This window comes from Apiospora phragmitis (genome assembly GCF_038363925.1).
Source record: "Apiospora phragmitis strain CBS 135458 chromosome Unknown utg000006l:1.0-5683423.0:1.0-5690449.0, whole genome shotgun sequence".
Classification (NCBI taxonomy): Eukaryota; Fungi; Ascomycota; class Sordariomycetes; order Amphisphaeriales; family Apiosporaceae; genus Apiospora; species Apiospora phragmitis.
The window spans coordinates 4,544,170-4,796,277 of NW_027117404.1; the positions used below are offsets into that span (position 1 = coordinate 4,544,170).

General features: G+C 49.6%; 80 protein-coding genes across 80 annotated transcripts; 40 read left to right on the plus strand and 40 right to left on the minus strand.

The window, feature by feature from the left end:
* Positions 1–5,296: 5,296 nt before the first annotated feature.
* PG994_006615 (uncharacterized protein) lies at positions 5,297–8,504 on the minus strand (the record flags this gene model as incomplete). Its single annotated transcript, XM_066858024.1, has 7 exons — positions 5,297–5,729; positions 5,758–6,147; positions 6,554–6,841; positions 6,914–8,016; positions 8,040–8,170; positions 8,272–8,301; positions 8,354–8,504. 7 exons carry the CDS (start codon positions 8,502–8,504, stop codon positions 5,297–5,299), a joined length of 2,526 nt encoding a protein of 841 aa, XP_066717293.1.
* Positions 8,505–9,516: 1,012 nt separating this feature from the next.
* Positions 9,517–12,249, minus strand: PG994_006616 (uncharacterized protein; the record flags this gene model as incomplete). Its single annotated transcript, XM_066858025.1, has 4 exons — positions 9,517–10,647; positions 10,706–11,054; positions 11,105–11,856; positions 11,911–12,249. The coding sequence occupies 4 exons, from the start codon at positions 12,247–12,249 to the stop codon at positions 9,517–9,519; spliced, it is 2,571 nt and encodes an 856-aa protein (XP_066717294.1).
* Positions 12,250–15,651: 3,402 nt separating this feature from the next.
* PG994_006617 (uncharacterized protein) lies at positions 15,652–17,446 on the plus strand (the record flags this gene model as incomplete). The annotated part of the gene is made up of 2 exons (XM_066858026.1): positions 15,652–16,444; positions 16,500–17,446. The coding sequence occupies 2 exons, from the start codon at positions 15,652–15,654 to the stop codon at positions 17,444–17,446; spliced, it is 1,740 nt and encodes a 579-aa protein (XP_066717295.1).
* A 1,423-nt stretch (positions 17,447–18,869) lies between these two features.
* Positions 18,870–20,409, minus strand: PG994_006618 (uncharacterized protein; the record flags this gene model as incomplete). Its single annotated transcript, XM_066858027.1, has 2 exons — positions 18,870–19,691; positions 20,329–20,409. 2 exons carry the CDS (start codon positions 20,407–20,409, stop codon positions 18,870–18,872), a joined length of 903 nt encoding a protein of 300 aa, XP_066717296.1.
* Positions 20,410–20,440: 31 nt separating this feature from the next.
* On the minus strand, positions 20,441–21,011 carry PG994_006619 (uncharacterized protein; the record flags this gene model as incomplete). Its single annotated transcript, XM_066858028.1, has 3 exons — positions 20,441–20,467; positions 20,504–20,884; positions 20,958–21,011. The coding sequence occupies 3 exons, from the start codon at positions 21,009–21,011 to the stop codon at positions 20,441–20,443; spliced, it is 462 nt and encodes a 153-aa protein (XP_066717297.1).
* Positions 21,012–23,397: 2,386 nt separating this feature from the next.
* PG994_006620 (uncharacterized protein) lies at positions 23,398–25,156 on the plus strand (the record flags this gene model as incomplete). Its single annotated transcript, XM_066858029.1, has 5 exons — positions 23,398–23,449; positions 23,520–23,794; positions 23,875–23,946; positions 24,022–25,035; positions 25,079–25,156. 5 exons carry the CDS (start codon positions 23,398–23,400, stop codon positions 25,154–25,156), a joined length of 1,491 nt encoding a protein of 496 aa, XP_066717298.1.
* A 321-nt stretch (positions 25,157–25,477) lies between these two features.
* PG994_006621 (monooxygenase) lies at positions 25,478–27,174 on the minus strand (the record flags this gene model as incomplete). The annotated part of the gene is made up of 3 exons (XM_066858030.1): positions 25,478–25,996; positions 26,088–26,748; positions 26,873–27,174. 3 exons carry the CDS (start codon positions 27,172–27,174, stop codon positions 25,478–25,480), a joined length of 1,482 nt encoding a protein of 493 aa, XP_066717299.1.
* A 3,617-nt stretch (positions 27,175–30,791) lies between these two features.
* Positions 30,792–33,029, plus strand: PG994_006622 (uncharacterized protein; the record flags this gene model as incomplete). The annotated part of the gene is made up of 3 exons (XM_066858031.1): positions 30,792–31,752; positions 31,813–31,866; positions 31,993–33,029. The coding sequence occupies 3 exons, from the start codon at positions 30,792–30,794 to the stop codon at positions 33,027–33,029; spliced, it is 2,052 nt and encodes a 683-aa protein (XP_066717300.1).
* A 1,172-nt stretch (positions 33,030–34,201) lies between these two features.
* Positions 34,202–35,191, plus strand: PG994_006623 (alpha/beta-hydrolase; the record flags this gene model as incomplete). Its single annotated transcript, XM_066858032.1, has 1 exon — positions 34,202–35,191. One exon carries the CDS (start codon positions 34,202–34,204, stop codon positions 35,189–35,191), a length of 990 nt encoding a protein of 329 aa, XP_066717301.1.
* A 633-nt stretch (positions 35,192–35,824) lies between these two features.
* On the plus strand, positions 35,825–36,934 carry PG994_006624 (pectate lyase C; the record flags this gene model as incomplete). The annotated part of the gene is made up of 1 exon (XM_066858033.1): positions 35,825–36,934. One exon carries the CDS (start codon positions 35,825–35,827, stop codon positions 36,932–36,934), a length of 1,110 nt encoding a protein of 369 aa, XP_066717302.1.
* Positions 36,935–37,521: 587 nt separating this feature from the next.
* On the plus strand, positions 37,522–38,285 carry PG994_006625 (uncharacterized protein; the record flags this gene model as incomplete). The annotated part of the gene is made up of 2 exons (XM_066858034.1): positions 37,522–37,794; positions 37,959–38,285. 2 exons carry the CDS (start codon positions 37,522–37,524, stop codon positions 38,283–38,285), a joined length of 600 nt encoding a protein of 199 aa, XP_066717303.1.
* A 595-nt stretch (positions 38,286–38,880) lies between these two features.
* PG994_006626 (uncharacterized protein) lies at positions 38,881–39,951 on the plus strand (the record flags this gene model as incomplete). Its single annotated transcript, XM_066858035.1, has 2 exons — positions 38,881–39,596; positions 39,786–39,951. 2 exons carry the CDS (start codon positions 38,881–38,883, stop codon positions 39,949–39,951), a joined length of 882 nt encoding a protein of 293 aa, XP_066717304.1.
* Positions 39,952–40,438: 487 nt separating this feature from the next.
* PG994_006627 (uncharacterized protein) lies at positions 40,439–41,019 on the minus strand (the record flags this gene model as incomplete). The annotated part of the gene is made up of 3 exons (XM_066858036.1): positions 40,439–40,509; positions 40,600–40,712; positions 40,793–41,019. 3 exons carry the CDS (start codon positions 41,017–41,019, stop codon positions 40,439–40,441), a joined length of 411 nt encoding a protein of 136 aa, XP_066717305.1.
* Positions 41,020–42,363: 1,344 nt separating this feature from the next.
* On the minus strand, positions 42,364–42,691 carry PG994_006628 (uncharacterized protein; the record flags this gene model as incomplete). The annotated part of the gene is made up of 2 exons (XM_066858037.1): positions 42,364–42,530; positions 42,661–42,691. 2 exons carry the CDS (start codon positions 42,689–42,691, stop codon positions 42,364–42,366), a joined length of 198 nt encoding a protein of 65 aa, XP_066717306.1.
* A 504-nt stretch (positions 42,692–43,195) lies between these two features.
* PG994_006629 (uncharacterized protein) lies at positions 43,196–43,558 on the plus strand (the record flags this gene model as incomplete). The annotated part of the gene is made up of 1 exon (XM_066858038.1): positions 43,196–43,558. One exon carries the CDS (start codon positions 43,196–43,198, stop codon positions 43,556–43,558), a length of 363 nt encoding a protein of 120 aa, XP_066717307.1.
* A 30-nt stretch (positions 43,559–43,588) lies between these two features.
* On the plus strand, positions 43,589–44,392 carry PG994_006630 (uncharacterized protein; the record flags this gene model as incomplete). The annotated part of the gene is made up of 1 exon (XM_066858039.1): positions 43,589–44,392. One exon carries the CDS (start codon positions 43,589–43,591, stop codon positions 44,390–44,392), a length of 804 nt encoding a protein of 267 aa, XP_066717308.1.
* Positions 44,393–45,106: 714 nt separating this feature from the next.
* On the plus strand, positions 45,107–45,442 carry PG994_006631 (uncharacterized protein; the record flags this gene model as incomplete). Its single annotated transcript, XM_066858040.1, has 1 exon — positions 45,107–45,442. The coding sequence occupies one exon, from the start codon at positions 45,107–45,109 to the stop codon at positions 45,440–45,442; it is 336 nt and encodes a 111-aa protein (XP_066717309.1).
* A 982-nt stretch (positions 45,443–46,424) lies between these two features.
* PG994_006632 (uncharacterized protein) lies at positions 46,425–47,472 on the plus strand (the record flags this gene model as incomplete). Its single annotated transcript, XM_066858041.1, has 3 exons — positions 46,425–46,668; positions 46,751–47,219; positions 47,310–47,472. 3 exons carry the CDS (start codon positions 46,425–46,427, stop codon positions 47,470–47,472), a joined length of 876 nt encoding a protein of 291 aa, XP_066717310.1.
* Positions 47,473–48,458: 986 nt separating this feature from the next.
* On the minus strand, positions 48,459–49,940 carry PG994_006633 (serine carboxypeptidase; the record flags this gene model as incomplete). Its single annotated transcript, XM_066858042.1, has 1 exon — positions 48,459–49,940. One exon carries the CDS (start codon positions 49,938–49,940, stop codon positions 48,459–48,461), a length of 1,482 nt encoding a protein of 493 aa, XP_066717311.1.
* A 1,016-nt stretch (positions 49,941–50,956) lies between these two features.
* On the minus strand, positions 50,957–52,420 carry PG994_006634 (uncharacterized protein; the record flags this gene model as incomplete). Its single annotated transcript, XM_066858043.1, has 3 exons — positions 50,957–51,099; positions 51,171–51,408; positions 51,473–52,420. The coding sequence occupies 3 exons, from the start codon at positions 52,418–52,420 to the stop codon at positions 50,957–50,959; spliced, it is 1,329 nt and encodes a 442-aa protein (XP_066717312.1).
* Positions 52,421–52,968: 548 nt separating this feature from the next.
* PG994_006635 (protease inhibitor) lies at positions 52,969–53,572 on the minus strand (the record flags this gene model as incomplete). Its single annotated transcript, XM_066858044.1, has 2 exons — positions 52,969–53,387; positions 53,449–53,572. 2 exons carry the CDS (start codon positions 53,570–53,572, stop codon positions 52,969–52,971), a joined length of 543 nt encoding a protein of 180 aa, XP_066717313.1.
* Positions 53,573–55,468: 1,896 nt separating this feature from the next.
* PG994_006636 (uncharacterized protein) lies at positions 55,469–55,743 on the plus strand (the record flags this gene model as incomplete). Its single annotated transcript, XM_066858045.1, has 2 exons — positions 55,469–55,521; positions 55,557–55,743. 2 exons carry the CDS (start codon positions 55,469–55,471, stop codon positions 55,741–55,743), a joined length of 240 nt encoding a protein of 79 aa, XP_066717314.1.
* A 734-nt stretch (positions 55,744–56,477) lies between these two features.
* Positions 56,478–57,238, minus strand: PG994_006637 (GPI-anchored cupredoxin; the record flags this gene model as incomplete). The annotated part of the gene is made up of 2 exons (XM_066858046.1): positions 56,478–56,807; positions 56,984–57,238. 2 exons carry the CDS (start codon positions 57,236–57,238, stop codon positions 56,478–56,480), a joined length of 585 nt encoding a protein of 194 aa, XP_066717315.1.
* A 1,214-nt stretch (positions 57,239–58,452) lies between these two features.
* On the plus strand, positions 58,453–59,874 carry PG994_006638 (uncharacterized protein; the record flags this gene model as incomplete). Its single annotated transcript, XM_066858047.1, has 1 exon — positions 58,453–59,874. One exon carries the CDS (start codon positions 58,453–58,455, stop codon positions 59,872–59,874), a length of 1,422 nt encoding a protein of 473 aa, XP_066717316.1.
* A 797-nt stretch (positions 59,875–60,671) lies between these two features.
* Positions 60,672–61,571, minus strand: PG994_006639 (N-terminal domain of NEFA-interacting nuclear protein NIP30-domain-containing protein; the record flags this gene model as incomplete). Its single annotated transcript, XM_066858048.1, has 1 exon — positions 60,672–61,571. The coding sequence occupies one exon, from the start codon at positions 61,569–61,571 to the stop codon at positions 60,672–60,674; it is 900 nt and encodes a 299-aa protein (XP_066717317.1).
* Positions 61,572–62,286: 715 nt separating this feature from the next.
* Positions 62,287–62,505, minus strand: PG994_006640 (uncharacterized protein; the record flags this gene model as incomplete). The annotated part of the gene is made up of 1 exon (XM_066858049.1): positions 62,287–62,505. The coding sequence occupies one exon, from the start codon at positions 62,503–62,505 to the stop codon at positions 62,287–62,289; it is 219 nt and encodes a 72-aa protein (XP_066717318.1).
* Positions 62,506–64,873: 2,368 nt separating this feature from the next.
* On the plus strand, positions 64,874–65,330 carry PG994_006641 (uncharacterized protein; the record flags this gene model as incomplete). The annotated part of the gene is made up of 2 exons (XM_066858050.1): positions 64,874–65,032; positions 65,061–65,330. The coding sequence occupies 2 exons, from the start codon at positions 64,874–64,876 to the stop codon at positions 65,328–65,330; spliced, it is 429 nt and encodes a 142-aa protein (XP_066717319.1).
* Positions 65,331–66,433: 1,103 nt separating this feature from the next.
* PG994_006642 (CAIB/BAIF family enzyme) lies at positions 66,434–68,041 on the plus strand (the record flags this gene model as incomplete). Its single annotated transcript, XM_066858051.1, is given in 5 exon segments — positions 66,434–66,604; positions 66,691–66,722; positions 66,806–67,336; positions 67,348–67,436; positions 67,536–68,041. The coding sequence occupies 5 exon segments, from the start codon at positions 66,434–66,436 to the stop codon at positions 68,039–68,041; spliced, it is 1,329 nt and encodes a 442-aa protein (XP_066717320.1).
* Positions 68,042–69,813: 1,772 nt separating this feature from the next.
* PG994_006643 (uncharacterized protein) lies at positions 69,814–70,716 on the plus strand (the record flags this gene model as incomplete). Its single annotated transcript, XM_066858052.1, has 1 exon — positions 69,814–70,716. The coding sequence occupies one exon, from the start codon at positions 69,814–69,816 to the stop codon at positions 70,714–70,716; it is 903 nt and encodes a 300-aa protein (XP_066717321.1).
* Positions 70,717–71,953: 1,237 nt separating this feature from the next.
* PG994_006644 (Transcription initiation factor IIB) lies at positions 71,954–73,083 on the plus strand (the record flags this gene model as incomplete). Its single annotated transcript, XM_066858053.1, has 3 exons — positions 71,954–72,394; positions 72,444–72,903; positions 72,947–73,083. 3 exons carry the CDS (start codon positions 71,954–71,956, stop codon positions 73,081–73,083), a joined length of 1,038 nt encoding a protein of 345 aa, XP_066717322.1.
* Positions 73,084–75,108: 2,025 nt separating this feature from the next.
* PG994_006645 (quinone oxidoreductase 2) lies at positions 75,109–76,107 on the minus strand (the record flags this gene model as incomplete). Its single annotated transcript, XM_066858054.1, has 1 exon — positions 75,109–76,107. The coding sequence occupies one exon, from the start codon at positions 76,105–76,107 to the stop codon at positions 75,109–75,111; it is 999 nt and encodes a 332-aa protein (XP_066717323.1).
* Positions 76,108–78,595: 2,488 nt separating this feature from the next.
* On the plus strand, positions 78,596–80,069 carry PG994_006646 (glycoside hydrolase family 93; the record flags this gene model as incomplete). Its single annotated transcript, XM_066858055.1, has 2 exons — positions 78,596–79,185; positions 79,298–80,069. The coding sequence occupies 2 exons, from the start codon at positions 78,596–78,598 to the stop codon at positions 80,067–80,069; spliced, it is 1,362 nt and encodes a 453-aa protein (XP_066717324.1).
* A 2,306-nt stretch (positions 80,070–82,375) lies between these two features.
* PG994_006647 (uncharacterized protein) lies at positions 82,376–83,419 on the minus strand (the record flags this gene model as incomplete). Its single annotated transcript, XM_066858056.1, has 3 exons — positions 82,376–82,451; positions 82,552–82,790; positions 82,853–83,419. The coding sequence occupies 3 exons, from the start codon at positions 83,417–83,419 to the stop codon at positions 82,376–82,378; spliced, it is 882 nt and encodes a 293-aa protein (XP_066717325.1).
* An 11,927-nt stretch (positions 83,420–95,346) lies between these two features.
* Positions 95,347–97,002, minus strand: PG994_006648 (uncharacterized protein; the record flags this gene model as incomplete). The annotated part of the gene is made up of 5 exons (XM_066858057.1): positions 95,347–95,735; positions 95,768–95,814; positions 95,869–96,130; positions 96,169–96,885; positions 96,948–97,002. The coding sequence occupies 5 exons, from the start codon at positions 97,000–97,002 to the stop codon at positions 95,347–95,349; spliced, it is 1,470 nt and encodes a 489-aa protein (XP_066717326.1).
* A 1,133-nt stretch (positions 97,003–98,135) lies between these two features.
* PG994_006649 (uncharacterized protein) lies at positions 98,136–98,464 on the minus strand (the record flags this gene model as incomplete). Its single annotated transcript, XM_066858058.1, has 2 exons — positions 98,136–98,320; positions 98,440–98,464. The coding sequence occupies 2 exons, from the start codon at positions 98,462–98,464 to the stop codon at positions 98,136–98,138; spliced, it is 210 nt and encodes a 69-aa protein (XP_066717327.1).
* Positions 98,465–101,426: 2,962 nt separating this feature from the next.
* On the plus strand, positions 101,427–102,155 carry PG994_006650 (uncharacterized protein; the record flags this gene model as incomplete). Its single annotated transcript, XM_066858059.1, has 1 exon — positions 101,427–102,155. One exon carries the CDS (start codon positions 101,427–101,429, stop codon positions 102,153–102,155), a length of 729 nt encoding a protein of 242 aa, XP_066717328.1.
* A 64-nt stretch (positions 102,156–102,219) lies between these two features.
* On the plus strand, positions 102,220–102,633 carry PG994_006651 (uncharacterized protein; the record flags this gene model as incomplete). The annotated part of the gene is made up of 1 exon (XM_066858060.1): positions 102,220–102,633. One exon carries the CDS (start codon positions 102,220–102,222, stop codon positions 102,631–102,633), a length of 414 nt encoding a protein of 137 aa, XP_066717329.1.
* A 1,550-nt stretch (positions 102,634–104,183) lies between these two features.
* On the minus strand, positions 104,184–105,774 carry PG994_006652 (26S protease regulatory subunit 6A; the record flags this gene model as incomplete). The annotated part of the gene is made up of 4 exons (XM_066858061.1): positions 104,184–104,204; positions 104,267–104,901; positions 104,975–105,390; positions 105,455–105,774. The coding sequence occupies 4 exons, from the start codon at positions 105,772–105,774 to the stop codon at positions 104,184–104,186; spliced, it is 1,392 nt and encodes a 463-aa protein (XP_066717330.1).
* A 414-nt stretch (positions 105,775–106,188) lies between these two features.
* PG994_006653 (caffeine-induced death protein 2) lies at positions 106,189–107,195 on the plus strand (the record flags this gene model as incomplete). The annotated part of the gene is made up of 3 exons (XM_066858062.1): positions 106,189–106,287; positions 106,359–106,611; positions 106,672–107,195. 3 exons carry the CDS (start codon positions 106,189–106,191, stop codon positions 107,193–107,195), a joined length of 876 nt encoding a protein of 291 aa, XP_066717331.1.
* Positions 107,196–107,918: 723 nt separating this feature from the next.
* Positions 107,919–110,511, plus strand: PG994_006654 (acetyltransferase; the record flags this gene model as incomplete). The annotated part of the gene is made up of 3 exons (XM_066858063.1): positions 107,919–108,822; positions 108,881–109,993; positions 110,060–110,511. 3 exons carry the CDS (start codon positions 107,919–107,921, stop codon positions 110,509–110,511), a joined length of 2,469 nt encoding a protein of 822 aa, XP_066717332.1.
* A 5,484-nt stretch (positions 110,512–115,995) lies between these two features.
* On the plus strand, positions 115,996–116,298 carry PG994_006655 (uncharacterized protein; the record flags this gene model as incomplete). The annotated part of the gene is made up of 1 exon (XM_066858064.1): positions 115,996–116,298. One exon carries the CDS (start codon positions 115,996–115,998, stop codon positions 116,296–116,298), a length of 303 nt encoding a protein of 100 aa, XP_066717333.1.
* A 715-nt stretch (positions 116,299–117,013) lies between these two features.
* On the plus strand, positions 117,014–119,904 carry PG994_006656 (uncharacterized protein; the record flags this gene model as incomplete). The annotated part of the gene is made up of 5 exons (XM_066858065.1): positions 117,014–117,081; positions 117,188–117,670; positions 117,733–118,830; positions 119,140–119,527; positions 119,623–119,904. 5 exons carry the CDS (start codon positions 117,014–117,016, stop codon positions 119,902–119,904), a joined length of 2,319 nt encoding a protein of 772 aa, XP_066717334.1.
* Positions 119,905–120,356: 452 nt separating this feature from the next.
* Positions 120,357–120,683, plus strand: PG994_006657 (uncharacterized protein; the record flags this gene model as incomplete). Its single annotated transcript, XM_066858066.1, has 1 exon — positions 120,357–120,683. The coding sequence occupies one exon, from the start codon at positions 120,357–120,359 to the stop codon at positions 120,681–120,683; it is 327 nt and encodes a 108-aa protein (XP_066717335.1).
* Positions 120,684–121,009: 326 nt separating this feature from the next.
* On the minus strand, positions 121,010–121,646 carry PG994_006658 (uncharacterized protein; the record flags this gene model as incomplete). Its single annotated transcript, XM_066858067.1, has 2 exons — positions 121,010–121,221; positions 121,289–121,646. The coding sequence occupies 2 exons, from the start codon at positions 121,644–121,646 to the stop codon at positions 121,010–121,012; spliced, it is 570 nt and encodes a 189-aa protein (XP_066717336.1).
* Positions 121,647–121,671: 25 nt separating this feature from the next.
* Positions 121,672–122,746, minus strand: PG994_006659 (uncharacterized protein; the record flags this gene model as incomplete). Its single annotated transcript, XM_066858068.1, has 2 exons — positions 121,672–122,159; positions 122,209–122,746. 2 exons carry the CDS (start codon positions 122,744–122,746, stop codon positions 121,672–121,674), a joined length of 1,026 nt encoding a protein of 341 aa, XP_066717337.1.
* Positions 122,747–123,827: 1,081 nt separating this feature from the next.
* PG994_006660 (uncharacterized protein) lies at positions 123,828–124,619 on the plus strand (the record flags this gene model as incomplete). The annotated part of the gene is made up of 2 exons (XM_066858069.1): positions 123,828–124,054; positions 124,529–124,619. 2 exons carry the CDS (start codon positions 123,828–123,830, stop codon positions 124,617–124,619), a joined length of 318 nt encoding a protein of 105 aa, XP_066717338.1.
* An 8,666-nt stretch (positions 124,620–133,285) lies between these two features.
* Positions 133,286–135,160, minus strand: PG994_006661 (Mannan endo-1-6-alpha-mannosidase; the record flags this gene model as incomplete). Its single annotated transcript, XM_066858070.1, has 5 exons — positions 133,286–133,834; positions 133,987–134,255; positions 134,387–134,751; positions 134,834–134,966; positions 135,073–135,160. 5 exons carry the CDS (start codon positions 135,158–135,160, stop codon positions 133,286–133,288), a joined length of 1,404 nt encoding a protein of 467 aa, XP_066717339.1.
* Positions 135,161–137,862: 2,702 nt separating this feature from the next.
* Positions 137,863–139,848, plus strand: PG994_006662 (uncharacterized protein; the record flags this gene model as incomplete). Its single annotated transcript, XM_066858071.1, has 6 exons — positions 137,863–137,998; positions 138,063–138,114; positions 138,189–138,499; positions 138,561–138,742; positions 138,802–139,224; positions 139,276–139,848. The coding sequence occupies 6 exons, from the start codon at positions 137,863–137,865 to the stop codon at positions 139,846–139,848; spliced, it is 1,677 nt and encodes a 558-aa protein (XP_066717340.1).
* Positions 139,849–140,267: 419 nt separating this feature from the next.
* PG994_006663 (uncharacterized protein) lies at positions 140,268–140,855 on the minus strand (the record flags this gene model as incomplete). The annotated part of the gene is made up of 2 exons (XM_066858072.1): positions 140,268–140,336; positions 140,430–140,855. 2 exons carry the CDS (start codon positions 140,853–140,855, stop codon positions 140,268–140,270), a joined length of 495 nt encoding a protein of 164 aa, XP_066717341.1.
* A 650-nt stretch (positions 140,856–141,505) lies between these two features.
* On the minus strand, positions 141,506–143,577 carry PG994_006664 (Peptide-n4-(N-acetyl-beta-glucosaminyl)asparagine amidase a; the record flags this gene model as incomplete). Its single annotated transcript, XM_066858073.1, has 2 exons — positions 141,506–143,115; positions 143,208–143,577. The coding sequence occupies 2 exons, from the start codon at positions 143,575–143,577 to the stop codon at positions 141,506–141,508; spliced, it is 1,980 nt and encodes a 659-aa protein (XP_066717342.1).
* A 1,657-nt stretch (positions 143,578–145,234) lies between these two features.
* On the minus strand, positions 145,235–145,546 carry PG994_006665 (uncharacterized protein; the record flags this gene model as incomplete). Its single annotated transcript, XM_066858074.1, has 1 exon — positions 145,235–145,546. The coding sequence occupies one exon, from the start codon at positions 145,544–145,546 to the stop codon at positions 145,235–145,237; it is 312 nt and encodes a 103-aa protein (XP_066717343.1).
* A 637-nt stretch (positions 145,547–146,183) lies between these two features.
* Positions 146,184–147,542, minus strand: PG994_006666 (uncharacterized protein; the record flags this gene model as incomplete). Its single annotated transcript, XM_066858075.1, has 4 exons — positions 146,184–146,676; positions 146,830–146,916; positions 147,201–147,403; positions 147,492–147,542. 4 exons carry the CDS (start codon positions 147,540–147,542, stop codon positions 146,184–146,186), a joined length of 834 nt encoding a protein of 277 aa, XP_066717344.1.
* Positions 147,543–149,063: 1,521 nt separating this feature from the next.
* Positions 149,064–149,443, plus strand: PG994_006667 (uncharacterized protein; the record flags this gene model as incomplete). Its single annotated transcript, XM_066858076.1, has 2 exons — positions 149,064–149,078; positions 149,207–149,443. 2 exons carry the CDS (start codon positions 149,064–149,066, stop codon positions 149,441–149,443), a joined length of 252 nt encoding a protein of 83 aa, XP_066717345.1.
* Positions 149,444–150,629: 1,186 nt separating this feature from the next.
* On the minus strand, positions 150,630–152,078 carry PG994_006668 (kynureninase; the record flags this gene model as incomplete). The annotated part of the gene is made up of 2 exons (XM_066858077.1): positions 150,630–151,810; positions 151,892–152,078. 2 exons carry the CDS (start codon positions 152,076–152,078, stop codon positions 150,630–150,632), a joined length of 1,368 nt encoding a protein of 455 aa, XP_066717346.1.
* A 681-nt stretch (positions 152,079–152,759) lies between these two features.
* Positions 152,760–154,222, plus strand: PG994_006669 (Indoleamine 2-3-dioxygenase; the record flags this gene model as incomplete). Its single annotated transcript, XM_066858078.1, has 2 exons — positions 152,760–153,086; positions 153,152–154,222. 2 exons carry the CDS (start codon positions 152,760–152,762, stop codon positions 154,220–154,222), a joined length of 1,398 nt encoding a protein of 465 aa, XP_066717347.1.
* Positions 154,223–154,686: 464 nt separating this feature from the next.
* On the plus strand, positions 154,687–155,670 carry PG994_006670 (uncharacterized protein; the record flags this gene model as incomplete). Its single annotated transcript, XM_066858079.1, has 3 exons — positions 154,687–155,119; positions 155,157–155,400; positions 155,547–155,670. 3 exons carry the CDS (start codon positions 154,687–154,689, stop codon positions 155,668–155,670), a joined length of 801 nt encoding a protein of 266 aa, XP_066717348.1.
* Positions 155,671–177,160: 21,490 nt separating this feature from the next.
* PG994_006671 (amino-acid permease inda1) lies at positions 177,161–178,988 on the minus strand (the record flags this gene model as incomplete). The annotated part of the gene is made up of 3 exons (XM_066858080.1): positions 177,161–177,740; positions 177,791–178,449; positions 178,515–178,988. The coding sequence occupies 3 exons, from the start codon at positions 178,986–178,988 to the stop codon at positions 177,161–177,163; spliced, it is 1,713 nt and encodes a 570-aa protein (XP_066717349.1).
* A 3,211-nt stretch (positions 178,989–182,199) lies between these two features.
* PG994_006672 (S-adenosyl-L-methionine-dependent methyltransferase) lies at positions 182,200–183,198 on the plus strand (the record flags this gene model as incomplete). Its single annotated transcript, XM_066858081.1, has 3 exons — positions 182,200–182,272; positions 182,497–182,642; positions 182,824–183,198. 3 exons carry the CDS (start codon positions 182,200–182,202, stop codon positions 183,196–183,198), a joined length of 594 nt encoding a protein of 197 aa, XP_066717350.1.
* Positions 183,199–184,323: 1,125 nt separating this feature from the next.
* On the minus strand, positions 184,324–186,112 carry PG994_006673 (uncharacterized protein; the record flags this gene model as incomplete). Its single annotated transcript, XM_066858082.1, has 3 exons — positions 184,324–184,359; positions 184,869–185,291; positions 185,327–186,112. The coding sequence occupies 3 exons, from the start codon at positions 186,110–186,112 to the stop codon at positions 184,324–184,326; spliced, it is 1,245 nt and encodes a 414-aa protein (XP_066717351.1).
* A 2,391-nt stretch (positions 186,113–188,503) lies between these two features.
* On the plus strand, positions 188,504–189,581 carry PG994_006674 (uncharacterized protein; the record flags this gene model as incomplete). Its single annotated transcript, XM_066858083.1, has 2 exons — positions 188,504–188,893; positions 189,069–189,581. The coding sequence occupies 2 exons, from the start codon at positions 188,504–188,506 to the stop codon at positions 189,579–189,581; spliced, it is 903 nt and encodes a 300-aa protein (XP_066717352.1).
* Positions 189,582–190,606: 1,025 nt separating this feature from the next.
* On the minus strand, positions 190,607–190,792 carry PG994_006675 (uncharacterized protein; the record flags this gene model as incomplete). Its single annotated transcript, XM_066858084.1, has 1 exon — positions 190,607–190,792. One exon carries the CDS (start codon positions 190,790–190,792, stop codon positions 190,607–190,609), a length of 186 nt encoding a protein of 61 aa, XP_066717353.1.
* A 1,294-nt stretch (positions 190,793–192,086) lies between these two features.
* PG994_006676 (uncharacterized protein) lies at positions 192,087–193,478 on the minus strand (the record flags this gene model as incomplete). The annotated part of the gene is made up of 4 exons (XM_066858085.1): positions 192,087–192,266; positions 192,337–192,619; positions 192,649–193,051; positions 193,424–193,478. 4 exons carry the CDS (start codon positions 193,476–193,478, stop codon positions 192,087–192,089), a joined length of 921 nt encoding a protein of 306 aa, XP_066717354.1.
* A 1,291-nt stretch (positions 193,479–194,769) lies between these two features.
* On the minus strand, positions 194,770–195,386 carry PG994_006677 (Enoyl-CoA hydratase/isomerase; the record flags this gene model as incomplete). Its single annotated transcript, XM_066858086.1, has 2 exons — positions 194,770–195,153; positions 195,177–195,386. 2 exons carry the CDS (start codon positions 195,384–195,386, stop codon positions 194,770–194,772), a joined length of 594 nt encoding a protein of 197 aa, XP_066717355.1.
* A 457-nt stretch (positions 195,387–195,843) lies between these two features.
* On the minus strand, positions 195,844–197,859 carry PG994_006678 (Phosphoglucomutase; the record flags this gene model as incomplete). The annotated part of the gene is made up of 5 exons (XM_066858087.1): positions 195,844–196,136; positions 196,197–197,210; positions 197,281–197,484; positions 197,565–197,662; positions 197,807–197,859. 5 exons carry the CDS (start codon positions 197,857–197,859, stop codon positions 195,844–195,846), a joined length of 1,662 nt encoding a protein of 553 aa, XP_066717356.1.
* A 689-nt stretch (positions 197,860–198,548) lies between these two features.
* PG994_006679 (exonuclease) lies at positions 198,549–199,082 on the minus strand (the record flags this gene model as incomplete). The annotated part of the gene is made up of 1 exon (XM_066858088.1): positions 198,549–199,082. One exon carries the CDS (start codon positions 199,080–199,082, stop codon positions 198,549–198,551), a length of 534 nt encoding a protein of 177 aa, XP_066717357.1.
* A 605-nt stretch (positions 199,083–199,687) lies between these two features.
* Positions 199,688–200,596, minus strand: PG994_006680 (uncharacterized protein; the record flags this gene model as incomplete). The annotated part of the gene is made up of 2 exons (XM_066858089.1): positions 199,688–200,485; positions 200,555–200,596. 2 exons carry the CDS (start codon positions 200,594–200,596, stop codon positions 199,688–199,690), a joined length of 840 nt encoding a protein of 279 aa, XP_066717358.1.
* A 6,886-nt stretch (positions 200,597–207,482) lies between these two features.
* Positions 207,483–208,579, plus strand: PG994_006681 (uncharacterized protein; the record flags this gene model as incomplete). Its single annotated transcript, XM_066858090.1, has 2 exons — positions 207,483–208,219; positions 208,270–208,579. 2 exons carry the CDS (start codon positions 207,483–207,485, stop codon positions 208,577–208,579), a joined length of 1,047 nt encoding a protein of 348 aa, XP_066717359.1.
* A 666-nt stretch (positions 208,580–209,245) lies between these two features.
* PG994_006682 (uncharacterized protein) lies at positions 209,246–209,683 on the plus strand (the record flags this gene model as incomplete). Its single annotated transcript, XM_066858091.1, has 1 exon — positions 209,246–209,683. One exon carries the CDS (start codon positions 209,246–209,248, stop codon positions 209,681–209,683), a length of 438 nt encoding a protein of 145 aa, XP_066717360.1.
* Positions 209,684–209,731: 48 nt separating this feature from the next.
* On the plus strand, positions 209,732–210,646 carry PG994_006683 (uncharacterized protein; the record flags this gene model as incomplete). The annotated part of the gene is made up of 1 exon (XM_066858092.1): positions 209,732–210,646. One exon carries the CDS (start codon positions 209,732–209,734, stop codon positions 210,644–210,646), a length of 915 nt encoding a protein of 304 aa, XP_066717361.1.
* Positions 210,647–211,328: 682 nt separating this feature from the next.
* On the minus strand, positions 211,329–212,484 carry PG994_006684 (pyrroline-5-carboxylate reductase; the record flags this gene model as incomplete). The annotated part of the gene is made up of 2 exons (XM_066858093.1): positions 211,329–212,356; positions 212,442–212,484. The coding sequence occupies 2 exons, from the start codon at positions 212,482–212,484 to the stop codon at positions 211,329–211,331; spliced, it is 1,071 nt and encodes a 356-aa protein (XP_066717362.1).
* Positions 212,485–213,241: 757 nt separating this feature from the next.
* PG994_006685 (MFS general substrate transporter) lies at positions 213,242–214,991 on the minus strand (the record flags this gene model as incomplete). The annotated part of the gene is made up of 2 exons (XM_066858094.1): positions 213,242–214,343; positions 214,369–214,991. 2 exons carry the CDS (start codon positions 214,989–214,991, stop codon positions 213,242–213,244), a joined length of 1,725 nt encoding a protein of 574 aa, XP_066717363.1.
* Positions 214,992–215,978: 987 nt separating this feature from the next.
* On the plus strand, positions 215,979–221,637 carry PG994_006686 (uncharacterized protein; the record flags this gene model as incomplete). Its single annotated transcript, XM_066858095.1, has 3 exons — positions 215,979–216,401; positions 216,452–216,850; positions 216,928–221,637. The coding sequence occupies 3 exons, from the start codon at positions 215,979–215,981 to the stop codon at positions 221,635–221,637; spliced, it is 5,532 nt and encodes a 1,843-aa protein (XP_066717364.1).
* A 937-nt stretch (positions 221,638–222,574) lies between these two features.
* PG994_006687 (uncharacterized protein) lies at positions 222,575–224,771 on the plus strand (the record flags this gene model as incomplete). The annotated part of the gene is made up of 6 exons (XM_066858096.1): positions 222,575–222,622; positions 222,715–222,891; positions 222,947–223,594; positions 223,652–223,749; positions 223,797–223,972; positions 224,026–224,771. The coding sequence occupies 6 exons, from the start codon at positions 222,575–222,577 to the stop codon at positions 224,769–224,771; spliced, it is 1,893 nt and encodes a 630-aa protein (XP_066717365.1).
* Positions 224,772–225,532: 761 nt separating this feature from the next.
* PG994_006688 (uncharacterized protein) lies at positions 225,533–227,588 on the plus strand (the record flags this gene model as incomplete). The annotated part of the gene is made up of 3 exons (XM_066858097.1): positions 225,533–225,618; positions 225,726–226,339; positions 226,462–227,588. 3 exons carry the CDS (start codon positions 225,533–225,535, stop codon positions 227,586–227,588), a joined length of 1,827 nt encoding a protein of 608 aa, XP_066717366.1.
* Positions 227,589–227,914: 326 nt separating this feature from the next.
* PG994_006689 (uncharacterized protein) lies at positions 227,915–228,352 on the minus strand (the record flags this gene model as incomplete). Its single annotated transcript, XM_066858098.1, has 1 exon — positions 227,915–228,352. The coding sequence occupies one exon, from the start codon at positions 228,350–228,352 to the stop codon at positions 227,915–227,917; it is 438 nt and encodes a 145-aa protein (XP_066717367.1).
* Positions 228,353–234,853: 6,501 nt separating this feature from the next.
* Positions 234,854–235,894, plus strand: PG994_006690 (uncharacterized protein; the record flags this gene model as incomplete). The annotated part of the gene is made up of 1 exon (XM_066858099.1): positions 234,854–235,894. The coding sequence occupies one exon, from the start codon at positions 234,854–234,856 to the stop codon at positions 235,892–235,894; it is 1,041 nt and encodes a 346-aa protein (XP_066717368.1).
* Positions 235,895–236,564: 670 nt separating this feature from the next.
* Positions 236,565–239,346, minus strand: PG994_006691 (transferrin receptor-like domain-containing protein; the record flags this gene model as incomplete). The annotated part of the gene is made up of 2 exons (XM_066858100.1): positions 236,565–236,765; positions 236,830–239,346. The coding sequence occupies 2 exons, from the start codon at positions 239,344–239,346 to the stop codon at positions 236,565–236,567; spliced, it is 2,718 nt and encodes a 905-aa protein (XP_066717369.1).
* Positions 239,347–240,264: 918 nt separating this feature from the next.
* On the minus strand, positions 240,265–243,416 carry PG994_006692 (uncharacterized protein; the record flags this gene model as incomplete). The annotated part of the gene is made up of 2 exons (XM_066858101.1): positions 240,265–241,156; positions 241,231–243,416. The coding sequence occupies 2 exons, from the start codon at positions 243,414–243,416 to the stop codon at positions 240,265–240,267; spliced, it is 3,078 nt and encodes a 1,025-aa protein (XP_066717370.1).
* A 2,014-nt stretch (positions 243,417–245,430) lies between these two features.
* On the minus strand, positions 245,431–247,364 carry PG994_006693 (uncharacterized protein; the record flags this gene model as incomplete). Its single annotated transcript, XM_066858102.1, has 6 exons — positions 245,431–245,535; positions 245,625–245,971; positions 246,055–246,486; positions 246,604–246,742; positions 246,870–247,053; positions 247,318–247,364. The coding sequence occupies 6 exons, from the start codon at positions 247,362–247,364 to the stop codon at positions 245,431–245,433; spliced, it is 1,254 nt and encodes a 417-aa protein (XP_066717371.1).
* Positions 247,365–249,532: 2,168 nt separating this feature from the next.
* PG994_006694 (uncharacterized protein) lies at positions 249,533–250,824 on the plus strand (the record flags this gene model as incomplete). Its single annotated transcript, XM_066858103.1, has 2 exons — positions 249,533–249,703; positions 249,790–250,824. The coding sequence occupies 2 exons, from the start codon at positions 249,533–249,535 to the stop codon at positions 250,822–250,824; spliced, it is 1,206 nt and encodes a 401-aa protein (XP_066717372.1).
* Between the last annotated feature and the right edge of the window lie 1,284 nt (positions 250,825–252,108).

Here is a 252,108-nt window from a genome sequence, read left to right on the forward strand (position 1 = left end):
AATTAAGCTAAGGTAATAAAGTAAGTTTATCATACGAACAATAATATTTCGCTTTAAAGCCGAGATATATAACGTAAGCTTCTATATATATAACCACGTCTTTTATAAATCGGGCTAATAAAACTTTCTTTCGAAAAGTTTTATTATACGATCGCGCCCGAAATAACTACTAAAAAGGTTATTATAATATACCTATAATAACTATACTTAAAATAACGTTTATTTAAAGATATATACTTTTTTATTAAAATATAATAATCTATTTATTATTATCGCTTATTAATATCTCAAGTCCGCCTCGGCCTCTAAACCTCTCCGCCACCGTTAATAAGCCTCGTCCTTTCTTTAAGCTTAATTAATAAAGGTTTCCAAATTAGGACTAACTTCTAATAATAACGGGTCTTCTCGCTATACCGAATTTCTCGCTTTTTAACAAGTTATCGCTTAGGCTAGAATAACGCGTTTAAGCGTTAATCTTACCCTATATACTACCTAGGCTAGTACGCGAAGCCTACCTTTTAAAAAGCTAGTATCTATTACTAACTTTCTTTTTAAAGTAAGTAATAATATTAAATTATTACCCGTATCGGTAATATAATCTAGCCGTCTTAACGGGCTATTAATAAAGTTATTTTTACCCGGCTAATAAATAATTATAAAATTAAAAAGGGCCAAATATATATATTAATATACATAGTAATTATTTAACCTATTAATCTTTATAAAGCCTTATAAGTTTCGATAATTCGAAAATACCTCGATAATATATTTTACCTTTTTTAAATAATACCTCTAATATTTAAAGTACGATATTATTATAAGCATTTTTTGGTTTAATATATTATAATTAAGCTCCGCCTTAGAAAACTTTTTAAAATAAAAAAAAAACCGGGTGCCAATAACCTCTAACACCCTTTTAAAACAGGGTTCCAGCTATTACGAACTTAGAAACGTTTATTTCTAACCGTACCAACTTCTTAGGATCGAAATAGGTCAAAAGCGGCGCCGTTTAAAAAGCTTATTTTAAGAGTATAAAAACTGTTTTAATAAGGCTATCTAAATAGAATGCTCTTACCTTCTATCTAGTTTCGCTACTTTTAAATAACCTTATTAATGGGGTAATAATTTCAAAATACCCTTTTATAAAACGTCGGTAAAAGTTATAAAACTTTAAAAAGATTTAAAAGTTATAAACAGATATCGGCGCTAATTAATCCTTAATTATATCGATTTTTAAAAGATTTATAAATACCCCTTTTATAAAGATATAATACTTTAAGAATTTTAAAGACTTTTAAAAGAATTAATATTTAAATAGTTTTACGTATAAGTCGGCTTTTAAAAGCTTTTCGACCATTTATTATAAATATTTCGTATAGGTTTTTTTATTTAAAAAGTAAATTAAAATATTATCGATATATATTATATAATAAATATCTATTAAGTTTCTTAAATATTATAAAATATAATATTAAAAAATAGCCAGGGTATTAATAAAGTTTATCGTTATTATTAAAAACTCGAAATAGCCGTATTAAGTTCGAAACGCCGTTTTCTACTCGTCCCTACGCTTAATACGGATACGGTAATACGTATTCTTAAAGTCGATTTTAAAAAAAATTATAAATTAAAAGATTTTATTTAATAACTCCGAAATAAGGGGTAAAATATACCGGTTTTTAATAATAACGCTATTTAATCCTTTATAATTAATATAAAAACGCAAGGTTCTATCTTTTTTTAAAACGAAAAAGATAAAGGCCCCCGTTAGACTTTATAATTTTTAAATCTTCCCCCCTTTTTTTATTTTATCTAACCATTCTCGTAATATTTAAAATTCGGAATATAATAAAGGGTAAATAAGTCAGTAAAAAGGCTTTATCCCGGGTTCGAGATTAATAATATAACTAGCTACTCGGTCCGACGGGAAGATATCACATTTTTCGGTTTTAAAAAAAGTAGTTAGGTATTAGATATAGCTAGGAATACAAAGTAAAGCCCCTTCCCGAGCGTTTTTCCCTCCTTTTATACCTCTTCTCGCGAAGATATAATAGTATAATAAAAGGTATTACTTTTATAGGCGTAATAGAAAAGGCGAGGGTTTATAAGCTAGACTTTAATTACGTTAATAAAGAATTATTAACGGTTTTTTCTTACGTTAATAACCAGTTTTAACTCTTATATAACTTTATAAAATAATAAGACCGGGGTATTTTTATAGCGAAAGTCCCGGTCGATAATAACGTAAAAACGTCGGATCCGTTTCGTGGCCCCTTAGAAATCAATAAAATCAAACTTTATTTAATAAACACCGTAAGTAAAAATATATAAATTATTAATAAAACTAATAGATATTATTTATAAAAAGGTTTAAAATAATTTAACCTGTAGAACGAAAATATGACTAATTATATCTACCTTAAAGTACATATCTAAATTAAGATAAATAGAAATTAGCGTTATACGTAATAAAAGAGTAACGATTATAATAAGGGCTTATAAAGTTTTAAATACCCTTATAAAGAGATCCTTACTCGAAAAGGGTATACCTTTATTTAAAATTTTTTCCCGTTTCCCGAAATTCGTTATATTAATATTTAATTTTTAATAAAATATTTATTAATATAATATTTTTTTTTATTATATTAATAATAAATAATATAGTTTAGATTTAAGTAACTCGCGGTACCGTTCCGTGTTAGTCCGGCTTATATATTTTTAAGGTAAAACGGTAAAATAGATACGTTCTATTTCTTTTTATAATTCGGCGGGCCTTACCTTTTACGCTTAGAATCCCTAGGTTCCGGATTATCCGAACTAGCGTAACTTCGCGGGCCTTTAACGGGCGTTATTATTATTCGGTTTTTTATATTCCTTTTTTTATTAATTTTAGTAAAATTTTTTACTTTCTTTTTATTAAATCGATTATATTATTTCGTTATTCCGGAATATTATTATAATAATTTATAATATTATAACGTAAAAATTAAAAGAGCTTATTAAAAAAATAATATATACGTTTTCGATTAGAGCGCGGGCGGACCTAGCTTTTTAAAGAGGTTAGGTATTTATAAAACTACTGCGGATCCTGGTTTAGGAGTTAGTACGCCTTTTTTAATTAAGAATTAATTATAGCGGCTTTATTAATAAAGCTCCGAATAACCGCCCGCGTTTATTTTAAAAAGGTTATTTAATAATATTTTAATTATTTCGATTTATATTCGAAGGCGTATTATTTTTTTAAGCGAAATTATTATTTTATTTTTTAAATTATTTAATTACGTACGTATAAAATCCTAGCGTAAACGTTACGGTAATGTTTTAAAATAGTTTTATAAATTATTTATAACTTTTTAACTTAACTTTTCTACCATACTTTAATAAAAATTAAATTAAATTAATTATATTAGAACTTAATTAATTTATTAAAGTTTAAATCGAGATCGCTAACTAATAAGGTTCCGTTAATATCGCTATTTAAAAATAAATTATTAATAGGGTTTAAGTTATACCCTTTTAATTTTAAAAAGGTATTAGTTTCGCCGCCCGATAAGTTTAAAAAAGATAAAAAGTTTTTTACGTTTCTATCCTTTTATTAAGAGGCTTATTTCTTAACTTTTTTAAAGCGTTTTTTAAATAACGACCGTTTAAGCTTTAATTAATCGAGCTCTTTTTAAAGGCATACTTTTAAAGGTACGTCGGGGGGAACGTCGGGCCCGATAATAAATAAGGGATTATTAGTAATATCTGTAGCTGCTCTTGCCTCTTTTTCTTTTTCTTTTTTTAAGAGGGGGATTTGTCGGTCCTTCGTTTTCGCCATCCTTAACGGTCGTGTTTAAAGGATTGGGGGCTATAAAAATTCTCCCTTTTTTCCTCGAAATCGATATTACTAATAAGTAGGTTATATTATAAAAGCGTTAGAATTATAAAAATATATCGATCCCTAGGTATTAATAATATATAAATATAATAGAATAAAGTTAACGCTTATCCCGTATATATTCTTTACGGGAATATGGGATATTATAAAAAAACTAGAAAGAGAGGGGCCCGGGAGCTATAGGACGTACGGATGCTTCCTCCGTCCTGTTACATATTACGAGCTAGTTAAAAGGTTTATTTTTTAGCCGTATATAATAACTAGCGGCTAAGCCGTAATTAATATATTCTTTCGCGATATTAATAAGCCTTTTAATAGCCGGAACCGGAGGATAAAAAACCAAGTAGAGGCAGAACTATTTAAACCTCCCCCCGACGTTTTCGATAAATAATTCTCTTTTATAACGTTATTAATACCTACGATTAGCCGCTAAATTAAAGAGTTAACAGATACGCTTAGTAGTAATAATATTATTTTCGATAGCGCGACGCGCCGGGTTTTATTCCGGCAGCTCTAAAAGAGTCTAAATACTTTAAACGGCTAGATCGGCTAACTAGAACACGAGAAGTTAGTTTTAAAAGGTAATTTAGAGAAAAAAAGAAGTAAAAAGAAGAAAAGAGTAATGCCTAACCTTAATTAAAAGTTTACGCGTATACGAGATACTATAATAATTAAAAGGGAAATAAATAGCGTTATACCGGAACCCTAGGCTATTACTCCTTTATTATCGGCGTCGAAAGCCGTTATAATTAAATCTAACTTTAAATTTGAAATTAAAAGTATTATAGAAGCGTTTCGAGACTAAAACGGTGTTTTTAAGATTTTATATTAATTTTTAATTAAATTATTCGTATTATTATTATATAGTATTGTTATTAGTTTTTAAGGTCGCTATTATATAAGGTGACCGTAGTACCGTTAGCTAGCTTAATACTTATTTTATTTTAAGTTAATATATAATATTAATAAATTTTAAAAATTAAAAAACTTTAATAAAATAAAAATTATAACTTAAATTAATATACTTATTATAATAATTGTTATAAAATAAATATTAATTTAATATATATTATATATTTAAAGTATTAAATTAACGCTTTAATATAGAATTTATTATAATAAATCTTTAATATATATATAAAATAAATTAATTAAATAAAAAATTAATAAAGCGTTATTTTAAGAAAAAATAAAACCCTTATAAAGAAATCTTTATTACGATGCTATATATAAATAAAATAAACTATTCTTAAGTAGCGCACCCCTGCTAGGGTGTTTTAACCGCTGACTTCTATTGCGTTGCTCCTAAGCTCAACCCTGCTCCGGTGACTTCCAGGCAAGCCATACTTGCAAAGCCCCTTCCAGGCTTTATATAATACCGAAGAAGATAGTCACAATGAAAACCAGTATAGCAACCTAGAACGTATACCACTGGACCCCGTTCCGCCGGTCGTGCCACCACTGCATCATAGTCTGCGGCCGGGCGTCATCCAGCGCCTGCTTCAGGATGACGAGGCGATTGTTCCAGTACCGGAAGCTCTCGTATCGCCGCTCGTGGGTCCAGAGGCTCCCGCAGTGCAGCATAGCCGGGTCGAGCACGAGGTCGCGGCCCTGGCCCTTGCTGATTTGGGCGCCGAGCCACTTCTGCGTCGCGGCGTCGTTCTGCGGGAACAGGAGCGAGAAGATGCGGAGCGTCTCGTCCAAGAATCCCGCGGGGAAGAGGGGTTGAGATGGCTTGCTCGTTACCGCGTGCCTGTTCTGGAACTGGAGGAAGGATAGGCAGCTGAAGACCAAGATTTTGCGGTCGTCGTCGACGAGACGAAGGTGGTCCGCCAGGTTCGGCGTCCACCTCGACCTCCATCCCGCCAATCTTCTACAGGTTCAACGCCGTCAACATCTTGCTGATCTGGGCATTCTCGGGGTTCAGCTGTTGCTCCTGCTGCGCGCCGAAACAGCGCTCCGTGAAGTCCACTATGGTGCCGCTGTCCCAGTGTAGCGTCCTGGGGCCCGGCAGACCGTTCGGCGGGTCGCCAACGGCGACCATCAGGAGCAGCCTTGCGCAGAGATTGATCGCGCAGTTGGCGGCATCCGTGTCGCCGAATGAGGAGGCTGCGTGGGACTGCAGGATGTCGCCTCGCGCCCGGGTCTGGAGGACCATGTTGGCCAGGCGGACAATGTCGTTGTGCGTGGACACGGAAACGTGCAGACCGCCGTCCAGGAGGAACTGTAGGCACTGCGTAGAGTAATACTGGAAGTATGGCAGCATGCTGCGCACGTCGTCTTCAGTCGGCGCTAATTGCCCCCATAGCTGGCACATCAAACCGTGTCTGATCTCTTCTCCTATGATACCAACCAGCCTGGTTTCTAACCTAGGCAACACGACTATGGATTGGAATTCCTTGGCTAACTATATGGGATGTTAACATAACTTGGTATCAGGCTTAAAGGCAATCGGGGATATAATAAAGGAGAAAAACATAAGACAAACCCCCAACGCCATTGCCCAAGTCTAAAACATTCTTCCAGTGCATGAAAAGCAGTTCTTAACACAATCATTCAACTTAATTTCATCATACCCCAGAACTCCCATACCCCTCAAGATTGCCCGAAGCAGTCGAAGAACCCGTCCCTCCTCTGTCCCTTCGCTGCCGCTGCCGATGCCCCATCAAAGACGCCCTCTCTCCATCTTCGTCTTCCTCGCCTTCTCCGACTTGTTGGTTTGGGTGTTGCTTTTGCTGGAACGCCCGGCTCTGGAAGTAGACGTACAGCGTCAGGGATACACTGACGACGGTCCCCGAAGCCGCGAAGAACACGTTGATGGGGACGGGGTTGCCATCCAGCGGCCCATGCGTAAGGGCGTCCAGGGCCGGCTGGATGATGTTCGACAGGCCCGAGGCGCAGGTGATAGTGCCGTAGATACGACCAAACGTGGCGAAGCCGAAGACTTTGGTGACGTAGTCACTAGATGAAGGGAATTAGCACTGATGCATATTCGATTTACTAGGGAAAGGGGTGAAGGGGGAAAGTACTTACGACATGGTAGAGTAATACAGCGGCCGAAACAAGACAAACGCCACCACCGTCAGGTATCCCGCCCAGACGTACGGCAAGCAGTTCAGCACGCCCAGCCCCACGATGAGCGCGCTCAGCACGGCCAGGATGACGGTGACGCTGAACTCGTTAAGAATCAGGCCGATCAGTGGCGTCGACGCGACACCCGCGACGGGCAGCGCGACGTCGAAGAACTCGTTGATACGGCGGGCCGCTACCAGGTCCTCGCCGAGCATGTACTGGTACTGCGCCCGCAGCGTGGCAATAAAATAGTTCATCCGCAGCATCTGCAGCATTGTGAGTATCAGTATCAGCCCGAACCACGGCGTCGCCATCTGCCGCCCCACCGGCAGTCCGTGCAGCACGCCCCAGACCCCGCTGGCCTCTTGCCGCCGCTCGAGCCTATCTTCTCGCTTGCGGCGCTCGCGCGAGCCCCCCGCCACGGTCTCGATGCGCTTGACTTTCGCGTGGCGGGCCTGCGCCCTTCCGGCTCGGGCCGCGCGGCGTTGTGCGTCGGTATCCAGCTCGTCGTCGGAGCTGTGGGCGTCGTAGCGCGCCGTCTTGGCGCGGTCGAGGCGGTCCTGGATCTGGGGCATGGCATGGTACGCGTGGGCGGGCATGAAGCTCAGCTCGGCCAGGACAATGAGGACGGGCACAATCAAATAAGCGAGGAAGAAGTGCTGCGGCTTCAGGCGGCCGCCGGAGGCCTCGTAGGCCATACGGTAGAAGAGGAACACGGCCGCGGACGCGTCGAAGGCGCCCGTCACGAGCGCCATGACGACGCCGGTGTAGCGCGGAAATGCGTTAGCGAGCTGGAAGCTCGGCACGAAAATGTAGGTGCCGCCGAGCCCTAACAAAAGATTGCCGACGAGGTAGCCGTCCAGCCAGGACGGGATCACCCTGCTTTTGGTGAACGCGGCCGCCATGAGCAGGCTGCCGACGGCTAACACGGCGGCCGCGATCAGGTAGCAGGTGCGCCGGCCCCGCTTGTCGAGGGTGAAGCCGGCGAAGATGGTGGAGACGTTGAGGGTGACGGAGGCCAGAATGAAGAACAGGTTGAGCCGCATGTCCTGCGCGGCGCACGGCTTGTTGTTGTTTTCGCTGCTACCATGCTGGCCCAGTCCGGTGGGCACAGGTCCGAGTAGACACCCTCGGCGATAAGGACGGGCTTAAGGGCAGCAAAACCGCATACGATGCCCGAAGCTACCGCGCACACGAAGATGGCGAATCCCACCTGAGCTATATGTAATAATACCGAATCAGCAAGCCCTCCGAGAATGAGCGATAGCAATTACTCAATGAATGCGAATGGATGACAGAGCAACGCGAAATAGTCTTACCTGCTCGCAAGAATGTGGAGGCATTGTACGCTGCTATGGAAGTCAGGATCGGGAAAGTGAGTATACTCGGCCTTCTTGTCACCAAAGGCATCGTAGCTTATCGTGCTCCATTTCGCGCTCTTGCGCGGCGGCGGCGAGGAGCTCTGGGTCGTCGTCCGGGGCGGTGCGGCTGGACTGTCTCGCAGCCCGAGGTCGACTGATTCAGGGGCAGCCCGGCGTTGTGCTACGGACATGGTACCAAATTATTGGAGAAAGGACCCAGTTCAATTACTGCCAATTCGTATGACTCTCCCCGAATATTTCCAAAGAAAAAAAAGCAAAGCCTCCTTGCGCCGCACGCTCATCAATACGACACAAAGTCAAGTTCTGTAAGTAAGATTATATAAATAGTATCCGAGGGTATCGACAGCCATGGTCGTCTGATTCTCGGGGGTTCCATGATGCAATGTTGATGAGGGTCGAAGAATCTAGATCCATGCAGCAGGTGGGGCTGGCTTGTTGCAGAAGAAGTTCTTGGAAGCTCTTCCACAGCGGAACATAACTACCGACAGCTTTCAACATAGTCGTGTGACTATTTAGATCTGATGCGGCTGCATTTCGAAATCGATCTTCTCTTTTGCCAGAGCATCGAAAAGATACCACTGTAATTGGTCGGAGCTGAGAAGGACTTTGGACCAGAAGAGACCATCACAAGCGGTTTGCGGGAGCGCTAGGGAAATACAGCCAGTGGGTAAGCAGATAACGCTTACAGCTCAGTAGCCTGATTCAGTCTCCATCTTGTTCATTAGTCGCATGGTCGAGAGATGGAAGATAAATGAAACATAAAGTTGTACAGCAATCGGGTTTAAGGTGTTGATCATGCCGGACAAAATGTTCCGTAGCGTGGGGGGACGGCCAGTCCCGTGTCGTGCCAGAAACCACCAACTCAATCGGAACAAATTCCTAGCAGAAAGGGGTAACAGCGCGCAAAAGGTGCTGCAATCCACCACATCTCCCGTCAAGCATCAAGCAATAGCTCATCATTGATCATTACAAAATCTATCAACAAAACAGAAATGAGAAAACGTATACGTATAGGGGTATCCTCGAATCCAACCACAGCAATCAAGTGCCTGCGCGTTGTTTAATACTCCAACCACACGTCTCTCCATCCCAACGTAGTACAGTACACATTACATAGTAGTCCCATCCATTCCATTCCAGTGTCATTCTCATCGCGCGGTCGTTAGTTCCTCACTCATCAAATCAGATATCATCATCGGCGATCGGTTCCCACTTCTTCGCCTGCAGCTTCCGCACCTTCTTGGTAGGGCTGCCGTTGTTCGCCACCCGCGACTTCTTGCTCCGGATGCTGCTGGCATCCGACGAGTTCGCGATCGAGTTCAAGCTCATGTTGTCGTCGCTGAGCATGCTCCGGCCCGAGCCCGAGCTGGTGACGCGCAACGCCTCCATCCGGCTGCCGACGCCGGCCATCTCCGACTTCACCGTCACCATCGCGTCGCCTCGCTCCTGCAGCGGAGCTCGCCTGCTGGGCGTCCGCGACCCCAGCTCCCTCTTCAGGACCGCGAGCTCTCTCCGCAGCCGCTCGTTCTCCTGCTCGAGATTCTCCACAAGAACATTTTCCTTGTCCTCCGCGCCTTGGTTCTCATCATCGTCGCTAACATTCATGAAACCCACGCCACGCGCGAGCACTTCGACCTTGCGGTCCCAATGCTCCTCGCCCCGCTCTAGCTCATGGCTGAGAGATGCCTTCCACCGGTTCATTTCCAGAGCCAGTCTTCTCTCAAAGTCGGTATAGCATTCCTCGCGGATCTCCTGCTCCAGATCTTGCATCCGATCTTCCATGGATAACAAATGCGCCTCGGCAGCAATGCGGGCATCCGTCTCATGACTAAGCTCCGCATTCAGCTGGTCAATCATCTCGGCCATGCGGGCAATTTCCAGCGCCGCATTCTCCATAGTACCGCGTTGTTCGTTGTCTGACTGCGGACTGAACATTCTTGTCGGTGAGGAGGGCTGGTGAAAGAATGGCCTGTGGTGCTGCATTGAAGGTGACGTGAGAGGGCTGCTGCCGGTGGGGCTGGGTTCCGGATATGGTAGCGTGGGATAGGAAAGAGTGCTCGAGGTGCTCGGGTGCAGGATGGTTTGAGTGATGGATGGTACCCGTGGGACGGTTACCGTTCGAGCTAGAGCACTGTAGCGTAAGATCTGCGAAGTAGCATTGAAATCCGCGACAGGGTCAGCTGTCACGACCATGACCGCCTTCTGAGGGTTACGTCGGTGTATCGACGCTGATTGTGTGAATGAAGGGGAGGGGAATGAGTTGGAGAACAAGAGCTCGGTCAATTTGCATTGGCGGAAAGGCACCAAGTTTGGCTGTGATTGACGTGTTAGTAATCATGTTTAGGTACCACCCAGCCGGGAAAGAACGCACCTTGCTTGTATTGCCCATATCACTCTGCATCTGGAGGCATTGGCCAAGATACATCAGACTTTCGTTAATCTTGCCTGCTTCGGCAAGTGTGGCACCCTGAGTCTTGGCATCCCTCGCCCGTTCACTACCCGCCAGGTCAACAATGCTAAGCGTACTGCCACCCCAGGCTTTGTCACTCCGACCACTACGACGCTTCTTCACCTCGACACAGAAGAAGCCATGGCTACGCGAAGAGACACTGTTGCTCCCGGTGCCCGCTACTCTTCTCTCGTGTAGGCCGGCCTCGAGCACCATCAATGCCTCTGTGAGACTTCCACAGATGACCTTGCGTAGCCCAGCCACCACCTTTCTGTCCGGGACTGTTCTGTTGACTTGAAAAGAAGAGGGCGGCGGCGGTACTCCTTTGTGGCATTGGACTTGATAGGCGGGGTTAGAAGATCAAATATGCGATCATTGTACACCTCATACATAGATATGAGGATGGTGTATTCGGCCGAAGGATCGCATGAGGCCCGAATCGAGTCAATGTTGGGTATTTGAGGAAATGTGGTGGGTCGTTGCAGTTTTGGTCTCGGCGTGGATGGCGGTGGGAAATCGGCCTTTACTGGGGAGTTAGTAAGATTCTTCTTTGACTCGGATGCTGAAGTGAGCGACATGTAGTGCTTCTTGGGAGAAGCAAAGGCCAACTTTGGCTTGCCTGACTTGGCATTGTGTGTGGAATCAAGGCCCTTGGCCGATCCTCCAGGCAGCATTCTAGGAGGCGTGTCGAGAGTAGTGATGCGCGACAGGTCATCTTCATGACGAACGAGTCGCATGCTGTTGGGGCTATCGGGAAACATGCCCGGCAATTGGGGGCACATGTGTTGAAGAGACGCGCGAATAAAATCTTTGGTGGGGGACTCTCGTACAGTTATTGGTGTTCCGGCTCTTGATCCCCCCATGCGCGAGCTTGCGAAGTCGCTGTAGACCGTCTCGAGAAAGGCCGGGGCGGAAAAGAAGGTGGCTTCGGACGGGTCGGACGCCTGGATGCTGGCCTCGAGGTTCGTGTTCTTCGAGCAGTCGAGAATGTTGGATTCGACGGATCGGAAAATGACATCGAGTGCCAGTTGGGTCAGACCACGCTGGGAGCGCGATCCAAGCATGGTGTGCGTCTACTATGGCATCAGCTGCGAGTCCAACGACTTGGACGACCGGGGCAAGCAAACCTTTCCTGAGCCTGTCGTACCCAAGGTAGCCAACAAACCATCTGTGCCTTCACTGCCATGAGGTGCGAGAACTCCCTCGAGCAAGGGCAGTACTCGGGTGCCTTGGAACAGGTCCAGCTGGGTGGCATCTTCCTCAAAGACTCTTGTGAAGGCGAACTTTTCGACGGCGCGCCTTCGGTCATTGGGCGGGTTCAGTGTAATTTGCGAGGGAGCTTCATCCTCCTCGGGCTCCTCTACCATCAGAAACCTTTCGGAGTTGGCTGAACTTGCTGGCGTAGGCCGTAAACGTAGGTAGACCTGGAATAGGTTCGCACCGGGCTTCTGCGGCGGATCCATCATGATGAATGGATTGCAAGGTGATGGATGTTAAGGACTGTTACATGTAAAGCCTCGAGTGGTGAGGGAGAGTAAGAGAATCGGTCTCAAGATAAATGCAGACTCGAAGCCACAGCAGAGGAATGAATGGACATGCTGTGAGTGCGGGAACTTATGCAAGCCAACTGATCAAGACGCGTCTTTGGTAATAATAAATTAATAATTGATGCATTTACTCTTATTCGCTTAGCGTTATTGACTTGGCTGCCGGTCGGGACGGCAACCGCGATAAGATAAGCGCTGGAAGCAAGGAAAAGTGCACCTGCACAGACGCTGCCGTCGTACTTTCACTGTACTTCATGTGACATTCAGCAGTAACATGGATGCGAAAACCTGGATGGATGAAAATGTATATAGATAGAATCTGCTCAAATATCTTCTCTTGACTGATGACATGTCAATTCTCACATGGAAAAACGAGACTACTTTATTAACGTTTCTCTCCTCAAGGTATCAACGTTTTCCAGCTCGTTTGCCCGTCGTTCGTGAACTGCTACTGCTAGCTCCATGTCTCTCAAGAAGAATGAGAAAGTTAATTGGGTTTCCGAGTGGAGCTCGGTGGGAAGCCGACCAGGCCTGGCCCCGTTGATTGAACCGAAATGATGTTAAAAGTGAGTCAAAGAAATCATTGAACCTTCGAGCTGCGCCGGTTTCAAATTGTGCTGTCTCGTTGGACTTGGTTGGCTCTAGCGCTTCAGAAAGCAGGGCGAGGGCAACACGAGAGTCTGCCTGTCTGAGCAATATTTGTTAATCTCTCGCTATCTACCAGGTCGCCATCTGTTGCACATACTAACACCTTTACAGGCCTTGGGTAGGTAGGTAGCTCCTGTGTTAGAGACCGTTGGTACAATGGAATTATGTATGAGTCTGCGAGCTATTTGCTGACTGCGTACGTTGCAATGCATGTACTGTAGGAGTATGACTGCAGCACACGTCAAGTGGTATGTATGACTGGCTGCTCTCGGTACAGATAACACCAAGAGAGGTTAGAGAAGCTTGTTATTTATGGGGAAGGGACTTGGAGACCGCCACGCGCCAAAAGACGAGGCATTCGACATCGCGCCCTGGCACCAAGGGTATGCCTGGAAATATCTCGATTGAATTGTGGAATCGCGTCTGGCTGTCCCGACAATTTTTTATTTTTGTACCGTCAACCGTATGGCGTAAGTCGAGGCTAACTGCCAGAGCGGGTATGAGGGGTCGGAGGGGCTCAGGATCCCCTGTCGTTCAGGCGGATCACTTATGACGAGAGCCCCTTTTTCTTCATCAGTGTTTCTTGCGCTCGGCCGTGAACCAAACAGGAAGCCGGAGCAACACGACACGGGCCAGAAGGAGGAACCGACCACGAGATTATGGAGATCATGGACGGGTCTATCAAGTTTATTTTATGTTGTGTGTAGTGGTGCTACATGGAAGCAGAAATCCTACCTCGTAACGGAATTAAAGACGGAAATAGTTCATACTATTTGCCAGAAGCTTGCTGGATACCAAGAGAGGAGCTCTCAGGCTCAGCTGCTCAGAGCGAATTTACTTTTTTTCAGGATAAGAAAAAAAAGGATGTGTGGGGATATGAGAGGATTCGGCTCTGGGCTACATATGCACTCTTTTGCGTGAACAAGATTGGCTTGAATTCTATAAGGCGGGCATGGGCATTGGAGGTTGGGAATAGGTACATGCAGGTCATATCATGTCGAAGTCCAGGAGATACTGCAGCTGGAGCTGAGGTCAGCCTCCTATCATTCCGTCAGTGGTGAGACTCACCCTCCACGTATTTCATTCGACCCGTAATCCGAGCTGGTGAAGCGGAAATTGGTGTCACTCGTCCGAAGTGCACGATACTACAGATACAGTCATGTATGACTCTTCATTAAAGGTGGCACGATGGCAGGTGGACGTTGAGGAATCCCGGGTGGGGGCAGCATCGTCGCCTGCGGACTGGAGAGGAGGAAAACGTCTCAATGCTGGATTAGGTACCACCGCATGGCACATGGTTCGTTTTCTTTCTTTCTTCTTTTCCTTTTTCACAGGTAGGTTACTATCGGATAGAATCTTGTACTTACAGCAAACACACGCACTTCAAACACCAGTGCGTCTAAATAAATATTCAAGCAAGCTAGACACCAGATGAACAAGACTGCTGCATTTAGCTGCATTAGCAGCCAGACCAGGCCAAACAGTAGACTGGAGGCGTTGTGGGCAATCTTAACAGGATTTGTGTACGGAGTAGCAGTTGTGAAAATAACGGCATCCTCGAAACGGCTCGGCGTCAGAGTCGGTTTGCTCCAATGTGTAGATGAGACCAAGCTGGAGTTGGGGCCTGTGACAGAAAAGGTGCATTTTAGGTGCAAATGGCGGTGACGCACACCTCCAATTTTGGCACAAGTTCGAAGTCTCAGGAGACAGATGAAATGCGGTAGAAGTGGGAGAAAAGGAAGCAGCGAATAGGCGTTGCGTCGTCCACTGACAAAGACGTACGTCGAATTCAATGCCGTTAGTGGAGGGGGGTCCTGGAAGTACCGTGTAAAGGTGGTCTTGTAAAAAAGTACTTCTCCAAAGTCGAGGTCCCATGTGGGCCAATCAGACGACTTGACCCCACCATGGAAAGAAAAAAAAAAGTTTGGGCTTGACGGGCTCTCGTCCTCGGTGGCCTATGTTTTATCCCTGGGGCAGCCTTAAGTGATTGTATTCTATTCTCTCTTCTCTTCTTCCCTTCCACCAAGGAAACCAACCAAACCACAGACAACGAAGTCGCCCTACCAATCCATAGGATCCATTTACTACCAGAACAACTACGTCGAGAAACCATGCCTTCGGCCGTCGCTGAGCTGTAAACGCCCACTGCGGGACGTCCCACCCCCTCTTGGGTGCGTCCCGTAGTCCAGCAGTTCACCGAGATATTTCAACTCCAGATCCGACCTCGACGATAGTCCCCCTACAGATTTCCCACTGTACTGGCCCATTTTGTCACCAGACGGGCCATTGAGGAAGTCTGACCCAACCAGAACAAACTTCACTCCAGGCCCTTTTCAAGGCTTGCACTTGAAACCTTAGATTGACGATACCTGATATTCCGCTTGGTCCCGACACAACCTGAAGAATATCGTTCTACCCGCTTTCCACTGATTGATCCCGATACCATAAACCACTTATCACCCTGCAAACGCAAAGGGTAGCTATAGACATATTTGCCAATCTTCGGAACCACTACATCTCAATTCGGTTCCATTGCATCAGATCGAGGAACTTTTTGGCTTCACCGCCGTTTGTCCCCATCTGGAGATCGTCGAGTCCCAAGATCCTTGTCGACCCCTGCATAACCCACAATCCATATCGCGGCACATACACGGATCCGCCACACACAGCCCGATGTCGAGAAACGTCCGGCCGAAGGCCCCTACCACACCCGTCAAGGCGTCCAAGAAGCGTCGGGGCTCCGACTCTTCCTCTTCGCTCGACCTCTCCGACGAAGAGGGCGGCTATTCGGGTGTGGACGCCATTACAGACTCCGAAGATGAGGACGAGGACGATGTTGTGGCGGCTGAGGAGGAGCAGATTCTAGTCAATGAGTGGCGAAATACCACCCACAGCTCCCCTCGGCCGATTGAGTCCGAAGACGAAGGCGATGATGAAGATGAAGACGAGGAAGAAGAAGACGACGACGACGACAATGACGACAACACAGACACGAGCGCCAGCTGGGAAGGCTTCATGTCCGACGGAAATCAAGACGCCGTTGCTGAAGCGCCAGCTGCCAAGAACACTGGCAGTGTATCTGATGCTGCTGTAGAAAGAAGGGTTCGCTTTGACGTACCCGATTCCGACGGTGACACAACCGACACTGATGATGGGGTTGGTTTCTTCCCCGACATCTTTGTGGACCAAAATTCGTTGGACCCGTCCTTCCGCCGAGAAATCGAGCAGGACGACCCGGACGACTCATCCAATTCAGGCGGTTTCTGGGATATCCATGGACCACATGACGGTGGTGTAGATGTCATGAGCACCTTTGCTGATGGTGACCTTGACTTCTTTTTTGAGGACGACAGCACCCCGGTCGCAACTCCCGGCACAGCCCATGAGCCTTCCACCGGGGTTTCTACCCCTATGGCATCGCCTGAAAAGTTCTTCGAGGATGATAACTCCCTCGATGGCTATCAGAGTGAGTGGCAGAACCAAACTGCCGTGCTAGTCTTCAAGCTAATGATCCCTACTAGGTGACGGTGACACTACCGAAGATGAAGCCCCTCCTGAGCGTCCCCCTCGTCGTAAGATTCATCACAAGGATCCACCCGAGGAGGTCTCGGACTCGGATGCTATCACCCTAATCAAACCGCGTCGTGGCCAACCCCGTGTTGGCCGGTTCAACCTGGAGAGTTCCGGGAAGAAGCCAGTGGCCGTTGTCAACCCCAGGACTGGCAAGTTGATGATTTTTACCCCCCAGAGACTGCGGCGCCTCGACTTATCTCCGGAACAATTCAACTTTCCTTTCTATGAGCCCATCTCTCAGTCCTCTCCCCTGCTCAGCAACTCGGGCAATCTGATGATGGGTGCCATGTTCTCGTCGAACACGTTTGGCGATTTCATGAACACTCAGCCTGTCGGTCCCATGGAGGCTTTCTTTCCACATACCGCTGACAACACTGCTGTCGAGGAGGAGGAGAGCTCTGATGACGATCTGGATGAGGATGAGGAGGAGCAAAGGCTGAACGTCGATGACTTTGTGGACTTGGGAGATGGCTCATCGGACGACGAAGATGTCAACGCGGTCGACGAGACTGAGGATCTTTTCTCGACTACACCCGGACGACCAACAACTGCCAACAGTGACGTCACCTCCCTTCTGAGTCACTTTGAGAACAACTCGAATATTGTCGGCGCCTTCCGTCGAGACCAGGCCAACTCGCAACTTATCCGCAATGGCAAAGCCACCCGCGAGTCCTTGGCCTTTTCGAGCCCTTACTTCGAAGGCACCCTCCGCGGCATCAAAGACGGCCGGCTTACCGACACCAACATCCCGATTTCACCGCTCCGCAAACACAAGAAGAAGTCCAGTGTTTCCGAAAGCCCTTTATCTTCTAATAAACGGAAGGCTTCTGCGGAGCAACACCTTGGCCACAAGCGGCAACGCAGCATTCCCGATGTCGAGCTGCTGCACATCTAAAGGAGATATATCAACTAACAACAACTCCATGCGTCGAGTTGGATGGAAACCGTTCGACTTCCATCATGAATCAAAATACGAAGAATGGACGGCATGGCTGAATGAAGCCATCCCTGGCCACCCAAACCAGTTCGCTTACTACTACAGCATTTCTTTTATTGTTTTGTTACATGTTGTTCCATGTTATTGTTTTTATTTTTTAGTACAGAAAAGCGTGGTTTAGAAGCCGAGTGATTGCTCTCGAGCGGTTTAGTCACAAAGGGTGACGGGTGGTAGACAAAAGTGATGCATGGTGGAATTGGTTCCATCTTCTGTGTGAGTATGATTTCATGAGCACGCGAGCCTCAACTCCACTAGCCCTCGGGTGATGCTGTTGGCTGTTGGCACTTGCCGTTCAACTCGAAAGAGGGATGAGTTGTGCTCAACGCCCGCGCGTCCTGGGGGCTCAACATTTGGTCGATGCGGAGTTGGCACGCCTAGCTAGAGACGTGAAAGCGAAAATATATAGTTATTTCTCTATCCGGATGCCAGATGAATGCAAGTGACTGAAGATGTGTTGGTCTCATCTCGTGATGGCTGGTGGATGATGCATCATTCCTGCTTGTGAAGTGCTGTTGTCTTTGTCCATTCCCTCATCTTTGCATCCGACCCCCCTATCCTACCTTCATAGCATGCGTTCCCACGGCTTATGGTAGACCCAGGCGATCTGCGTCTTCTATGTGTACAGCAGTAGGTCTGCGGAGCTTCCCTTCGTCATATAGCATTACGTGTATGCAGATCTGCGTGGTATAATGGTAAAGAACGATCAATCGCCGAGAGTCTTTCGCACAGTCTATATCTGACCAAAAGGGGATTGGCAAGCTGGCTACCCACCACCGTACCGTGGTGCAAGGTGGTGTCATCATCTCCATATGTACACATGCAACATCAAGAAGGTGACAAATCTATCTTTGCCACTCATAGCCCGCCAAAATCTAAAACGGGTTGGTTGGATTATGGTCGCATTTCGTGGTTTGCATGCATCCTTGGGCTGTCGGCTATTGCCGAGTCCACGGAGGTGGCCGGCCGAAAAAAAAAGGCCAAAAAAGCAAAACATACAACACCGAGGATTCCCAGGTCGTCACCGACCCTTAGTACTAATTCGGCTCTCTGCTGCTTATATATGGGAGAGCGGACGGGATCCCTAGTATTCAGCAGGCTATGGTCGTATGTGAAAGAGAAGTCCCTTTTGACTAATTATATAATGCCACGCATGGCAGGCAGAGGCGGGCCAGGGGAAGCCCCAGTAAGGGGCATTATCAAGGGAGGGAACGGAGGGACGCATTGCGAAACCAAGTCCTTGTACTCTTCGCACATGTGACCGAAGTCTGTCTCTGCCAGGCTATATTCTTCCCTTACAGCGTGTCGTGTAAAGTAGCGATCTTCAATACGCAAATGGCATCGCCAGCCAACCAGTCCGCATATTACCCGCACCGAGCTGCCCCATGCCCTGCAACGCTTTGGCGCGCTCCACGTCCCAGAACACGACGCCGGCCCATTTCCACCAGTCCAGGGTCACCGTGAAGTGATTGCGAACCGAAGCAGGGATGTTTGCGGGCGGGATCCGGTACAGCTCGTGACCCCATAGATCTTCTGCCCCTCCCATGTGATGATGTAGTTCGCTGCCGACCATGGCGTCCGTCCATCCCCAGGGGGCTTCCAGTGGCGCGTCCGAAGTCAGGTTGCACGGGACCAAGGCCGAAGGCACCGGGGGCCGGGCGGTCCGGTACGTAGACCGTGGCCGGCGGCAGCTCCAGTGCAGGAAGTGGTACGCCCAATCGGATTGGACGGGGCCTTCGTAGTCGTCCCATCGCAGCAGCCGGCCGGCGAGGCCCGGGACCGCCGCCATCGCCGCCGCCAGCTCGCGCCGCAGCGTCGAGAGCTGCGGGTAGTACTTATAGTACCCCGTCCGCAAAAACGACGGGACCGGCGGGAAGTTGCTGTCGGTAAGGATGCGCCTGTCTCCACGCAGGGACTGCGCGCAGACGGGTTTCCGGGCGTCCCACCACGCCTGGGTCGGCGGCACACCCTCCTCGGTGTTTTCGCACATCCGCAGGACGGAGCAGAGCCAGTGGGCGAAGCCATCGGCCTGGGCAACCTGCTCGAGCTTCCAGGTCTCGAAGAGACCCACGGCGCGGCTGGGGAAGTAGCCCCGGTCGTACGGCCGCGTCTCTTCCCGCCACAGGTCGTGGAGGTCCACGATGGCCTGACGGCGGATTTTTACCCCTTTATTTATTACACGTTCTTTAACCCCTCGATATTAGGGTCTTTGCCCTTATAAAGGCTTATTACCGAAAGGAGATTAGTTTCTTGACCTTATTAACGGATTTATCCCTTATCGGTAAACGGAACTTCTTTATATGCTATGCTAAAGCTTATAAAAAGGCTTTATTAGTTTAAAATATTAAGGGTGGTTAGTACAATAATAGTCTTTAGCTCGTATATGTTACTAAGTTACTCACTAGCCCTCTTTTATTCGAAAATAATAATCGAAAGCGACCGGAAGAAATAACACAGGTTTTAGCTAGTTAAGATAAGGCCTTCACACTTATTTAAACTCTTTTAACTAATAATCTATTATAGTTAATATTAAAAAAGTGTATTAATTTAAAACGTTAAATTCGATACTTTTATTAATTAAATTTAAATAACCCTATTATATAACGCTAGCTATTTAATAAGATTTAAAAAAGATACTATAAAAAGGATTATCTATTAATTAATACGGAATTATAAATATAGTCTTTAAAAGAGAAGTTGGAGCTCGTAAGGCCTCGAAAGAAGCAAAGGGTACAGATTAGCCCGAATTCGAAATTCGTATTAATTAAAAGCATACAACGTACGAGGGAGGGGCCAGACCAGGTTGAAATTGAGAACTCGGATTCTGAGATATCTACTGTATCAACAATCGAAAGCGATTGCATTATAGTCCAAAATTGAAGGAATGGTGGCTATTTAGAGCTGGTGGTCGATTTCCGCGTTCTATTTTGATGGGGTGTCGGTTATGGGGTGACATACGTTAGGATGGGGAAGTCCAAGAGAGGTTGTGCCGAAGCAGAACGGGAAGATGGAAAGGTGGCGGATGATGGGCGGTATCTCCGGGGGAGGGTCTTTGCACGACTGCAGTAATTGGACCGCATGGCGGCAATGACTGATAGCCACGACATTGTTATCCCGCAAGCACTCGATGCAGGCGAAGAGGACGGACAGGAACAGCGCGAGGCCAACGTCGAGGTCATGGGTCGTTGCGGTCTGTCTCAGCGCCCTGTTATAGTGGTTTATGGCTATGCACTCCTGTTTCACGGGATCACAGCTGGGATTGTTTGCTTGGTCCAGCTTCTCGTAGAATAGGCTGATGGCCAGGACGGCTTGGCTTCGTCGCACTTGACTCTCCGGGTCCTACATCGAACGAACGAAACTCGATTGGTTAACTCGACCAAAGCCAGGACAGCAGACGTTTGGCGGGATCCACTGACTTGCACGTGATGCAGCCCGTCCGGGCTTTCTCGAACCCTTTGCGCGGCATGGAGTGCAATGATTAGGCTGATTGGTACCTCTAAGCGAAAGCTCGTGGCAGGCGGCCGTATGCGTCGGCTTTCTCGGTGGCAAGTTGGCACACGCGGCTCGGTCATGAGGGTGGTGCACTGACTTGCGCATCTGGGAGGGAACTTTTCGTCGTGAGGGTGTTCACCTATCGAGATTGGGCTTATTGGCTGTGGAGAAGAGACCCCCCCTTTCGTGGGGCAAATGCGAGGGGGGGGGGCTTGGCAGTTGCAGCCAATGACGGATTTTTCTATCAAACGTTTGCCCACAGGGTCTTTAACAGTCCAATATGGACATTGCTTCCATCCATTCCAAGTGTCAGCATATAATAAGGTGATCAGCAACCACCGCGTTATGCAAAGCAGTTTGATCAAGTAGACTAGCCTCGTGATGGCCGGCAGTCATGAAGTGCTGATCTAGCAGTCTCATTCATATGCAATAGTGCAGTACTGGTTGCCGAGAAGTCCATCACTAACTTTACATCATATTATGGTGCAACTTTCGATCTGTTCATGGAGCTGGGCAGCTTATGCCCACTCTATTGTGAGTGCCAAGTTCTGTTCTACGATTCAGAAGCGCTGCGTAGCTCGCTATACAACCTCAGCGTCCATAGTCTGCTCTTGCAGGCATGTGGACGGACAATTCATCGTTCCTGTATCATGTACTATTCTGCTCTCAGAACATGGCTAACCCGAACAAGGGACTAATCAGGCCGTCCACACTTCCTTCAGCCTTGATTTCAAGTCAGACTTGGCCATCATCCAGACGCTTACTAAGATAGGCAAGAGGTATATACTCCTGGCTAGAATACAGGTTGATCGACAGGAAAATCTTCAAGCAAGAGAGCGATATGAAGCATCAGAGAATAGGGGCGGTGTGGATCGCTTCTTGACCCGCAAAGATCGCATTTTGGATAAATTGCAGAACATGCAAATACAGAGTGACCTGCAAATAGCACGTAAGTACTCCTTGCCTATTGGTTAGATTTCTGCTAATTTTCAGGTAAGGACACGGACAAGAGCACTATAGGACTCTTTTTCCACGTTCGACCACCTCAGGCTGTTTAAACAAAGTCCTCGAAAGCGTATAGCAAGATCGAGCTAGATCTTCGAAACTCCTCAATTTATTCATGGTTTGATGGACGGAGTTCGGAGGCCTGGTATTCAGGTAATAGTAAGTCTTCAGCTCAGGTACCTTGGATTCTGCATAACTTCTGACTTTCGATAGTTGGGTCTGGTAAACTGTTGCGAAGTAAGCACACGAAAGATTCTACACAAGAGGATCGATATTGAGATTTATAGAGCTAGCACGATCCAGCAGATGGTACAGTCAAACACAGCTTGCGTGGTCGCCTTCATGTTCATACGAGGAGGTGATAGCGACCCCCTTAATGCAGGCCTGTTTCTTCGGTCTCTTCTGCGTCAAGCCAGCATGAAGAGTTGGTCTCCCAAAGGTTTTTATGGTCGGTCTTAAAGAATATGGCAAGAAGCAAAGCTGATATTTGTTGAAAGCACTCTTGGCTCTGTTCGCCGCTGGCGACGAAATAAAGTTATATCTTACTGGTGGCACAGGTCTTCGATACGACATTGATTTTACGATTTTGAACATATCTCTCTGGGCTGCCAAGCAAACAGCAACGATATTGCAACATATTACATCGAAGGAGTGTTGGACGAGAAGCTGGATGATGGAGATCTCAAGGCAGGAGACGAGATCTGCTCTCAGCATTGTGACGATGGTCTTCGTCGAGCCTTGGAAGATCTTCCACGTGGTGTGAGAATCTGGTTCAACTCGATGAAGATGGCGAACTTGTTTCACTTGGCCCACTCGACTCTGAGGGATTTCCTGGCCGCGGCATCCACCGACTCCAGAATGCTAGGTGTCAATCTGGATGTGGAAGCACACAACCACACATGTGTGATTGGTTGACTCATGTCCATGGTCAGTGCCCCCTGCTGCAACTCCTGACGATCAATGCCAAGCTGTGACCAACTATTTCCCGCCGTCAAGGGTAGATGGGGTGTGGCTCTGTGGCTAGTGAGCGCTGCGCCACTAGTGACCCATTGACCATAGATGATGCAGGTACGGAATACTCCGTGGGGGGAATCAGTACACAGACACTATTGGCTCTAATAATAGCCTACCCCGTTGGGCACCATCCGCCGATATGTGACGCCATGTGTGACAGCATCACACCGCCATCGAAACATCCACCTTTACGGCTCTTTATTTAAGCAGTATATCGATTTGTATACTGGCTTCACTTCACTTACTTCCCAAAATATTTTACGAGATTAACCACTACTCAACCGCTAGTCTTCAAGTACTACCCCGCATAGCTCAAACGACTGAACCACCAGTATCGCATCATGGCTGGTCTCATGGAGAAGTTGGACGAGTCCGGTAGCCCAGAGTCGACTGGTGAGTACTGATTTAGGGATCACGTCCTCGTTTCCATGGCCCATCCACTAACAACCAACCAACCCTGCAGGCTTTCTCAACAAGTTGATAGAAAATCTATGGCCCAACATCAACGTCGCCGGCAGCAGGATGGTCAAGGACATAGTGGAGCCCATGTTTGCCACTATGCTTCCCGGCCCTCTTGCTGGGCTGAAGTTTGTCAAGGTTGATCTTGGCAACGTGCCGCTCACCATCTCCGCGGTAGAGGTGCACAAGACAGAGCAGGGCGGCATCAAGCTTGACATGAACGTCGTGTGGGACGGCAAGAGCGACGTTGAGCTGGATGGACATATGATTCCAAAGCTGGTCAGCCCACGATTCATTGGCCCCTCTTCCCTTTTTCTTCGTGCGCAGGACGGTATGCTGACCAGATCTCGGCCTTATAGGGAATAGAACGTGTGCAGCTCAAGGGGCGGCTGTCAGTTCTACTCGCCCCTCTGACGAATATCATTCCGCTGGTACGTCTTGATAACATACCATAAGTCGGTCCTCACTAGGGCCAACCTACTGACAAGTCGCGCAACAATCCATAGGTCGGGGCTGCCCAAGTCGCCTTCATCAACCCGCCATCGCTGAAGCTCGACTTCACCGACGCAGCCGAAGTCGCCGACTGGGTCCTGATCGACAAGTGCATCCGCAAATGCATCATGAACATCATCGCCTCCATGGCGGTGCTGCCGAACCGCTACCTCGTCAAGCTTGACGCCACGAGCGACTACTTCCAGACCTACCTGCCCCACGTCGGCGCCCTCCGCCTGACCGTCAGCAAAGCCGTCGGGCTGCAGCAGGTCGACCCCGAGAAGAAGAAGGAGGGTATCGGTGCGCGGCTGCTGGAGAAGCTGTCGCTCAAGGACACGCCCGACTACTACTGCCGCGCCAGCCTCGGCGCCGAGGAGGAGTGGCGCAGCACGACCAAGAAGGACGAGAAGGCCGACCCGGAGTGGGACGAGACCCATGATTTCCTGGTCGCCGACCTCGAGCAGGAGATTGCTCTGGACGTCAGGGACGAGGACCCGGTCGACGACGACGATGTGGGCGTCGCCCGCACGACCGTGAAGCAGCTGCTGCTCGCGGGCGGCGAGCAGGAGCTGCCCCTGATGCACAAGGGCGAGTACACTGGGGCCGCCGTCGTCGTGCGCGGCCGGTTCCTCGACTTCGTCGAGGATGCCGCGCTCTTGGAGTCCTCGGGTCAGCCGGAGGGCGGCCAAGAGGAGAAGGACCGCATCGCCGGCCTGGCGACGGTGCTCATCGGCAGCGTGCGGGGCCTGCAGCCGCCGCAGGGGTACCAGCGCGATGACGGTGACGCGAATGAAGACGACGACAAGAAGCTGCTGCACAGCGTGAAGGTCGAATGGAGCGGCCGGGAATTCGTCACGGCTGCCCAGTCATGCAGGAGCCCCGACGACGACGACAACAGCTTCAAGAACCCGAACTTCGACCAGGCCTTCCGCTTCCCCCTGAGTGCGGCCGCGCTCGCCGCCGAGGGCGGTCCCGGCGCCTTCAAGATGGTCCTGCTGAACGGGAAGAAGGAGGCCGGCAGCGTCGACGTCGCGTTTGGGGGACGTGCTGGGGGCGCCAGGGATGTGCAAGGAGGAGCGGTTCGACCTCGGGGCCGGGGTGACGGTGCGGGCGCGCATCTCGCTGCGGGCGTTGCGTCCCGCTCAGTAAGAGAAAGAAAACAACATGCCGCACGGAGAAGTGTAATTCTTCTAATGCGGAAAGCACTGTTTGCGGAATACAGTACGACAGCGGATATACATTTGTATGAACATAATTATCTTAACCCGGGACATTATTAGATGAATATCCTGTGCAAGTGACAAACCCGACGACGTGATGTAGAAGGCTTTGAAATCAAGTTGGAATTCAGACCATAAGAAGTAGATACTAAACCACTGTTTAAGCGGTTATAATACACCAGGTTTGGCCCTGAGCCAACTGAAGTCCCCGAAGTTGTCATCTTGACCCGAACTCGTCAAAGATTATTCATTAATTAGCAGTCAAGTGTGGCCTCCAAAGCTGATAAGTCTTAACAGCCAACACGATCCCAACGCCCAACGCGCCGACGGCACCGCCCCAGACCAACCCCTTCACTGCCGCACTATCCCTGTCGCCGCGCTCTGCCCGCTCGTCGTCAAAGAGCACCTCCTTAGGCCGGTACGGCAGCGGCACCGAGTCCAGCCTCGACGCGCCGAGGAACTTCTTGCCGAGGCGCCCCAGCAGCACCTTCTGCCCGAGGATGGGCGAGATGTAGTGCAGGACGAGCTTCGTCTTGAGGGGGCTCTCCGACGCCAGCAGCGACTGGAGCTCGTGCGACTCGCGCACGAGCTGCTGGGCCCGCGCCTCCCGCCGCGCCTGGGTCTCGGCGAAGGCGCGCGTGATCTCCGCCGTGCTGAGGCCTTCGAGCTTCCGCTCGCCGCGACTGGCGCCCAGCCGGACGAAGGCGTTGAGGAGCTCGGCGCAGGACTCGATGGCGCCATTGGCGCCTTGGCCGCCCATGGGGTTTGGCTTTGTTGCGTAGAATTCATGGTCAGCAAGGAGGACGATATCTCAGACACCAGTGTTTTTAAGACGGGGGCATATGCGTTTGCAGACGTACCTTATGAGCAGAGTCCCCGAGGGTAATAATTTCCCGGAAGAACCACTTCTTGTACACATACTCATGCAGCGGCGTCAAGGCCGACACCGTCCCGTGCTCGTAGATCTGGCCAAACGTAAACTCCTCCGTCACGGGCAGGTCGTAGTTCCGCTCGGCGAACCGGGCCTCGTCCTCGCGGGAGTAGGACGGGATGTCGGACCCGTACCGGGGCTCGGGCAGCCGGTCGCACAGGAACCAGTAGACCTTGTCCTGCGGGCCCGTGACGATGAGCTGCGACCGGCCGTGGCCCGTGACGGTGTGGTCCGCGCCCTTTTGCCAGCCGGGCACGTGCTTCGCGATGCCGAAGCTGCAGCGGTAGTGGCACACGACCTCGGTCTCGGCCTCGGCCGCGTCGAAGTAGCCCGGCTCCAGCGCGGCGGCCAGGCGCCGCATGGCCGCACGCACGATGCTGTGCACGCCGTCGGCGCCCACGGCGATGGTGCCCGCGAAGACGGTGCCGTCGGTGCAGTGGACCGTGACGCCGCCGCCGCCGCCGCCGCCGGGCGCTAGCTTGATGTCCGAGACCTTCTTCTTGAGGAGGACCCGGTCTTTGTGCTTCAGGTTGTCGTACAAGATCTGGAGAAGCTGCTGCCGGTCAAAGAAATACAACCCATAGCCATATCTACACGATTTACTTAGCCGACAGCCCTAACCAAACAGGTTTTTGAGGGCTAAATGAGAGACACGGAAAAGGGGGAAGTACGTGTTGGTGAGCGTGAGTGGCCGTTGGGCAGGACATAACTTACCGTTTTTCCAGTTGGGACGATCTCTCCGTCAGGGACGAGATGATGGTGCCATCGGGGCGGCGCATATGCATCGTATCAGAAGGCGGCGCGTCGGCGAAGATCGCCTGGATCGACTCGAACAGGCCCATCTGATCGAGGATGCGCAGGCCGTTGATGAACAGGCCGATGCTGGCGCCCACCTGGGGCGCGATGGCCGAGTGCGACTCCAGCACGACGTAGTCCATGCCGTGCATCTCGAGCATGTTGGCGAGGACCAGGGCGGTGACGCCACCGCCGGCGATGATGACTTTGAACTCGCTCATCTTGCAGGTAAAAACCGCGATAATGGTGACGATGGGATCGGAGACGGCATCTCTTTTGCGTGATGGGGACACCCCGTCCTCCTATATGCAGGGGGCTTCGTAGTTGGAAAGAAGACCCCCCCTTGTTGTTTTACACGTGGCAGCCACAAAAGTCGGTGTCAAAGGCAACTTCCGTGTACACCCCTGTGAATCGGGGCCGATGGTGTTATGGGTGTTGGTAGGTATGGAAAGTTGCTTGTCTGTATCGGGCCCCATCGCCCCTCCGGGCTCCCGAGCCCTTCCGCATGCAACCTTAGAAAGACGCTTGAAGATCCAGAAACGTCGGCCACCGCCGCAATTACTAGAATGAACTGTTCTTGAAATTCAAGAGCATTATTGCATTTGAATAACCAACGATTTCTCAGTAGCCTGTGCTCATTTGGGTCTTTCGTTGACATTGGGCTGATTCGGTATTGAATCAAAGCTGGAAAAGGGGTAAGCATTCTTTGGCCATCACACAGGAAGCACAGGTGCTTCGTCCTATTCTGTATTTACAGCAGTCCTTCGTGATGCGTATTGCGATGCTCAATCTGCCCAAGATGCAGATAATTAGCCGACCAGCTCTGGTTGCGATCTGAAGATGATCGGTCCATAACTGACTCGCGCGTACCCGTCAAAGAATAGGGAATTCGGGCAGGAGTCAAGACAAGCATGTTTTGGAAGAGGTAAACCCCACATGAGGCGGGTTTGAGGGGGTGACTCCACGGCATTTAAACCAATCCAGAAACCGTGTCAACGAGAATGTTCGCGGTGCTTGACTCGAGTCTTGGTAGATAAGACGACGGGAACGGTAAGGTTACATGGCCCGGCCCGGACTTTAGGCTTTCGGGTTTCTCGACAGGTCCGTGGTGTGGATGCTCTGGGCTGGCAGACATTTGAAGGTCCACCTCAAGTGGCTGCCACAACTTTTCTCGCATGCGTCCAGGGCCGCGATTACTTCTCCCAGCGATTGCCGGGACTCTACGGAGTACATACATAGATGACGCCGGCAGATCTGGGTCAATATTCCTTCCCCGTGAAGTTGAAGTACGAGATCAAGGCCTACGAGACCATTCCATACGCAGAGAGAGGGAGAGAGATGAACAGAGCAATTGCGTTTACCCTCGTCTAATGAATGTCCTTGCCAATACTTACTTCCTACCACATTAGGAAACAACACCCCAGGCCAGAAGAACACACGCTATCGTGACTTGCAGTCCATGGCCCGTCTCTTCCTTGAAATTGGAAAGATTATAAAAAATTGGTATCGCGTGCGCCAATGAGAGAAGCAGCAACGCCCCTCAGTTGCGCTGCCCCGATTGCTTCGATTGCGCGGAAGGGTCATTTCCTGCCTGCTCCTACTAAAGAGTCTACGGATGAGTGCCACAATGGTTGGACTTTCCCGTAGCAGGCTGGGCTGGTTTGAATCAAACATTACATTGAACTGCAGTTCAGGATGATGTTACCGTTCTTATCCGGAATAAGCTAAAGCACCCCTCCACGGACCACCCCTTCGCGGACCAGAAAACCTACTAAACACACCCTTTTAATTTAAAGTCATTTCTATAGCTAAAATTAGTTAGGACATGCTATTTTCTGGTATTCTTAATAATAATATAGTCCTTTGTCTTCGTTTTATCGTCTTTTATTCCCTCTATATTATTCTATGGCTTACTTAGCACCTTAACATCGATAAATTTATCCTTAAATATAACCCTACCCCTTAGCTTCTACTTAACCCGTCGTATATTAACTATACGAATAAATCGCTATCTTAATATAATTCTTACTTTTTAACGTATTTTAGTAATCTTTTTATTAAGTTTAGCTTAAAAATAATTAATTTAAGCCTCGAGGTTCGCGATTTTATTAATTTATTTATTAAAAGCTTTATTAACTTTACGAGTAAAAAATCTTTAAAAAGAGAGGTTAAAAATAGGGTTTATAACGGCTAATTTTCGACTATTATTTCTTAATACTTAACTATTAAAGGGTATTTTAATAAACGTTAAAGTTAATTTAGCGATAAAATTAAGTATTAATTCTTTATTAATTACTAGGGGTAGCTTTAAACATAATTAAATAACACCTTTATCTTTTAAGATAATATATTTCGATAATAAAGGTTTCGATCGATCTTGCGAATAAATCCTAGCTATTTTTTAAATATTCTAAATCGTTAATAGAATTAAAATATTAATCCTAGCTTAGCGGTATACCTTTAATATATTTAATTTAATAAGCTTAAATTTAAAGACCGCGTTTAAGTATACTTTTAAAAGGATTTTTAACCTTTTTTTAATAGCTTAAAAACCCTTATATTTAAAACTTATACGATATAATTATAATATAGTTTATAAAAAACGAGCTATATTTTATTAATAAAATAAAGCTATAAAAAGTTTTCGTTTATATATAAATTATAGCCGTTATAAATTTAAATAACTTATTTATTATCGTAACGAGATTAAATATAAAGAATAAAGATATTTTAAATCTAATCTAATATTATAAAATTATTAGTTTACCCTCTAAGCGATGCTTTAAACCGCTAGTTATCCTAAAAATAGCTATCTTAGTCTAGAAACCACTAGCTTTAGACGTCGGCCCCTTTGAAAATAACTAGCGGCGGGAGGGCTACCTCATCACAGCCCATACACTTTAGGGTAGAAATCTATTCCCCTTCTCGACGTCTTTTTTAAGGGCTAAATAGCTAGTAGCTTTAGCAATTACTTAGTGGTCACCGCTAATGCCTTAGCCGATACTTATTTCGTTAGTATTATAAAAGCGTTTAAAAGAGATATTAACTAGTTTTAAAGTATTAAATTTATTAAAAAAGACGTTAATATTAAGAATAATTACCTTATTAACGTAGTTATAATTAATTATTTTAAACTTAATAATTTTAACGAACTCGTTTTTAATTAAAAATCGAGTATATTAATATTATTTTAATATATAAAACGCTTTAAAAGCGTTTAATATTTATTAAGTTATATATTTAAACTTAACGAGTATTAATATAAAGCTTAGTTTAGTTTAATCGATAACTTAATTCGTTAATTAAGTCTTAAAAAATAGTAATAATACCTGCCGGTCTTTATTCAGCTCTTATCGCGTCGGTATACCGGTTAGGCGCCGTATAACATAAAATCGGTCGGCATCTTATCTACGGACGGCTTTGCGAACACCTAGTCCGAGCTTTACGTCACGTATCGCAGCTTACGCGCGTTTTTAAGTATTAAACGATAATATAGAGAAATAACTAAAAAAAAAAATTAATAATAATAATATATATAATTAAAAGGTAAAAGTAGTAAGAGAAATCTATATTATTATTTAAAGGTCTAACGCGTTTATAGAGCGAAACGCGGTAATCCGTAAAGGGGTAGTCCATGGAGGGGTGCTTTAGCTTAGCACCTCGCAGCCCGTTCAAGGCGTTAGTAGGCGTTTATTCCAGTGTATAGTTAATCTATGATTGGACCAAGGATTGATTTGAGGCAGCCTTGGGCCTCCAAGTCACACTCGCCGAGTCTGGATTGTGTTCTTCTCTGTTCATTAAAATACCTCAAACGCCTCGTTTCTATTGTCACCGTATCATGGTTATTTTGCGAATCACCAATGTGGCTGACAAGGAGATAGTCCACCAACGCTGTTTGTTGGTCATCGGAACCTTCGAGTCTACCAGCAGCAGTGTAACCAAGTCAAAGAAAGACCACGTTGCGGTGACCATCCGAGATACCTTCTCCAAGGCGTCGAAGCCCCTGTACTGGCCAATCCCCGCCAACGACTTCCGATGTCTGTTGATGCTGCAGGACGGCATCAATACCGTCGAATTCAAGCTCCACAGCAGCGTCTCGGCCAGTACGACACTCACGCTCGATTACCGGCCGCTGTCCCAGCTACCACCCCTCCATCTGGCCATCATGTATGCCATAGATTCGCCCCGGTCGATTGACTGCCCCCCAGCCAAGCGAGGACCCAGCTCGAGTTCACAATGCGATCTGGATGCTGCCATCTCGAAGCTGCGCATGACGGCTTATATATGGCAGGCTGTATTGGCCGAGGAATCCCGCTCGATGAATCTTGGACGTCGAACTTTCCGGCTCGATGAGCAGTGGTGTACGGACACACCCACCTCTTCGCACCTCGATTGGTCCGCGGGGTCGACCGCCATGGGCTCCGTGGCCAAGGTGCACCTTGTTCGGATCGAGAAGACCGTGGCCGAGCTAAGGGACTACCAATTGGCAGAGCAGAATCACCGCGGCCTTCATCCCGACTTCCTGTACCGGTGCTTTAGGGATGCCCTTGGCTCATATGGGCTACCTTTCACCAGCCACGCTCGCCCAGTTGTTGCAGGATTGGTCCTTGACTCACATTACTCGCCCATTGAGGGCTTGATCCTTGGCCATGCAGCAATAGGCCGCCACAATCCGTCAGGCTTGTCACTGGGCATGTTCGGTAGCCACCTCACAAGCTCGTGGCCACGCTCCCTTGAAGAGGTACCCGTCTGCTTTCTTGATGTGGATCCGAACGGAAGATCTGTTGCCAACGACCATGGTCAATGCCCAACATTGCAAGCATCTTGCTGTTTTAGCCAAATCAGCTTGATGTATTTAGTCTTACGCGCCTTTGGCGCACTGAGAACAGTCCCTGCCTACGAGGGCATTGTCAGTAGATGGTGCCGCAGGGTCATCGAGCTTCCCGGTAGCCCAATGATACCAGGCGCAACAGTGATAGACGTGAAAACCGTATTGAGGCTCCGGAGGCAGGATCATTTCTGAGTTCCATCCGATCAAGCTACTTGGGGAGGAGGAAAGAGCGCCCCTACTGTCGAGTACGATCTGGATAAGGACTATAACATTCTCTTGAGAGCTATATGCCCCTTCGGCCTAGCTCTTGTGCGGTTCTTGGATGACGAGGGTCAAGTCGCCGAGGAATTGAGACTATATGAACATTATGTTGGCGCAAGCACAGGCAATGCTACCAGACCTCAAACGGTGTATCAGATTGGCCCAAAGGAACTCGAGGAGAAGTACGACCACAGAAGAAAATGGAAACTGGAGGTTGTTGGTATGAACGGCGAATTTCGAAGTATTGCGAACATTTGGTCATTCATGACTAACCACCTGTTCTTGAAAGTGGTTGGCACAGCCCTCGTCCTGTCGAAACGGTCAGTGAAGCGGGACAATTTAGAAGTGTACAGGGCGTCCTTCTGTAAATGGTCCACCTTACTGAAGCGGCGGTGGCGCGATGGGGACACCAACAGGCTCACGTACGCTCGGCGCATCGACCTCAAGGTCGGCCTCCACATGTACGGGGCGGTGGTCTACTTCAGCGACGGGACCAAGTGCAACTGCGGCCAAGCCAACCAGACGACCTTTGGCGGTCACCAGTCAAAAGCCGGTGACCTCTCGGAAGCCGAGTCGTTCAAGATAAAAAAGGTCTCGGTAACGAACTGTGTTCCCGGAAGCATCCTGCTGGATGGATGTCGGATCATGCCAGAATCCGGGGAGGCTTGGGGCACCCTCAATGGCGGCGATGGGGCCGGCGTGGTGGATCTCGAGGCTCGTCCGGATGAGCGCATCATTGGCTTCTACGGACGCAGCCTGTTGGGACAAGGCTTCTGCGTCGAGTTCGGCATCATCACCGCACCCAAAGGCGTGGTGGACAGCAAGGATGGGCTCCCAATGGAAATTTACGACATGCCGGGCACTGCAGAACCTCAATGGCAAGGGATTTTGATCATACTGCTACTGAACATGGCCCAGGTATGCATGGATAACAAACAGAATCAGGGTGGATTTTGCAATCGTGTATCGCCAACTGTGGTGTAAGAGGTATGGTGTCTAATTCGCCAGTATATCAGCTATCGGCACGATTGGGGAAATGTCATACTCTCACGGCGCTGGAAGAGCTGACTTCCACTAAGTAAATGCACAGTAAAGAAAGGCCTTTACCTCTTACTATGGATTATTGAGGCTTGAGAATAGGACTTTTGCAACGCCGACCTTTAGCTCATGTGTTTTATTGCGTTGGCAGTTACTCAGCTATTGTAGCACCAATGATCCGGTTGCCTGCTATCTCATTGCCACCATGATGTTGCCAATGGCCATGTAGCCAGGCGATCGAACACCACGTGACTTGAAAGCACACGTTGGCGGGATTACTCTAGCAGCACCATTGTCTGGTCTGTACATAGCCACATTACGGGTTTGGACCGAGGCAATTGTTGCCAATGTCGCCGGAGTGCTGTATCCGGCCGGGCTGCAGGATTCCCCAGATTCTCCGCAATGCAACCCACCGGCAGACAGAGCATTAGGCTAAACCGCCCTTGTCGATCATCTGCCGGCTCGTAGTATTTTGGGTACCGCTGGACACGCACAAATTAGGGTGGGGTCGTAGGGAGTGGTCGCTTGTTCCTTTGCCAAACGCCAAGCCAAATGGTCCTTTGGCTAAATCAGGGGGTGTTCGATATAGATTTGAAGAGCCACATATTTGAGCGTCTAATGGGGCAAAGCAGGAGGAATTCACACGCACCAATGGCTAATAGGCTGCTGGCATCACATACTCCAGCTGAACCAGTCTTTGGGGCGTCATGGTAGCCCTACAACTCACGATGATGGGCCAAGGACTTTGTCTTGGCTTCTTGGCGTTTTGCCCTGTTCCGGCGATTTGACCGTGAATGCCAGTCCTGGTTGCCCTTTCTAGCGAGCTGTCACAACTACCGATGTGGCCAGGATTGAACCGACTTGTGGCAGATCACTGCTCGAAAGCGTGCAGCATGGCCCATGGTCACAGGGGCCTGGCTGGGCGGACTCTGGGGGTAACACCGCTATATAAAGCCTGAGGGGATCTGCAACTTCTGTTCCTGGTCCATGGGCCCTTTGCATAACGCTGATCTACCAGCTCTCCCTCCTTTTCATCACTTTTTTCCCAGCTGTCTCTCTCTCTCTCTCTCTCTGTCCACGGGAGACAGGTAGACAACCAACCGCATCATCCCCACGTCATGTACGGACGAAGCAACATCCTGGTGGCGGTGGCCTGCCTCGTGCTGGCCTCGCTGCGCACCGTCTACGCCGCGAGCTCGGCCGGCTGCGGCAAGAGCCCGACGCTCAAGAGCCAGCGCTACACCATGACGGTCAACGGCAAGCAGCGCGCCTACTACATGAAGCTGCCCAACAACTATGACAACAGCCACCCGTACCGGCTCGTCTTCACCTGGCACCAGCTCGGCGGCTCGGCCCAGAAGATCGTCAACGGCGAGAACCCGCAGCAAGGGGGCGCCCTCCCCTACTACGGCCTCGAGGCCATCGCGAACAACAGCGCCATCTTCGTCGTGCCCGACGGCCTCAACGCCGGGTGGGGCAACCAGGGCGGCGAGGACGTGACCTTCTTCGACCAGCTCGTCAAGGCCGTCGAGGCCGACCTGTGCGTCGACACGAACCTGCGCTTCTCCACCGGGTTCAGCTACGGCGGCGCCATGTCCTACGCCCTGGCCTGCGCGCGCGCGTCGATGCTGCGCGCCGTCGCCGTCATCTCGGGCGCGCCGCTGAGCGGGTGCACGGGCGGCAAGGACCCCGTCGCCTACTACGGCCAGCACGGCACGTCGGACTCGGTGCTCAACGTGCAGATGGGCCGGCAGCTGCGGGACCAGTTCGTGGCCAACAACGGGTGCCAGCGCCTGGCCTCGGAGCCACAGCCCAACGGGGGGAAGTCGGTCCTGACCAAGTACACGGGCTGCAAGGAAGGGTACCCCGTCACCTGGGTCATCCACAACGGGGACCACAACCCCAGCCAGGTCAACCAGGGGGGAGAGCACGCCGTTCGCGCCCAAGAACAGCTGGGACTTCTTTACGCAGTTCACTTAAAGGGGATCGTTCCATCTGGGGATATGCTGGGTGGAGAGAGAAGAAAACGGCAGTGGTTTGTTGGCTTTCAGATGTTCCAATTCGAGCTTGTACATATGAGTGAGCTTGGTTACTTGTACATATCATAGCAGTGGCTGGCCAGTCTCTGGTGATGGGAATCAATAGCTTGGCAACTTCAACACTTGGATACATCAGCTTGAAGTGGCATAGCAAGCAAATCCTCGAACTGATCTAATGAATCGAATGGCACACTTTGCAAATAATAGCAGATAGACTGCCACGGCACGACTTGGCATCTGAACTCGAAAGAGAGCGTGCGCGGGGGATGAGCGTCCAAGATAGGAGCGGACGTTGCATTGGAAGGAAGGACGAATTCTTGATGATCGCCGGTGCCCCGCCTGTGCGAGTGGGTAATTTAAGGGAAGCGAAATGGGGCAAACATATTTGCCGATCATGCCATGGCAAGATGTCGGCGCAGGACGCCTGGACCAGGTTACGTTGGGCAATATAAATGATTCTTCCTCCAATGAGAATTTACGGGCTCAGGGTTTCGCGCAATGCAAAGCCGTAACCTTACGCCGACGGCAGAATTACGTATGGCCCTGTCGCTGATAATTATGTAATTGTTGTGTTACATATATAAAAAGTAGCAGCAGCTCGGCAGGGGCCGCCGGTACGTAATGTGCATCTTTTTCTTGGCCTACTCATTTGCCAAGCAGAGCGAACGATTGTCGTCCCCCTGAACTACCTGCAAAAACAAGATGATGATTCGGCCAATCAGCATCCTCGCCACTCTTTTGGCGGCTGCCCTCAGCTCCGGCGTTAACGCCGAAGCCTTCCCCGGCGCCGTCGGCTTCGGTGCCGTCGCCACCGGCGGCGAGGGCGGCGAGACGTACACGGTCACGACGCTCGCGGACTCGGGCGCCGGCTCCTTCCGCGACGCCGTCAGCCAGCCGAACCGCGTTATTAACTTCAGCGTGGGCGGCTACATCGAGCTGGCCTCGGCCGTGTCGCTGTCGAGCGGCCTGACCATCAACGGGCAGACGGCGCCGGGCGGCGGCATCGGCGTCATGGGCGCCGAGATCTCGGGCAGCGGGCGCAATAACTTGATTATTCGGGGCCTGCGCATGCGCCAGGGCCTGCGCGATGCCGGGGGCAAGAAGAAGAGCGCCATCAACCTGGGGAAGGCCAAGAATGTTATCTTGGACCACTGCTCGCTCGCGTACGGGCAGTGGAACTCGATCGACGCCGTGAAAGTCGCCAACCTGACCGTGTCCAACTCCATCATCGCCCTGCCGATCGGCCAGCAGTTCGGCGCCCACATCGAGGGCGGGCCCACCACCTTCTACCGCAACCTCTGGGTCAGCGCGCACAACCGGCAGCCTCTAGCGAAAGGCGACACGCAGTTCGTCAACAACGTCGTCTACGACTTCCAGTCGGCCTACACGGCGGGCAACTCCGGGGGCAAGTTCCGCCACGATATTTTGAATAGCTACTTCATCGCGGGCCCGTCGTCCACCGACCCCCAGAAGGGCGTCTTCTTCCAGATGAACGACAACCAGGCCGTGCACGCCGCGGGCAACTTCTTGGATGCCGACCGCGACGGCCGCCTCGGCGGCGCCCAGCAGAACACCGTCGACAAGTCCCGCGCGATGGCGCAGGCGTGGGACCCCAGTTCGCCAGGTCTGGCCTCGATGTCGGCGGCGGACGCGTACGCTTATGTTGTGGCCAATGCGGGGGCGATGCCGCGCGACGAGGTTGATGCGTATGTGGTGGACACGGTCAAGTCGCTCGGCACGCGCGGCAAGATTATCAAGGACCAGGCGAGCACGGGGCTGTCGAACGGGGGGTATGGGACCATCAAGGGCTGATCCAGGCAGCTTTATATAATTGCGTGCATATATTTTGATTAAGTGTATTTCCTGTAGACAATGGGATCTAGTCAGAACCACTCTAGCCACCTGTGGACAATATTTTCGTACTTTACAAACTCACTGAGAGTTATGCACATCATCGATGTCTGTTCACCTGCTTCCCTCCAGCGTCCTATCGTGTATCATCTGAGTCATTTGATATGCAGTGGTACACAATGGCCTTTCTACTTATCCTCTTCTTATTCGAATAAGTTAGCAGAGGTGCCTGTGGTGTAGAGTATCTAGGGTATGTGAATGTTCTATAATCAGGGGAGACTCATGGGACTTGTATAGTTGCCACGTAGTTAAGTTTTATATTCAATATCAAACGGTTCTCATCAAATGCATACGGTAGCTCTTGCATTCACTGCTGATCCTCCCCTACATAAGCACCTCCACATCCACTGCCACCTCATCAACCATCGCCCACAAACATCACTTGCTCTCACCAAACCGAGGAGACTCACTTCGCTTGCAAGCCCGACCCTAATCTTGCTTGAAACCCCCAGTCTCCCTCCATTTCTTCACATAACTTCACCGTCAAAATGAAGTCTCTCATCATTGCTTTCGTCTGCTTCCTGGGCTTCTCCATCGCCAACGCTGCCACCAATCTCACCCAGGTCATGGCCACCCTCCCTGGCGGAGGCTACCTCATGGACATGGGCGTTGACGAGAATGGCCTGTTCAGCATCACCGACCTTAAGGGGAACCCTATCCCGGGATATCCCTTCACCGTCAACCCAATCCCTGCGCCCACCGGCGCTGGACCTGCTGGTAGCAGCAATGGAACCCTGACCAAGACCCCAGATTTGTGGGGTGTAAGTACTTGTTCTCCAGGTCATTCGCTTTTACTCGGCCACTCTTCCCTTCCTCCATGGCAAAAGTCCCAACTCCCGGGTCTTTTATCCCTCCAGCTCTCTTCCCAAACCCGACCCGTGGACTGCCTTGACTTTCGGAAACCGTCTCGCTAACAATTTGGCAGTGTAACGACCCCGAAGAGGTGAACCAGGCGGACTGGACGTGGGCGGGCGGCGAGCTGTCCTTCTGGTGCTACGGCAGCAACATGGTGCCCAAGAAGCGGATCCTCTACTGGATCAAGAACGACAGCATCGCCTACATCTGCAACTACGTCGGCGCGCAGAACTGCCTCGGCACCGAGTACTGGAGCTACATGCAGGACATTGCTTCCTGGTGCGGCGCCAACACCTGCGGCTGGTTCCTCCAGGGCTCCGGCAACAAGTCCTACGGGCGCGGCATCAAGGGCGGCCTTAGCGACCCGCTCAAGGTCTGCTCCAACATTCAGAATTAGTGGCTCTTCCTCTCTGTAAATACTACTAGATGGGATGTACTGGCGACGCGGCGATATTTGGGCTGCAAGAGGGATATTCATTCAGCGAGAACGATGACTAGGAAGCCTCGGGACTGAATCTCTTACGTCAGTTCCCAATCTTCAAAGACGGAACTAGTTACGGCGTAATAGCAAGCAAGCTCGAAATTCTCAAGCTAAATGACAATCTCATCTGCATGCAAAGCAACTGCGTAATAATAATGCAATAGTCACTTTTGCTACTGTTTCGTAAAACCTAAAACGAGTTCTTAATCTACCTCCTGCACTTATCCTTTTTCTTGAACAAAGAAGGGACCGATTCCCAACGCCAATGGATATGAACAAGTCTATAAGATGCGAGTAGTGTGATGTGGTTGCCTGACGAGATGCGTCCACCATCAAACCAATAGGAGGTTTGCACGTTGGCCGAATCCACTTCTGTTGATTTTTATATCCCACCCAGGCCCATACGTTCCACCACCCCAGCCCCGACCAATGCCGTTCCCTTTTTTCCTTTTTCTGAATCACCACCCCCGCAGCGAGTAGCTCCGCGGGTAGATGATTGCCTGCCCTCATGATGACCACCTCATATATTCGCAAGAAGCTCTTCCGAGCCTCAGGCTCCGGCAGCACTACCACCCAAATCGTGACAGCCGGCACGAAGCGTCCCCGCGAGGATGACGACGCTGACGGACACAATGACGACGACGACTTGCTGTCGCTGCATTCCACCCCCCGCTCCCGCTTCCGCCACGGCCGCCTGCCCGGCCTCCCTAGCGCCCGGCCCCGCACCCGGTTCTCCCCCATCGGCTGCGAGACCTGGGCCTATCCGTTGGCCGGCGGCGTCGTCTACGGCTTTTTCACGGCCGTGCAGCTGAAGCAGATGGGGCTCTCCAACATGGAGGAGGCCGACCGGTCATCCGGCGACGACGGTGCGGAGGAGGACCGGCTGAGCCTGGTGCTGCTGCGGCAGGGCGCGCACTGGTGGCCGAGCTGGCGGTTCTACTGCCGGCACCGGGACAACCTCCGGCGGATGCCCTACGGGTTTCACTTCCCGCCCAGCGTTCACACGGCGTACACGGCGCCCGAGGCGGCCGTCCTGGGTAAGGGCAAGGGACGAAAGGGGGAGGTATGGGTTCTGAAAGCCTCCGAGGACGTTGTCCTATACGGCGACTCAGAGCGAGATGTCATCAATCCACCCTTGCCGGGTATACCGGAGGATTGGTACGCCCGGGTCAATCTCGCTACGACGCCGGGGGAGAGGTGCAAAGTGTTCAAGCAATATGGTGCGACGTAAGTATTTCTTGTTTCTGGTTCCTTCTTTTTTCCCAGAAGCGTTTCCTCCCTTGACTGCCTTTAGTGTAATTATTGCGTGTAAGGTGATAAATACTGAGGCATATAGGCCCACGCCATACTTACCTTACATAGCCTCAGGATGAAATTATTTATTGGTTGATTTGCTGACTGACCAACCCGATCAAGTTATTACGAAAACTGGAAGGAGTGCGAAGATATGCCAAAGACGTTGGAGGAGGGGGTCCAGCGGGGAAAGGAGTACGAAGCACTGCTCAGGAGGATGGAAGATACGAACTACGTCCGCCGCTGGATGGAGCACGGGGCTACCGACTGGCCAGCCAAGGTGGTCTAAACTTTGGGCATCATGGTGTTGGGTTTGTATACTACCTGTTCATGCTCTGGGCAGAGCACCCAAGTATAGATTGTGTGTCGCAATAGTGTCAGGGGTCACAGCACTCTGGCAGGGGTGCGCTGCTTAGTAATAGTCTTTTTATTTATTGGTATACAGCACCGTAAGGGAGTTCTTCTTCATCAGGTTCTTTTCTTCTCTTAGATAGCGCTTTCTTATTGCCTACTTACTCATTACTACGTACGTACATGCCACCAAGCGCTTTCTGATGCGACATATCATTGGGGGAAATCAGATAGTAAAGAAACAGCAAAGCTTGGGCAACTGATTTATTTAATTTCTCCAGGCGGATGTTAGATCATTATCTCCGTTCCTCCCAAAGTCATCCGAGTAGCAGTAGATGAGTAGCTACATAGTATAGCCTCAAGCAGTGAAAGCGAAGCTGCGAGCAGCCCCTGCTCCACCGGATTTGCGCCGGGCAGCGAGCTTGTCAGGCTGGCACTTCGTGCCCCTTGTGATCGTAGCAGCGCAGGTAGCCTGCGTCATTATGAATGAGGTCGTCTATCCATGTGCGTAAAAAAGAAAATGAGATTAGTCTTTTGCTTATTCGTGGTACTTAGGACCGGGGCTGTACAGAACGGTGTGACTTACCGGTATTCGCATAGTACGACATATTCTTGTCATCCCCTTCTTTGCATTGGCATCGCATAGTGTGGCCGTCGTCATCGATCTCGCAACCCTCACAGTGCTCGCCGAAGTTGCCGCTTTTCAGGGGTAAGATGGGAATGTTAGTCAGCCAATTATAACTCTCGAATGGTGTGCCTAAAAGTGAAGGGAAACATACCCGTCTTTCGCATAGATTCCGTCTTTGCTGCTGAAAGCGTAGCAATGGTTCATGAGCAGATCGCTACAGATCCAAGGGGGTCCCATGGGAGGCGTGTTGCAGTTGGCCTGGAGCTCCCCCAGGGTCATGGAGACTGACGAGCAGGAACTAGACCAGTCGCCGGCGCCGCGTACCAGTGTGGCCAGGCCGGCGTAGAGAATGAAAAGGGTGGTAAGGAAATGGATCATCGTGTTTGACTATGTCGTTACTCTCGTGGTAAAGGTGTAGTGGTTGGTTTGTACTGGGTAGTTGTTGCTTCTGTGTTTGGTATGTTTCGGTCTTTGTTGCCTAAAGGAATTTTTTACTGCAGAGATGAACCAGAATGGGGCCTCATTATATAGACTACCTACCAGAAGGAAATGAATGCAAAGGATCCCCGAGCATTGAATTCACTCCCATGTTTGTAATCAGCTTGCCTGACTTCATGCGTGGAACGATGACAACAAGCCGGCAAGGACAAGGCAAAATAGAAGGTACAAATCAGTCTTAAAATGGAAAGAGAAAAACTGAATAGCGATAATAACGAAAAAGAGAATAGAAAAACGGGTGACCGAGTTGCTAGGTGGCAGGGTTGAACGCCGATGCTGGTGCAGTGAGTCCCAAGAGTGTACTGAGAGGCTTACACAGCAGGGGCTCATCCGAATCCAGTAGTGGTGGTAAGTCCCAGATTTAACTGAGAGGCCACCACAGGGGTTGCTTTCCCGGATTTCCGCCACCCATACCACGCGACCACCGTTGAAAGAAAAGCCAGTTAATGGGATTATGTACCTACCCTCTCCTCTCTAGGACACAATTGTTGTCTCCCACCCCTCCAAGGCATGCTTCGGTTCCCTTACAAGACCGATACATAGCTGGTTTCTTGGATAATCTCCCTGGAAGGAGGCTTGCCATCCTTCTTCGTGCCTGATGCAACCGTCTATACTCTCCCTCCATCTCCTCAGCCTCAACAGCAAACCTGCTCTTTCGTTATCGTAGCGCCTGTTTTGATATGCACGTATCTGCTGGGAAGCTACTTTGGTTTGTAAAAAGAAATGCCATGAGTAAGATGAGATCGGCGTTGATTACCTATGTAAGGAGGGGCCCGGGGGCTTCCAAACACTGCGCAGGTCACAGAAGGCACGATGTCGATGAGGGCCGGGTCTCCGGTCACATCACTCACGTCTATGGCACTTTCGGACGCTCTTTGACTCATGTCTACGACAACGAGCATTTAGCACTCAGGCAGGCAGTCTACCTCACGGGCCCTGGTGACATGGAGATCCAACATCCCAATTACAAACACCCAGCTCTGAGCAACAAGCGTATCAGACTGTAACATGTTAGCAATGTGATAGAGTAACGCGGTTCTTTCTAACTTTGTATCAAGATTCGATTAATAAGCGAAGCAAGCGTGCCCGGCATGTCAACCAAACGAAAGGCAACACGATGCGATGAGAAACGAGTGACTAAAACGCGGTTCCCTCAAACATCACTCCAGAGGGGGAAAACCATCATAACCAGAGAAAAACACCAAGTCGGGTCTTCAGAACCCTTCAAATCCAATCGCAAATCAAGGCCATGGACTCCTTCACGTCATCTTCTTGCTCTTTGGAGCCTTTGTCCAGAGCAGAGGTTTCTGGATGTTCGTCGTAGCGCTTCTGGGCTATGTCCCTGAAGCCCTTGCCCGTGTTGAAGGGACTTGCCGCCCATCGGCCCCGCACTGGCAAAGGGGGCCGAGTCGGGGTCGTCGTAGATCTCGTAGTCCGAGGCCCGCAATGTTTTCCCCGTCTCGAGCGGCTACGCCATGCATGCGAAGGTCTCAGGGGTCCAGATCTGCGAAGCAGTTCTACCCACGAAGGGGAGGATCGTCAGCATGGTCATGATGGGCGGCTCAATGACTGTCCCCTTCCCTTCTTCCTGCTCCGCTTCACAGAGCTTGTCCCGCCTCATCCTTGAGCTGTTTCCCCACGGTCGATCCCTGAGCGCGATGTACTGAAAGTCATTTAAGATAAGGAAGTTGTAGCTACACTCTCCATAATATCAGCATTCAGAGAGATATTGAACTCGTAATCATCATCATCACGTCGAGTTCCTCTTACCAAACAAGACACATGATGAACGATACAGCTGGTGGGCAGAACACCTAGGTACAACCTGTACCAAAGTATCGCACCGTGAACAGGAAGCTTCATTCGCAGCCAGATACTTGCCAAACCTAAACGCCCAAGCATCCGAAGATGTAGGTGGATACATACCATTCAAGTCGACCATGTTTCTCGGCATTGAAACTCCAAATCCTTCTTTTTCATGCAGTCCACTCTTATCCCTAATTTCTAGTGCAATCTGTTGTCCGTTACTTGGAAGAAAGAGAAACTCCTGTTCGCCATGACATTCACGTGTTTCAGCAATCTTCCCAAGAAGATTCGCTACCAGATTTGGGGATATGCCATCCAGGATCACGTCCATGCGATCAAGTCCTGCATCGGAACATCAAAATCGTTTGAGGACACCGACATCAACGAGGTCTTCGATCACCCCATGAACCACATCATCTTCTTCCGAGCGATTCCCATGCCCGAGCTGAAGGACAAGGACCAGAGAAAGCAGTTTATACAAAGGCACCGCGACGTTCGGGAGTGCAAGTCGACCAGGAGCGTGACCTTGAGCGCCCCCGGCTACGAGAACCAGCGGAAGAAGGCACCCTCTTGGACGGACGGGCACACCACCATCTACCGAGGGGGCACTTAGTTCTGGCGAATCAACCAAGTGGCCGTGAAGATGTGGAACCGATACGTCCAAAGCAACTGGACGACGAAGCTTCATGGACGCGTGCCCCTCAGCATCCAGGTCGGGAAGCATAAGGTGAAGCTGCTTATCAACCAAGGCCTTGATCTGGTCTGCATCCGGCCGGACATGAACAAGAAATGGGGCTACGACACAAGCTTTGCCGACATCATCGAGTTCCTCTCGCCGCCGACAGCAGATGCCACTAGGCACGTAGCGTTTGAATACGAGCCTGACTTGAACGGCAGGAGTTTCGACGCAAAGGTAACCCCGGCACCGCCCTCCCTTCCAGGTCAGGCACCGCGCCGGAACACGTGGCTCGAGTTCTTTGGCGGCAAGACCTTGCACACGTTCCGCCGCAGCCGGGGCGCGATCCTGTCCGGCAACGAGCCCGCCGCCACCCGAGCCTCGCGAGGGCTTCGAGACCAGACGTGGTGCACCTTCTACCTCGTGAACAACAGCGACATCAACACATTCTACCCCGGCCAGAGTAAGGCCAGCGACATCTATTTCCTCGCCAAGGGGAAGGCGTACCGGGTGCAAGGGAAGGGCAGGCCGCCGCTGGACCGGATCAGGAAAGCGGCTCTCGAGGAGGAATACGGCCCTGCCCGCGAGTGGCCGGAGAAGGGGATCAAGCCTCGCCTCACTTGCCGATTGTTGATGTTGTGGCCGACTCGAGAGATGGCACCACCACAGCGAAACCGCGGAAATAATCTGACACCCAGCTGGCTCGAACGTCAGCGGCGCTGGTTCAATCATCCAGGGGAGCTAATGCCCATGTTTCCTGCTGATATGTAGAGTCGAGGCATTCATGCCTATCACTTGATAGGTGGGGGGGATACTAGGCCCGGGAATAATGCCGACAAGCAGATTATCATTTTCGTAATAACGTGTGCTGTTTGGAGTGCATCCCTCATCAGGTCAGAATAGCAGCCAGACGATCGATAACCTCACTATTCAGGGTGCTGTTATTCCCGGTCTATACTGCCTGCGCGTTGTTATGTAAAGGGAGCATTAGAACGTGGAGTACTTACAGACAGACAGACGTGTGTGTTGATTGTTGGCGTGTGCTCCAGCGCACCCACCCGCCAGAGAATCAGTGACCCCTGGTGGCCAATAGCGCATCGACCTGCCTACAGCACCACCCACCCCCAGGGCCAGCACTGTAGCTACGTCATAACGCCCATCCCAGATCTCGATACACGCAAGCAACGCGATGGCCCAGTTTCATGCGCTCCCCCCGTCGCGAAAAGACACAAACAATATCAGGTTTTTCGAATAGAGAGAAATACCGAGATTTAATTCCTTTCTGTTTTCCCAAATTATTTCTCCTGATAATATCGCATCAGTTTCTTTCCATCTACATCTTACATCTTACATCTTGAGCGAAACCCACGTGACGGCAGAATCCCATCCATTGTATTTACTTCTTTAGAAGCTTCCACCAAACCCCACTACAGCACCAAATAAGCTCAGCGCCGCCGCTGCCTTACGCACTCTCTAGAAAAAGTAATGGCCTCCACCCGCTCCACGACGGGCAACTCCAAGCCCCGCGTCCACAACGCGGTCTCGACGATCCCGGAGCGCAAGCGCCAAAACAAGACCACTACCACTACCAAGACGACGACGAAGCGTAACGGCGGCGGCGTCACCAAGTCGTCTGCCGCTGGCTCGCGCGCCCCAAACACCCACCACAAGCGCAAGTCGCACCTGAGCGACAAGGTCGAGGGCGTCGCCGACAAGGTCGTCGGCACCGTCACCCGCAAGCCCGGCAAGAAGGCCGCCGGCACCAAGAAGATGCGCGGCACCGACGGCAAGAACAGCCGGACGACGCGGAAGAGCGTCTAGGTTACTCAGGAATGCATACCACACCACATATTACACAGCAGTTTCGCAGCAACATCCCTTATTTACTTGTTGATCGATCTGCATTGTACTTTACTGGATAGAGTAGAGAGGAGGGGCTCTCTCTGGTTTTGCTTTCGTCGTAGCTTGGCGCGACTTGGTATGTCGCCGCACGCGTTGACACATGTACTTTTCGCTTCTTTTACCCATACTTATGATGATGAGTGATGAAGCCATGACGAACGGCGCGGCTCGGGAATAGGAAAACAGTGTGTTGAGGGGCAACCCGGGCGGATGAATGGCCATTTGGCTGAGTGCGTCTTTTGAGCAACCTGCCCAGCGACATGTTGGGCGAATTCGATGTATCTATTTTTTGCAATGGGTTGGAAGCGACATACCTTTTTGCAATGGGTTGGAAGCGACATACCTTTTTGCAATGGGTTGGAAGCGACATACCTTTTTGAATAGCGAGCAGTGTCCAGATCATTTCAGTCTTTTCCCTCGAGAATCTTGTACTTGGCTTGATGTCAGTTTCAATGGCTTGAACTTGATAGCAGACTTGTGACCGCCAACTACGAAATCACTTTCGTCAGCTGACATGATCATTCAGTGTTTGCATGATCAGGTGCTCCATAAGCAAGATGTTTCATATTATTAAGAATGTAAGTTATAACCTATGTACAGAGTAATGAGCGACTTGTAAAATCAATCACCAAACACCTCATCCACACCTCATCCACACCCACCCATTCCCACCGTGTTGGGTAGAATGACCGATGCTATCAAAGGCTTCGAATGACCGAAGTAGATGTAATGAGCGGCATGACGTGAGACGACAAGAACTTTTCCCCCGTGTAGTTGAAGCTGATCAAAGGGGGTAATCGAAGAGGGTAATAACTGCTGACATGAAGCTTGAACTTTCATCTATGCCAGGCGCATTGGGGTATAATACGCGAATGTGTTTTTATGTTTTTATACCAGTGTGATGTTTCTCGCCGCCCGCAACATCCTCGCCATCTTGTTGGATGCGCCATATGTTTGCGTGGGGAGGGGAACGGGCTGTTCCGAGGTGGTCTGTTCCGGAGACACCTCAGAGGTCTGCTCGGGCTGCGCGGCGTACGTGGACTTCTCGGGTGCGGGCGCTGCAGTCTCGGGTGACTGGGCACTGGTCGCTTCTGGAGACGACTTTCCTGTCTCCTCAGGAGCCTGGGCAGGGGTGGCGGTCTCGGGTGATTGGGCACTGGTTTCTGCGGGGAGTTATCTCGGGTGCCGCGGCGCTGGTCTCGTGGCTCTTCGCGCTCTCCTCTGCAGGCGGCTTGGTCTCCTCAGGGGCAGGCGCAGGAGCGGCGGTTTCCGCTGCAGCAGCACTGGTCTCGCTCTCGTGGCTCTTTGCCGATGCCTCAGCTGGTGGCTTGGTCTCTTCGGGAGCAGGGGCGGGAGCGGCTGTCTCGGGTGATTGGGCGCTGGTCTCTTCCGGTGCTGGAGCGGGTGCGGCAGTTTCCGTTGCAGCGGCACTGGTCTCGCTCTCATGGCTCTTTGCTGACGCCTCAGCTGGTGGCTTGGACTCCTCAGGGGCAGGGGCAGCAGTCTCCGCTGCTGCCGCACTAGTCTCCGCGGGGGCGGGAGCGGCGGTTTCCGGAGCAGGAGCAGGAGCAGCAGTCTCTGCCGCCGCAGCACTAGTTTCGCTCTCGTGGCTCTTTGCCGACTCCGCGGCTGGTGGCTTGCTCTCCACAGTGGCGGGAGCTGCAGTCTCCGCTGCTGCGGCACTAGTCTCGCTCTCGTGACTCTTGGCCGACGCCTCGGGAGCTGGTTTCGGGGTTGCCGTCTCAGGCTACGATACACAGATGGGCTCAGTATCTCTACTTGAAAGATGGGGGCTGGGCCCTTTTGGGGTTGCTTTTGCTTACCGACTGAGCACTCGTCGCCTCCGACTTGGCTCCGCCGCCGCCCTCCTGCCTTACCAGCAGGGAGAAGGCCTCCGTCTCATTGCGAGGGATGACGGATCCTATGCTGCCTACGGTGAGCAGCAGTAGGACGTTCGCGGTGCTGACACGCATCTTGTCGTTTCACTCTTGGTGGTGGTCGATGTACAGCCAGTCAAGTGTTGTGATAAGGGGGGGTAGATATGCTGAAGATTGTCCGATGAGGAAGGATACAGAAGAAACCAGATACTGAACCGGCTTCTTCCACCCTTATATCCAGCATTGTGATGAGTTGGAGTCGGAGTGGTCACGTAATTGTTGTTGTCACTACGTAGTTGCCCGACGTACGACGTTCCCAGCATCTGTGCCTTATGCTAGGAGTGTTAGTGATTGCATGTGACGATATCCATAGATACGACACGCTCTACCATGAAGGAGGTCATTCCATATCCAATTGCCATGAAAGATGCCCTGTGAGCTGTTAGCCGGGACGGACCACGCATCTCGAGAATGCCAAGCGTAATGATGAAGCGGAACTATAATACCCCCATCTCACACACGTCGCCAGGTCATAGTCAAATCCTATGTTGAGATGTGATCCCTCTCTAGACCCAGATAAAAGAAACAATTAGTGAAAGGCACGAGTCGTAAAGTCTGTTGCTATCCTGGCCGTTGTCACTAATTGATGAAATTGTTCATAAGTGTTTCGTGCTAGACGACGCGACAACTCTAAATTGTTACCCACCGAATATCATACTCTGACGGTTCAATGATGTTTCCCAGCCGGGTATTGCGGTGACACAAACTGATCGTTAACGTGATTCCACAGTGCGGTGCAACATACGAGTCTGCGTACATTATTCCCGGATTCAAGTCGATGCGCGATGCTCATTGTTGTCACTTGCGCCGTAGCACCCCACTGGCTGGGCCTGAGTTTCGAGAATTGGGGTATGGAGTATAAGGATTATCCTGAGATTGCCACTAGTCTTGTCTTCTTGATACATCTAGCAGCAGTCATTCCGCCGTGACCAGAAACTCAGCCGGAATGATTCGCGTCCTCGAGAGCCCAGGCGGTTGGAGGTCCATGTGGTTCCTGCTCATACCAGCGGCTTCTTGTTGAGCCAAGCGCTGAACATGTTGATGGCATGCTTCGGCTTGTCAAAAGGTACCATGTGTCCGGCACCGTTGATGCGAACGTAACGCAGCATGCCACTCTCCCACCAGAGGCCGCCCTCCCATACTTGCTTGTTGTTCTCCTGTTGGTACTTGAAGTCTGCCAGGCCTTTCCAAGGCAATGAGCCAAAGACTCGCTCATTGCCGACGAAGTTGCAGATCCAATCATAAGTGCCGACGTAGATCAACACACGGATTTCAGAGTGAAGTAGCCCCGCCACAAACGGTCGTGTGTCGATAAGTCCGTCATTGGCTCTTCGGAACTCGTCTCCAACCTTGTCGCTGCAGGCCTCGAACTTGGGAGTGTCCGGGTTGACACCGAACGCCTTGCGAACATTGTCGCGTCGCAAGAACGTCGTGATGGACTTCATGATCGGGTAGCACAGCGGGCCCACGCAGGGCTTGGAAACATCATAGAAGTTTCTGCCGGAGTGGAAATATGGGTTCTGGAGCTCTGAGCCACAGAAATCATAAGCGCCTTTGCACACAATGGGGTCTGGGTATTCTTCGCATGCTTTCATTAAGTATTCGCATCGTGGAACGGAAGCTGCCATTTTCTTGCAAGCGCCATCTTTCAGAATGGGGCCAATACCCGTGGCGTTTGTGCACGAGATATCGTAGTATGATGTGGACTGTACCGTTTCGGCAAAGATGCCATTTCCAATCAGGACAGACTCTAGAGGGATTTGCAGCTCGGGCGGGGAGATCTTGTTCATGTCATTGATGTGGCCGGCAAAGATGGGAATGTAGTGGCCGCCGTAGCTTTCACCGGCAATCGAAAACGGGAGCGACCTAGACTCGGGGAAAGCCTTGTACCATAGCTGCATGAAGGCGTAGATGTCCTCGCTGGCGGCAAAGGTACCTCGGGCATGCTCGGAGCTGTTGTCGGAATAGGAGAAGCCAACACCAATCGGCTGGTCCAGGAAGAAGACATTGGCGGCATTGATCCAGCTGTCCTTGTTCTCGTGCGCCGATTCGCCTCCGTCATCGATGGTACAGGGGCCCAGCTCCATGAGCAGGCCGGTCATACTGGAGCAGCCTGGGCCGCCATTGATCCACATAACCAACGGGTCATCCTTGGGACTGGCTCGGGATTCGAAATAGGCAAAGTAGAAGTGCTTACTGCCCGAGTTGAGATAACCGGTATATCCAGCAGTGGCGCCAGGGCAAACGTCCAGATCGAAGGGTCTTTTGTCGTCGCTGCTGGACGTGGTGGTTTGCCCGCCAGAGTGAGCAGTGAAGCTTAAGCTATGGTGGGGATGAGCTTCGTGTGTGACGACTCCAGCGCTAGCCGAGGAGTCGTCATTGGGTGTGGTCAACAGCGGCGCCTGCTGCTGCTCCCCTTGGAAGATGGCGCCAATGACGCCTGGCGCGCACAATGCTGCGGTAAATGCACGCAGCATCATCTTGTTAATTCTATACCGATTCGGATGATGAAGCTAGATTATGTTTTGATAAAAAGATAAGAGCTTGAAGTTGTTGATGGAATAAAATGGGCGGCATGTTGTTTCATGGTCTGGGTCCTCTACCCGAGACGGTCTAGGCCCACCCATGCTTATCGTAGCTCATATTACTGTACAAATTCATAGATATGACTCTATGCGATCAGCAGGCCTGGCTAACATGCAATAACATTACTCAGTTGATGAATACCTTACCCCTGAAAGCTTCAGACGTTCTGTGATCAATGGTACTGGACAGAGCAATTTTAGAAAACATATCCCGATGATTATTAGAAAAGTGTGAGATAATTTGGATAGCTTCTTTCTAGCAGACTTCATTTGAACGGGATACAGTCCTGTTTCTTCCTACCACATAAAAAGCAGCAGGATTCAAGAACGAAATGCATCGCAACACTTCCTCGAAACACTGCACGACACACCTATCAATACTTTCCATCAAGGATCCAACTATCATAGCCCAAGAGAGAAACTGATATCGCGTCTTTTTGGGATACCGGGCTGTTTGGTTCAGGGGATGGGTACGCATGCGCCAAGGGCCGAACAGCGAGGCGGCACGAGCCCCTGTAGCAGCCGACGCGGAGATCACCACGTTTCCAAGTGGCGCGGCGATACCACCATAATAATAACGGTTATGTAGCCTTGTCTGTGTAATATCATTGTAGGTTAAGCACTGCATCCCACGCAGCCGGGCACTCCACCTTTGACAATTCAAGTCAGCCGAGATAAAAGGCTCTCCTCCTCCGCATCATTAGGTGGCAGCAATTCAAACCAATCCACAACGCGAAATTGGCAGCATGTATGGTGTGTAATGATGATTTATATACAGCAAGTAGTCGACTATGTGCCATTGTAATCGGTTTTGAAGGGTCATAGGTACCAAGGACGCTAGCTGCTGCATCAGACAACCAACAAGCCCGCACGCACACTTGGAACGACGGTGGGAACGAACTGGCAATTCCTCATGCAGGCTCGCCTTGACCTATAACCTTTCCATTCTCCCCGATCTTCTTGCCCGTAGCATCGTACACCGCCTCGCTGAACGCCTCGAAATCGTCCTTGTCCTGCAAATCCTCCTCCTTCGGCTGGAGGCCCTTCAGGACCCCTGTCCGACCTTCGGCCAAGAGGGCGGGATCGAGTCTTCCGAGCCTTCCCTCCTCGCTTGTTCCAGGTTACTTTGGCTGTTATTCTGGGCCGGCCCAAAAGATACGGGCCCTCCCACTTCGCTGGAACTTGCCTCGGCTCTGGCGTTTAGTGGCAAGTATGTGCCAGGACCGACGAGGGCAGCTGCCAGTTCACGCTTGGCGCCGTTCTCATTCGCCGGGAAGATGGGAAGGTCGGGATGAAGTTCGAGGGCGTACATGGCCACATTGACGAGTTGAGCAGGCGATAAGCTGGAGAGATAATTTCGTTTCTGTGACACGATCAATAAGCCACCGGCTTTCCCAAATGCGTAGGTAGCAGTTGACCAAACTCACCTGCTCTGCACTCTTGGTGGCCCAACTGACACCTTTGAACCCGTCCACGGACTTCTTCTTCGCCAGCTGCTTTTCCCTCTTCGCGATGCAGCCCCGACAAAACCACGACCGACTCTCGTCGCTAACGAATTCGTCGTCGATGTAGGGGTCGTGGCAGAGCTGGTGCCAGCAGACGTTGCAGCCGTCGCAGAAGACGATCTGGTTGGTGGCCGGGCTCAGCCCGCGCGTGCAAACCTTGCAGAGGGCCTGTTCCGGGGTCCGCTTGCCATAGTGCTTCTTCTTGGATGCTGTGGCTGCCTGTGCCGGGGTGAACTGGGTCGGCTTTTGTACCTGGCGGCCGGACTTGGTCATAGTGGGTGCGGCCGGGTCCGGGAACGCGCCGCCGTCGCCCTCTACATCAGACAGCTCACTAAGGCTCGAAGATGAATCTTCTTCACCCTTGATCTTCTTGCGCTTGCCACCTTTTTGGGCTTTGCCTCTCTTGTTGGATCCTTTGGCAGGCGGTGCGGGTTTTGAAGTACTTCCAGATGGAGGTCTCGAAGTGGCCGTGCTATGCGAGTATAGGCTGGGCGTAGGCGCAGGCGCAGGAGATGATGAGGAGGGCATGGGTAGCGTGAGGGTGGTCTTCATGCTCATAGCAAGACGGTTCTTAGCATCTTCGTATGTAGACTGGCTGACACCCGCTGCGGAGGCGGGGGAGACGGCGTTGTTGAAGCTCGTCGGTTCTCCTCCTTTGATCCGCTTGAGAATCATCTCTGTCGCTGCTGAGAACTGGGGGGTATAAGGCATCCGGGGTTGCGAGCTCAATGCACTCATAAGTTGCCTTGATGCGCTTCCCGAGGCACTGCTCTCGGGCTTTTGTGTGGCTGCCAAAATGGATTCCCCGACTTTGACTGACATCGCACCACCACCCTGCGGCCTCTCTTCCTCTACCTTGTTTTCCTCCATTATACGAAATTTATTTGATACAGCCCGAGGCAGATACGTAATCAACTAGTGCTTAGATGTGACGATTGTTGCCCGCCGAGTAGACCTGGCCATTGCATTGGTGTCAGTAGGACAGCAACATTGAATACATCAATCACAAGCAATTGGAGTACTCACAGCCACGCTACGCCATTCTCAAGGGAGCAGAACACTTGCAGCACGTTATACATTTGTTTTTCGAGATACTGCGAAGCCAATTGATCGTTCAATGCTAATTCCACGATTGATTGAAGTCGGTTGTGGCCTTCACGTGACTTCCACGTGATCCCCCTCACTTCCTTAGGTCAAAGCTGCCTTTATCTGGTCGCTGCTGTTGGCTATCATGAACTATTAGATGGCAGCCATCTAACCTACAGCTTTGATGAACTGATGCAAGTCTTCTCAGGGTTAGCAAGACAAACTTTCACCTGGCTCTGTGTGCATACATTTCCAGGAGGAAATTTATCAATTCAGCAAGCGAGATAAACCGAGCAACTTCAATTCTTCGTGTACAACAATGTGTCTGCCTTCTAATTACTCTCGAAATAGTTCAGCGCTAGCACCTCACCCAGCCCAGCCTTGGCCTCCCAATCATCCAAGCTGAACCACATGCGCGCCACGTTTCCGACCTCCTTGCCCTTGGCCGGTGCGTGCGCCATGGCATCGAAACCCTCCGGCTGTTCGTACAAGAAGAAGACGTAGCGATGCGGCGCGGCGCCCGGCGGAGGCGCGGGTCCAATGTAGTTCACCACGGGGGGCTCGGTCCACTCCAGCTTCCCGGGCGTCGAGGCGGTGGTGCCCGAGAGCTTCACGCCCGATTGACTCCAGTGCCAGATGGGGCCGAGGACGGGGAGCGACTTGAACGGGGCGTCGATGTCCAGGCACATGATCAGGTAGGTCTTGTCGGGAGATGCTGCTGCATACAGGATCTCCGGCGGCGATTGCGCATCTGCGACTCGTTTGTCAATCGCGTTGGTCCTCCATGTCTCATCTACAGTCTGCATACATACCCGCTTTTGGTATATACGTCCCCGGCTCAAACCCTGTATGCTTGCCTACCGTGAGGCCAAGCGTCTTGGACGTGTCGCTTTTGAAGGCAGCCAAAGCCTTATCCACACTTTTGTTCGCAGGCATCGTAGCTTAATATCTCTTATTTCTCGAATCAAAGGTGAAGGTTGGATTTGTGAAGAATATATCTTGCCCAGGTGATATTCAGGTGTCACCCCTCGTATCATGTATGAGCTCTTATCTAGGTTTTATGTCGTCAAATGTTGCTTTTCTCTGGTGGCCGTTCCGCTTCCGATGCGGAGATAAGGAGATATGTCATAAAGGCCGGCTGCTGGAATACCTACCTAGTGAGTGTCACGCAACTTGTCCCGTCTTATTTCCACCCATCCTTGGAGTCACCTTGGAGAAGTAGCTATTCTCCAATAGCTTCAGGTAGTAAGGTGGACAAGGATCTCAATCGTACAGCGAGAGGGCTACACAATGATACGCATCAATGGCGGCCAACACCATTGAGACTGGAATGCACTGATAAGTCTAGTCTGAGTATTAATCATGCAGTACTGGCGACCATTGGTGTTGGATTGGACGATGCATGGTCATCGTCGCATCCACGACCGAAGCAGCAGCTGGAATCCAATACCAGTAACCTACCCCGGCTAAAAACGGGATGATTCCAATATCGCGCTGACCACGCGTATCGCCAATCACTCGCGCCGTCGACATGACGTCATTGCCCCTTATTGTTGAGGAGTCCAGAAGTCGCCCACCAAACTTTGGGAACCTGACTAATACCATGAGGGGTCAGCGCTAGAGGCTTCGCTCATGTGTTGGCCATTACCTAGCCATTTGCCATGGGCTCCTGTGGCTTACAGTACCTAGAAGCTAGGTAGGCTACTTGGACTACTGGCCAGATGCACCTGCCAAAGCTGCCGCTATGGGCGATACGGCGATGCCACTCCAATGCCACACTTGCAGCGATCACTGTTCTCACAGGTCCAATTCCTACCCCAACTCCAAAAGCAAAACATGTGCAAGGTTTCGAGTTGGAAGTAGCCATGACGAACGAGCTCAGAGTCTCAGACCAGCAGACGACGATAGGCCAGGCGGGTGCATGCTTCAATGCTTCACGATGCTCCTTTTCACCGTACCTTGGTCTCAGCCTAGGGCCTGGGCTGGTCTCTGAGTAGTCAGAACGCTAAGGCGAAGCACGTGGCCGAGACCTGGCCGAAGCTTCGTGGGGAAAGAGGCCGCTTAAATGATTCCTAGGCGGCATTTACACCTTTGCGAATACCTTTGGGAGGTAAGCACGATAGCGGGTGGCATCGAATGACCTCATCAATCGTGTTTCTTCGTGGGAATCGTGATTGCCATTACGCCTGTGGCGTGCCTCGGCTTCCCCATCCAGGTTGCTTTTTCGACCCCTCCACGTACAGGGAAAGGACGCTTTCTCACCACTAACCTCACTAACCTCCTGCTGGTCTCGGTCCAGCTGCTGCTGCTGCTGCATACTATCTTCACCCAATGGCGCGGCTTCTGGCATCGCAAGCTGCAGCTTCCTGCTGCTACTTGCATCGTCAAGGCAATTGCAATCACCCGGTGTGAGCTTGGTCCGCCCAACCAGCTCGAGCGGCCCTAGACAGTCCTCGCATGTGACCATTGACCATTCAGGCTCCATCAACAAACAGTCCTGCATTGTCATCAACCCAAGTATATATATTGCCCTCTCCCACCATGAATTATATGCCTTCTACTACCGCTCATAATACTACTGGTACTACTGCACTCAGCAACGCCCAGACTACACACCAGAAAACTGTTGACCAAAACAACGCCTTTGAAGCTCATCAAAACGCAATTCGCAACAGCAGTCACCACCACCCTCTTCAGCGTAGTCGTCAACTCAGTTCTACCACTACCCAGCCCACCACTCCTCGTCGGAAGTCTAGCTTCTTGAACGCCATCCTACACCCTCGTCAACACCGACGCAACAGCCGCCAGCTACAAACCCCCAACGACGATAACATGGATACCATCAAGAACGCCGCTAACTACGTCTCCGAGACCGCCCAAGGCAAGTAACATGCTTGGTAGTGTTTTCATTGTGCCCCAGTACTGACTTTACCATCACAGGCGCCGTGAGCACTGGTTCCAAGGAGGCCAACAAAGAGGTCGCCAAGGATGGCAACGCCAGCGTCACCACCCGTCTCAGCGCTGCCAAGGACGCCGTCGGCGACAAGGTCGACGAGCAGAAGCACAACACCTCTGCTGACGTCCACAAGGAGCAGGCCAAGCACTAAATCTGACGCATGATGTGTCCTACCTGTCTTCACACGCGATGATCGTGACCTCGTACCCAACACTTTTCGCCAGCAAATATCATACTTTCACCTACCCACCTGTTATCGAGATTCCCTAGATGTCAGAGCTGTTAAAGAGCACATGGTGAAGGTGTTGGGTCGTGGAGAGTTGCACTCAGAATATCAGCAGACTTGGTTTTCAGGAAGTTCAGACTTGATGCAAGTCGTCTTAAGAAGGAGGATGCGTGGGCTTGCTTTTTGATGGGGGTGATTTGAAATTGATACGCCCGTCGGCACTAGAAAGTAGAGATAGGATGCCGTAGGTTCTTACCTAATACCACAAACTCGGATTCTTCAACTTTACTGCTGTACAACAACCATGGGATGACTATGATGTATTGACATTATTTTCCAATTGCTAACGATCATACATATCAGTTGCCAACGGATTCTCCACTGATGGGTGTTTATGCGGGCGTAAGACAGGTAAGCGTATCCAAGCGCATACAGGTATGAGGTATGTAGCCAGCATCAGAGCCTCCATAAAGTAGCTTTCCCACTCCCTTCATTCATCAGGGTGGCAGTAAGTAAAGTTCAAGCATTATATTCGTATTCTGGTTCCTCTGTCCATCGATGATAATTTCTAGCCATGATGTACCCAGATATTTTTCCTGGCTTCCAAAGTAAATCGCGAAAAGGCTCAAAGCCTGCATACAACTTCTTTTTGTATGCTTCTACATCATCAGCACCACCAAGCCAGCCATGGCAGCTAAGACACCCGCACTGGTGGCCCGGACGCCACCGTCCGCCGAGTTCATCTTGCCATCGCTGCCGCTGCCCTCGGTCGCGTTTGCTGAGCCTGCCATGGCCATGGTGCCGCCGAAGGCCATGACGGCGGCGCCCGCGGGGCCGTTGGTCGCCGCCGCGGCCGTCTTGTACATGTCCAGGGTCTTGCCCTGAGGGGCATTCACGACGCCGACCATGCCGCCCTTGCAGTGCTGCCCCTGGGTGCAGTAGAACCAGATGGGCTTGGTGTCGTTGACTTTGACGGTGAAGACGGATTCCTGTGGGTTGAGAGGGGGATGGTAAGTAAATGTTTAGGCTAGAAAAGAGAGGACACAAGTGGATACAGGTGATTGATAGGGGGTAGTCGATCAAGCAAGGAATTTCTCTATCCCTACCCGAAGAAGAATACGAAGGAAGTGTAGGAAGAGGAGGGGAATGCTCGTTTGACACTTACAGATTCGCTCGTGCCCATGACGGGGACATAGCCGGAGAAGAAGCCGGCGGTCTTGACGGGCTGGCAGGCGCTGGCAAAGTCGCCCTGCGCTACGCTGTGGTTCCTGGCATAGAAATGGAACTCGAGCATGTCACCTGCTTCGGCCATGATATTATCGGGCTTGAACTCGAGCATCGGGCCGCTGTCAATGCGGATGGTCTTGGCGCTGGCCATAGCAGCGGCGGCGACAGTAGCTAGTATCTGGAAGGACTTCATCGTAACGAGTAGTTATTTAGTTAGGTATGGGTAGAAGTTGTTGAGGTAAGTAACAGATGATATAACACTCGAAGATGGTTTCTAGATGCAAAGGAAGTAAATAAAGGCTTGCTCAGGAATGTGAATGACATGGGAGGATAACTTCTTCTTTCTTATAACACAAGTACGCCACCAGCACTGGCTGCCTCCAACACGGGAGCGAGTGCCTATCAGGCGTCAGCCACGAAGGTTGACTTTCGATAGCCTGGTGCACGAAAGGTTTCACGGTCCCTGGCCCAATGGTGTTCTAGGTTGCGAAACGGCATTGCTGTATCCGGGACAGGCGGTTCCGTTGACTGGCTGATCAACGCCGAGAAGATCAGCCAATGCCACCTATTGGCAACAAAGGCAATTCGGCACGGCACGCACTGATCTACCTCTTAGAACATCTTCATCATGCCGCCCCTTGCGCCCCCTTGGGGTTGAGGGGGCCAGACAAACAATGTTCCATGATGTTAAGGTTGGGTTGGCATAATAGCCGCCACCCATATTGGTTGGAATGGCATGTTAGGTAGTTGGGCTTGGAGGTTCCGAAGCTCAGCCACCCGCCTGGGCTTTGTTCTGGTGAAACCGGGAAACAAATATCACGACCCCCAATAAGCTGAGCAAATCCCGGCACCATCGGCACCATCGGCATTGGCATTGATTGCCTCTAGGGCCTGGTCCTCAGTAATCTACCACGTACTTGGGGAGCTTCGAGGCGAAAAAACCATGGCGACCTGTTTCATTCTCTCGGGTTCCTTTTCCTCGTTCCAATTGGTAATATCATCGCTACCATTCGATCTCACCGGCAGTCTTGGCCAACTTTTGGAGGTATCATGAAGTTGGAGTTCAGCTGTAGGTGTGGGGTAACCTAGTTTTGTACTGTAAGCGCCTGGAGAAGCTTGGTTTGCAGCTAGTACAGGGGTCTCCAGGCCCCCACTGCGGTAAGCAATGCGCTAAAGCTGAGGTTCTAGGCTCGCTCGTTGAGTCCCAATCAATTGTGATAGGCGATAGGCAACTTTGCTTCCGACTTCCGTCCAAAAATTCTGGAACGCCAGCAAAGCTAGGCGAGCTCCACCAAAGAATTGTAGCCCGCAGAGCTTTGTCGCAAGGATCGAACGACAAGCCCAACACTGAAACCTGTGGTTACTTTCGAAGCCGTTGGAGCGGCACAGCGACCTCAGACTTCAATCATGGCCGACCAAAAGCCGCCCACGGGCGGCGTCGCGCCCGCACCTGCTGCCCTCGCGGCAGCCAACCCGACATCCGCAGCGGCGACGTACAAGGCGCCGAAACCCAACCCGGTCTGGAAAATGATGGGCCTCCCGAACATGCCCAAGAAGCTGCCCGGGCGTAACTGGCTCATCTTCTGGGCCTTCACCGCCACCTTCAGCGGCGCCATCATCTACGACAAGCGCGAGAAGAAGCGGGCGACGGCGCGCTGGAGCCGGGCCGTCGCGCACCTCGGCAAGGAGCCCATCGCGAACCCGGCGCAGCTGCCGCGCAAGCTGACCATCTACCTCGAGAGCCCGCCCTACGACGGCCTGCGCGTGGCGCAGGACCACTTCAGCGAGTACGTCAAGCCGATCCTGGCCGCGTCCGGGCTCGACTGGGAGTTCGTGCAGGGGCGGCAGCAAGGGGACGTCCGCGCCGCCGTGGCCGAGAAGATCCGGCGCCAGCGGCGCGACGCCGAGGGCGGCGAGATGACCGTCACGAACGAGGAGGAGCTCACGAACGAGGAGGTCCTCAAGGTGGTCCGGAAGCGGCACCAGACGCCCGAGTTCGAGGGCGTCAAGGGCGACATCGTCATCGGCCGCCACACGTGGAAGGAGTACATTCGCGGGCTACACGAGGGTTGGCTCGGACCGCTGGTGGCGCCCCCGGAGCCTGCCGCGATAAAACCAGACGCCCCTCCTGCCGATGGAGAGGAGAAGACCGACGAGGAAAAGGAGAAAGAGAAGCCTGCCCGGCCACGGCAGCCCAAACCCTATAATACCACCGACGATTACTCGACATCGTCATTACCGATGTTTATCCCCGCCGAGTTCTCGCCCTCCGCCCCTATCCCGTTCCCCCATGTGCTCGGTTTCATGGGCACCTTCACCCGACTCGGGCGCTTCATGAACCGCCGCTCCATGGCGGACAACATTGGCCGCGAGGTGGCCGCCGTCTGCCTTGCGACGTCGCGGGAGTACCGTCAAGGCGAGAGCCTAGCTGAGTCGGAACAGGCGACCACCCTCCAGGAGGCGGAGAAGGACTGGCACAAGGACGTGTGGAGAGGCGGACGAAGAGCCCAAGGAAGGCGAGGAGGTGCCTGCCACGTCCGCAGAGAAGATCTGGCCGAAACCTGTCGTCCTAGATTCTCGCATAGCGACGCGCATGCGCCGGTTCGAGCTGCAGCCGGAGGACGAGAAGGCAGCGAGAGAGATCGTCATCCCCGAGGCGGAGATCGAAGGTTGGATCAAGGGCAGCCTCCGTGCTCTCTGCCATTGGGTCGTGTCGGACCCGCCGCCGAGACCTTGGTCTTCCCAGGGGCCATAAATGGTGGCGAGCGTAGCATCATGGGCTTGACACGACACAACACAAAGCACACTCAGATATCTGATCTGATTTAAGATGGGGCCTGCAGAACTCATGTTAATAATGTGTAACACTAAGATACCTCTTCTGTACTTCCGAGACTGCTTACAACAGTCATGTACAACAAACAACACCACTGCCGGTGCGGCTACCCAAGCTGATGCATCGCAATCCAACATAGACGGAACTTTGGGGGACATGGACATGTTCTGATAGATGGAATGGGTATGATGATGAAGAGGTTACGCAGAGAAGCGAAGCTCAAACGACTTCACGTATATTACATGTACCTATATATACAGCCACACAACTCCTAACTTCCAATGATACCATAACCGTTTCTCTGCTCTTGCCTTCCTTAATAGCCATGGCATCTTGAGGCTGGCTTCGTTGCATGGTGGACTTTGAAGCATTCTTACTTCTAATCCCAAGGCATTGGCGACACCGTCTTCTCTCTGTAAAAAGTAGTTGTTTTGCGGATACCGACCCCTTTGAGAAATAGGGCCTGGTGATATCCATGAATCTGGCATGAGCTCCGGTTTTGTCTCCTGTCCTTCCCCAATCGAGGTTGTGCTCAAAAGAAGTGGGCAGTTCTGGCGGACTGGCTGTCTCGCTTGGGTTCTCTTGGAGCTGACGGCTGCCTGAGAGTAATACCATCCGCAGTCGTACCAAGCGGAACACCTGGCACTAGAGCATGTAGACAGAGGCAGGCGACAGAGCTCTGCCGTTTGTTATACCGAACGAACGGTCTTTTCCAAGTTGGTAGAAAGCGCGGGGGTTGCATCTGCGCCTCTTGAATAGGTAATAACCATCGAGTGTGCCTCCTCGAGCTTCAGTCGTCGTCATCGTCATCATCTGAGCCATAGGCGACCAGCCCCATTGCGGGTTTTGGGGCGGCTTGCTTCGCGGCGGCTGGCGGCTTGGTGGCCTGCTCCGCCTTGGGCGCAGGACTGGTGCTGGAACTGGATGCGAGCGGTGTCTTGGTAGCACCATTGGCATCCGCGTTCTTGTTGTTCGTTGCGCCCTTCTCCTGCGCGCCCTCGCTCGTCGACTTGCGCTTGAGGCCCTTGAAGAGCACCTCCTTCTCCCGCTTCCTCTTCCGGCCCGCGCCGCCTGCCGTCGCCCCCACCCACTCGCTCGCGAGATCCTCCGTCACCACGACCTCTTCCTCCACCTGTTTCTCCGCTTCATCGGGGTTTCCCGTCTTGTTCTGCTGCGCCTGCCGAAACTTCCCCAGCCCTTCCTCGAGCTCCCGCCGCTTGCGCGCCTCCTCCTGCCGCTCCTTTTCCTGCACCTCGTCGAGGAAGTCCACCTCATCGTCGTCGAGCGCCCGGAACTGGTTCCGCAGCCGGCTCGCCTCCTCGAAGGCCGCCTGCTTCGCCGCCTTGTTCGCTTGCAGCACGTCGAACAACGACTTTTCTTCACCGCCGCCTTCGGTGTTGGCGCGGCGCGTCGCTTCGCGCTGGGCGCGGGCGGCGTCGAGCTCGGCTTGGACGCGGGCCCATTCGGCGGCGTTCTTGCTGTTGCTGGTGGTGTTGTTGCTGCTAGAGCTCGAGTTCGAGGTCGAGGGCTTGGCGTTGGTGACGGCAGTGGTTGACGAGGAGGAGGAGGTGGAGGGGGCTACTGGCTGTGAATTCGCTGCGACGGCGGCGGCAGGGGTGGTGGACGTTTTCTCGGCGGCGGCGGTTGTGTCGCCAGGTAGCGTACCGCCCGAGACGAAGCGGGACGACATTGCTGGGGAAGATGAGAGAATGCGCGATCAATCAGAGAAGGTGAAAATTGTAGTCAAGGTTCCGGGCCAGAGCACATGCAATTGGACATCATGGGATTTGGTCGCAGGAATGTTTTGTAGCTTGAACGTTCCATGCGCGGACTAAAATTCAGGTGTTGGACTAAAGTCTGGGGAACCACCCCACACCCCTGGACACATTGATCCCTGAAGCCCGAAGATCTCAACTCTCAGTAGGACCCAATCCAGGGTCCTGCTTCCAGCTTACCTACTTACTTACTTATTCTTACTGATACAAGCTGATGCAGATCACGGAACTTGGAGGTGCCAACAATCCAGTGTTGAGGTATTGGCATCAATGGTTGATGATTGCCCACGAGTGACATAGGACGTATTCACCTACGTAAAGTACACAAACTGCAAGATAGGGGCTGCTGCTGCTGCCGCCGCCGCCGCCGTGGTTGGCGTCGCCCATCGCCCGTGCTAATTGTTTGAAGCCGAGAAAAGCTGTGGAAAGGGGAAGAAGCAGGCACGGATTTTCAGTGAGATTATTTTGGTCGATTCGTTTCTTCCTGTATCCTGCGCGCGATTGCCTCTTGGGTTGGCCGAAAATGGGGCCTTCACTCACCCAACTTAACATTGAACGCACATTAACCTCTCGTAGTCCTCCGCCGCGGTATCGAAGATATACTCGTCGAGCTATAACTCACGGCAGCATTCAAGAAGGCGCAGTCCAAGCGGCCGCACTTCTGGAGCGTCCGGTCCGTGTTGGCCTCGACCTCGGCCTCGTCGGTGACATCCGCTGCTTATGGGCAGGATGCGCGACTTTGGCGTCTTCTTCGTGCAGATCCAGCGCCGCCCTCAACTCGGAAACGGCCCGGTCCAGTGCCTCGGCGCGGATGTCGACCAAGCTGAGATTGGCGCCCTCCTGCAGCATCCGGGTCGCAGTCTCCACGCCGATTGTTAGCGGCGGCCCCGGTGATTAGGGAACGTCTTGCCGAGAAGACGCTGTGCGGAGGGGGATCTAGACACTTCCATGTCTTTGCGTAACTGCGACGCAGGTAAAGACGCAAGGCGCTGCTGTGACAGGTACATGTTGATGAGACTGCTTGCTTGCTTCAAAGACTTTTCGAATTTGAGAGACTCCCGCCAACACGGGGCTCTGCAAGTCTCGCTCGCTCAAATTCACGGCATCCTAGTGGGATCATGCAAGTGATCAGCCGCCTTTCACCCCGGTTCTATGCCTTGGGTTACTCCAAGAATTTTAGATCTGCGTGCAAGCCTGTCTATTATCCCTTCCTGCTTCATCAAGCTTGGGGGTTGTGTACTTTCCACACCATAGCTCAGGGAATGCAACACAAGAAAGTCTCTGCTTGGGGCTGGTCTCCTTTGCTTCGCCTGACTGCGGATCATGGTTAAGATGGTTGTCAACGTTCTCCCTGAATTGCCATCCTACGGCCACTGCCGATTCCATAAAGCAAGATTATGCGCCTCGATAAAGGGGGTAATTTGCAGATTCGTAGAATTTGGGAAACCCAAGTGCACGTCTAAGGCAAGGCATATTATGGTAGTTGGTTTTGGGCATAGGTACACGCAACCGTCGGCTGCAGCGATTCTGATGCAAATCTCGTATTTAGTCACCGTAGAGCAGCTAGGAAGGATGCAGTGCTGACAGGTTAGGGGTCGAAAAGTGGTCGGCCATCCAACCAGCCAGCCTGGCAGCAAACCATTCATTTGTTCTAGGCAGCTTTTCCAGAAACTATAATACTTTTAGGGGCCTTTTTATATCGGTTGTCCATTGGCAGTCGAAACACGCATACTATACCGTTACGGGTTGGTGATGTTGGAGTATCTGTTCGCATGGGTGAAATAACAGAGCTGCTTGGAGAGGTTTTGTGCATCGGAAGCAATCCGGCACTCAAAGGCGCTTTGGCGGAGTGGTTAACGCGATGCCCTGCTATGTTCACTGTTGTGGGTATTGAGGTAGGCATTTCCTTCGGGAGCGCAGGTTCGAATCCTGCAGGCGTCGCTCTTTGATTAGCAAGTTGTACAACGACTGGTTTCTCTTTTTGCTTCGTTCCCAACTCTTGACTTTTGTTCAAGTTTATCTGTCACGTAGAACTTTCCTTTTCCCCCATTAAAAGGGTCACTACCTGTCTGGCTATTATACATGCGTACCTACCACCCAACCCACACTCAATTTATTCTTAGTGAAATGTCAAACCAAGGCAGACACCATTACAGTGAGCCATGCAGGTAGGGCGTTACGGGCGTAGGGAGTGTGAGGCTTTGACAACGGTTAATCAAGGCTGTACTAGCCGGAGAGACTACCTGTATCATGCACTCATATCTGCCCTTCTCTTACTCGCAAGGAGAGCCCGTCTAACTAATGGCGGTTGCATTAATACTTGTGTATTCTAAAGTGTCATTTGATCTAAATTCCTGGATATCTAAAGGGGCCTCATACCACTTATTTGCTTTTCATTATTAACCCCTGTCCGTATTTGTCCACTCCTTTTAATGCTCTGTGTCGTAGGTGTGCGCGGGGTCAAGAGCTCAAGGTTGTTCTTCCTGGCAGAGTTGCACTACCAAAGTCAGAATTGCAGGTTGGAACCATAACACGAGTTGATACACTCAGCGGGCCGTAATCGACTTGGCCTCCAGCGTTCCGAATCCAGCTGCCAAAGTCCTGAAGCCTGAAGAATATTGCATATGTACCTAGAAATGCACAACACACCTCAGTACAGGTGCGTAACTGAGCAGCTTCGCCGATCCACCTGTCACCGCTCTCAATAGTTTCTATTTGTAGTTATTAGCGGTGCTCTGGGCAATAAGACGACAGTTGATATGGCTGACGACGTGGTGTGGATCAAAGCGGGTACGTCATAGAGCCATAGAGCGGATGGTTTCTGGATGGTCACCCAAACTTCGACCCCGGTCGTGCAGTACGCCCTGAACGCGGCGTGTAAGTGAGACGATCTAGCATGATAGGAACCCTTGACCCCTCCTTTTTGAGCAGAGCCTTTGAGCCTCGAATCGAGCGAGTGCCAGAGTGCTTTGCTTTTAGCTATGGAGAAGTGGCTGCTGCTTCCTCGTACAAAACCCAAAAGGGCTGCCTGGTCAGGCTCTCCTTTGTTGATCCCATTCTTCTGCTTCCCCTCCCCCTGAAGTTTGTCTAGGGACTTAAAGTAGCGTACCTCTTCGAATCGAATCGAGTGTTTCAACCAAGACAACCACATCCTCCCCAGGACAACAACAATACACACACACGTATCAACACATCCAATACTCACACTAGATACACAATGGCCGCCGCTCAACCCGAAGTCTGCCCCGTCGTCGGCACGACGAACAGTACCCTGCCCCCCTCGCACCCGGACATCGACATGTCGAAGCCGGGCCAGACCTGCCCCGTAGTAGGCGCCAAGACGGAACACCATTCGTCGCTGCACAAGCACCCCAACGTCGAGCTGCCCGCGGGGCGCCTCGGAGAAGCCCGACGCCGGCAAGTGCCCCGTCATCACCAACAAGACGGTCAACGAGGCCAAGAGCCAGGCCATGGACGACAAGGTCTGCCCCGTCGTCGGCTCCGTCACCACCATCCTGCCGCCCGACCATCCGGCCACGGCCGGCAAGGGCGACGACGCCGAGTGCCCCGTCACCAAGGCCAAGCTCGGCCACCACAAGGACAAGGTCACCGAGCACCCGAGCGTGGCGAACGCGGCGCCCGGTGCCGTCTGCCCCGTCGTGGGACATGCTTAGGTCACATTAAGGGAGCAGAAGAAGAATAAGAAGCTAAAGGTGGAGGAATAGGCACGACGACGTATTGTACTGCTTACTTGATTGCTTGGACTCGGATAACGAAGCGCATTGATTTTGAATTTCATCATGGGATGGATGACATCGATTGATTTCCAGGTAGTCACGGTGTTTATGGATGTACTCCGGTGCGATGACCCTTTCCCAGACAGTCACAGATTACTGAGCATCATCATCAGAATGGTGTCTCACTTCGTGCTGTACTGAGCCGATCAGGCTATGTCATCCTTTGTTCGAGTTTTGGGGTGTTGCGTCTATCCGCGCTTCCTTGACTTCTACGTAGCAATAAATACAGGCTCTGTCAAGCCATCCTAGCAGTGGAAGAACATGGATTTCAGTGAGTGCGCTTCGACACCATCACCTATCACCTGCAGACATTATTCTGAAGCTACTGAAGCACCACTGGACTTTGTGCCTGTGTTTCCAGGATGAGAACCACAACCTGATGTGCTTGGCCACTCATATCGATCTGATTACATATGTATATTATTAGTAACAAGTAATGGGAAACTAGAGAAACCACAACTTTCCCATACTTTTACAATTAGCAGCGGTTTTCGAGCCGTTTTGACAGGTTGTGTTGTGGGGGTGTTCTGCAACGGGCGGACGATCCAAGACGATGCGGGACACCTCGAACCCCCCCGTTCCTCCCCCCACTGACACTAACCCAAACCTCCCCCCAAAGGCTGCCAAAGCCGAGACCGGTAAAGTGGTTACCGAAAGAAGTGGACGACAATGAGTCGACCTGCCCCGAAACTCGCGATGCCTGTCTTTCCTTCCCTTCCGTTCAGGCCAATCGACACAGGTTGTAAACTTTATATATTCTATTCCCTATTTTTTCTCTACATTCGCGGGAGGAGAATATATGACGGCGTCATCGGGAATCCGGGAAACAATTGAGAGCCCACGTGAAGGCGAAAGTGACGTAGCTAGCCTTCGACTACCCCGAGCTTCGCGTGCGACAAAGGCCCGAGAAACATCGAAAGGAGGCCGCTCGGATAGTAACAAGGGACCGAAAGGCTTCATTTAATTGGGAGTCAAGAAAGATGTTCAATCGCAGCCTAGTGCGCGCCAGCCATGGCCTCAAGACCTTCCCACGGACGATTGGGCGGTGCGGGCGATTCCAGCGAGCTTACTCTATGGCCGCCGACGCAAGCAGCTCTTCGCTGCCACTGGCAGGATACCGCGTCCTGGATATGACACGGGTTTTAGCAGGGGTGAGATTCTAAATTGTTACTGTTATATGGATCTTATGGTATATAGGAAGCTCCAGTGCGCTGACAGCACCCTCTCTATTCCGCAGCCGTACTGCACACAGATCCTGGGCGACTTAGGGTAGACCACCCACCCATTTCATATCCTAGCTCTCGGTCGAGTCCGAAACAAGCCCAGCAGCAGTCGGCTTACAACAACACAAGTGCAGAAGTGATTAAGATCGAGCACCCCGTCCGCGGCGATGACACGCGCGCCTGGGGCCCGCCCTACGCCTCGTACACGTCCGAGTCCGCGCACGATGGGCCCGGCGAGTCCGCCTACTTCCTCGCCGTGAACCGCAACAAGAAGTCGCTGGGGCTCTCGTTCCAGCACCCGGAGGGCGTCGAGATCCTGCACAAGCTAGCGGCCGAGTGCGACATCCTGGTGGAGAACTACCTGCCCGGCAGCCTGGCCAAGTACGGCCTGGACTACGAGACCCTGCGGGGGATCAACCCACGGCTCGTCTACGCGAGCATCACGGGCTACGGCCAGACGGGGCCGTACGCGAGCCGCGCGGGCTACGACGTCATGGTCGAGGCCGAGTTCGGGCTCATGCACATCACGGGCGCGCGCGAGGGGCCGCCCGTCAAGGTCGGCGTCGCGGTCACGGACCTGACCACGGGGCTGTACACGAGCAACAGCATCATGGCGGCGCTGCTGGCGCGGGGAAGACGGGCCGCGGACAGCACATTGATGTGGCGCTTAGCGATTGCCAGACGGCGACGCTGGCTAACATTGCGAGCAGCTGTCTGATCAGCGGGAAGAAGGACACGGGCCGGTGGGGTACTGCGCATCGTGAGTTACGTCTGGTTTTTCGGATTTTCTTCCTCGCCTCATTAAACCTTCTTTGGGAGTGTGTCCAAATGGTCTGGCCTCGCTAACAACAAGTCTTAGCTTCCATCGTTCCCTACAAGTCGTTCAAGACGAAAGACGGCGATATCCTGTTGGGCGGTGGTAACGATAGGCTCTTTGGTATCCTGTGCGACGGCGTCGGGCGACCCGAGTGGAAGACGGACCCCAAGTACGCGGTCAATGCGCAACGAGTCGCCAACCGCAACGAGTTGGAAGCGAAGATCGAAGCCCTCACCGCGGGCAAGACGACCAGTGAGTGGCTCGACGTCTTCGAGGGCAAGGGCATGCCCTACGCCGCCGTCAACGACGTGCAGGGGACCCTGAACCACGAGCACACCCGAGCCCGCAACATGGTTGTGGAGATGGAGCACAACGAGTGCGGGCCAATCAAGATGGTCAACACGCCGATCAAGTACTCGGAGAGTACGCCCTCGATCCGCACACCACCGCCCACGCTGGGCCAACACACGGACGAGGTGTTGGGCGGCATCCTGGGGCTCAAGCCTAGCGAGATCGAGGGGTTGAAGGCCAAGGACACTGTTCGATGATCGCGCCTAGATGCCTAAACGTAGCCGCGCCTCCACCCCCAAAGCGAAGTGGACGCTTACCTCGTTTATGAGATTGATGGGATTCGGTTGGGGGAGGACCAACTAAGCAATCCTGCACTTTCAATATGCACAAGCTGGGCTGCCAGAGTGCCAAGTCGTTTAGTTGGAACCGGATGCAAGCGAAATTCCAATACAGCCGCCTCGTGTGTTTGCATGAAATGGCATATTTGTATGCCAAGTAGGCAGTGTTAGTTGGTACTTGTCATGCGACTCTCAGGCTCTGCCTTACATATAGACCTGTCAATACTTGCACTAGCCTACATATTACCCTACCTACCGGGCCACGGGCCGGGTCTCGACTAAATTGCGGTGTTGGTGATGGTGGTGCGGGACGGTAATACCCACTGCCTCAAAAATTATATGATTTGGTAACACGGTTGCTGCAGGTAAGGTAGCATTTCGTCACTGCGCCCTCAGGTGTGTCTGGTCTGCCGTACCATCTAGGTGGTGTGGTGCATGCAGGGCCAAGCAAGCAACCGCGGCCACCTGAGCGAGTGTTTTCTGCCGTACCACGATGGAGAATGAGTAACTCACTCACTCTCATACTCACTTGCATCCGCGTCAAATTGCAAATTAGCACATTCGGCATATTGGCCCAATGAGCATAGGCTTTCCTAAGCCATCATGTACGGATTGAACGGTCATGACCCATGTGGCTTCAAGAATGTGGAAGGATTGCAAGGGCTGCAAGGGCCCCAATGTCCTATTGAATTTAAGCCTGGGGCTGTACCCATTCGGAGTGATTACGTGAAGTTGTTTTGGGAGGATGAAGGATCAGATTCCGCGAGAACCCGATTTCAACAACCTGGTCTCATTGTCCCTCATTCAGCTTAGCCTGCCCTGCTGATCAAGAAAGCCTACCTGCCCGCCTGCCTGTCTTGGGTTCGTCTGCCCCAGCCAGCTGAACATACGATCTTCGCCTATGCGGGAAAGGGAAAGGGTGTTCGTCGATCCTTGCATCGCGCGATTGCGATTGCGCCCCAATTCCCCTCGTTGTTTTTTGCTCTTTTCTGCGCTTACTGGGGCCGCGCCTGTTGGGCCAATTGGTTTTCGTCGTCCTGCTACCACTATCTAGCCTAGGGAACAGGGGGGCCCGGCACGGCAAGGGATTGATGCAGCCAATTATAGAAATCGTGGGGCGTGATTACTGGGCGCGGGCGTCCTTCCCTTCTTTCCCTTCGCCGATGGGAAAAGTGCCCTGAGTGAGAGTGAGGGGCCCTTCAAGGCAGAGAGCAAGGGAAGAGAGGTTCGTCTAGGCCTCGTATATCCCATATGCCCCCGTCTAAGTAAGACATGGATATAGTAGTAGATGCAGGTGCATGGATTATGTCGATGGATGGAACCACACACACCATCACCAACAACAACACAGTAGGACCGAGCGATCCCATGACATAACCTGGCTTATACCTGGGATCGAATATGTATTTGAGTCCACCTCCTCCCCCGCGGCACAGCTGTGGATAGTAACTCTGGAGTATTCGTCATTCTTGGTCGGAGGGATTCACTCCAATATTTCTACTTTTCCTCCACACTCCTGAACCTGCACATCATCCACGCTTACGATCCTTTGTGCTGTATCCTACCTCACGTACACTGCCAGAATTCCTACACAGGGTCTTTCATACGCGGGGTGGTCCTTCCCGTGTCCAGAGTCACCCGTCTTACAATACATAATGTTTATACCTACGCATTGTGGTTGCCCCAGGGCAATGGCACCAACAATACGCATGTTTATACCTACGCATTGTGGTTGCCCCAGAGCAATAGCACCAAGAACAGGAGAAAACGTTGCCGAGAACGACGCGTTCGCGGGCCCCAATAGCGCGGCAGGGGAGAAGCCGGCAGCATTACTCACGCCGTGGGTGATAATAGCCATCACCGCCGCCTCGTTCCTCGCCGCGACCTTCGTCGGCTTCGTCGGCGTCAGTCTCCTGCGGCGAAGGCAACGCCATCGTCAGCGTCTCGGCGCCAATGCCGCCGCGGCCGTGAGACAGCACAACAACAAGTACTACTACCACCATAGTCGAGAAGGCAGCTACGAGCGGCCGTGGCCTAGCCCGAGTAAGAGCCACTACCACCAATACCAACAACAGCCCGAGGAGGCGGCGGCAGAGCTGCAGCGGTCGCAACTGATCGGCAAGTCGCGGGCGAGCCGGGAGTCGTGGGGCTCTTTTGACGGGTCGGTGGTGGTGGCAGATGCCACATGTCTGCAACGGCAGCAGCAGCAGAACATTTTCTCGAAACCGCACTCTTACACGGCGGTTTCTGCCTATGACCATCACCGCCACCACTCCACATCATCAAAAAGTACTACTGTCGGAGGAGGAGGAACCGCGGCGAGGAGGAATCACGACCGGTACTGCCATAGTGATGATTATGACAGTGAAGACGAAGAATTCGAATCGGCGCCGAAGCAGTCCATGTCCTCCAGTGACTGGAAGGAGCTGGAGGCGCAAGACGGACGGTTACGATCCTCGAGCCTGCAGGATCCGGCGACGCTGGGTCGGGGCCACCCGGCCTTCTCGCCGGAGCTGCAGCGTGCCCAGTTGCCTGCCCGGCTGCCCAGGACGCTGGTTGTGACTGATCTTGCTGGGCGCAGAGCTGCGCCATAATTGCCCCCAAGTCTTACCTCTTCTTGACATAAGTACCGGGATTGTCATATATGGTGTGCTGAGTATGCGTTTACTTACCCTGATTGTGAAATCGGATTGAGCTGTTTGGAGTTTGGGGCATCTTGGATGGCGTTTGATAGGGTATCAAAATGGGTTTCTTCATGGCATTCAGACAGGGCTTGTTTGATCAATCGGCGTTTCCTGGGATATGGAGAGAGAGAGATCCTTTCAACCGGGCGTTGGAGTTGGCAGAGTTAGATCGATTATATTATTATGTGTTTGGTGGGTCAACAGGGAATTTGATCGTTTACCCAGGCGGGAGAAGCTCATGGTAGCAGCAATAGCAATAGTAAACAGCTTCGAGTAAAAAAATAACAAAGAAATCACTTACTCCATTTACTAGCGTCGGTGCTTTCTTTGTTGTATTCACTGCCTGGCAGTGTTTGATAAGGCTTTCTTCCTCATTTTTCTGTCAACCGTCAATCGTCAATCGCGAATCTGATTGATGTCTTCCATGGGTTTCAGTACTTGCTTTTGGTCCTTCTCGCCTTCACCATCTCCTTCTCAGCAACTTCTCTCTCTCTCTCTCTCTAGGCCTTGAAGCAGTCATACTGCTTATCAAGCCAAGAAGCTTTCAGTGCTGTGCACAGCATTGACTGGAAACTGTTGCAATTGACACGAAATCATACACTGTTTCGGTACAAGTAAGTCACTCCTCACCAGTTATTTCCATGTCGTCTATTCCCATTGCCTGTTGTTGTTCAGTGCCAGTTACCCAGCAAGAGAGCACTCACTGGATGCCACTGGATGATTCCACTTTTCAATCAAATTGATCCACACATTTCCCAATTTAGCCCCGTCCCCAGAAGACGGTCCAGCTGACTCATCCAAAAAATAGCGCCGAGGCAGCAACGTCCATCTTTGGACAACTGATCTGCTTCTACTGAGGTAAGCTGTTGACAATTCTTTCCATTTCCATCCCCATCGCCATCGCCATCAACCCAGACCAAAACAAACCACACTCGTTGAACAAAAGCAAATACACTCTCTCCGAATCTGCGACCTATATATATCCTACCGACCGACGCGAACTGATCAAAATGGCAGTTGCGAGCGGTGCAGCCGACGCCAACATGATGGGCAACATGGCGGGCGGCGCCCGTCTCAAGGCGGCTACAAGGAGAACCTGAACGAGATCCTGGTCTGTCCCGACTGTCAAATCAGCCCCGCCAATCTTATGGAGGAGTTCTCGGCCGGCGACATGGTTTGTGGTGACTGCGGCCTGGTTTTGGGTGATCGCATCATCGACACGCGATCCGAGTGGCGCACTTTCGCCAACGACGACCAAGGTGGCGATGATCCTTCGCGTGTCGGTGACGCCATGAACCCGCTCCTGAACGGCTCCCAGCTCGAGACAGGCATCGCTTTCGGCGAAGGCAGCCGCGCGCGCGAGCTGCATCGCGCCCAGAACCGCTCCCAGAACGACAAGGCCACCAAAGGCCTGCTCAATGCCTACCGCGAAATCTCGACGCTTTGCGACAACATCGAAATCCCCAAGGCTGTGCAAGATAGCGCCAAGCATATCTTCAAGATGACCGACGATGCGAAGCTGTTTAAGGGCAAGCCTCAGGAAGTTATTGTCGCCGGTTGCATCTTCATCGCCTGTCGCCAGGCCCAGGTTTCCCCGGACGTTCCGCGAGATCTTCGCCTTGACCAACGTCTCCAAGAAGGAGATCGGTCGCACGTTCAAGCAGCTCGAGAAGTTCTTGCAGGGCCACCGCGAGAACAACACGGCTAGCTCCCTCCTCAACCCCCTCGACAGCTACGAGAACACCAACACCACCAGCGCCGAGGACCTCTGCGGCCGTTACTGCAGTAACCTCAACTTCCTCAACCCGCACCAGATGGAGAAGATCTCCAAGGCACTAGCCCAGAAGAGCTCCACGGTTAAGAACCTGGCTGGACGTTCGCCTCTGTCGGTCGCCGCCGCCTGTATCTACATGGCTTCCAACCTTATGGGCGAGCCCAAGAGCACACGCGATATTGCGGCTGTGGCGGGTGTGAGCGACGGTACCATCAAGACGGCCTACAAGTTCCTCTACTCGGAGCGCGAGGCTCTGATCGAGCCGTCGTGGCTGAAGCCGAAGGGCGCTGGCGATTTGAGCAAACTTGACCAATTAGTCGTTGGTGGGATCGAAAGCCACACGACGCCGACTGCAAGAATACGCAGCGATCTATGCAGATGGTTTGGGTGGTTTAGATGGTGGCAGGGCGGCCGACCCGGATGCCCGGCCCTATATCGAGGAGCTGCTTCAAGACGAAGCACTCTTCGAAGAGTTTGAGGCTCTACGACTGAAGAAAAAATAATGGATGGGCGTTATTTGATTTGGAGTACCGGAGTTAAGTCGTTACCGCAGCAACTTTGATGCATGAGGGTGATTCCATTTGCAAACTCGCACTGCTGGTTCTACTACACGTCTCTTTCTTCTCCTATCACCACTTGTTGTTGCCGTTCAGGGATATGGCTCCATCGGCAACATTGATCTCGTCATCGGCATCGCTGATATCATCGGCAGTTGATTCCATGAACTCGACACTATGGATAGTGTCATCGGCGGCCTTGGAATTGGCAGTAGCACTCTTGAAACATAGAGCTACGCGACGGTATCGTCTTTGCGTACACGACCTGCCCCTTTTCCTGATACATTTTCGGTCTTTGATTGAATGCGTTGTTCCCCTCGACAGCCTTCTGCTGCAAGATTGTTACTACAGGGAACTGGAAAGCTAGCGTCTTGGGATCTTCCCCTGATGATATCTCATAGATGCAATGAAATGCATCTTGGTATCTGATCTGATGGTTTTCGTGTCGTGTGAATTGCGTTTTTTTCGGTTGGTGTCCTTCGAGGTGCTACGAGTGCACAAAGTCCGGTACAATGTCCGTGACCAGTGTACACGTACTAGGCATTTGGTCATATGGCAACGCCAGCCGCTGGATGATGATGCGAGTCGATGGGCAATATTGGATACACGTGGTATGGAAATGCAGAATGGATGAGAAAACAGCTTGTGGCTCTGCTTCTCGATTGCCGAGCCGATCAGGTGCGCGTTTGGACTTTTGGAATTATTGCTTGGCTGCATTGCTTGATAGAGCTAGAGATTGCACATAAACTGTTGTTGCTGTAGACAGTAATGAGATTTGATGATACCCCAGTTTTCTTTCGGGTTATTCTTCCGTCAAAGTGCTATAGTGGCCATTCGCAGTCATTCAGCATTTCATCTCCATTTGGGAGTGTCTTGGGATGCATGTGTGCAGGACTGATTCCAGCTATGTGGCCTCATGTCTTCTTCAACACTCGACCATGACTTGAAGTCTCGCAGCAAATGAAACACGATCTATTACAGGCGACTGGGAATATACAAGGCTCGCACAGTGGCGACGGACTTGAAGAGAACAAGAAAAGAAACGAAAAATTGATCCCGAAGGGGGTCGAAAAAGTGACCGCAGAGGGAGTTGAACCCTCTTGCCTTTAAGTAAATGCATAATGATACTACCGCTAGGCTACAACAGCCCGGTCAATGGAGGTATGGTTAATCTAGATATATAAACCCTTCGTTGTGGTAGTGGTCCCCCTATTCAAGCTTTGAGGTTGCTGTGGTTCTTGAATGTGGCGGCGGCGCGGTGGCCACACAATCTTTTTTCTGCGGGTTCTGTATATTTCAGTCATTGTGTTTCTCTTCTTTGGCTTGGCGTATGCCTGAGGGCTGGAAGGCCGGAAAGAGTGGCACGCTGCAGGAGCCGCAGCCGTTTCAGGGGTTCAAGAGAGATGCTCGGTCGTGACTTTGCAGCATCTAGGGCACCTGTTTTCCAAGTCGAGGGAACTCGCTCCATTCAATCATACGACACAGAAGATGGTCTGGTCTGTACATGTACATGCTCCCAAGCCGGCATATCAGGGGCTTGCTTCCTTGTTTCCAGTCAATAATAGGCAACCTATCCTTCGAACAGAGCCGACATATCAGTAAATAATGATAGCTTAACTCGAGGCTTTACTTGGTACAGTACGGTAATGGAAATGGCTGGAACCCCCCTTATATATATCTCGGTGTGGAGCATAAAGCCCCTATATCCATTGCAGGTATGTCAAAGGTCACGGTACATGTGCTGTAGACATATGAACGCTTGCTCAAGTACATTACATCAACAGTATGAGATGAGGGCTCGATAGCCTTTCTTCGGGTTGAAATGTTTTTGTGTGTCATCCATTGAACTGGTCTATCTATTCTATCATCCAAACGCCAAACGGCCAAATAAGGAAGTGGTGGCAGGTCTTGCTTGCTCTGCTCCCAACCACCACTGCCACCGCCAAATCCCCTCCTCCTCCTCAATATCCTTCATTCCCGGCAGTGGTTCGCGACGTGGTCGCAGTCGGACGTGTCCGCGGCCACGGGAAAGTTCGCCTTGTACTTCATCAGCGTCTCGCGGAAGCGCAGGGGCCGGCGCCCCGTCAGGCGCTCGACGACGTCCGACGTCTCGAGCATGTAGCCCCGGGCGACCATCTCGCCGCAGCAGAGCAGATCCTCCATGCAGAGCTTCATGGGCAGCCCCGAGAAGTCGCCGGTGGCGGCGTCTTCGGGCAGGCCCCGGTCGGCCCACCACCGCCGCAGCTCGGCGTCGGGCATGTCGATGAACTCGCACTGGTAGCCCGTCTGGTCGCAGATCCAGTCCATGATCTGGCCGTCCGTAACCGCCTCGGGGCCCGTCACGTGGTACACTTTATTGGGCTGCCCGCGGCCCAGCAGCAGCGCCGCCAGCACGCGGCCGCAGTCGTCGCGCGCCACGTAGGCCGCGCGCACGTGGTGCGTGTTGTTGAGCCACGAGTCGCCGCAGAAGGGCCAGGAGGGCACGAACAGCTCGGCGATGTTGTCCTGGTACAGGTAGTTGCGCTGGATGTTGTACTCGAGCCCGGACGCCTTGATCAGCTTCTCGATGCGGGCGTGGTCGCGCGGCAGGAAGGGCAGGTCCTCCTCCTTCTCGACCTCCAGGCCCGCGCCCACGAACGAGGTGTAGCAGAGGCGGCGCACGCCGCACTGCTGGGCGGCCTCGATGACGCGCGCCGCCTGCTTGGGGCGGTCGCCAAAGGCCCAGGTCGACACCATGGACACGGCGTCGGCGCCCTGGAAGACGGCGAGGAGGCTGGCCGTGTCGTCGTAGCTGGCCCCGGCGACCTCGATCCCCTTGGCCTGCCACGCCTCCAGGCTCTCCTTGGGGATGTTGCTGAGCTTGTAGGCTGTGAAGACGAGCTTGTCTTCGGGCTTGGCAATCTCGGCGGCAAAGGCGGCGGCGGCGCTGCCGAGCTTGCCGTCCGCTCCCGTCAGGACGTATTTAGGCATTTCCTGCTTGACTCAATGGCGGGATTGCCGTGGTAGATAGAGGGGGTGTTGATGTCTAGTGTATATGCTTGGAATATGTGAAGAGTGAAGTCTGGACATCCAGTGATAGCTGAGACCGCCCATGGCCGGCATCCCAACAACTTTTATAGCAGTGTATTTGCCTCATGGTGCGTATGCTGTCATGCGGCTGGTCTTCAGGTCCCTCCTTGGTTAGCGATATTCATGGTGTGATGCGTGTTGGTAGCAGCTAGAATATCCTCATCAGCCCACGTATCCTGAAATGGCGTGTTGCCGCATGCAGGAAAAGCCCACCGTGCATTGGCCAATCGTAGCCGGTTCCAGTGGTCGGCACTCGCCGCAAAGACCCCTGGGCACCCGACGGCAGATCATCAGTCAGTCAATCGGTTGTTGTCCATTGATTTGCATCGATCGGATCCGAAGCATAACTTGTTGCACCCTCTCTCACCTCCCACCTTCCACTCAATCACAGATCAAATCCCGTGTTATGGAGATGACTTGACGATGGTTTTCGCCCGTCGGGAATAAAAGGCCGAGGACTTACTTTTACTTCGGTCGAATTCACACAAGACGCCGATCTGGATGAATCATACGATGTTTTTCTCCACCTCGCACGGCCAGATGGAACAATGAGCGTCGACGTATTTTGCACTGGCGACGGGCGTTGCCTCCGACCAGTACACTTCCAAACAACCGCAGATGCCTTCTCTGCGATTGGCCCTTCGTGATTTCCCGGAGCCCTCTGCGGCAAAACCCTCCACCCCAGCCATGGTAATCATTCTAGAATTTCAGCTCCGAGCAGTATCTCCGAGGCAAGCTAAAGCTGCAGGGCCAACTGTCAAATTCAGATAAGATCTCAGGAACATCCTGCCGAGGGTAACACTCACTCCACGACGGGTAGGGGCAGCGGTATTTGGGGCTTAAACCGATCTCCGAGTATGGCTGCGAGACTCAGGTCCACCCCCATCCGGCATCCATCTCGGCTATCCAAGACGTGGAGGGTGAATGGCTGGACTCCTGCTTGGGAGAGCCATCTTCAGTCATTTCAGCATTCTGAAGTTATGCATCGTCCTTGATCTTGGTTATGTGTTGGCCACAAGATAGGTCGGCCAAGAAGACGGCGGGTACCGCCAGATGCCGAGCCACCCCGACGCTCTCCGGCCTCGAGGCTAACAGAGCGCCTGTGAAGGGACTTGAGGACACCCAGGATTCTAGAAGCATCGGGACACATTGGAAGGACACGCCGTAGATGCCCTCCGCATGTGTGCAATCCCAAGGCCGCTGTTCGTCTCTATGTTGGATACGACGTCAAAGTCGGGTGCGCTGCAACACGGCGACAATGGCTCAAGGGAGTAAGTCTATGCGTTGGGGGAGGGGGTGGGGGGGGGGGGGGGCAGAAAGCCTGGGGACGGATGCGTCAGCTCGGCGCATCGCAGATTCTACTGGTTTGTAAATACCAGGAGTCTGGGGCGCCACCGCCGAAAGGAACCAAGTGGTGCATTTGGAGTCGTGCCCAAGACCCCAACTCGGTGGAGAGCGTCCAGCACACATACACACACACACATACAGCTCTTTGGGTCACAAGATGCTGGGCTCTCAGTGGCCTGCCGCTTTGAGAGGTTGTCAAGACAGGGACTGGGGTTACTCCGCTCTCCCCCATAGTCTACCGCCGTGCCTTGCATCGTCACATGTCACCTTGGATTTCGGAGCTTCAACCCCATATAGTTTTTGAAGTTTGTGGGAATTTGACGGCTAACCAAGTGGTGACGTCGCATGCCACGAGGTACACATGACTGATAAATGCCAGCCAAGGTGTGTCCAGGGCAATACTATCATATCGGGAGAGCCCCGGTATCCACCGAACAGGCTATGTGCGTGCAAACTCCCCCACACTCGCTTTTTCTTTCCCCCTTCCCCGCAAATTATTTTATCCCGATACCAATACCGGACTATATATAGAGGAGCACCAATCAGAGGCCCCCACCCCTGCCCAAAGGTATGTCCCGGACCGTTTCGGGCCAAGGGTCCTGACAAGAGACTCGAATCAGGTTTTTGTGGTCACGACCTGCCCCGTGCCAGCCAAAGCCGTGATTGAAGTAGGGTCTGCGTAGCATTCATCGCGGCGACTAGTCATAGCCCAGGTGGGTATTTCATGCCTTGGTTGCATCAAAAGAAATGATGCTGTTTCGTTCGCCCTGTTTCGTTTTAGACGATGGCAGATTAGATGCCCAAACGCTCGGCCGAACCCTGCCTTGGAAAGGGCCGGAAGGTGAAATGCCGGGGTCCAAGAAAGAGAAAACAAAAGTGTTACATATATAGGGGAGGCGCCGTAGACCCCTTGACGTATGAAACAGGTTCGGTCGGCTTGCTATGTAGTTACTGCTCACATTCATTTTCATCCCAACTCTTCACGCTCCCTTCTTTGGACCGTCCGTCCGTCCCCCTTCTCTAAACCACGCCTTCCCCGATGATGCAGATCTGCCGGGCCGCAGTCTTCGGACTGCTCAGCTCCGCGTTGTCGCAGGCGCAGGCGCTGGCCGCGCCGCCGCCCACCTCAGCAGGACTCCTCGCGGAGCGCGCCACGACGACGACGCTGTCGGACGTGACCATCTTCTCGCCGCCCTCCAACGCCGGCTGGGTCGACCCGCGCGTGCTGTACGCGCGCGCCGTGGCCCTCAATGCTTCCGGCAGCAACGGCACGCTGCTCGCGACCTGGGAGAACTACTCGCCCGAGCCGCCGCTCGTGCACTTCCCCATATACCGGTCGACGGACAAGGGCAAGTCCTGGACCCCGGTCGGCGAGGTGCAAGACACGCAGAACGGCTGGGGCATGCGCTACCAGCCGACCCTGTTCGAGCTGCCGCAGGCCGTCGGCGACTTCCCGGCCGGCACCGTCCTGGCCGCCGGCAACAGCATCCCGACCGACCTGAGCAAAACCAAGATCGACGTCTACGCCAGCACCGACGGCGGCGCTACCTGGACTTTCGTCAGCAGCGTCGCGAGCGGCGGCGAGGCGCGGCCGAGCAACGGGCTCACGCCCGTCTGGGAGCCGATGTTAATGTGAGTATAGTATATGCTTCGTTCGCCCTTCCACTTCTCCTGTGTATCTTCTTCCCCACAGACCGCGCACACACGCATGAGATACTCCCAACTGACCTCTTGCAATGAATAGGGTCTTCAACAACCAGCTCGTCTGCTACTACTCGGACCAGCGCGACACCAAGTACGGCCAAAAGCTGGTGCATCAAACCACCACCGACCTGCGCACCTGGAGCGACATTGTCGACGACGTCCGCGACGACGCCAACTACGCCGCCCGCCCCGGCATGCCCGCCGTCGCCCCCTCCCCGACGGCCGCTACATCTACGCCTACGAGCAGTGCGGCACCGACGGCTGCCACATCCACTACCGGCTCCCCACGAACCCCGTGGACGGCGTCCTGTCCGGCGCAGTCCTTCAGCCTCCAGTCCACCAAAGGCACGCGCCCCACCAGCTCGCCCTACGTCGTCGTCTGGAACAACGACACCATCGTGCTGAGCGCCGGGTCCGGCTCGCAGCTCTTCGTGAACCGCCAGCTCGGCGACCCGGCCGCCTGGGTCGAGTACGCGACCCCCCAGCCGGGCGCCTACTCGCGCGGCCTCGCGCTGCTGGGCCCCGCGGACCCGGACGCGCTGCTCCTCGTCGGCGCGGGCGGGCTGCCGCCGAGCACGACGAACCGGGTCAGCGTCAGCGTCATCGACTTGCGGGCCACCCTGGCGATGTCTGGTGGGGCCGCCAAAGATGACAATAATAGTAATACTAGTAATAACAATGGCGGCGGTAGCCAAGCGGTTCCGCTCTCCTTCCAGGGGCAAGGGCAGGGGCAGGCGGCGAGCAATGGCGCGGCCGTGAGCAGTGGTGCGGTACGGCGGCGCAGTCGGCCTCTTTGGAGGAGGCACCACTAACTAGCTGGCTAGATGCTTATCGGCCACCATTTGGCTGCCACGTTCCGGCGCAGACGCCAATGACGGTGGAATGAGAAGGAAATGGATGATAACCCGACTTCGCTTCTATGCATTCTTCCCTATTTTATAATGTGAAAACACAATCCAAACGTGTAACTGAATAATGATATACTGACTACTATTCCGATAGTAGCGAGCATCATATTGCACCGGGGTGCGGCGTTCTCTCCGTCCCGTCTCTCCTGGAATGTTCACTTAATAGTGTATTATTAATGTCGCTTGACGTGAAGGCAAGACCTTGGGTTCTCTTAAGACGTAAGCGACGTTAGCTTCAATACGGCTATTGTCATCATCGGCCCTTCACACTCTACTCCAAATATACGTTAGTATGTGTACATTGGTGGTCTCCCCCAGCATGTCTTGGTTCGCTTGGGGCCGAGTCAAGCATGTTGGCTCCCCAGGCGTCGATAACGGAATAATTTCTAATAACCTTGGTCGTAGAGCATGGAGGAAACAGTGAATGCAGACTGTTGAATGCAGCAAAATCTCACATTTCTAACGGAGTCATTGGCTATTACCAGCCTTAAGACCATCTGAATAGACAGGGTAGGAACGTACGTCACGCAAAATGTATAAGATGAATCAAGGCTGATAGTAGTTTGGGATACTTTTATATTTTTTTATATTTAGGGTTGCCGTTGTAACTAGACTCAATTCCGGTCACCCTTGGTCCATAGTGCAAGGACAATCAATCAACAGGCCAAGGCACCGGAGGCGAGATGAATGAGTAGTCGCCACAACGTCCGGGACAGTGTTGACTTGTTCTTGTGAGTCCCCTTTGTTGTCTCATTGTATCCTCTGTTGATCTCGTACCAATTTTGTGTCCCATGGACCCACATCCTCCAGCCATCCCAACCAACTACCGATTTAATGATACCATCTTCTTCTTCTCAAATCCGTCGTGCCAATCGTAAAAACATCTGAAAAGTGCCTTTCTACTAGGCATAAATCATAGGGGGGAGAGATAAAGAAATGAAAGCAAGACAGCCTCGCATTAACCCCCATCAGGCGACCCGAAATCCAAGACCCCCTTTTTCTAAAGTGTCTGAACCAGAAAACTCTAAGAACGATATGCTGCTAATTTGACAGCTAGGACGTGAGGTTGGTATACTCTCGGGAAGAGCCTCTTTCCACAAGCATGCCGTGACGACAACACGCATGCAGACCAGCCTAAGCTGAGTCGTTCCAGCGCACGCCAAATAAACCCCAATAAAACAATCCGTAAACGAAAGAAGGGCAAGATGCCCGATGCCCCCATCTTGAGTAGCCCCATAGCATGTAGCGAGGCCCGAGTATGGAAGCCTGTACAAGCATCTTGTGTGCTGTGTCGACAGTGGGAATGCACGGAAACCCTTCTTCCAGAGTTTCTCGAGTGCCAGCAAGTCCCCTGTTGTTGTGACAGCTCCATATAACACCCGCCCGCAGCAAAATGACTCGATACCACCTCCTTCGATGCATCAGAAAGAAAAGGAATCAGTGGGCAGTCGGACCATGGTCATATACCATGTCATTTGTTTTAAACGCCTCAATGAATCCTCAGTTTTACCAGCCGGCCCGTATAAAATGCGTAATAAAAAACAAAAAGCCGGAATCTATGGGGATGATGAACGCCGAACCGTGAATTACCGAAACCGATCAACACCATTAGACAATTATCGATAGGAAAAAGTCGTGAAAAAAAAACAAAGCAAACCTGCCCGAACGCCGCAAAGGGTTCGGGGGGTCGCGAGGGGAGAGCAGCGCGTAGACAATCGTATTAGCCTGACCAAGCTGATTGGGGCTGGCTCGGCATTGTTTCGACGTCGATCGTCACGGGGTGCGCGAAATCCAAGAAGAAAAACGTAATGCAGTGTCCAGAAGTAGGTATGTCGAGTTCATTTCGACCCTTTCGTCATGACATCGAAATGTGTTGGGTATCTGAAGAGCAAATGTATATCCCTAAATGTGCCGTAGAAGATGTCCAAGTGGACTGTTTTGCAATACTGTAGGCCGAAAGCTTGCCGAAGGTTCCGAATCGAAGCCCCAGGGGAGCTTTACGCATCTGCTCGCCAGTCGTTCATGCACCAGATCCCCCGTCGTATTAGAACGTCGGTGGGTATTCCCAGACTTAGTTGGATCAGGGCATAATCCCGTAATCTTCTTTGATGGAGGCACCAAGTTTTCGCAGCGCGTATTTAAGCCAGGAAGGAAACCAATAACATCACCCATGATCGTCATCGTTCTCCGAATATCGGATCTTATGTTATTCAACCCACAACAGGCTGGCCATAGGGATTGTGGTGGAAGTAGTGGGCCGGCTTCTGGAGGGACGCCATGCATTGGCTGCAATTGCAGTCAGCGACGCTAGAATCCCAAGCACCATGGCCACCGTAGTGTCCGAAGAATGGTTGCTGATAATGGGATGCTCGGTTGCCAAAGGCACCGTGATGAGAAGACATGTTTGACGCAGGGGTAGTTGCGATTGTGCGTGTATCCCGACGAAACAGCGGAGCCAAACCAGTCGTTGTAGCGCGAGTTGAGCGATGCGGCCGAGTTAAGGTACTTCGGTGTACCGTAACCAGAGTCGGGGGGTGTCAGAGGATCAGTAGGCCAAGTGTTCTGATACTGGCCTTGCCAGGAGTTCTCGCGAGGACGGAACTTGTTGCGGGATTGTTGCAAACGCTCGAATTCGTTCGTCTCCTCCGATGACCAGCCTTCGTAGCCAATCGAGTGGTTGCGAATACGGGGATCCGGGCGCATAGATGTGACCAATGGGACGAGTCGCTCGCGAGCAGCGACTTGAGACAGATGGTGATGAGCCATTTGCTCTCTCTCCTTCGTTTCCCGCCATCCTTCCAGTTGCTCAACCACGCATTGTAGTCGCCGCTCTCATCGAGATTAACGTACAATGACCAGTGCATATGAACAAGCCACTCAGTCTCCATTCGGTTGAGCTCTTGGACCGGGATCCCGCTCACCTCAGACCACGAGCGGTTTTGGAAGGTGTTGTCATCAAGAAACTTACTGCCCAGTAACAAGGACACAGTAAGCAGACGCCAAACCTCGCCTTCGTTTGTCTTGAAGGTGCGGCCGAGATGCTTAAGAGTGTTGACCCTCTTGGCAAGGTAGTTCATACCAAGCAGGATTGTCGTGCTTGGCAAGCGTGTTGACGTAAGGATCTGGGAAACAAATTTGCGGAAGGCGACTGTGACCGGTGTCTCTGGCAGGACGACTCTCATTGCCATCTCGGCCACATACTCCGCCATAATTTCAACCTCATAATCGAGGACGGCACACACACCACCAGGCATCATGGCGGTTGGATAAGACTCCGTCAAAGATCTTACGAGGACCTTTGTCGGAGCGGAGGCGTTCTGCTTCGAGCGCCTGGAACAGTGGAATTGGGCAGCTAATTAGGAGTTGGCTGCGTGACCAGGGCTGAAGAGAGGCTGGCTGTCGTAGGGGATTCAGCGGTTAGTGGAAATCTATTGATTGCCTCCAGCCATATGTTGTTTTTTCGTGTACGAATGTCGCGAAAACAAGAAAGGAAACGGTATATCGATGTTTAGATATAGATTCGGATGCAGAGATTGGGCAGCAGGTGCAATGCTCCTGGTGTCGACTTGATCTCCCAAGCAAGGACTGCGTTGATAGTACAATCGAGTATTCAAGTCGCCCTGTGCTAGGAGGATGTGTCTCGTAAGTCGAGGTTGCCGAAATCGTAGGATCCGAGTAACGTTGTTCGTAAAGGAATATTCAAGTCAGACAGCTAAGTCGACCGGAAGTGTTCGTTATATCGGTGCAAGAAGCACGATATTAACAGCAGAAGTAGGGTAATTCCGAGGAAAACTCTAAAGCACTGAAGTCATTGTTCCCGGATTAGTATGCTATTGTCCGTACAGGTGCAGCACAAAGCAAGCGAATGAAACAAATGTAGGAATGACAGGCACAATTGTCTGTGTGTCAGAATTGTCAAGAACCGGACGACAATAGAATGTCGGAGACCAAGGGAAAAAAGTCAAATCCAGAAGACACAGAAGAGTATACACCTCTGGGCCGTAGCGATACAGATGGGGCAGAAAGAGTTTGTCAACGACGCGGCGTTGTCAAACCAATAAGCTACCAACTGACCCCAGTGGGAAGATTGAACGATGGGGAAGAAAAGAAAATTTTCCGACAAGTTCGCAATCCGAGGTAAAGGCTAATGACAATGGAGGAAGCTGCATGAGTCGTAGGTGACTTTTCCTGTGACCAGGATGCGACACCAACTATCAAAACAGTCGGGAAATGAGAAGATGCGTGTCGTGTCGTAGGCGGTCCGGGGGTGCTTGTGTGTGGCAGACTAGTCGGACCACTGGACGAACAATTTCGAATGTTTGTGTATGTAGTGGGGACGTCCAAACTCGAATTCGACAGGCAAACCAGCGCAAAAGAAGAGGCAGTGCAGGCAAACTTTTTGAAAGGCGAATAGAATATGCTCAGTCAATACGATAAAAAGGAAATCAAGGCTCACCTGGTGAAGTGGTAGAAGCTGACAATGAAGTCCTGCTACCACACAAACACACACACACACACACACAACCGTAACGACCTCGGAAGGTAGAGGGCGAATGTTCGTTCGAATGATTCGTAGGGGTTGACTCTTTTCGGTTCTGTCGTCCTTCCAAAGAGCCCTCCCAGTCGAGAAAGGCAACGTTGGTGGATGAGGAGCAAGCAGAAGAAAGAGAAAGCAGGTCGCTTTTCCCACACTCCGGGAGTTCAGTCGAAGAGAGGAGAGAGGAGCGGATTGGTCCGTCCTCAGGTCCTCAGCACAGGCGTCTCTGCACAGCAACCGGCTGAGCGAGCGAGCGAGCCGAATAAGACAGACTGGGCTGAGCCGAGCGTTTGGCTTGCTTGGGTAGCGCTTTTTCGTCTTTGGTCTCTTGTGCCGAGGGTGGTCGATCGAAGGCGGATCGTAAAGAAAACCTGAATCCAGACGCCGGTTACCCTCAATGAATCAGTTCTTCAATTGAGGTCCTTTGCCAGCTTGAAATGACCAGTCGCGGATTTCGAGGTAGAGGGAGGTGATGGGGAGTGGGAGAGGGAGAGCCGGATGTGAGAGACTGGGGTGGGAGGGATTCGAGGAAGAGTACTTTTTGAGACTGCTGCTGCTTGGGTGCTTGGGTTGGTGGTGGATGGAGCCACTAACCTACAGACTACAGGAACTGGAGCCCAGCACTCTCTGATGACTGGCGCTGCTAGGCGGGTGGGATGGACAGTCAGTGAGTGACGGAGAGGTGGAGGAATGACCAGGTGAGATGCAAAATCCAAACCAAACCCCAATCTGGACCACTTGCTTGCTCCTGAGCTCAGTGGGGACAAGGGTTTTGGACGGACCAGTAACGGTACAGGAAATCGTGGAGGGTCAGGGGTGGGTACAGTCCAAAACCCATTGGAGTAAGAAGCAAGGGCCGTGATGCGGGTACTCGAGTAGGTAAGTACTACTCTACTTCTTCAATATGCCTAGTTAAAAGAAAATCGACTACATCCGATGAGCAAAGCATGTAGTGACCAACGTTCGATGATGATTTCTTCTTCTCCTTCTTCCCGTGCTCGAACTGTTAGTCTCTGTCTACCTATGTACATGCCTTACATCAATGTAAGTACGGGATCTCTGACTCGTACCCTTAGATATAAGTACATTACGTATGAGAACACAACCACTTCGCGCGCATAGAAATGTGAAGTGGTCGAACCGGTTAGGCCCAGTACGTGTGCAGCCGAATCTACTAACCTCCATACAAGTACAATTCATCATGGTCGTCAGGGAAGGACCTCACGTACTCGGCTCACTGCAGAAAGCCCTGCGCGCACTGGCCCGAGTCGGCTCTGTGTCCCTGGTGTGTGGTGTCTGCTTGCAAATGGTGCTGGTCTGGGTGGGGAGGTACACGCGAGGTGTATCAATTCCAATCCATTCTCCAGGTCCACTTCTGAAAGGCGTTTATTTCTCTGCCAGAACTGCGCCATGGGAGTCCATGCTTGTCCCGGCACCCTGTCACTTTTCGATGGGGTATGACCTTGGATGTGCATGGAAAACGGATCTAACGAAAACGGAACATGCCCAAAAGCAAGCAAGATCTGAAGCGTTGCACGGGAAGGCTGGGCATCGAGGTCCAAAAGAAAAAGTCGCGCAAAAAAACCCCGAGGCCCGTTGAGCCAGGTCCCATTTTGATACGAGATGATGGCAAGAATTCTTGGAACGGCCTGGTCGATCAATCTGATTGCGTCGTTTCGTATGTTGCAGATATCTGTGCAATGGTATGCGAGTGGTTTGGTAGCCGGTCTCACCCCCCATGTCTGAACTGAAAGTTTTCCGCAGTCCAATGAAGCAAACCCCAATCTGGCTGCTTAGATGATATGGCAATAATAAGGTAGACAGGCATCACGATTCGATCAGCCATCGAGTGTACGATTATTAGTGGTTGCGTAATAAACGAACACAGCTTATTACTGAGAGTGTAGGTGTGTGTGTGTGTGTACTCCGTACGGATAGACTTACTCATTTGACGATCATGGACGGTTTGGGATGGCCTTCTGGGATGGTCTCACCGACTCAACGGTTACGAAGTAGCGTGGCCCTAATAGCGTTCATGCCCATGCGGCATAGACTATTTGAAGTTCTGGCCAGGGCTTCTCCGTTTCTTTCGTTTTTTTCTTGCATTTCGAGCCATGGGCCACTGGACCCTGAAGATTTCATGCTTATTAGCTGTTGCCCGGAGCACCAAGGCCGAACTACATACTACCTGGAGGCAGGCTGGCAGGCTAGAGGCGCGGTCCACCCCGAAAGCAGCAGACAACCGAGACGCGTCGTTGGAGGAAATTACTCGGCCAAATCCAGTTCTGCCAAACGGGAACCATTCATCGTGGCTACAGACGTGTAGAATCTCCTCTGCTTCGCCTCCGTTCTCCGTTTCCTCACCTCTGAGTCGATTTGAGTAGGGCAAGTGGAGGCGTGTGCACTGTATGTTGAGTCTATCTATCCTCAACCGGTGGGGGTGGTTTCTGATAGCTCACATAGAGTTCAGAGGAGCAGCAGCAGCAGAGTCTCCTCGTCTCACATGAGCTCTGTACTTCTCACTGGCGACCAAACGTAAAACGTGGGCTTCAACAATACCAGCTGGGTGAACCGTTGCCGCTTGTACAATCCATTTTTGCAATACGGCTTGGGTGAATGCGAAGCTAATCCCGGCACTGGAATAATATGTAATATCCGTAACATCCAGGGCATGGGCATTGCTTTATTAATCCTCCCTCCCCATCTAACCTAAGCAAGCCCTAGGCTGTTTTGGAGTTGATGATCGCCCCCGAGAATTGACTGATCCAATTCAATATCTTTGATTGTTTGTGCTGACACGTTTGGGGAAGAGGGAAACGGTGGTCTGGTACCAAGGTTTACTTGGGGGAGTAGGTGAATTACCGTTTTCTCGTTCAAGATTCCGGATTGGAACTCGGCAAGCACGGATGAACTTCATATTTGTTCCATGACACCAAACACAGGCCAGGGTCCAGGCAACTTCGGCAAATCATGGGAGACAACACACCCTGGACAGCGGAAAAGGCCCTACCATGCGTGCTGTGGTGGTCGGCTGCTCGTTCACGTGAAAAGACCTTTCTGCCCTGTCAAGGCTTCCAGCATTGGGCTTGTGCGTGTGTGCCAACTGCTTGTCAATGTGTAAATGCGCCACCTGTGCAAACATGAACCCCATCATGAGCTCGGGGCTTGGATGCCTGCTCGAAACACGGGGCTCGTCTTGCCAAGTCGATCGAGAAAGTGCCGCTGGCGCCAGGGCCGACAATGGAGAGCTTGAGGGACCTTACCGGCTCCGTGAATGAACATGTATCCAATCAATCACACGGGCTTTTCCTTAGGGTACTCTTCAGCCTAAGTGCCTAGACTACATTACGGCCTGGCACAGCTGACATCACCAGTGGGAAAGTATGTAGTGTCGAGTGTGCATCACGAACGGATTAGACAGACCGCACTCAAAAAGGGCTGGGGTGGGTAACACCAGTGGCAAAGAGGACTGGACTGGGGCCTGACACCTGAAGTTCTGCTGATGGCTGAGTGTTCGCAGTTCGTCAGCGGCACTGAAGTCTGGTGTGTTCAGCGGAGTCCCCAGGCCCTCCTCCCCTTCCTGCTTCCTGCAGATTCATTGGCCCGTGAGCCCTACCACGAGCACACCCGGAGATCCGGGAAAACTCAAGAATGATTCGCATGGCTACATCATCATCGCAATACGCGAGGAGTCAGATGTGACACCTCTTCAGGTGAAGCTGGTCCAGAATCTGGGCATTAAAGTAAGTACGTATTTACATGTTGGCTGTGATGCCTACAGCCATGGTGGTCACAGGTTACCAACGATCGCTTTTCATATCCCCGATGATGTCGAGAAATTACGAGGTTGAAGAATTGCGGTGGAGTCGGTCTTCCAAGATTCCGTTCAAAACGGGCAACGGGAGCTGGAATCATCTCTGTGCTCTGTCGACGTTTCATCTGCGCCACCCAAGGAGTAGGATTGCCAGCTGCAGCCGCAAAAGTAGCATCAGACGAACAAACCAACAGGGACAAGGACAGGCATGCCTAATACCACATCTTATGTGAGCCCAGTCCAATGGCAACCAAGCAGATTATTCCCTTCGCCTTCGGCGGCCAGGGCGAAAGAGCCAAGAGGCATCATCTTCCCTTCCATGTTCCCCCTTTTTCTACCCTACATGTACTGTACTACAGTACAACGTAATCTTGGGTGCTCTTGTGATCTGATTGGCGATCCCCAGAAGAGAAGCTTGAGAAGCCTTCTCGAATCCCGTCAAAGATAGTAGGATGCTACAGAATATTACTCACCTCAGCTTCTCCTTTGCCCAACGCATCATGCAACCATTGGGAATCCTTAATCTGATGCGTGCGTCATAACAGAGACACTTCTTATGTCCGCACCCTGTCAGGCTCCTGCTTCCTTCTTGGGCTTGTTCCGGCAGCAGCACCGAGCACAGGCACGGCGCCAGCAGCCCATGGAACGAAACGCACGCATCAACCAGCGACCAAGCGACCGTCACATTTCTCCAAATTGCCCGGAATTTGTTACTATGAATAAAACCAGACTATGAATCCGTCGCGGCCATCCATCTGGACCCCTACTTCGCTGGTTCCGCGCCTCGATTCAGGGCCATCCAAGGTTTTTTTTTTTTAGGGACAAGGAATCCGATAGCGCGCGAGGTCGCGTGTAAGCTGCCAGATTAGTTTCCCATGTGCATTTCATTATTGTATTTTATTTCATTTCCTGCATCAGCAGCATGGAAGTACCGTCACGATCGCTGATCCTAGTACCCGACCCAATTGCTTCGAGACCCAAGTCGCCTCTCGACCTTCGACTTTCAAGTAAGACTGAGGAAATACCCCCACCAATCATGCAGCTTCGACTTCTTGAACTGGAGAGAATGGCCAATGGTCGTCGACCAATCCGCCTGTCCTGATTCTCAAGCATCACGTTCCCCCACCCGTCACGATGAATTTTCAAGATATGTAGTAGTGCTTCCTGCCTGCCTGCCTGCCTGCCTGCCTGCCTGCCTGCCTGCCTGCCTGCCTGCCTCTTTCCCCCTCAAGCCCTCTCCGCCTCGGCGCTAATGGTTGGAAATTTTCTCGAGCTACCCATGCAGGCGTGCAGAAAGGGGGCCAGACTGACTCTATTCAGGGCACTCCGAGGCCATCGGTCCCTCATAGTGCTCCTCTCTGATGTTTTTCCGGGATCGGCCTCATTCCAAAGAGGAGCCCCGGGCTTTTTAGCCAGTGCAGCCAGCCTCTTCCAGACACAAGAAAGTACAAGCTCCTGCTACCAGGAAGAGGTTTCCATCTACCACTACCACCTCCGCCTTTTCGGGGGCTCATCAGAGAAAAAGTCTTCCAACCCCTCCTCCTGATCAATGCATGCACCTACTGTATGTACGCAACAATAGCTCCTAAGGCGGGCAGGTGCGTGGTTTCCCCTCACTCGTTATGTGTCATTGTTTGGAAATAGCATAGCCCTCCATCCGTCATGGGGTAGCCGCGGCTCGAAGACTGCTAGCATCGCAATCTACGCGTACATTTTGCGCGTACATACTGCCACACCGCCAGCGACGGAGCGAGCAGCGAGCGGCTTTTTGCTTGATGCCTTGGAGATCACGAGACTTGATACGTTACCTTTCGGTTTGCCGCCCTCGTTGCCTCTGACTGGCACCATGTCACCATAGCACACAACCCCCCACTGCCTCTGCAGCAGCTTGCAGCAGCAACCAGGGCATCAGATGGGGTATCTGCACCAGTAACGAGCAGGCTTTTCTCTTGGTCACTACTATTCCGCGTCCTGGTGCGCTTAGGTCCGCCTTGTCCACGTTCACACGACGACGAATGATTACCAACCAACCCTACTGGGAAAAAGAGGCTTGCATGCAACCATACTGTTCTGCCAATAGCTCGGAATGGCCCTCGAACTTTATCACCGTACCGGCAAGTTCACAGTCAGACTTGGCAAAGGAAGTCATAACTCAGTTCGACAACCACTCTGTCCGAAGTAAGGAATCTCTTGGCGTCTGGTTCTGGCCAACCCTGTAGGAAATGCCCGTGACATTTAAGCAAAGAACTGGTTGAAACCTCCATGTGATATGCACGATGATGATGCTGAGATGTACAGGCGGCCTGGTAAGCCACCACGTGTTTGAGAATGATCCGGGCAAAGCAATATAGCGATTCTGGTTTTCTATCCGATACGACCGGATCTTGTTCGTAAAAGAGTTCTGAGAACGTACCAGTGCAGCCGGCCATACTAGGCCGAATGCGTGGTAGTAGGTAACTCGAACAACAAAGACACATGCATGTATCCTCGGCCCTAAAGTCTACCTATGGCCTAGAACTTCCACATCGGGGTCTGTCTGCTCTCGGCAAGTTGCGGCTGTTCTACTGGACAACAAAGAAAATTTGAGACATCACGACCCCTTCTGAATTTCTTGTGGGTGCCATCCCCCCCCCCCTACCCCCTGAGCGAATAAACCGGTCAACCTGAATTGACGTCACGTATTAAACTGATATCACTTATACACTTGATCTTTTCACACGAACTAACCACAACGCGACTATAAAAAATTCGTTAAAATGCTCATAAATAAAGCGCTCAATTCTGATAATTTTCATGTATAATATAGCCTTGAATGTGCACGTATCGATTGAATACGATAATTACTAGTATCGTGCTGACGGTTGCTTGACGGTTGACGACGGTTGGTGGTGCTGTGCGCACTGACCGTTTTATTTCCCTCACCCTCTTGGTGCTGGGGTGAACAACGAAATACGTACTATTGGGTATGCCCAATTCCGGTCTATTGCCTAATAGACCACCTTACTTAATTAATCATTCCATCAGGCTTTGATTAAAACAGCGATGGGCGACAAGGGCATCCATTTCATTCCCGGTTGGGACTTGCTATTCTTGTTCGTCTTTCAATGGTCGTGGCGTACGGTCATTGAACCTCCGACTTGCCCATCTTACAGTACCGTCTCATTCAGATAGATCTCCCAATTTGGGTCAAAGACCCCCATTCCAGGCCGCGGTCTCGCTCATCGTACATGGAGCATCGAAAGTGAGTCGTGCACCGCCGGGGGAACGGGCTAATACGCAGATCGGGATAGGATCGGCGTGCACCCTGCTGCTCTCTTCCGCCTGCCATTTATAGCTTCCCCCGGATCCGTCTCCCCGTTCCCTGTGTGTCTTATGTGCTCGTCACTAAACAATTGCCACTCGTATCAAGGCTGGTAACTTTTTACAGTAGAAGCCTCCCCTCCCGCTCCCACTACTCACTCCACCCACTGTACGCCGCCACCTATGTACAGGATTACTGCGAAGCTGCTTTCTTGACTGGACTTTTTGTAGTCAGGAACCACTTTTCATTCTTTTTCTAGAATTGGGGAGATCCTTCTGATGAGTTGCTTATGGGCATATGATGCGATTACTTTACTAATGTTCGTCATCAAGAGGATCGATCACCCGTACATTAGAGCAGGAAAGAGACATGCGGTGGTGATAGTAATAAGTCACTCGCCACTCCGTAAGCCGCTACAGCTCTCATCAACTTCTGCCTAGTGACTGTACGGCTTCGACCCCGGTTCAGACACTTGACGTATGTAGTAGCTAACCTAGCAGCACCCTTTGTCTGCGAAAAGATCAACATGAACGAACTTGCGGGAGCTCCCTAGCCCCCCTCCCCCCATATTTGGCCGTTGATTCAAACACAGAACCCCACACGCGTCCGATGATGCAATGGTGCCCCGAGTGTGCATCTCCGATGTTGCCTATCCTTACGCAGCTTGGGTTCTGACTCTCTCGCACGTAGGTCTATCAATGTACCACATGTACTCACTTGCTCTCAATGGCCCGCCAACCAACCAACCAATAGAGACACGGACTCTTTTTGCCCTCTTGTAGTAATGAATAACACCCTTCCTTCTTTGGTCCTTCTAGCGCTGGCTAGCTGCTTGCTGTGGCTGGCCTGTATGTATGTAAAGGACGTAAGCAAGCTCACACATGAAGCTATGGTGGATGACGCAGCTACGTACATTTTGCATACAGTAAGATGCCTGCCCACATGTACACTATAGTCATCAAAGTCTCACACGTGTGACTCAAATAACATCTCTCGGCTCTTTGAAATGATACACGAAACGACGAAGGAGCAGGCGAGACGAGGAGACGCTGACTGCATAGGACGACGTGAGCTCCGAGCCAATTAGAATACGGACAGACCACGTGCGCAAACCCCGGCTTATATGACGGGCTGCGTATGCACTTTGTACTCGGGAATTGGATTGCACCGACAATTGGGCAAAATGGGAGGCTCAAGGGTGACAGATCAGAGTGCATTAGTTCCCGACTCGGGCATTCTGACGTATGTGAAGCTATTCACAGGTAGTGTCGACTCTTTGCTCGTGTGTCACGTAAAATCTAGATATGAATTAAATGCCCTCGTGATGCTCTTGGATCTCTCTCTACTTATCTAAATCGATATACGGCGAAAAGGCATCGTACAAATGCGCCTCCGTCTTCTTGATATCCCTCCGCTGATTTCAGAAGCTGTGAGTGTGACATTATCACATTGTAGTATATCGTCTACCTAAAGAAATGGGTACCAGCTGAGCCCCATATGTCGATTGATGATACATGAACTGGCAAAACCTAACGTGAAATTCTATCTGATTCACATTGGACATCTTTCAGACTGCAGGCAGCAGGCGCTGTGGAGACAGTGGGAGACCGATGAAGGCTGCTGCTACTGCAGTGCTGAACCGTAACCAGGGAAGCGCATCATTCAAAAAGCAATGGAAGTCTAGGTTGCTTGTAGGCATCGCGGTGGCCAACCAATTTCCCGGCCACGTCTAACTTTTCATCAAAATGATGACCCTTAGTGACGGTCGTTAACAAAAGTGATGATGCTTGATTAATACACAACTGACAAAGCTGTGCATCATCTTTTACCGGGCCAGGGAGAATAGATCAAGGGATATTACTAGCTGCGTAAACCAGATAAATTCCTTTCGCGATTTGCTATTACTCGTTCTACTCAACCTAAGGCCAGTGAGCAGTCCATACATGAGGACCTGTATATATACATGAGGTGACGAAGTAATTAAATGCAACATATCCCATTTCTGTATCGGCTAGCCCCTAAGATACGGTCAATTTCGAATAATTACTGTAGTAATAAGTTGTGTCGATCTTCTGGCCAGCTCCTATTGTCAGGAGGATGTTGTCAACCGGCATTCGCAGGCACGCTGACCTCACTCAAGTCACGATGATACCCATGACATGAAGTCGAGTGCAGACTCTATGACAACCGTCCTGTGGCGAGCTTTGCGAGGGTAGAACCCTGGCTGGCGGGACTGTCTTTGCGTCATTGCCATTTTTCCTTCATGGTCAATGATACTCTATATACGTCTTGATACAGACGTTGCTATATCGGGCTGCTCATGGACACCCTTGTCATCCTATCTGGTCGCATGTCGGTTCCCTACCTTACCTTATTGCAATAAGTCTGAAGTCGTATGGAGGTCGGCAAAAGAACTGCTTGGAGGAGGGAAGCTGTCGTAGAACTGACCTGCAATATCCTAGGAGAGCAGCAGCAACTAGAATAGGGGCACGGGAATGGGAAAACTCTTCACACTACTAAAGTGGGCTAAGGTGATTCTCATTCTATTAGCTTTAACAATACATAAAATAAGATAAAACACTGAATTGGAGGTTTGTGAAGCATATTAGACAATTTTTGGAAAACGCCCCTCTCTAGCTTGTCGTCCGTCTTAAAGTCCACCCACGGAGCTTCAGTGGATCTTTATCTCGAGAGATTCTGGGTCAAACTCTCGAGATGAAACGAATGCCTTATCGCAGCGGTGAGAGAGGCGAGACTAGCCAAACAGTCGGCATACGTAGCTTACTTGCGAGACTGAAAAGTGGCTTACTTGTTCGCCATAGCAGGAGAGGACTGGCCCATGGAAGCATCGAGATAAGAGACGAAGCATGATGTTGTCAGCAAAATAAGACGAGGGCAGTGTGGTAGTCCCCATTAAGCAAGCACAAGTCTTTGGGCTCATGATATTACGGACCTACACAGTTGCGTCGGTATTGTTTAAAGCCGTCCATCTTCTCGACGTAGTAGAGACCAAGGGGACGTGGAATCGGAATTCCTGACGAATGGGACCGTAATCATAACTCACGACACCAAATGACACTGTTGGAGGTCTCCAAGCAATTACAGCAGCTGAATAAGTTCCCGTTCGGTTATCATTTGAAAAACAGGCTCTTTATTCATGAACATTAACTGGTGTCTATCTAGTATCTTTCTCGAGCTGCCACCGCATTCACTCTTCTTACATTAGCACACGGCAATACAAAGAGCACTCTCGCGATGCCAGCGATGCATGCTGCAGAATATGAACGCAAGAGCATCGTACGAGGATAACAAGTGGGATATAAGAAAGCAAGGAAAGCAGACCAAAACCCCTAGGCACGCGGTACATTGCGGCCTATAACGCCTCAGACGCCAGCTGATGGTGATCGTTCATTCACCCTTCCCCCCGATTTGTGATGTTACATTACAGATGTCCAATCCTCAAGTCTATCGGTTCAAGGAATGCTGTCTGCCGGCGCATACATCATGCTCACCATCGTATGTAAAGCACCTACGATTTACTGAAAGGCACGATGGCGGCATCGATGATCGGAGGTCGGCGGTGCGTGGTCTCGCTCTCTGGACCCCAGTGGTTCTTCCATTCATCCTCTCTGCCCACTGCCTCGTCGAAAGCCTTTCTGCACTCGGGAGGCAGCAGATCCTTGATATCAGTAGATATGGAGCCAAGGCCCTGGAAATCCTTCAAGAAAGGAGGGACCTCGCGCTGCTCGTAGACCGCAGACGATACGCCACCAGGGGGGATCTCCATAATTGTATCAACAACCTTGAAGTTCCGAGGAATCTTGGGGTCCAGTGGGGCGAAGAAATCACTTTCTGTCGGGGCCGAGGAGTCTGCGACTTGCAGTATCCGGGCCCGTGTGGGCTGCATGCTCGCAGGAACTGCACGGTGTTGGTGTGGATATCGTAGACACCTTTGTTGTTATGGCGCCGGATAGCACCAATCTCGGCATTGAATTGACTAAAACAACGTTAGCGTACTGGAGAAACACGGGGTATTGCTTTGTTAACTTACGCTGCAGCGCGAGCATGTTCAAGTTGCCAGTTCGAATCAGTCACCGTGACCCGCTTCTTCTTGAATTCGGGCTTGCCGCTTTGTGCCGGGACTGAAGGCACCCCCGAATGGTACACGGCACTAGCACCGTGCCACGCAACGTACTGGTTCTTGTTGTACTCCTCACCGGGAACGAACCGATCATTCGGATCTGCAATTTCCCCCTCCACGGCTCCCTCGGCCCGGCGCGCGGCAACCTCGTAGTCGTCGTTGATCCTGCGCCCTCCAACCACGATCAAAGCACCGAATTCGCGAAAAGACGGAGCGGGCCGTCACGATTCCTTATGGCGCGGCCCTTGTATGAGTGCGGGATAATATCTCGCTCAATCATGTCGCGTTTCTCTTCTTCATCCACAATGATCTTGTAAAGTCGCTTGTGTTTCGTGAAGAAGAGATACGAGTCGCGAAAACCAACGCATCGGGCAGGTTCGGTGGACAACATGTACAGTCGGTCACTGCGACCATGAACCGTGAAGGTTCGACAACGATACTCGCGGCCGCCCAGCAGATGACCATTCTTGTCGACCTTGGTTTCTCCCTCGGGGTCTTCTGGTAGGACGACCTCGTCATCCACAATGTTGGCCATGGTACCTTCCTTGTCGATGGTCTGCTGAGTAGGCTGGTAAGACTGGCCCTTGCGACCACCCCTGCCTCTCCAGCCGCCCCGTCCTCGGCGACGTGGAGTTTCGTTGGGATCGCGGTTCGGGGGTTCGATGGGGAGTGTATCCCAGTCAGGCGGGCGGTTCTTAGGTGGCCGGCCTAACCGTCGTCTTCGAATGACTGGCTGAGGCGGAGGAGTGGGAGACTTGGCAGAGGCTTCCGCTTCGGATTCCGGCTCCTGATTGTCTTCATCGGGTTCCGCAGCAGAGTCGTCACCATTCTCCTCAGGTTCGGGTTGGACTTCAGCATCGGAAGCGTCGCCTTCGACATCGCGCATGGGCTCATCCTCAATCTCGTCGAACGTCTTGGGGGTGCTCTCTATAGCAAGACAGGGCAGTCAGAAGGGAGTGCGCATCCACATGTAAGAAGGATGGACTTACCCATTTTCTCGGCAGCGCGCCGAGCGGCGGCGCGACCTGATCGACGGCCGGGCATGCTGGGTGTTTGGAGCAAGCAAAGTGTTGCGATAATGGTGTTGCGTCCAATTAGGTTGCGCGGCGAGAGTCGCGACAATCGCTCAGGAAAAGGGGTGTCGATGCACTTCACGAGACTTGCTCCTTGGTACCTATCCAATGATGGATAAGGTCGATTTTTTTGGTGTCGTTCAAACGCAATGCGGCAACGCGGCTTGAAATCGCGACGCAACAGTTGCGAGTGTGGAAGGTGTGGCTGGATTGACTGCATTGGATGCATGGCAATGCTTCAACTTCAAAAGAAAAGCCCCCACTCCAGCTCAGATACGGCCCCGCATTATTCCGCGCCATCGACCTCAGGGTTGGTCAGCCACAAGGTACCTAGGTACACCAGGCAGGAACCTTGTTGAAGATGGACGAGAAGGTTGTTTTTCAAGTTCATCATGCGCAGTAGCACTTCATGATTATATATAACTCAGGTACATCGAAGCTGAGCATTGAGAACTCTACCTGCTTCCTCCGCACCCAAGAGCTAACATCTCCAGGTTCGAAGAAACTCCGAATGCCTTGCGAATCGTGACTATGCGCATCCATGTAGAGTCGTCTTGCTACTGTTGGTATATTACACCAGCCATGGTTCTCTACCATAGGTAAGACTCTGTCATTGTTCTCTTCTTTCATTTATTTCGTATTGAAGTGATCCTGGATATCATAATTGCTGCGACATGCTACATTCGACTACGATTTCTACGCGAAACTTGTATTGTGACGTAAGTTACATAACGTACTAACTCACTCAAGATGACACCCGTGGACCCCCACGAGTACTTGGCGCTCTTATCTCGATGTAGAATATAACATGAAGAAAATGCCCGTAATGAAAAACCCGTCATTTGTGAGTATCGCCCTACGCTCTATGTCTAGCCTATCAGAATGTCCTAAAAAGTCATCTCTTCCAGTGCTCAGTAACGATGCTTGCACATCGTTCGAGCGCCTACTTGGCCCCTTTAGATATCCGGACCCAGAAGAGCGCGACAAGCCTAGATATGCCGTTGAGGACTTTCATGTGTGCCTAACCCCGGCGCGCCATGTATGGAGAAAAGGCAAGGAGTGCTGCACTCTTCACCGGGAATGCTATAAGCTCTACATGCAGCATCACTTGACGTCCGACAACCTTGATCGGCTGGGGACCGCGGCCTGCTGGAGGAACATCTGGAGCAAGAACACGCCCATTTCGTGATAGAATCGTCCCCGCCTCGCATTACGCAGGATACCCTCGAGCTCATTTGCTGGGATTTGGGTGCCCAGCACGTCCAGCAATGGACCTCGCTCCACCCGAACTGTTCTTTATGATCCAGTTCTTTTACCAGGGCGCGCCGCTTGGAGATGCCGCTTTCTCATCTTACTGCATGGCAGCGAGGCGGCGAGGAAGCGTCCGAAGCGGCGGGTTCAGTCTTACGCATTCGAACCGACGATTTCGGCATCTCCCACTTTGAGAGAGTGCCCCACAAGCCGCAAGTTACCGGCCAGACCAAATGGAAGAATATCGCTTGGAGATTTACCACTTCCAGGGAGGCCGAAGGGTTTTCGGTGCAATTCAAGGTATGGGAAGAGAGAGAGAGATGCCACTGTTCACGACCACTCTCCAGGATACACACCCTGATAACCCTGACATAGAACCATATTGCTTGGCTGAGGGTGCTTCACTAGGTCTCTACGCCTAGGATATGCGATACTTCGGCCTATACAGACAAATCCCGGTCCTTCGGCGCTTACTCGTGGGCGTTGGACCCGAGCGAGACGAATCACGACCCTGCGCACATCCTGTGGAAGCTGGACCCGGATGCACCGGATCTGAATCTGGAGCCCCCGCTCCCCGGAGGCCGGGATCCAGAATCACCTACGACGTCTTCGCTGTGCACCATCTACTGGAAAGCCAGAAGAGGATTTGGTGGAGCCTGGATGGGACACCAAGCCTCTCGGGAAGCGACTGGACTTTTTATGGACGTACATAGCACTCACCTTCTACTCCGTAAATGGATAACATACATAAAATGGGACCACTGGAATGGATTCCAACACTGTTAAAATTTATGGGTGAAAGTAAAAGGAATAAATTGCCACCTTTTCATAATTGAGTAGGCGAACATCTTTCTCACTTACTGAGTATTTTCAATATACACGGAACGGACTGTTTGCAAGAGCAGAAAGGGGGCAAACAAAAAAGAGAAGATGCTCAGTATGAGGCTTGAACTCATGGCCTTCGCATTACTTAGTATATTCGTGAGAGAATATTAGTACGACGCTCTAACCAACTGAGCTAACCGAGCTTCTGTTTTGATCCGGTCGTTGACGACCAGTCGGTGTGTTGGTTGTTGAAAGAATGGCTGCTTATGGGCATCCATGTACCATATTTGATTGTGAAGATGCAATTGTGGACCCCGGGCAATAACTAAAAGCATCGCTCGCAGACCCCTTGATTAAGGGCTTGAATTTGAACATCTTGAACTGGACATGATTTATTACGCTATCTAGACTGGAAGAAACCTGTCATCGGTCCAAGAGCCCCTTGAGAATAATGGCTTTGCGCAGCTATGAACGTTGATCCCAGTTGCCGTGCAGGCCGCCCGGGGAAGCCGCCCCTATCTGCGATCGAGAAGAAGTATCTGATCAATTAACTCAGGATCGATCACTTTCGTTAACTGGATCGTCACTGAAGTTTTCCGCCTAAGAATTGAATGAGTATCCCAGCAGAAGAAGTCTAACCTATTCGCAAAACCAGCGGCTGACAAGCCCATCTTCCCTCTCTTCAGCCAACGCAAGACAACTCCTGCCAGTGGGGGAGAGCAAGGCCACAAGAATCGATATTGATGACATAGCTTTCACAATACGAGGGCGATTTTTTTTTGCCTTGTTTACGTCCATGCTGAGTGCTGGGAAGAGGAACCATCTCCGTTACCAATTGTGTTTTGAACGAACGGCCCACGCAATGTTTATGGCGTATGCAGGTACACAATCCCATTTGCTCTTGTCTTTTCTTTTTTTGGCCTTTTCGAGACAAGCCAAACGGTTCTAGTGCACTATGGAAGTTGCTGAAGAACAACAATTTCGATACTGCTTGCGGGTAATTCGAGCAAGTCACCCCGAGCAGCCTGAGTGAACAATCCAAGACATCTCCCAGGAACATGTAATTGGGGATCAAATCAGTACTCAAACCCCTTCGTTTATTAATACCTATTATGTGTCTTGAATATCCATGTAAACGTTGCTGATGCCTCTGTTCACGGGAGATTAGGTCAATCCCCCACTAGCTCTGTTATTCTTCTGGCAGTCTGGGGACGCGACAGGAAAAAGCACATCCTGCTTTCAGTCATGCCGGCCTACCACACCATATCAGCACAATTGACACTATGGCTAAGATGGTACTGCACGACTGCATGTATTCAGTCCGTGGCCTGACTATCAGTTTGCTGCTCAGTATGGGCGGGCAGGCAGTTGAGAAGTAGGAAGGGCCTGGCCAGAAGACTTCAGTCACCCTGAGGCGAATGTTGACCGACGCAGTGAAGACAACAATAAGTTACTCGGAAGAGAAGCGAGACGGTCAAGAAACCGAGCCTTCAGCCACGCACTCATCGCACAGAGCTGTCTTGAAGCTGTCTCCATTCAGCCCGTCACCATCGCTACGAAGTTCTCTGAGTTGTGGCATCGCCACTGACTCTCTTATGGGCCAATGTCTCGTTCCGGGGAAGGAAATTTCCGACTGCAGTTTCATGGCATCTTTGAGAACTCGCAGGAGAAGGGGGGCCAAGGCAGTTGGTAATTCAATTGCACGGTCCCTAGAAATCGCGTGTCCCAATTGGGGGCACTCTACGGAGTACATCAAAGCAAAATGCCGATCTCTTCTTGATGCCGACGCATGTCTCGACAGTTTCGAGAACCATTTCCTCGGCCATGTAGGAAGCTAGAGAGAGAGAGAGAGAGAGAGAGAAGTGCGATGGTTTGGGTCACAAAACCTTCAAGTGTAGTATTCAGAGACAGGGCCCCTGCGAACCGCCCCCTGTGAAATGAGGGCACATAGGCCAATAAGGCGAAGCTTCAATAATTGAATAACTGTAATGGGACCATGGCCCCATTTCGATCAGATGAAGCTCGATAGTTCCAAGATGTGGTCGGCAGTGGCTCACAAGGTCAGATATCGTACTGAACCATGAGAAGTCTGGCAGTAAGTAGGGAGGTATACCGTCCAGAATGGCATGCTATCACTCCTGTATATAATATGGTATCTTCACCCTGAGAACTGCTTCTTTTCTTTCCTATCCTCATCAGCATCACCAAGCAATTAATCATCCCCATCAATCATTAATTACACCACCACCCCTTCACTCTCTTTAACAAGACGCACATTCGTTTGATCACCCAAACCCCTAATATCAACCACCAAGCAAGATGTACTCCCTCATTCTGAACACCGTCTTCATCGCCGCCGCCATCGCAGCCCCGGCCCCCAATAACGACAAGGATGACAGCAACTCCGACTCCGTCGTCTTCGTCCCGCCCACCCTGGCCTACTGCCACGACGCCAAGTGCGGCGCCACCGGCGGCGCCAGCGTCATGAAGCCCGGCGAGTGCATGCCCGCCAAGACCGGCTCCTCGTGGGGCGGCTTCGGCACCGGCGCCGGCCTCGGCCTCGACGGCAGCGTGAGCTGGAAGCGCACCAGCGACGACGACGACAAGGACGACAAGAAGAAGTGCAAGAAGGAGAAGAAGAAGGACAAGGAGAACAAGAACAAGAACGACAAGCGTCACAGCGACGATGACGACGACGAGGAGTGCGAGGAGGTTGTGGTCGTGGAGCCAGAGGCCCCCGTCTACGGCTACCCCAGCAGCAGCGCAAGCTACAAGCGCAACAGCGATGATGATGACAAGGAGGACAAGAAGAAGTCCAAGAAGTGCAAGAACGATAAGAAGCACAAGAACGATAAGAACGACAAGCGGAGCAGCCATGATGACGATGACGAGGAGTGCGAAGAGGAGGAGGTCGAGGAGTCCCAGTACGTCGTCGTCGCCTACCCCAGCGTTGGCAACGAGCAGCAGAACTGCCCCAGTAGGTTTACACCACCCGCCCGTTCCCCCTCCCCTCTCTTCTTTACCGAAGAAAGCTTCGAGCTAATATGATCCTTTTCACTCCCTACCAGTCATTGTCTACCAGACCACCGACTGCTCCGATGAGGGCTCCGTCATGCCCGGCTTCGACAGCTGGATGCCCACCGCCAGCTTCAGCGGCAGCCTGAGCTGGAAGCGCAGCGGCGACGATGACGACAAGGACGACAAGAAGTGCAAGAAGTCCAAGAAGGACAAGCGCAACAGCGACGACAAGGATGACAAGGATGATGAGGAGTGCGAAGAGGTCGAGGGCCCCGAGTACGTCACCGTCCCCGCCACCTCGGGCGGCCACCCCTACGACGTCTCCCAGTGGGGTTCCATGAAGGCGCACTGCGGTGTCTCCGTCGCCGACCCCAAGGCCCCCAAGGCCGAGGAGCCCAAGAAGGCCGACCCCCCTGTCCTCGCCTACCCCGAGGACCCCAAGACCACCGTGGTTGAGGCCAAGCCTACCCCCACCCCCGGCTACGCCACCAAGCCCACGACCTACTGAAGGGCGTCACTGTCGTGACCGCCATGGCAGTTCCGTCATCACCCTCATCATCGGGTGAACGTTTGCTGCCACCACCCCCTCCGTCCTTTACAGCGCGGGAGCGTCTGAGAGATAGTTGGAAAATATTGAGAAGAAGGACAAGAGGAGGTCGTCTGCTGCTGCCTCCGCTGCACTCCCTCCGTCGATGCACCGAATGGTGCCGACACCTGAGCAGTGCGCGGTGGTGGCTGTAGCGGTCCACGCTTACCTTACAACCTTGCACACTTACACATACACGGGATTTCCTTTTTACATTAACAACCATTCTAATATGTACAATAAAACATTATAAGCACAAATGAAAAGTTACTTGGTTTCGTCCTTCTTTCACACATTCATTCTCCTGTTTCCAGTGTGACTGAAATTGCTCCATACCCTCTCAGTGACGAATGATAGGTATGACCATGTCCCCTGAATCCGCATGTCAAATGAGCCTTGATGAACTCTCAGGGGTATCAGATGATTTGTAGTTATGCTCTCTCAAGTTGACCCTTTTTCATACTTGGAAGAAGCTTACCCCCTTTTCCCCACCTCTTCGATACTGCCTGTCACCATCGCCGGATGATGAAACTATGCGACAATCGAACCTTGATGTTTCGATTACACAAGCCCCGGGGTAACTCCTACATACACACGTACCGGTCAGAATAGTTCCTGCAAGTATGTAGATAAGTCTGATTTCTATCGGGGAAACCAAACCTATTGCAATGTTTACTTCTTCCGGCCATTCTACCAATGCGCTCTGGGAGTAGGAGGATAAGAAGGAGCGCTCACCTCAACTCACCTCCTGAGAGGTCAATGTATCAACCGGTTGACCATTAGCTTTTACCTCTAAGCCAAGCGTGGGCGTCGATCAGCGGTGGTTTTATCATTTACCACTGGGGATCACCAAAAACATGCTCCATGAGTGAAGCAAGCGGATGGCGCGCCGTCTCCGAAAGAAACGATGAGTATCAGGCAAAGCTGGGATGAAAAAAGAAAGAAAGAGAGGGTCAATTGACGGGGCAGGCAGAATTGTATTTGTTATTATAGACCAGGTTCAATGGTGTGTGATAATGCTACACAGGAGTCATAAGCTCCCCCAATGTGCGAACTCCCAAACAAGATCTGAGTACACGCAAGCTGGGCAAAAAGTTTGCTCTTGGCTGAGCGGTGGCCACCCAACCAGTCAGGAAAGCCGTCTGAGGTCTCTTGGACATTTACGAAAATTACGTCTCTATCACGAGGCAGTAGTAGCCGTTGGGAGCCTGCCAGGGCGGAGGTAGGTTCTCAGAATGTTGGCAAAAAAGAATTCACGCGGGCTCGAAACCGGCCACTTTGGTACGAGATATTGTGCCTGTTCGATAGGCGAAGCAATATACATGCTAAACTTTTTTCGTGGTATTGAAACCCTTGGCAATTGGGCCCTCTGGGTTTCATTAAGGGCGAGATCCAAGTATCTTACACATATGCCCTTGTATCTATGACCACAAGCTCTATTCCACCCCATCGCCTTGAACGCCGTAGGCCTCTTATGCGTAGAAGTTGACAGTCTAAAGTATGAGATCAGTATGGGACATGTTACTTGGAGGAACTTGCAGCGGGTGATACTTACGTCCTTCTTCTTGGCCTGGACCTCGGTGATGGCATCGACGTAGTGCTCGTGGCCGATCTTGTTCTTGCCCATCCGCAGAGCAATCATGCCAGCCTCCACACAGACAGCCTTCAGCATGGCACCGCCAAACTCGTCGGTACTCCGGGCCAATTCGCTCCAGTTGACGTTGGGGTCGACCTTCATCTTCCGCGAGTGGATCTTCAAGATCTGGGCACGCGCTTCCTCGTTAGGTAAGGGGAACTCGATCTTGCGGTCGAGACGTCCGGATCGAAGCAGGGCGGGATCCAGCACATCGACTCGGTTGGTTGCAGCAAGCACCTTGATGCGGTCATCCGAGGCGAAACCATCAAGCTGGTTCAGTAACTCCAACATGGTTCGCTGCACCTCTCGATCACCACTCTTTTCGCTGTCGAATCGCTTGGTACCCACGGCATCCAACTCATCGATGAAGATAATCGCAGGCGCCTTCTCCTTGGCCAAAGCGAAGCAATCTCGTACCAGCTTAGCACCATCACCAATGAACATCTGCACTAATTGGGGACCGGCAAGCTTGAGGAAGGTGGCGTCGGTCTGAGCTGCACAAGCTCGAGCTAGCAGTGTCTTGCCTGTTCCAGGAGGCCCATACATCAGAGCACCTAGATAACAAAGTGGCGGGTCAGTCCTTGCGCGACGGATGCGACTGGAAAGGAAGGATAGAGAGCAACATACCCTTGGGCGCCTTGATACCGATCTTCTTGAAACGCTCCGCCTCCTTCATAGGCCCCACGATGGCCTCGACCAATTCTTCTATTTGCTTGTCCAGACCACCGACATCAGTGTACTTCTCTGTCGGCTTCTCGTCGACTTCCATAGCCTTGACTCGGCTGTCGTACTCGGCAGGTAGGGTGTCGAGAACGAGATAGGAGTCCTTGTTGACACCAATGAGATCGCCGGGCTTCAGCTCGTTGGGGTCGACCAGACCGATCAGAGGAAGGAAGATGGTCTGCCTTGTGGATGTCTTGATGACTGCCGATTTGCCGACTCTTGTGGCGTCCAGATCGATGTTGGCACCTTCTTCTGAGGACTCGGCGGTGGGGTCCAGATCGAGGAGCTCGACGACGTTGCCGACGAGGTATGGTAGTTGCCTGGTATGCGAGTTAGTTACAGGGCGGTGCCGTTTAGATGAAGCAATTGCAGAGTAGCCCGTACCGGTTGTTAGCGATCTTATCCATGTTCTCCTTGATCTTCTCTCCCATGGTGGCCTTCTCATGCGATAAGCGCTGGAATTCGCTCTTCATAATGCGGGCATCGTTCTCGAGTAGGCGTTTCCTCGTTTGGAGGTCTTGGGTGCTGAGGGTGAGCATATCTTCGTCGAGGATTTCCTCCTCTTCGGGCTCGGCGTCCTTCATCTCGGCGTCACCGTCGGCGGGCTTCTTGTTGTCCTTGTTGCCGTCATCGCCACGTCCGCTGTCCTTCTTGTCCTCGGGCTCGCGGCGGGCGACACCCTCCATATCTTGTGAGCTAGACATGGTGGCGGGCGGAGATGTGGATGGTGGGGGGGATGTTCGGGAAGAGTGAGAATGGGGAGCCCAGAAGCAGTGGGAGGAAGTGTACGAAAAAAAGTGATGCTTCGTTGAAGGCCGAGGAAGTTGATGACAAACGTGTTGTTGGGGTGGTTGATTTGATGGATAGGTGATGTTGCGGCTGCTCAGCAAGCGCAGGGCCCAAGTCCGGAGTTTAGGTAGAGCTGCTGCACTGCCAAACTGCAAAGGCAAGGCCACTGTGCATGTGGGAAGGCAGGCGTGTGCTGTCGCAATCAATCAGCCTGATTCACCAAGCGGGGCGCTAGATCGGAGCTTCCAGCCTCTAATTGATGCCGGCCAGCCAGGGTTTCGCAGGGGCTTTAGTGCATACTGCCCAGGCATTTCATCAGAAATTGCATAATGCACGATAAGGCCCAGCCCACCTTGGCCTTGTTAGCTCACCTTAAAGAGCTAAGGATAAGCTTCCATCCCGTTCGAAGCTCTGACGACTTGATGAGGGTTAAATATAGCGTCATCATCCATTTATTTTGTTTCGCTTGGATCTGCCCTGGACACTTGCGACTCGATAGTGTCGATCAACCTCAGTCTTTTGGTACTCGCGAACAAACCCGGAATACTCTCTCGCCTACCGTAAAGCCGCCATAGGACTCTGGCCTAATACAACCACCAAGCTGGCTGGATACTTCTGGACTAGACGAGCGGCTCCTTCGTCGGATGCCGTAGGCTCCACCGCGCAGCGCTCTCGTGATACCACCATGACCGACCTACCCAAGAATCCCTCCTTGACACCACAATTCTGTTTCTCGACAGTAGCACTCAGAGGTGCGCCTCTCTTTGGCGACTGTTAATTTCCATGGCCATGGTCTGATCATTGTGTTCTAGACTTTCTGCGAATATCGAGGGGCGCTGTGGACGACTCGATCACCCAAAATCTCAATGCGCTCGTAACACCCTCCAAAGCGGGCTTCGATCCAACATCAACAACGGTACGGACACCACGGTCGCTGCACAGGCAGATTGATCTGCAGTCATGTCAAACTTTCAAAGACCAGGTGCTCTTTCCCTCGTGGCAGTCAAGGTCTGATGTTTTGACCTACTGTGCATACGTGGCTACGAGTCCCGACCCAAATGACCCGGAAACAACACTACGAGAAGCCGAGTCTCTGCGGGATAGAGAGCGGGTGGTCAACGAGAGGCTCGACCCTTACTCTGGAAGATTTTTCCATCGGGAAGCGCGGACAGAGCAGCTGGCGATGCTGCTCAGACAAGAGCGGGGAGTTGAAACAATTGTGAGGTCGCGCACATGGGGCCTCGTAAGGGAGAGGTGCGGCGATGATATAGAAGATGCAGACACAGCTTTGAACCAGTGGCGGGACAAACAAGGAGTTCCCCGCTCTGCGAAGTAGATTGCAGGTGCGCTTGATGTTGGAGTAGAGGTTTGTTTCATGGGTATAAATCCAGGGCCTTGAGCCTACCTTGTATAATGTCAATTGTCATGTAAGATGAGATCATTCGATGATACACCGCCACTCACGGGCAAGCAACTTCAGATCACAATGTTTGCAATGGAGTTCTCACTATACTTAAACTGTGCAGGTTCTGCCACTGGGGTTGATATAATTTGTCGTGGTTCCAAGTCGGGAAATTGGGGGGCATGGGGTGGGAGCTCCGGTTTCTCGGCGCATCCCACCACCGGGGGCGGCCCCATTCGAAGCTTGCACTTCGTCATTTGGCGAAATAGCAACTCATTGAAAGCACACGACCTTGCAAAATCTCCTGTAGATGCAATGCTTGTTGAATATATATAATTCCAACCCAGTATCCCATTTTCCACTATGTCTTGAAATTTCAGTGGTTTTCTATACCAATTAAGAATCATTTCAACTCCCCAAGTGGGCTTACTTAAGGCAGTACCTACTGGCAACTGGCCCACGTTTCAAGGCGGGCAGGTAGAGCTAAGCCAGCCCACCTTATCATATCACCCCACGACGCAACTGTACCTTTGCTTTAAACTCTGGAAAGCTTCCCAGCTCGCGAAAAATTGCCATTCTGGACAGTGTTAACACCACCGAACCTCCCAATACTGCCCTCCCGATCGCATTCGCTGGCCGACCTTTCCTTAACCGAGCATGCCTCAACCGCTCAGCGCGAAGGAGAATTCTCTCTTTCGCCAGGTCATCCGCAATTATGAAGACAAGCAGTACAAGCGGGGTCTCAAGGCCGCCGAGCAGATTCTCAAGAAGAACCCCAAGCATGGCGACACCATGGCCATGAAGGCCCTCATAATCAACCAGCAGGGCAACACTGACGAGGCCTTCGCCCTGGGCAAGCAGGCCTTAATGGCCGACATGAAGTCGCACATTTGCTGGCACGTCTACGGCTTGTTGTACCGCCACCAAAAGAACTTCGAAGAGGCAATCAAGGCCTACAAGTCGGCCCTGAAGCTCGAGCCGGACTCCCTACAGATTCAGAGAGACTTGGCCTTCCTCCAGGTCCAGATGCGCGACTACCAAGGCTACATCCAGAGCAGGACAGCTATGCTCCAGGCCCGGTCCCAGGTCCGCCAGAACTGGACTGCCTTGGCAGTTGCACACCACCTCGCGGGCGATCTGACGCAGGCAGAGACGGTATTGACCAAGTACGAGGAATCAGTGAAGGTCCCGCCGTCCAAGACCGATTTCGAGAACTCCGAGGCCGTCATGTACAAGAACACCATTATTGCCGAGCAAGGCGACTACCAGCGCGCCCTCGAGCATCTCGAGTCCATCGCCAAGACGAACCTCGACCGCTTGGCTGTTATGGAACTCCGAGCCGAATATCTGACCAAATTGGAGAGGAAGGAGGATGCAGTGAAGGCTTACAGGGCTTTGTTAGACAGAAATGCCGAACACCCTGACTACTACAACAAACTTATCAAGGTTATGGCCATCCCTGCAGAGGATACTGCTGCTAAGAAGGCGATCTACGACGAATATGCTGAGAAGAACCCTCGCTCGGATGCTGCCAAGCGACTGCCTCTGGATTTTGTTTCTGGTAGGTAATTGCAATGCAATTTGGCTCCAATGCAAGCAGTACTAATAAAAAATCGTAGGCGATGTTTTCCGCGAAGCAGCCAAGAAGTATCTCACTTTCATGCTGGACAAGGGTGTCCCATCCACGTTTGCCAACCTAAAGCACCTCTACACCGACTCCTCCAAAAAAGAAGCTCTCGGTGCTTTAGCGCACGAGTATTATGAGGCAAAGAAATTCGATGCTGGAGAGGCTAAGACCGACGATCCGTTCAAGGGCGAAGGCGCAGCACTATACTACCTGGCGCAGCATTACAACTATCACCTCAGCCGCGACCTGACCAAGGCTATGGAATTCGTTACCAAGGGTATCGAAAAGGCACCTGACAATGTCGAGTTCCAGATGACCAAGGCAAGGATAATAAAGCACACCGGCAACACACAGAAGGCATCAGAAGAGATGGACAAGGCTCGTAACTTGGACTTGAAGGATCGATACATCAACACGAAAGCAGCCAAGTATCAATTGCGGAACAACGAAACCGAGAAGGGTCTGGAGACCGTTGGTCTCTTCACAAGAAACGATTCTCCTGCCGGTCCCTTGAACGATCTTCTGGATATGCAGTGCATCTGGTTTATGACCGAGGATGGCGAGGCTCAAGTACGGAAAGGCAATGTTGGCCTGGCCTTGAAGAGGTTCCACACCGTCTACAACATCTTCGATGTGTGGCAAGAAGACCAATTTGACTTCCATAGCTTCTCGCTGCGGAAAGGTCAAATACGTGCTTACGTTGATATGGTTCGCTGGGAGGACCATGTCCGAGATCATCCGTTCTATTCTCGAGCTGCACTTGGCGCTGTCAAGCTCTACCTCGACATGCACGACGGCAAGACTCTTAGTGATGGTGTCAATGGCGACGACAAGAATGGCGATGCCGCCGAGCGTAAAAAGGCAGCCAAGAAGGCTCGCAAGGCCGAGCGGGAAGCTGCCGAGAAGGCTGCCAAGCAAGATCCGAACAAGCCCAAGGCGGCGGTCGACGAGACCAAGAAGAAGGATGATGACCCTGACGGCCTGAAGCTCGCGGCCACCACTGAGCCGCTTGTCGAGGCTACCAAATTCCTGGTCCACCTCCTGACCTACACCCCCAAGAACCTCGAGGCGCAACTCGCTGGGTTTGAGGTTTACGTGCGCAGAGGTACGTACCATTCCACTCACTGACCAAAGAAAGACCTCAGGATAATAAGCTAACTTTTTCCTACAGAGAAATATGTTCTTGCTCTTGGGTGTCTCAACGCCGCTCTGGCCATTGACGCCTCCCACCCTACGGTCCATGAGCACACTATCCGCTTCCTCCACGCCATCCGAAGCAAGATGGCCTCGCTGCCACCCAAGGTGCAAGAGGTGATCAAGTCGGAATTCACCGCCATCGCCCCTTCGACAGATCTCGAGGAGTTTAACGACGAGTTCCTCGCCAAGCACAAAGGCAGCGTGCCCCATGCCATTGCCGCCATCAAGATGAAGGCGCTGGTGGACGAAGACGAAGACCAGGCTTCCGTCGAGAAGCAGCTGGCGGGTTTGTTGGCTGCGTCGGGAGTCACCTTCGAGGATGCGCAAACCATCTTGAGCATCTTGCGGGGATCGAGAAGCAAGGAGCTGGATGAGTTCAAGAAGAAGGCGGCCGAGAAGTGGCCCGAGGTCACGGCGTTTGCATAAGTTAGCAAAAGCTGCAGCATATACTGTGTCGGGTTGGTTGGTTCCTTCGGTAGATCTCAAAATTTCGGAGTGAGTGGTGGAGGGAGGAGTCTCTTCTTTCTCACTACCCCCTGTTTTTTTGGTGAAGGAGCATGAGCATGATTCTGCAAAAAGCATAGCCGGGGTTCCTGGCGCGGATACTAAAATGTGATTTGATCTCCGAAACACACACAGAGTGAGAGTGTGGAATGTGGCCTTTTCTTGCATGAGGATATGTATCATTGAAGTCCAGGCGCGGATTGGGGGGATATAACAAGAGGAAAAGAAAAGTTTCTAGATGTTTTAGCCCTTCTTCTTACCATAGACCAGAGGAACAACATCAATCAAGTTCACATGCATGGGATGAGCAATTCTGCAGACTTGTCTAGGAGAATCGTGGTGGTTCCTGTCAATGACTCTATCGACTTCCATCCCACACAGCTCGACTGAGAGTTAAGTTGGCTATTCTATATAACTCTCGGATTCGAGGATTCCCTTTCCCTTCTTCGGTGCCAGGTAGAGAAGTTGGGATCTCCGCCCGCGATGCCTCGCAAACCGTAGGTCAGCCCCTCTCAGGCACTTGGAGACGGAGACAGTGTTGCTTTGAATTCAACAAGCTGGTTTGGAAGAGACCACCCTCGCAGGTTTAGGGTTCCTGCTCTCACTTGGGAGTCAACCGAGGGAGAGAGAGAACGATTGTCAGTCGTGGTGTGATAATGAGGGGAAAGCAGAGGGCGGCGCTCAACGAACAGGAATGAGACCATCGATCGTTCTGAGGTCAAGCCTAACGGGGTCGCTAGCAAATAGGGGTGATATACTATCATCACGGCCGACTTTCACTCTTGATCCATGCTAGCTTATGTAACATCCTGTCTGTTTAAAGGGGCTCAAGCCATCCATGTACCGGTATTCAGCACTGTGAAGCTCGATCTTGACCGCCGTGTTCGCCGAACACGTATCTACGCACTGATCTGTCTAGCGTGCAGTATGGTATTCACTTGCAGTCTTGCACAGCACTTTGGAGAAGGTTGGTTATGGTTCTACCGTATCGTACTGTATGTAGAGCTGATATCCCGGATGTGTTCCCCTGATTGGCAATTTGGTACAGATCTAGCGTCGAGCTAAGTTAGATGAATGAAAATTACGGTGGACGTTCCCGTAGAACACGCTGCACGCCGTTGTTGGTTTACTCGAACGTTTATGCGGAGCGCAAATTCGGGTTCCAAACTATTTCGAACCATGAATATGGGTAGTCTGTATGTTCGGATATGAAAAATAGGCCTCCCGTGCATGATTACACTAGAGGCGAGTGGTCTAGACCGACCTACCCCGATGATATCGGTCGATGTTTTGCTCTTAACCTGGCTCCTACTTGCACAATTGCAAGGAGACTCGGCAAGTCGGGGTACAACAAATTCCCTAGCAGTAACTGTGCGCTTACTTACATGTACGCCTTACCCCCTGAAAGTTTGTTAAGTTCATACCCTTGTGTGAAAGCCCTGGTACAGGTATTTCATGCGTCTGCAGTACCTCTATCGTGCTGAAACGTATAACAGCTATTCGGTGGCGGAATATCTTTTACGGTAGTAATTCCTCTGTTTTTTTATGTTTCAAATGGACGCTCAATGTACTTCCTAGACAAATATGGCCTGTCGATACTTCGTCTGAAGTCCGAAACGGTCTCCAGTAGTGTAGTGAGCACTGAGAGGGCGGTCAACTGCGAAGCTGCTGACTGCTGCCCCTGAGTGGTGAAAATTGAAGCTGCCAGGCGAAGCAAGCCACCATCCCTGATCAGGGGGGGAGAGGGGGGGGGGTGCAGCCACGATGTCATTTCTCGCCTCCCAAGCTTACGGAAATCTTGGGTGCATCGTTTCATGGCGAATGGCCAGCATAGCCACGCGGTATCTGCTGCACGAGAGAGGGGTGTGTACTCCGTACTCGATTTCTTGTTTGCTTCCCAAATAAAATGCCCGACGCCATGTCTTGGCTCTCCCACGGACGGGCTGGCGGGTTCGCGGAGCAATTTGGGCTTCTGGAAAAGTCAATCAGTGACATCAGGGCTAGCCTTGTGCCTTGCGAGGATGGTCGAGTGATGAAGTGGCCCACGGCTCCCCGTTGCAACGGTTCTGGGTCCCACACTACCCGGCTAGCTCTCCGAGCCGATCACTGCCTTGTTGGGCACGGCGCTGGTGGTGTGCACATCTTACGGAGCAGTATGTACAATTAACCTAGGCGTTGGCGCGCGAGCTGAGCTGGGTTGCTGCTGGCATGAATTGCCGGTTATGAGCTCTCGCTTCAGGGAGCTCGCTTAGATGCAAGGCTTGTTTCTATTTTCTGAGACGGAACAGGTCGAAAATGACTTCTCTATGACGGGAGGCTGAGAAAGTTGTTCGGACATCCATTGCTGCACGCATGATGATTACATCAGGGAGTCACTTTTGGGAGATTGGATCAAGCGTCCATGGAACACACTTGATTGCGAGACGCCAGAGCCTAGAAGGTCTGAAAAAGGGGCCTGTGGGCTTTGCCGGCGCAAATCCAGAAGTGCCGACCGCCTTTTACCATTTCGGCCGATACGTTCCAGAGTTTGCTCCGGTCCAGTATTTGGTGACTGTACAAAACCGGTGAAGTCGTACGAGGCTGGAAGAGTGGTGACGTTTGTCCTGCAGTTGTTGGTCAGTTGGCTGCCCGTGATCTCGGGGGTAAACTTCCAATGGCTACGGACGGTGCGGTTTCACCACCCAGGTGGAGGAAGCACTGAACGTGGAGACTCGGGGCCACGGGCCACGGCTCAGACGGCCTCGGCCTCTCTCTCGAAATTTAACGATGGTTACTAAACCTGGATTCGCATTGAGAATGGTAGGCTTGGCCGGCTCATCGGTGATCGGTGTCGTGATGTCGTCTGCTCACTCGTCGCTTATTATTCTGGTTGAAATAATTGACTCGGGACTAGCAGGTTCATGCTGCTGCTGTTGAAACTACAAGGCCAGTGAAACGGCCAGGGGGCGTTCCGGTGCCTGGCTCATCAGTTTACTGGCATGCTACGGTAATATGAGATGACATACTGGCGCGCACCCCGTCGGCCAGTCAGAATCGCCCGTCCACCCATCATCTCGTTACCCATGTTGCCATTATTGGCCTGGACCTTGCAATCGCACGATGAACAGACAAATGCGATCAGCGATCGGTGCTCCCTAAATCCAGAGCTATGATAGCAGGCTAGAAGCGCATAGGGATATCCCATGAAGTGATAATAACAATGCCCCGTTTCCACCTGCCGGCTAAAGCACTCTAGCACCACAGGCTACAGCGCGTTTAAACATTCACTATGTACAGTGAACATGCACGTAGACACGCCTCGATGCACGCACGTTCTGTGGCTTGACTTCAACACGGCTTCCTCGTTGTAGCGAACAAACATAAAAAGAAAACCGGCCGTTCTTGCATGCTTCGATATTGAACTGCAGTGACTGCTACGCTCCTTTCGTCATTCCCTCTCAATCCGGTCGCTGCTGAGTTCCCGTTTTGGCCGGTGGGCTCTCTCGGGAGTTTTCCTGTTACGGGCAAAACTTGTGACGATCTTACAATTTCCTTGTTTTCCGTTCCTGAGCTACGATCCTGTGCACCTTCCAAGCTCCAAGCTCCCCCCCAATGAGGCCGTTTGAACTTTTTTCAGCCACTTGTAAGCATTGCTTGCCTGCCTTGCTGCCGTTCTTGATGATGATGATCAGCCCCAGAACCCAGAACCGTCTATCCCTCGATGCTGGCTGATTTGACGTGGAGCGTGGGTTTCGTGCGGGTCTTTTTCGAAGAAGCCGTGGCCCGTCAGCGTTAGCTCTCAACCGAGCGTCCCGGCAGAGAGAGCCCAGCGTCGCACATCTGCCGACAGCCAAGCGGTTGCACCTTAACGCATGTTTCCTGTTACCTCCTTACAGCCAAGGCACGGAATCGCTTCACAGAACCCCAGATGATATCGCTAACTGCTCTCTTCCGATAACTATCGCTATAAGACGCCAAGGCTCGTGCTACGTCAGGAGCACTGTACCTGAGACTCTGGGTATAGTCGAGCCGCAACTAGGCCTATAAGCCAACCCAGTGTGGTTCGTGACCGTTAAGATATGGAAGAAGTTCCTACATACTACATACATACGACTACTTTACATACGCTAGTAATAACAGCAAAGTGTGGCGAACAATCCCACAGCAGCGTCCTTGCAGGCCTTGTTACCCGGAAAGTGAAGCCACTCTCTGACTCTGATTCTGGCGGTATCCAGGTATATTCCTGATTAAGATTTTACTATCTTTAAACACGAGGGAACCCACAGGGGCTCTCTGCACTCACTTTGCCATGTCGATCAGTTAAAAAATCGCAGTGAATCAGCATAGAAGCCTCGGCTCTTCGATGCTGGCTCGTCCAGCCTGCACCTGGCTTCGCTGGCATCCAATCCATGCAGGTCGAGGTTGATGCAAGAAGGATGTCCACCAACCCTTGCCCCTGCAGTCGCAAATCACTGCCCACTGTGGGGTTAACCACACTTGTAAGATGCTATAGTATCCCCACCTGGTACTATAGCAGGGGACCTGATTTGCTCGTCGAGCAGCAAATTTGCCCTCTTGCCGTCATGACCGAACCACGAACCTGTGCAAACTGCTTGCTGTCGTCAGTGTCGAGCCCCCTGCATGATTCACACCTTTGCCTTCACCTCTAGTCGCTGAAGAGCCTAGTTTGCTATGAACTAACGGCTGAGGGCGTTTAACTGTTGTGTGCATACACGAAAGATACGTAGAGGCATGTGCTGACACTGGCCTATGGGATGGTATGGTTCAGTACATACTGTAAGTGAAGCGTAGCAATCCGAGCATACTTACATACATACTCAGCTCCACAGCCCACTGCGGATCGATCTGTGATCTCATTCACTCGAGCCAGCAATGCCCTGTCGCAACGCCCACCCCTGACCCCTATAGCAGACAGTGCGCTCCTATATGCGATCGGCAAGACGACTTACCTGTTACGTCGTTGGGAAAACACGCCCTTACCAGATGCTCCATCCACGCAGGATGGATACTCGAGTTCATCTCACCTCCCCGTACCTTTTCGGAACTCGGTTTTGTTGAGAGCTGGGATCCTCGCCTGGACCGAAAGACTCCACCAAGCATGGGGTTGAACGGGAAGGCCTGGCGCGATCGTCGTCATCGCCAGCATGGTTGCTCCTGTTGCTACCCAGCAAGCGGTTCGATATTCTCCATCATCATCGAGAGAGACCAGGCGGCCCAACTGGTTTCTGTGAGGACGACGGATGTATAAAGGTCTCGCAGCTTCCCCTGTCTCGAACTCCTCATTCTACCCTCTCCGTCCTCACCAACAAGCCTCTCACTCTCACACAACCTTCAAGCCCAGAACAACCATCAACCTTCGCTTTTTTATCCATTCACTTGAATAAACCAACCAAACCAACCGCTAAAATGCAGTTCTTCACCGTCGCCGCCACCCTCTTCTCCGCCGTCGCCCTCGCGGCCCCCGGTGTCCAGGTCGCCCGCCAGGCCAACTACACCCCCTGCTCCGGCCTCTACGGCACCTCACAGTGCTGCGCCACCGACGTCCTCGGCGTCGCTGACCTCGACTGCGCCAACCCCTCCGAGGTGCCCACCTCGGCCGACAACTTCAGCGAGGTCTGCTCCGCCATCGGCCAGCGCGCCCGCTGCTGCGTCCTGCCCATCCTTGAGCAGGGTGTCCTGTGCAACACCCCCTCCGGTGTCCAGGACTAAGCGGTTCCTTTACCCCCTTAATGTATAGAGCAAGAACAGAGCCGAAGGTATGTTTTGAACCCCCTACTAGTATACATACCAACAACATCGAACAGGGATGGCTGACCATGGTTTACTCCGCAGGTTGAAATAATAACAACATAATAATATGTTCTTACGACTTGACTAGAAGGTTCTGAGGTCCTTGTGGTTGTGAGATATATTTGGTTTGGATTTGTACATACCCGGGTTGGATGATTTTGGGAATTTGGGGCTTATGATGAGACAACTGGATTTCCGATATCTAGAAGACGTATGCATGTCTCCTCGCCGGTAGACTTTTTCTGTTTATCTGTACAAGAGCAACAATTGAAATTCATATACCGATTTGATAACATTCTTACTTCATTATATATTCTATGTGGTGAACTGTTGTGTTTTATGGCGGTGGCTTGGCTTTGTCTTGGGTCATGAGCCATCAGCGGTTGTTCCCGTGGCGGGCTGACGTTGTAAGTGGCGCTTCCGAATCTCGGATGCACAGCTTCAAGGTTTCTCGGATGTCATGGGTACCTCTTTGGCTGGTGAAATATGCCTCTTCCGTCCGCGCAAAATAAGCACTGTCGGATCTCTCTATTTTAAACGTACGATTTGTGACTGACTTGTCCTTCCGGTTCTCCATTCTTCGGCGCGGTCCCTGTGTAAGTTCGGCTACGGAGTCTTGATACGATCTTGTGTAATGCCGCATTCATCCCCAAGCGACGAGACTCGGCCAATCCGCGCTCGGATCCAGAACGCTTGTGATAGGTTCGTTCCCACCCCTCTTAATAACAACCACTACTTCCGTCTCCGACTGAGAATACACTGATGAATACTGCTACTAATAACTGAATTCATTTCTTCCAAATTGCAGCTGCAAAAGCCGCAAGGTCAAATGCGATGGCAAGTCGCCTTGTAGCTACTGCATCCGCCGCCGACGTTCCGAGTTATGCCACTATTCCCCTCAACGGAAGCGGGTGCCGCAGCATGCGCGGTCACCCTTCATTCCGACATCCGCGTCTTCCTCATCCGCTCTGCATCAGCCACAGCACCAACAACACGACAATAATGGCCACCACCACACTAACCACGAGGGCGTGACAACGCCTAATAACAACTTGACGCCGCGTCGTACGGCGTCGTTATCACATCAGCAGCATGTGGTTGATCATCACATGCACACTTCCCCCGCCATCGCTCCAGCCGCCGCCGCCGCAGCGCCACCCCAACAGCAGCAGCCACCGCCCTTAGTAGCGACATCAGCCGCAGCCGGTGGTGGTGATGGCGGTATCAGCGCCTTCGCCGTGGCCGCTGCGCACGACGACGAGACCGAGGTCCCGCGCGAGGCGCGCCTGCTGTGCGACGCCCAGGGCAAGCTCATTTTCATTGGCGATTGCGCGCCCTGTCCTTCTTCCAGAGCGTGCGGCAGCTCGTGACCAGCCGCGTCGACGAGCACGCGTTCGCGCCCCAGAGCAGCCAGTACTCGGTGCTCGAGAACAGCGCCCCGTCGTCGTCGGCGGCTTTCGCGGGTACGCAGCACGGCGGCGGCGGCAGCCTGGGAGGCCCCGAGATACCGCTGGACTCGATCGCCGAGGCTGTGGCTGTCTACCTCGCCGTCACTGCGGGCCTGGTGGATCTGTTCGAGGACGCGCGCCTGCGCGACGACATCACTCTCTGGGCCAGTGGCAGCAGCCCGTCCACAGATAGGGCCGGAGGAGCCGCGGCGGCAGCCTCGGACGTGGCGACGAGCATCGTCAACTACCTGGTCCTGGCCATCGGGTACCAGAAGGACCGCGAGCCGCTGGCGCAGGCCTGCTTCGAGTACGCGCGGGACCGGGCCTTTGCCCACCTGAGCGGCGAGCTGAGCATCCGCACCGTGCACGCCTTCCTGCTGGTGACGCTGTTCATGCTGGGCGCCTGCCAGATCAACGGCGCGTTCCTCTTCTTCGGCCTCGCCGTGCGCGCCGCCTACGCCGTCGGCATCCACCGCACCGAGGTCAACGCCCGCTTCGGGCCCGAGGGCCACGTCCAGCGCGACCGCCTCTGGCGCAGCCTGCGGGTCGTCGACCTGTTCCTGAGCACGTCCATGGGCCGCCCGCCGGCGACCTCGGACGTCGACTGCACGGTGCCGTACCGGGTGCTCGCGGCCGAAGGCAGTCAGGAAGAGTCGTTTGACATTTCGAGTTCTTCGGTCCAGATCTTTCTGATCCTCGAGTGCGTCGTGCTCGAGGTCTACTCGCGCCGCAAGATCACGCTCCAGCTGACCGAGGGCATCTCACGGCAGCTCCGGGACTGGTCCGGCCGCTGGCTGCGGCCGTTGAAGGACGTGCTTACGGCCACTACCACCACCCCACCACCACTACAGAAACGGATGATGGCGGTGGTGGCGGTGGAGGTGGTCAAAGGCAAGAAGGACATTCTGCTAAGCAGCAACAGCAGCTTATCGGTACATGTCAGGTGCTCTCGTCGTATTACTACGCCGTCATGCTGGTCTCGCGCCCCTTCCTCATGTACGAGGTACGCAGGAGGCTGTCGGAAGGGCCCGTCCACGGAGCCGGTGGTAGTGGCAATAATAAGAACGACATCTTCTCGGGCAAGTCGCGTCTCGCGGATGCCTGTATCGATGCCGCGAGCATGTTGGTGGATGTGGTGTCTTCTCTTATTGATAGGGGCGTCATGTCTGGGAAACAGCCATTGATAGTGTAGGTTTTTTCCTTCGCATTTATCTACTATGTTTACCTTTTTCTTTTCTTTTCTTTCTTCATTACGGACTAGTAATGAGAGCGAACAACACTTGCTTACAAACTTTTCTTGTCTTATCATCAGATCCTGGCTGTTCGCCTCCTCGTTGGCACTGGGCGTCGGCCTGCTGGGCAGCTTCGGCCGGATCCTGGAGCGGTACACCCAAAAGTCCATCGCGGCCCTCGAGCACTTCGCCCAGAGCGACGCCCACGCCATGCAGTACAGCTTGATCGCCAAGAGCCTCCTGGCGACGGCGCTGGGCGCGCTGGAGAAGCGGGAGCTGGCCGAGCGGCTGCAGCGGGCGGAGAGCAGCAGCCAGCTGTTTGGGCTGATGCCGCCCGTCGAAAGGGGTAGTGGTCGTAGTGACAGCGCCGCTTTCCGGTTGTCGTCGGAAATGAGACTGGACGGCGGTGGCGGCGGCGGCGGCGGCCATTCATCAGCCTCTGCCGCCTTTGCGAATAACGGGGCGGGGGTAGGAGGGGAGCGCTTGACGATGGCGGCCTTGGTGGGGGAGGAGGGGGATCTGGGCACAATATCCAGCACCGCGAGTCGTTTGCGCGATCGGAGATTCTTGGGGGACACCACCACCACCATCCTCACCACAATCCTCACCAGAACCACCACGCCGCCGCCGCCGCCGCCGCCGCGTCCTCGCCCGGCCGCTTCGTGGATTTGGACCCGGCCTTCCTGTCGCTCTCGGGCGGTTCCCTGCCCGAGACGCTCGACCTCTCCTTTCTGAACAGCACCTTCAGCGGCGATGAGGGATCGGGCGCGCTGAACCTCTTCCCCTCCTGGAGACGAGCGGGCACATTGACTTGGCGCATTACTTTTGACCGCCTTGAATGCTAACTAACTACTTATATGCTAATGTAGTGGGCGATAAAAAAAGCTTAAGGAGATAGGTGTGTGGATTTGGATGATTTGTGTTTACTTGTAGCGTGCGTGCGTGCGATCTTCTACAGCTATTTACCTACTTTGAGAGACGCATTGTGCGAGTATATGTATTCCCAAAACGTCTGATTCTTTCACATACGACCATATCCTGCTGAATACTAGGGATCCCGCCCGCTCTCCCATATATAAGCAGTAGAGAGCCTTCTCTACATTTAGACGGTCACAGTTTTAGCGAATGGCGGAAGTGGCTTACATAAACCTACATCATTAGCGCCCCGTCGCAAGACGCGAACGCGTTAAAGCCAATCGAACAAATCCAAACCCTGGAAGCATACACATATATCTGCCCACATACTCACTAGAAAGACTACGAGTTCGATTGAATTTCAATTCGCCCCGATGCAAATATGGCGCTCCACACAGGACACACCGACGATATGCATCGGTCACTCCGTGACATTGCTCGTACTGCGACAATGAGGGGTTCTACACTCATACGAGAGCTTGTAGAGATCCAGAGGCATCAGGTGACAGAGGAGAAGTCTACTGAGTTCGTCGAGGAACTTGAGTGCCTCTACATCCCAGGGCGCGGGCCTGGATACACCAGCGGCACACAACAAAAGCGTATCAGTAGGGTCTCAGCCCCCGTGGACTTACACCGACTACTCGTTCGCGATTGTCCAGTCGGCGTCCTTCTCAATCAGCAGCTTGGAGACCTATTCGTGGCCTCGTAAAGAGGCCAAATGTTATGACTTCCGTCCGTCGTCAGCTGTGGCCTTAGTATCCGCGCCCTTCTCTACCAGCAGATAGGCCACCTCTTCATAGCCTTCAGTAGAGGCCAGGGGCAGAGATGTTTGTCCGGTATTGCCCTTCACATCGACACTTTGATTATCCTCTATCTTATGCACCACCCATTGGAATTCACCGTATGGTACATGGTGTGGGGTACGGGAATTCCCTTGGTGAAATCAATGATTACCATTAGCTGTTTCATACTGGAAACACTGAGTATTATATTGGTCTGGTTCTGCTGAAATGGTAGGTCTCCGCCTGGCAGGCATCAGAGCTTTGCACCGCCTTCTGTGTCCGATTCTTCTCCATCATTTTCTTCTGCCTTAGATACTTGATCCGAGAACGAATCAGTATCAGACACGTCCATATCGGCTACACTCGCCTCGCTCCTCACGTCCGAGGACGAGTCAGCCCTCTTCAAGAGCCCTGATTCGTCCGTATTGCTTTCAGAGCTGTCTAAATCCGACAGGTCCCTGTCTTCTGCATCGGTAATTAGAAAACCGAGGTAGGCCACGGAGGAGAGATAGTTTGGTAAACTTGCCAATACTAAGACGTTCAAAATGACCCTGCAGCTTGTCCGGCGCGTCCTGAGCCAGCCTTCGCGTGAAGGCGGATGTGGAGTCGTTCTGCCACGCGGGCGGCGGCCCCTTGCGTCTGATCTGCTCGATCGCCTCATTGCGAATGGCAACCAACATCTTGGTAAGGACTATGCGCTGCTCCATGAACTTGGGGTCCTTGGCCTCGCCGGCAAGGTATGGCGGTCCCCAATTGGGCCATATCTTCAGGTGCGAGCGCGGATCCGCCGGCTCAGCTGAGTGAGCCTTGAAGTAGAGCAGGCAGCAGAGGCAGGCGGGCTTACTGCACCCAATGTACCGGTCACCGGCGAGGAATCGCAGCTCCGCCATGTGGAACTGCTCCAGGACCTGGATCTCAGCGTGGACGCGGGGTTGCAGGTTCGGGCTTGGCGTACTCTTCCCGCATGTTCTTGATGATTTGGAGGCTCTGGTCCATCGACGCCACGGCTGTCGAATATTCCTTAAACTTGGAGCCTTTCAGTCCCATTCGCATTAGGATGCCTGGTAGCGTCAGCAGTGCGTCGGCTTGCGGCGCTGGGGTGCTAGGTATTGGAAGGAGGCATATGACATGGAATCCGTCTTCAGAGAATAAAAAACTGAAGTTATGTGCGTCGTTGACAACTTGCTGAACTGCGCGGACGTGGTTGGCTAGGCGTCCGAGTCGATGTCGCAGTTTTCTGTACAACTCTAGATGAGGTTGATAAATAGGAGAACCGTCGTCAAGATTGAATCTACGCTCCAGCCCCTTCATGTCATTTGAATCTCTCTCCTGATACACGAGAAAGCAGAGTTCTTCGCAATCTAGACCTCGGAATCGGGATAGCCACTGGAACAGCACAGTATCTGTAACATTCAGAAGGAGTCCCGCTAGGCTTTTATGCAATGAACGTACCATCATATGAAGTCGAAGACTTCAGTTTCCTTTTGCACTCGTCAATAGACTTGTATAGCCGTACCTTTTCCGCCCACACCCTTTTAATGGAAAACTGGATGCACTTGAGGATGAGCGCTTCAACTCTGGTCTGCTTCTCATCTTCGGGACAGGAGATGATTCTGCGAATGTCTTCCAATACTGCTACAAGGGCATTTCTCATCTCTGGTAACACTCTACTGCCGTTAGCTGCAAGCCAGAACTTGTAGCATTCTGGCCTATCCTCAACTGCCACGGCACAGGTAGTCTCCCCTCCTTTTCGAAGATCACAGAGATAAGCTAGATTGTCTAGCAGTCGCCGACGTGATAGGCCAGCGCCGTCCATGTCACTCGAGACAGCAGTGTGTTTCCTTCGGGTCTGCCCGAGAGCCTTGAGCAGGAACAATGGCTCATAGAACCGACCATTGAGTTTGTTGTACGGGCCTGATCGACGAGAAGGGACAGAGCTCCCGCTCGGGAGGTCCGATGATGAAGTTGTGACTACTGCCAACGAAGACATGGCTACTGCAGAGCAGTGAGATGAATCAGGGTAAGTGGGCCCCCTTACCAGCCCGACATCGCACCACCAACAGCCACTTTTTGCATAGCACAGCCTGGCCGCCTGACCAGCCAGCGAAAGTTTGTTCAAGTTTTGGGATTTGATAAGGGGGAATCCGGGAAGCTGGCCATTCCAATTCGTTCGATCTTTCTGCCGATTGTGCCTCGCTGCGACTATGCCAGCACCAGCTTTGGTGCCAAGCAAAAACTACCAACCAAGACCTACAGCTGCGACACGATGCAACGCAGGCTGTATTGATCCCTGTGTCATTACGGCTCCTGCAAAGGGCCCCCAAGATACCTGCGGCCCGTTGCGACCTATGCCTGCCCTTCATCGTAGTGAGGTCTCAAAGGAAAGCTAAGGTGGCAGGTGGCCGTTTAGAGGCTGTGCTGATGCCTGCAACTCCGTATATTGCAAGTTCGACAGCTCATATTACACAGCAGCGAGATCATACCGGTTTGTGATACCTTGGACGACTGGTAAAGGCCGAGGCAGACCGCCAGGTTGTCTTACGAATGCGTTTTTCGGTTCGCTGATTGGAAAGTCCTACCTAGTTAAGGTAAAACTTAATACGTATAAAGAGTGGAAGGGAAATCGTATCGGTATCATTGTCGAAGTGCCAGTCATTGCACAAACCTCTCCAATTATACAGTAGCACGAACGATACTTGGCATGATGTCGAACTATCATCACAGACACGAGACACCCTATCCAGATGACCCAGATAACGAAGACTGGCGTGCAGAGGAGCCTTACAATACACGAGGCTCGAATTCACGCTTCGCCGTACATTTGGCTAGCCAGGACAACGCCGGATGTGTGAACCCGGCATGCCTCACCATCAACAACGCATCTGGAAGCAGGATGGGTTCGGTTTCGTCTCATTAGGGAGATTTCGATCCTCCCAATCCAGATTCGTACCGAAAGATTCCATCTAGCCCATCTTACTCGACAGACTCTACATACCAAGTTTCGTCCCAACCAGACCTCAATTCGCCCAGGATGTCTCTCCAAGCTACAAGCAACCAACAATTCGCCCAGGATGTCTCTCCAAGCTACAAGCAACCAAGAAATGCCCGTCTCAAGTGACCAGCAGCCCACGCCAGAACCCGGAACCGAATATGACTATAAGAAAAAGCGGTTCTGGGTAAACACAAGCAAACTTGACGTGCTGGACGATGTTGAAGAGGAACCGGAGCCAGGAGGAGGATACAGGTGTCCCGCAGATGACTGTGGTGACAAGTGGTCTTCAACTCGACGAGACCTCAAGTAAGTAACATCTGTCCACAACATTTCAACAGGCTACTGAGAAATTTCTAGGAAACATTATAGGACACACGCCCTGCCCGTTTATTGTCCCTTCAGGCAATGCCGTGATGCTATCAATTCAAAGGGGCACACCGCTGAGCAGCGTGATATGTGCCGACATGTTTGGATACATCATGCGAAGTGGGCGGAGAAGTTCGGCATAAAAAAAGAGGAAGAGGAATGTAGTAACTGCGGGAAATTCATGAGAACGGACCGCGTGCGGGGCAAGCATTTGGGTATTTGCCTGAGAAGGAAGAAATAGGTATTTCTAGTGGCAAAGATGATCAATAGATGCGGGAGTGGCATTGGAAGATTACAGGATATGGATGTATGCTTGAACCTGATGCCTTCTCTAATGGACTGTTATTGTTGGTGTCTCTCCGTATCTCCATTTGACCCTGTTCTTAAAATTGCGTAGACCTATTGTGAGAATAGAATGCGAATAGCTACATCCATCGTTATAAGTCGCCGTGACCTCGGTCGAAAACTAATAAAGGAGACACTGAAGGACGAAGCGTATCCTTAGTAGTTCCGCCGTCGATATTAAAATTCGAACGACTTTACTAGGGACTTAAAGCTAGAGATATATGTCGTTTATTATTTAATTAACTTAATTACTAGTTAATTTTAAATTAAAAATCTAAGTTATATACTATTTTTAACTTCTTTTATAATATATTATAATATTATATAATAAAAGGCTTTAATATATATAACGCTTTTATTATAATTAACGTTTTTATATTTTTTAATAGTTAATAATATTTAATATATTTACTTAGTTTTTAGTATTTATAACTACGCGTTTTTATTAATAATTAATTATTTCGATTCCGGATTATATTAAGCCGGTATTATTTAATAGTTTAATATTTTAATATAGCTTATTTAATTTCATCGATTTAAGCCTTTCGTAATTAATTAAAAAAGCGTGGTTAAACGAATAAATATTAAAATTAATTAACGAATTTAAAGGTAATTAAGTAATAATTATATTAATCGTTACTTTAAAGTTATTTAATAGCTTTTTTATTATCCTCGCTTTATTCCTCGAGATTATTATAACGAACGTTATTCGAGTTTTAAAAAAAACTTAATAAGATATACTTAAGTTTATATTAATAATACGAAAAATTATTTAAACGTATAATAAAGAGAACGTTTTATTAAAATAATAGTATTAGTTTATAACGTAGTAAGAAAAGTGGTTAAGTAAAAATATTTATATAATAAAGTTATTAAAGTTATTTATTTTATTAATTAGTTAAATTAGTACTTAAATTAATTATTAAAATAAAAATTATTTATATAAAATATATAAGAAACGTTTCTTATTATATATTTCTTTTTTTATTAATTTCTTTATTAAGCTACGTTTTATTTTATTATTATATAATCTTTTATTAATTATTTAGCTTTATTTATTTATTTTATATTATATACTTTATATTATATATTTTAAATTAAATAGTTTTAAGAGTTATTTATTTACTGTGTATTTTTCATTTTTCATTTTTTATTTTTATTTATTTATTTATTTTTATTTTTTATTTTATATTAAGTTATTTTAAGAGTTATTTATTATTATAATATTAATTATTATAAGTGAATTTATAAGCATTAACTCGTGAGGTAGTTCTTTATACTAGATTTTATATACGCTTTAAAGTATTATAAAGCCGTGATAAAGGTGAGTTTAGTCGTATAATTAAGTTAGTTTATAATATTATCCTCTTTTTATTTATTTTATTTTTAAAGTAATTAATTAATATAAGTATTTAATACGTATTATAATATTAAGTTTTTATAAGTTTCTTTTTTATCTTTTTAATAATATATGTTTATTATAATATTTAATCGTTTTAAAATATTTCGATTTAAAATTAAAAGTTTTACGGCTCGTAATTTTATTACTTTTTTAACGATTTTAGTTTCGAGATTATACCTTATTTTTATTATATTTTTAAAATGTAAAAATATATAATAATAAAAACTGTCGCGAAATATTAAAAGTATATTCGTATTAATGAATTTTATAATAAATTAAGCGTTTTTTTATTTTTAATAACGAGTTTTAAAAAAGTATCGTTATTTAAAACGTAAAAAGCTATAGTTAAAAAACAATGCTTTAAGTTATAAAAAAGTTATTAAAAAATAAATAAGGCTATTACTTATTTAATTCGTTTATAAAAATAAAATAAAATAGCTCAGTGTTAAAACGTAAAGCTAGTATAGCGTAGCTTTTGTTTTTTAAAAAATTAAAAAAATAAGAGCGTTAAAAGTTCGAGGCAGCGGTAGTACTTTAAATAAACGAGGGCTTCGGCGTGGTAAATTAAAATGCTACGAACTTTTTCTTCTTTTCGAATCTTCTCGATCTATATTACGACCTAACTCGACGAGACGGCCAGTACTCACCCTTGGAGCGGAACCATGATAACTTAAAGCGCTTATAAAGTTTTAAGCGCGACTTAACCTCGCCCGTTAATACGTATAACCTTATTTATAATAATAATTAGCGCTTAATAAAAACGCTTTAAAATAGTATTTTCGTAATAAAATAAATTAAATAATATAAAAAAAGATAATATATAAGCGTTAATTAAAATAAAAAGAAGTTACGTAATAAATCTCGAGATCTCGTAAAATTCGCGAGATATATAATAATAAACGTTTTTTATATATTTTATATAAATACTTTTTATTTTAATAAGTAATTTAAATTATTAATAAAATAAATAATATTGAAAAGTTTATTATATAAATATGTTTTTTCGATGTACTTTTATTATTATTAATATAAACTTAAGTATATTTTACTAGGTTCTTTTAAAACTCGAATAATATTTATTATATTTTAATTACTTTTATTCTTATAAATTATTACTTAAACTTTTAAATAATAGTTTTATAACAACTATGTTTATATTTAAACTTAATTCCTTTACTTAATAAATAAAAGCTTTTATTATTACCCTCGACATTTTTTTATACAACTTTATTATAAAAACTAATATTAATAATAATAATAATAATAATAATAATAATAATAATAATAATAATAATAATAATAATAATAATAATAATAATAATAATAATAATAATAATAATAATAATAATAATAATAATAATAATAATAATAATAATAATAACGGCTTTATTAAATAAATATTAATTAAATAAATATTAATTAAATAAATTAAAAACTTTAAATAAAAGAATATTAATTATTAACTTTACTATATTAAGCTTAATAAAGCGTAATAAGCTTTTAATTAAAACAGTATTAAAATAAATACTTTATAATATTAATAAGTTACGCGAAAAAGTACGCCTTTTTTATATTACTATTAATATTATTTAAACCCTTATTATATTTTGAAAAGGGTTAAAGACTAACACGTCGATATTTTTAATAAAACGAGCGGGAATTTTTAAAGAATTCTTATTTAAATTAAAACTTATAAGTAATTCTATAAAAAACGAATTAAAACGTTATTTAACGAGTTATTTACGCCGCTTCATTTAAACTTTTAAGTAAAAAAAATTAACTGCTTTTTACATCATCGAATTTTAAGGAATTATAGCTTAATTAAACTATATTAAAACTATAAAAATTATATTATATTATTAAAAATTAAAGGAAAAGATTAAGAATAAATTTAACCAGTTTAATACCTTTAATTATTTTTTATATATAAAAAACCTAGTATTAAAATTAATACGCGTTTATATAAATAACGTCGTAAAAAGTAAAGCGGTTAATAATAATAAAATAGCTAAGTTTAAATTAATACGAAACGCTTATATTAATATATTAATACGTAATTAAAAATTACTATTATAATAAATATAATAAAAAGAAAATATTTTTTATTATAATTATTAAAAATTACTATTATAATAAATATAATAAAAAGAAAATATTTTTTATTATAATTATTAAAAATAAAAGTATTACGATAGAAAATATTAATCTTTAAAAAAAGATTTTTAAAAAAATTTCAAAAACCGATATATTAACGTTATTTAAAACGAAAATAGCTTTATAGTAACTATTAAGAGAAATAACGATATAATTAATTATAATAATAAGTATACTATATATTTAATGAATAAATAAAAAATCGAATAGTTTCTAAAGTTTTAAAATTAAAAGAAATTATAATTAAAACGTTATAATAATATATAAAAAACTTACTTTAATATATAATAATTTTAATAAATATAAAAGTATATTTAATTAATAAAAATAATTTATGAACTTTAAATAATTAATAATTATATTAATAAATAAAATTATAAATAAAACTTTTAAGCTATTAAACTTTAAAATTAATATAAAAGTAATTATTTTAAATATTTCTTATTTAAATTTAAAACGTCCACGTGTTATAACTTAGCTTAATTATATAACTTAAACTTATTTTTAACACGACTTTATAATAACCCGGAATATATACGAGATTTAATATAAACTAACGTACTTTATAAGCGAGCTACGTATATAAGCGAGCTACGTACTTTTTATTATTAAGCCTTATAAGTTATAATTTAATTTAATTATAACGTTTAAAACTAATTAAATATATTAATAATTATTATTTTAGAGGTTTTTATATAATTCTAATAAGTACGCGTATTATATTCGAGCTTTCCGTAGATTTTATAGCGTTGTAGGCGTGTTTTAAACGTCTTCGTATAATTACTTTTTTAACGCGATTCGTTTTATAACTATTTATTAATGTATGTTTTAAAACTATAGGTTTTCTCTAGTTTATATACGAAGTAATTTTCTATTTTATAGCCGTTTTTTTTCGTACGGCGGCGCCGGCTAAGTATTTTATTTATTTTTCGAAGTGTCGCGTTTTTACTTTTTAAAAGAGTAATTCGGTGTATAATTTATATTATAACCTTTACGATCTAGTTAAGGTTAATTAAAATAAATATCGGAAAGTTATTTTCATATTATACGATACGGTTTTAAATATATTCGGTTTAAGACTAGGCCTTAATTAAATTATTTAAAGTTTTTGATTCTTAAGGGATAAATAGGCCGGAAAACGTTCTTAAAAGTATTAAAATACGTAGTTTTATATTTAATTATAAAATAATATATTCCGGATTATACGAAATAAGTCTTATTTTTTAAAAGCTTTTTTATATATTCGAAACAGTAAAAATCGCCTAGAACGTTTTTAAAAACGTTAGTAAGAAGTTTTTTCTGTAAAAATATAAATAATATACGCCTATATAAAACCTTTAATTTCTTTCCCGTATACTTTTTTAATATATAAAAATAGCCGATATTAAGAGGCTAGAACTTATATAATAAATAAGAAAGTATATAAAATATAATAATCGAGTTCTTTTCGTAATAAAGCTTAAAAGTTATTAAGTAATAGCTTTTATAGCTATTTAAGATTAAAAAACGATAACGACCTTTTATATAAAACCTAATATATTAATTAAAGTATTAAATTTAGTTCTCGCCTTTTTTATTCGTAGTTTAATTATTTTTAATAACTATAATTACCTAGTCTTTCTGTAATAGGCTATTTTTATATTAAGAAAAGAGGTACGTTTTCCTAGTAAAAATAATATACGAAGGGATAGCGTAACCGTTTAATCTAACGCCTTGAATAACTATAACCTATTCTCGTTCCTTTACTATATTAACCTAGGCCTTCCGCGTCGATCAGAGGTGGTTATAATTATTTCGAACGAGACTTAACTTATAAAAAACCTGGTTTCGTCGAAATTATATATATCCTTTTTTTATATTTTATATTTATTAATTATATTCTATATAAAAATAAATTATACGCGATACGCGTTAAAATTTTTTATAAAAGATTTTTTAATAATTAATTCTTTAATTAAAACGCGTCCGGAAGTCTAATTATTATCGTATAAAGTTAAAAGCTTAATTAACGCCGACACGTCCTGCGTTATATAAACTAAATAATCGATTCGCTATATCTTTTATACTATTTAACCGGGGAAAAAACGATCACGTATTTAGATTAATAATATATTAAATAATTAATTCCTCTTTAAAATTAAAAAGCTTTTAAAAGTTTATAGAAATTTCGGATCGTAATCGAATTCCGCGTCGTCGGCTACGTAATGTCGATTTTAAAATATAATATATCGCTATAGCTTTTCATATATTTAATTTCGGGTTATTTTAAAGCGTTTAAAGCATTAAATTAAGCCTTTTTTATTTATTTTTAATTCTATACTTATTAAAGGAGAGAAGTTAATATAAATTTAATTAAAAGTACGCAGCTCGCTTGTATGCGTAGCTCGTTTATAAGGTACGTTACCGTAACTTTTAAAAATTTATCATACTTTTAGTTAATATAATTTATTTTATTAATTGTTTTTTATAACCTCGTTTAAATAAAGTTTAAACTAAATAAATACCTTTTTAAATTTTTTTTTAAAGCGGCGTGAATAACTTATTAATTAATATTTTAAAACGTTTTTTTATAAAACCGGTAATAAACTTTAATTAAACGAGGAATTTTCGAAAATACTCGCTCGTTTCGTTAAAAAGTATTAATATATTAATCGTTATCTCTTTTTTAAATATAATAAAGGTTTAAATAATATTAATAATAATATAAAAGAGACGTATTTTTTCGCGTAGTTTATTAATATTATAAGTTGTTTATTTTAATATTTTTTTAATTAAGGGTTTATTTCCCTTTTTTTAAACTTAATATAATAATATTCACAATTAATATTATTTTATTCGATGTTTTTAATTCCTTTAATTATCGCTTATTAAATAAAGCTGTTATTATTAAATTTTATAATAGTCTCATTAAAAGGTGTCGAGAATAATAATAAGAGGTTTTTTTTATTAAAGAAAATAATTAAGTTTAGATATAAATATTATTCTTATAAAATTATTATTTAAAAGTTTAAATAATAACTCGTAAAAATAAAAGTAATTAAAATATAACGAACGTTATTTAAGTTCATATTAATAATATAAAAAAGTATTTAAATATATATATAAAAAGGCGCTATTAATGTGTCGGTGTAGCGACCGCTTAGTCTGTTGGCTACCGTTATCGAGCTTGACGCCATGGTCTTTAAGGCCTTCAAGATAGATATTCGCCTGTCCCGGATGCTGACGACGTTCCCGAGGCCGGTGCCGATGCTTAAGACATGTAACCGACTGCGGCCGGGAAACCGTTTCTCGGCTTCTTTAATAAGCACCTCGCAGGGGTTATTGTACCCAAATCCTGCGTCGATGAATTCGATACTGTCTCGGCAAAGTTCGATGGATTTAAAGAACGTCGTCGCGGCCGACGTCGCACGGGCAACTTGTCAGATCGTATAGCCGTGGAAGGCTGCGGATGGGTCGTATGTCGTGAAGAGAGTGGGGCCTGTATCGACATTCGCCTTCGTGATTGCGAGGACAATACTGCGAGAGGTTAGTGCTGTTTGCCGTAGTAACACCGCCTACTCCAAATATAATAGTATACGTATTCGTGCATGTTGCGTTACGCAACTCTAGGTCTTCATGTGGGCAGGTGTCGGTAGTGGGCCGACCTTGACTTCGTTGCATTACGTAAGCCGGTTCCGTACAGTTTTCTCGAATGACCTGTTTGATAGCCCCCTCTAGGGCTGTGGTATAGAAGGCACCTTTCGGCGGGGCAACCGGTAGGAGTGTGCGTTTTGGGGTGAAGGCGGCCCGGCCGACATTCTCGTCCGCTCGTATGCATTCGTCGATCGACATTCCTAATCTCCCAAGCATGATCGCAATGATCCTGATCGGGTTGTTAACAGGTGAGACGGATGGGAAAAAGTTGAATATGCCACTGGGCCAAAAGCCGACGCGCCGATATTGACCACAATGGTATATCGGTATATATCTTGTCAGAACCAACAGAAAAGGGGAAGTATACCCGCCTGTGCTCGTGCGGCCGATCAGGTAGAAGTATTCGCATGGCCTAGTGACTTGGTCGAGGCCTTTCGATTCCCGAATACGCTCCATAATGTTCTCTAGTATCAGGAGGCTGGACTTCCCACGGATGCCGCCGCCATCGAGGGAGAGGATCCTCAGCGGCGGGCTAGGGTCGTTCCTACCGACTCTCAGCGTTATCTTTACTCTTTGGAATAGAGGCGACTTCCCGGATAAACGGTGAATCCACCCCCTAAGACACTGGGATAACGAGGAATAATGGCTGGAATAGGAAGGAATAGTCCCCGAGAGTCGCTTACCAGGACCTTATGTGATGGAATGAACTGGTTCATTCGATGTTCCCGCTGTCTTCCATTTATTTGGGCAGCGGAGTCGTTGGATGTATTGATTCCCCCGAGATGACCAGACGGTATAGGCGCCAGCCTGGTGCGGCTGAGATTGCCACGACGGGCGACCCCGCGCGATTCTACGAGCGCCACCGTCCAATCAGCATCATGGTGTGGTAGATGCTGCGGCCGGCAGCGAAGGGGCGAATGCAGGGCGTGGTGGCCGAGTTGAACAGTCATTTTGGCTACTGGCGGACATGAAGCTGATGAGAATTCCTCTTTCGACATTACGTGGTTCAATATGGAGTACGTCGTCAAAACAGAGTTTGGTCCGATCAAACGATCAAAGTAATGGCAAGCATTATCTATGGTCAGTTATTCTTTTGACATCCGAATGATGGGCGCTGAACTTGGATTTTACTGTATCATAGGTTACACACAATAGAGTAGGTTCAAGACCAAGTAGTAATTGCCAATGTGTTTTTGCCCTTGCCTTTTCCTCGAAACAACAATCTATGCTGGCTGGCCCGATGGAAGTGCCGTAGGCGAATATTGCTCATAGATATGTATGGCTATATCTATATGTATATATGGTTGTATGATTCAAGTAGGTAGGTATATGAAGGTAAAGGGTACCCAGCATGCCACCAAATCCCTTAAAGTTCTTGATGCAGGTGACACAGAGTAAGATGGGCAAAATAAACCTCGACGTGGACACGCACAACCCCGATGACCATCCATTGGAAAAGCACACGCCTCTATGATTATTGATAAACGAGACCACCATATACAAGTCCCTACCTGAGTTATAAACAAATACCCTCCCCAATTCTATTCTTTCGGTCTTTGGTATATATAGAAGAGAGCCATCGATGTGTTTTGAAAAATGCGGAGATCAAACCGAGCCACCTAACACAACCACCACCCTTAGAAATCCATCCACAGGTACGTGCCGACCCCCGCCAGCAGCAGGAACAGCGTCACGAACCCGGCCCCAACGCGGTCGCCATGCGTAATATCGCGCAGCTCCGCCGGGTTGCGGTCCTTGGCGCCGGCGTTGGGGTTGCCCTGGCTGGTGCCGCCGCTGGCGCTCGTGACGAGGGGCGGGGCGTCGTCCAGCAACAAAATCGAGAGGGCCCCCAAGACGTTCATCTGCTGGCCCGCGCCCACCTCGTTGTCGAAGGCGCCCGTCGACCAGCGGAAGCCGCACATGCGGCCGTTGTCGCCGCCCGTGCACGTCTTGACCGCCGCGCGCGCCGACGATTCGAGCACCGGCATCACCGTGTCGCGGATCGCCGGCACCATCTGCACCGCGTACCCGAGCCAGCGGTGCAGGTAGCCCTTGAAGGACGTCGCGTCCATGGTGCAGAGCGCCTGCTCGCACGTCGGCTCGTAGGCGGTGCCATTGGGGAAGAAGAACTCGAGCGTGCGCTTGGTGAGGCTTTCGACGCGGGACGCCCATTTATCGTCCTTGGTCTGTTCGTGGTGGATTTTCAGTTAGTCGTGAGCCTTCTCTTGCTATAATCCTTCTACACGATGACGAAGCACAAGAAAGGGAATAGGGTCGTCATTGCCCTCCAACATGGCTTGTTGATCAGTTGGAGTGAGAAGAAGGAATGATTACTCACGTATTTATACATGACGGAAGCTCCCTGGATCATGATCGCAGCATTGTACGAGTACTGCAGCTTGTTGATATTGGTGCAGTTTAACTCTTTCCCAGGGTGATCTTTGTCTGGTCCAGTATTGGTACCGTCGTACACGTTCCAGTCCTTGTCGATAAGGCCAACGCCTGAAATCCAATCCCAAGTTTGCTCGGCAATCTCGGCATAGGTCTTATTATCACTGTACAGGGCCAGGCGGGCACCCATGTTGAAGAAAGCACCGTTGGAAATAGCTTTAGTTAAAAAAGCAACGACGTCAGCAAAACCATCATCCATCATCCATCATCAACAGAAACAGAGGGGGGCCAGGCAATGGGAAGTACGCCCCCAAACCTATACCCCAGGAGAATGCCAAAGCACTCACTGTTCTTGTAATCATAGCCCTGGTTTCCGGAAAACACCTGCCAGTGTAGACCACCGTTACAATCTTTATCGAAACCAGTGGTGAGTCGTTTTTGTTGTTCGTTCCAGACGGCCTGGGTCAGAGCAAGCCATTGAGGCTCGGATGGCGGAGGGTCCTTGAACTTGGTCTCGGCCGCGCCCAACGAAGCCATGCCCCAAAAGGCCTGGTCATCGTTTCCCATCTGCAACGACCAGTTGCTCGGATTGAAGTCGTGGTTCTCGCCCGCTTGGCCCAACAGACCGAAAATAACTTTATCGTTCCACGTCTCGTCGCCCGTGTAATGCCAGTAGTCGATCATCGTCCCCCACATGGCGCCTGATTGCCACCTGTTGCACACCGACCGTTAGAACACCGGGCAGTCCACATCTTGTTATTCGGTGAGGGAAGCGGAAGGGTGCAAAGCCGTACCAGAAATAAAGATCGCGTTGGCCAGTAGTCGAGGCCGGTCCGGGGAGCATACCCGGCAGCATGCCCGGCTGATCTCCCTTGTAGAAAGACATGAGATCCGTAGCAACAAGCTTGGCGGCCTGTTTGATCGAGTCTGTCGCACAGAAACCATTGTTAGTACTGCACGTGCCGCTCTGTCGCAAGGGGTTAGGGAGGCAAGGGAGAGTGCCTTGCTTCGGCTGTTGTTCTATTCTGCTTACCCTTGGACCCGAAATCTACATCGAGCGCTCCATTGGAACCACCAACCAACAGCGACAAACAAGCGAGTGTGGACGCGGCGAAATGCATGTTGAGAATGTTCGCTTAGGTACGCGGCATCGAAGCCCGCTATTCGGATTAGATGGAAAAGCCGCAGAACAACAAATGATACAAATGCGACCGATGCAAACGATTGATCTCTACAGCATGGGCATCAAACCGAGAATGGAAGAATGCAGAAAGAAGGAGACAGAGCGATGGACGATGGACGTCATGCGCAAGCGTGCTGACGGACTTGTTTGGGCCCCTCCCAATCCTGGAACCAGACACCCAAGGATTGGCGAGGCGAGTCTTGGCGTTCGTGAATGCTGGCTGGCCAGTGCTGGTCTTTTTTTCTTCTCTTCTCTCCGTGTTTTTTGTCATGCGTTTTTGTTTTGGTCAGTCATTAGCGACCAATAAAGGCCGGCCAGGTTGAGGCTGAGCAAGGAGACCCCCTAATCACCAGCGGGACGGGGCCCCGCCGAAACCCCAGAATCCAGGCCTTGTCGTTTTCGCACAGAAACGGCGAGGCGGTTCTGGAGGGCTAAGGGGTGGGTTTGGTGGTCTGGCTGAAGATCTTCATAGACGAAATTTTGACCATACCCTGAAACGAACGGCAACACCCATTGCGCTGGCCGGACAGGTTGTTGTGCAATTGTTGCCTTTGGTGTTCGTTGCCCAGAGATGGTAATCTCCAGAAACGGATTCCTTCGGGGCAGTGCGTAGAAACCCGACACCCTTAGCAGCAGGATTTAGGGCTCTCAGCTCGTGTAGGCCAGCCCGTCTTACCGGAACCGTACGAGGAGATTGATTAGGACCCCCATCCGGATATGAGGCTGCGTGGCCAGCTTCGTATATAATGAACGTACATGTAAAAAGGTGTCACGGCTTAGCTCAGCAACAGTTCGATTTGTCTTACGAAGGTTACCTGACTGCGGAAGCGCCGCCTGGTGTGACAGCAGCCCGTCAAGGAAAACCTTGCCGTATTTTTAGTTTGCGAGGCCTGCTAAAGAGTCTGGGCGGCTGCACCCGGCACCCTCCGCCCCCTGCATAGAAGCTAGAGTCGGCATTCTCGAACGTTTCCACAATCGCATAGCAAGAGCGGAAGATGCTGACATCGCACAGAGTCGGAGATTTCGGTAAGGTAATGTTATCCTTGGCACTTTTGAATAGCAGGCTGGCTGGCGGTGATTTAAGAATCTCCATCAATACAGAAATTTACGGTCGGCCACAGAGCCCATAACAACAAATTCTCCACGAGCAGTTGCACGTATTCGGTTATATGTACCTCATCCCTGAACAAGACTGCAAACAGCTCGTTCTGTATTAAAGGCATCTAAAGATGATGCTATTTCGAAAATACACTTACATGTGAAGTAGGATTCCATCTCTGGCGAATTACTCAAGTATGAGTGCATCCCGCATACAAGGCAGGAGCGCATTGCCAGATCTAGTTGTCTGTTCAAAATTAGCCCATACCGTTGTGCAAAGAATCCTTACATGTAGCAGATTTTGCTTCCATCTCTCATGCCATTTTCCCCATCTCTTTCAATCGACAGTCTGGATGCAGATGCAATACGTACTCCAATGTTTTCTAGAGAAATAAGCTCATTAAGTTCATCCGATTCTCGCCCTTCTCCTTAGTACAGGGCGGTCTGACAGTGCCCACTGAACAAGATGAATTCAAGGATCCCACATCAACGCTTCCATGGGATAACAATGTCGTACCGAACAGGTGGAACATATGCAACCTGACGTTTCGTTCACTGTGAACTCCATGATTAACCAGTGCAACTAATGTCAATTGGTCAATGTGCAAGTAACACAGCGACATACTGTTTGTAGTAGTAAATGTTGAAGCTTCCAGTGAGCAGAAGACTCAAGTCTGGACACGTCTGGAGCTATGGCCAACTTTTACCCCACGATCCTCACGCTAGTGGCCCGGCATATGTGACTTGAATGCAGAACACTCATCCTCAACACAAACTGCACACAATAATGGCGGAATGACATCACCGGAGCATTTGATCCCTTCGACCCTGCAAAGTAGAGCTCCCCGAGCTCCCCCTTGCCCTTTTGCCTTCCTCAGGCAAGACTTCCAAGACACAGCAGCCACAGATCGAGATTGCCTGGGGCCCTCACCAGTGATCTAACAAAGAATAAATGCCCATAAGCACATGCTACTGGTTGGTAGGCCGGTCTCAGGCCGGGGCCGGGGCGCTGTGTGAAGGTTTCCTCTTGCTTCTCTTTGTGATGCCCTATCGAGGAGGAAACTACGTAAACTACGTCATGGTTGCCAAAGCACCTGGAGCTGGGTGAGACCACAGAGCTCCAGTCTGAGGGTTTGCTGGCCTCTGCTGCCACTAGTCGATCGATGCACGTCGTTCAATGGGTAGCTTCCCAGTGTTCTTTTACCAGGGAGAAAGCGGTGTTGGTGGCCTTTGAGTCGCTGCTTTTGGCGGGGAACCGGGTAAGGCAGCTCTGACAGGTTGTGACGATAGCATAAACAAAAGGGAGGAGTGACGTGATGCATATTTGTCCACCTTGCCTACCTACCTAACTTCAGACTCCTGGTACGGCAAACAAAACCACTTTGCATTCCTCAGTCCCGCCCGAAGCTGTTTTCCCACCTGTTTTCTCTACTTCTCCTGGCCTTTTGACCTGGATAATTATTACCCATTCCATCATCCTCGTCACCACTAAACTCCCCAACATATTGTGTTTGACATATACACCAAGTCAACCATCTCATCATGAGATTCCTAGCCACCGTTGCATCGCTGGCTTTGGCGACAAATGTCGCTGCCGCCAGCAATTGGTTCAGCAAAGCAGGTAAGTCCAACTCGGACAACATCGTGGTGGAGAAGGTGAAGAGCATCGTCAACATTGGTGAGCTCCGTAGCCTTTTCCACCATTTCTATCCACTCAAGCTAATGTGTGCTATGCATTGAAGCCTACAACAAATGGCATGAGACCGAGCTGGAGAGATGGTTGAGCGATCATGAGTAAGTCTACTTGTTCCCTTCGTGAAACGTGCTGTTGTCCGAGATCCCACACGAGACTGACATTGAGCCTGCAGTGTTCCCTACCCTACCCCCTCCGACCGCAAGGACCTCGAGAACCTTATCCAGAAGAACTGGGACACATATGCTGTCTCGCCTTACAAGGAGTGGGATACGGACAAGTTGACCGGCTACCTGAAACAGAAGGGCATTCAAGTTAAGGAAGGTGCTGAGAACAACCGTGATGCTCTCGCCTCTCAGGTTGCTGGATCCTGGTATGAGACCGAGGACAAGGCCCAGACTGCCTGGTCCAGCGTCAAGGACTGGATTCTGGATACTTGGACCGACAGCCAGCTGAAGACCTTCGCCGACAAGAATAACATCCCTGGTCAGTTTTACCGAGCATTTTCTTTTACATACTGTACTTTGTGGCTAACTTCCTAGGATAGTCCCTCAACCCCGCACCCGTGACTCTCTCCTGCAGAAGGTCCGATCTAACTATGAGTCTGTTGCCAAGAAGGCTGGCGAGACTGCCGCCTACCCCGGTAACTGGCTGTACGAGACCTGGTCCGAGTCTGATCTCAAGGAGTGGCTCGATACCCACGGCTTCCCTGCGCCTCAGCCCAGCTCTGTAAGACACTCACTTCAGCTTCACTTATGGGAGATAAATGCTAACATATATGATAACAGCGTGACAAGCTTATTGCCTCGGTCCGCCGCAACTCTCGTCTTGCCTACCTCAAGTCCCAAGACACCGCCGCTTCGGCTTCGGCCAGCGCCAACGCTGCGTATGCCACTCTTACCGACAAGCTCATTGATGCTTGGGGTGAGACTCAGCTCAAGGAGTTCTGCGACAAGAACGCCATCCCTGTTCCCCAAGGTTCCAAGATTAACGAACTTCGCGCTCTTGTCCGCAAGCACCGTGCCGAGATCCTGGGTGACACCGTTACAGGCTCTGCCGCCAGTGCTTACGGTGCTGCCACGAGCAAAGCTGGCAACCAATACGCCAAGGCCTCCGATGCTGCTGGCGAGACTGCTGAGGACGCATTCAACGCAGCCATTGGTACTTGGACTGCAAGCCGTCTTAAGGCTTACCTCGATGCCCGTGGAGTAGTAAGTTTTGCCTTGTATCACATCCGTATGCGTACTAACCACTCCTATTAGCCTGTTCCTCACGGAGGTAAGACTGAAGAGCTCCGCGCTCTGGTCCGCAGGAACGCCCACAAGGCTGCCAACCCCTACAGCGCCTGGACTTGGGATGATCTCTCGTACGACAACCTCAAGGACTACCTTTCCAGCAGCAAGGATGAAGCTGTCAAGCAGGTTGCTGATAAGTCTGACGCTACCCGTGAGGACTTGGTCAGTGCTGCTCAGTCCGCCTACAGCTCTGCTTCCACTGCCGGTGGTGATAGCTACGCTTCGGCCACCAGCTACCTCGCCCAGGCCACCGATGTCGTCAAGCAAAGCACCTTCGAGACTTGGTCCGAGAGCGAGCTGAAGTCCTACCTCGACAGCTACGGTGTCCCCGTCCCCCAGGGCACCCAGCTGAACGAGCTTCGCGCTCTGGCCCGCCGCCAGTCCACCTACTTCAAGTACGGCACCAGCGGCCCCACCGGCACCGCCTTCGCCAAGCTCAGCGGAGCCGTTAAGGACGGTTTCGAGTGGGTCAAGGAGCAGCTCGGCACTGGCTCCGAGGCCGCCAAGCAGAAGGCCCAGGACGTCAAGGAGGAGTTGTAAATTACAATTTCCCGATTTCCGATACTCCACACACGCCGCGGACGGACGGAGAATGGAGTCGGTGTGCGAATCACTTTATTTTGCCACGATACGAACGTTACGACTAAAAAGGCCACTTGCTTTTCCAGAAGGACTGGGCCTACTCAGAATTGTTCTCATTTTGGAGAGGTTGCCGCAGCATGACTGATGCAGCAATTTTCTTTGCGAGTGGTGATTATTAGGATCGCAGGAATGCCTTTGATTTTTCCGTAGTAATACCAGTTCACGCCACATTGTGGTATAACCTCCACATCTTGTTACGACGTTTATGCTACCCGACTTTTTCGTGATATTTTACTTCTTAACCTCATCGCCTGAGTGAGACACGCCTAGCTCTATTATCTATCTGTCTCTCAACAACTGACAACACAATCCACTCATTAAATCTCACCATCCTTTACCAGACGGCGGATGGTATTGATGCTCCCTTCAACGGCCATTCTCGCTGTCTGTGAATAACGGTGTCAGCCGCCGTGCAGTTCCACGCCATACCTCCCGGAATACGATAAGAGAGTATGGACTTTTCTTGATTGCCTGCTTACCTTCCAATGCGATTCCCGCAGCTTCTCGACCTCGTCCGCGTCGCCCTCCTCGGAGACCTCGGGGTGCCGCCACTCGAAGACGTAGGTCATGACGAGGTTGCCGGCCGCGTCGCGGCTCACGACGTTGGAGATGGTGCTGCCGTCGTCCTGCCGGAAGTCGACGCGCGTCGACGGGTAGTAGACGCACTCCTCGCGCACGGGCTTGTCGGGCTGGGACTGGAACACGACCTCGCGCACCACCGTAGTGGGTTTGCCGCCGGAGTCTTCGGATTCGGAGAGGACGGTGCACGACGTGATAAGCGGCACGAACTCGTGCGCGCGGCGCACTTTGCGCTGCAGGCCGGCCCAGGTCTGGGCTGGGGTCAGGGAGGGGGTGGCGCCGGTTGGGTTGATGGGGGCGGTGTAGGCGAGGTTTATGATGACCATGGTTGCGGTGGTCTGTGGCGGCGGGTGGTGGTGAGAGAGAAACAACGTTGGATGGCGCGATATGGATTGGAGATGACGCAGGTTAGGTTTGGGTTGGATGGAATTGTTCAGAAAATGAGTAAGTAACACTGAGGTGGTAAGTTGGCAGCAGTGCAGAAGCCGCGCGTGTAAGTAAGTAGTAGGTATGGTAGGATGTAATATGGAGTTTCCCCCCAGCATATCCGGTCCGGACATTTGATGCCCAATGTCCGGAGCTGCAGGATCAATCCCCCAACCTCCTTCCTTGCTGGCTTGTCACCATCGTCTCACTTCAGTCAAACACCCCAAGTAAATACAGGTACTTACCCAAGTCGCGCAGGCGAGCAACCAATCATCGTCAGTTAGTTGTATAGAGACCGCGGATTGAGAGAGTTGAGTGAGTACATAGTGATTGGGACTGTCGGCTTCGTCGTATAGAGCAATCATCCACCCGTCTCACATAGCATGGGTAGCTATGAAGCTTCCTTGAATATCGTCGCATCGTCATCACATAGAAATGCGAGCTCGTCCAGATTGTGTGATCTTTACTCATGTATTCATGCTATAAGGCATTACTGATTAATTGATATTTACCCTTGAAACGAAATGCTTTGGGTGCGCAACCAGATCAATCATTCGAGGGAGGCTGCGGCCTTGCCCACGACTTGCTCGTTATCTGCCGTGACCGAGTCGTTGGCAGCGCCCACGGTACGCGAGTACAGCAGCGTCCCTGTCGCGCCGGAGCCGGCCTCGCCGGCGATGCCGCTGAAAGTAAAGGTCTGGTCCGTCTGCCCGTTGCCCGTGGTGTAGCCGTTGTCGGCCGCCCGGCGGTAGATCGCCGTGCCGTTCTGGGAGCTCTGCAGCCGGGATCCCTGGAACTGTTCCGTGGCCGACGACGCGAAGGCTTCCAGGCCGGTGGGGAAGACGGCGTCGCCGCTGACCTCGAGGCCCAAGCCCTGGTTCAGCTCGGCCGTGAGGGTCAGGTTGCCCTCGGGCGAGGTGGCCTGCGTCTGGTTGCAGAACAGCGGGTAGCTGTAGTTGGTGGCGTAGTAATCCACTCCGCCGCTCGCGGCCTCGTCGAGGCCCGTAATCGAGAACGTGTTAACCTCGCCGTTGCCGAAGTCGAAGACGCGGCCGACGTTGGAATAGTCGAGCGTCTGCGACCAGGTCGCCGTGCTCTCGCCCTGCTGCGTCCTGACCGAGGCGCGGACGGAGAAGCGGCGCGCCACCTTCAGGGCGAAGTCGAGCGTCTGGTTGAAGCCCGTCGCGTTCTGCGTGACCGTCTGCGCGAACTGGATGCTCGGCTCCGCCCGGTCGACCTGGGTGATCTCGCCCGTCGTGACGGACTGCGCGTCCTCGTCCAGCCACACGAAAACCTTGCCCGTGACGTACCAGGAGCTGCCCGTGGTCGTGGAGAGAGACGCGTTGGACGCCCCGTCGTCGACCAGGCCCACGATGGCGATGGCGAACGTGTGCTCGTTCCCGTCGCACAGGCGGGGCAGGAACGGCGTGATATCGATCTCGTGCTCGCGCAAATCAAACGTGTCGATGCCGACGATGGGCCGGTGCAGCTGCGGCACGACGCCGCCCGTGTAGATGACGGGGAAGGGCCAGACCACGCCCGCCAGCTGGCCGTCGATCGTGACCTGCACCTCGCGCCAGGGCGAATAGCCCGGATAGGTGCCGTAGGTCATGTCGAAGGTGCCGGTCGCGCTCTGCGGCAGGTTGCTCCACCAGAATTCCTCGTCGCCCTGGCCCTTGACGTCGACGGAGAAGATGGCGCGGCGGGCGTTGCGCGGGAAGTCGCTGATGGTGTTGGTCGCGTTCATCTCCGGCGTCGTGTACTGGCTGGGCTTGCCCTGGGACCCCAGCCGCTGGGTGATGGGGATGATCTGGTCTGCAGGCGGGTAGGACCCAGCGGCACTACTATCATTCGTTGCAGGACTCTTGAAGAAGGTTGCCATAAGGGTGGTGTTGAGGAGGCCCGTATACTGGTCGTTGACGATGTTCTCCAGGTCGAAGATGACCGTCTGCGGCTGCTTCCACAGCGACAGGAACGGCGTCATGTCCTTGAGCCAGACCCAGCGGATGCCGGACGGGTTGGGCTCGGCCGTGGATGTTCTCCAGACCTCGGTGTCGCCCAGGTACATGACGCCGGTCCGGTCATACTGGCGACCCTTCACCAACGTGGTGAAGTTGACCACGACATGGTCGAAATCGCAATCCGGGGGTGTGTAGTTTCCTGATGTGCTGTCGCATAAGATAAATAGTTCCTCACAATGACAGAGAATATATATATGTATAAGTGGGGGAAAATAGATATATGAAACGTACCGACGAAAGGAGCGCCGTAGCTATTGGCAAAAGTATGCACCATGAGCGTCTGCGAGCATGAAGTCCCCAGCTGGGGTTCGGCGTACGCCTGGCTCTGACCGCGCAGTGTGAGGCCTTGGTCAGTTAATATGGGCTCGGCGACCTGGAAGCACTCGAGTGGGGTGGTGACGGCATGGGGAGTGTTGGCGGCAGGGGACATGTTGGCCGGTTCCGAGTTTGTCGACATCATCACGTCCCGATATCCGAAATAAGGTGGCTTCGCCTTCACGGACCTCCTACTCAAGACATGTTGCTGGGGATGTCTCACATCGGCAGCGACAGCTTGTGCCAGAGCGGCGCAAGCAAGCAGAAGCACTTGGACGAGATACATCTCTGGCGGCGCACGTTGTGGTGAGTGAACCCTTCTCCTCTCGGTTGTTTCCAGGGTCGGTAATAGTAGTGATTGACGAATAATCATGCATATGGTAGACAAATACTGACCGAACGATTGGGCTGCCCTCGAAACGAAAGAGAGGACAATACTCGGTAAGTCCTCGACCAAAAGGGTTCAAGGAATCATCGTAGTGTTAGCAATGCCCACCATCCTTATAATACAACTCCCCCTCTCCTCTCTGCTTGATTAAGAAAAGGAAAGTACACATTTCGCCGATTGTCAGTGTGCCTGCATATAAATTGTCTCGCATGCAATGCAACCTTGGATCGTCATTGAATAGAGTACGTGCATACGGAGTACACAGGCAGGACAATGAATAGCCCTTGGGTGAGTGCAGCGGAAAGCCCATGGTGTGATAACGATGGGGACGATGTGACGGGTAAATCAGCCGAGAAGAGAAGGTAGATAACCTAGATACGTCTTCCCTTAGCTGCCAAGCCAATTTAGAGCAATACCTTATCCGCTGACGCTACCTCAAGCCCGTCCAGGTTACTTGCAACTACATACCAACCTCATAACATGAATATTCTACAGGTGGGTGGTTGGTTGGTTGGCTTTATGCACTGTCGTGAAAGGGAAGTAAAAAGGCAGTAAAAGTTAGGTAACTAAAGCCAGTACATGTACCTACATATGCAAAAGTGTTCGTGACTGCTGCGTTGATTCATGGAAGTCGATTGAATCTTACCATGGGGTTTTCGCTCGATAGATGGCTTGAAGCTCGGCTATTTGGACATTACTGAGATGAGATATACCCCAGGGGTCTCTCCCTAGCCTAAAGCAGCCAATCTCCAGTGGGGGCGGGGTCGCTTAGCCTCTACACATGCCTGTACAACGGAGCAAGAGCATCTTGAAACCGAGACACCGGAAAGATATAATGATGGCAACCACAAAGCGTTTGTTGTGTACCAAAACACTGCATAGTAGCATCAACGTCCATCGGGATTGGCCAATCGGCTACTGCCAGCTGTTTATTCCAGTAGGTGCAGGTTTCCGTCCGGGGAGCGATGCGATGCCACATCAGCTGCTAGGCCTGCGTCAGGATAGCCTCTACGCTGGCATGCTCAAGAACTCACAGGCCATCCGGCGCAGCTAATGGTGGGGCCACCGTTCAAGCCGTCGTGCGTCTACAAAAGAGCCAAACTACAGTCACAAGAGCATTTATCTGGTTGGGGTTTATTAGACTACTCTCAAATACGGGTTGATCGGTTGAGCATCGCCAGTGAGGGAAACACACTGCCCAGGCCATCTATATAACTTCCCGTCTTCCAAGTCGGGCCGACAGACAGCATCAGCAAGCAGAACGAGCCTACAATCCGGCATCAAGTAACACTCATCACGGCTTAGTATTCTCCGGCCAAGCATCTCTCTTTTGGTGATCGTGGATATACAGATCCCGCCATCGGTTCCTTCACCATCTCCGTAGGTCGGCCGGTCCTCGCTGCTCCAGTAGTTGTTGCAATTCATAGAACATTTCCCTTCGTTTCGCGGCCTCCCTCCGGCACGTGGCCGGGTCGATATAACAGGTACACTTAACATCCAGATGCGAGATGGGCCTGCCGCCATTGCTGCTGCTGCCGTCTGCCAGCCCTGCCCTTCACAGGCTCTCGCCCGTCATCTTCTTGAACTCGCCCTTGATGTCCTCGAGCAGCTCGCGCGGCTGGTTCTTGACCAGGTTGGCCGTAACGGCCGGGTCGTAGGCGAAGTACTTGCTGCCGCGCGCGTAGCCCGCGAGCCGCTCCAGCGCCCACTCGCCGACCCCCAGGTAGAAGCTCAGGGCCTGCGCGCCCAGCGCGTTGGTCACGAGCTGCCGCGTCTGCAGCGTCTGGCCTGTCGTGCGCCGCACGCCCGCCAGCACCGTCGACGACAGGAAGGCGAGGAGCGCCAGGTCCGGGAGGAAGCCGAGCATTTTTGTTTGGGTTGGTTGGGTTGTGTAGGTTTGCTGCTCCTTGAAGTTGCCGGGGGGTTGGGTGGTGGTGGTTGGTGGCTGGTTGCTATGGAAGTGGAGGCGGAATGAATCCTTCCTTCCGTTATCGCTTCTTTTGCTTTGCTTCGGATGAAGGATCAATATGTAATTGATTAATTGACTAGATGCAGGTTGTGTGAGGAAGTACGTGAGCAGAGAATGAAATGAGGATGACGATGATGACGGTGTCGCAGGGAGAAGTTGAGTTCGACTCTTATTTTTGGGGTAACACTCAGGGAGCAGACAAAATGGAGATGGGATGCAAATGACTTCGGAGGTGCCGTGATTCCGAGAGTTCAACGTCGAAACTCTCAGGTGAGCAAAAAACAATAAAGACCCACCAGCCACGTACCCGCAGCTGCTCAGAGCCGCAACTTCCCCCTTGGCATAAAGTGTGTGGTTGCCTTACTGTATTGTATGCGTTATGTATGCACGACAGCTTCAGCTTTGGCCAATTGGATGCAGATTAATCCATGTTGTGTATAAATCGGGTTCTGAAATAGAAATTGCTGCATAGCGCCAGGCATCTAGATCATAATCAATCGTTACTCTCGTAGCCCCTCATTCGTTCAACCTTCCATCACACGAGCAGCCTACTGCGCCCGTCCCAAATGCCGCCGCCGGACTCCAGGTCTATCATCGTCACCGGCGACGCCGGCTGGTGCCCGCTCGAGATGCTGAACCGCTCCGTCTTGATGATGGCGTTGGCGTTCTGGCCGACGGGCGTCATGGGGCTCAGCGGGATGTCGCCGCCGCCGCCGCCGCTGCTGTTCCCCTCATCCGGCATCGACAGGATCTGATCGAACCATGACGAGGGCAGCGGCGGCTGCTGCTGCAGTTGCGGAGGACGGTCGGTGGTGCTGATGCTTTGGCCCGGCTTGAGCTCCCGTACCGAGTCGCCGGTGCCCCCGCTGCCGCCCTTGAAGAACTTGGGGGTCCGGTGCCGCCCCAGCCCGAGGCCGAGCGCTTGGACGTGAAGGTCGTGGCCTCCCACGCTTTCCGGATCAGCGGCCGCAGCGCCGTGGCCGCGACGATCATGATGGAGACGGAGAATTCCGTCGTGCCCCAAACGTCTGTCAAGAAGGGGGAACGGTTAGTAGGTGGCTGGCTAACTTCGATCTATGGAAATCCAGATCATCCCCCATTGTCTGTGGCAGAATTGGACGGGTGCAGGGGCTGGCTTACAGATAGAAATATCGTTTCCTTTCATCATCATCCTGGCGAACCGACCAGAGCTCACGCCGATCGTCACGGCTCCGAGCGTGAAGATACCGATCAAGCCGGCTTTTTCCCTCCCGGACAGACTGGTGCGGCTGCTGAGTAAGGGGAAGGGTAAGACGAAAACTGAAAAGCCCAACGTCAGATATATGATTCATGATGACAAAGGCGCACGAGACCGAGGGGTTTAGGCAGGCAAGCACTTACGGAGAGCTTCACATGAGAAGCACAGTGACCAGTTGAGCTGCATCAAGGTCTTGGATTCGAAGGCTGAACACGAGTTAGGACCGGGGTACCTGTTTGCCAAGGTCACAGACCATCAGCAGCTGCCTTGCTACTATTCCAGACCCTAGCGAGGGGTAGTATATAGCAAACCTACCATTGCACGGAGGGATGCGGCCCACACCAGAACGTGTCGGAGAAGAAGGTGATGAAGAAAGAACTTCCGACGAAGAACCCAATAAAGTAGAGGGCGCGGCGCAGCCATTGGAAGTGCAGGGGGATGTGGTAGTAGATGGCCACCATGCTGAGTTTGGGCAGGTAAAGGCCGGCGTCGAACAAGTATTTCATGGCGAACCAGATCTGTCCGTTTCCCCCGGTGTCAGCTACTACATTCTACACATATGTTTGCGCCTCCCCGGTTGCAATGCCGGTGCAATAACTGACTGACCTTACGAAGCTCCTGGTTGGCGATTGAGGTCGGATCGGCCATCCGGCCCATCTTGTAGGTAATGGTATCGCAGATGACCAGCCCCAGGACACAGAACGCCGCCAGGACCAGCCATATGTCGGAGATGATGAGGGTGCTTTTGCTTCCAGTGGATGCGGACGGCGATCCGGATGCCGACGAAGATGTACGCCAGCGACAGCATCGTCCGTTCCACTACCTATACACATAGCCACGAATCAATGAGTGAGTGTCCTTTATTTTCTTATTTTCAATGTACGACGGAAAGAAGGGTCGCGGAATTGGAATGCGGAGTGGTGATGTACCATCACGTGTCCCGGGTAGAGCACCATAGTCGCGGTGGTCAACGGTGGAAAGTGGGCAACCACAGGGCTCCTATCCCATTTCCCCACAATGGCCCAAGGCGAAAGACGGCGTGGCGGTTTTCGACCCAGTCGGTCCTGGTTACGACGGAAGCGCGATGTTATGTCGGCGGAGTGGGCTTTGGGCATCTCACGTCGGCCGGCTTACTTGTCGAACGTTGGCCCCAGAACCGGTAGCTTGAGAGCGCATGTCCATGTTTCTAACGACATGATGAAGGGCGCGGCTTTTCATACACATGGAAAAACCATCCCATCTCTTCTCTCTACTTTTTTTTCTCTCGTACTACCACTACCGCCACTACGACAACTCTCTCTTGCGGTGCGAAAGGGAACCCACAAAAGTGTGCGATTCAGGTCCAAGCCAATGCGAGCAGGTACTGTAGCAGTTGCAGTTGGAGGGCGGCAGCGTCATCCCACGTCTCTGAGAGAAACGGTTTAAGGTTTTGGGCTGCACTACGGTCTACCCACCGAACTCCCAGAGTCTCAGACCTTGGGCCTAGCCCCCCCCAGCGTCGCTGTGGCCCGACTCCCTTCTCTTGTCGAAACCGCGAATTATCATCCCCGGGAGGTCTGCATTGATGGTTGAATAATTCTCAAGGCAGCTTGGCTTGGCTTGACCTTCAGCCGATGCTGCTGTTTCTTCCTTGTCTTCTTCTTCTTCTTCAGGCTTCTTGCAAATTGGAATGCCATACCTGGATCTCAACAAATAACAAACCAAGTACCGTATCGTAGAAAGATGGTAGCGCTAGCTAGCTGTTTCAAGACTCGGCTTGCGGCGACTATAACTTTCTGCCGAAGGACCGTCAACACGTTTGCTTACACATACCCACCTGAGCGCCATCCGGGACCGGTGGTGTATGATAAGAAAGCCGACCGACTTTCCAGCAGATATGAAACACGGCGCTAGGAGCTAGAAGAAGGGAGGAATACAGTACGTGCTCAGAAATATCAACCCCCCTCCACTGTTTCCCGAGAGCTTTCACCCTTTCCACCATGTGTAGCCGAGAATGTAGGCGTTATATACTGGAAAGTTTCGGGGAACAGTGGAGGGGGGGTAATACTTCTGAACGGGTACTGTATTCACTGAGAGGAAGTGACAGCTTCTTTCCCCCAACCCAGCATGGGATTGTTTGGAAAGCACCCCCAAAATCCCATCTGCTGCGGCTGGGAAATTTGCCAAGACACCGACGCAATGCCTAAGGCTCTCGTGAGCCCCCTTATATATTTCTGCCGAAGTAACTATGCATGCACTCATTTGTAATTCTGTCGTCGCGCGTGACAGCTTCTCTCTCTCTCTCTCTCTCTCTCTCTCTCTCTCATCGTATTTGCGGCTAGCCGATCAGGAAGTGGTTCGGATTCACCAGTACTTCAGGAAGTGTCGAGTTTGGTGATCAGTCCCAGACGCCTAGAGTCGCAACATCGCCCGGTGAGCGTGGCTTCACATCCGATGAAGAGACACGGCGAGGAGGCATTCTGTCCCATCAGATGAAGAAGGAACCCGAGAACCGGAACAACACTTCGTTTGACCGCAGCCTATGGGAAATCCAGGATGAACCCCTATTGTGGGTTTAAAGCCATGAATAATAACCATAAGCTGGGAGACGTGGATCTGCAAGGACAGATCTGCCAAAAGTGCATCTGCACACAATATCGTAGATACACACTTGTCCAGACTCCAGAATTGCGTCATAGATCAGATACCTATCGTATGTTCGCCATCCATCTCGCCATCCATCTGCTGAGAAAGATAGGGAGTTTGCTTTCGAGAAGGGGAGAAAGGAAAAGGAGGAGGAGGCTTGAGCGTGAGCCCAACGGCAACGCACAAGCCTCGTATCTGATAGATCTTATTACTCTATAAACGTTCTTTTAACCGCGAGCGGTCAAGCAAGAAACTCTATCCATCCGCTATTCCCCGTGGGGAGGGGGAGAAAAAGGACGCCTTCTCGGGCGACCCGACAAACTCTACTAGACTGACTGGCGCGCTCATGTAAGGGGGTTTCGCTCGTTCAGATGTTCCGTTGATCTTTTTATCTCTCCCCCACATTCGGGAGAGAATCCTTACCATAAAAGTTCAGACCAAAAAGGCCGCCACCTATCTCATTGGGTTTTATTCCGACCAACGGTGATCTCTGGAACCTGAGTAATTTGCATAGAGGCGGGTTTTTAACGAGTGGCATAAGAGATGGGGTACTTGACGGCATGGGGATACATGATGATGCCATGATGTATTGATAAAGCAGCATTGCTGCCTTCCCCATTGCGGCGCATCTTTCAGCAGATCGACAGTCTGTCTGAGTTCGATCTAGAAGCAATTTGGCTTTACTAGAATCGTTTTGTTCTGGAAGAAAAGGAAGATCTGAAGATATGTATGTAAGTGTTATCTTATTGTTTGTCAGACAGCCTCCGTGAGGATGCTGACTGATGACGTTTGACATTGTTAAAAGTTTATGAATTGGTATATTTGAACTTTTTATTCATATTGTTCTTTTGTTGTCTTAAGTATATATGTTTCGCCTAGCAGAAGGTGTATACCTATTTCTACTTTACATACTTGATGTAATGGTCAACTAAGAATCAGTAGTAGTCGCTGCTATCGCTCGTCCCAGCATGCTCACGAAGTGGTACACGTCCACGAAGTCGCAGTAGAGCGGCACGGGCGCCACGCGGATCACGTCGGGCTTCCGCTGGTCGCACACGACGCCGCCCTCCCGTAACGCCTCGCCGACGTGCTCCAGTAGGCCCGGCCGCAGCAGCACGCTCAGCTGGCAGCCCCGCTGCAGGGGATCGCGGGGCGTGATAATGCGGAAAGGGGTGTTGTTGTTGCTGCTGCTGACGTCGTCGAAGAGGAACCAGAAGATGACTCAGTGGCCACGATGTCGTCGAGCAAGTGCTCCGCATACGCCGTCAGCGCCAGGCTCTTGGCCCGCAGCTCCTGCATCCGCGTCCTCCCGAACACGGACAGCGCCGCCGCCAGCCCCGCCAGGTCCGCGGCGCTGGGGTTCGAGACCTGGAACCCGGCGGCGCCCGGCGTGGGTTGGAACCGGTTCGCCATGTCGAAGCGCACGCGCTTGTCCTCGCCGTACCAGCCGGCCAGGCGGTGCCTATGCCGGAACCCGTGGAGGACCCCCTCATCCGGCTCGACGGCGCCGTGCCGCGCGTGCACGAACGCGCCCGCGATCGCGCCGGGGCCCGCGTTGAGGTACTTGTACGTGCACCAGACGGCGAAGTCGACGTTCCAGTCGTGCAGGCGCAGCTCCACGTTTCCCGCGGCGTGCGCGAGGTCCCAGCCGACGTAGGGGATGCCCCTGTCTTGCGCGTGCCGCGTGATGCGCGCGATGTCGAACAGCTGGCCGCTGTAGTACTGGACGCCCGGCAGCAAGAGCAAGGCCGTCTCGTCGGCGTGCTCATCGATCACGGCAAGGATCCGCTCGGTCGAGATGATAAAGTCCTGGTCGGGCTCGATCTGCACCATGGACTGGCTGGGGTCGAGGCCGTGCCACTGGATCTGGGACTCGATGGCGTAGAAGTCGCTGGGAAAAGGCTTCCACTCGAGGATGATCTTGTGGCGCTTTTCGGTCGGCTTGTAGAAGCTCGCCATCATCAGGTGCAGGTTCGCCGTGACGGTGTTCATCAGGACGACCTCGTCGGCGGATGCGGCCCCGACCAGGTCCACCGACTTGCGCGCGCACTCGGCCGCCATGTCCTGCCAGGCCACCAGGGGCGAGTCTTCCAAAGTCGTGAAGTGGCCGTTGACCCCGATCGAGGCCCACGTCTCCAGCTGCGCGTCCAGGTAGCGCCGCACCGCCTTGGGCTGCGCGCCCAGCGAGTTGCCGACGAAGTAGATGGACTTCTTGTCGTCGTCGTCATCATTGCTTGGCGGTGTTGATGTGCCATTGATGTTGATGTGGGCGCTATTTACGCCGTTCCCAGTGGCATGAGCTTCCCCTAGTCCACCGCTTGTTAGTCATCTTACAGACCTTGCAGTAGTAGTATGGATTAGATAAATAGACGTGAGCGTACCTGGCAGCGAGCCCGTGAGCCCTTTCTTCCGTAATGAACCCTTTGTCGGTAATATGAACTCATCCTTCAGGTGTTTCAGCGGATCTTGGCTGCTAAGTGCCTCTGCATACTCCAACGAATTGGCATTGGCAGGGAACTTGGGGTCTTGGCCCGACCTAAGCCTTTCCACGATTGTTTGAAACTCCATGCCGGCTGAAGTTGTTGCTGCGATCTGGGTTTTGTTGTGATAGCAGAAGATGCAAAGGCGACACTACCAATGTTGCGCTCATACATCTTGAAGCGGCCATTGTCCCACACTTTATAGACCATGATCCTCGATTTTCTCTTCCATCGTGCCTCTTTCCCCGTATTCTATCTATTCAACTTCATCCGCGTTCCTGTTTTTTTTTCAGGGCCGATATAGCAAGAAAAGAGCACGGAAAGTGTCGTTTCCAAGTGGACGCTGACTCCACACGGGCGCTTCCGCTCTTCCGTCATCCGCGCTTCCGCACTTATCCGACGGACGAAGGATGGACAAGCGCGGAGCTTCGACACTATCACAGGACACGAAACCAGCCATCCCGTGAGCGAGTAATTGCGGAAGATAAGAAACAGTATGGCTGACAGAGAGACAAAACTCTCGGATGGCAGTGGAGATGACGTCGGTCAAGGGGGCTCCGTGGGTTTGCACTTCCAGTAGTTAAAGTTGTAAGACCTTCCGGTAACTGCCTCCTGATGGTGCACTCCGGAGGTACGTTTATCTACACGAAATATCATCCGTACGAATACCTCAGCTACCAGGCCTTCTTTCCAATTCAGCTTACAATTTCTCAAACTTACTCACGTAAACGTATATCCGATCGAGCTGTGACCTTCAAGACCGCCACCCATGTCACCACACGCTTTGTCGCCTTTTCTAGGCAAGACGGTCGACGAGACCGCCACCTACCTGTCGACCAAGTTCGCAGTGACTAGCAATGGTTTCCTCCCCAAAGAAGCCCCGCTGCGAGAGCTCCCTCCGTACTATGCATCGTGGGATGCCATAATACGGAGGTTGCCCCAGCTGCTTCGAACAGGAGCTTTGAGGGAGAAGGTAAGGGAGCTCGAAGTGCTGTCAACAGATGAGCTGAATACAGAAGCCCAATGGCGGAGGGCATATGTGATACTGGGCTTCTTGGCCCAGGCATACATCTGGGGAGGATGCCAGCCCGCCGAGGTAAGCCATGTCCACATTATTATACTTCCCGTTGGCTTGAGTGTTTTGCTGACCCAAGTGTCAAGGTGTTACCGGCCGCGATATCGGTGCCATTCCTCCAAGTATCAGAGCGCCTCGAACTCCCGCCCGTCCTGACGTACGCGGCCTCCAACCTCTGGAACTTCACCTGCTCCTCTGATGACTTCACCGACGTCGACACGGTCAAGTCGATGCAAACCTTCACCGGCACCGAGGACGAGTCGTGGTTCTTCATGATCTCGGTGGCCATGGAAGCGCAGGCGGGCCGCGCGATCCCGGCCATGACGCAAGCCTTGGAAGCCGCTACCAAGCAGTCGCCACGCGACTATGCCGCCCTGGCGCGGGCCCTGGACGAGCTCACCGCCAGCATCGACAAGGTCGGCCGCCTGCTCGAGCGCATGCACGAGCGGTGCGACCCGGACGTCTTCTACCACCGCATCCGCCCCTTCCTCGCCGGCAGCAAGAACATGGAGGCGGCCGGCCTGCCGCGCGGCGTCCTGTATCCGGAGCACTACGACGACGATGGCAAGTGGACGGGCTCGTGGCACCACTGGCGCGGCGGCAGCAACGGGCAGAGCTCCATGATCCATTTCTTCGACGTCGTGCTGGGCGTCGAGCACACCAACGAGGGCAACAGCCGGGCGTCGCCGCCGCCCGAGGGCCATCATCAAGCGGCGCCCCGGAGCTACCACGACGAGGTGCGCGACTATATGCCCGGCCCGCACCGGCGGTTCCTGGTGCACGTCTCGCAGCAAGGAAGCCTCCGGGAGTTGGCGCAGAAATTGCAGCAGTCGGCCACATCGGACGAGCAGCAGCGAATATTCTGCGACGCGTACATCCGGGCCACCGAGGCGCTGGGCGGCCTGCGGAACAAGCACATCCAGGTCGTGACGCGGTATATCATCCTGCCCGCGAGACGGGCCGCCAGAGAGATGTTGGAGACCGAAAATGAGGGGGAGAAAGCCCTAAAGAGGCAGAACCTGGCTACATCGTCGGCGGTGAATTCGCAAGGTAGTGCAGCGGAGGAGCCGGAACTGAGGGGCACGGGGGGCACGACGTTGATTCCCTTTCTCAAACAGTCGAGAGACGAGACATTTGAAGCAGGTTATCTGAGATAACCAACATGACATCTAGTTATAGCAAGCCTATGTAGATTAGATACCCAATGACATTTCCTTGTAAAGATGAAGTAGTAGTTCTCGCCGTTGGTGCATTGAAATCTAACGACAGGCCCAACGACCCCGCATTTACCCCCTTTAACCAGAACATGGCTCAAAAGCGAAATAATATGCATACCTAAGACGACCCCGGGCCCAGCTCCGACCGCGAGCGGCTATTGATTTCGTTTGCGACTCTGCACTGCAGGATGCTACAGAAGATGTGGCGAGCCATAGTATACACAGACTGTCTGCCTATAGGTAAGGGGTAATCCAGGCGCAAGGGGCTGCCCCTTGTGTGATTTCAACCGGTTATTGTATCTCTAGTAAAAAGTAGCTGCCCTCTCCCTTCCTTTTCCCTACTTCCAACTTTGTTTCTCACTTCTCCTTCCCCATTCGTGTCCGCGCCGCGGTGGTCTTCCACTATGGCCAACGACAACTCCTCAAACACCGCTTCAGACGCAGCGGCTGACGCCAACTTGCGCGCCTTCGCCGAGGCCGACCACCTGGACTGCATTGATGAAGCCCTTGCGAACCAGGACCTCGTGCCGACGGCGCCGTGGGGAATGGCCGTCTACCGCACCGCCTACGGCGACGAAGTGGCGTGGCGCCGGATGTTGGACCAGCTGGAGACCACCGTCGCCGAATCGCTCGATATGCACGGCCGGAGCGATCTGCTCGCACGTCACCAGCTGGTGGTTTTCGAGGACGCGGCGACGCTCGATGGGGTCGTGCCAGACGAAGTGCGCGCGCGCTTCACCCAGTGGGCGGGCGAGGAGCTGCGGCGGCATTGGCGCCCCGAGAAGGAACGGCGCCGGACGAGGAGACCGCGCGGAGGGTGGACCCTGACGGCTCGGGGTATTCTGCCGGCACCCGTTACAGTACTGTTTCCAAGTGGGCGAGATCTGCCTCGAGTCGTTGGACCACATGTCATACCCGGTGGTGATGCTGATGCGAAAGGCTTGGGTGGAAGAGGCCGCGGCGGGCAACCATGCGGAAGAAGGAAAGGAAGAGGAAGAGGAAGAAGAAGGATATAATGATGAAGAGGATATAGGCTGGATGTACTTGCCTGTGCTGAACTACGTTGAGTGCTGCAACCAGCTGCACGATACCGAGGTCTGGGACATGGGGTGCTACGTGTGTCCGCCTCTCATGTTTCTGGAAAGAAATCATGAACGTGCGCCGGGTTTCTGGAGGAAAGGGGGCAATGCTTAGGCTGAAACGCTCGTCATGTTGTTTATACAAGCACAGCTACCTACTTAGGGGGCGCTGCCTGCACGACCAGTGCGCAATGCCAGCGTCGTACCGGTAACACAGTTCTTAGCGTTGCAACTCCCTCTCAAATGGACGCAGACAACTACGTGGAGCGTCTGAGAGGACAGCAGACTGTAAGGCACCCTACAATCTAGCGGCTCGCCTTGCCACCCTCCATCTCGTGGAAGGAAGAGTCGCAACTGCCAGGTTCGGCCCCTTTACCTCGAGAGTGCCCCTGAAGATGTCGGGCGGAAGGCGCGGTCCCTCGAAGGCATCCGCACTTTGCACAACTCGATCCAGGATGTCTTGAAGCAGCACCAAATTTGCTACCCCCATGGACCGGCCAGACACTGACCGAGCGTACATCATCGCTACTGGAGCAGCAGCAGAACGTGGACAACAGACATTTACAGACATCGGGCCCATACATAGTAAGGGGTACATAATCCAGAAGCATGGGTCTGCCCACCGTGCGGTCTTGGTCGGTCATCGTCATGCTCCATAATACATCGAAGGGTAATAAAACAGTCTATTCTCATTGGCCCCTTACATCTTTAATTCGACTATTCTGGTGCTCTTGCGGCGCCCATCCCTTAAAAAAAGGAGAACAGCCAGCCAACCAAGCTCACCAAAAAAACAAAAACAAAAAAAACATACAACATCGAGGATTCCCAGGTCGTCACCGAGCCTAGTACTAATTCGGCTCTCTAAGCTCTTATCTAGGGAGAGCGGATGCCGACCTTGTGTAATCAAGTTTTCCAGAAAAGGGAAGACGCAGCACGGCCGCACGAACCATATAAAAAAGCCCCGAATAAAAGCAAAACAGACTAGAACGGTGCTTAGTATCGTATCGTGCTATTTATAGTTCCTCGATTTTCTTACCCTTTTAATTTATATCTTTATTTTATAAATGCTAATATTTTAAATAAGTTAATTACGTTTATTTTTAAATTAAATACTTTAATAAATATATATTTAATTTTTTAATAGTTTACTGCGATAATAAAAAATAATATAGAAAGTATATAAAGTTATTATTTTAAAAGTTATAAAATATTAATTTATGAATTAATTTAAAAAAGCATTTTATTAACGATTAATTTTATTTATAAAATATATAATATCCCTTAAAGAAATTCGAATAAAACTATTAAAAACTTTTAATAATTAAAAAGTAATTAACGTTTATAAACGTTATAAAAGTTAAATCCTTTTTAAAATTAATTAATTATTACCGGAGTTTTATCCTTGGATTTAATAAAAAAAGACGAATTATTTTAATAAATTAATAATTTATATAATAGGCTTTATAAAACTTCTTAAGATTAAAACTAATATATTAAATTATTTAATCGAAAGGTAATGAAATTAATAAAATAATAATAAAAAGTTAAATAAATTAAAGGTTAATTATTAAATTTATAGTCAAAAGTTAATAATTATTATTAAAGCTTATAAAAAATAAAAATATTATTTTAATAAAATAATAAAAGTAATAAAAGTTTATATTATTTATAAAAACTTTATAATATTTATTATTATTAAAGAAATAAATAAAGGATAAATATAATAGTTTAAATTTTGTTTTTTAAATTTAACCTTATTATTATTTATTAAAAAAGTAGCGAAAATAATCGCGTTAATAGATTAAGTTAACGACTCGATTATTAAAAAGATTTTTATTTAAGATTAAAATTATTTTAATATAAAGTTAAAAGGAAAACATAGTATTATTATAATATATCTAAGTTATATATTAAGTATAATATTATAAAAAATAAATAACGGCCTCGTCTTTATTAATTAAATATAAGACTATTTATATATAAAAAACAGCGTTATTTATTATTATAAAATAATTTAATAAGCATAACTTTTATAATAAAGTTAAAGCCGTTAAATAATAGTTATATAAGAAATTATAGTCGATTTTATCGTATAAATAACTCGTAAAAGCGATTATGTTTAATTTCGTTATTAAGTTATTTTTTAAAACACCTTTAATTAAAACTAATTACGATAATATTTTAATAGTTATTTATAAACTTATAAAATACCTACTTTTTATTATAAATTCTTTTAGCGATACTAATAACTTAATTTATATATTCCTTTATATTATTATTAATTAATATAAGTATTCGATTAGCGTAGTAATTTTTAAAAAGCGAGGGTTTAAAGCTTTAAGTTTTATATTTATTTATCGAGTTTATTTTATATTATATATAACGTATCCTATAAGCGAATGTCCCACTTTTATAAATTTCTTTATAGCTTTAACCTTTTTTTATATTTTTTTACGTCCGAAAATGCTATAACTTTAAAAAGAGAGTAATATAATTTTAAGGTTTTAAGCGCTTTAAAAAAACTTAACTTTAAACGTATAAAAAGCTATATTAATTTATTACGTTTTATTAAAAACTTTATAACGTAAACGAAATAATTAACCTATATAATATAATATATTTACGAATTCTTAAAAGTTTTTAAATCTCGAAAAAAATGCGATTATTCGATATATTATTAATTTAAATACGCGATCGTTTTTCCCCGGCTAAGTAATATAAAAAATATAGCGAATTAATTACTTAGTTTACGTAACGCGGGACGCGTTAATATTAATTAGGCCTTTAACTTTGTATAATAATAACTAGACCTCCGGACGCGTTTTAATCGAAAAATTAATTATTAAAAAGTTATTTATAAAGATCCCGACGCGTATCGCGTATAGTTTACCCTTATATAAAATATAATTTATAAATACGAGATTTAAAAAGAGGATATTTATAACTTTAACGAAACCGGCTTTCTTATAAGCTAAATTTCGTCCGAAATAATTATAACCACCTCCGATCGATACGGAAAACCTAAGGCAATATAATAAAAGAACCGGGAATAAATTATAATTATTTAAGGCGTCGAATTACACGGTTACGCCATCCCTCCGTATATTATCTTTACCGGGAAAACGCACCTCTCTTCCTGGTACGAAAACAGCCCATTACCGAAGGATTAGGTGATCGCAGTTACTAAAAATAGCTGAACTACGAATAAAAAAGGCGAGGACTAGATTTAATACTTTAAATAATATATTAAGTCTCGTACGAAAAGTCGTTATCGCTTCTTAGTTTTAAACGGCTACGAAAGCTATTAATAATTTTTAAGCTTTATTATAAAAAGAACCCGATTATTATACTTTATATATTTTCTTATTTATTATATAAATTTTAACCTCTTAATATCGGCTATTTTTATATATTAAAAAAAGTGTATAAAAAAGAAATTAAATATTTTATATAGGCGTATATTATTTATATCTTAGAGGAGGACTTCTTACTAGCGTTTTTAAAAGCGTTCTAAGCGATTTTCACCGTTTCGAATATATAAAAAAGCTTTCGAAAAATAGGACTTATCCCGTATAATCCGGAATATATTATTTTATAATTAAATATAAAGCTATATACTTTAATATTTTTAGGGACGTTTTTTAACCTATTTATTTATTAAGAATTAAAAACTTTAAATAATTCGATTAAAACTTAATCTTAAACCGAATACGTTTAAACCCGTATTATACGGTATTAAAATACTTTTTTAACGTTTATTTTAATTAGTTTTAATTAAATTATAAAAATTATAACGTATATTATATACCGAGTTACTCTTTTAAAAAGTAAAAACGCGATACTTTAAAACGTAAATAAAATACTTAGCCGGCGCCGCCGTATAAAAAAAACGGCGATAAAATAGAAAATTACTTCGTATATAAGCTAAAAAAGACTTATAGTTTTAAAAAAACGTTAATAAATAATTATAAAACGAATCGCGTCGGAGGAATAATTATACGAGGACGTTTAAAACACGTTTATAACGCTATAAAATCTACGGAAAACCTAGGTATAATACGCGTACTTATTAAAATAATATAGAAGTATTTAAAAATAAGGATTCCGATTAATTTTAATATATTAAATACGTTATAATAAAGTTAATTTATATTTTATTAAAAAAGTATAAAAAAAATAAGGCATTTATTTATATAGGATATTCGTTTATAAGATACGTTATAAGTTTTAATATTTAAACGTATTTTAATTTATTCCTTTTAAATATACACTTATTATATAAAGTATATAAAGCTTTTTAAAGTTTAATATACTTTTATTTTATATGAAACTATATTATAACGTGTTATCATATTAAATTAATTACTTACACGTGTTTTTAACGATATAATACTCTATATTTTAAAGCTTTTATATTTAATAATTAACTCGTAATCTTTTACTTTTATATAGCTTTATTAAAGTTACGAAATTTATTATAGTATTTCTTAAGCGCTTTTTAACGATTTTAATTTATTATTTAATAAAATTAAATTAATAAAGTTTTTAAAGAAGTAAATTAAAAACGGATTTATAAATTTTGTAATGAAATTTTTAATCTTTTTTATATACGTAATTAATATATTACTTATTTATATTTTATATTTAATATAATAATTATAATAATAATATTAAACATGCTTTTATATTTTAAACAGTTTTAATTCATCATTCTATTATTATTTTATTTTAATTATTAACTTAATTATATTAATAAGTTTTAAATATTAACGAGTGTTTTATAATTTAATTTATAACTAACGCGGCTTACCACTAACTTAGCTATATTATTAAGTCGGCTACTTTATTTTTTAATTCACGTAATTAAACTTTAATACGTAATATTTTTATAACTATAATACCGATTTAATCGAAAAAAGATTATATTGTTTTAATAATTTAAGCGACGCGAGAAGGGTCGAATCGAATTAATTAAAGAGCTGTTACGAAAGTATACGATATCCTCCGAGTTATTTTAAGCGATTAATTCCGCGATACCGAACTTTAACGCGAAATCCGATATTTATAATATAAAATAAATTTAATTAAACAAGAGGTGTTTCGTAAGTTTATGATTAATTTAAATATTTAAAAAATATAGTTAATGTTTTTAAAGTTACGCGGGGGCGACCGTATTAATAAGTATTAAGTTAAACGTTTTATTAACCGTAACTTAAACTTTAAGATTTAAATAAACCGTTAATACGATTATTAAAGGTTTTTTAATAAAAATATAAGTATTATTTTTAATTAGTTTATATTAATTATAAGTATTAAAAGTAAATACGATATTTTAAATATAAATATATAGTATTTTAACGAAACCGGCTTTATAATAAATATAATCGAGTTAATACTCGTTATAATACGCGCCGATCGTTATAAAAAAGTAAAATCGGTTTCGCTTAATAATTAAGAATAATAAATAATTATTAAATATATTAATTCGTGGAATTAATACATTTCGCCGTTTTTAATTATTTAAAACTAATATTACTTCGTAAATTAGTTTTATAAATACGATTTATTAAACGATTTAAAAATTAAACTAATAATAAAACCGGCTTAAATTAAATTCCATAGTTTAATAAATATATTAAAACGCGGACGAAAAGCCTTTATCGCCTTTTAATTTTAAATAATTATAAAAGCTATATTTCGGCTAGAATCGAGGAATATTATAAAGATAACGGCATTATTATACTTAATTTACCTCTTTATTTTTTTATTTATTTTAACCTTTAAATATAATAAATTATTCGCTATTATAGTATATTTATTTAAAAAGAAATCGAGTTATTAATTAAAACGTTAATAAATTATATTATAAAATTAAAGTTCTTTATTACTTTTAAGGCCGCGTATTTTATTATTTTTATAAAACATAGTATTAAATTTAAATTTAATATCTTAATGTTTAAATAAAATAATTAATAAGTTAAATATATAATTTTAAACGTTTATATTTAACTCGTTAATGTACCTTACGGTCTAATTAATTATATAATTTAAATAATTACTTTTAAAAACTTTATTTAATAAAGTATAAATTAATTTCGTTATAACGTATTTAATATTTTAAAATTAATCGCAATCCTTATTTCTAAATATTTCTATATTATTCTAATAAGTATAAGCATTATATCCGGGCTCTCCGTAGATTTTATAGCGCTATAAGCGCGTCTTAAACGTCCTCGTATAACTACTTTTTTAACGCGATTCGTTTTATAATTATTTATTAATATCCTTTTAAAACTATAAGTCTTTTTTAACTTATATACGAAATAATGTTTTATTTTATAGCCGGTTTTTTATACGGCGGCGCCGGTTAAATATTTTATTCGCTTTTTATAATATAATTACCTTATTTTTTAATAAAACGAGCTAATACATAACTTACGTTATACTTTTTATAATTTAATTAAGTATTACGACCTGACCTAATCATGTAGCTAAGACTTATAAATCACCGGGCCGGATTTATAATACCCGACCAGGTTACGACGTTACAGCCACCGACCGCGCTACTAGCTATACTAATATGAACTTACTTATACTATAGAAGCGCACGGCAACCACGACGACGGCATCCCGAATAGCAGTAGGCTAGACACGACCTAAAAGAGTAATAAGGATAACGTTACGTGAGGGATCACGGGGATTATTAAGAATAACGAAGTGAGCCGGTGATTTAATTAACGAGGGGATCACCCGGATTATTAGAATACGAAGGTAAGCTAAGTAATTTAATAAATTAGTAAAGGAAGAATTAAATATATAATAATAAATATTTCCCTATATATTTTATATAAATACTTTTTATTTTAATAATTAATTTAAATATTAATTTTAATTTATTAATAAAATAAATAGCTTTAATAACTTTATTATAAATACTTTTAATGTTTATATATTTTAATTATTTTTATTCTTACGAATTATTACTTATTATATTAATAAAAACGACTTTTATTACACGTTTAAATACTCTCTCGTATTATTAATATAAACCTTAATACGTCTTACTAGGTTTCTTTTAAAACTTAGATAGCGTTCGTTATATTTTAATCACTCTTATTTTTATAAATTATTACTTAAACCTTCGAATAATAATACTACAAGAACTATATCTATACTTAACCCTAATAACACTATCCGATAAAGAAAAATTCTTATTACCACCCTTAATACCTCTTAGTGAGACCTTATTATAAACGTCGATAATAATAATAATAATAATAACGAACCTACTTAATAAACGTTAATTAAGCGAATTAAGAAGCTTAAATAAAAGAGCGCTAACTATTAATATTATTATATTAAGCTCGAAAAAAAGCGTAACGAACTCTTAATTAAGGGCACCCTAGGATAAACACCTTATAATATTAATAAACTACGCGAAAAAGTACGTCTCCTCTACATAGCTATTAATATTATTTAAACCCTTATTATACTAAAAAAGGGTATAAAGATTAGTACGTTAACGCCCTTTAACGGAATAAGCGGAAACCTCCGAAGCTTTCTTATTTAAATTAAAACCTATTAATAATTCTATAAAAAGACGTTCTAAAACGTTACCCAACGAGTTATCTACGCCGCCTCGTTTTTTAAAAATAAAGTACTCGCTTAATTCGAACCTTACTTAAATAAACTTATAAAAAACGATTAATAAATTAAATTATACCGTATAAAAGTATAACGTATTTTTAAAAGTTACGACGGCTTCGAACAAGCTTTTAAATCACTTTTCTAAAACCTTAACGAAAAGCGACAGGCGGAAAAGGAACTTAAAACCATTAAATAAAAAGGATTAACCGTTTTTTATATAGCCGAGTTCTAACGTATCATAGCTCGATTAAATTATATTAAAGTTACGAAAATTATAATATATTATTAAGAATTAAAAAATAATATTAAAAACGAACTTAGCCGGCTTAACGCTCTTAATAACTTTTTTTTATATATAAAACTTATTATTAAAATTAATACTTATATATATAAATAACGCCGTAAAAAATAAGGCGGACCTTAGCAATAAACTAATTAAACCTAGGTTAATATAAAACGATCACGTTAATATAATTATATACCGCTTAAAAATACTACGACGTATAATTATTATAATAAGTTTATAAACTTTAATACTATTAAATATAATAAGCAAGATAAAAAATAACGCGTTATTTATTATAATTATTAAAAATAAAGATATTACGCTCAAAAATATTAAGCATTAAAAAAGGATTTCCGACAAGTTTTAAATAAATAATAAATTAATACTATTAAAATAAAAAACACCTTAATAATAACTATTAAAAATAATAGCGTTACTATTAAACATATTAACTTATCTTAAATAGTTTATTATAACGATAGGTATACCTTTTACTTAATAAATAAAGAAGGTACCGGATAATTCTTTAAAGCCCCGGAAAATAAAAAAGACCATAACCGAAACGTCGCGATAATACGAAAAAAATAATCCCTTCTTTATAACGAAAATAATGATTTAATAAACAATATTACGAGCTAATTAAAATAACCGATGAACTATAAACGCTTAATAAATATATTAATAAACGAGCTAGTATACGAGATCGCTAAATTTAGAAACCTGAAGACCGACGGATAAATAACCGTCCTCGGTACCCCTTACCCCGATTCGAAATACTTACGCCAAGTATTTATTACGGCCGATTTTAATTAAAAAATCAACGGTAATTACGCCGTAAAAAACGATTTATAAATCTCCCCTATATATAAAAAATACTTTACGCTTTTATAAATCTCGTATATATACGACGCTTATATAAAACACTTCGCGAAGAAACTCGAATACGAATAGTTTTTTTAAAAGATTAATAAACAACCTATTACGTAATTATATTTAAATTATATTATTAAAAAAATCCGAACGTCGATCCCTAATAAACGACGCGCGTATCTATTAATATAAAAAGATTTACGGTAGTTATAATAATATTATTTAAAAAAACGAGATTAAAAGGAGTATTTCGAGAATTAATACCTTAAATACGCCTAAGAAAAATCGCGAGCTTATAAACGTTTAAAAAAGAGCGCTTAACGTTTTTAAAACGTATAAATATATACCTAATAAAAAAACTTCCTTAATATATTAAAAAACCTATAAAACGTTTATTAATTACCGCGAATTTAATAAATTTTCGAATTATAAAAAGAACCCGAATCTTAAATATTAAGGATAATACTTTATATAGGGAAAAGTATAAAAACACCCCTACTAATATACTAAAAAGCGCCCTATAAAAAACGAAGGGAGCGATAGTAACGATACGAGAATCGATCGTAAAAAGTTATTAATTACTTATAAGAGCAGCGTTTAAAAAATAAACGCCGCTTATTATAAAAGGATAATAATAGGCTGACTAAAACAGGTCCCTATATTAAATAATAGATAATCGAGCTATTTATAAATATATTATATTAATAATAAGCGTAAAAAGAGTCTATATTAAAGCGTTACTCGATAGCGGAGCATAAAAAAACTATATTTTATTACGAATCGTCAATTGCCTTAAATTCGAATAATAAAAGAAAAACGCCTTATACCGATTTAAAACCGTTAATAAAAGATTTATAACTTATAATAATAAAGAAGTACGGAAAGAAGTTATAAACCTTTCGATTAATATCGGAAAACGTTATAAATAAATTATATATAATATTACAGACGTCGTAAAATACGATATAATTTTAAAAATACCCTAATTACGGGTAAATAATCTTAAAATTAATTAAAAAACAGGCTAACTTTAATAAAATATATTAAAAAAAGGTTTAATTAATAGGCAGCGGTCTAAAAAACAACCCCCTAATAGACCTAAAATACTTAAAATATATATTATTATTAAAAAACCTAAGCCGAACGTTATAATAATTATACTAAAAAAGTACCGGTAATTCGAAATACTTTTTAATAAAAAACTAAAAATAAACTTACCGCCTTATATATAATAAAATTATAAAATACCTTTTAAAAATAGGAAGGAACCTTTATTTATATCTATATATAAACTTAACTAGGAGTACGAACAAGCCTTAAAGGAGTACATTACGAAAAATTTCGAAAAAGGAGTTATACGACTATCCACGTCGCTAATAAGCTTCCCTATCCTCTTCGTCCCGAAAAAAAGTAAAGACGGGAAACCTAAATAGCGTATATATATCGATTACTAAAAGCTTAACGAAATTACTATTAAAAACCGGTACCCCCTACCCTTAATTAGTAATTTACGAAATAGATTACTATACGTTAAAATCTTTATAATACTCGACCTCCTTAATATATATAACTTAATTTAAATTAAAAAAAAAGAAAAATAAAAAACCGCGTTTCGAACTAAGTATAACTATTTCGAATACTAAGCTATATCGTTTAACTTAATTAACGTATTAATTAACTTTTAATTTATAATTAACTATATTTTATAAAAATACCTTAATAAGTTCGTTACAATATACTTCGATAATATCCTTATTTATTCCGAGAACGATAAATAGTACCGAAAATATATAAAACTAATACTTTAAAAACTACAGGACACTAACCTACTAATTAACTTAAAAAAAAGCGAATTCTACTAACGATCCGTCACCTTTATAAAATACGTAATATCTTTAAACGAAATCCGAATAAAACCGTCGAAAATCTTAATAATTAAAGAATAGCCTACGCCTATAAGCGCTATAGAAATCAGATTTTTCTTAAAATTAATTAATTATTACCGGATTTTCGTCCCGGATTTAATAAGATAACAACACCCCTAACGAACCTAATAAAAAAGGATAAACTATTTTAATAAGTAAAAAAATAAATAAAGCCTTTTATAATATTAATAAGCGAATTCTTAACGAATTAATACTTTATATAATAAACTTGTCTAAACCTTTTAAAATTAAAACCGATATATCGAACTATACGATTAGAGAATAACTTAATTAACGAAACGATAACGGAAAATTACACCTGGTCGCATTCTTTTCGAAAAAGCTTAATAAATTAGAACTTAATTACTAAATTTATAATAAAAAGCTAATAACTATTATTAAAGCTTATAAAAAATAAAAACATTATTTTAACGGAATAATAAAGCTAATTAAAGTCTATACTAATTATAAAAACCTTATAACGCTTATTACTATTAAAAAATTAAATAAATAATAAATATAATAATTTAAATTCCTATTAAGATTTAACCTCACCATTATTTATTAAAAGAATAACGAGAACGGTCGCGCCGATATATTAAGCCGATAACCGGACCACTAAAAAGAAGTCCTATCCGAAACGCGGACTATCCTTATTTATAACTAAAACGATAACCTTACACCGTCGAAATAATTAAACGCTACGAAATACGTTTAATATAATAACAATTAAGTTACTAAGTTCTAATAATTTAATTAAACCTCTAACCCCGCGAGCTACTTTAAAAACCACCTCGAAAATTATAACGGTCTCACTTTTTACCGAAATAAAATCTATATCCTTAAGCGGTATCGCGAAAACTTTATTAAAGAATTCTATAAATACCCTATACACAAATATTAAAGAGTATTTAAAACCTAAAAGCGGATTATTAGGCAATTCGATTATAAAAACCTTAAACTAATCGTAACTAAGGTAATCGGTAAATATAACCTCTGTAATAAAGCTAAAGCTACCCGACACCGACTATACGAAAAACTATAACCGATCTTACCACTAAATAGAGCGTGAAAAACTATTACACTTAACTTCGTTATTAAGCTACCCCTATTAATAAAACCCTTAATTAAAGTTAATTATAATAATATCTTAATAATTACGAATAAATTTATAAAGTATACCTACTTTTTACCGTATAAGGAATTTAGTAATATTAATAATTTAGCGTATATATTTTTTCGAATAATCGTTAACTAATACGGACTATTCGAAACGATTGTTTCTAATAAAAATAAACTATTTACCGCTAAATTCTAAAAATCGCTTATAGTATAACTTAGTATTAAATATAAACTATTTACGGCTTACTACCCTTAAATAAATAAATAAATTAAACGAATAAACTAAACCTTAAAATAATACTTACGCTGCTATATTAATTATAAATAAAATAATTAAGTATAACTATTACTAATAACTTAATTCGTTTATAATAACGCGGATAATAAAATTATACGCATATCACCGTTTTAAACGAACTACGGATATAACCCGGAGGTTACTAAAAAACCTTTAAAAAGAGAGCTAGTACTAATCGCGACAATTTAAATTAAAAAATTAAAAAAAACTCTAAATTACGTTATAATAAAACCTCACCTTCTTTTAATAACGAATAAAAAGATACGCTAATTAAATAAAATTAAAAAAACTAACCTTTAAAAAAAGAGAAAAAGTTTATCTCTTACGGCGAAATATTAAAATAAAGCGACTAAATAATAAATTAGACTTTAAAAAGATTAAACTATTTAAAATCGTAAAAATTATTTTAAAAACTAATTATTAATTATTATTACTTAAAATAATACGGATATATCCTATATTTTATATTTTATTATTTAAGCTAATAATTAAAAAAAATTTAATCGATATATAATTAAAAGTCGAAATAAATTAATACTAGTATAAAATCGATAAAATTATTAATAAAAAAAGGAAAAAATAAAGCCTTTAATACCTCGTTTAATAAAAAAATTATTTATTAAAAAATAATATTTAAAAACTTAAAAAATATTAAATAAACGCCGCGAAAAAACTATAAAAATTTAAAGAAAAACGAGGTTAAAATTTATCGCATTCTAGTCTATTACTTTAAACGCCCCGAAAAACTACGCCTCGATAATCGCCTCAGACTCGGCATACTCGGCCGCCTCTAGCTCGTCTAAGGAATAAAAACCACGCTTAGCCATCTCTACGCCGCGCGTTACTAAGGAGTTCCGCTATTACCGGATCCGCTTTAAACGTTAAAAGGCCCCTTAAGCCTCTCGATAAGCTTTTTTTAAAGCCGCGTTCGCCTCGCGTAAAGAGTCGTTAGCCGCCTATTCTTTAAAACGTAAACGACGGGACTTATCGACGACCCGAGATATCGCGGAGACCAATAGACTAGAACTATCGTAGGATCAATTATAACGAACATATTTTTTATAACGAGAGATATTATTTAATATAATATATTTCTATTTTTTTTTAAATAAAAAAAGTACGGCATAACTTCGAAATTAAATTCGTTAAGAAAAATAATTAAGTTATAATATTATTCGGTTTTTTTAAACTTTATATAAAAAATAAATATTATAATAAAAATATAACGAAAAAAAATCCTTATTAAGCTTTAATATAATAAATGAGTAAAAATATTTAAAAAGTTTAACGTTTTAAGAATAAAATAATTAAAAAAAGGAAAGTAATATTATAACCTAACTTAATTATACGGCTAAAACTTATAAATTACCGGGCCGGATTTATAATACCCCGACTAGGCTACGACGTTATAGCTACTAATCGCGTTACTAGCTATACTAATATAATCTCATTTATATTATAAAAACGCACGGTAATCATAACGACGGCATCTCGAATAATAATAAGCTAAACACGACTTAAAAGAGTAATAAAAATAACGTTACGTAAGGGATCACGGGGATCACTAAGAACGACGAAATAAGCCGGTGATCTAACTAACGAGGGGATCACCCAGATCACTAGAATACGAGGGTGAGCTAAGTAATCTAATAGATCAGTAAAAAAGGGATTAAATATATAACGATAAACGTTTCCTTATATATTTTATATAAATACTCTTTATTTTAATAACTAATTTAAATATTAATCTTAATTTATTAATAAGGTAAACAGCTTTAATAACTCTATTATAAATACCTGTAACGTTTACGCTCCTTAATTATCTTTATTCTTATAAGCTATTACCTATTATATCGATAAAAGCGACTTTTATCGCACGTTTAAATACTTTCTCATATTATTAATATAAACCCCAGTACGTCTTACTAGGTTTCTTTTAAAACCTAGATAGCATTCGTTATATTAAACTTAATTAAAATTAATATTAAAAACCTATTTTAATATTATACGATTTAATTTTTAATATATTCGGTTTAAAATTAAACTTTTATTAAATTATTTAAAGTTTTTAATACTTAAAATAATATATTCCGGATTACATAATATAAGTCCTATTTTTTAAAAACCTCCCTAAATATTTAAAATAATAAAAATAATTTAAAACGTTTTTAAAAACATTAATAAAAAGTTTTCCTTTAAAATATAAATAATATACGCCCGTATAAAATACTCGATTTCTTTCTCGTATAACCTTTTTAGTATAAAAAAATAACCGATATTATAAGATTAAAGCTTATATAGTAAATTAAAAAATATTTAAAATATAATAATTAAGTTCTTTTTATAATAAAACTTAAAAATTAATAAATAATAGTTTTTATAGCCGTTAAAAACTAATAAATAATAAATATTTTTTATATTAAACTTTATATATTTATTAAAATATTAAATCTAATCCTCGCTTTTTTTATTTATAATTTAACCGTTTTTAATAATTATAATTATTTAATCCTTTAATAATAAGCTATTTTCGTACTAAAAAAAAAGGTACATTTTTCTAATAAATATAATATATAAAAAAATAACGTAACCGTATAATTTAACGCTTTAAATAATTATAACCTATTCCCGGTTCTTTTACTAAACTACCTTAAGCTTCCCGTATCGATTAAAAATCATAATAACCTTTTCGAACAAGATTTAATTTATAAAAAAGCCGGTCTCATTAAAATTATAAATATCCTCCTCTTAAATCCTATGTTTATTAATTATATTTTACACGAAAATAAACTATACGTAATACGTATTAAAATCTTTATAAAAAACTCTTTAATAATTAATTCTTTAATTAAAACGCGTTTAAAGGCCTAATTATTATCGTATTAAACTAAAAGCTTAATTAATATTAACGCGTCTCGCGTCACGTTAAAAAAATAATTAATTCATTATATTCTTAATACTACTTATCTAGAAAAAACTAAAAGCTTAATTAATATTCACGCGTCCCGCGTCGCGTTAAAAAATAATTAATTCATTATATTTTTAATACTACTTATCTAGAAAAGAAACGATTACGAATTTAATTTAATTATATACCGAACTATTATATTTTTTTTAAGAATATTAAGTTTTTATATTAATAATCGTATATTTTATTATAAAATACCGCCGTAATATTAAAAACGTAAATTTATATAAAAGATATTATAAACTTATATTATAAATTAAAGATTAAATTTAAAACTATTTCGAAACGTTTAAAATACTAATTGTAATAAAATAAAAATAAAAATAAAAATAAAAATAAAAATAGATTTAGTTATTAAGAATTACGGGAAAATAATTAATTAAACCGTATAATTAGTTAAACCGTAAGGTATATTATATTTGAAAATAATTAATACTTATAACTTTTAAACGTTATTTTATTTTTAATAAACGATTTAAGTTTTTATTTTTATTTATTAAAAAAACTCTTTAATATTAATTTTAAATATTATAAACTAAATAATAAAAAGTATATATAGATATTATATAAATTAACCTTTTATTACGGCTTAAACTAATTATATAGCTAGACCTACCTTTAGTATAACGATATTATACCCCGAGGCGCTTACAAGAACTAGTATTAAAACTTACCTTATTAAGTAATATTAACGAACCCGCCTAGTATATCGTTATAATATTACGATAACTAATATTATAACGATAATATAATAAGGTTACTTAGTTATAAATAAATAAAAATAAATAAAATAATATAAATAAATAAAAATAAATAAAATAATATAAATAATTAAAAATAGGCTACATAGTAATAAACTAAGACGTAACTTAATAAAATTTTACCGAGTAGTTTAATAATATTTAATTAAGTAATATTAATTACTATTAAATAAAACTAAGTAATAAAAAGAATTAATAAAAAAGAGATTAAAAATATAATAATGAATAGTTCTTTATATATTTTATATAAATACTTTTTATTTTAATAATTAATTTAAATATTAATCTTAATTTATTAATAAATAAACAGCTTTAATAACTTTATTATATAAATACCTTTACCCGACCCCTTATTATTACGTTACGGCCCGGCTATTACATATTATATCGGTAAAAGCGTTACTTTTACCGCACGTCTAGATACTTTCTCGTATTATTAATATAAACCCTAGTACGCCTTACTAGGTTTTTCTTAGAACTTAGACAGCGTTCGTTACACCTTTATAAAAAATTAAATACGTACTTTATAAAAGGTTAATTTAATACTTTTTAAACGCCGGAGAATTAAAAAATTACGCGTTTAGTTTAAAAGAGCCTTTATTATATAAGAATCTTAAAATTTATAAAACGAGAAGGTAAAAGGAAAGCGTATAACGATTAATAAATATAAAATAAGGGGTCCGTTAAAACGAAAGGCGACTAATAGAAAGCGCTATAATATTTACGGTGAGATAAGTTATAATACGTAAATATATAAAAAAGATAAAATTAAATAACGAATCGAATAGAAAGTAATTTTACTTAATTTAAAGCGTTAAGGTTATATTAATTTATATAAAAGTAATGAAGTAAAATAAAAGTAGCCGAATTAATAATATAACCGACTTAATAGTAAACCACGTTAAGGTATTTTTAAACTTTAATATATTTTTATCTCTTATTAAACTATATTATAACGTGTTATTATATTAAATTAATTATTTTTAATTAATATAAGTTATTAAAAATGATTATTTTTAATTAAAATAAGCTATTTACCGTTAAATTTCAAAAATCGTTTATAACGTAATTCGGCGTTAAATATAAATTATTTTCAGCTTATTATTTTTAAATAAATAAATAATTAAGCGAATAAATTAAACTTTAAAATAATATTTAAATTATTATATTAATTATAAATAAAATAATTAAGTTTTATTATTATTTATAATATAATTCGTTTATAATAACGTAAATAATAAAACTACGCGTGTTTTATTATTTCGAATAAATTACGAATATAACTTAAGAAGTATTAAAAAGCGTTTAAAAAAAACTAATATTAAGCGCGATTATATAAATTAAAACACTAAAAGAATTTTAAATTATTTTATAATAAAACCTTACTTTTTATAATAAAAAATTAAAAAATACGCTAACTAAATAAAGTTAAAAGAATTAATTTTTTAAAAAAGAAAAAAAGTTTACTTTTTATAACGAAATATTAAAACTAAACGATTAAGTTCAAACTTAAACTTTAAAAAAATCGAACTATTTAAAATCGTAAAAGTTATTTTAAAAACTAATTATTAGTTCCTATTATTTAAAATGATACGAGTATATTTTATATTTTATTATTTAAACTAATAGTTAAGAATACCTTCATTAATAAATAATTAAGCTTCGAAATAAACTAATACGAATATAAAATTAAAAGCATTACTAATAAATAAAAAACAAAGCATGGCTTTTAATACTTCGTTTAATAAAAATAGTATTTATTAAAACATAATACTTAAGAATTTAAATAATATTTAAAAACTTTAATAATTAAAAAACTAAATTAAAATCGATTAATAACAACGACTTTAATAAAATATCCGGATTTATTTCGTTTTAATTAAACACGAAGTCGGTACATAATATAAGAGTAACTTTTAAAATTAGTTTAACAGCCGCCTTGCGACGAGCCTCTCTTCTCGCCTTCGCACGTTTAATACGCTTTAATTCTTCGGTAACGGATATATCGTAACGGATTATACATATTATTTTATTAAATTATAATTCTTTTTATTTTTAAAAAGCCGGATTTTTATAGCCGCTCGCTTTAGCTCCTTTTTAATAATATTTAAATCGCTTTTTAAGCGAGAATAATCATCATTAATAATTTTCAATTAAACCGCGGAAAGCTTTTATACGTTATAATAAAACTCATTATATTAAATATATAATTTATAACGAGTAAAATTTAATAAAAAAGACTTTATTAACTTTTTAAACTTATAACTTATAATAAAAGTAAAAATATATAATAATAAACCGTTTAAAAACTAAACTTAATATTATATTATAACCTTTAATTTTAAAATACTATAACTTAAAACGTTTTATTATATAATTAAATATTATAATAATTATATATTATAAAAAAGTAAAAAGTAATAAAAAAAGGAATTTACGAAACTTAATATAATAAATAAGGGAAAAAGGTTAATATTAAAACTTAATTTAATTATATAATAAAAACCTACTCTTAGAGTATTATTAAAATAACTTAAAATATTTACGAAAACTTAAACGTAATTCGACTTTATTAATTATCGTTTATTACTTTGTTTATAATTAAAATACCCGCGGTATTATTAAATAATAATAAAGAATAATATTATAATAATAATTAATATAACTACCCCGGCTTTATATTTAAAAAATAATATAGAATAAATAATACGAGTATATTAATTAAACACGATTAAATAAGGGTATAAGCTACTTATAAATTAAAGTAACCCGGATTTAAAGTTTTAAAATAAATTTAATAAATCTAAAAAATATTAATAAAAGAAAAACTAAAGATATAATATTAAACGTTTCTCATATATTTTATTTTATTAATTAATTTATGTATTAATTTAGTTTATTATTAATATAAGTAGCTTTAATAACTTTATTATATAAATACCTTTATTAAACTACTTTTATTATAACGTTATAAATTAAAATATTATTACTCGTTATATTAATAAAGCGTTTTTATCACACGTTTAAATACTTTCTTATATTATTAATATAAACTTAAGTACGTTTTATTAAGTTTTTTTTAAAACTTAAATAACGTTTATTATATTCTTTTATTATTATTTTTTAAAGTAAATATAATAAACACGATTAATACGTTATTAAAATATGTATTTTTAATTAATTATAAAAAAGCGAGGTATATCATATATATATTTTTATTTATTTAATTACTATAGTTTAAATTTAAAGAAAAAAGCGTATAAAACTAATTTTAAATATAATTTAATATTCTAAGGTCGTTTTTTTATTTAGTAATTATTTTAACCGCGTTAAATAGTAATAAAGCTTATTAGATAAATAAGTAATTTATTTTATTTTATAAGATTAAATAATACTTAAATAAGAGTTAAAGATTTAAAAATATTATATAATATTATAAAAAAGCCATATATTAAATAAAGGCTATATTTTAAAAATTAATAACGATTAACTCGTATTAAAACACGCGTTTATAACGGCGTATTTTAATAATAAATAAATTTTTAAGGCGATTAAAATATTCGTGCATGTAATTAAAATAAAAAAAACGTTAAACGGAAAGAATTACTCTCGACTCGCGTTAAAACATAAGCTTATAAAAGTATACCTTAACGATACATAAGTCTCTAAAGCGATCGAGATATTTAAGCACGTAGTTAAAGTGCGGAAAATAACGCTAGAAGAAAATAATCACGATCAATTTAAGTTAAAATATAAGCTCATAAGCTTATACTTTATTAATAAACGAATCCTCAAAGCGATTAAAATATTTTAACACGTAATTAAAGTGTATAAAATAACGTTATATAAAAAGGATTTCTTTTAACACGCGTTAAAAAATATACTCGTTAAGGCTTATTTTAATACTAAACGAGTTTTTAAAGCGATTAAGATATTTTAACACGTGGTAAAAATAAATAAAATAATATTAAACGAAGAAAAATCACTCTCGATTTTCGTTAAAACACGAGCTTATAAAAGCTTAAAAAGCGATTAAACTTTTTAAATATATTATAATAATCAAAATTTAATTATTTAATAAAAATAATCTCGATTAATATAAATCGGTTAAATTATTAAAATATATATATTAATAATCTTAAATTAATTAATAAACTTACTATATTAGAATATAATATTTTAAAAGTTTAAAATAGCTTTTTTAAAGTGTAATTTCTATAATTTTAAGGTATTTAATATAATAACATAATAAATAAAAATGTTTAAAAATTAAAAAATAAATATTCTATTTAATTATAATTTATAATTAAAATAAGATTTTAGTTTTTTAAAACTAAAACGAGTATTAGAAAACTCACTTTAATTCCTTATTAATAAATTTTTAACTTAAAATGTTTTAAAAATAATTTTTAAATTATATATTAAAATAAATAAATACTTATTAATATAAAAAATATATTATAATTTCGTTATTTTATAATAGATAAAATAATGTATTTACTGTTTTAAAATATTTAATAAAATAAGTATAATTTTTAAAAATTACACTTTAAAAAAAGCTATCTTAGTATTTTAAGTCTTATTATATTTTAATATAATAAGCTTATTAATTAATTTAAACTCACTAGTATAAGTAATTAAAAGTTAAATATAAGCTTAAAAGTAATGCTTTTAAATAAAATATATAATAAAGGACTAAACAGAGATTAAAGTATACCTATAAATAGCATTTGCATAAAGTAATGCTTTGCTAAGTGAATGCATAGTAATCAAACATGGTCGTCCAGTTGCAGCCGTTACTGTATTGGGCCTAATCGTAGTGGTACATGTACAAAACACCAGAAATACATCGTTGCCACCAGAAGGCACTATGCAGGAAGCCTCACAGTAAGCTAGACTGATATTTTTCACATATCCATCGCGGACGTTGAACCTGGATCTTACTGTACACATTCGTGTCATGTCAAGGCACGACGAGCTTCTCGTCAGATACGGAACACATACAATATACCAGAAGAACATTGTACGTAATGACCATCTAGTCAATTTACGTTTCATTGACCACCCCATATGATGGGCAGGTATACGCATGTAAACGTATGCCAATGTTCTAGATCTTGATCTCTCTCCGTCTCTCTCCGCATACAGCAAACCCGGAACCCGAGAGAAGCAGGGAAGCAAGCAAGCAAACATTCCTATCCGACCTGCTCCTTTCGTTTCAATACGGACGGAAACTGGTGCAAGTAGGCAAGCCCGACGGGAAGCGACAGAAAAGTGCATGGGTCGCGGGTGTGTGTCGACGGTATACGAGAGGTAAGGCTTGGCTTGGTATTGGGGGAAACGCACGCGCGGCTCACTCGCTGCTTTTCCTCCCACGTGAGAATGAGGGCGGAAGAAGGGGGCAGGGATGGGTTGTTAACAGCATGATGATCCGCTGACTGCACCTACCGTATATACGCTAGCCGCAAAACATATGTACGGATGGGGAGACGACGACATATCCGATGTTGCAGGCCGTGAAAACCTGGAAACACTTCGGGCATGAGTGCCCAGAACGCCTTTGATATTAGAAGGTCTTTTGTGTAACTGCTGGGCCGATCAAGTTGCATCAGAGTAGACCGTACACTTTGGCTGTCACCTGCATGGCACCCCTTACAGCGGACGACGCACCTGGATAGATTGCATATCAAGTGCAGTTTGGCGATGGATCACGTCTGAAAAAGATAATGCATGTTTTGAACAATTATGTTGGTATTAACTTGAAATAAGTGGTTGTTTTAGATGATTGGTATCTTGGAGGCTATATGTATCGCGAAATCCACGCAACTGTACAATTAAGGTATATGTTTTTATATCTGTACGAAACCCGGGGGAGCAAGTATGCTCACTTGTATCTAACAAGATGAAATGGCTGCAATCGATCTAGAAAAGGAAGTAGATCACCCGCATAAAGGCCCCCGCGTTCTTCTTCTTGTCCTCGATGGCGCGGTGCATCTCCCAGTCGATCTCGCGGCGGCCCGTGTCGAGGTCGACGTCGTCGAGGCTCAGGAACTTGGGCCGCTTCCAGATGTAGCCGACGGCCCAGCTGAACAGCACGACAAACAGGGCCAGCATGGCCTGGAAGAAGCCCGTGGCCGTGTTGAGGTCCTCGCCGACGGGCGAGATGGCCACGTACGTCTGCGCGATGAAGACAAGGATGGCCATGCCGAGGCCGATGTAGGACCCGACCACGCCGAACGCGGCCTTGAACGGGATCTCGTCCAGCGTGTGGCCCTGGCGCGCCCACGCGGCGCGGAATCGGATGTGCGCTAGGCAGATGGAGCCCCAGGTGAAGAGGGCGGCCAGGCCGGACAGCGCCAGCAGCCAGTCGAAGAGGTCCTTGGCCGACTTGGGGTCCACGCCGGCGTACGCGAGGCAGCCGAAGACGAGGATCAGGATGGTGGAGAAGAGAGGACGGCCGGCGCGATCGACGTAGGCGAAGATCTTGGGGGGCATAGTCCTGCTCCGCCAGGGCGGTCAGGGTTCGGCTGCCACCATAGACACCGGAGAGACCGATGGAGATGACGGAGACCATGATGACGGCGTTGATGAAGTGGTCGTATCCGACAATGTGGGCATATTTGCCGACAAGGACGAAGGGCGACGCCCTGAGAGTTGGCGAAATCCATGTTACCGATGAGGTTGGGGTCGTCGAAGCGAACGAGCAGACCGACGAAGAACAGAGAGAGGATGTAGAAGAGAGTCACACGCCAGAAGACTTGCTTGCAAGCCGACGGGAGGGTCTGAAGCGGCGTTGCCGACTCGGCAGCGGCAAGACCAACCAGCTCCGTACCAGAGAAGGCGAAGGCCGCCGTGACGAACACGGAACAGAAGCCCTTAAAGCCATTGTTGAAGGCACCCGGTTCGTACCACAGCTTAGCTCCTTGGTAGGTGTCGAAGTCGCCGCTTTCCGGACCACCACCACAGACACAAATCAAGCCAATGACCAAGAACGTGATGATAGCCGTCAACTTGAGGAAACTCGACCAAAATTCCTCTTCGGCGTAACCAAGGCCGCCGAAGGTGTTGATGACGACAAGGGCAACCAGGAAAATGGTGATGAAGACAGCCGGACTGATAGACCCTTGCGTCCAATAATCAACCGTAAATGATGCGACAACGACCTCGAATGGCAGAATAGTGATCCATTGCAGACAATAATTCCAACCCATCTGTTACAGCGAATGTTAGTTAGTGGCTGGACTCTATATAATGCGATGAAGATGGTATAACTTACAGCAAATCCCCATGAAGGGTCCACGAAGCGAGAGACGTAGATGTAGAAACCACCAGAGACAGGGTACATGAGAGCCATTTCACCGAGAGCAAAGACAACATTGAACATCATGACACCGATAATCATGTAGTCAATGACCAGAGAGGCAGGGCCACCGGTAGCGAGGGCGTCACCGGTACCGACGAAGAGACCAGCGCCGATGGAGCCGCCAATGGCAATCATGTGCAGGTGGCGGGGCTTCATGTTCTGGTTGAGCTTGTTGTGCTGGTTGGCGTCGGTCACCTCACGTCTCTTGAAGGACGAGGGCGTGAGGCCCATGCGGCCCCAGAAGCTGAGGGCATTGTAGTCTTCGTCGTTGGCGAAGTCGACGACACCGACGTGCTCGCCGCGCTCGTAGGTCGGGGCCGAGTCGCTGTTGGTGTCGGCCGTCTTCTCGCCGACGGCGCCGGCGTGCTTCTCGTCGTGGACACCCATGGTTGAATCGTCACACCGTGTAGTCTCTGCCGCAGAGGCGAAGTCTTGAGATGTTAAAAGAAGGAGGGGTGGGAAGAAGAAAAGACTGGTCGTCTTTCTTTTGGCCTAACGGTCTGGCGCGATGAGTGATGGACCCGAAGCTCTGAAAACGGTTCGTGGGCAAGCGACGGACGGTGCTCCCCTTATATACGCGGCCGCTACTGGGGCGAAGGCGAACCCTCTTGCTGCTGCTGCAGGAGGAGTTCTCGACTGCATGGTCTAGCTACAGCGCCCAGTTTTCTAGAAGCCTTGGGATGTCGGAATGAGTAGGGGGGGAATTGCAATTGATAAAGTCGATGGTCAGGATTCTGAATCGCTCGGTCATCCGCCAAGGAGCTATCCTGGCCCCATGCAGCACGTAAGGGCCACTAAGAAGCAAGGTATTGATGTCTTGGAACATTGGCGTTTCTCGGCCTGGGATCCTCACTTCCAGCCTGTTGCGAGCACCTTCCCGTTGAAGCCAACGCCCCGCTCCAGCCGTTGACTATCTCGTCTGTGAAATAAGAGGGGCCTCCAAGGGAGAAGGGACCCTGTCGGGCCGGGGCCGGGGCCGGGGCCATTGATAGATTGGACGCATGTCTTGGGTCGTACAGGTAGGGTTTTGGTCGCGCTTGTGGTGATAAGCACATTCCGCTTTCAGGCGAGCGTCCGCCGTGCCTTGGACCACACCATAAGCGCCTGCCCAATACATTGCGAGCCAAGCCTTACTCTCAGCTCAGCTGGCGAGGACTAATTGACCGAACGGTGGCATGGCATGTCAGTCAGATCAGATTGGCCTCTGGGTGAGGAGAGGAGGCAAATAGCGCGACATATTTGGGTTAATGCCCCCAGGTGGACCCGGGAAGGCGAATTCCTTATCACTGGAAGACCCCTTGGCGAAACTTGGCAGTGGGTACACGGCAGGAATTCCTTATCGCGGCCAAATTACGTCTCGTCTATCGTATCAGTGTGTCGTTGCAAGGTTGCAAGGTCGTAACATGGTGGTGCTGAACTGTGGATTGCCTCCTTTGAAGCTGTGATTTCACGGCTTACAATTGGGATATCCCAAGAGCGAAAAGACAGAACGTGACGATTGAATTGAGTCGAATTAAGTTGGGTTGCGACCAAGAGAAGATGGGAATTGACGGCACACGGTCGGGGGATCAGCGAGAATTGAGCAGGTGCCAGTGCCCCCCAGTCTTGGCGACCCGACCTATGGTCGTGCTTCAAATACGGGGAAGCATTCTGTTACCTAATAGCAGAACTCAAAGCACTGGGCACTTTGCGGAGTGGTATTCCTAATAATAACGACATGTCATGGCGAGAAGCCTCCTCGTTGTAAGACTGAAATTCCTGCTGGAATTCAGTTGACGTTTCATTTGCGGACGAATTGAGGAATTGAGGGGAGGGGAGAAAAGCCAGGTCTGAAGAAGGAAATAGGGCAGCAACGTTGTTCGGACGCACGTCAAATCGGCTGGGCCGTTCTTGGCAACATTTTCTCGGGTCGAGCATCACGTGCTCGTTCATCCAAAGAAAGCAGTCAGAAGCGATCCCAGGGACGCCCAGTAGATGGGCAAGGACGTCTATCTATTGGCGAAGATCTCATTGTGACATTGTGAGGCTCTTTACTCCGTCCGTACTAGGCCCGACGACAACCGCTGCAAAGCCCACCATACGTAGTAGTCGTACCTGGCTTAAAACGCTTGCTCATTCGCTCGCTCGCTCGCTTTCATCTGTTCATGAAGCGCCTCAAGTTTCGGGACGTCTCGTTGCATTTGCGCCATAGCTTCATCGAGTCCATAGCCGGAAATGGTGCAAGCAAAGCCTGGCTAGGCGGCAGCGATGTCAACGCCACTCCCGTGATATATCGATCCAACACTAGGAACACCGGCTTAGCTGCTGCAGAAGAAGCTTCCAAGTGGCATTCGCCGCCTCGCAAAGTAAAGTGATAACAAAATGTAACGTAAAATATCCCGGAATCCCGGAAACCGGCTCTATGCCTTCATAGGTACTTACAGGCACAATGTCAATTGCTGTGATGGACCCTGGGGCGGAAAGTGGCAGCAGCCAGCCCCTTAGTAGCCACTCAAGGAACCAGAAGCATTGACTTTACACAAGGGCTAGCCTTTGACAAAAACACATTCTGGCAACGGGCCAATATGCCATGGTAATAATACAGCGACTAACAAATTCTTTTTGGCCGGCATATAGCCATGGATTCCAGATCGGATCATGCGAACTGGGCTAGACGCTACCGAGATCCCAAATGGGAGGGAAGCCCCTTACCCACGTTGAGATTGTCTTCATGGGAAGGTATGTGTGAATAATCATGCATACACATTGGTAATCGTCCCATAAAATCTCCGAACTGCTTCTTATCAATGCGCCGCCGCAGCTGAGTCCACATGGGGGATGGCTGTCTACTTACCCCTGCAGATTCTCCATGAAGATGGGTCCTTTCGACGAGTCGCTCTGCCAAGGGTCGGCCTGTTCAAGAGTAGATGGGGCCTTTTGGTTGTATTTCTGTCTTGCCGCGCCTGCGCGCTAAGAGCAAGGAAATGGTGATACGGTCACTTTTCACAAGTAGATCCCAGCAAAAGGGTCAATGAACTAAAGGATCGCCGGTGCTGGCCTGTCTTGCCTGTCACATCCCGGACCAAGTTCCGGCTCCGCCCGCGTAGAGCGATAACTTGGCGGAACCAGGCCGACAGCCCCTCAATTCCCAATTTCCGGGTAGATTGACATGCCGGCGATAAACCCGGGACAACTGCCCTTTATCCCTCATCCATCCGCAATGCCATTTGCTGACTCCTTCATCTTGCGCAGAACACACTCCCGATGTTACACAAGTCTCACCCGCGCCCACTGACACTGTTTCGCTCTAGCAAGTAAGTCCGGCCTATCAGCTGCGCTAAGACAGCCCGGTCTCGATCCGGGCTGACAGCTAGCAAGGATCTCTTTTTCAGCTTGGAAAGGAAGAACCACTCCCGCTTACTACTTACTAGTATGCATGCGATAGAGGAGCGCGCCAGGCGCGCCAGCTGACGCGAGAACATAGACTCGGAGATAACGTCCGATATGGGGGTCCATGCCTGTCTGATATGGTCGAGCCCACCCCGCTCTTATTATATGTACAATGTCATACTCGGAGTCGATGAGCTGCCGCAGCCCGGTGGGTTCGTCTCGCGTGATAATGGGCGCCACGATCAACGAGTCTGATGCCGTGCTCGAGGAGGATGGCAGGACATCCCATGGCTATAAGGGTGGTAGCCTTTCTCTACCAATGAAACGATCCAGTGCGTACCTACTACCCCCCCCTATTAGAGCTAGCTAGCTGCGTGTGCGTGCCGCCTGAGACAACCGAGTACAAGAAGAATGTCCATCCCGTTTCTGTGAATCAACTGTTCTTTTTTTTTTTGCTTTTCGGAATAGGAAAACCGCCTAGACTTTCAACATATCATGTGTGTAAGCTGGGCATGTTCGATGAGAGGCTCGCATGCGCCTTCCATTGCTTCTCCGTCGCGCATCTTGGACGTCGAGACGGGCACCGGCATGTGGGCCATAGAGTATGCCACCGAGAACCCGGATGCGACCATCATCGGCACAGACCTGAACATGATCTCGGCTCGCAACGCAGTAAGCAGTAGTTGACCTTCAGGTGGCTCTTCCTCTTTCCCCCAGCTGCGCGTGCGCACGGCTACAACCTATAGAGCTGCCCCCACAATGTCTGGCCCTCCACGCCATCCTCCTTTCCTGAGACATGCATGAGTGCTATTTTTGGTATACACTGAACCTCCCCCGCCGTCTTTTCTTCAAGAGCTTGTTGCTTTTGTCATACTCAAGCCGAGAACCACACTACATGACCATTACAGGTCCCCCAGCTTCGCCGTCGTCAAGGATGACTCGAAAGGAGGACGACGACGACAGGAACCAACCACTGCCACTACTCCACCGCCCGCGACCGGCGCCGAGCAGCACCCCCTTCGACTACATCCACCTGCACTCCATCTTTCTGGACTTTCAGAACATCTCCATGCGCGTCCTCCGCCAGGTGTTCGCGCGCACCTGCGCCCCCGGTGGTGGTTGGTTCGAGTATGTGTGCCAGGGACCTGTCGGCGCCGGCTCCATTGCGACGACAGCTGCGGAGCGGGGACGGCGCTTCGGAGCGGTTAATGGGGGGCTGGGCCTCTAGGCGGCGCGGGCCGCGGGCCGCGACTTCCTCGTTGCTGAGAAGTACAAGGTCATGCTCGCCGAGGCGGGGGTCCGTCGATATCGGGGAGGAGCGTGTATCTATCTATGCCCAAGTAAGTCGGCCCTGCCCCTTCCTCCCCTTAGATATTTCGTCTTATGACCGTAAACCATTCTGGGATGGAGCGTCAGTTTCTGTACCCCCCAAGACAGAATGACCCTTTGCTCCCTTCTTGTCACCGTCTGCGATGGCACGAGCCCATGTATCTTCTTACCACCGAGGTGTAATTCATCAGCTGTAAGTGGTCTGCGCATATCGGTGAGGGACACCCCTCAGCCCCTTACATACTTTTAGCGCTTTTACGTCTATATATATTCCCCAAAAGATAGCATGGTTCATTGTTGAGTTATATGTACCAGCTGGATACCGGCCCTGGACCATCTTATGTTTGGTATTTCGAGCGGACCCAGCTACTTGCCTTCCTCGCCAATGCCCCCTTGACCACCGCAAGGTCAGTCCTGAAAGCCTCCGTCTTGGATTGATTGAAGCGTGTTACTCGAGTCGGCCAAGTGATGGCATAAAGAGGGCATTCCCGGCCTTTCCCGAAAAATATAGAACCGCCCGTGTCTCGTACCGCGGGGGAGGCTGTAGAGGCTCCGCCGGCAAGAAGTTAAGGAGATCAACACAGCCTGAACGTCAATATCCTCATCCATGGTTCAAGGACAAGTTGCGAGTTTCTCTTACTTCTCTCTCTCTCTATCAGAGAGAGTGAGAGAGAGTGTGTGTATGTGTGTATGTGTGTATGTGCTCATGCTCTGAAAAGGGTCCTCGCGACCGAGGGTTCTCTCCCCCCTGAGTTCCCCGAAGTCGTGAGCCCTCCGATCCCTGAGTGAGCTGCCACTCCACCCACCCCCTATCCACAACTGTGTCGCTCCCTCCTTACTGTGCCAAAACATCTACACATGTGACAACAATCCATATGTTCTCGGTCCCCATCTGCTCCTCCATCAGGGACATGCCGTGCCATTGCTGTCAATGGAAGGTCGGGAGAGGTCTCTACGACCATGGGGGGAGAGATGACATTTCACTCCATCGGAAAGTCCTCCGTGGCGTATCATTGGATCGGCCCTAGCCCGGGTTCATGACGGAGCCGCACTCACCATTCTGAGTCGTTTTCAGAAGGGAGCCACTGCGAGATTAGTGGGTGCCTTTCTTCGCAGAGACCAAGCGGAGTGTGGTGGTGGTTTGACAAAACAAGCCTACCCAGGGTAAACCTGCCCCATACATAAATAAAGGTGAGGGATAACCCCTGAGACTTTGAGTTTTTGTTTCAATTAATCAAATGCTTATTCTTGATTTCGTCCGCCCCAGGTAAACAAGGGTAAACAAGGAGCGGGGTTCTATGTACAATTGCTCGCTCGCTTGCACTTGCTCTGTTAATGAATCGTGTCATGGCCACATACTTTTACATCTCGCTTCCTAGCCATCCCTTGTTGAAACCACCGTAACGTACATGCCTGCCTCAAGGTTTCGTTTCGTTACCTCCGCGATCTCGGGCTTGTATTACATACGTTCTGCGTAACGTTGTTAGAAAAGGGGGCCGTAGTGTAGTGTAGGTAGGATAACAGGAAATAAAAGAAAACACAGTGCAATTTGGGGAGAGCCCTGCTTACTTTCCGTCGAGTCGCGAAATCCGTGTAGAAACCATTCCACAGCTCCCGGGCCGAGCAGTCCTCCTGGCCGCCCTTCTTGACGCACTTGGGCTGGTGCTTCAGCCGGATGGCCCCGGCGGAGATCCAGGGGCTGGGGGCCGGGTAGTCGGAGAAGTGGAGGAACTTGGCCTCGTTATAGACCTTGACGGGGTCCCACTCCTCGCGGTCGGTGCCGAGGTACTTCTCGTGGTCGTCGCCGCGGAACTCGCCCGTCAACAGGTCGTAGGGCCGGTGCGGCAGGATCATGGCCTGGTCGACGTAGAGCTGGTTGACGATCTCCATGTCGTAATCATCCACACCGGCGACCTCCATCTTCTGCATGACGCGGTCGAACTCGGCCGCGCTCGGCTGCACCAGCATCAGCTGCGACGACAGGATCTTGTGCTGGGGAAGAGCCAGTAGGCGCGCGGCATGGCGACGGGGCTCGCGGGCGAGAGGAACAGCTCGTCCATGTGCTGGAGGATGGTGGAGTCGGAGTCGACGTTTAGGACTCGCGCGTACTGCGTCTGGTTGAAGGCCAGCAGCTTGGTAAAGGACTCGGCCCAGGTGGCGTCGGCGCCGTCCCGGCGCTGGACGCTGACGGGGACCAGCTTGACCCCGTAGACGTCGCGCGCCTTGATCAGCAACCGCTGGTCGTCGCTTGTCCCCTCGGTGCTCGCAGGGTCGGCCATCATGTGCTCGGGGTACAGCATGACCCGATCGGCCTTGCTCTTGAGGCGAAACAGTGTCTCGAAGATCATGACGGAGTTGCATAGATAGGCCGAGTTAGTGACATATTGAGTATATGCATATTTGGACCAATCGACGTGGGAGGTGTCGATCGACGACAGTGACTGGGCACTTGGGGATTCCGGGTTGGGGGGCGCGGAGGCTGTTGGCGTCTCGACTCCGACTACAGTTCCCGTCCCCTCCACGGCTCCAGCTCCAGCTTCAGTAGCACCAGCTTTGTTCCTCAAAGCATCGATGGATGGCAACTGGTCGTAGTTGCGGAAGATCAAACCGAAGAGCACGAGTGCGAAAACGGCCGTGGCCATGTAACGTATTCGTTTCGACATCAGGATCTGGCCGATGCTGGGTCGGAGTGCTTTTTCGGAAGTCGAGGAGGGCGAAGCGAGGGCGCCATTGGTATCTGTAGTCTGTAGGGGACTGTAGCGGTAAATGGAGTTGATGGTCGACGACCACGACGAACCCCAGAGAGGCGCCATGGGATATAAATGAGAGAAGGGAAGCGAGGCTAAACTAGATATCAAAATAAGAGATTATTGCATGCGCTATGGTTTGAACGTGGGAGACGGGAACGTCAAGAGAGAGACAAGCAGAAGGGGAATGGGGCCAACGGCTAAATTGAGACAATGAGTTGGACTGACAGCAAGTTCAGTCAGATGTATGCATGAGATGAGATTGCCTGCACCACTGCATTCAAAAGCTGCCTGCGTGTAACCTTAACGGCCAAAAGCCTGAATGTTACGTGTTAAGGTTTAGGTAGTAAGTAAATAGGCAAGCCAGAGAGGGTAGTACTGGTAGTACCCAAGCCCCCAGTACTTTGGCTGGTGTCCGGGTGTCCCTCGACCGGCCCAACCAAGTAAGCAAGGGCAACTGCACTCGTTAGCCAGGGCATGACTCATTACGCCTGGGATTTATCAGGTAATGATTGGAGCCGATGAAGAAAAGCAGTCCAGCGATTGCGACTAAAAGGAACCTAGGATGTCGTAGTAAAACACCAAAGACGAAATGAGATGGGCAAGGGAAAGCTACAACGCGGAGCAATTCTGATGTCAGCCGCTAAGGTTAACTGCAGCATACTGTACCTATAAGCTCCATCCCTGCCTAATGTTGTCCTATTAGTTGATGTTTCCCAGCCCTAAAGGCTGAGGGTGGAGTGCGTAGGTCAATTGCATTCCATCGCCTTTTCACCTTCGGTCAACCTGAGCATGGACTATGTTGTAAGGAAGCTGTGCCTCTCTTCCTCCCGCGTGTCATTGAGCTTAAATCAATGATTCAAATGCGCCGCATAGATGGACCTTCTTGGCAGAGCGGCAAGGCGGGGGTTTCCAGCCCGGCGACCCTGTGCAACCCTGTTCGTACCGCATTTTTGCTTTTTGGAGGGGTGGGTTGGCGCTAAAGCCTGTCAATCGATTCAATTGCTGCCAAGCTGGTGACGAAAGGCCCTCTCCCAGGCCGCCTTTAGGCCTCGTTCCAGTCCTCGTTCCCTTACCCGACCCCACCTTGCCCACCATCATCGTCAGATCAGGCGGCACGGCGGAGGGGCCATTTCGAAGGAAGAAACATCGATCCACCGCTCCCGTTCGGTCGGGTCACCCTAGAGCTCGAATGAGAGACTACATAAGTTTCACATATCGAGACTTTCTCACTAAACCTTGTCGCGAGCGAGAATCTGTACCATCACAACATATAACCACTTCTCTTATTCGCTGACTGGGCGCATGATTGCTTCCCTTCAGGTGGCTAGCCCCTGCATTTGTTGCTGATATCAAATTTGGTTGCTGACATTCCAGATATTGTGGCTTCAACGTATGACCCCACTTAATGAATCATCGGCCGAACCCGATTGGTAAACATCTCTAATAGGGACAACAGGGGTGAGTGATCAGCATTATGAAGCTCATATTGTCGTCAAGCGAAAGAACCAAAACGTATATTCCTCTTCGACATCAGTGAAACTTACATCGGTGGAACTGGTCATCGGAGGAACTGAACTTATTGTAACTGAATTACGGAGAAATCACTAACCCCTGGCTGCTGCATCCCCCCAGTATCATCCTGTAAGGTCCCTTTGGCGAGACGTTCTCGAAAACAAGGCTGTGTCGAGAGAGAAGGCATGCAACTCGCCGATGCAATGGCAATTCAGCTGGTGTCATCTGTCTGCCGCAGAACCACCAATTATAGGATCTTATTCCTAGTAACAGAGGCCCCCTCGCCCATGTTACACAGACTCGCGTACAGGGGGGGATCGTCGTAATTGTGCCAGTCAGCTCTTGAATGCACCGCACTGTTATGTGTACATGGGAGAGCCTCGTTGGTGTCATCAATCTTAAGCCATGGTGGTCGGAATATATAGAAAAGGGGAGAAATGGGGCTTGGGACAAATATTTTCATATGAAGGAAAACGAACAGATATGAATCAAAGCCCAGCCCATTCGTAGCCTCGTCTTAGTGGTCACGAGGATACAGTAATGGCGAAGCTCCGCCAGATTTCTCAGGCTTCAGGGGTGTCAGAAATTGAAAGATTTATTTTATTTTTTCGTTCTTTTCTATTTCCTTCCTGATAGGGCTCACCAGGTCTGGTTGCCACCATAACCCCTGAGTGCTTACATCAACAATAGACAATGGGGCAGTTCATGTGGCTGGTCGTCTTATCGGCCTCCTCGTGCTTATGGCGGAGCGGCATCGTGGCGAACTGGCATGGGGGCTCCGGTGTAACTACAGCCGTATCCCAGCTCGTCTAATTACCACTCGCAGTACACATCCGCCCATCTTCATTCAAGAAGGGGGACCAGACTTTGGTAACGGGACTTATTAATGTAAAAGGAGGTCACACCGATTTCTGGGCTGGGTTGACGAGCAAGCCTTTCGGGATGCACATCGGCTCCGCCGCCAGCCCGAAGATGAACGGGGCGCTGCACTTTGGCGGCTACGACCAAAACCGTGTCGTAGGCGGGGTCCTGACCTCGCCAGGCGACTACAACCGCGAGACCACGCTGAGGGACATCGCGATCAAGGTGGTGGACAGCGCGTCGCCCTGGAGCTTCGGCGCCGTCCAGGACGGCCTGCTGGCCCAGGGCAACGCCTCTATGGCCTCGCAAGGCGTCTACGTCCACATCGACGGCTGCTCGCCCTGCCTGTCGCTCCCCCCGGTCCACGTGCGACGCCACGGCGCGCCACCTGCCCGTCACCTACGAGGCCGGGCTCGGCCTGTACACGTGGAACGTCGACGACACCAAGTACTCGCAGATCGTCAGCTCCGCGTCCGCGCTCGAGTTTTCTTTCTTGGGCAGCTCCAACACCGATAAAGTGCCGATCACCGTGCCCTTCCGTCACCTCAACCTGACGCTCGACGCGCCCCTCGTGGCGAGCTCGCGGCCTTAATTCCCCTGCTTCACGGGCTCGGACACGTACACGCTCGGCCGGGCGTTTCTGCAGGACGCCTTCGTGGGCGCCAACTGGGGCGCGAAGACGTGGTTCATGGCGAAGGCGCCCGGGCCCAACATCCCGCCCTCGAACGTGGTCAAGTACGCCGGCAGCGACGCCAAGGCCATCGAGGCTAGCAAGAACGACTGGAAGGAGTCGTGGTCTGGATCGCGGAAGAATCTCACGCCGGCTGAGGCCGGGGGCTCCACGGCTTTGGCGGCGCCCAACAACACCAACCCTATTCATAACAGTAACAAGACGGAAGGCGGACTCAGCACCGGGGGCAAGGCCGGCATCGGGGTCGGTATCGGTGTGGGGGCATTGGCCGTGATCGCCGCCGGCGCCTTTCTCTGGTCCCGCCGACAGAGAGTGAAGAACGGAGACATCAACAACAACAACAATAGTTACAATCCCAGCGTTGGTGCGCCGCCGAGTCAGGGCTACTACAAGCCGGACGGGTCGGGCCCCTACAATCCTTCGACGCACGACAGTTCCGTGGGTAGTGCTATATATTCAACGAAATAGAGGACGAGTCGGCCCATCGGGTAAGGCGTTTGGAGGCTTCACGAAAACCAGGGTTGTGAAAATTTATTTCATCGAAAGGTGCAAGGAGAAATAATTCTTTTGTCAATATACAGACTTTGTTATATTCTTAATGTCAAGGGACAGCGGTCCTGCTTTCCTTTTACGCGGTCTTTCAGGAGAGGAATTCTGCTCTGGTTCGTAATTTTAATTTCCAGTACTTGTAGTGACCTTCAGCAACAGTGACTAACCCAAGACCATGAGGGAACTACACATAGGGGCCAAAGCTCGAGACTATTCTGACAGTATATACTGTGGATTGGTCGAAACATAGTCCCTCCGCAGCCGGGCAGTACGCATGTGGCTGGGATGGTGTAGGTACGCTAGCCAACTGGAAGACCAAGTTCGGTAATAGTTGGCAGCATGCACAAATATACTACGATCTCTGATTAATTACAGTCAAGGGCGAGAAGGCAGAATGTGGAATGTTGTGAATATTATTCGAGGGTACGTTGGGGGGTTGAGCTCGCACGTAGCGAAATAGGGGCTTTTATAGATTGGTTTCTGGAAAATGGGCTTATTGCTGAGGCAGACCAATGTGAGATGAATAAATCCCCTAGGGGCGTCGTTAAAGTAATTTGGATTGTACGACCATGTAGTTAGCTAAGAAGCTATAGAAGGAAGAAATAATGTTCCGATTCGCCCCTGTAGGTTCGCAATCTGTCTTAGGAAATGATGATGATACGCCCGTGAATGTTGCCTCCTAAATGACACTGCCCACACCACATGGACCCAATGCATTACGGTGAAAGCGAAGATGCAAGTCTAATTATAGCCACCTCTCCCAGTTGCCTCAACGGTTCCTTCCAACCCTTGCTCACTGGGGTTGGGCCAGGACCCTTCCCTGTCGTCATACTTGCCCCCGAAACCCATCCCGCTGACCTCTCCCATCTCCGCAGTGGTGGCACCCCCTCTCTCTTCTTTGCTCTGATCATCTCGCTGGCCGTCTATGGTGGTAGTTGGGGGTTTCACGGCATGGATGCCCGAGCTGTCGATAGGGGCGCCGGGTCGGTACGAAGCGGCCCTTCAACAGCTGCCGGGGCAATGGCAGTGGTCCTCTCCTCGGGGCTGGGAATGGGGCCCGAAAAGCCACTTCCAATAAGCCCTCCAAAGGCGATGGAGAGGGCGAGGAGACGGGTGAAGGCGTTGCTCATCGTGGTTCTTGAGCGTGTATGATAATGGTTGATCCGGAGAAGCGAATATGGACTTTGTAGCTTTTGGTAGCAAGCCTGTCAAAATGGTGGATGATGGAAAGAGTTTGCCGTTTATGACGATGAGAAGAGAACATGAGGAATTCTAAGTGGAAAAAGTCGGCATCTATATATCCATATCTATGGGTTCAAGAGTCTCCCCCCGTCCTTTTTCAGCTGGCTGATATAAGAACTTATCCTCCGAAGGAACCAACAACGAGAATTTGTTTGCTCTATCTTTCCTGGCCCCAAGATGCTGACTGGTTTGCCAGGTTATCCTGTGCTCATGGTGGTTCGATGACAAGCACACAACGCTCCCTCGGTTTCAACAAGTCCGACAAGGATGCGCATCCCCGAAATGTCCGGTGGAGGTCCAGCCTCGCCCTCACAGAATGTTGTTCGTACGCATATATAACATGGCTGCAAAGAGGAAGACTCGTCGAATGGGGAATCTCGTGAGAGCCAAGATAAGGTAGTATTGCAGTTCTCGTCTGACCAACGGCAGAGGGGATAAATAGACGAAGCAATGCTAAGTGGCTAGGCTACGATACCTACAACTTGAAAAGACCAACGCCGTTCTTAGGTAGCATCCGAAAGTGCCCAATATCCAAGTTTGGAACAAAAGGCCGAGACGCTGTCCTATCAATGCCCAGGCTTGAGACCTTGAGGATTTGGTACCCGGGTGTTTGGCACGACACAAACAAGGGTGCCGGGACCGATACCGAGGGCTTGGGACAAGCACCTGACAATGGCTGTTGGGTTGGCTCTCAGGCATGTTGGCTCATCCGCATGTGGCGCTACACATGTTGGATCTTATCAGATCGCATTATAGGGTCGTTATCGAATCTTGTCGAGCATCTGACTCTTTATTTTCCCGATCCTACACACGACCAACCAGGTTACTGGAGTCTAGTAAAGCCTGGTGCAGCAGCAAGATACCAAGACCAGCAATATATAGTAAATAAATGAGTAAATGGGCATCAAGAAGAAACCATATGACTAGAGGAATTCAGAGTGACAAGAGAGAACTACTGTAAACCGAGAAATACATACCAAATTAGGCCGTATTATGAAATGCGCCGTCACATTATTATGCTCAAATCAAGTACGCTCCGCGAGAAAAAGGGGTGGAAAGAGGAGACAGCGAATGTTTCTTAAACATAGTCTTATCAAATATATTCTTCCTTAGTATCTCTTAAGGGGTCCAACCACACGAGACTAAGCAGTAACACATAAGTACATATAAGTACATACTTATTCAACGGCCCCATTCCCCTCCAAACTCATTCTTCCACGACCCAGCATAATGATGCACCACCAGCGACGGCCCCACCCGATCCCAATCCGCCGCCTCGTACGTGTTCATCGACGCCGCGAGCGCGTACCCGGGCAGGATCAGCACGTCCTCGACCAGCGCCGGCGCCAGCAGCTCGTGGTACTGCCTTTCCCGGCCGCCATCCCCCCCGGTCCAGGCCGAGCGACCGCGCGACGCTCCGGGCGAAGCGCACGGGGCCCGTGAAGTGCACGACGTCCGGGATCGTCTGCATGCTCAGCTGGGCCACCGTCAGGTTTTGTTCCTCGGCCGTCTCCCGGATGGACGCGACGATGTCGTCCACCACCGCCAGTAGGTGCCGCGACCCGGCCCGCGCTGCGACTGCCCACGTCACGAACTGCCGCTGGAACTCGTAGTGCAGGCCAACGTCGAACTCCCAGCCCACGATGAGGCCGGCGCGGGCGCGGTTCTCCCGGAGCTGCCAAATCTCGGGCGTCGTCGTGTTGCCAAAGGCGCCGCTGCCGGGGTTGGCCGAGGCAATGCCCACTCGTCGATCGGGATGCCCTCGCACGACGCGTCCGTGTCGAACCAGACGCCGCCCTCGGCGTACAGCAGCAGGTACCGCAGCGTGTCGGCCTTGAGGATCGGGACGGTCAGGGCGTTGTACACGTCCACGATGTCCGGGCGGTCGGCGGCGAAGCGCGCATTGACGAAGGCGTCAGCCTCGGCGTCGGTCAGGTAGTGCGGCTCGTACTCGGGGTTCTGCTGAATGCAGGTCTCGGTCCACCTGCGGGTATCATGGTTGAGGCCCCTGGGACCCAGCTTGAACCACAGCTTTTTCGGTATCGTCTCTTGGGTGATGTTTCTTTCGTTATGGTTATTGTTATTGCTAAAGCTGTTGTTGTTGCTATCATGGGCGGCGGTTGGCGTCGAGGAGGTGTCATTATGTCCTGTTTGCGCAGAATTTGATGATGCAAAATGTGTTTTATCTAGGGAGGGCAGCTGGAGTATGTCCTCGACTCCAAGATTTTGTAGCTGCCAAAAAAAGAAAATGAGGGCACAAAAGAACGAAGAGGCTTCTTGCCGCTGGCCCGTGTATTATAGGATGCCGTGTCCACATCTTTATCAAAATACAGCAAATTCTCGGGTGTCGCTACGAGCCTGCGAACCGTAGGGCAACGACCTGGCAAGGCAGAACGATACTGACGCAAACTGTCGCTGAAAGTAGCATCAAGTCCTTCTAGAGTCAGCCAAGGTTCCCAACAATACTTTATACGAAGAGCTATAATGAGGCAGATACCTAAAGGCAGAGGGGGGTAGACTAAGGGGGGAGCGCCAAGCCTCCACCAAAGGCAAATGGAGTGATGCGGCCGCCATAGTGGCTCAATAATATTTTTGAGTTATCCATCGTAACTGATGTTAACAATTTAGTCTGATGTTAACAATCTAGTTAGACGCTATCCTTGGGACAGTTGCTCCTAATAAATCCATGGTCTGAACCCTCATATCAGCCACGGAAACGTGACCGCGGTCTGGATGCGTCTTTGCATGTCTTTCGTTCCTAGATTAGTAGGGAGTTTTTAGAGAATTACCTGGTTCGCCCTTGTCAACATCTCTACAGTTGGAATGGAAAGAAAGACGAAGAGACGTCAGATTGTATACTCGGATTCATGCGGAATCGAAAACAGTGGTTCTCGAGAACTCGTTATAGCATCAAACTAGATTTCGAGTGGGACGGTACAAAATTATAAGACTAGCATGCTTGGGTCCTTCATATTTCCATTTCAGCTATCTAATACAAGACCCTTGGGACCATGTTTGTAGTAGGGCGCTCTCACCGCTTGCCATTGTCATGGCAATCATCCTCATCATGGCTGTGTGGTAACAACCCCTTTTGTGGTAAAAGGACTGGATGAAGGTGACGGAAGAAATGTGTAATATCGAGATTTGGCAATCCCCAATACAACAATACAGCAAGACAGGTACGAAGACGTAGCCTTCAGAGCTTGCGCTGCCAAAAGTGATTAAGTTCTAAGGGCGGCTGTTCCAGCCCTTTGGGTGGTGAACTGAAACTGGTGGCTTTGTCAAAACTCTAGAGATTTTGACTCCAGTAAATCCCAAGCATACGTAATCAGATGCACTGTTTGGTGTTCAAGAAAATGAAGCAAATTCAAAGGAGGTATTGAGGGTCTTACGGGGGCTGATGGGACTTGGCTAGGCCCTCAATTGATGGCGCAAGCAATGAGTGATGAGTGCCTCACTCCTTGGAGTCAGAAGTTGGGGGGGGGGGGCACACTCGACGTGGGCATACCTGCATAACAAAGCAAAGTCTACCAGTCTTCCCCTGGAGCCAGAAGTACAAGAATGCCATCCGACGTGGACGTGTACGTGTATATATCAAATCAAGTAGTCAATCTCTTACACAGGCAAACAACATACATACCTACAAGAAGAAACCCCCACCTCCCTCTTCACAGCTTCGCCTTAACCCTCAACGCCCCCTCCTTCCTCCTCCTCTTCTCCGCCTCCATCAGCACCGGCGTCGTGACCACGTCGCCCCCCCGCGCGTCCAGCAGCGCCACCTGCCCGCGGTACATCACCTCCTTCAGCATGCCGTAGACGCCCATCTTGCCCTTGCCCGTGAGCTTCCTCTCCTCGACGAGCCCCTTCAGTACCCCGTCCTGAGCCCGCCGAGCGCGTCGACGAGCCCCGCCGCGAGCGCCTCCGGCCCGCTGAACCGCCGCGCCTCGAGCGCGAGCGTGCGGCACACGTCCGGCCGCAACTTCTCGCGGAAAATCCCCGCCATGGGCGGCAACAGCGGCGCCCCGAACTCGAGCTCGTTGACGGCGAGGTAGCCGCGCGCACCGCCCGAAAAGACGCGGTAGTCGTGGTGCATTGCGAGCATGAGGCCGGCCGCGTAGCAGTGCCCATTGATCAGCGCGACCGTGGGCATCGGGTACGTCAGGAAGCGGCGGAAGAGCGGGTACAGGCTGACCTCGGTGAAGCCGGGCGTGGACATGGCGAGCTGCAGGTCGAGGCCGTTAGAGTAGAACTGGGCAGGGCCGACGTCGTGACCAGGACGCCCGGGGGCAGGCCCAGGCCGAACTCGACGCGGTCCAGGCACTCGAGCAGGGCGGCGCAGAAGGGCGGCGTCAGCCGGTTGTCCGGGGGCGAGTCGAGGGTCAGCAGGTAGACCTGCGGGGCGGGCTCGGTGCAGGTGATGGTGCCGCCGACATGGCCGGGGATGGACGGGATCGTCACGGTGAAGTGGGTTTTGGCCGCCATGGCTTTTTACTGTCTGTCTGCAGATGTATTCCGGTGATCAGGAGCTCCTGGAAGGGCGTAACATGTGACCCGTCGAAACCGTGGGCCGTGCGTAATGTCTTAACAGGTACTTTGGATCTCCCTTGTAAGCCGAAACTACGCCTAGAAATCCGAGTACAGAAGAATGAAATGGAATGTGTCTGGTGAATGATGGACTACAATACTTTAGATAGGGTACCTGATGGGAATGCCATTTCAAAGGAGCCGAGGTGGCTCTCGTCGGCCATCGGCATTCCACATAGTAGAGACCCACTTTCGGCCGAGCATCACATGCGAAACGTAATCTGACCTAAGCAGCATTGGACACTCAGGTCTTACAGAGACCATTAGGATCAGTTATTGATATTGGTATTGACTGCTTATATTTATTATTTAGGTATATGAAGGGTCTACTGTTTTACGGTACTTCTTCGGTTCTTTAGGTCTTGACATCAGGCTCGTCACGGCCAACAAACTCCTTGAACTTGAGCAAGTCCGTGGCGAACTTGATCTCCGGTGCGAGGAACTCCTGCGCATCCAGACCGTACTTGGACTTGTCGTCGCTGTACTGCTCAATGTACAGACGAATGGTGGCACCCGACGATCCGGTACCCGACAGACGGACCACGATACGGCTGCCGCTCGAGAAGCAGGCGTATAAGCCCTGGTTCGAGGCAACAGAGCCGTCCAGATCCGTGTACGAGAAGTTTCCGGCGTCAGTCACAGTGCGGTCTAGAAGATACTGTCAGTCATTGTCACGGATGGAGTAAGGGGGAATCTTTCTCAACTTACCACCGATCTTGCTGCCCTTGAACTTGGGGTCAGCAACAAGGTCTTGGAGGACGCCGACAACCTTGTTGGCACCCTCAGAGTCCACGTTCTCGTAATCATAACGAGTGAAGAAGGTTCGGCCGTAGGTATTCCAAAAGTCCTCCTGGATCTGCTTGATGCTGGGCTTGGTGTCGGGGTGAGCCTCGCCAAGACCAGCGATGATGTTGAGCCATGCGACAACGGCCCACAGGCCGTCCTTCTCGCGGACGTGGTTGCTTCCGGTACCGAAACTCTCCTCACCGCAGATGCTGAGCTTGTCGGCATCGAACAGGGCGCAGAAGAACTTCCAGCCGGTAGGCACCTCGTAGCAGTTCAGCTTCTGGGCCTTGGCCACCAAGTCGACGGCGCCCGAAGTGGGCATGCTGCGGGCAAGACCGTAGACACCCTGCTTCTTGAAGTAGGGAATGAGCTGAGCGTGGTGGGCAATGATGGCCAAGCTGTCACCGGGCGAGACGAAGGCGCCGGCACCGTAGATCATGTTGCGGTCACCATCACCGTCCGAAGCAGCTCCGAACGGGATGCTCTCCTTGTCGACCTTCTCCACCAGAGAGTGCGCGTAGACAAGGTTGGGGTCGGGGTGGCCACCGTTGAAGTCGGGCGAGGGAATGCAGTTTTGCGTGGAACCGGCAAGACCCAGCTCCTCCTCGAAAATGGCCTTGCCGTAAGGACCGGTCACACCGTGCAGGCCGTCGAAGAGAACCTTGAAGTCCTTGTTGTTGGCAAAGAACTTCTTGATCAGGTCGAAGTCGAAGATGTCCTTGAGCATCTGCATGTAGTCGGCGCAGCTGTCGATGATCTCGACCTCGAGGTTGCCGTATGTCTTGGTGCCAATGGTGGAGATGTCGACGTCGGGAATATCAGCAAGCTTGTACGAGGTCAGGGTCTTGGAGGCCTCGTAGATCTTGTTGGTGACGGACTCGGGGGCGGGGCCACCGTTGGCCAGGTTGTACTTGATTCCGAAATCTTGGGTAGGGCCTGGGATTGCGTTCCATTAGTACATGGTAGAGCATGTGACCGGTAAAATGTTCGATAGGTAGGGACTTACCACCGGGGTTGTGACTGGCGGTCAGAAGGATACCACCAGTAGCCTTTCGCTTGCGGATGACATGGCTGGCGGCCGGGGTAGACAGGATACCGTTCTGGCCGATCAACAGTTTCTTCACTCCGTAGGCAGCACCAATCTTGGCAATCAGCTGGATCACCTCGGGGTTATAGAATCGGCCATCGCCACCAATGACGAGGAAGGAGTCTGTGGGAGGTTAGGTTAGGTATATGTTGGCAAAAGTCGTACGGCTGGTGAGCCCAGCAAGGGGAGGGGAGGTAGCTAACCTTGGGCGCCCTCGGGGATAGAGAGAAGGATGCTGGTGACGAATGATTCACTGTAGTGAGGTTGTTGGAAGACCTTGACCTTCTTGCGAAGACCCGAACTGCATCAGCATTGTTAGTGACACGCGAAGATACAGACACACAGCAATAAGTCGGCCCATCGTATCGTGGAGCTTTACGGTGGTGGCGGAGCTCTGTTGAGACGATGGACGGCGGGGTAGCTAAGGGAGGAAGATCAAACGTACGTTCCGGGCTTCTGGTCAGCGAAGGACTTAAATTCGACGGTCTTGACGCTCATGGTGAAAGTCTTTAATCGAATTGGACGGCAACGATGGTGATGTTGGAAGGGGAGGAAAATAAATGGGAACTCAAATGACGGAGGCCCGGTTGCTTAAGAGGTCAATAAGCTCCTATTACCTGAAAGAAACAGTGAGGGGAGCTTCAATAGTCGTGCAGTGGACTCCATAGCTGATTGGCGATGGAACCTGTGGTGGGGTAGCCACTCCCCAAGCGCCATGACTTCATCCCGCCAAATGGTGTTGAGAAAGCTGTCTTCTTTAACTGGACGGGATTATGATGTGGCGGCGAGAATTGTCGCGAATATGCGTGATGAGTAGGTAATGAGCGATGCATATTTTGGAGATATTTCACTCTACTGCTGCCACTGCGTACTATTGATGAATGTTCTATTTCGTGTGACATCATTTATCCCAAATCCATCTCTATCGTCCAGCGTCAACAGATAAGCTAGATCTCTGCCGACACCAGCCACTGGATTGGTTGCTGGCCTGACACACCCACCCAAAGCCACGTCGCAAGCCATTCAGGTACTCACTGCCAGAGATGGCGGTCTAGACCCCCCGCCCTCAATCCCGCACCGAACGCGATGGAAAGGTAGGCAGGAGGCGCAGCTCACGATGGTTTGCAGATTGAGTTTTACCGATTTGTTTCATTGTTTCATTGGGTTGACGGCGGCCTGCAGCCTGCTTAATTACTGCTCGCCGTATTGCCCTGGAATATGACATCCTTGTAGTACCTAGCCTCGGCAATGCTCTCGAGGATGTCCTCCTTGGCCTGATGGAGCCCTTGCTTCGCCGGCCCGTTGCGGTTGACCTCGCGCGGGCACCACCGCTTCGCCGCCTCCTTGAGCGTGCTGACGTCGAGGATGCGGTGGTGCAGGTGCCGGGTGACCTTCTTGTACGGCTCCTTGCGCAGGAAGGCGCGGTCCGCGTGCACGCTGTTGCCGGCCAGCAGGGCGCGCCGCTCGGGCACGTACTTCTGGATGTAGGCCAGCAGCTCGTCGGCGGCCTGCTCCGGCGTGACGGTCGACGCCAGGACTCGGGCCGTCAGGCCCGTCTTCTCGTGCGTCTTGGTGCACCACTCGTCCATCATGTCCATGCGCTCCTTGGGCTGGTGGATCACGGTGCCCCAGCCGGCCTCGTCCAGCACTTCGAGCTGGCCGTTGGTGATGATGCAGAAGATTTCAATGATCTCCTCGCGGTCGGGGTCGAGCCCCGTCATCTACGAAGCCAGATCTGGTTCAGCATGTCGGGCATATATGTAAAAGCCACTTCGAACAGGGACCTCTCACCTCGCAGTCAATCCATACTAGTGCATCGTTTGTCGACATTGTGAGATGGTCTTGGTTGTTTCCCAAATGTTGATTGCTGATATCAATTTTGTCGTGATTGAGCGTTCACAGCGCGGAATCATGTAGGTTGCCGACCCAGGTAATAGGCGGCACTGTAACCTATTTTCTTGTACCAAACAAATTGCAAGGCTAAAAGTTACGACCACTGCCACCTGGACACTTTCTTTAGCGGTCGAAGATGCCTGTGCCAGAATGGAGCTGTTCCATTTTACAGCATCACTTCAATTCGGCCCTTCCCTTCCAAGAACCGAACGACTTTACTTAATTTCGATTGATATTTACTATTACATATTAAACGGCGGAACGTTTTTGTGATTAAGTAGTATGTATCATATCATGTTCAATACATGTACATATGTTGGTGAGTCCGGACTTTCAACGGCTCCCGTCGTCATACCGCCTTGCACTAAGGTTTGCGGCTCCAGCAGAAGAAAAATAAAACCAAAAAATTCCCTATATACAAAGAAAGATCTCCTCAATTCCCATGTTTGGAAAAGGACTGGCTCCTTAATGACGACTCGGTCGCATGTTTAGAAAAGGATTGGCTCCTTACTGACGACTCGACCCCATGTTTAGAGAAAGACTGTGATCGTGCCGACGTCTCGTGTGCCTCGGATCTGTTGGTTGTCGCAGGCCGGACCTGCAACTCATGTGAATCGGCCACCTCGCAACTTGTCAGACGTGCAATCTGGAATTCCCAGAGGCGATCGAGCGTGGTCTTGAAGTCGTCCAGGATGACCGAGTCGGTGAGACACTTGAAGATCATCGCCAGCTTCCACCACGGGTTCAGCCCCACGGCCGCGAAGTTCTTGAACGCGTCCGTCACCGAGAGGATGTCGACGACGATGAAGACAATGCTGATGAACATGGCGGCCAGCATCACGGTGAACTTGGCCGAGGCTATCAGCACGTGCGAGTACCGCATCTCGTAGCGTTTTCGAATGTTGTGGATCAAGAGGATGCACGCGATCACCCACCACGGGTCTCGGAACAGGGCCTCGAACGGCCGCGTCTTGAGGAACATGTCGTTCATGCCGTGGAAGTAGGCAAAGTTGGCAAATATCTCGACGACCCAGTATGGTTGGACGAGCACGATGGTGCCGATGAAGATGCGACTTTGCCATGTGGACAGGAAGGGCCGCAGCTTCATCCAGGCGACGACGTTGTGTATCGACCAAGATATGTTCAGTGGTATCGCGCCCACTGATAGGACCCATCCGTACGCGGGGTCGGGGAAGAAGATGTAGAAGCTCTGCCAATATCCCAGGACAAGCTATATCATCACGGTCGGTCAGCAGCTGACAGGCACGTTGTGGTCGTGGTGGCTCGGCATCGTGCGTACCTCGAGGAGAATGAGCTTATGTAACAGCACACCCTTCTTCATGTTCGCGACGGTCAGGGAACGACATGATGATGAGACATCCTAACACTAAGTTCATCAGTCAGTATATGCCTTCGTGTGGCAGAGAAGCAGGTTGAGCGCATACTATCAACATGTTAGTTGCTGGTTTCCGAAGCATGTTTGATATCTTTCATGATAACGTCGGTTGTCAGGGGACTGCTTACCAGAATCCATTCGACCACACCTCGACGACGAGACCAACCTGGTCTACTATCGGAGGCTTCGCCAGGGCCTGGTCGGCTGTGGCAGCAGTCGTCCGTGACTGAAGCCAGGAATCGCCATCTTGTGCCGGTAGTATCATTTGAGCGATGGATGAGGCCGAGATTCTGGCCGAGGAAAACCACTGGTGCTGATCATCGTCCGGGGAAACAGAGCACTCTATCCGTGCAATGCGTCGGGTCGCCCTGGAGTATGTATACCCAGGCTGGGGGAACGGTGGATGCTTTGACCCCCTGTGGCGGCCGTCGAGGTCCCAACCGTTATTGGGCTAGGCTAACGTGGACGCCAGGGGCGCGCAGGTACATACGTTAAACGAGCCCAAAAAGCGAGCGAACAGAAAAGCTCCTCACACCCAGGACCCTGCATGGGCACTCGCCTGCAAAATCCCGGAAAAGGAAGCAGCAGGAGTCTAGATCCTTGACTTAAGCAGCCCTTAAGATTGCTAACTGCGCAGCCGATCACATTATTGGGATCCTTTCTGGACTGGACCCTGTCGAGTACTCCCCTCGGCTGTTGTTGTTTGCGGTGACCTCGAGGCTCGAGCTATTGCCCTTGCTGCCTCGAGGCCTGTGCCTGTATCCGAGGATCAGCACACGCCATCTCGTCCACCTGGCACGTTGCCCGAGCGAGATTCTATGCCAAGGCAAAAACAAGCTGATAGGGCGTGTTGCGACTTGATGAGGGAGCAGGGCTCATCTCCCGATGCTTTGGGTGAGGTAAACCTTGTACGCCAGAATAGCGTGGCACGGCGTGCTTAGCCCTGGTCTCGCTGCGGTGTGCGGGTTTGGTCAATTGGAGATACTAAAAACCACGCACTTGTGTGTTGGATGGAGAATGCCTGCTGGTTTCTCTTAGCTTGGGGGAATACCATCCGCCGTACGGGGTGCGGTGTCATCAATTCCCCAGCCGGGGCCCCAGGATAATACCAGAATACCACCCCAATAACCCACCGCAGCTCAGGTCCCAGGGTTCTGGTACCTACTAAGCGGCGACTAGGGTCTTGGGCAGCTAATTGAATGGGCTTGGACACTTACCACCTGCGCACGCTACGCCCTTAGTCGATCCGCTCGCCAATACCACCATCATCATCAGGCCATCCCGCCATTCAGCCCGTCTCGGAACGAAGCGGCACCACGCTGTCAATTCAGAACGAGTCTCGCGTGATAACGGGTGCCGCCACCGCATGGCAATGGCAAAAGAACCAATTAGTAAGATCAAATCTGCCAGGTGCTGGATATGCGATATTGGCACTGATGCACTTTTGATCCTTCTCCCTTCGTTCGAGACATGACGATCATCTCCTGCAGTTTCCATCCAACAAGATAATAGCAATTCAAAGGTCGGCAGTCTGTTTGGTTCGGCAGTTATGGGAAGAAAGGCCGCCGTACCCGCCTGGGTGGTTGAGACACATTCGCAACATGCACCCCTGATCTCTGCAGACGAGTTGTAACATACCCATGCTCGCCATGTGTGCTTGATTTCGTGATCAACCAACCAACCCACCCCCGGAGAGCCAATACTGCTACTCCATACTGGGGAAGAAGAACGGCCGACGATCTCGCCGACGTGATTAGACTCCTCTCCCGCACAATTGCTCCATTCCCCAGATCCAAGAAGACTATTATTGCCAATAGCCCTTACATAACTACGTCAGGAAACATACTTGTAAATAACTAGAGCGGGCCGACCTGCCTTTACACGGCGATTTTACCCTAACGAGACGCACTCTTCTGTTCTCCTCGAAGGGACTTTCATGTAATTGCCAAGCCACTTGCCTCAGAATACTTAAACAGAAGACGATGTCGACATCTAGCTGAGTGGAGTTCATATCCTCTCCGGTGTTAGCCTACAGTTGCATATTTTTTCTAGAAACCCATAGTACGCTCACTATGGCCCATGGCTAGTTGACGGGAGATCATCCGCGGCTCTTCGAGGGAGCTATAACGACTCAGGAATCGGTTGCGAAAGTCTGTTCAGCTCAAACCCATGGTATCACGACAGTACAGCCCCTGCAATCAGCTCTCATACGATCTCTAAAGCATCCTCCTAGTGGGTAACTAGCTCCATCTACTCGTCTTAGTCACTACCTATGAGTGGCTACTTGCCCACCACTTGGCGCACCCGTGTGTAGTGTGTCGTTGATGTTGTCGTCCTATATGGTACGAGATTCCCTGATTTCTACTACTAGCAAGTGAGCAGTTTATGTAGTAGCAGGTAGGGTGGCTGTGGGATAGCTGGCGATAGTTGGCAACTAGGCAGCCTAGATAAGGGAGATAAACCAGGCACAGTAAGCGACTAGAAAGACTAGCCAGCAAGGAGTTCTAGCGGCTGACCCAACTCAGCGGCTAAGAAGCCCTAGCTGTATAGTAGCCCAACGACTGAATCAATGACTAAATCAGAGGGTCAAGAATGATCAGGATCGCGAAGCGGCTGAGAACTGCTAAGATATACCAAAACCGTCACAAGGCAGCAACCTGGTGCACGAGATCCTAGATAGCTGCTTCTTATCACAAGGTACAAATAAACCATGGCATCTCTCTTGGGACGAACGACAACTAGAATCTATCGAACACAGAAGGCGTCAACGGTGTGCGTTCTAAACCCAGTATCGGTGAACTGCTATTAACCAAATTGCGCCCCCCCCCCCCCAATCCCCCAGATAAGTCGATATCCACATCCCGGATATAGTTGCGAAGTTCTGGGGTAGCCCCTTATATTGTAGGTGCGATCGGATTAGATGGTGCCCTATGGGGACAGCTTGTTTTGGTCAAGCTTCGTCCCTTGCTCCCGGATTTACAGAAGCACTAATGCCCCTGGCCAAGGGGTGTACGTATTTGATCTATACCCAGATATCCTAGTACACAGAAAACATTTCGGCTCCGAGGGGGCCTGGGTCTCGTACTAGTTCATCCAGCCTCGGGGACATTTGGTTATCATGGTGTCATCAATATCCGAATTCGATCTGCTTGCCCGCCGCTTGTTCGGGCACGGGTGTGCCTGCGCTAATCACGCTTTCAAGAATTCTCCGTAAGAGGTTCAGGAGATGTTTTCCAGAACACTAGCACACAGATGTGGGTGAATTGGACCGACTCCAAGCTGTTCTGGGGACTCTTCTTCGTGGTAGCATAGTGCTATACCCAAGTAGCGTCCAGTGGCTTTTCTCTGCAACTGCCCCTTCTTGCTGACCGGGATCGAAAAGGCCCATTACACATATGGTACAGCTGTAAAAAGCGACCACAAACCCACAGAAACACCCACGTTCCTCCCCTTTGCGAAGACGACAACATCCAGATCGGGCAAAGCTCGCTTCTGCGAGAACTCTTTGGCCTAACAGGTAATCGTCATATCATATCACGTATGGAGTATCGACTCATCATGCCATTTGGCGGTGGATAGTCGATCCCATTGCCCCAAGCCCCCATACCTGGAATCCGGAGTAAGATGCTCTCCATGCTGGCAACCCCATAGTTGTTTGGGGTAAACTGCTGGCTGCCAGTCTTTCGTTATTGATAGGCTAGCTTGGCGCTCATTAGAAGTAGGAAAGAACGTACTTACATGAACTATTTCTTATCCATAAACAATAGTACAACATTACGACATTTTCTCGGGAGCTCATGGCAAGATAAATAAGAGAGAGATACTGTGAAGAACTATTCCAAAACTGGTGCGCGTAGTCCATTTTGTTGACCAGACGAGTCATCAGTCTTGGTAAGGACTTTGCTGATGCATCCGGAGTCAGTTGCACTGCCCGAGCTGGTTTTGCTCGCAAGGGATCTTACGCCACCTCAGGGTCATTTTCTTAACCCCTGAATCTGCCCAGTCTTACCACGACTTCAGTCACCGCAGTTCTATGGGGAAGCTTGTCCGAAATATTCTCGTGCTTATATCACTAGGGGAACGAAAGCTCCCCCTTAGTAGCTATCCCGAGTATAACTTCCGCTACCTAACGGATATATGGCAAGAGTACTAGACAAGACAATAGAAGACACCGAAAGAAAGAAAAAGACGCATAGGAGTTCCTTTTGCGTGTATCATGTCTTGCTGGTAAAACTTGATGCGTACGTATATCATATTGCACAATGCTATCCTGCTGGCCCCCTTTTTCGTTTTCGGCGAATGAGTGAGCACGAGACAAGCAACAAAGTGAATTCTTAATAAGGGAAACCCGAGAAGTACATCGGAGAGGATACTCGAAGGACATATGAACTCGAAATTAGCATTGCATCTCATAAAGAATTCCTAAAGAGATCAACGTGTCAGCGGGGAGAGAGTGCGAGTAATAGTATACTCACGATCTCTTTAAAATTGAAATGTTGCGTTCGTATCGTCTCAAACTAGGTGACCAAACGATAACCCGAATAGTTAACACGGCGATACTGCATGTCCTAGTTCATCGACCCCTCTCGATATCAGCCTGGCCAGGGACGACAGAACAGAAGACTTCTGCGCACCCCAATTTCTCCGAGCCCAATGAGAGGGGACAGCGTTAGGTGCAGATATTGGTCATGTTGCATGCAGGCTTGCTTCGCGGAAATCGCTCACCCGCCTTTCATAGTACGGTACCCAAATGCGATAGAGGTGGACTAATATCTGTCAAAGGTCTAGACCAGCATAGCGGATAAGATTGGCCCCCGGATTGGTGCCATTTGCGTGCGATGGGGCATCATGCCGTCGCTGCCGTACTCTTAGTGGCGCCGGCATACTTACTACATATCCAAGGAGAAAGGATGCTGCAGTTGCCATATACCTGGGCGCGACGTGCCTGACTGATAACACACAAGTTTCTGCGTGACTGGCGTCATGAAACCATCAAGTTAACTATCCATGAGCCAAAGATACTATTATAAGTAGGTAACATGATAGAAGCACTAACAATTCGGCTCGAACACACGGGGTCTATTTGTTGCCCAACTCCCCCCTTTCTGTCAGATATGTATGTCCAACTCGGCTCTACGCCACCATTTGTTTCTATTTGGCCTTTGCAGCGCTATTATGTTAGCCACTTAGTGATGTCATTGATATTTTGCAGGTATACATATTCGGAATGAGATGTAGAAGCGTAATGCCAGTCGATGTTTTTATGTTGCGAGCTAGTAGTGCTATATGTATTTTAATTGGATACGGATTCACATTCACCTTCCGAACTCTGACCCAAGCTTGTGTAGTGTAGTGGCTATCACTCCAGATTCTGACCGACCATCAAAATTCTGGCAACCCCTGTTCGATCCAGGGCACGAGCTGTTTCTTTTTTGTTGTTTTCTCTGCTTTTTTTGCGCTTCGCATTCCTCTGTCCGAGGCAATCTGCACTTTTAGCAATGTCTTCCTTTTTCGCAAGGAATTCTTCTTATTCTAGATTACATTCATCGCAGCTTGGAGTTTCGGTCTAGCATTTGGTGACTCGGATCCTAATCGCGTTAAATGCAGTGTTGCGACAAGCTAAAGTAGTTTTCTTTATGTAAACAAGGCATAGCAAGTACTGGATTATGTCACTCTGCATAGCCTGGTATTTCGGGCAAGACACAGCGATCCGGGGATACATGTACGTACACGGTAGACACAACCATGACGAGTAATATATTTCGAAGACTTGCATGATCCCGTTTGATTAAGCTCGGAACTAAAAAAATACTGCCAGTCACAAGTCGCTACTAAGCAGTTCCATATGGCACAAGTCATTCACTCACTCTGAATGTGTCCACACGTCACAGACAGGACAGAAGCGGCTAAGCCACACTTGTCACGTGACTGCAAACCTAGGAAATGGGCTTTTGGCTGTTGGCTGTCTCACTCTGTAACGCAACGGCTCCATCGGAGGATGATCTGACTGGTCCATTGGGCTTGCCATCAATGCCTTATGGAAAAGAGAGGGTGGGTGGAATCCAACGGGCGGCAGGCGGGCAGAAGGCGGGCAGTCGGGAGAGAGTGTGTGCTGGCTGTGAGCGAGCTGTGTTCCCTACTAACCAGTTTCCTACGTTACTCCCCTCTCTCCATCTGCCCCGCGTCGTCAGCGCTCTTACAGTCTTACTCGCTTCACGCAAACCAGTAAGTCAGTGGCCAGTAACCAGTAACGGACAGCACTTGAGCACCCAGTGACCACACAGGTGACCCAAGCCGATGTCCGGTGGTTACATGTACAGTTGCTGCAGGTCTCTGATTGACTGTACGTGCATGGATGATGCATATTTGTGCATAACCTTGCGCGCCCGACAAGACATTTGATCACTCTTCTTTTTCCCATTCCATCCCATGTCTCTTGTTGCATTGCCTGGCCTTGCCGTCTGGAAATCCTCGGGTTTTTTATGAACCTTACTCAACTACTCTTTTCCCATTCTGCTCCAAGTCTCTCCTGTTTCCTCGTCTCACTCTCACTCTGGAAGTGTCCGGCCAGTCCGGCCAGCTTATTTCCTGTTACCTCTACTTCGATTCTTTCGGCTTGACGTACTTTTTTTAATCCCAGATTCCCGTGGTTATTTTTGTTTTATTCCCAGTTTGGCCCTTTTTGGTTGTTACCTACCTACTTTGGGACCCTGGCCTAACAAGCATATTAAGAAAACCCGCACCCCTCGACAGTCACATCGTTCTTTTTTTTTGTTTTTGGATTGTCTGTCGCTGCAACTTCAAGTTTTTTGGCCCCTCCTTGATTTGAGAAATGCTGCCTTCGCCATCAGCAACATCTGGCGGCCAAGGTATATTACCCACCCCAGGCTCAACGGCGGGGACAAAGCGCCCGGCCACATCCGACCTGCATCGAGCTGCCGGCGCCACTTCCACGCCCACGAAGCGACATGCGACCAAAGGCTCGGTTGGCTCTACCGCTGGTGCTGGTCTGGCCGGCGCCTCAATAATGCAGACTCCCACGACCGCTCCCCCGGCGCCACCTCCGCCGCCTCTCCACCATCCGCCGCCTCCTCAATATCCCCATCAGCATATCCTGGCGCCGGGTCCTGCCCACGCGCCCGCTCCCCCCATGCCGGCTGTGATCACCGAAGAGCAGCTGGTGGGCAGGACCCCCGAGCAACTCATGGCGACCATACTCCAGATCCAAAACCAACATCAACAATACGTCGCGAGCATATCGGCGCAGTACGAGAGCATCGCCCATCAATTAAACGAGCTCCGGAGCAGTCTGGCCGCCTTCTATAACGGCCAGTCAGCCGCGCATCAAGCCGCCATCGCCCATCTGCAGTCCTCGCCCCCAAACCCGTTTGGTGGAGATCATACTCGACTGCCCAGAGTCCCCGTCGCTCCGGCACCTCCGCCTATTGCACCCCAGGGGCCTCAGTCGAGCCCTCCACGACCGCCGGCCTCTATGGCTAACCGACCGACAAGGCCCCCGCCGCAATCTCCGTTACAACCGCACAGCGACGCGCGCCTTCTGCCGAAACAGTCCTCCGCACAGGCGCCGCAGACCCGGGGCCTCCGGCATATGACTACAGAACGGTCGGCACGGTGGAGGAGGTGTGGAAGGAATACAGGGAGGGCATGGATGGCCAACCCGCCATAGAAGAGCTGGACGCAACCTGGGGATCGCGATGGCGGCCCGAGCCACGGGGAAGAACCTGGTACTCGCGACGCAAAGTGATATGGGATAAAATCAAAGATTTTATCGCCGAAGGCATGGAAGAGGACGAGGCGGTCAAAGAGGTAGAGAAGCTGCGCGACGGGGGTACAATCAACAAGCTCATTCGCTCGTTGCAGGAAGAGCGGAAAGACAAAGGCCTTCCAGATGACAGCCTCACTACATGAGAAATTGGTGGGCTCCAGTCGGTCAGTGGAGGCGCGGGAATGCGCCAGGAAATGCGCCAGGATGGGCTCCTGGAAGAGCGAAACGCGCAGGGCGTGATGATGAAAACGACGACGTTGATGATGACGAAGAAGGGAAGAAGAAGGGGATGAAGTAGCAGACAGAACGACGAGTACTCGAGGGAACGGCGTTTGTTCGAGGGCAGAATTTCAGTGATACCCAGGGTAAACGCACAAGGGGTGTTTTTGCATTGTAGGGTCTTTCGGTGGTATGTAGATGGGGGATCCTCATTTGGGAATCATCGTCCTTTGCTTTACTACCACTACTATTCACTACCTGGTTAGGAATTCTTATAGTTGGCTGCATGAACCCAAGAGGGCGGACTGGAAGGGAGTTACAATAGGACAATAGCATTGCGTTTTTGTATTTTGTTCGTTCGCAGGCTTTGGACAGCAAAGAAAGCAAGGGCTGCTGCATTTTTGGGGCTTTGTTTATCGATTCCCACCATAGCTATCAAAATATGTCATAAAGCTCCTGTTTGGCTGGCCTTCAAAGGCTGGCGTATGGCATAGGAATGGGATTATGGAGTTTGGCATCCTTAAAGGGCCTTGGGGCCGACATCTTAGAGAGGCTGGTTATAGTGTTGACCTTGAGTCCGGAAATACACCATGTGCCTGACACTCTTTGCCCACTACTGCTATGATGGGCACGAGACCCGTCCCCTGTGTATTCTCAACCCCATGACGGACTGTACCGTCTTCAACCCCTACGCCGAGCCCGCGCGAAATCCGTGCCCGGTGCCATGTAGTAGTAGGAACAACGGCGCCTCGAGCGCTGCTGTCTCTGTGAACCCCGAGGACCGCTGTGCCTGGCATGGCGATTGCTGCCGTCTCGTCCGGACGCCAATGTGCGGGGCCTCTGAACCCAGCCAGTGTCCCAACAATGTCGTCTATCACCTGAGAAGAGAGCCGGGAACGGCAGAAGAAAACGGCAAGGTTGACGATCTGTCCCTGCTCAATGAGGAGCCCTGGTTCGTCGCCCTCCGCTGGGACTTCTACCAGGCCGGCACGGACCTGCACAGCCTCGGAGCAAGACGGTCCCACTAGTCCAAGGCGTTGACCAAGGCCAAGTGGTTGCTGAAGAAGTTCCACCCCATGGTCAACGAGGCAAGTACCAGGGACGCGCAAGCCAGGAGGGTCGCCCAGAAGGAGCAGTACTGCACCGAGGCGGCCCGCACGTACCGGACCACGGCGCTCTATCTCGGCGAGCTGGCCCAGGTCTGGGACCGCAATGCGGCCCACGGCCGCTGCGCGCCGCTGCCGGGGCGCTGGGAGCGGCCGCCGTCGCCGATGGTGTGGCCGTGGTACGCGCGGGTTGACGCGGAGCGTGGGGTCTGGTCTGTTGGGTACGAGCTGGCTCGAGGCAATGTCGGGGGGCTGGGCGTAAGGCCGCCTGCGCACCAGCAGGTGTTCGCGATGCACCACGTGCCTCGTGGGGTGGAAATCCCGAGTTGCGCTTCTTCTACTCCCCTTTCTCCTCCGATGGTGCAGAGCCGCAGCGGGAACGGCAACGGCAATGGCAGCAGTAACGGTAGTGACCCAACCTTCATCTCACCGTTACAACTCTCCGTGTATCCCGATCCCCCTTCACCTCCACCCGCCTCCTATTCGGCCGTTGCGCCGCCTTCAGTCACGCTATTTTCTTCCACACCGTCTCCTCCACCACCACCCCTTTCAACAACAGGGTCGTCCAGCCAAACGTCGCTCGACCAGTATCTGGCGCTGACCGATGCGGATATCACCCAACAGATCCTTGAGACCGGGTTCCCGCAACGGCTCTTCGCGCGGTACTTTGAGCATGCTGTCGACGACCATGACAGCAACAACAAGATCCCGGACGACGGGCTGATGCGGCAGGGCGACCCCGTCATGCGCGATCGCGTCGCCGCTGCGCGCGAAGAGGTCTTGCTCAGTCCCCAGTCGTCGACGATGCTGGTCTTGCCGCGGGCCGGGGAGATGGAGATGCGGAGGGTTGGCGTTTGGACTTATGGGAGATGTGCAAGTAAGTAAGCAGAGTGCCCAAACTGACGAAACCTTAAGTACTAATCGGCCTGCCTTTATGATGACGACCTAACAATGCATGCGCGCGCGAACGTGTGAATCCCGGGAGAGGATGAGTGGTAGAATAGGTTGCCCCTTAAGATAGATCGCCATTTGCATTCAGGCCTTCGGAACTTTACAGGGGTGACATTTCTCCTCGCATGCACGGCCTCGGCAGGATAACTCTAGTCGGTAACAGTATTATGGTGAACTGTTCATAAGACGAGCGAAGAGATAGCTTTGGCCCGATAGACAGATCTGGAAACACTACACTAAGCAGTAGCAAGGTAAATTATGTAAGAGCATATAGTAAAATACTTTGACCAAATTACACCCGTTAAGTCATTTTTATTCCTGTCCTTTCCCCTTGTCCTTCTCCTTTGTCCTTTCTTCTTGCCCCTTCCCCTGAGCCCTATCGTATAGATATTAGTAACGTACAGATTCGGTCTATTTCTATACGATACATGAAATAAAGTCGTACGGTATTAAGCTACGTTTAATTTATAATTACTATGATTTTACACCTCCCTTAATTATAATAACCACTAACTATCGTAATTATATAATATCTCGTGTTGCTGTAATAAATGAAAATCATTTTCAATTTTAAGGGGTTTCTAGAAAAAAACAGAGTATCTCTCAGTCATTTTTGCTATGCCGTTGAGTCGACCCCATTGGACGACGCCTCCAGCTCGAATATCCTCGCCACCGCCTCCTTCACCGCCGCCTCGAACGCCATAGCCACATTCCCCGTCCGCCCCTTGTCCGCGAGCACCTGAAGCCCCCGAGCCGTACAGCCCCCGGGCGTCGCGACCTCCCTGACCAAGTCGTCCGGCGTCTTGCCCTGGGCCAGCACCAGCTCGGCAGCGCCCTTGACGGCCTGCGCCGCCATCCGGAGCGCGACGTCCCTGTCGAGGCCCGCGGCCCCGGCCCCGGCCCCGGCCGCGATCCCCTGGAGCACGGGGGCGAGGAACCCGACGGCGCAGCCCGCCGTCACGGTGCCGACGGCCATGAGCTCGCGGGGCAGCTCGGTCACGTGGCCGATGGCGCCCAGGATCCAGTCGGTTAGTACGTTGTACCGCTCTGGGAAGTTGGCGGGCCGCGGGTTGACGATGCTCTCGGACTGGCCCACGAGGCTGGCGGCGTTGGGCATGGCGTGCACGAAGTAGTAGTCCTCTCTTCTGATCCTTCTGTCGGCAGCAACAGCAGCAGCAGCGCCGTTGGAAGAAGGAGAAGGAGAAGAAGAAGAAGAAGAAGAAGAAGAACGACGACAGATCAGACCCCACAGCACCGCGTCCGTGATGCCCGCGCAGATGTTTAGCACGAGTTTCCCACGCAGCGCGTCGACCATGCCCTCCTCGGCCACGACGTCCGCAACCTGCGATGGCTGGCAGCCCAGGAGGACTACGGTGGACTGGCGCACGGCCTCGACGTTGCGACCGGCGCCGCATATAACCTCGACCGACCTTTTCTGCTGCTGCTTCGTAGCTGTAGAATCGTCGACGACGACGTACACAGCGAAGCGGTCCTTCAGGCGTGAGGCGCTCTCGGGAGTGCGGACGCAGGCCAAGAAGCGTGTGGGCAGCAGCAGCATTCCGCGGGAGTCGCCGACGTCTCTTGCACCTAGCTGCTCGTCGCTCAGTTCAAGCACGCGCTGAAGTATGACGCTGCCGAGGCTACCTAATATATCCCGACAGTTTGGCTGTTAGTGGTGCCAGACAAGGAGAGGGGGTAAGTAGATGTGGGCGGGGTTGTTGAGCCGTACCGCAGCCGATGATGGCCATCGTAGGTTCCAGTCCACCAGTCATCTTGAGTTTGATTTAAGTAATCCCCTGTGTTGAGTGGCAATGCTGTGTGAGGTTTGATTTTTCTATCTTGGAAGTCTTTTACGATCTCGGTTGAGGGAGCTATTCGGACCGCCCCCTGTCTCTACGTACATGTGCAAGGTGGCGTAACAACTGGGTAGCGCATGTACCATGAGTGAGTTTGAGTGTGACTTTTCAATGGACGGTAATGTTCTTACTGTCAACTATGAATCCTCAGATGATGCATGGATTCGTGGGATTTCGGAGGGGTGCGGAGCTAACAAGATGCTGACCGGACCTTCTGCATACGGCGACGCGGAGTTACATCGGCGAAGCAGCGGATGTTGCCCGATGCTGATCTCCTGCCTTTCTTTGATAGCGCGGGCCTAACGACGGAGCAAGCGAAACCAGGCTACTACGGCGGTCAGCTTACGCCCGTGGCACGGCCACGTAATTACTGTCACAGTCATGTAGCATGCCTTTTGTGGTTTTCCTCATCAGAGGATTTTCTTGCAGGTGACAAGCTGGGATTGTATGCAGTCGGGTGGGCTCCGCTGCTGACGCTTTTACCCTATAACCATCGTTTCTGACAGATGTTGAAGAAACGGACACTACAATAATTAACAGTGTTTACGTTACGATATATGATGAATTAAGACCCAATCACAGAGGAAGGGCCGGCGGCACGTTCTCGATTCCGTCATTGTTTCTTGACTTAGAATCGTGAGATATACTAATAACACTTGAGCGGTCCGAACATTTAAGGGGGTAAACCAGTTCGAAGTATCCTCTGGTAGAATCCGTACAATTTCAATGCTGCATCTTCTTGAAACCCGAGCCCGAATCCAAATAGAGCGGACAGAGCTCCGGCCGCCACCGCTACATAGAAACACTGCGAGATGGCCAGACTAAACGCATCCCGGAAAACATCATGCTGGCCAGGGGGCGCCAAATTGATGATCTCCGTCGCGCCCGTGTTGGTGATCATCTCGCGCGTGAGCCGGCCGTCGGCCTCGTGGAGCTGCGCATATACGCGCGACGCGAAGACGTTTTGCGTGACGCTCAGCATCACGGCCGACCCGAGCGCCTGGAACAGGGTGACGGCCGCGATGGCGGTGGGGATGTCGCCCGGCCCGAGCCCGATCTGGACGACGACGGCGCCCTGCTGCATGCCCAGCCCAACGCCGACGCCGACCAGGGTCTGGTACCCGATCCACTCGCCCGACCCGCTGCTCGGCGTGATGGTGCTCAGCAAGCCCGCGCCCGCGGCGGAGACGAGGGCGGACAGGAAGACGGCGGGCGCGTAGTGGCCCGTCTTGGCCACGACGACGCCCGAGACCAGCGAGCAGAGCACGGCGGCCGCGATGATGGGGATCAGCCGGATGCCCGAGTCGCGGGCGCGCACGCCCGCGACGGCCTGGAACCAGATGGGCAGGAAGTAGGCGACGACGTAGTACACGCTGTCGAGCAGGAAGGCGTACAGGGAGGCGCAGACGACGCGGCGCATGCGGGCGATGCGCGGCGGCAGCGTGCCGCGCTCGCCGAGCCACGCCTGCACGGCCGCGAACGCGAGCAGCAGCAGGCCGAAGGCCACGAGCAGGGCGATGGGCGCCGGCGCGGCCCAGCCCAGAAAACCGCTGACGTGCAGCGCGAAGAAGAGGCAGATAATGGCGCCCGTGAACAGCGACAGGCCGAGGGGGTCCAACATCAGGGCCCAGTCGGCCGCGGACCGCAGCCGCCGGTTTTCGTCGTCCTTGGACGTGTCGGTGGTGGGGGGCGGGTGGTACAGGAGCAAAGTGGCGAGCGCGGCGGCGGCGCCGAGCGGAAGGTTGATGTAGAAGCACCAGCGCCAGGTGAGGCGGCTGTCGGTCAAGACCCCCTCCCAACAAGGGGCCGCAGACGGCGGCGACGCCGTAGATGCTGCCCACGGAGGAGGTGTAGATGGCGCGCTGGCGCAGGGGCACGACCTGGGAGACGACGATGAGGACGCCGCTGACGATGCCGCTGGCGCCGATGCCCGCGACCACGCGGCCGGCGATGAGGGCGGCGGACGACGGGGCCGAGCCGCTGACAGCGCTGCCCACCTCGAAGACGAGCAGCGACGAGAGGAGAACCCACTTGCTCGACAGGTGCTTGTAGAGCTTGCCGAAGGTGAGCTGGAAGCACGCCATGGTCATCATGTAGCCCGAGCCGTACCACCCGACGTCGTTGAGCGAGCGGAAGTCGTCGGTGATGCGCGGGATGGCCGTCGCGATGATGGACTCGTCAAGCGCCATCAGGAACACCGACAGGGCCATGGCGAGGCTCAGCGTGGCGAACTGCAGGCGGTTGAGGTGCTGCACGCCCGTCTCGTCATTGCTACTACTACTACTCTCGCCGACATCATCGACGGAGGTCTTTCCAGGACCATCTTCGACAGATTCTGGAAATGTATCGGTTGACTCAGGAACGGTCTTTTCCAGGTCAGGGGTACAGACCTGGAAATCATCCTCCACTCTCTGGATCTTCATTCTGTGAACCGATGCCTTTCTCGTTCCGGGGAAACGGGAGACAGAAAAGCTATTTCACGACCCCTCCTGGGCCCTTGCTGGGTACCGAGAGATTTGGAAGGGATGAGGAGGAGATCAACGAAGCGGTCAACGCCGGAAAACGGAACTAGCGCGCTTATTGCATGGCTACTACGCGACCATGTACTGTATATTACAGTGTGAAACATCCTTGCATAATCCGCAGTGCTATTTGCTGACAGAAGGAAGGTGGTATTCCCCCTCTCCCGGGACGGAGTGCATCAATACCACCTTGACCAGCGCCTTTCCCTATTGGAGCTGGAAACGGCATGCTGTTCCACCCCCTGGTCTCCCGAACCTTTCAGATGAGAATTAAGATCATCGAATTCGTCCCCGCGAAATCCGGGCTGTCAGGATTCGCGGATACTGCCGTTCTACCTCATCCGTTCTTTGGAGTCGAGTTTGCGTTGAACTAGGATTATGGTTTTCATCACAAGGTAAGTACTTATCCAGATCCGTTCCCTAGAAGTACTTCAAGGCATGTAGTTACGCCGCCTGGCGGTCAAGAACAACAGAGATACAGTGGTGTAGTAGGACTATGCATGTATGCGCATCTCGTTTCAGAAGTGAGATTTTAGTAGACCAGAAGAGCAGAAATCAAGAAGCTGCATCCCCCGTATAGCAAGTGGGACGGCACGCATGTAGCTACGCAGTTGCTACAAAATGCCGACGGTTTGGGAATGGCAAGCGCTTATCCGACGATGTCCGACATCGCTTAACTGCCCCTCGCCTACTACCGCCGAGACATCTCGGTGTTTACGGGCGACCAGTGGCTTGCCTATACCGTCATGGAGTCATTTCTCCGTGGTTAGGATAAGTTCAGCAACATGTCAATTATCTGCTGAAATCGACCTCCTCACAGCTTTCAGCGAGCCGTCCGCACCAGAAGACCAACAAGCCCAAGTCTTTAAGTCGTTGCAGCAGGCAAAAATGACTTATACCACCATTACCCCTATCTTTAGAGGCAGCGGCGGTGACGGCCAGTTCATTGAAGCCCTCAAGCTCAGCTTTTCTATCGCACTTCACCACTTCTATGACGCGGGCGAATATGTTGTCTTTCGTGAAGACATCGACCTGAGCGGGACGACCAACCAGAATGGGGATGGCGAACCCAAGAAGAAGAATAGCGGAAGTGGCAAAAGAGTTACATATGACCCCCATATGTATCAGAACGTCTCATGCTCCGAAGCCTTGGAGTACTCATTCTCATCTTCAAATGGTGATGTGGGCCCCTTGACGAGCCTGGCCGATAGCGAAAAGGGGAGAAATCCTATCAGTACACCTTACCTTAAGGTTTTCAACTGCGACTCACCTGCCCCATTGAACAATGAAACCCAATATGATGATATCGGCGTAAGTTCGTCCAAAGACAGATGGTCAAATCCTGCTTCGTGTCCGAAAAGCTAACCGCGTATCACCCCGTAGTACAATCTCCTCATCTACGTGCAGTGCACAAAGAACGCCTACAAAGCCTCGCTCCGCTACAACGAGTCCGCATACTCGGACTTCCAGATGCGGGGGTTCGCCAGGACGCTGGAGAGGCTAGTAAGCACCATCGTCGAGACGCCATCGGCTCCCGTCTCCGTCTGGAGCTCGCGGGCGACGAGGACCGCCACATGATCGGCGACTGGAACCGGGAGCTCACGGTCGCCGAGCGGGCCTGCCTGCACCACCTGGTAGAGCGGACGACGAGGAGCCGGCCCGATGACCCTGCGATCGTTTCCTGGGACGGCACGCTGACATATCGGGAGCTGGATTCCCTCGCAAGCAGACTAGCTTCCCATCTTAGTACCAAGTACGACGTAGGCCCGGGGAAGAGGGTTCCCCTCTGTTCGAAAAGTCGCTATACATGGTGGTCGCGATGCTGGGCGTGCTGAAGGCCGGCGGCGCCTACTGCTGTCTAGACCCGGCCCATCCCCGGGCTCGTCATGAGTACATCATCAACTCCGTCAACGCTTCGCTGATCATAGCCTCTCCACACCAGGCCCACCTGTTTGAGGGGATCACAGATGCCACCACCGTATTGACACTCAACGGGCACGCCCTAGATTCCCTGCTTCCTCCCCCGGCGGCAGCCTCCTCAGCCTCCTCCTTCTCTTGCGCCACCGTCGCTCCCGACGACACGTGCATGATCGCCTTCACGTCCGGCAGCACCGGCGTGCCCAAGGGCATCGTGCACACCCACCGTACCGTGACGACGGGCCTCATCGAGAGCGCGCCGCGACAGCATCTAAACCAACCGGGGACGCGCGTGTTCCAGTGGGCGGCGTACACGTTCGACGTGAGCCTGTCGGAGATCTTCGGCCCGCTGCTGCACGGCGGCGTCGTGTGCGTGCCCTCGGAGGACGCGCGGCTGAACGACGTCGCGGGCGCCATGAACCGGATGCGGTGCGAGTGGGCCTTCTTCACGCCGACCTTCTCGCGCTTTTTTCGTCGTTGCGGCGACGTGCCCTCCCTCCAGGTCCTGGCCATGGGTGGCGAGGCCGTCCTGGACGACGACATCAACGCTTGGGTCGGCCGCGTCCGGAGCGTGCTGCAGGTGTACGGCCCCGCCGAGTGCGTGACGTGGTTCATTAAGGAGTACACGGAGCCCACGCACACGACCATTTCCTTCGGGAAGCCGACCAATGTGCACGGCTGGATTGTCGACCCCGACAACGAGGAGAGGCTGATGCCGGTCGGGGCAGTGGGCGAGCTGTTGATCGAGGGGCCGGGGGTGCTTGTAGAGTATCTCAACGACGCCGTCAAGAACAAGTCTGCCTTTGTGCAGGCGCCGCCCCAATGGCGGAAAGATATAGGTGCTCCTTGCACTGACAGGATATACAAATCCGGTGATCTCATACGGTACCTACCCAATGGTGAAATGGCCTATATTGGACGCAAGGACGCCATGGTCAAGCTGCGCGGCCAACGCATTGACCTGGGGGAGATCGAATCGGTACTACGAGTCGCCCTGGGAGACACCGCTGACGTCGCGGTCGATGTAGTCGTGCCGACCGGCAAGAACCGCGACCAGGCGCTCGTGGCATTCGTCCGACTCAGAGAACAAGCAGCAGCTGCACAGGAGACACTGGCAGAGCTGGTACCGTCATTGCAGGTCCAGTTGAGAAATAACCTGCCAGAGTTTATGGTGCCTCGTATATTCTATCACATGGAGGAGTTCCCCTACAACGCCTCTCGAAAACTCGACCGCAAAGCACTTCGCGAATTTGGCTCATCGTTGACCATCGACGCCCTGATGCAACCAAGCGCTGCAGCGGCAGCTGAGAAGAACGGGACCCCACATAATTCAACGACCTTCACGCCCGCTGAGAAGTGCTTCCAAACGCTGTGGGCGACCCTGCTGCATGTGGAGCCGTCCGAGGTCAAGCTTGACGATAACTTCTTCGCTCTCGGTGGTTCATCCCTCTCGGCCATCAGGTTTATCGCAGCCGCCCGAGATGCTGGGTACTCGATCACATACACCGGTATCTTCAAGAACCCGACGCTGGGAGAAGTCGCCAGGAGCGCCACCCCAAAAGTGGAACGGCAATCGGGTGAAGAGACCATTGCGCCTTTCGCACTGGTCCGAGAAGACCGCCGGAGTGTCGTGTTAGAGGAGGCCAGCACCCAGTGTGCAGTAGCAGAAGCGGACATTGTGGAAGTGGTTCCATCCACACCACAACAAGAAGGCCTATGGGCGCTGTCCCTAGCCAGCGACGGTAACTACGGGAGCTACATCCCCCACTTCACTATCCGGCTACGCGAGGCGACCGACGTAGCCAGGCTCTGCACGGCCTGGAAAACGGTGGCAAACAATGCTGCTTTCATGCGGTCGCGCTTTGTCCAGTCCAACGACGGTGCGTATCAGGTCGTGCTGAAGAGTGCCGCAGCTTGGAAAGAAGGGGTCTCGGTGCAGGACTTTGTTCAGTCGGAATTGAACGAACCCGTGGACTTCGGCAAACCCATCACTAGCTATGGACTCATAAGGGATGAGCCTTCTCTGAAGCCTGCCTTCGGCTTCTCTAATGATTTGATTGTGTGGCAATCCCACCATGGGCTCTACGACGGCCACTCCGTCGTCTTGTTTCTCAACGCTGTGGCCGAGGTCTATCGCGGAGATACTTTCGGGCCCGAAGTCCCGTTCACGCGGTTCATCCAGCATCTACAGACGGTGGACGAGGGCGCATGCCGAGATTTCTGGAGATCGCGATACGACGGGAGCAAGGCCGCCACAAATTTCCCCCAGATACCCTACCCGACCTACAGACCGCGGCCGTCCGGCTTTTACCGGAGATCCATCGTCTTCCAGCAGCCTGGCCACTCGTGCATCACCAAGGCCAACGTGCTGCGCGCGGCGCTTGCACTGACCATTGCGCAAGTGACCGGTGCCTCCAACGTCAATTTCCTCGAGACGCTGGACGGCCGCTCCGTCGCCGTGCCGGGCGTCGAGTCCATCATTGGCCCGACGTTCAACACGGTTCCGCGCAGCACGGCTGTCGATCTCGGCCTGACCGTGGAGCAGTTCTTGCTGCGCATGCAGGACACCAGCACCGAGATGATGTCGTACTCCCTGTACGGCCTGCAGAATATATGCACGCTGTCGCCTCAGTGCGCGTCCGCATGCGAATTCCAGTCGCTGCTGGTCATCGAGCCGACGTATTTGCGCGAGTACACCGATGTTTTTGAGTTCGACGAGACCGGAAGGGGTATCCACAGATTCACCAGCGACTGCATTCTCTGGAAATGTGACATGCATGATGATGGGGTTGAGCTCGCCACCAGTTTCGATGAGCACGTCATCGGTGCTAGGGAGCTGAGATGGGTGGTCAACCTGTTCGAGGAGAACCTTTACTTCCTTTGCAGCGGGGAGCAATCTCTGCCATTATCAGCCAATCCGGCCACGCCAATTGCGTCGCACGCACTTGCGGGTAGGGTAGCCGGTAATGGAATTGCTACGGCCTCTGTGCCTGCTGTTACAAAAGGGTCAACACCCGCGCTGCTAAACGGTGTTAGTAGTCAAGTGTCGCAGCTACTGAAGAAGGCATGGGTCGGCACGCTTGGTGTCGAAGAAGATAAGTTCTCTTCAAGCGATAACTTCTTCCTCAAGGGAGGTAACTCGATCCGGGCCATGGAGTTTGTCGCGGCAGCTAGAGCTCTGGGAATATATATCACTGTCGCCAAAGTGTTCCAGAATCCGTCTTTCCATGCCCTGGTTCAAGTAGCGGCTTTGCAGAACATCGAAAGGGACGACGACTGTCTGTCATTCTCGCTATTGGGTCCGCACTATACCAAGGACGAACTCGTCAGAGTGGCAGTCATGCAATGTAATATTAGCTCTTCCGAGATCGAGGATATCTTGCCTGCAACTCCTTTACAAGCGGAATTCATGGCGTCTTCCATCAGTAAAACGGGCGCCTGGATGGCTCAAACCCAGTACACCTTCCCGGAAGACATGTCAGTTGAATCGATAAAATCCATCTGGACCAATATCCACGAACACTACCGCACGCTGCGCACTCGTCTTGTTCAAACCTCTCTCGGGGTCTACCAGGTGGTCACACGATCACCACCTCTGTGGCGCGAGTTTGGCAATAGTTCAGCTTTCATGGAAGCAGACCGTGAGATAACCATGAAGTATGGGGATGCCCTGACGCGATACGCAATTGGCCCAGCCACGTCGACTGACGGCGGGCGACGGATGGTTTTCACAATGCATCACTCCATCTATGATGGCTTCACGCTGGACAAGTTGCTTCACGGTCTGGATCAGGCGATGCATGGGCATCAGCTTCCCCCAGCGCCGACAAGTACGCTCTTCATGCGGCACATTGCTTCTATCGACGAGGCAGCAGCCAAGTCGTTTTGGCAAAAGTATCTCTCGGGCTACTCGGGCAGGGACGCATTCTCACCTCGGGCGGGCGCATCCCATGTTCCTGAAGCCGACCGCACGTTGAAGATTGGGATTAAGCTTCCTACTCAACGCGAATGGCCTTCCATTACCCTGCCCACGATCATCTTAGGGGCGTGGGCCCTAGTGGTTGGCTACTGCACTGGCGAGGTGGAAGACGTTGCATTTGGCACGAGAGTGTCTGGTAGGAGTGCGCCGGTGCAGTCTATTCTGGACATGCTGGAACCGACCATCGCGCACATCCCGGTGCGCGTCAAGATATCTCGTAATCAATCAGTGGAGAATTTCCTGCATCAGCTCCAGATCGAACAGTCGGATGTCATGGCCTTCGAGCAAATTGGTCTTGCCAAGATTGCGGCCTACGTCGAGGACTGCCGGGCGGCCTGTTCGTTCCAGAACATGTTGGTGATCCAAAGACCAAGCGAAGAAGTGGTGGATGAACTCGGGCAGCAGTTCGGGGTGCACGAAGAGTTGTCCGACTACAAGTATTTCAGCGACTGGGCGCTTTTGGTGGACGTGTTTCCGTCGCTTGCCGGAGATGGAGCTCAGCTGGTGTTCTGTTACGATTCCTCTATTCTTAGCGACGGGCGGATTCGGGAAATGGCGCAGCGGTTAGAACGGGCCATCGCTCTTCTGGCATCGTCCAAAGACGGCATAGCCGGTACCATAGCGGCAATAAGGTCGGATATAGATCTATGAGCTAGTCCGAAACAGAAGGGAAGTGGACGAGAAGGGAAGATGCATTGTGGAAAAGGGAATGAGGCAGTGGGTTACGCCGAGATATGTACTCAGTTTTCTAAGTTAGGTGTACTGTAACTATCTGGAGGTTAGCGCAGTCGAAGCTAGCGATGGAAACTGGGAAAGCGCAAGGTTGGGCAAGGTTGGTGGTTGAGAAGGAGCCACTTCAGAAGGTTGGAGGACTGGGAAAAAAGGGAAGGGTCCCTTCAGGTGGGGAATCGTCCTTCTTCCCCCTCTTAGCTGTCAATCATGGCAATCAGTCAGTCAACCAAGCGCCGGGGGCGTACATCAACTCCAGTAATGCGAGAACTCCGGTTATGGGTATTCCAATCATGCAATGCACACATGATTGGGTCCCCCATAGAACAGCAGTAACCACAACAATCATGTGGATTGGGCAGCAAAGTAAAGGGCTGGGGCGGCTGGCAGAGGAGGGGGGGGGAGAGTGAGCAGCGCTGGCAGTTGGGTAACTGACGCTTTGATGGATAAGCTGTCAACCCAATAGATCGACCCAGCCCGACAGTACATGGTGCAAATGGAGTCGAGAGGATGGGCCGGACGCGCCGACGTCCACTTAGAACCCCGGCTTACGATCAACGACACGTCCCAAATCTTCGATACCTCACCGCTTGACACGTTCCCAAGCCGGGCCCAAGCTCTAGCGATGAATGATTCCTCATCTCCAGGGCGATGGAGTCGACCGTTGCATTGCGTCTTTTTTTCTTTTACCTACCTGCGCTGGACGCTGGCGGTATCTGTCAAGTTTCCAGCCGTTGCTACTCGTTCTTCCTTTTTCATGATTTGTAGCAGGGGAGCCGAAAGAAGGAAAATAACGCCATTTCGACGATATACGGCCCTCTTGTCGTAGTTGAAGCCGGGAACTCGCTTTTCCCTCAGGATGTGGGCATGCGACGAATCCTTGCCCGTCATCCCGGCTCCAGATGTCGTGGGTTTGGGTGTACTGATCGCTTTTGTCGGCTCGAGCAGTCTAGCAGTCTTGGGTTGTTCATTCAATACCTATTCTTCTACAGCCCTCAGCATGAGGTCTCGCCGACGCCCGAGGGTGAGCAACCATGGTCGGCCACCAAACGGCCAAATCCCATCGACGCCGTTTTCCTATGGAGGTTCCGATACGTGCTCCGCCAAATCGGCATCAAATGCACGTGGATACGGACCTCGCAGGAAAAAAGTGGTCTGCAGGCCGCTTTGGACCAGGTTGGTGCTAACCCTGTACCTTTTTGCTCGACTCGGAAACTGATTGGCGATGCAGTGTATTTTAATCATGGCGGATGTGCAGCTGGGGATGGGCATCGCAATGCTCATCTATGGTTTCGTCTTGCTCTCTGCCGGGTTATCAGCTTACACCTGGTGGAACATCGTCGGACTGGTCTGGTTTTCGTTGATAACGAACCTCGTTGCTCACTCGTACTTGCGCACCCACTACGCTGCGCAACCCGGAAAGCGGCGATGGAGGATGTGTCTGGTTATTGCTTTGCTTCTGGCCCTCATGGTATCCATGATCCCGACGGCGCGAATGAGGACCGTCACCATGGCAGCTCCTGAAGAACAATCACAGTTGCTCACGACGCGGGCGCTGTGCTACTTCCCAAAGCTGGGTGAAGGTCTGGACATTGAGCGAGGTGATCGCTCTTCGGCACTTGCTGGAGCCTACGTGCTCGCACTGCTGTGCCTTGTCTCGATCTCTTCCCTTCTCCTACGGCTCTACGAGAAGCCGGGTAGTACGCTATACAGTTGGTGTCAGCAGTACCGGGGAGACATGCGGAGGCCTCTTAGTGGACACTTGATCGAATGCATCCGCTGTGAGCATCGCTACTTGCTCCTTGCCGTTCGACCCTATCTGGCGTTCTGGCTCGTCCTACGCGTGTATACGGACTTGCTGAATTCCATCTTGACAGAGGTAAGCTTCACTGACGTTGCCCACTGTCTTCGTTAGCAACTAACTAACGCATCGTAGCTACTCTGCAGCGGAGCTCTGCTTGCTTGGGTGGTTCTCCGTTATTTTGCGATTCGTGGCATTGATACTTCGGTTGAGATAGAGTGGTCGTTGACTCAGTTCATCGCGCTTGTCTTCTTCGCTGCTCCTTTAAAGGCATTGGCAGATTTGCTCTTCACGCAAAAACCGACAGTATCGCCATCGCCGAGCCACGGGAACCCACCCTCCCTAGGTCCTCGTTTTGGGGCTGGATACGGTCAACCAAGCGAGTACAGGAGCAGGATAACAACGTGGAAAATGGTGAGACGGAGTCATTGATCACGCCATCTATGCAGTTAGCAGGTTCGTAAACTTCCTCGTCTACTTGGTTGGTCATGGGCTAACAAAAAATGAAGCTGAAGCTGAAGCTGAGCGTGCCACCGAGCCGGCAACATTAAAATTGGGAGATGCCGACAACACGGAACACGTCGAAGACGTGGATGTGAGTTCCTTCAAAGACCTCTTTACGGGGCTGGAAGGGCAGTTCTACTTCGGCACACCCTGGTTTCCGGTAGCGCTGCCAACACTGGCCTTTGCCACGGTACTATACATCACCCTTCTTTTCGCATTGCCTCTCGTCAACGCCATGTTGCCGACAGAGATTGTGCGATTGACAGGGATATGGTATCTCATCTACCACCCCGCGTTGATTCTCATCTTCTTCTTGAGCTGCATGGCGGTGGAGGAACGGACGAGGTCGAGCGAAAAGGCCCAAGCGACATATCGAACCCTGGCGGCGGTAACCATGTTTCTCTCGGCAGTGGCGGTCATCGACACTATATTTGGACTGGGCGGAGTACCAATGTCTTACATCGCGATGGGTGCGCTTGGGCTTTCGGGTCTGATATACGTGCTGTATGGCTGCGTGACAGGACCCGGGCGTCTGGCCAAGGGCAAGGACCGCTGCAATTACATGGGGGACGGCGACGTTGAAGATCAGCGAGCACCCTTGCTCGGCCCTAGACACGTTGCGCCGCCGCCCATTGCCCCGGTTCGCACTTTCCCGGTCCGCAAGGCGATTCGCTACCACGGCCCGTCGAAAAGAGCACGACCAGGCAAGTCTGGCCTCAGCAAGAGTTTCAGTTACGGCACGATTTCATGAGAATGACCTAGAGTGACGATGCATGAGAATAACGGGGTTCGGGGTTTTGGGTTTTGTGATTTGAACGACTTTCTTCTGTGTGGTATCATGAATGACTGGAACGACGAACGAACTTAAAAGCGGCTGGGTTAGAGGGAAAATGAAAAGAAAAAGAAAGCAGGCACAAGAAGACTTCTTGATTGCCCATTGCATATAGATTGGATACCCCAAAAAACGCAGACATGAATGAAATTACATTGAAGACACCCCACATTGTCTCGGTCTCACCATCAGGACGTACTCCGAGACGCGCAGGTTATTAGTGCTCCTTACTTCTAGTGTCTCTCATTCTTTTCTTTTCGCCTATCTCAATAGCAACCCCTGAAAAAGGCAACGACGCTGATGATACCGGCGACACAGATACGTGAGAAGCACCAGGATAACGTCCCCAAGCCGCCATAAGCATGTTGTTGGTTTGTGTTTCACCTCAGCTCGCCAAGATCTCCACACCTCCGCTTAGAATCCAGGGGCCCGCGGGGAGCCGATCGACCAGGGGAGTCCTCGTGGAAATAAGCACCGCAATCTTGACCCGAGGCACGGGGACGCGACGCAAGGATGTCTTTCCTGGAAATCCCCAGATCTTCCCATCATCCGAATCTCATCTGATTTACGACTCAGTTAAACGTATATCGTTCTTTTTCTGTCAGCAGACGCTGAAGCCAAGCAAGCCATTGAAGATTACGGTTTAAGCGCAGCAATCTCACCGAAAAACAGCGACCACCATGCCGTGCTTCCGCGGCCGCAAAGGCGATGATGATTGTGGGATACCCGCCACTGGACCCGAGGTTCTGCGGCCACTAGGCGCACTGTAATTATTCCTGTGTGCTCCTTCTCCTCTCAGGAAAATGGGCGAGACGATAAGCGAAAACTCTTGACTGACAAAGGGGGTTGCTTGACTTTTCCTTTTCGAAACAGGGAGAAGCTCGAGAGCGCCATGCACTCGCTCGGCATCTACTACGGCTGTGCCCTGACGTGCCGATACGCCATCCCCGCGGCCCTCCGGGGAGGGAGAGCGCACGCCGCCGCCGCCGACGCCGACGACGACGGCGCGCTGCGGGCGCACTTCGAGCGAGCCGTCGCGCTCGCGGTGCTCGACCACCCGCTGCTGCAGGTCGGCCTGGCCGGCGAGAGCACCAAGGCGCCCATCTGGGTGCGCCTCGACCGCATCGACTTGCGTCACCATATCCAGTGGCAGACCGTCGGCGTCGGCGTCGAGGAGCCTTCGTGTAGTAGTACCAGTACCATCCGCAGCTGCCTGACGATGGACACCGCGCTGGAGGACACGATCAAGACGCAGCACGACGCGCCCTTCCCGGACCTCGAGACCCGGCCTGGCTGGAAGATGGTGGTGCTGCGCTCTCCTGGCCTGGACTACGTCGAGGCCTTCTTCGGGCTGAACCACGCTAATGCTGACGGCGTGAGCGCTAAGATTTTTCAGCAGACCTTGCTCGAGAAGCTCAACCTCCTCTCCTCATCGACAGCCTCATCAACCCCATCGGCGCCCGACTTGAGCAGCAGCCGTAGCCCAAGTTTGGAGGAGGGCGTACTAACACTCCCGCCCATGCCCGCGTCCGCGTTCACACCCGCGCACGAATCCCTCGTCGACCTCTCCCTCTCCCCCGCCTGGGCCGTCCCCTTCGCCCTCAAGCAGCTGCTCCCCGCCTGGCTGCGGTCCCACCCGCCGCGGCCTCTACCTGGGCGCCCCAGCGGCCCGTCCCCGTGCGGACCGCGCAGCGGCTCGCCCACCTCGACGCCGCGGCGCTGCGGCGCGTGCTCGACGCCTGCCGGGGCCACGACACCACGCTCACGGGCCTCGTGCAGGCCATGTCGGTGACCTCGCTCGCCATGCGGACGAGGACAGCAACAGCAACAGCCCCAGGAGGAAAACACACCAAGAAACAACAGAAAAAGTCCTCCTTGCCCCCGCCCTTGGTCATGGGAACCCCCATCTCAATGCACCGCTACATCCGCCCCGACGCCCTCGCCGGCCTGAAGGTGCAGGACCCGGCGCGTACCATGGTGAACTCGGTGACGTACTGCTTCCACAAGTACCACGGGCCCCGCCTAGCCTCCCTGTACGACCTCGCGGGGGACGTCGTGGTCCGAGACGACGGCAACAGCAACGAAGACGCCACCACCGCCGAGAAGGGTTGTTCTTCTTCCACCATCGTCGGCGGCGGGACGTACTACAACGCGGAGCGGCGGCTGGAAGACGCCGTCTGGGCGCAGGCGGCGCGCGTCCGAAGGCAGATCGCGCAGAAGCTGGCCAGGGGGACCTGTAACGACTTGACGGCGCTGCTGCGGTTCGTCCCGGACTGCCGGGGGCGCTTGGCAGACGACATGGCAGCGAAGGCGGAGCGGCCGCGCGACGTTACGGTCGAGGTGAGCAACCTCGGGGTTATCGACGGCAGTGGCGAGGTGAAACCCGGAACGCCGCAGCTGCAGCAGACGGCGGTGAAGGACTGTAGCAGTAGTACTTGCTCTGCTGATTCTGATGCTGCTGTTGCCGTTGCCAGCACCCACGATGAGGGGGAGGAGAGGAACCCAATCCAGGAAGAAGACAAAGGCCAGACGGGGTGGACGATAGAACGCGCCGTATTCACGCAGAGCGGCATCCCGCACGGCGTGGCGCTGGTGGTCAGCCCCGTCGCGGTCAAGGGCAAGGGGCTGACCATCGCGGTCAACTGGCAGGGCGGGCTGGTGGACGAGGGGGTGGCCGCGGGACTGGCGGCGGACCTGGAAGCTTGGTTAGGGTGTCTGGGGAGGGGGACCACATGACCTTCTTGAGCGGCAGCAAGGCCAAGGCTGGCTAGCTGATGCATCGGACTTTGTCGATTTGATGACGAGGAGTTATACGATACGGAGCAGCAAGAAGGTACCTAATTAGCATGGCGTTTCGCGGTCTTTGGGTTATGGCGTTCTTGTGGTTTAGTATACTTGTGTTTCGATTTATGTATATTAATACTTATTCAAGGGGAGGACGGTCCGGTCTAGTTTGAGCAACCCTTTTCGAGCCTCCTCGATGTTATAAGTTTTGGATATGTCAATGTGTCACATATGATATGGCGACAGCTGTTATACTATACGATCAAGCGCATACTTGTTCACAGAATGTATCTACTATGAGAACGTGTTCTTTTATAGCCTGATGGCATAGCCCTGCTCTCCTCACCCGGTCTGTTCAGGCCGACATGCGACCCCGTACTTACCTGGTCTTCGTGGCGGTAGAACCGAGCCCCCGAGGGCGACTGGATCGCTTTCTCGACCTCGTCGGTCTGTGAGATCCAGTCGTCGTTCTCCTTGCCATCATCATCCCAGATGCCATCTCGGTTACCCGGGGTAGTAGGCGGTGAGTTGTTGACATACTGCTGCTTCTTCTTCTTTTCGGACTCTCTAGAGGGACTCTCAGGACATCGGTTCTCCTCCAGATTGCGCTGCGCATCTAGGTACTGACGGCCTTCTCTCTCCACTCGCTCGGGCGTGGGGCATTTCTTGTTGGTTTGGGGCACTGAAGTGGCAGGGCGCTGAACATGGCCTTCCATGGTGATGGAGGTTGGATGTAATTTGCAAGAGATGATGCAGGGAAGGTGGAAGGTCTCTGTTCAACAAAGAGATATGCTCGATATAGGATTGCTCGAATTTGCTTAGCAAGAGCAGGATGTGGCTATATAAAGTGGTGGCCGCCTCGTATACGATGTTTAACAAGGGCTATTGTCCCGAGGACTCCACACAAAGACTCATTGTTCTACTTTACTGCCGCGATGCCTGAGTAAACAACAGAACCTCGAAATCGGCTGGGCTAGACTTATCGAGAAACGACTGTGGAGTACTCTTGTTTATTATCTCTTATCGTCTTAGTTTCATACAATGGGGGTTGTTTCTGGGTTGCAAATTACACAACTGAGAAACTCTGGATGCCGCGAAATGCTGCTGCGCTGCAGTTGAGCACCTGAACCCAACCTGAGCGAGTGAAAAGCAACTGCCAGCTAGTCTTGAGTAGAGATTATCTGAATTGCTATAGACGGGAATTCTCTTTCGCTTTCAACCTGTGGGAGGCGAAATCAAGCTGCAATCCAGCCCAACGCTTGGAATCCCGCCGTAAACGCCATCAGGGACCACAACGAAGCGTCCCCGTGCTGGCGAAAATATACCCCTATAGAAGACACCAGTAGGATGGCTGAGGTGGCGACGACCCTGATCTCCAATCTCGCGTGAAGACCTTCGGAGGACCATCGGTAGTGTAGGTAGGCCATGTCTAACAACAATACCGTGAGCCCGTAGTAGTTCGCCTTGTAAGTTGCCAGGTACTGTCCCGACAAGGACTGGGTGACGGAAGGGTTTTGGAACAGCTCCAACCCAGCTTGCTGTCGCAGGAGTTAGCAATACATACATCAATCGTTTGCTCCCTCGTCATTTCCTAACCATGTAGTTGACGGGAGCATAGGATGGGGAGACCTACTACGTGGCCTGCGGCGAACACCAGGTACCAGGCGGAAAGCGAACGGAATAGTATGTGGCGGGTAGTCATGGCGGACGGTTGACTGTTATTTACTTAAGGTATACTTTGGCATGGAAGTAATAGGGGCTGCTTCCTGTCTATTGCCATGCCACGCGTGTACTTTATATCACCAACAATAGTTATCGTGGCTCTGAGTCACAGGGGCACAGGGGCACAGCCCCGGGAGTTTCCGGTGTGATTTAATGCCCTCACCGCAACCTACGCTAAAGAAACCGGAGGATCGCGGAGTACAGTAAACATTGATAAGGCTAATGACTTAGATGCTTTTGCTTTGCTCACGAACCTTCCTTTATATATGTATTAGCATATTCGAGGGCAAGAAAAGCTCATCGAATTGTATAACACCTGCCTGTGCTCCAAATCACCCCTTGATTTGAGGTCAAGATCAACCAGGACTCTGCAAGGATTCAAAACTGAGACCACGCCACACACTGACTCTCCAGAGGTTTGTGAATCGTACAGATACTTCATTCCCTAGTATTCTTATGCAGCCTACCTAGGTATACTTAAGAGATATACTACACCGATTATGTAAATTTTTGGCTTAAACCGACTATGCTCTGTCAACAGCTGCCATGCATGGTCCTCACGCCACACTTGTTTTTTGCCTCGTACTTGAAGATTTCCAGTGTATTCGCCTGGCCGGTACCGACAAGCGTATAGTTTAGCCCCTACCACTTTTGGAGCCCTTACCACTTTTGGTGCTGCACCCCTTTTGGTGCTATACCTAGCTGGTGGTAAGGGGTAATCGATGCGAAGTGTATTGTGGTGATGTTTTTTTTGGTGTTGCACCCTTTTGGTGCTGTACCCCTTTTGGTACTGCACCCTAATTAGCTGGGGGTGAAGGGCAATCGATGCGCTTGTCAGCACCGGCCATGTGAATCTTCAGGTACATAGCTAAAAATAGGTGTGGCGTGGAGGCGGTGCATGGCAGCTATTGACAGAGCATAGTCGGTTTAGGCCAAAAGTTTACATAGTCGGTATAGTATATCTCATACTTAAAGGCGAGAGGGTCTAATAACACCCTTTGCGGTCACTAAGCCAGCTGACGGTGCTACGGTCACCCCATACAACGGCGACCCTAAAAACTAATAATAATACTACATAATAATAATACGAATAATTTAATTAAAAATTAATATAAAATCCTAAAAACACCGTTTTAGTTCCGAAACGCTTTTATAACACTTTTAATCTCAGATTTAGAGTTAGATTTAATTATAACGGCTTCCGGCGCCGACGATAAAAAAGTAATAGCCTGGGGTTCCGGTATAACGCTATTTATTTCCCTTTTAATTATTATAGTATCTCGTATATACGTAAACTTTTAATTAGGGTTAAATATTACTCTTTTTCTTTTTTTACTTTTTTTTTTTTTTAAATTACTTTTTAAAACTAATTTTTCGTGCTCTAATTAGCCGATTTAGCCGTTTAAAGTATTTAAACTCTTTTAGAGCTTTCGGAATAAAACCCGGCGTATCGCGTTATCGAAAATAGTATTATTATTATTAAGCGTATCCGCTAACTCTTTAATTTAGCGGCTAATTATAGGTATTAGTAACGTTATAAAGGAGAATTATTTATTAAAAACGTCGGGGGGAGGCTTAAATAGTCCTGCCTTTACCTGGTTTTTTATTTTTTAGTTCCGGCTATTAAGGGGCTTATTAATATTACGAGGGAATATACTAGTTACGGCTTAGACGCTAGCTATTATATACGGTTAAAAAATAAACCTTTTAGTTAGCTCGTAATATTAAAGGAAGTTTTTTTTACTTATATTTATATTATTAAGCTCTATATAGTGTAGGGTTATTTTTCGGTAGTAAGTATCCTTTAATATATTAAAAGGATTAAGATTTAAAGGTTATAATAGGTATGACGAGTATGCCGGAAAGAAGAAAAGCTATATTTTATATTTTAAGTACGTTATAATAAAGTTCTCGTTTACGTAGTTAACGTGGCTATCTAAGATAATAAGCTGTTATTAGTCCTCGTTTTAAGGCTTTATATAAGGGATGAAAATCTTATTTAATTATACTAAGGCTAGCTCTTTATTAGTTTAGCCTTTAGGGGATGCCGTAAAGACCTAATCCTTCATAGTATCCGTTAACGAGTCCTCCTCCTCCGGAAATTATTGCTACTAGACCTATTAATTTTTGAATATAATGAAAGGAGGTAAGGCTCGGCCTAAAACGTTATTATATTCGACTGCAGAAGCTTATTCTCGGTTAGGGGAGTTTTAATTAGTATTCTCTTTATTTTAGTAAGTTTAATAATTATTATATTCGTTTTATAGCCGAACTAGTTATTAATCTTATCGATATTAAACCGAAACTCCGGAAGGATCGATTTTAGAATAGGATTATTAAGCCGTTCGAAAAACTCGATAATTTTTTCTACGGAAGTTACGTTAAGCTTTAAGAAATTTATCCTTTTAAAAAAAGTAGTATCGATAGATAGATAACGAGTAATAAATCTTTTAACCTAGTGCTTACCGAGTATTATATTAATTTTATTAACTTAAAGGATTTATTAGGCGAATATCTAGAAAATAACGTACGCCGGTAAGTAGCTTAGATTATATTACGTAAGGTATTAAGTTACGATCTAAAACTCTTCCGCTATTATTAAGGCTTGAAAGGATTTATTCCGTTATTTTATAGTTTTACGGCCGTAAATCCGAGCCTTTAGAATTATTTTAGGGATATTATGCTTCTCGGCGGCTTGTTTTATTAACGAGCTATTTATAACATTTTAAATCACGTGTTATAATACTAACTCGTTAAGTTTACGGCCTATTAAAAAGAGGAAAAGAAAAGGAAGATAATAATATTATTTAATTAATTATAAATTAAAAGCTGACTAGTTTATATACTGATTTATGTGTGGTGCTGTTAGGGGCTATCTAAATTTAGGGGTCGCCGTTGCATGGGGTGACCGTAGCACCGTCAGCTGGCTTATTTCAATCCCGTTCTCGCCCACTTCTTTTTCCCCATGCCATCTCGTCACATCCAGACGAACATCACTCCCATACGCAGTTTTCTCTATTTATATCCACTCAAAATATTTAAATACTACTAGCTAGTTCTCAGTAATTAAAAATGTTTATTTTCTATCCTATTATTAATGAAATAGGTGTGGATGAAGTATATATGGGTGGCTTTTCGTCGGCCTACCTTCCCTCGCAGCAAGAGCTACCTCTTGGTATATTTGTGGATTATATGCAACGACTGGCCGTGTTTGATGCGTGCTGCTTTCCTCTGCCCCATGTGAGATTTCACAATGCATGCATGGCGCCTCCCTCAACTCACCTTGGTACATTAGCTGCCTGTGCTTAGGCGTGGGCAAGGCAAGACAAGATTAAACTCTACGGCGACGACATGGGAACGCCCTTGTTGGCTACGACGGCCCCGGCACCCTTCCTGTCTGTACTGCCGCGCCGTCATCAAGGTCGGGTCCGGGAGCATTGTCAGGAGGGGCGCCGCACGGTCCGCATCGAGCCAGGGGTTTTGGGTCGCCCGCACGTCGGTCTGGAAATGGGTTGCGTGAAGCTTGAATGTATAGCTGCGCGCTTTACTACGCGCTTTCCCACCCCCATCGGGTCGTTCCTCGGTCCTTGCCGCTCTTTTGCTGTCGTTTCCGGTCGTTGGGGGAAAGCGGGCGTAAAGAACCTCATCAGACACGAGCCCGAAAGTCCACGCCGGGAGCTCGGTGCTTCCGTCGCGCGAAAAAAAAAAAACACGCGGATCTGTCCTTCACTTGCGCCTGGACCTTTCACAGCTGCGCGACATGGATACAAGGATCGCGTTTGGCCTCTTCGAACACGGATCTTGGACTCAGCATGACAAACACCCTCAATCCCGTTTCGCTTAAACCCTCTTGCCAGCTCGCGACTCACGCTTGCCCGTACGATGAGCTGCTTTGGAGCATTAGCGTCGACTTCAACAGCCTCATAGCGCGCGTCAACAGGATCCTGGGCTTCGCCAGTTTTTTCGCGCGACTATGAGTGCATTATGGTGCGGTGGACAGAAAGCGAAGCGATCAATCGCTACAAACCCAATGGCAACGGCCACTCCATGCGCATTCTTGCTGAAGACGGGATTCGACGGACTGCTAGTAGTGCGTGATGGGGAGTTAAACGGAGGCCTGAAGTCGAGATGACGCAGAAGCCGGTCGCAGGGGTCTTATTACTAATCACTATAGACCAATATACCGTACGATCCCACTACTCTGGCCGAGAATGTTGGGCAGAGGAAAGAGAATGAGCCGGTTGGTGGACCACCAGACGGGCCGGGTGGGCCGCTAAGGTGGTGAATCAGCTCACTTTCTGTGTCTGAAGATGGAACGGATGCCCTCTCGGCTTGTTCTCCGGACGGCTCCATACGGGAAAGGGGATAGAGATCGAGACGGAGAAGACATCGGGAAACAGAAGATAGAGAGTCACACGGTATCTCCTGGTCGGGAGGCGCCAAGCTGCCATCTCCTCAATGATAATCGGCCGAGATGCCTATCCTAGATGCTCAGGTGGTGGGTGAGGCGTCCTGGCGCCTAAGGCCCTTCGCCAAAACGTGGGGTAGCTCGAAAAGCGGGTACGTCTTCAGATGACTCTAGGCTGTTTAGCTTCTAGGCTCTAGTTCTGGCTCTAGGCTCTTTGTCGCTCTAGCAGGAGCTGCCACTGGCTGCTGCTTCCGTATGTGACTGCATACCGAAATAGAAATGGGGCACCGCGCCAAATTGATGGAGACGCCTTCGCAACGGCTGATCATCACCTGATGAGAGTCCTCAGGTCCTCACCTGTCGCTGTTTCGCCCATCAAGCTATGGATTTCTTTTCCCATTCCTGTGGCGTGAGTTATCACCGAGCCGCGGAGTACCGGACTTTGCACGGCAAAATCAATCAACTCAATCCACTGCTTGGAACAGATAGGCGTCGTGTGCCAAGGGACGATCGCGCTATTGCCGTAGGACCGCACCATTGCCCTCCAAGGTGCTTTTGCCCCCGCCGCCATCCCCTAGCCCGCCATGCATTCGCATCCTCGGAGCCGCAGCAGAATGCTACGGAGTATTGGAGTATTTGCTTATGCTCGGTTAAGCAGATACCCCGTGACTAAAATCTGACAGGGAGAAGGCAGACAATGATCAGCATGATAGGCTACCGTCTACGTGCGTGGGCTCTGGGCATTGGTCCGGCCCAGCGCTGCCAATCCTGCTCGCTCCCTTGCTTCCCAGGGACTAACTACATAAAGATCGGCTCCGTCCTCCCGCTCACGAGAGCTGACCGATGATCACCTTGTTGGATCTCTATGCCCACTACCACCATCGCTACCACTTCCCCGAAATCTCTCGCCTGCTCACCTCGCTTACCTAGTGTTCCCTCCATCTCATCTGACTCCTTTGTTAAGCCTGTGCATTGAGAGCCTTCATCCTGCCGAGGAGTTACACAACACGGCTGTTACACCATTGACCCTATCACTCTGGATCATCTTCTTAGCATCCAATCATATATTTGGGCCCGTCAGATAAACATGGACTCCTACTTCGCCAGTGCCCCGGCCGAAATCCGGCTGCTTATTTACAGCCACTTGTTCACCCACCCCAAAGACGCCGCCATTGAGATCCGCAACGCCGGCGAGAACCGGCTGCCGCCGACCCCGACGCGGATCCGCAGCCGCTATCACGTGCTGGAGAAGCAGGCCATGCTGCAGCGCCGGTGCAGCTACGAGACCACGTACTACTACCACCAGCCGCAGTCCCCCCTCCCCTTCCACCAACAGCAACGCTACCTGCCCGAGCCTCCCACGGCGGCGGCGGTGGCGAAAGCGAAAGCTGGAAAGGAAGAGGGGAATGACAGCAACAACGCCAGCAACGATGATGATGAGTTCTACATCTGCGCGGCACTGATGCGCGTGAGCCGCCTCGTCCACGAGGAGACCTCCCACCTGGTGTACGCGCAGCACGCCTTCGACTTTGGCGCCGACATGGAGGCCGTCGAGCCCTTCCTGTCGGACCTGACGCCCGCCTCGCGCGGCATGGTCCGCGCCATCTCCCTCTACAAGCACGGGCCCGTCGTCGGCTACGGCTTTGACAGCGACCGATGCGAGTGGCGGTCCGTGTGCCGCTATCTGTCCAAACTGCTACCATCATCTTCTTCGAGCAGCAGCAGCAGCAGCAGCGACGATGACGGGAAAAGCCAACAACAGCAAAAGCAAGTGGAACAGCTCCAGCGCCAGCAGCACCAAGGCATCCGCAAGCTGCGCCTCGTCATCCAGTGCGGCAAACCCCCGGCCTCCTACAGGTCCTCGTCCTCGGCCGCCGGCCACGCCGGCCCGCCGCGCGAGATGTCGGCGGCCGACTTTCAGCTGCTGACCGACATCAAGCACGAGAGCCTCGACTGGGTCGCCGAGCTCGCCCGCGTCGGCGGCATCGAGGAGCTCGAGATCGTGCCCCACGTCGTGCCCTGCCCGCCGCCCGCGTCCACCACGACGATCCTCTTCGCCGCGCTCTCGGCCAGCGTCGAGCGGGGGCTTGCTGAGTTCTTGCGGAAGCAGCTGAGGTTGGTGGATTGAATTGGATTGACTTGATTGGTGAGGCGAGGCTAAGCTACGCTGAACTGCCTTTTATCGAACGAAGCCCGTTTCGCTTCTTCTGGAGTTTAGGGGAAGATGGGGCACTTTCATTACAACTTAGAGTGAACCGGGTTGGGATTTCTCATTGTTGGCGATCGGGTTGAATTATTACATCCTCTTGTTCAGGATGTTTTGACGATGTTTCATGACATGTATATACTGATAATGTTTGATTTCCTTTGCGGCGCGCGACGCCGTTGAGTCTTATGTAGTATCTATATCTATAACTTGACTTTCAAGCAGTGGCCGGATGCACTTCAAATAATTGCTTTGTTTATACATCTTGAGGTCAATATGTGACGTCGAAATCCACACCAGATACCCTGGTACAAAGAAACCCATCCAAGTCGTACTCGACCCTACGTACGATGCTACACGTCAACCACTGCGTGAAGAGCAGTACCATCGAGTGTTAGATAGCCTTCTCTCTACCAACCCAGCATCAATCCGCTTTGGTAAGGAGAGTTAACATGTAATTCAACAAAAGATCAATAATTTCCCCCTATGCGCCAAGTAATGCATCTTGTCCCTCGCAAGCTTGACTACGAATGGGCCTCTTTTATACATCACACCTTCAAGAAGGAAAAGAGATAAGAGAGAGAAGGGAATACTAAGAAGGAGGCTTCTTCTCTCGGACCAGCACCTTGGCCGCCTCCGATATGATCTTCCCCGTCTTATCCGTGATATCCTGCGCCAGCTTCAAGTCGCCCGAGTCCACCGCGTCCCGGATGGCCGGGAAGTACGCCTCATCGTACCCCGACCACAACTGCGGCCCAAAGACGACGTGGACGAATTGTGTCCGATTCGGCACCTGGGTGATTGCGTATTAGTATTGTAGCAAAAAGAGAAAAAGAAAAGAAGAGTCAACGACTTACCCCACCGCCATACTCAAGGTCCAGCAAAGCCGTCTCAAAGTCGGCCAACTTCGAATTGTACGCCGTCCGCAGCCGCCCCAGCGAAGCCGGCTCCCACCCGTTCGCGTTGGTCACGTCCTCCTCCCACTTGATGGCCCACAGCTGCGCCTGCATGACCGAGTTCTCGACCTCGTCGATGGCCCGCTTGACGGGCGCGAGGTCGAGCTTGACCCCCCGGGCCTCGCACCACTTCCAGAGGTCGCCGAGGTAGCGGCCCAGCGCGCGCGCGTACGCGCCCACGTCGAACGCCAGCACGGGCCGGTCCGCGAGCTCGAGGATGAGCAACCCCAACACCTGGCCCAGCAGGCCGTGGTAGACGAAGTCCGGGTCGCCCACGCGCGTCATCCAGTCGAAGTTGTCGTAGCTCGAGTGGTAGGGGAACCGGTCGCCCTCGAAGCGGATGTCGAGCGAGCTGGTGCCCGCCATGTCCTGGAAGGCGACATAATCGCTGCCCGCCCCGAGCCCCTCGAGGCGCGCCCGCTTCTCCTCCCAGAGCATGCGCAGCGACGCGTTGCGCTCCGGGTCGTACACGCGCTCCAGCACCTTGGGCAGCACGGCCTTGAACATGGGCGAGCCGGCCGCGGCGAAGTCGGCGCCCGTCACGGCCGTGTCGAGGTTGATGTAGGCCCACGCGTCGGCGCGCAGCGCGTCGAGGTTGTTCTCGACGTACTCGGTGCTGCCGATGAGGTTGTACTCCTCCGCGTCCCAGCTCATGAACTCGATGGTCCGCAGGGGTCGCCAACCGCGGGCCAGGAGGTCGCCAAAGACGCGGGCCACCTCGAGGAACACGGCTTGGCCGCTGCCGGGATCGGTCGCGCCAAAACCCCACGCATCGCGGTGGCTGCCGATAATGATGCTCTTCTCGTTCTGCTCAATTCCCACGATCTTGCCGTAGATGTTCCAGATGGGCTGCTGCTCATTTTCATCCTGCTCGTTCTTCAGCCGGACAATCGGAGACGACGAGTTGCCCGACCACCATTCGACGTCGGGCACACCACCGCGCCAGTCGTCCGAGCACGGCTCCCCGAACCCCTGGATATGCTGCAGCAGAACCTGCGCGTCGCGCCAGGCCAGCGGAAGGCTGGGAATCTGCACTAGGCCCTTGGTTTGCTTCGGTGTCATGCGAGGCTGCCCCTTGGTGCTCGCCCAGCCGGGCGTGAGCACGTCTCCGACCACCCAGCTCATCAAGCTGACGCCGCCCCGCTGGACGCCGTCCTTCGGCATAAACCGCCCCTCCGGCGCCGTCTCGCCCTTCACGAATCCATCATCGGCAGGGTCACTGTAGATGATGCAGCCAGCAAATCCAGCAAGCTCGGCTGCCTTGATCTTCAAAGCCCGGTCGCCCTGTGTGCCGTAGTACCGTACGAGGGCGATGGCGCCCTTTGTCTCGATGCCCTTGTCCTTGAGTTTCTGGAAGTCCTCCCTGCTGCCGTAGTTGGCGTAGATGAGAGGGCCCTTGACGTCGCCCGACTTCGAATGGCCGTGGAAAGCCAAAGTTTGCCTTCCGGCGGTGGCACCGCCGGTATCGTCCTCCTCCAGCTTGGCGCCCCACTTCGCCTTCTTCCCATCCTCCGACATGATCTCGACCGCCCGGCCGTCCGGTTCCGGGTAGTTCAGATATACATAGTACTCGTCAACGCGGACGTCCTCCAGCCCGCTCTTCAGCATAGCGCTGCGGACGTCCATGGCCAATGCGAAATCGCCTTCGGTTCCCGCGATGTGAGCATAGCTGGTGAAGTGTTCCAGGGTGTCGCGCATCCGCTCCTTGCTGATGGCCATCTGCACGTGCGTCCGGACGCTCTCCGGGTCGAACATTTTGCCACCCACGCGGCGGGAGAAATTGGCGAACATGTCGCTCACGAAAATCAGATATAGGAAACCCAAAACGAGGAAAACGGCCAGCAGTCGTCCGATGAGTATAAGGAGGGCGGCGCTGTCGACGCTGATCTTTGGTAAACTCCACCTCCTCGCATTGGAACTCGTTTCCTGGTTGCCGGGTTCGGCCCTGGACTCGGTGATGCCATCGGTCTGTCGGGGGAGGCGCACAGTAAGACGCGGTAGGCGCCATCGCCACTTCCATTGGGGGAGGGAGAAGTTGATGCGTTTCCGCCATAATGACGAATTGCTGCTGGAATGGGAGCCGTTCAATGGGTCCTCGACCTCCAGCTCCTGCATCTCCCGTCGCATCTGGACATCTTCGGGCGCATCGTCGTCGTCATCGTCGCTCTGGAGGCTCCAATTCGACTCCTCATCGTCGGTCTCGACATGGGGCGGCCGGTAGCCGGCAGGTAGCCGCGGCCGTTGACCGGCGGACGAGGTTAGGAGGGACTGGGCTTCGGTTTCCGCATCGGGCCTGAAGTCGGCGGGCGAGCGCGGCGGCGGTTGCCAATCGTTAGTGGAGGCGGAGCTGTGGACGGCCTCATCGTAGGTGGGAATGGGCGGCGCCGGGGTATAGTGCGACTTGTCGTCGGAAGGCATCGTTACGAAAGGGAATAGGAAATCATGTGGTGGCGGTGTTGGTATTGCTCGTCACTCGACTCGTCCTAGGGAAACAGGCTGTGTAACGTGAACAGACTCGTGTGTCGTGGAACAACCGAATGTGGCGAGTACATGTACATGGAAAGTAGTAGTAGTAGGTGTCCTAGGTATGCAGTTGAACGAGCGATGTATGATGATTGATTACGAAGCGATAAGGAGTGAAGGGTTGGAATAGACCAAGAACAGAGTGGTTCATCGACAAAGCAGCTCATCCAGTCCAAGCCACCAGTGCAAGGGACAGCGAACTTCGAAATGTCAAAAAGTTAAGCTAGGAGGGTAGGGGTACAGCAAGTAGGTTAGGTTAGATTATTAGGTTGGCAGTCCTACGTAAACGGGGGGGATTGTCGCTCCATCGAACTTCGAATCGGCGCTGAATTGATGGATGGATCAATGGATGGAGTGAGTGTTCGTAATTACTTGGAGACCTCAGCAATCCGCACAATCAAAGCCCACGCGGCCACTTCTGACGCGGGTTCTCCATTTTCCTGTCCATTTTCAGGGCAATTCACTTGCCCAAGGCCGTTAGTCAGCGCCTGAGCACAGCCACGGGGGGATCCCTTGGCGCTGCATAACAGCGTAGCTGCAGCTGCATCCGGCTTTCCGGCACAATACGGAGTACAGTACATACATTGTCATGTTCATCTCATAGGCGTCTGTTCTTATCAAAATGCTCACTTTATCAAGCAGTACTTTGTAATTATAGATATATACGCATTGGGATGAGAGGAAATAATCATCTGTTATTATCGAACAGCTATCTAGAGGGACTTACCACACTTCAAAGCGAAACATACAAAAGTAAACTAACCCAATCCACTCTCTACCCTCCTCTTACCCTATCCAGTCCATCCCAATCCATCACCCTTTTGCGAAGGCCGTGAGGAGATACCAAATGTACTTGAACTGCGGCAGAGGAATCATGAGGTAATACCACTCGTTGGCGTACTGGGCGCGCGTCACGTGGTTGGCCGACATCCAGATGCTGGCCTTGTGGCCCTCGGCCCCCATCACGAAGAGGACGAGTACCGCCATGACGGCCACGATGATGCCCCTGTAGGTCATCTCCCAGTCTTGGTCTCCGTCTCCGGCTTGCGTCACGGGCAATCCTCCTCCTCCTCCTCCTCCTCCTCCTCCTCCTCCTCCTCCTCCTCCTCCTCCTCCTCCTCCTCCTCCTCCGCCGCCGCCGCCGCCGCCTCGCCCAAAGATGTTCGCGACATTGTTATAGATGCTGCTACGTACCGCACCGGGCACCGCCTCGGGGCTTCGCGGCGGCAGTGTGACCTCGCCCAACGTCCGGGTCGGGCCCACCGTCGCGTTCGTCGTAGTGGTGGTGGTGGTAGTCTTAGCAGCCTCAGCAGCCTTGACAGCATCAGCCCGCGCCTCGGCAGCCTTGGCAGTAGCCTCGGCAGCCTTAACAGCAGCCTCCGCAGCCTCAGCCTCAGCCTCAGCGGCAACGGTAGCGGCGTTAGCTGTCGCGAGTTCCACTTGCAGTCTGTCCACTTCCAGACGCGAGTTGTCGGCGCGCTGGTCCGCGCTTTCGTAGGCCCCCTGCCACTTAGCGGAGTCTCGTTTCGACTCCGCGAGATCCTTGGACACGGCGTTGAAGTTCACCTGCGCCTCGGCCCAGTACTTCTGGTACGTCGCGGCCAGCTCCTCCGGCGTCTTGTTGGCCATCTCCTCCTCGTCGGGAACCTCGGACAACGTCTCGAGGCTGTTGCCTTTGCCTTCGCCCCCAGCGCTGTCGACTTTTCTGAGGGACTCCACCAGCTGCTCGTTCAGGTCTTGGAGCTCCTTCATCTTTTCTTCCTGGTGCTATCCACCGACTTGAGGTGTCCCAAGGCAGCACCGTTCTCCTGGATCTGGTCTTGGAGCTCCTTTATCTTCTCGTCCTTGGTATCCTCCGCCGACTTGTCCTTTTCTAAGGCGGCATCTTGCTCTTTGAGCTGTTTCTCTAAATCTTCCTTATCGAAAGTGAGATCCTCCACATGTCTATTCTGGGTGCCCAACATCTCATTCAGCTCCCTCTTCTGTTCCAGGGCTTTATCTAGTTCGGCCTCGCACTTGCGATACTTCTCCCCAATTTCCTTTACCTCCTTTACAAGCTCTGAGTTGTCCGGCTTCGCAGCTGAAAGTTTCTCCTGTTGCTCCTTCTGTTGTTTCAGGGTCGAGCTCAGCTTGTGGTTCTCAGCCTTGAGCTTTTCATGGCTGGCCAAGAGTTTCTCGCGCTCCTTCTGAAGGTCTCCTAGTTGCTTCCCGGCGTCACCTGCGGTCGCCTTCTCGGCCTCGCTGTTCTCCAGTCGCTTCTCCTGCTCCAGCACGATTTTGTTCAGGCTCTTGTCGCTCTCCTTGAGTTCCTTGCAGCTGGCCAAGAGCTCGTTACGCTCCTTCTGGAGGGCTCCTAGTTGCTGCTGGGCGTAGCCTGCGGCGGCCTCCTTCTCGGCCTCGCTGCCCTCCAGTTGCTTCTTCTGCTCCAGCATGATTGTGTACAGGCTCTTTACGCTCTCCTGGAGTTCCTTGCTGCTAGCCTTGAGTTGGTCGCGCTCCTGCTCGAGATCCGCCAGCTTCTTCGCGGCGTCTCCGTCGCCCTTCGTCTTGCTGGTCTCCTTGGCTTTGACGACCTCATCGTGCTTCTTGACGAGCTCCTGGTGCTTCTCTTGGATGCTGATGGCATGCTCCTGGTGCTTTTTAGCGTCCTGCTTCGCGGCGGCGATCTCATCGTGGAGGTTCTTCATAATGGCCTTCGACGCGTTGGTCTGCTCGCGTTCCCTCGACATATCCTTGGTCAACTCGTCCATCTTGCTCTTCCCGGCGGCTATCTCGGCCTTGAGATCGATGATCCCCTTCTTGTCCTTCTCGGCTTGCTCGCTTAGATTCTTGATGGTTTTCAGGTTCTCGGCGTCCTGCCAGTCGCTGCGAGCTTCGGCCGCCTTTTCCTCCAACCTCGTCGCTTTCTCTTCAGCCTGCTCCCAGGCCTGATTGGCGTTAGTCAAGCTCTCCTTCTTGTCCTCAAGCTCTTCTTTTAGTTCCACGATCTTCTTCTTTGCCTGGCCAAGCTCGGTATTCGTTTTGTCCAAGTCCTTCTTCTGCTTGTCTAGTCTCGACTCGAGGTCCTTCGCTTGTCCTTGTGCTGACCCGCGCCCTTTATCTAGATTTTTAGTCTTTTCTTTCTCCGCTGCAAGCTCATCTTGTAGCTTCCCGCGCTCCTGCTCAAGGGTGGCGATCTGATTCCAGTCTTCGTTCCTGCTCTCAGTTATACGGTCAATTTTTGCCTTCAATTCCCCAAGTTCCGCGACTTCGTCGTCCTTTGCTGTCAGTCGTTCCTTCAGATCATTGACATCGCCCACGAGCTTTTGGCTGTCTTTCTTGAGCTTCGCGTTGTCCTCCTGCAATTCCTTATCCTCCTTCCCCTTCCCCTTGGATTGTTTCTTGAGCTGCGCCAGCTCCTTATCCTTCTTCTGCGCCTGGTCGTTGAGGACGGCGCATTGCTGGATCGCCATGGCCGCCGCCTCAGCCGAGGCGTCCTTGTACTGCTTGAACTCCTTCTTCTTGAGGATGACGTCGAGCTCATTGTTGAACTTCTCCTCGAAGGTGCCGAGGAATTTGTCTTTGCCGGGCGGCTTCTTGTTGGCGAGCGACGGGAGCACGGCGTGCTCGTAGAAGGTCATGTGGATGATGCCCGTCATGGTCGCCTTCAGGTCCGTCAGCCCCTTGTTCTTCAGATGCTTGCGCACGTCGGCCATCGGCTTGAGGCGGCCCTCGAAGGCCTTCCAGAACTCCTGCGTGAACTTGGTCTGGTCCTGGTCCAGCTCGGGCTCTTTCAAGAGCTTCTCCACGATGTCGGTGCCGGCCTTTCTCAGCTCCGCCACCGTCCCGGCGAGCTTGTCGTCCTTCCTCTCCAATATAGTTTTGGCGACTTCTTTCTTGAATAGGTCCATGTAGGTCTTGTTTTCAAGATTATACTCGGCCCCCTCCCCGCCGGACGAACCGGCCCCATCCGGTGATGTGGACATGGTAAATGGGACGCTGTTTTCTTATTTCTTGAGGCTGGTAAAATTTATACATAAACGATATAGGGACACAGAAGAGATATGCAAGTGTTCGACTATGGCTACTTGGGTTATGCCAAAACGGATTTCCTGGTCACGAAGGTGATGGAGAAAACCTAGAACTCAATTGCACACTGCGCATTTGCAATAAGTTCACCTCGATGGGCCCCTTGTTGAAAGGCCACGAGGAAACCTTTGTTGGTCGAGTTGTAGCTGTATGCGGAAGTAGGAGGTGGTTTTCATTGTCAGGGGTTTCTTTCGGATGGGTGCACAAAACGCCGAGGCTGTATAATGAGAGGATCATCGTCAATCGAATCCACACCCAGCGAAGCGCTGAACGCAACTCCGACAAAGATGGTTCTGAGTCAAGTCTTTTGTCGCCCGGTTACGAAAACGTAGAAGCTGCCTCACCAACGTTTCGAGACAGAGCATTCCGTCGTGTAGCGGCCCCCCTTTTCGGCACTAAACACCACTTTATGCCAAATATGGGTAAGTATGTGAGGAATGCCAGGATCTTTAAAAGAAACATAAGTGTGGGTGTTTTAATGATTAAGTGATAAGAGAAAAGATAGAGAGTTGAACTTGTCTTTCCATGGGAGGATTGTGGAATGCTCCGAAATTAACCACGAGATGGGCACGCAGGAGCTTGGGAAACTCGAGGGGATAATTATGAATGAGGTTTCTTTGCTCATCATATCAGACCTAACTGTTTTCGTATCCAAGAAGTCAGTGTTCATAATCTGACATTGCAAACATACCCGACAATTATTCCATATTAAACCACGTTTTCCCGCATCTCAGCACCATTAGCCCCTTTTATCGCTTATGACCAGCCAGTAACCTAAAACCAGAGCACAAGGTAAATACTTAATCTATCAAAATAGGCAGCAAAGGACAGATGAGTAAAATCCTTCTGTGGCGGGTGACAGGTGGGCAGCAAAGTACAAACAGTCCAGAACCGACCTCCCGGTCATGCTTCAGAACACACATGGCCAATCTGTGTATTCTGGCCTCTATCCCTCACCCCTATTAGTCATGGATCTGGCGATGGATGGTACACCTAATGACCTGGTATTAGCGTAGAAAAAAATTGATGAGTTCGCCTGTTACTACCCTTTCTTGGTAGCAGTCAATACAGTCATTTGGCGAATCTCTTATGGTATTATATGGTGAAATATAGTATGTTACGGAATCTATTATACGGCGAGTATTTTACTTTTTGGTATTGAAAACACACTGCCCATACGCCTGCTGCGGTACGGGAATCAACGTAGGGTGTGCATCGGCACTCCCTGGCTCGGCTGCTTCAGCTGAGCAGAACGCGGCCTACTATTAAGGGAAACTGCATCGTCTGGCTTTAATTGAACGTATAAGTTTATGGAAGTGAGTGTGTATTTCTGATCATTCTGTACTACATCGAACTTTGGTGTCAATGGGGACTTATATCCCGCGAAAGCACATGCGGCGGTATTACCTAATCCTGGCTTCCCTGCCCTGCTTCAGTATGTGATAGATCTATTTCCGGATTTAAGCAGTGCCTATGCATGCCAGCATTGCATATAACCGTTGCAGCTGTAAATTCCCCCTCGCCTCTCTCCTGTCTTCTAGTTTACAAAGCGGCACGGTAGATGGCAAATTACCCCTTATTTTTAATGATAGGTGAATATACGATTTGCCAACAGCGAGCTTCATGTTGCGCAATTACTCTGTTTGCATATATACCTACACAAGGGGTATCCCCTTTTTGTTGTTTTATTTGTCCTAGTAGCTAGCACCATCTGAGACTTGACCTTTTATGTCGAAATATCTGCATTATTCTATTTCGGCGCTGATATTCCAGTGATTTCGTTCATACATAAACATGATACAAGATAGTACATTGTGTATATAATAGTGTTCTTCTTTCTTTCCCTTTTTTTAGTTCCGCGTGAGACTGGCGCTCGCGCTCTTGTGCTTCTTCTTCTTCTTCCCGTCCCTTTCATCGGACTCGGAGACGATGTTGGGGGTTGCCGGAATGTCGGGCCCAAAGGGGGAACCGCGTCATGCGCTTGGTCTGCGACTCGGCGTCCCACTCCATGTTGACCTGCAGGGTGCGCCAGATGCCCTTCCGCGAGCTGTGCGAGTCGGCGTCGTAGTCTCCCCCTCCGCGTCGCCCGCTGCTCGCGTGCCTACCCTGCCGACGCCGCCGTCGCGGCTCTTGATATCCCGATTTCCCATCTCCTCAAGCACCAGCGCCTCCTGGTCCTGGTCGTTGCGCGGATCGTAGTCCAGCACCGAGTCGTCGAGTCGCCTGTGGTGGTTCTTGTTGCGGCTGCGGCTGTTGGAAAAGAAGGTGCTGTTGCTGAGCTTCGAGCCGCCGGACGTTCCGCCGCTGAGGCCGTTGGAGCCCGAGGCGCCGGACGACTTCTCGCCATTCCAGACCTTGTGGAAGAAGGGCCGCAGGGTCGGGATGCAGGCGGCCACGATGACGACGTTCTGCTCGATGAGGCCCCAGATGACGAGGGGCACGACGTCGAAGACTGCGAGAAGAAGATTTACGTGTTAGTTAAAACTGTTTTTGTTTTTTGTTTTTGATAGAAAGCTCAGGGGGTGGGTTGCTCACGTGGATCAGTCTGGTCGTTAAAGAGGCTGAGGTAGGTCGCCTTGACGACGGTCACGATGGCCGAGAGCAGCGTGAGGCCCATCATGATGCAGACGCCGACCTTGGTGTTGGTGCGCATCTGGAGCTTCCAGAAGGTGGTGATGGGGACGATGGCCAGGACGATGTCGGTCAGGGTGGTGTAGGCCGAGAGGAAGTAGGAAAAGTCGTTCAGCACGTCCGGGCTCCAGCAGGATCCCGGCAGCTGCTTATTCCACACTTTTTCCGTCGGCGTGCACTGCTTGAAGACGATGATGACCGAGATCAGGGCCAGGACAACCTGGACGATGACCATGGCGTACAGGGCGCGCGCCCGGGCCGGCCAGGGGTCGAGCAGCCTCACCACCAGGATGGCGATGGAGATGTTGGGGAAACTGAAGGCGCCGATGTTGAAAGCTGGGCAGATACAAAACACATTCCCTTGTCAGCAGCTCTTTCTTTGCAATTCCTTGACGAGTTGCCCAATGTGGTAGGTTGTGCCCGGGAAGGGAGTGTTGAGAATCATAAACTTACAATAGCCTAGCTGTTGCCACATGGCAGTGCTGACCAGACGTTCTGGTCCATCGGGTTCCATTGCCACCGCTATCGTATGCCGGCCGAACCCCAGGGTCACAGAATACGACACGAAAGCGGAAGCAATTATGCTGAGGGCCTAATGATCGTGTTACGTGAGCAAATGTGACAAGTTTGTACAAACTTTATCCTCCGCCAACGTGTTTGTCTTTCTTTTCTTCTTTGTTTCTCAGGGTGATTATCAATAGGGGGTAGAATCCTCTTACCATCGACAGGAAAATGAAGAAGTCATCCCATCCAACCACTTTCGTGATGTGAGCCCGGGTGAAGAGTTTGAAGGACACGACGGTGATGGCGACGCCCGTGCAGATCCAGGCGACGAGGTTGATCTCGAGCTGCCGATTCTCGCTGAAGTCGACGTCGGCCTTGAAAGGCAGCGGCGGCGGTGAGCTGCCGGGGGTGGCGGTCCCGACATTGTCGAGTTACGGCTCCAAGGGGGGGAGGGGGGTTGTGGAGGTGGTGCGTAACAATCGAGGAAACAGAGCGAATGGGGAATCTTGGGCGGAGGGAAGGGTAGACTTCCTACTAGCTTCGCCCACACACGAGATGTGCGTGGTGCATCAGGTCTCACAAAGGGGATCCAGCTCGTTCTTATTGCATGAAGTCTAAAACATGCCGTGGGCCACATGCGAGAGTGAGATCTGACGAACTTACAATAATGAGGTATTGAAACCGGAAACCCCCTTTCGCCAATCTTGCATGAGTAAGTAAAGTTCCCGTATATGGTGGCAGGTAAAGACACGATCGGACGATGATTCATGGCCATGTCGCAACCGGATGTGTTTACCATGTTACGGTCGAGGGAAAGATTGAGTCTGGGTTTTCTACAGCGTTGCAGCAAACGATAGATCGGTTAGAAGGGACCCTGTTCTGTTGAGATCGATCCGGCCAAGACCTGCCAACTTGCTCCCTCATCGGTGTTTGAAACCCTTGCGTCCATGTCTGCCTGTACTCTACACTAGGATCCGTGAAAGTTTGTTATTCGACGGATACCGTTTCGGACTTCAGATGAAGTATCGACAGGCCATATTTGTGTAGGGAGTACATCGCCGGCCCATTTGAAACATAAAAAACAGAGAGGAATACCACCGTAAAAGATATGCAGCTGTTATACGTTTCAGTACGATAGAGGTATTGCAGACGCATGGAATGAATACCTGTACCAGGGCGGACAAAAGCGTGCCCAAAATTATCACTACGACTAGACCAATCAGATGTTGTTGAAGACGAGGTCAGAGGGATCCGAGGATGGCGTCTCCTCCCTTTTCCCCACTTCTTCAGGATATGAGCCAGGGGGAACCCGCGCATCAACCCGGCCGCTGGTCCCCGGGGTTTGCATGGTGAACGAGATTTAGTATAACGGGGGAGGGAGGGTTTGACCAAGCTGGCTTATCCTACAACCGGGTAAGAAGAAAAAAACCAAAAAACCTTTTTCCTACAAGGCAGATGAGATTACCCAACGGAGTACAGGGAGCATTGATGTAATTCTAATCGCTCCCTAAACATACGCTAAGCCCTAGTGACGAGATGAGATCGGCGTACGTATTACTGTATAGAGATGACGATTGGGGACTAGTCCGGCCCGTTACTGCACCAGAGGTGTTGGTTGAGCTCTCTGGTACTGCTCTAGGCGATGCACGTTGGTTGTTGGTCGTTCGACTAAAGCTCGGCGGCCCACCCACATCCACCGGTTGGCCGGAACGATTCCTTGGCGCAGGGGAAGCAGAAGGAGGAGTGGGCCGGGTAGCTCTAGGGCTGCAACGGCAGCGAGGTCGACGATGGTCCTAATACCTGGATTGCCCATGAAACAGGAAGCAGATAAATTTTTCTTTCATACATATAATACTATGTAGTATTACCCTACTAATATCCAATATAGCTACACGAATATGTATGCGGTACTTATACTGTACCATACGTCGACAGGCGATCCAGGCCACCGGGAACGCAATCTGGCCACCCAAGTGGACCTTGCACGAGTCGGTCGGTAACAAGCGAATGCAGCCCAGCAACATATACCCTGTGACACTAATTTGGCGTCGCCCGCACGGCCAAGGATCATCCATAGTATGGGGACATCATGGACGGACCCCCTCACATACATACGCACCGATAGGGCACGAAAGAAGTCGGGGTTTCCCTTTCCATTTGCACTTTGTCTGTGTACGTGTAAGTGGTTGCTTTAATAACGATCTTGAGCTGCTACCGCCTACGGACAGGTTCATCCTTACATCATTGCTGCTTTGGACACCTTTTCCCAGGGGGCTCATATAAAGTTATTCTGCGTTCCCGATACTGTACCTGCTGAATAGCACTAATGCAGCGGTCACCTATATACTACATACAGCTTATCATAGTCACATTACTGTCTTAAACATGCAGGAAATGTCCCTTCATGTACGTGCGGTGCGGTGCGGTATGCAAAGCACCCGGTCCCTGTCACCTAACCCCCTGCGCATTTCAGGTTATCGTACTGTATCGCTCTTTTCCTGCTGCGATCCCCCCGGGGCAGCAGCCCGGAGATCCTCCTTTGATGGTCTCTTCGGCGGAGGTGGGGTTATGGCCCATCCCTCCAGGGATAGAGGGGCTGATACAAGCACAAACGCAAGCACACACACAGAGAGGAGGTCCTCTCTGGCACATTAATTCCAGATTGCTGCAGAAACAGGGCGACCAGTAGATCGAAAAGCGATCTCGAAAGGGGAGAGATACAGCCCTTATATTAACTAAGAATTGCACTTGGCGGGCGTCGGAGCTACTTGTATGCAAGCAGCCACGAAGTGACACGATTCAGGATTGACTTCCGTGTCTGTACATCATTACATTGCAGCATAACAACCGACGAACTAACCAACCGCAACCGAGAATAATGAGTTCACCGTCCGTTCCCGCGCTGCTCGAGCGCATCGCCGCGGCCGGCAAAGCCTACGAGCACAACCAGGAGTCCGGCTCGCGCGAGGACCTCATCGACCTGAGCCAGTCCCTCGTGGCCGCCCTCGAGATCCCCAGTGAATTCATCCAGCGCAGCTTCTGGTCTGAGGTAAGTAATAATAAACACCAGCTAGTGCTTTTTGTACTTATTGTATCATGCAACCGAGAACACTGTGCTAATACAACCCACAATAGCCCGCCAAATCCGCTCACATCCGCCTAGCCGTCGACGTCGAGCTCTTCCAGCACCTCCGCGACGCTGGTGCCGCGGGCCTCAGCCCAGCGGCCCTAGCCTCCAAGACGGGCCTCGACGCGCCGCTGCTCCAGCGCATCCTGCGGCACCTGGCCGCGACCAAAGTCGTCGCCTTCCGCGCCGGCCGGTGGTGCGGCACACCCCTGAGCGACGGCCTCGCCGAGCAGAGGTACCAGCACAGCGTCGCGTTCTGCTACGACGTCGCGCGGCCCTCCTTCGCCGGCTTCCCGGCCTACTTCCGGGCCACGGGCTACCGGCAACCGACGTCGCTGACCGACGGGCCCTTCCAGACCGCCCACAAGACCAAGTTGCCCTTCTTCGACTGGCTCGTCGCGACGCCGCCGCACCTCGCCCACTTCGACTCCTTCATGTCGGCGTACCGCGCGGGGAAGCCCAACTGGTGGGACTTCTACCCCGTGGTGGAGCGGCTGGCGGCCGGGTTCGATCCCCAAACCCACGGCGACGTGCTGCTTGTCGACGTTGGTGGTGGCCGGGGTCATGATTTGGCACATTTCGCCCAAGTTCACGGCTCCCACCCGGGCCGTCTGGTCCTGCAAGACCGCGAGCCCGTCATCGCGACAGCCGGGCAGAGCGACCGGTTCGAGGCGCAAGCGCACGACTTCTTCACGCCGCAGCCCGTCGCGGGGGCGCGCGCGTACGCTCTGCACTCGATCCTGCACGACTGGGACGACGCGGAGGGCGTGCGGATCCTCGAGAACCTGAAGCCCGCGCTCAAGCGGGGGGTACTCGCGCGTCCTGCTCAACGAGATCGTGCTGTCCGAGGACAAGCCGACGCTGGCCGCGACGTCCATGGACATGATGATGCTGGCGCACTTCGCGGTGCGGGAGCGCACCGAGCGGGACTGGCGCGCCATCGTCGAGCGCGCGGGCTTGCGGGTGGTGGCGATTTACAGCTACCCGGGCGTGGCGGAGAGTGTCATCGAGGCGGAGTTGGCTTAGAGCAGATAGATAGATAGAAACTTTGGAGTTGTGTGTGTTTGATTGCCTAGAAGAATGTTTAATAATAATAACATCTCCTCGCCTATTGGAAAGTGACTTGTTAGTCATGCCACATGGTCCTACTTTTAGGAGGTAATATGGTTGGTACATTCATGGACTTTGCCGAGGATTAGTTCCGTACGGGAGCCATTACGTCGACGCAAATGGCTCCTAAAGTGACGATGAACCTCGCTCGTTCTGCAGTAGTCTAACACACCACGGCTACGCTCCCGACGTCGTAAAGTTATTCGTCGTGTGCCGCGTCTGTAGTGATACTACAAAGCTAGACGCCACTGACTGCTGGCGGGAACGATGACACATCCCGGAGTCAGTGTGCACCACTCGCCGATAATCCTAAGCAGTAGCTGTTGCAACACGCATTGTCCCCCCTTTCCTATCATAGTCAACGAGGAAGTCACGGTCCAACAGCTGCTGAAGCCCACCCGCCCAGCTCAACCTCGAAATCCCTGTTCCGGGTGGCGAAACGGCTAACGAAAAGCAGAACCGGATACCCTCCCGAAAGTCGTCGGGCGCAGTGCCGTTGCCCTGATTCTCTCCAGATCAAGGTTGAACAGCACCCGGGGCCCAAGTCCTGTTTAGCTGTGCCTAATAATTACGTCAATCAGAACTAACAATAGAAAGTCTCGAGTCAGGCTCGAGTCACCAGGGCGCGTTTCATCTGAGCTGATTAACATAATATAAACAATAGACTTCAGCGACGCGTTTCAAAACCACCCTCGGCAATCAGCTACATTTCTAGATCAAGAGAACGCTCGGGCTCTAAAGCTTTATCTAATCAGATCACTAAAAACGGCTGACTGGCGATAATATATGACTCATAAGCTGCTAACTAAGTAGCTGAAAAGGGGCTGATTAGGGTGTAACCGACAGCATTGGTGCCTGGTGTATTAAGATAGGGACAGGATTTAATAACATCACTTACCTACAGTTTCTTAATCGATTTAGTTAGCGTCTTTATATGGTGATAAGAGTAGGATAGGATAATAAAAAGGCCACAAAGGCGGTAAGGGGTTCGAGCTCGAGAGAAAGCGTGCTTTAAGGGAAAGAAAGCGGATTAATTATATCGAGAGTGTATAACTCAAAGGATAAATCGAATTAAATAAACCGTAGTAGCCTTTAAGCTTAATCTTAAGTTAATAAGTAAAAGGCCGAGTAGAGCTTAGTATATTAAAATAAAAATAAAATATAATAATAAATAAATATTTTAAAGTTTTTTAAATAACTTATTAATTATTAACTTA